We start from the raw sequence: 288,358 nt of genomic DNA, 5'->3' as shown, positions 1-288,358 counted from the left end.
CAACCCCACCTGAGGAACACCTTGCAGGGCACATCTGAATCATGGCCCTCGAGCCGCAAGGCACTCAGGCCAAACAGCCAGGGCTCACCTCCTTGGTCAGCTCCAGTGTCATTGACAGTTGGCACTCAGACTTTAAGACCCCTGAGCTCCACGGAGGGGAACAGCCGTACCTTAACACTTCAACACACTGATCCATGCCAACACAGTTCTCACCCTTCCCAAACAAAGCAGGTTGTTAAAACTTTTGTGGCACTGCACCCAGGTGTGCTGCACAACATCGTGGCTGCTGACTAGCATTGCCATCTCCTCCCAAGTTCTTTTTGTTAGGTGCAGTGGCTTCCTTCTTCCATCTCTGGGGACAAGGGTGTCTCTCCTGGCAGCCACCTCCTCCAGGAGGACTGCAAAGCCCTCGTCCGAAAACTGGGGTGGGGGCCGAGTGCCCGCCTGACCTGCACTCCTGCCTATCTTCTCCAGCTGCACTTGAGGCCATAACTTCGGTGTTCAGAACGCTGCAAATATGTTCTTCCCTGGCAACCTTCAAGGAGCTGCCTGTGCCATTTCTAAACCGCCTGCCAGGTCTCCATTGGCCCGGCGGCCGAAAAGCCCCCGCCCCTGCCCGGCCTTCCCGATCATTGGGAAGACGTGTTTCACGCTGTGCAGGCCTTAATTGAGCAGCCAGCGTGAAATCGCGGTCGGGGGCCAGATTCCCGACCGGTCGCGGACCTGCTGATTGCGCCTGCCCACCAAGGGTAAAATTCAGGCCAAGAGTACATTATGAAAATTGCATGGGTGTGTAATTGGTAAATGAACTTCCATATAGGTAAATGTATGGTGGTACATTTTGATAAGAAGAATAGGAGGCCACACACCCTTTGGAGAATGGCAGAGGGATCTGGTGGATTTGATGGATAAATCACTTAGCAATGGAGTTTAATAAAGCAAAAAAAGCACTGGGTTCCCTTTCTAGAGGGACACTACTGGAAAATAAACAGAAGTTCTATTACATATGTATTGGTTCGACCACATTTGAGTACTGTGAGCCGTTCTGGTCTCTGTATTCAAAAAATGGATCTGGAGGCACTGGAGAAAGTGCTAGAAGATTTACTAGAAAGATACAACCTCTTAGTTGCCATGCAAAAAAGACTGTTTAGGCTGGGTCTCTTTCTCTAGGATGACTGAGGGACTTGTTGAATGTTTTTAAGATTATGAAAGGGTTTTGGTCGACATAGCGAGGAAGTCTCCACTTGCAGAGCAGACCAGACTAGGAATCCTGAATATATAATAGCCACTAATATTTCCAACATGAACTCAGGAGGAAGCTCATTACCAGACAGTGGTTAGAACATGGAACTTGCTGCCACAAGGAGTAGTTGAGGCGATAAGCATAGATGCATTTAAGGGCAGTTAGATAAACATGAGGAAGAATAGAATAGGATGATATGTTGATGGGTTGGATGAGGTAGGGCAGGAAGAGGTTCATGTGAAGCATGAACACTGACATAGGCTGAATGGCTTGTTCTGTGCTATTTATGCTTATGTGATGATAGTTCATACTCATCAAGCAGCAAAGCCAATCAAAGTGCAACAGCATGTTCTTTTTACAGAAATGGTTCAAATCTACTGATCACCACGATTCTCCTGGGTGCCATAAATGTGCTTTTCTAATGGTAATCATGGTGTTTTGTCTATGTGCCAAATCCATTATGCCACTGAGTGTACAACCTATTCCAGGATTGGAGTAAACGATCTGCATTGCAGCACTGACGGAGTGCCACATCAGCATTACTGTAACATAAACAACCTCTCAGATTTTTGCATAACGTAAGTGCAATAGCAAACTGAACACTTTAATGCATGTCTTTTAATAAGAAACAAACTAAATTTATTTGAGGTGGACATGATTTCTACAAAAATGTTGTAATTAAATTAGTAAAATATAAGTATTGATGAAGGGAATGTGGTGAATGTTGTACATATGGATTTTCAGAAGACATTTACTAAGACAGCTGCATGGAAAGAGTCATGTAAGGGCCAAAGCAAATAATCCAGGTCAATGGATATCAAAATTATGGCGTGTAGCTCCAGAACGCCAACATCTCTTGACTTACAATTGAATTAACAGAATTTTGCTGCTGATAAATTTTGGGCATGGCAAATTGAGTAAGAATTCAGGAGATTATGGACAGTCAGGGACAGGTTAGTTGTGTTTGCACATGGGGGCAGATGCAGTTCAATGTAGAGAACTTTTGAATTAATATATTTCAGTATCAAAAGGAGAGCAGAGAAAGTGAGAAAAATTAGAGCTCAAAATAAACAGGTTAAATTTGAAGACAATCAGTATTTACTTAGCTTGAGGCTTAGTGATACTCAAACAAGTGCGACACGAAGAAGTCATAATTGAGCTAAGTGACAATCCACAACCATTTACACAGTTCACAGACCACTTCTGTAAGCCTCAAAGGCTGATCCAAAAGTATTGTAATTTTTCATCATCATCGAATATTGTGAAGCTACTTTAGCAGGACAGTACATCTATAATATTTACAAATAGACTGTCATAATATGTTGACTGCTAAAATCATCCAAATCTCTGCCTGAAATATCTGCACTCATCTGGCCTCTTAAGCTTGGTGTCTTAATTGCTCGACAATTGGCGACCGTGCCTTCAGCTGCCAAGACCCTAAGGCTTGGAATATGCTCCATAAATCTTTTTGCCTCTCTACCTACCTCTCCTCCTTTTTAAGATGCTCCTTTAAAAAATACCTGCTTTTGGTCATCTGCCCTCATCTCTTTTTATGTGGTTTGTTGTCAAATTGTGTTTGATAACACCCCTGTGAAATTCCTTGGGATGTTTTATTATGATTAATGTGCTACATAAATACAAGTAACAATGGTATCAGCAGATCAACACCATGAACTTTTGATTTAGTCTAACCAAATGATGAAGTAGTTGTTGAAGATTAATACTTTAGAAGGGCTATGAATTGTGTATTGTGATCGCTGTTTCAGTGTAGTCATTATGAAGGCTCATCAATATATCATTACATTATAGATGCAATATGCATACATTTCAACACCAGATTTTTGGGTTGGAAAATAATGGAAAATTTCAGGATTTGTTTCTCTTAAAATTGAACAAATCAGTTTCTACTGAATTTTGACCCAATAATTTGAGAATTATTGGGAATTAGCAAAATATTTTTGGCCATAAAGGAAGACTGCAAAAAAAATAGCTTCACTGGAACCGAGAAAGTTAAGGGGGCTCTAATGTTCTTTTTATATAATTAGGAAAAGCTATGAGTAATAAGTAAAACATTTTTCCATATGTGCATTTGAACATACAAATTAGGAGCAGGACATTTGCAATGGCATGCTCCTTTACTTCAGACAACACTAGTTCACTTCTCTGCATGTTTCTGATCTTCTACACTAAGACTTTACAGTATCCAAATTTGTTATTGAAAAGGTATCTCTGTCCCTTGTGCTGGCTACCAAGTGCTTGCTCTACCTAACAACAGTCTGTAGACACTATGCTTGATCACCACCTCATCTTGTGCTCTCTCTTCATAGTTTCATCTACTCATAGTTCGGATGGCTCCTGCTTGATCATTATGTGACAGCACAGAAGCCCATAGCAATCACTCTTCCCTTTTCACCCAAGCTCAACAGCTGGTCTGTGCAAGCTCTTTTTGCTGGGATTGCTTCACCCACTTCCAAACGATAGCTGTTGGGAACTTCTGCAAGGCAGCTGGCCAATTTCTTACCCTCTCACAATTGGCAAGCTGCAGTAGGCCCTGACAGCATTTAAGTGAGTTTAAAACCTGAGAAGATGGTAATGTAGTGGATACTAGAGTAGTAATCCAGAGGCTCAGGTTAATGCTCTGGGGACATTGGTTCAAATCCCAGCAAAGCAGCTGGTCGGATTTAATTATGATTAATAAACCTGTAATTGCAGAAGCTATTCTCAATAATGGTGACCAAGAAACTACCATCAATTGTTGTTAAAAACCCATCTGGTTCACTAATGTCCTATAAGGAAGGAAATTTTCCGCCCTTACCTGGTCTGGCCTACATGTGACTTCAGACCCACAGCAATGTGGTTGGCTTTTAACTGCTGTCAAGGGCAATTAGAGATGGGTAACAAATTCTGGCCTTGACGGGGATGCTCACATCCCATGAACAATTAAAAAAATTAAAAAATCTACAGGCCTCCCAAAGCTGACATTGGGTAGGTGACAACAATCTTCAGTCAGAAGTGCCGAGTGCATGGTCCATCTCAGTCTCCTCTGGAGGTCCTCAGCATCACAGATGCCAGTCTTCAGCCAATTCGATTCACTCCATGTGATATCAAGAAATGGCTGGAGGCACTGGATACTGCAAAGGCTACAGGCTCTGACAATATTTCAGAAATAGTACTGAAGACTTGTGCTCCAGAACTTGTTGTGCCCCTGGCCAAGCTGTTCCAGTACAGCTACTACCACTGACATCTACCTGGCTATGTGGAAATTTGCCCAGGTATGTTCTTTACACAAAAAGCAGGTCAAACCTCACCTGGCCAATTACTGCCCTGTCAGCCTAGTCTCCATCACCAGTAAGGTGATGGAAGGGGTTATCAACAGTGCTTCAAGCAACACTTGCTTAGCAACAACCTGCTCACTGACGCTCAATTTGGGTTCCACCTGATTCATTTAACTTCTGACCTCATTGCAGCCTTGGTTCAAACATGGATAAAAGAGTTGAACTCCAGAGGTGAGGTGAGAGTGACTTCCCTTGACATCAAGGCAGCATTTGATTGAGTGTGGCATCAAGGAGCCCTAGCAAAACTGGAGTCAATGGGAATCGGGAAAAATTCTCTGCTGGTTGGAGTCAAACCTAGCACAAAGGAAGATGGTTGTGGTTGTTGGAGGTCAATCATCTCTGCTCCAGGACATCATTGCAGGATTTCCTCAGGGTAGTGTCCAAGGCCCAACTATCTTCAGCTGCTTCATCAGTGACTTTCCTTCCATCTTAAGGTCAGAAGTGGAGATGTTTATTCACGACTCAGATACTGAAGCAGTCCATGTCCAAATACAGCAAGACCTGGACAATATCCAGGCTTGGGCTGACAAGTGGCAAGTAACATTTATGCCACATAAGTGCCAGGAAATGACCATCTCCAAGAGAGAATCTAACCATCGCCTCTTGACATTCAATGGCATTACCTTCATTGAATCCCCCACGATCGACATCCTGGGGGTTACCATTGACCAGAAACTGAACTGGACTAGCCAACAAAATACTGTGGCTACAAGAGCAGGTCAGAGGCTAGGAATTCTATGACGAGTAACTCACCTCCTAACTCCCCAAAGCGTATCTACCATCTACAAGGCACAAGTCAGGAGTGTGATGGAAGACTCTCCACCTGCCTGGATTAGTGCAGCTCCAACAACAGTCATGGAGCTTGACACCATTCAGGACAAAGCAACCCACTTAATAGGCACCCCTTCCACAAACATTCACTTCCTCCACCACCGATGAATAGTAGTAGCAGTGTGTACCACTTACAAAATGCACTGCAGAAACTCACCAAGGCTCCTTAGCCAGCACCTTCCAAGCACACATCTAGAAGCCACGACCATCTCGAAGGATAAGGGCAGTAGATGCATGGGAACACCACCACCTGGAAGTTCTACTCACCATCCTGACTTGGAAATATATTGCCGTTTCTTCACTGTTGTTGGGTCAAAATCCTGGAACTTTCTCCCTAACAGCACTGTGGGTGTACCTAGACCACAGGAACTGCAGCAGTTCAAGAAGGCTGGCCTAGCCAGTGACGCCCACATCCTGTAAAAATGAATTAAAAAAACTTAATGTTTGCTTTGAGTAAAAGCTGCATATAATGCCTATTATGTTTCAAATAACTTCTAATTAGAAAAGAAAAAAATATTTAATTTAAACTTCATTTTAAATGGTTTGCATACTGCAATTGTATTGGCCCCATCAAGTTTAGAATAATAGAAGTAAATCAATGGATATGTTGACACTTAACATGTGGATTTATATTTTTGGATAGGGGATTTTTCAACATTCTCTATTTTTAGCCAATTTTGTTCCCTCACTATTTTGCTCCCTTCCATCACCCCCACCCCTCCCCAGCCTCTTCCTTTGCAGAAGGTGTTGAGTCTCCTCTGGATGTGGTTCCACAGCCAAGTCACCAGGCTTCACATTGGTGTCAGAGAACTGTTCAGTCACAGTGGTGTCACATCATAGTCTGATCCTGCCCCCATTCAACATGCACACTCACTGCATAAGTCACAAGGATAATGATCAAGATTGGGGACATTGTTTGATTTATTTCCCTCCCTAATTAGTTGACAGTGGAGTCAACTGAAGTAATCCTACCACTTGCAATTAGTTAACTCAATACCGATTTAGGATTGAACCGAAGAACTACTTATTCTGTCTGTTTAACTATTTCTTGATTTAGGCAGCTGAGCCATTAGGTAGTTAAAAGCAATTTTAAAAATTGGCTTCTTGTTAGATGTACATGCATTGCCATAAGTAAAGCGTCAGCTTGTCTACGTGTTCTGTATAATCATATAATTAGGGATTATTCTGAAGAATAAAAATAATTAGCTTTCTAATATTATACCGAATGGGGTGTGGTCACTGGATTTTCTTTTCCCAATAGCAGTCCAAGAATGCAATTTGAGATTTTACATGGGGTTATTTTTGAATTGTCTTATTAACAAAAATCTGCCTCTTGATTTATTGTGGCATGTAACTTATATTTCTGAGATTCAAATTTCAGTGGGAAAAATGTTGCTCTGGTTTTGGAGCTAGTCACAATTAAACTAAATGTTCTCTTGGCATAATGCTCTGATTATGTGATTGTCGTTCAGTGCAAGAAGCAAAGGGCTAACCTGGATTTTATCCAGGTTTAAATGCTGCCAAGATGGGAACACAAAGGTGTACTACCCAGATCCCTAAATAGTAATTTAGTTTATTCAGCCCTATACTTCTGAAGAGAATATTTGGCTTCCTTTTTTTCCTAAAAAAAAAGTTGCATTAGCGCCAAATAAAAGTTAGGCCTGCTACTGGCTTCTCGTGAAGTGAGTTGAAAGTTAACTTGCATAGTTTGTGTTTTCTGTGTGAAAACCAAGCTCTGATCAGGACATGAGTAATATATTTCTATGTTAAACAAGCTTTCCTTGCTGCAGTATGCCCACTCTTTGGCTACCCAGTGACCAATGTGATTTTATTTTTGTTTTATAAAGTTTCTTCAGCGCTGTTTCACTCCCAGCAAGCATCAGTCCACGGTGATTATTTAGCTATGTAATACTGGGTTGATTTTAAATACACAAATTGTACAAGGTCCTAAGTTTAATTACTGCCCAAAAAGTAGAGACAAATATAACTCAGTACTTTTTTCACATTAAGTGGTTATAATGAACCTTGCAACAGTAATTTCTTTAAAGGCAGTTTGTTTCTGTTAAGTTGATATTGTATTTATCAAAACATTTAATTTTTTAAAGTTGTTCACAGAAGCCGCATGTATCTGTTTTCTTGAAACAACAGCAGCTTGCAATTATATTGTGCCTTTCACATTGCAAGTTGTTTCACAGGAGATTAATCAGTGAAAAATTGATGCCAAGTCAAAGCAAGATATAGCCGGATGGTGTGATCAAAGAGGTGGGTTTTAAGGAAAGTTTTAAAAGAAGAGAGAGGCAGAAAGGTTTAGGGATGAATTCCAGTGTTTGGAGCTTAAATAGCCGAGAGTCTCCTTTGGATTCTAGAGCTGCAAGAGTTAGAGATGGGAAGAGATGAGACCATGAAGCGATTTAAATATGAAGATGAACATTTTAAATTTAAGGCACTGGGGCAAAATGAGCCAACATAGGTTAGAGACCACAGGGGTGATGGGTAAGGGAAGTGTTGTCCGATAGCGTATGTGCATCAATGTTGTGGTTGAACTGAAGTTTGTAGAGGGTGGGAGGTGACTTTGTGATTGAGAATGACAGACATGAAAGAGGGTTTTGGCAGAAGATTGGCAGCGACTGTGTATTACAAAGGTGGCACTATATATCTTTTGTGATGCTGAAGATAAGGTCAGAAGCTCATTTTGGGTTAAGATGAGATGCCAAGGTTACCATCAGCCCAGTTCAACCTGAGATGGTGACTGGGAGGTGGGTCAAATTTGTGATGTGGGACCAAAACTGATGGCTTCCATCTTCCAAGTATGAACTGAAAGAAGTTGTGGCTTTTCAAGGAATAATGGTCCAAAAAGCATCCTGATATGTGCAGTAGATTGGTTGAGAGAGGTGGTGGCACCACAAGGGCAAGGTGTTGTCGTAGCACATGTCTTTGGATGATGTTGGCAAGGACCAGCAAGTAGAGGAAAGGACCATGTATACACTTTGAGGCACATTGGAGGTAACAGTACAAGCGAAACAAGCGAAGCCATTACTAGAGATTCTCTAGGATGGATCACCTGGCATCTGATATGATAAATGCACAGCCAGCTCAGTCGATCTTGCTAAGTCCTCCTCACTCACATCAGGGTACTTATGCCAAAATTGCAAGAGCTGTCCCACAGACTAGTCAAGCAACAGTCTGATATAGTCATACTCTCAGAATCATACTTTTCAACTGATGTCCCAGACACCGCCATCACCATCCCTGGTTATGTCCTGACCCACTAGCAGGATAGAATCATCAGGGATGGCTGCACAGTGGTATGCAGTTGGAAGGGAGTGTCTCTGGGCAGCCACAGCATTGACTCTGGACCCCATGAAGTCTCATGCCACCAGGTCAAACATGGACAAGAAAACATCCTTCCGATTCCAATTTCCCACCCTCCCTCAGCTGATGAATCAACAATACTCCATGTTGAACATCGCTTGGTAGAAACACCGAGGGTAACAAAGACACAATGCACCACGAGTAATGTCCTTTACCAAGAGTGGCCACTGGCCAAGTCCTGAAGGACATACCTGCCAGACTGGGCTTGCAGCATATTTTAACCTCTGTTTTCTCACCACCTATGTGAACTCATTCTCATCAATTTACTTGTCACTGTTACATCTATTAGTAGGTGTGACCACCACACAATTCTGGTGGATAGGAAGTGCTGTCTTCCAACCAAGGACATCCTGCATGATATGTGGTAATACCATTATGCTAAATGGAATAGATTCAGGTCAGATCTAGCAGCTCAAAATTGAGCATCCACTAAGTTCAGTGGGACATCAGCAGCGGCAGAATTGTATTCAACCACAATCTGTAACCTTATGGCCTGGTATATTCCCAGCTTTACCATTCCCATCAAGCTGGGGACTTGATGGAGTGCAGGAACACATCAGGAGCAGCACCAGGCACACTTAAAAATGAGGTATTAACCAGGTGAAGCTACAACACAGAACTACAAACATGCTAAACAAAATGCTGTAGACAGAGCAATGCAACCCCACCACCAAAGGATCAGATCAAAGCTCTGCAGTTACAGTCATGGATAGAGATGTACAATTAAATAAGTAATGAGAGGAGAAGACTCCATAAACATTCCTGCCAGCATATCAGTGAAAAAGACCCAGCTGAAGCGTTTGCAACCATCTCCAGCTAGACGTACTGAGTGGATGATCCATCCCTGCCTTTTCCTGAGGTCCCCAGCTTCACAGACGTCAGTCTTCAGCCAACTTGATTCACTCGAAACTAAGTGCACTGGACACAAGAAAGGCAATGGGCCTTGACAGTATCCTGATGTATTTCTGAAGACAATGAACCCTGACAATATCCTGGGTCTAGTTCTGAAGACCTGTTATCTACCCAACAATGTGAAAAATTGCCCAGGTAATGTACTGTTCACAAAAAGTAGGACTAATCCAATGTAGTCAATTCCCACCCACCATTCTATTCTCAATCATCAGCAAAGGTGATGTTGACAGTTCTATTACTCAGCAATAACCTACTCGCTAATGCCAGGAACATTCAGCTCTAAGACCTCATTACAGCCTTGGTTCAAGCATGGACAAATGGCTGAATTCCAGAGGTGAGATGAAAGTGACTCACCCTGATATCAAGGCAGCATTTGACCGAGTGTGGCATCAAGGAACCCCAGTAAAACTTAATTCAATGTGAATCAAGGGAAATCTCCACGGCCCGTAACTTCCGAGCTCCAAGTCAGTGGATCTGGGGTATCGCCCTCCCCGGAAATTTTAAATCGCAAAATTCGGATGGTTCCGACTGTATTACAGTAATAGTTACCCAGAAAAAAAATTGAAGAATTAAAATCACTTCTAGCTTCTGGGTAGCTATAGCACTGACCACCCTCCCACCCTGGGACTCCTGGATTGTGCTCCCCACCTTCCTGACTGCACTTCCTGATACGCTCCCCGCCAGCAAAAGGCCCCCACTGCCTCGACTGTGTTCCGCACCCTGCCGACTGCGCTCCCCACCTCCCGACTACACTCCCACCCTCCAACTATTCCCTCTCCATTGACCAACCCCCCTTCCACTGACCACACAATCCCCCCCCACCCCCGCCAACCCATCCTCCCCGCGCCCCCCCCCCCACACCCGCAACCAATTTTGCCCACTTACCTTATAAACTTATGCTCCCCCTGGCTGCTCAATGGTTGGACCTTCAAACTTATCTGCTTTATGGCAGCTAGAACCGTAAAAATAGTGCATTGTCCTCCTTCCCTCCAATGCTGCAGCACCAGACAGAAGGCCATTGGAACAAAAACAAAAGTTGCTGGAAAAGCTCAGCAGGTCTGAGCATCTGTGGAGAGAAAGACAGAGTTAACATTTCGAGTCCGTATGACTCTTCTTCAGAACTAAAGAGAAGTAAAAATGTGGTGAAGTATATACTGTTTAAGGGGGGGGGGGGGGGGGGGGAGAGAGGGACAGGTGAAGCTGGATAGAAGACCAGTGATAGGTGGAGGCAAAGGAGAGATTGCAAAAGATGTCATAAACAAAAGGTTGAAGGGGTGTTGATGGTGGTGATACTGACTAAAGGAGGTGCCAATGGTGACATTAAGAGTAGAAAGCAGGATGAGCACGTGACAGATGGCTCTAGTGGGGGTGGGGTGGGGGGAGGGGAAGGTGTGGCGAAAAGATCGAAATAGGCTAAAAGGTGGGGATAAAACAATGAATGGAAATAAAGTTGAAAAGTAACAATAATAGAAATGGGTGGGAAAAATATATGTATAAAAATTTAAAAATAAATATTTGAAAAAAGGGGTGAGGATGGAGGAGAGAGTTCATGATCTGAAGTTGTTGAAATCAATGTTAAGTCTGGAAGGCTGCGAAGTGCCTAATTGGGCGATGAGGTGCTGTTCCTCCAGTTTGCTTTGAGCTTCACTGGCACATTGCAGCAGGCCAAGGACAGACATGTGGGCATGAGAGCAGGGTGGTGTGCTAAAATGGCAAGCGACAGGAAGGTCTGGGTTACGCTTGCGGATAGACCGAAGGTGTTCCACAAAGCGGTCACCCAGTCTGCGTTTGGTCTCTCCAATGTAAAGGAGACCACATTGGGAGCAGCGAATGCAGTAGACCAAATTGAGGGAAGTGCGAGTGAAGCACTGCTTCACTTGAAAGGAATGTTTGGGCCCTTGGACGGTGAGGATGGGGGAAGTAAAGGGTCAGGTGCTGCACCTTCTGCGATTGCATGGGAAGGTGCCATGGGAGGGGGTTGAGGTGTAGGAGGTGATGGAGAAATGGACCAGGGTGTCCTGGATGGAACGGTCCTTACAGAATGCCAATTGGGGGAGGGTGGGGTGTGGTTGCTGGGGATGAAGAGATGTGTTTGGTGTTGACATCATGCAGGAGTTTGCGGAAATGATGCCACCACCAAACACATCTTCCTTTCATCCCCCCGCCCTCCTCCATTGGCATTTTGTAGAGACGGTTCCATCCGGGACACCCTGGTCCACTCCTCCATCACCCCCAACACCTCAACACCCCCCCCCCCCCCCCCCCCCCCCCCCCCACAGCACCTTCCCATGCAATCGCAGAAGGTGCAACACCTGCCCCTTTACTTCCCCCTTCCTCACCTTCCAAGGGCCCAAACACTCCTTTCAAGTGAAGAGTGCTTCACTTACACCTCCCTCAATTTGGTCTACTGCATTCGCTGCTACCAATGTGGTGGTCTCTACATTGGAGAGACCAAATGCAGACTGGGTGACCGCTTTGCGGAACACCTTCATTCTGTCTGCAAGCATGACCCAGGTCTTCCTGTCACTTGCCATTTTAGCACACCACCCTGCTCTCATGCCCACATGTCCGTCCTTGGCCTGCTGCAATGTGCCAGTGAAGCCCAACACAAACTGGAGGAATAGCGCCTCATCTTCCGATTAGGCACTTTACAGCCTTCCGGACTTAACATTGAGTTCAACAACTTCAGATCATGAACTCTCTCCTCCATCCTCATCCCTTTTTGATCCCCTTTTTTCAAATATTTATGTTTTAATTTTTACATATATATTTTTTCCCAACTAACTATTATTTTAAAAAATTTATTTCCATTCATTGTTTTATCCCCACCTTTTAGCCTATTTCAATATATTTTCCCCACATCGTCCCCTCCCTCCACCCCCACTAGAGCCATCTGTCACTTGCTCATCCTGTTTTCTACTCTTAATGTCACCATTAGCCAGTATCACCACCATTAAAACCCCTTCGACCTTTTGCTTATGACATCTTTTGCAATCTCTCCTTTTCCTCCACCTATCACTGGCCTTCTATCCAGCTTCGCCTGTCCCACCCCCCATTAAACATTATATATTTCACCACATTTTACTCCTCTTTAGTTCTGAAGAAGAGTCATACTGACTCTAAACGTTAACTCTGTCATTCTCTTCACAGATGTTCAGACCTGTTGAGCTTTTCCAGCAATTTTTGTTTTTGTTTCAGATTTCCAGCATCTGCAGTATTTTCCTTTTATAGAAGGCCACTGGAACCTGCTGTGCTACACCGATCTTGCCTGACCTGAGTTGGAAGATCGGGCGAGACAGGAGTGGCCCGATTTCTAGGTAAGTGACTACGAGCGGAGCGGCAATCCAACTCAACTGTCATTCCACTTGGAGGTTACGGCACCACAGGTTGAATTCATATTTAGTGCAAATGAAGGTGGTTGTGGTTGGTGGAGGACAGTCATCTCAGACCCAGGATATTGCTGAATCGGTCCCTCAGGGTAGTATCCTAGGACCAAACATCTTTAATTGTTTCATCAATGATCTTCCCTCCACTATAGTCAGAATTGAGGATGTTCACTAATGATTGCGCAGTGTTCAGTCCTATTAACAGATACTGAGGCAATCTATGCCCACATGCAGCAATACTTGGACAACATTGTGGCTTGGGCTGATAAGTGGCAAGTAGCATTCATGCAACAAGTGCCAGGCAATGGATATTTCCATTGAGAGAGAACGTAACCATCTCCCCTTCACATTTAATGGCAGTAACATCACTAAATCCCGTGCCATCAATATCCCGGGGGTTACCACTGATCAGAAACTGGAATGCTGTGGCCACAACAGGAAATTCTGAGCTAGTTCAGCGAGTAACTCACTTCCTGCCTCACCAAAGTCTGTCCACATTCGACAAGGCACAAGTCAGGAGTGTGATGGAATACTCTCCACTAGCTTGGATGAGTACAGCTCCAACAAAACAACCATCTAGGATAAAGCAGAATGCTTGATTGGCACCCCATCCACCAACTTAAACATCCACTCTCTCCACCACAGGCACAGAGTGGCACTAGTGTGTACCATCTACAAGATGCAGTGCAGCAACATGCCAATGCTCCTTCATCAGTATCTTTCAAGCTCATGATCTCTACCACCTAGAAGGACAAGGGCAGCAGATGCATGGGTATTCCACCACCTGAAAATTCACCTTCAAGCCACATATTATCCTGGCTTGGAACTATATTGCCGTTCCTTCACTGCCACTGTGTCAAAATCCTGGAACTCCTTCCCCAGCAGCAATCTTGAGGTCTGCAGTGGTTCAAGAAGGCAGCTCAGCACCACCTTCTCAAAGACAATTAGGGTTGGTCAATAAATGTTGACATTGCCAGCGGTGTTCACATCCCATGAATGAAAAAAGCCACAATCAGACATGTAAGATTGGAACCAAATGAGAGCCTGTCCCAATGAACTGGACAATGGAGGAGAGGCCTTAGAGTAAGAGAGTGTGGTCAACTGTATTAACGTCTGCAGTCAAAGTCAACTGCATGTTCTTTTTGAAGAGTAGAAAGTGATCAGTTATTGAAGATGGGAGCGGGAAATAGAGCTAAACACAACAGCTGTACTTCTTCACACAGACTTCCATTCTCAAACAATTTTCCATGTTTTTTTTTAAATAGCATTTGGTTAAATTGTAGAATCATAAAATTTAGGCCTTCCAATTTTTAAATCTGAATTTTAAGGCAGCAACTCCAAATGTCTTAACAAGGTTACTAAAATCTTGTTGCCCTTTCTGCATGGTACCACTAACCTCCAATTTTCTAAGCTGAAACCATGGGGAGACTTTGAGGAAATACTCCTGCTTTAGAAAATCAATTGAAGAGAACAATGAAATATTTGAAAGAACACCAGAGAAACCTGCAATCTATCCCAGGAATGACTCTGCTCTCCAAAGTTTATTTTTTATCCCAAGGTCAAAGATGGTAAGTGGCATTTTCTCATAAACACATCGAATGTAGGAAATCTTTCCAGTGGTGGGTGGGGTGGGGCGGGTGGGGGTGTGGTGGTGGCATGTGTGGGAGGGGGAACGGGAGGTTCTTTTGCTCCCATCAGCTCTTTATCTTGAAAGGCATTTGACATATTGAGCCTGATCTATTTATATGACTACTTTGGAACCTAGAGAACAGTTTATCATTGGACCAAGAAAGGCTGCTCTTGATACTTTATATGGAGTTTAAAACCTACCCAACCCAAGCCAACGTGAATTTGGACATGAGTTAGACAATAGAGTAACTTTTGGTCAGCCATAGAGTTTCTGGGGTCAAAATTATTTAAATTGGTGTGTGCCCTGTTGCCTCCTGGCATCCACCTGGAATTAGCTGAAGCATTGTTTTGGCAGGCAATGAAGGTCATTTGGCCATTGAAGAAGCACAGATATTATACGGAGGGCAAGGGGAAAATCAAAATTTGTGGCTATAATTTATTCAACACTTTTTGGTTGATTTGAATTTTAAAATTCCCTCCACTGCCAATTGCATTACCGAACACAGTGCCAAGTGCAAATGATATATATCATATGACGTATTTCCTGTCATTTTTTTCCTATTTGAATATTTGTTTTCCAATTTTGGGTGATCATTATAAGAATAAACATAAGAAATAAGAGCAGGACTAGGCCATTCGGTCCCTTGAGCTTGCTCTTCTATTCAAAAGGCTCATGGCTGCTCTGATTGTGGCCTCAACTTCACTTTCCTGCCTCACGCACCCGCCTCCCCCCAACCCGCCCAATCCCCTCCATAACCCTTAACTCTCTTGTAGATCAAAAGTCTGTCTAACTGAGCCTTGAATATATGCAATAACCCAGCCTCCACTGCTCTTTCTCAGGGGTAGAGAATTCCAAGGAGTAACAACTTTCACAGAGAGGAAGTTCTTCCTTATCCCCATCTTAAATGGGAGAGTCCTTGTATGCTCCCCATTATATATGCTCGACCCTACTGGCAGAAACTATTGGAAATAGCGAGGGTGATTGGAGAGCTGGTGTAAGTTGAGCAGATCTAGGCCAAAATCTAAATGCATGAAGTATCAGATGACAAAAATAAAGGTAGTTGGTCTTTGATGCAATTAATAACTAGCTGCAAATGTGGTCAATAAGCTGCTCTCTTGCCTTGTGGATATGAACTGTCAACATTGCTGTTTTCTATCTATCAATTCTGTTATTTGTTCTGTTGTATTCATGCAAGCAAAGCATTGCAGGGTTAGCACAAATTTTAGCTTGATTTCAAAATGAATCAAATTGTACCTATCTTAAAACAAACTAGATTTATTTCCCATACTCTGACAAAAAATCCTTCAGGACGCAAGTCTGCCAAATACATTTTTGAAGTGTGTTCTTTAAGGTGGTTAGTGGTTCCACCATGTCTCTGGATGCAAAGGTTCTTCCAAATCTGTAGTTAAGAGTGATTATGACTCAAATAATGAGCTTGATCTTGGTTCTAATGGACTTATTTTTAACCCGGCACTTCCTTGCAACCTCAGTGTCTTTAACCACATGTTCAAAAAGGAATAGTTGAAACTGCCAAACCCCCACAGAGTTCCTCTTAACTTTCTATTGCTGGCTTGACTTAAAAATAACATGTTGCTGAAGCTGAAGATCTTCATTCAGTGAATATATTTCAATGTTCAAGATATATTGGCTGTAATAAAAATTAGGGAGTGGCATTTTATGCTGGTTGTGGGAGTGCCTGTCGAGATATGGAGGGAAGGAATGGATAGAAATCCAGAAATTCTGAGGTCAAATCCCACTATGGTAAGCAATGATATGGAATCAATTAAGTCTGGTTATTGGTGGCCTAGTCCCAGAGGGAAAAAAAAAAAGTAACCATTTGAAAATTTAGCTGGGGTTTTGACATTCTGACTACCTAATGTCCTTCAGGGAAGGAAACCTGCATTCCTACCTGGTAAGGTGCTTGTAAATCCATCCCCACATAATACCAAAACAAAAACAGAATTACCTGGAAAAACTCAGCAGGTCTGGCAGCATCGGCGGAGAAGAAATCAGTTAACGTTTCGAGCCTTCACGGCCCTTCGGCAGAACTGAAGCCCACATAATACCATTCATCCTTGATTCCCACACGATAATTGGGGATGCACAATAAATACCACCTCCTGAATGTTGCCCACATCCCAAGAACCAATTACTTTGTGCTAGACACTTGCATTTATTGATGAAAAATCAGACTAGTTTTCCCTGAAGAGCTTGCGATCCTGACATTATTCTCAGGCAAAGCAACTGGAGAGTCTATCCCGTGGCATTGTGATGTGGAAATCCGATCTTTCAGAACAACAGTTTTCTCAATACACTGTCCCTGATATTACTAATTAGTTATAGCCCTAATTCTCCAAACTTCAGTAGTTCTAATTTTAATATTCTACAGCATCCTTGCTGCTCACTGCAGGTTTGTTCCTTCCTAACATCTCTCCCTTTGCCCTTGGTCCTGAGTTTCTAATACCTTCCCTCTCTCTCCCAGTGTGCTCTGACCTTGCAACCTCTTTCCCTCCTCTCCCTATGCTCCACTGGAGCCATGCTAAACCCCATCATTGTTCTTCAGACTACCTCTGTAAGAGATTGACTCATAGCTCTTCAAATATTGTGAAATTGGACAACAACTTGTATTTATGTAGCACCTTTAACATAATGAAACATCCCAATGCTCAGATAAGGAGCATTATAAAACTAAGTATGACACCAAGCAACATAAGGAGATATTAGGTCAGATGAATGAACACTTGGTCAAATATGTAGGTTTTAGGAAATGTCTTAAAGAGGTAGGTGAGGCATAGGGGTGTAAGGGGGGTATTTCATAGCTTAGGCACGATGCAACGGCAGGCAGGGCCACCAGTGTGGAACAATTAAAATTGGGGATGCATAAGAGGCCTGAATTAAAAGAGTGCATACATCTCAGAGGGTTGTGGGGCTGGAGGAGATTACAGAGATAGGGAACGGCAAACCATGGATTTGAAAACCAGGATGAGAAGTTTGCAACCTCAAGATGTTGCTTGACCGGGAGCCAATGTGGGAAAGTGAGCACGGGTGATACGGGAATGGGACTTGCTGTGAGTTAAGACATGGGCAGTAGAGTTTTAGATGATAAGTATATGGAGGATAAAAAATGGGAGACCAGCAAGGAGTGCATTGGAATTGCCAAGTTTTGAGGTAACACAGGCCACAAATGAGCATTTCAGCAGCAGATAAGCTGAGACAGGGGCAATGCTACAGAGGTGGAAATAGGTAGTCATAGTGATGGGATGAAAATGAGATTGGAAGCTTATCTCAGGATCAAATGTGAGACCAACATTGCAAACAGACAGGCTTAATCTCAGGCTGTTGCTGGGATGGAGTTGGTAGCTAGGAATGGAGTTTGGAGTGGGACTGAAAACAATGTCTTCAATTCTCCTAATTTTTCCTTGGAGGAAATTTCTGCTCATCAAGTCCTGCATGTCAGTAAGGAGCCCTATGATTTAGCAATAGTAGAGGAGTCAAGAGAGGTGTGGTGTTGTCAGCATCACTGTGTTTTTGCGTGTTGTCACCAAGGTGCACATGTAGATGAGCAATAGGAGGTGACCAAGGATTGATCCTTGGAGACACCCAGTTAACGATTAGGGATCAGGAAACAAAACCATTCTCTGGCTAGAGTTAGATAAGAATAGAACCAGATGAGGGCAGGCTTACCCAGCTGGACAACAGTGGAGGGGTACTGGAGGAGAATGGTGTGATCAAGTGTGTTAAAGGCTACAGGCAGTCGAGAACGAGATCATCTAAAAGCCATAAGCATAAAAAGCGCTGTGTAATTGCAACTCCCTCAGGCATGAAGGTAACTGGTAGAGAATTGTATGCCTTCTATGACCTTTTCCATAGATATATGGTCCAGTTTATGAAGTACTGGACTTCATGCAATGTATTCATACAGTTGTCTTGTTTTAAACAATTACAATTGATACTTTCTGCTACTGTTAAGATTTTAGCATTTCAAAGTTGTCTACTTTGTGTCATAAAATTGAATGCCTCCCTGATAACTTTCCTTCAAGCATCTGATTAGTTTGTGTTTATGCCAAAGATCATCTTCCAAACACACATGCATTTGCTACATTGAAGTTCATGTTCTAGAACATATTTGGAAAGCTTGCTGCCATGTGCCTGAATAACATGTTTTGCTCAGTGGAACTGTATTTTTACAAGCATTAAATAGTGTTTGATGTTCCATGTTGACCCTCATATTTAGCAGTATAATCCTGTCATTTGATATCTATGATGGATTTGAGGTGACGCAGGTGAATCTTGTTTAGCTCATTTTGACGTGAAAATGGCTGTATGGCCAACTTTCATAAACATAAATGAGTCTTGACATCATAATCATGAGACAGACTTTGTGTTTCATGTGTAAACTGTTCTCATACTGATCCCAGATTCCCTCTTGCGCACAAACTAGCCCTCCTGATGCAAGCAAACACTTCTTGGTGAATAGGAGCAATGTTTGGCAGCATACTTTCTGGATGGGTTACCATCAAAGCTGATGGGTGGTTTGATGTACTGTTCTGGGTGTAGGTATGTAGGTAATGAAAAAAAAACTAAACAGCAATATTTAGTTCAAAATGTTATCTTAAGTATCACTTTACGTGCTGTGCATTCTTTTCTCCCAAGGTGAGTGATACCAGTAAAGTATAGTTAAATATGTTTTCACTTTTGCCAACTGATACTGGGTTCAGTCAAACCAAGGTCAGGTATAACTTAGGCTGGATTCAAAATAAATCTCTCTGCACTTTGTCCCAATAATGTATCTTCACCCTAATATCACAATATTCCCGAGTTCATTTTCCACAACTTCATCTCCTACCCCCTCCAAATTGGATTGATATTTAGTGGTGCTTATACCAATTTGTGGTTAATTGGGAACAACTGTTGGAAAGCAATGCTATTGCTTTATTTTGGGTTGGGTCCAGATCCAAATTTAAGTTCAAATCCAGGATGAAAAGATAGTTTGCTAACTTAACCACATCTTACAGCATGTATGATGATACCTCCCAATACACATATGTAGCTGTACAAATCATAGATCGGCTTACTTTCAAAACAAGCCTTTAGTGGGTATATAATTAGTTGAAGATGAGTTGGAGGCAGCTAGTCATGGGCTTTCATGTACTTTCCATGGACTCTAACTGTAATATAAAAGTGTCTTAAGAGAGAAATCTCATTGTACCAAAGGATACCCATGCCCTGTTCTTTGCTAATTTGAGTGACCTGTTAAGTGTTAGTGTGAATAAAGAAAATATATGCTTGAAATCAATTTCATTAATTAAATTATAGATGTAATTTTGTTTGACAATAACCATGCTTTATTATTTGAGTGATGTGGGCTGTGATTTGTCATGCACTAGAATGTGAGCTGCTATTCTTGTTTGCAAACAGCTGGACTGACTCAGCTGTATCTTTTTCAGCACCAAAGTTTGTTTTTAAATTCTTGGGTTGTGGAAATATGTCAGAATGATTGAATGTACTGTTATGATTTAAGTATTTTAAGGAATGTCTTTTATATTGGATAAACAAAATAATAGCTGCCCAGTTCTAATTTTTTGAGGTGAGGGTGGGGAGATGTTTCTATTATATTAATCTAACAACACTGTACAATATAAATAATGTACGGATTATTACATCAACAAAAAAGGCAACAACTATTGTTTTAATGTTGATACTTCTTTTGAATGGTAATTTTCCATCAAGAGTTTAACATAGTTATGAAGTGAAATATTGCAACCAGTCTAGAGAGTTTGCAACATGGAATAGTGCACATCATTCTCTGTCTATATCACTATTTCTGTGTAACACCTCAGTGTACTTCATGTTACAGATGGGTATTAATTTTAACCAAATACTAGTCAGTCTCTTGTGCCATTGCAGTAAAGCCCAAGCACTACAGACATGTCAAGACAAAGATTTTTTGGGTGGAGGGAGGGGGTGGTGGTGGATTGTTGAACCAAGGAAGAGGAAGAGAGAATGAAGAAGGGATGTAGTGGGATGCTGTGGAGGGAGAGATGAGAACAATGAAGAAATGAGGGCAAGAAGGTTGGCTCCAATTAACTAAGTGAGAGCAAAGGGGGAAGATGTGCCCCAGTGAGGAGGCTGGATTCTGTTACCAAATACAATGTTCAGTGGACTGGGTATTGTTTGGCTGTTGATTTATTGCTCAAGTGATGGTGGATGTTGAGGAGGAGCAGATATGCTCTGTTGAGGTGCGTGGGCTTTCATTTCAAAATAATGGTCAGTGCTGGAGGGGGTGGATTCCAGTCAGTGTCTGATAGAATCGTGGGTGAAAGGTTGGGTGATGCATTTGGAAGTGTGCCATTTGCAGTTTCATTCCAACTATTTCTGTCGTTGGGGAAACTGGTAATTTATTTTTTAGAAATATTTGAAGCATTACAAATATAGCGCTTTTAAAATAAATTACAGATATCCCAGTTTTAGGGCCACAGTAGTAGATGATGGTGAGGGGTTGAAGAATAGGCAAGTGAAGGTTGGGAATTGTACAATGAGGGATGATAGTGTCGGGGGAATAAGGAGCAAAGGACAAGACCTGTAAAATTATTACCAAAAAGCTTTATGCTGGGGGAAAAACCCATCTGAATATTTCCTCATCCCTGCATTGTTAATTCAGTCTTCTTGATCATAAAAAAAAAAATCACAAGTATTCAGTACAAATATGTCATGCTTTACCTATCCCTACTTCGTTGTAGAATCATGCATTATAAACACAGTTCTCAACTGTAACATGGGTAATGCTGCATCCTAGTGTAATATAAAAGTGGTAATAGATGACAGCTAATCTATGCCTATACAGCAGTTTAAAAGCTTTTAATTCTACATCAATATGCAACCTGTGAACCTGTCACTGCTTAAATCAGGAATATTTCTTTCAGTACATCACTAACAACTAATTCAGTCCTGATGATTTATAGTCAACAGCACCACCATTTCCAGTTTTATTGCCTACGTTGACTCAATCATTTGTTTTCTGAGCTGAATTCAACTGTCCTGATCATATATTTTTTTTTGAAGTACAGGATTTGGGTCAGTGCCATTGATTTATAGCCCAAACTACTGTTGCTGTTAAGTCCACTGGCTTGATGGCCATGTTTTAAACAGTTACTTCGAGAAAAATCCAAATTTCCTGTAATTGAATCAAATATTTAAATTTGGTTGCACATTTAAAAACAATACCTTAGCAATACCAGCTAGTAAAAGTCAAGACTGACATTAAAGTTAGGTTTTAAAATACTCTCTTTATGCAAGACATTTGAATTTCCATGAGAGTATGTTAAGAGATAAAGTATTTGCACTGAGGTGGAGGCATTTTATATTTTGTTAATGACTACTGTTTAGATTTCATTTAAATGTTAGTATTATGCATGTGTAATTCAAATTAATAACAGTCATAATACTTTATTGATGAAGCTTATTCCAAAATACAAGAGCTATCGTTTTGAACCTTGCTGCAAGCTAGCTCGAGATCAACTTGTTCTTATGATGTAATTATATCATGTGCCATATGTTGTTTGAAAATCACAAGATTCAAACCATGCCAATGGTTTGTATCTATACTTATGTTTAGCGAATGCCTAGATATGAGATTAGCATTATGTTGAGACTTCTGTCCTGCATTTCAGCTTTCTCCTCTTTTTTAATTATGTTGCCGTTGTTTTCTCATACTTCATTTTTCTACCTGATGTAACAAAATTGTTAGAATAGTGTTCAAAATATTAATACAAAAGCAAAATACTGCAGATGCTGCATATCTGATATAAGAATGAAAAATGCTAGAAAAATTTGGCAGGTCAGGCAGCATCTGTGCAGAGAAACAGAGTTAACATTCAGGTCAATGACCTTCTCAAAATATGAAATATTGTACAAATTATTTGTGAACTGCATTTTTAAGGAAACCAAGGTTCCCTTTATACATTTGGGCACATTGTTTATATTTTCCCAAGTCAATGGCCCAGATTTTGCGATAACTATAACTGAAGTTATCAGTGCTTGGCATTATTATGGTGGAAATCAGATTTTTGACATCCATATGTGCACAGTAAAACATGAAAACCAGGAATTTATGATTCCATTTGCCTTACACCTCCGTATGCTTCACCATACTGGCAACCTGATGATAGACTTGGGTTTGAAATACACATAAGGGCATGAACTTAAACACTAGATACTCACTAAACACATTAGATAAAGTTTGTCCATTCAAATGTATGTTTTGTTTATTTCCAAATGACATCTCTGGCACTAAAAATTAAATTGACTTTTAAAAAGCTTGGAGTCTCATTCCTTCAGATCTTAATTATTGTTGGAATTTTTTTTTCACTTATGGTAAGTCTCTTTTATATCTCACCCTCTCAATCTCATATTTCATTACCCAAAATTACTTTCCTGTTCAGACTGTGCATGCCTCATTAAGGATTTTTCAGTCTAATTAAGGAGAAGCACAGTTGTTGCCCTGTTCACAAAGGTCCCAGATCCCCTGTAGAGGGTGCCATACTGCTTGCCTGATGACTAATGTGTCGCTCAAAATCTCATGAAAAGTGTGAGGGCAGCAGTAAATGTAATGGACAAAGTGCAATTTGTTCGCTGACAGAAAATTCCAATTCAGTAATTTGTTTCCAATAAAATATTTCCTGCCACATGGGGTGGGGGGGTGGGTAGGTAGAGTGGCACACATTAGGCCCCTCACTCACTTTGAGGAGCAAGCCATCAAGCCGACTGGTGAGGATGTGGATCCTGCGTGTGGCAATGGTGAGGTCAGCTGTGAACACCCATGTGAGGATCCTACACCACATCATCCCTCTCTCAACACAACAGTGCTCTTTCCTGCTTTTGAATCTGCTGCCATGCACTATTATCTCTACTTTGGTTTAAAGGGTGCTCTGCCAAGGGACCAACACCCTCAGCCAGCAAGTCCCTCAGTTCCATCCATGTCCTCATCTGCAGCCAAGAGGACACGTCCTCCAGTGAAGAGGTGAAAATAAGCAGCCCGGAAGACCCACATCCTCCACCAGCACAGAGACAACTCGGTGGGACCTAGATCCAGAGCATGCACAGGTTCACAATCTGGTCACCGCATGGACACATGTCTGCAGCAGGAGGGAGCACGTTCAGCCGAGCTCCCTGGCATTTGGTGGACTGCTGGGGAGGAGGCATCTGTGAGGTCCGAGTCAGATGATGAGCTCTGGATTTGGCATTCCAAATGGTCAGCGCCAATGCCCTACAAAAGAGGACAGATACCCAGTGCTGCTACAGGATGAATGGTCTCATCCATTCTGTCAAGATACCTCTCTCTTTTCTCATCACTCTCAACTCTCACGCTCTCAAACCCATCACACAGCTACAGAGATCTCACACCCTCACCCTCACCCTGGAGAGTCAGCAGCAGATGGGGGAACTTCATGCAGAGCTGTTGAAAGTCCTGCGTCCGCCTGTTCTCTGATGCAGTGGTGCCCACATGTGCATGTATGGAGGGCTTCATGGGGAGGATGGAGGATGCCATGGAGACCCTGGTCCGGTAGAATAAGAGATATGTGCAGACCTGCACTCCGTCACTAGCCATGCAGTTACTGCAGTGGTAATGCAATAGGGAAATGGGGCACCTCGACGTCCCTCCAGGTGCTCCTTCCCCTCGACAAGTCAGGCTGGGGCCCTCGGGCACCCGACGGGAGGGGGAGCGGTAACTGGACACCCCTAGCTCATCCACTGAGGAATCTTAGAGGCTGTCCTCTCCCTCTGAGTCCCCTTTGTTTGTGAGCCACCCAACCTCCTTGTCTGTCATCGCAGTGGGAGCAGCTGGCCCATGAGTGATTCTGGAGGGAAAATTGTGTGTGGCAGGGCCTTTTGGAGCCTTGTGCAAGCACTCTCCCACGCACACAGATCCTTCACATATCACACTCACTTCAATGTCCTGAGCATTTTCAATGCTGCCTGCTGGGGTTCGCTTTCAGTTGTCCATCTGAGCTGACCTGCATCTCCACCCATCCACTGATCACACTCCCATGCAGCGCCTGAACTCGCCCACCACGACTGTCGTTTCCCTTTCGATCTGGACAGCGTAGTCTGGATTTGTTTTTCTTTGCCAGCTCCCCCGTCTTTTATCCTCCCCGAATCACCCATTTCCTTTCCTCCATCACAGTTGACTCCCCTGACATCACCTTCCACCTCCCCTCTGTGACCTACCAGCTGCAACCCTTTTCCTTCAGGGACGTTCAGGTGAATGTGCATGTTCCCTTCCTTCCTGAAAATCCCATCCCCATCCACATTAAGCTCCCCCTTCCCACCCCCAGGGTCGTTGCCTGCCTCCGGGTCCCCACCAACTACCCTTGCCACCTCTTCTACCGTTACTGTTGAGCCATCACCCTCCACCCTCCCGCCTCACTCTGCCCTCGGTCCTTCTCACCATTCCTTCAAATCACGCCCACCCTCAGTTCGCTCCCCAGGAGGCAGACATGGACCTTTCAGACCCCTCCTTTGCACGTGCATGTTCACCTGCACATCCGCCCTCCGGACCCGTCCCCCCTCTCTACACCCTTTCATCCCCTTTGCACCCCTTGCCCCCCAAAACCCCTCCCCTTCTCTTAGTCCTCCCATGCCCTGGACTCCACCCCACCCCCACTTAGCCACCCCCACCCCGACTCCTTCCTGCAGGCTCACTACTTCTTCCAGCCTTACTCCTTCCCCCTCCCTGCCTTCCTCAGACACCTTTACTACTTCCTCCAGCTTTAGACCCTCCCTTCTCCACATTCCTTCCTCACCCCCAGACTCCTTCCCCTCTCCGGACTCCTTCCTCCCCCTGGAATCCCTTCCCTCTCCGTATTCCTTCACCTCTCCGCACTCCTTCCCTTATGCCTTCCAACCCCCTTACACCTACCTCCTCAGTTGCCAACTTCTCCCTCGTTACCCTCTCCTCCCCTCCCCCACCACTCCCAACTTCTGCTCCAACACCTTCATTTCCCCCTCTCGCAACCTCACCCCCCTCCAACACACCTTCATTTCCCGCCCTCCCAACTTCACCCCCCCGACACCTCTTCCTCTCCCAGCCAATCCTCGACCTTCCTCTCCCACCCCCTCAACCATCTTCCATTGTGAGCATCAACAGTGACTATCCAACTTCCGTGCACTGCTTCGCAGCAGAGCCATGTTCGTGAGAATCCACCCAGTATGCTATGGACATTCCTCCATACCGCTACAGACACAAAATCCCAGTGAAGATTCACCACTATCTTAACACCAAGGCTTCTTGCTTGGGCTGGCTTAATTACAACTGATTTTCTTCCAGTGGATTTCTGAGCATTCATTAGATGATTTTCCCCCCGCTTTTCTCTCTTTTGAGTTACGCAAAAATGCACTCTAAACTCACTATTACATCAACTGCAGAGCAAACACAAGTTTGTGGGCACAGATGATTCTGCCCAGAGAAAGACAGAAAAGAAGTTCAGAGAGTGAAGACAGGAGCTCTAACCTCTGATATGAAATACTGGAAGGCTACTGGGGACTGAGTTTAGGGAACTGAAGGAACAGGCTGTGAGATTCATTGGCTTCACCGCCACCTAATGATGCAAACACTGCTGCAATTGAGATGTAGACATTCCTAGAGATCTCCTCCCATGTATGTCTTTTCTTCTGCCACTACCACTGAGGAGACGCAAATGCTGCTGATGAGCTGCCCTCACTCAATGGTGTTCCTTGAGGAAGAAGGGTTAGAAACGCTTACGTCACACATTTCCAACAAAGATTTAAACACATCTCCCTTACATCGCACAAGGTTGCAGATACTAGTTCAACTGAGGTTGACATTACAGGAATGTGAATCTCTCAGTGGGATACTATCACTGAGAGGGAAGAAGGCTAAACCTTGAAATAAGAGGATTCCAAAGTACAAAGTAACAATTTCTTCAATTTCCAAAAACATTCACGTAACCATCGAATGTATTCACAAAAGTGCAATTACTTTACGTGTATAGAACACCCGTGACCCAAAAGTGACATCAATTTTTCATATATTTCCCAACTCTACAGCTACGCCTGGGTGTAGCCCCGACATCTGCAGCAAAGGTGGAGGCAGCCTGCTGACTGCTATGCCCTGGCGTCTGCGATGACCTTGGTGAACCTCCTTTCGTGGTCCAAGACCTGGAGAGCCCAGGCCTGATAAGGGTCACCTGCGCAGTGGTAGAAGTGCCCTCGGCAGCCTGAGAAGCTGGAGTGGATGGGGTCACAGGCAGAGGGGGCTGTGAGCAATTGCACATCCTTGGAGTGTCCTGAGAGGAGGCCCTCAGGGTGCCCGCCTGATGCTCATTCTCCCTGTGGGTGCCCAAGGGCCTGGCCCTGTCTTCTGCAGGAGATGGTGCACCTGGAGAGAGGTCAAGGTGCCTGGTCCCCATGTCACCTACATCTTGATGGCACCCACCAGCGTGTGTAGCCATGGAATGCAGGGCTGAGCACAAATCCGGCAAGACCTGCTGGACCAAGGTCTCCATGCAGTTGCCAGCCTTCCCATGGTGACTTTGAAGCACTCGCATGTCAAAGCCATGACATCAAACAGAATGTGGTGGGCTCCTCCATCATTTGCTTTAGTCTGCTGAGTGACTGTTGAATCTCTGTTGATGTTCTGCCACCTGTTGTTGCAACTCCAGCATAGATTTGGCAGCCGCTTCCAAAGGCTCATCATCTGACTCGGACTGAGTGGGTGGCTGGCCTGCAGGGATCTGAGTGTCCTAGTGCATGATTCACAAAAGGTTAGTATGTAGGTACAGCAGGTAATTAGGAAAGCTAATAGAATGTGATTACTTATTGTGAGAGGGATTGATTACAAAAGTAGGGAAGTTATGCTTCAGCTGTACAGGACATTGGTGAGACCACATCTGGAATATTGTGTGCAGTGCTGGTCTCCTTATTTAAGGAAAGATGTAACTGCATTTGAAGCAGTTCAGAGAAGGTTTACTAGGCTAATACCAGGAATGGGCGGGTTTTCTTATGAGGAAAGGCTGGACAGGTTAGGCTTATATCCACTGGAATTTAGAAGAGTAAGAGGTGACTTAATTGAAACCTTTTAAGGCCCTGAGGGGTCTTGACAGGATGGATGTGGAGAGGATGATTCCTCTTGTGGGAGAATCTAGAACTAGTGGTCACTGTTTAAAAATAAGTGGTTGCTCATTTAAGACAGTTGAGGGGAAAATTTTTCTCTGAGGGTTTTGAGTCTTTGGAACTCTCACCCTCAAAAGGCGGTGGAAGCAGAGTCTTTCAATATTTTTAAGTCAGAGCTGGATAGACCCTTGATTAACAAGGGGGTGAATGGTTATCGGAGGTAGGCGGGAATGTTGTGTTGAGGTTACGATCAGAACAACCATGACCTTATTGAATGGCAGAGCAGGTTTGAGGGGCTGAGTGGCCTACTCCTGGTGGGAGTGGGCGTTGCCAAAACTGCCCGCCACAGCACTTAGTCTCAATAATGGAAAATTCCGCCTGTTGGTTGTGGGATCACTTAGCTCTGTCTATCACTTGCTGATTCTGCTGTTTGGCATGCAAGTAGTCCTGTGTTATAGCTTCACCTCTTTTTTAGGTATGCCTGGTGTTGCTCCTGGCATGCCCTCCTGCACTCTTCACTGAACCAGGGTTGCTCCCCTGGCTTGGTGGTAATGGTAGAGCTGGAGATATGCCGGACCATGAGGTTACACATTCAGGTTGAGTGCAATTCTGCTGCTGCTATAGCCCACAGCCCTTCATGGTTGCCCAGTCTTGAGTTGCTAGATCTGTTCAAAATCTGTCCCATTTAGCATGGTGGTAGTGCAACACCAACACGATGGAGGGTATCCTCAATGCAAAGATGGGACTTAGTCTCCACAAGACTGTGCGGTGGTCACTCCTACCGATATTGTCATGGACAGATGCATCTGCGGCAGGCAGGTTGGTGGGGATGAGGTTGGGCAGGTTTTTCCCTCTTGGTTCCCTCACCACATGCCTTGACTTAGTCTAGCAGCTATGTCCTTTAGGGCTTGGTCCACTTGGTGAGTAATGGTGCTACTGAGCCACTCTTGGTGATGTCATGGTAGCATCACTACTGACCGAGCTGGCCAAGTAAATGTAGAAAAATAAATTACAGAAAGGCACAATAATTTTGTTTATAGTGAAGAGTTAATTGCTGCTTCTTCTAATCAAGGATGCAAACCAATAAAGATATTGAGAGACACTGGAGCAAGTCAGCCACTGATGTTGGCTGATGTTACAATTTGCCTTCCAGATGGGTTAATGAAGGAAAAAATATTAATTGGAGGTATCCATGGAGGTTACAAACTGGCCGCATTATGAAGAGTTGGATTAAAGAATGATTTAGTAAGTGGAGAGTTGCAGTTAGAGTAGTGCATCAAATTCCTATAGCAGGAATTCATTTTATCTTGGGGAATGACCTAGCTGACTCAAAAATATTAGCCTCGCCGTGGGTATTGGAACAACCAGTGAAAGTGAAAGAAACTGAGATTCTACAGGGGTATATCTTATATTGTTTCCTGACTGCGTTGTGACTAGGCCTCAGGTCCATAAAATTAGACAGGAAGAGGAAGAGTCTATCCAAAAGGGAGATGATGTAGAAATTCCGTTATCTGACACTGTTTTTGAAAACCTAAGCAAAAAGAAGAAAGGTAAAAAGAGTGAGGATGACATGTTTAGCCCATCTTCTTTAGTGGAAATGCAACTGGCTGATCTTGAGTTGAGAGAGCTGTATCAAATAGCCCACTCAGAGACTGAATCAGAACCAATACCTGAATGTTATTATCTAAAAGACAAAGTGCCAGTGAGGAAATGGAGACAACCTCAAATACTAGCAGATGAGGAATGGGCAGTAGTACATCAAGTGGTAGTTCCATCTGAATTACGGAACAAAATTTTGAGTGACTCTCAAAATTTCAATAGCACATAAATTAGGCATTAGGAAAATAGGCTAAAATATTGAAATGTTTTTATTGGCCCGGGTTGTATAAAAACTTGGTTAAATTCTGCCATACAAGCATGTCAGGTAGTGAGGAAACCCCAATCATCAATTGCACCTTTAATTCTGGGAATTTCCCTGTCCTTAATATTCTCTAAACCCAAGGAAGTAAAAGTAAAGGGAGTAATTTAAGGGTAAGTCATGACAGGACAGCTTGACTAATAATCTTGTTGTACAGGGTCCTTTAGGGAACATGATGGAATTCTTCATTAGGATGGAAAATGAAGTGGTCCTGTCTGAAACTAGGGATCTAAATCTAAGGAAAGGAAACTACAAAGATATGCGGTGTCAGTTGACTAAGATAGATTGGGGAACTTCATTAAAAGGCATGACGGTGGATAAGCAATGGCCAATATTTAAAGAGCAAATGTATGCATTGCAACAGTTATACATTACTTTCTGGCACATAAACACAACTGGAAAAGCGGCCCAACCATGACTAACAAAAGATATTCAGGATAGTATTAGATCCAAAGAGGAGTCATATAAAGTTGCTAGAAAAGGTAGCAAGCTTGAAGGTTGGGAGCAGTTTAGAATTCAGCAAAGGAGGACCAAGAGATTGATTAAGAGGGGAAAAATAGAGTATGTGAGAAAACTTGCAAGGAACAGCAAAGCTGACTGTAAAAGCGTCTATATGTCAGTAAAAAGAAAAAAAAAGTGAAGATAAATGTAGGTCCTTTACAGTCCGAAAAGGGAGAATTTATAATAGAGAACAAGGAAATGGCAAAGCAATTAAATAACTACTTTAGTTCTGTCTTCACAGAGGAAGACACAAATAACTTCCCACAAATACTATGGAACCAAGGGTCTAGTGAGAAGGAGGAATGGAAGGAAATTAGTTTTACTAAAACAATACTGCTGGAGAAATTAATGGGACTGAAAGCTGATAAATCCCCTGGGCCTGAAAATCTACATCTTAGGGTATTAAAGGAGGTGGCCATGGAAATATTGGACGCATTGGCTGTCATCTTCCAAAATTCTGTAGGTTCTGGAACTGTCCCACAAGATGGGAGGGTGGCAGATGTAGCCCCACTACTTAAAAAAGGAGAGAGGGAGAAAACAGTGAATTACAACTGGTTGGCCTAACATCAGCCACAGGGAAAATGCTAGGGTGTGATAACAGGATACTTAGAAGATATCAACGGGATGAGAAAAAGTCAACAGGGATTTATGAAAGGGAAATCATGTTTGACAAGCCTGTTGGAGGTTTTTGAGGATGTAGCTAGCAAAATAGATAAGGGAGAACCAGTGGATTTTCAGGAAGCTTTTGATAAAGTCCCACATGAGAACTCAGTGTGTAAAATTAAAGCACATGGGATTGGAGGTAATGGGCAGAATTTTGCCCTTGATGGGCGTGCGGGCCCCACTGGCTCGGCAGCAGGTGGGCAGCTGATCGCCGCCGCCAAAATGGGCCCTGCCGCCATTTTGAGTGGGCTGACCACCCCACTGGAAGCGCTATGTGCTTCCTGTGCCGGGGGGGGAGGGATTCCCCAACTGCCAAAGTGCGCTCTTTCGTGCATGCGCCTGAAAGAGCGTACAGCTCCCTGAGACTAAGTGCTGTCTCAAGGAGAATGCTGAAAGTTTTATAAACTTAAAAAATAGAAAAATAAAAAAATTATTAACATGTCCCCCTCATGTAACAATATCACACGAGATGGGACATGTTAATAAATATCACATAAAAGTTTTTTAAAACAGACATGAAACTTCATCCCGCCGGTGGATGAGGTTTCATGTTTGTTCAGAAGCCCGCTGGGGCTCCTGGCCTGCCCGCCAGCTTTAAGGTTGGGCGGGCAGGGCCTTTAATTGGCTTAATTATCCTGTCAATGGCCTCAATTGGCTGTATCGTCCCTGGCCCGCCTCATAAATTATGCAGTCATGGGAAACATGCGTGATCCCTGGTGGGTGGCCTCTGATTTGCCTGCCATACCGCTTCCTCACACCACATTTAAACTGCAGCCATGTGCACAGTTCTCAATGGTTGCGGCCCAGGACTGCCCTGATTAAGTGACGCATCCCTGGATGCTGTGGAGGCCTGCCACAATGCCCTCTAGCCCCGCTCTGGTCGTAGGAGGCCCATCAGTCTCACTATTCCTGCTTCCGAGGCAATGGCAGAGGTGGGCAGTTCCAATGCTGCACACAAGAGGTCGGCCATCCAGTATAGAAAACGGATGAATGATCTCATCTGTGCCACCAGGGTAAGTCAACTGTGTTATCAATCTCAACTCACCCACTCACGAGGCCATTACACATTCACTGGCATCTCGCTCATAGCCAGCTCATGGGATACCACCACTCTCTCTCGCATGCACACTCACATCTCCACCTGACCTCATCTCCTCTGGAGACTGCCTCCTCAGACTTCACTATCTTGAAGGCACTTGCACAGATCAACATGTGCCCCCACACACACACACCCTGGGATACCCTCCTTCCCCAGTACAGCTCTCATCCTGCAGCCTCTTCCCTTGCCTAAGGCCACTTCTCCCCCTCCCCAAGCAAGCCCTAGCCCTGCAGCCATTGAAAAGCCACCCCCACTTACGGCTGGCCTGTCCATGAGCCCCCACTAAAACTGACGTGGTGCTGTCTGTGAAGTCTGGTGCTGATGATCGTGAGTGCTGCCTGAAGCAAGGTAGGCAAACAAATCTCAGACCTGAATGAAGTGCAGCTCGCCAGGTGCATGTCGCTTACGTACAGTTGTGAAACACATCGGTGTGCAATCATGCCAATGTGCCTGGATGATCCAGTGTGAGGGAATGATTCCGATGAGCAGGGTTTATAATGAGATGCTAAAGTATTGAAATTAGGTTCCCGACGTGTGGCGGCGGGAAACGTGGCCGCTATTGTTGAGTGGAACGGACGAATGCAAACTGGTTTCACAATGGCGTAAAACCGATTTTTGGTCTTCTGTTCACACCTGCCATGTCGCCCACTGCCAACGGGACGATCCTGCTCTCTGATTAAAGCCTATTGTCAGGAATGTCCAAATGATTGGGGTAAAGGAATTCCATTTTTACTGTTTGCCATCAGGGCTGCCGCTAATGAGTCCGCAGGATTCAGTCCTTTTGAACTGATATATGGACATGAAGTGAGAGGACCCCTTAAATTAATTAAAGAACAATTTATAAACCAAAGCTCAGAGACTACACTTCTGAATTATGTGTCAAATTTCTGAGAACGATTAACCGAAGCATGTGAGTTGGCCAAAGAGCATTTGAAAATTGTTCAACAAACAATGAAAGTTAGAGTGGATAAAAATGCCAAAGCTCGAAATTTTATTGCTGGAGATAAGGTGTTCATATTTTTACCTGTCTCTGGTGAATTGTTCAAAGTGAGGTTCACTGGACCTTATCAAATCAAAAAGAAACTCAATGATGTAAATTATATAGTGAGCACTCCAGACAGGAGGAAAAGTCAGCGAGTGTGTCACATTAATATGTTAAAGCAATATTATGATAGGGAAGATTTTTTTACATTCGTTCATGGGATCTGGACATCGCTGGCTAAGCCAGCATTTATTGCCCATCCCTAATTGCCCTTGTTCAGAGAGCGTTTAAGAGTCAACCACATTGCTGTGGGTGTGGAGTCAGTCAATACTCAGCTGGAGTATTGTGTACAGTTCTGGGTGTCACGCTTTAGGAAGGATCTGAATGCATTGGATAAAGTGCAGAAGAGGATTATGAGAATGGTTCCAGGGATGAGACACTTCAGTTATGAGGAAAGATTGAAGAAGCTGGGACTGTTCCCCTTGGAGAGGGGAAGACTAAGAGGAGACTTGATAGAAGTTTTCAAAATCATAAGGGGCCTGGACAGAGTAGATAGGGAGAAACAGTTCCCGCTTGTAAACGGAGCGAGAACCAGAGGGCACAGTTTTAGAGTGTTTTGCAAAAAAATAAAATGCGATGTAGAAAAAACTTTTTCACACAGCGAGCAGTTAGGGTTTGGAATGCACTGCCTGGAGGTGTGGTGGAGGCAGGTTCAGTTGAGGCATTCAAGAGGGCATTGGATGATTATTTAAATAGAAACAATGTTCAGGGTTATGGGGAAAAGGCAGGAGATTGGCACTAATTAAAATGCTCAGAGAACCGGTGGAGACACGATGGGCTGAATGGCCTCCTCCCGCTCCACAACAGTTCTGTGACTCTGAGTCACATGTAGCCAGACCAGGCAAGGCTGGCAGATTTCCTTCCCTAAAGTACATTAGTGAACCAGATGGGTTTTTGAGACAATCAGCAATAGTTTCATGGTCATCATCAGTCTTTTAATTCCAGATTTTGATTGAATTCAAATTTCACATCTGCCGTGGTGGGATTCGAACCTAGGTCCCCAGAACATTACCCTGGGTCTCTGGAATACTAGTCCAATGACAATACTACTACACCACAGCCAGGATAGAAGTGTATTCGCAGTGTCAAAATATGTAGGGAGTGAAATAAAAATATCAGAACACCCTGGGAATGAATCAGAAGCCGAATATTCTAAAATCGACCCTCTGGTGATCGGATTAGATAATACAGAGGTGCTTAAAAATTTAGATATAATATTAAGCTTTCTTCCAGAAAACTGTCGAAGTGACTTACAAAAGCTATTACAAACTCATGAATTGATTTGGGTTAATAGTCTAGGTAAAACATCTTTGGCCAGACACGATAATATAGGGGATATGTTATCCATAAAGCAACATCCTTACAGACTCAATCCAGAGAAGTTAGCCCAAGTGAGGGGAGAGATCAAGTTCATTGTGGAAAATGACATTATTGAACTGAGTCACAGTAGCTGGAGCTCACCTACTGCACTGGTGCCAAAACCGGACGTGTCGCAGCGATTATGTATGGGTTATCGCAAAGTTAATGTGGCAACAAAGGTGGATTCATATCCAATTCCATGACTAGAAGACTGTAAGACTGTATTGAGAAGATTGGACAGGCAATGTTACAAAAATTGATTTATAGAAGGGATATTGGCAACTTCCTTTCACTGATACAACCAAGGAAATAGCAGCTTTCAAAACCCTGGATCAACTTTATCAATGTAAATTCATGCCTTTTGGTATGAAAAATGCACCAGCAACTTTTCAAAAATTAACCAACAAGGTCAATGAAGGATTATGCAACTGTATGGTATATATTGATGATTTGGTTGTATTCAGCCAAACGTGGGAGGAACAATTATAACACTTGAGTGAATGGTTTAATCAGTTAAAAAGAGCCAATTTGGTCCTACACTTGGCAAAAAGTGAATTTGCTAAAGCAAAAGTAACTTATTTGGGCCGCACTGTAGCCAAGGCAAAGTAGCACCTAGAGAAGCAAAAATAAGGGCTCTCTTGGATTTCCCAGTGCCTAAGATGAAACAAGAGATTTTGCAGTATAAAAGCATGAGTGGATTCTAATGGAAGTTCGTTCCGAATCTCAGCATTGGTAGTGGCTCCTCTGACAAACTTGTTAAAGAAAAGTAAGACATTTGAATGGACAAAGGAGTGTCATAGTGCCTTTGACAGCTTGAAAGTTGGACTGATTACCGCACTGGTTTTAGCAGCACAAAATTATTCTAAGCCATTTAAACTGGCTGTTGGCGCCAGTGACGTAGGTGTTGGTGCAGTTTTATTACAGGAGGATGAGATAGTGATCGAACGGCCAGTCAGTTCCTTTTTTCAAAAGTTCATTTCTTGCCAGCAAAAATATTCAACTATGGAAAAAAGAGACTTTGAGTTTGGCGTTGGCTCTGTAACATTTTGAAATCTACATATCCAACAGCTCTGCAGAGACGATTATTTCTAAGGACTATAATCCTCTAACCTTTTTAGCAAAGTTCCATACCAAGAATCTGAGACTATTTTGTTGGATTTTAATGGTACAAGGACATAATTTGAAAATCATTCATGTAGTGGTAAGAGAAAATATCATAGTAGATCTTTATCAGGAGTAAATATGGAGGAACAGGAATGTCGGTGATCAGGATGGACTTGTGTAGAATATGCTTTTTATGGAAAAGCCCTTGTATATTTGATGTAAATACACATATTGCTAGAGTAAGATTTGTATAAAATAGAGATAATGGAGATTGTAAGAGAAAATGAAAGTACCTCTTAAAATTGCCTTTTCATTTTTTTTCCCCTTGAGGGGAGGTGTTAGGAACAATGTATAACTTTGTTTAATTTATACTTGTGTGTTAAGAAAAATATAATATATTTCAGTAATATTTGGGTTTTTTTTGAGAGCTTGGTGCCAGGAAGTCTGGAGGCCCTCCTAGCAAAAAGGTCAGGTTTCCTGGATTTGCTTGTATATATGCATTTTTAATGAGGTTTTACAACCCTCGAAGTGAAGAGGTGGTTTACAAAGAGATTAGTAATTTAGTGATTTTGGGGAAAAAAATCACAAAGTAGAAAAAAACTGTGCTGTTGCCTAGTTGTTTGGATTATTCTATTGTGTTCTGAATCTAATTGGATATTGTTCAAATAAAATTCTGCTACAGAATTGCCTAGCAACAGGGGTCCAGTGAGAGACAAAGGCAGAAAAGAAGTTCAGTGTGTGTATCAGAGAGTGAAGACAGGAGTTCTAAGCTCTCTGATAAGAAATATTGCAAGGCTGCTAGGGACTGAGTTTAGGGAACATGTGTTTGCTCTGCAGTTGAAGTAACAATGGGCTCAGAGTGCATTTTGGTTGTCTCAGGAAGAGATACCAGCTGGCGGAAAAGCACCTAGTGAATGCTCAGAAACCCGCTGGGAAAAAAACATTTGCAACTGAGCCAACCCAAGCAAGAAGCCTCGGTGTTAAGATAGTGGTAAATCTTCACTGGGGGTTTTGTGTCTGTAAGGGTATTGCTGAGATAAAGGGAATGGTGTGAATTTGAATCATTTTCTTGCGTTTGTGTTGAGATCTTTCAAACCTTTTTGTCTGGTGTATTACGTTCATTATTTTTTCCTGATTAATAAATATTTTATTCTTTATGCTAAAAGTTTATCTGTAAACCCCCTGAATTTGTTCATTAACTTTCCTCCACTGTTTTTAAAATAAAACAAAGTTCGGATCTATCAAGCCAGGTTTCAGTCTGTGATCTGACATCTAGTATTAACATCAACTGGGTTTGTAACACTCCATATATACACTGGATATTGCCAAGTAATATAGGATGTATATTTTTAATTAATTTCTCAGGTTTCAAATCCTTATCACTTTCCCATAGGAATTATCAACCCATGACAAATAGGTTTGAAAAATTTTAAAACTTTTTCATCATAGCAGAACACTAAATTAACTTAAGTGAAGCTGCTCTTTCATTTCCTCCTTCTCCGGAATCGCGTCTGCAGCATTGCAGTCAGGGTTCTCCTTTACTGAAAGGACGTTGGGCAGTACACCTCAAACACTGATGATTTTTGATACTTTCTCAAATCTGTAGGGGAAGGTCCTACCTGATCTACCCAAACATTAGAAGCACTGTTTTTAAAATGTCAGTAGTGTGGTTCATCAGAATTCAGATGGGGACATGAGCTTCACTGCATTTTCTTTGTCTTGGGATGGGCGATACGGATTGATGCTAATAGCAGAGGAAACAAGGGTCAACCCTGGTACCCTCCCAGCAACCATTCATCTATTCTGCATGACCCTTCAAATAACTGTGATACAGTGGACTTGTTAGGTGATGAAAGCATCATGGCTGGAATGTTGTGCAGTTGTTTGGATTATTCTATTGTGGTGTTCTGAATCTATTTGGATATTGTTCAAATAAAATTCTGCTGCAGAAATTTATTTTCCCTCTCCAAATCCAGGAAATGAATGGCAGATCCAATGGAATGGCCATGCTGAAAACCTTTTTATGGCAGCAAAAATTCTATTTTTGCAGGTGTGCGCCAGAGGAGTGCTGAAAAACAATTGAATAAAATTGTGAGCTGAAAGGCACAAAGTTCAGATTGGCAAGTCATATCATTCACCTAGTGGAGGTCTGTAGTGAGCAGGCTGGCACACTTCCAATTTAAACAAGCAGGTATGAAACTGGGAGTGTTACTGCACAACAGATTGGAGAATTAGTTGTGGGAACAATTATGCTTAGCCTGATCTTAAGTCACTTTGTCCCTACACAAGTATCTCTTGTTTGCTGATATCAACACACAGCTCCATCATTCTATCCACCCACAGCTTATCTTCAAATTTCTATGCTCTATAAAATGCTTCAGAGCATTGTGGCCAACCATATCTATGTTCCTATCATTCCCTGTTTGAAACCCTTCAATGAAGTTACTGCTTTGCTCACAGCACTCAAATTTCCTTGATTAAAGTCAGCAGTGACACACATTTTCTTATTCTGACCAGGATATGCTATTCCTCCATGCTTAAATCCGTCGACCACTCTATCCTCCATCGTCTCTCCTCCAGCCTATCAATGTGGTATTGCATTGTTTCCCAACAGTCCCAATCAGAAGATACCGAAAGAATATTGATTATTCTCTTGCTTCTCCCTTCTCTTATCCCTCTGTCAGTATGGTTACCTTGCATGTGGCCTAAAATGTCATTCCTGACCTCACTTCTTTTCCTCCTTTTAAGTACTGTATCTTCACTCTACAGCCATCACAATGCATTCCAAATGCTTGTCCAACACCAAGTTGTGGTTGATCAGGAGCTTGCTGCTAATTAACATTGGAGAGTTTGAAGCCGTCTACCTCTCATTTGATCTAGAGTTGTACTTCAAACACACTGCAGCTACCACATATTTCATACTCTGCAGTGTAGCCTACTACTGCCATTACAGCAGCATACTTCTGATACTGTTAGGAGGTACTTCAGAGAAAAATAACAATGGTTCCAAGAAGAACAGCAAAGTTGATTCTAAGTCTTAGATTTATGAAGATTTTAACAGAATTATGCTGTATGTTGGTTGGACTGGATGAGGAATGATTGCTGAGATATTTGTATGTCTGAACAATAACTGGTTTTTTAGATATAACTGAACGATATACAGATAAAGCTGGGGTTAATGGGAATAAGGGGGAAAACTCTTCCCCCTTCATCAGTGACCTTCCGTCCATCATAAGATCAGAAGTGGGGATGTTTGCTATGATTACACAATGTTTAGTACCATTCACGACTCCTCAGATACTGAAGCAGTCCATGTCCAAATGCAGTAAAATCTGGACAATATCCAGGCTCGGGCTGACAAGTGGCAAGTAACATTTGTGCCACACAAGTGCCAGGCAATGACCATCTCCAACAAGAGAGGGTCTAACTTTTGTCCCTTGATATTCAATGGCATTACCCACTGAATCCCCCACTGCCAACACTCTGGGGGTTATTATGGACCAGAAGCTGAACTGGACTAGCCATATAAATACTGTAAAGAGCAGGTCAGAGGCTAGGAATCCTGTGGTGAGTAACTCACCTCCTGACTCCCCAAAGCCTGTCCACCATCTACAAGGCACAAGTCAGGAGTGTGATGGAATAATCCCCACTTGCCTGGATGAGTGCAGCTCCCACAACACTGAAGAAGCTTGAAACCATCCAGGACAAAGCAGCCCGCATGATAGGCACCCCATCCACAAACATTTACTCCCTCCGCTGCCGGTGCACAGTGGCAGCAGTGTGTACCATCTACAAGATGCACTGCAGGAATTCACCAAGGCTCCTAAGACAGCACCTTCCAACCCACAACTGCTACCATCTAGAAGGGCAAAGGTAGCAGATATATGAGAGCACTATCACCTGAAAGTTCCCCCACAAGCCACTCACTATCCTGACTTGGAATGGTCCTTCACTGTTGCTTGGTCAAAATCCTGGAACTCCCTCCCTAACAGCACTGTGGGTGTCCCTATACCACATGGACTGCAGCGGTTTAAGAAGGCAGCTCACCACCACCACCTTAAGGGCAATTGGGGATGGGAAATAAATGCTGGCCTAGCCAGCGATGCCCACATCCCATGAATGACTTGAAATTGTGGCCCAGGTCTTTTGATATGTGGAGAAGCCTCCAACTCGACCTAAGTTGTTGATACATCTCGGGACTTTGAGGATGTCCTGACGTGCGCACAGCCCCGGTATTTACACGGGAAGTTTAAAGTTCTGATTGCCTGTTTGACCCTGCCCAGGCTGCTCGGGATTCCAACAACAGTGGGACCCGATGGTCAGCACCACAGAGACTTGGGCTGTTTGCAAGATACCCTGGTTTGACGCTGATTTACCTAGAGCTTTTCATAGCAGATAGAAAACCAGTGAAACTCTAAATTACTCAGCTGCTGTGTAAGAGTGAAGTTCAAACGCCATCTGGTAATGTTCACCGCCCCACCACTCCCTCTCCCTGTCCCAGCAATGTTCACCTTTCCGCACCCCAGGTAGTTCTCTTTTATTAATTTATGAGATGTGGGCCTTGCTGGCTAGTTCAGTATTTATTGCCCATCCCTAGTTGCCCTTGAGAAGGTGGTGGTGAGCTGCCTTCTTGAACCGCTGCAGTCCATGTGGTGTAGGTACACCCACAGTGCTGTTAGGAAGGGAGTTCCAGGATTTTGACCCAGTGACAGTGCAGGAACGGTGATATATTTCCAAGTCAGGATGGTGAGTGGCTTGCGGGGGAACTTCCAGGTGATAATGCTCTCGTGTATCTTCTACCCTTGCCCTTCTGATGGTAGTAGTTGTGGCTTGGAAGGTGCTGTCTTAGGAGCGTTGGTGAATTCCTGCAGTGCATCTTGTAGATGGTACACACTGCTGCTACTGTGTGTTGGTGGTGGAGGGAGTGAATGTTTGTGGATGTGGTGCCAATCAAGTAGGCTGCTTTGTCCTGGGTGATGTCAAGCTTCTTGAGTGTTGTGGGAGCTGCACTCATCTAGACAAGTGGGGAGTATTCCATCACACTCCTGACTTGTGGTTGTAGATGGTGGACAGGCTTTGGGGAATCAGGAGGTGAGTTACTCGCCGCAGGATTCCTAGCATCTGACCTGCTCTTGTAGCCACAGTATTTATATGGCTAGGCCAGTTCAGTTTCTTGTCAATGTTAATGCCCCGGTTGTTGATAATGGGGGATTCAGCGATGGTCATGCCATTGAATGTCACAGGACAATGGTTAGATTCTCTTTTGCTGGAGATAGTCATTGCCTGTTGAATGTTACTTGCCACTTGTCAGCCCAAGCCTGGATATTGTCCAAGCCATGCTGCATTTGGGCATGGACTGCTTCAGTATCTCAGGAGTCGTGAATGGTGCTGAACATTGTGCAATCATCAGCGAACATCCCCACTTCTGACCTTATGATGGAAGGAAAGTCATTGATGAAGCAGCTGAAGCTGATTGGGCTGAGGACACTACCCTGAGGAACTCCTGCAGTGATGTCCTGGAGCTGAGATGACTGACCTCCAACAACTACAACCATCTTCCTTTGTGCTAGGTATGACTCCAACCAGCGGAGAGTTTTCCCCCTGGTTCCCATTGACTGCAGTTTTGCTCGGGCTCCTTGATGCCACACTCGGTCAAATGCTGCCTTTATGTCAAGTGCTCACCCAGTCCCGCTCCCACATAGTGCTCATGCCCACCCACTCCCCGGATAGTGCTCACCTGCTCCCGCCCCCTGGATAGTGCTCACCCACACCCACTCTGCGGGTAGCACCCACCCACACCCGCTCTGCAGGTAGCGCCCACCCACTCCAGCTCCCCGGAAAGTGCTCAACCTTTCCCAGCTCGTCAGTAGCCTCAGATGGTGCTCACTTCCTCCTGCGTCCACAGTCCCGACTCACCTTGTGGAATTCCTGGCTCCTGTCTGGCTGATGTCAGAAGAGTCAGCATAGTGGCGGAATGCTGGGGAGTGGGGTGGTGGGGATGAGCACTTTTGTGCTTTTTGTTTTTGGGGTGAGGGGGTGAACAGTGTCAGGGGTGAGAGAGGGGTGTGAACACAGTTGAGGGGTGTGGGAGGGGGTTAAACATTGTCGGGGATGAGAGAGGGGGTGAACAATTTCAGAGATGAGGGGGGTGAACATTGTCAGTGGTTGAGGGAGGGGGTGAACATTGTCAGGGGTTAAGGGAGGAGTTTGGTGATAGGGAGGGGCAAGGACATTGAGGGATTTGAAAACCAGGATGAGAATTTTAAAATCAAGACATTGGATGACAAAGAGCCAATGTAGGTCAGTGCGCACAGGGGTGATTAGTGAACAGACTTGAAGTGAGTTAAGACATGGGCAGCAGAGCTTTGGATGACCTCAAATTTATGGTGGATAGAATGTGGAAGATTCCATTGGAATTGTTAAGTCTAGAAGTAATGAAGGTATGAATGAGGGTTTCAGCAGCAGATGAGCTGAGACAGGAGCAAAGTTGAGAGATATTATGGAGGTGGAAATAGGCGGTCACTGTGATGGCATGAATATGAGGTCAAAAGCTCACCTCAGGATCAAATAAGACACCAATGTTGCAAACAAACTAGCTTAATCTCAGCCAGTTGTGAGAGAGAGATGGAGCCAGTAGTTAGGGACTGGAGCTTGGAGTGGGCACTGAAAAAAAAAATTGCTTCAGTCTTCCCAACATTTAACTGAAGGAAATTTAGCCTCATCCAGTACTGGATACCGGATAAGCAGTCCAACAGCTTAGCAACAGTGGGGGAGTTGAGAGAGTTGGTGGTGAGTTGGAGCTGGCGTTGTCACTGAACATGTCTGACGTTGTGTTTTCAAATTATATTGTTAAGGGGCAGCATGTAGATGAAAAATGGGAGGGGTCAAGGATAAAAGCAATAAAACATTCTACTCTCCAATATTTATTTACTATGAACTCAGGAATTCAATCTTGATAATGCAGCGACTCAAAACTTCATCAGACGGAGTTCTTTTAAAATAAATGCTGCTTAGCTCAACTGTATGTTTTTTGTTTCTATCTGGCTTTTGTCGTCTTGTGATTTAGTGTTGTTCGGTATAGAAACTGATATGACTTTTTTCGCTGAATTTACCTTTTTTTATAAGCTCCAGTTTTTTTCTGTAATTTTTGACCACAAAATAAAAACCACCGGAGTTTTTTTTCAATTTACAGATAAATGTGTGCAGCTTCTATTTTAAAAGCAAAACTTTCCTCCAATGCAGCAGGGTGCACACTTAAGGGTCTGCTGTTTCAGCTGATGTTCTGGCCCTCTGCCCAATATCACCACATAGGTAATCTTCCCTTCATCCCACTCCTAATAAAAAGACACAGATAAATGAGGTGAGCTATAAATAAAAAGTACTTGCTTTTTATATAAATAAAACACAGCTGATCTTGTGAGCAATAAAATAAACAAACATCATTGCTAGGCACCAGAAACGACAACGGCACACCCAATCCTGTTGACCCTGCAAAGTCCAGCGACCTAGAAGGACAGGGGCAGCAGATGAGCCCCACACTATCCTGACTTGGAACTATATTGCTCCTCCTTCATTGTTACTGGGTCAAAATCCTGGAACTCCCTCCCTAACAGCACTGTGGTTGTATCTACACCACAAGGACTGCCATAGTTCAAGAAGGCAGCTCACCAGCACCTTCTAAAAGGCAATTAGGGATGGGCAACAAACGCTGGCCTAGCCTGAGACAGCCACCTTCCTGTGAAAGAATAAAAAAAAATGGGTAAATAGGTTTCCCAATAGCTCAGTAATTTTATCCAATAATTTATTGAGCTACACAGACTAAAAAGGTATAATTTTTCATATCTGTTTCTGATCCATGTTTTCTGATTTTGCATTAACTAAAAAAATATATTTCCCATAGAGCTATTACATTATAGTTTATACCAGCCAAGTTCAGATTTCTTCCAAAAATATTCTTTTGATCATATCTTTAATCTCTGTAGGGACCATATTTTGCATAGATTATGGTTCTAATTTTGTTTCTACAGGAAGACAAGCAACAAGATGATTACTGAGGATTGTGGTGCAGGATTGTTCTAAAGAAAAACACAGGCTTAGTTTTGGGGCAGAACCATACTAACCTTATGAATATAAGACTATAAACAAAAGAGTGGATAATTAACCCAATGGAATAAATATGGTGTTAAACTATGGAGGTACCGTACACGGATTCATGTGAAAGATTCATAACTCATCAGAACAATTATTATTTCACACAAGCAAAAGAATATCTGGCACTCTCTGAGCTAGGAGATACCTCTTCTGTGGGGCACAACTCTTGGTAGAATATTGTGCATCTTTAAACCAATCCTGGACAATGTTGATTGTGGGAATGTCTATTGTCATGATGGCATTCCTCACAAGATTGATTTTTTTTTCAGGGTTTTAGTTTGGAAAGTGTTTTTGTTTTTATTACATTAATTTGAAAAGGAAATTGTGCTGGATTAGAACTTTATTTGCTAAGTATTATACTCGAGGATTGATTTATCAAGTCAGATTTGCCTTCCTGTTGTGAACTGCACCTGCCAGGGTGCATATTAGAAAATTGTTTTCTTTGATTTTAATGGGCAAAAAAAAATCATGAGAAGCTCATCTGCAAATTCCCAATATGGACTCCTGGTGGGCACCAAAGCATATTTGGAATAATTGGCTGCTAGAATTCTGAAAAATGTCTATTGTTAATGTGTGCAGTTTGCTCAGCTAACATTATGAAAGAATTGTCAATATTTTATTCACCTTTCAGCATTAGTCTCAAAGAAATGTATTCTGAAATATTAGCAGGTTGTCCATATTTAAACTCTTATAAAAGGTGTGTTTCTTTCAACTCTGTTTTTCTCCCTTTCTTTCCAATTAATGGAGGTGTGACCCCCTTATTTGGGTCCTGGTCCACAAGTGCCAGTTAACTCCTTGAATCTTGTCCAAGGCACTAGTTTTTCATGTGTAAACCTTGGCGAGTGTCTGCAGGATGTTAACTACAGAAGGCTGTTGCACATCTGATGTTCACCTTTGTGCACTTCCAGAAATGATTACTGTATAATTATAGGGGTAGGAACTCTGACATAATTTTATCCAGCATTCAAAGGTACTGCGGGCAATTGTTGCACCAACACCACTTTTTCATTGACATCAGCTAAGTCAGTAAAGAACCCACATTGAACCTGAGACCTCCCTGGACTGTGTGGCTCAGCTATTCACTTGTATTTAGGTATTGTAGCAATGAACATTCCACTTGACAGTAAGGGCTAGTTCCTCTGGTTATGGAAGTTAAGTTCAACCTGTCCTTCTAAATGTTATGCCACAGAGTTACTCAGTGCCATGGTAAGAAACCTGCAACGCTTTCTATAGGGTAAACCTCTGCTAGTTTGCACTGTTTCAATTTTACTTCACTAGCCTGTGGTTTCATATTGTATGTTGTTATGCATAGTAATTTGGTAACCTAAACATCAGAAATAACTTATTGGTGAGACCAACTTTCATAAAACTTCTGGGAACTCGCAATGCTACCGCTTCTAGCAGTGTATCTAACATGAAGGGAGACTTTAATTTGTAGAACAGGAAACTTCTTTCTCTTTAGTGAGTAACATACTTCTCATTCTGCTGTAATTTTACATGTTAGATTACTGTCCATAAACAATAATACAAAAGCCATAAAAAAACTGAAATGTCTATTTCTTTGGAGATTAAAAATAATTATCTTCTCTACAATTCCCAAAAATGTTTTAGTAACCTAAAAGATAAGATGCTAGTTGGAACCACTTAACCCTCCAATTACCAAGTTCCAGCTGACAAGGAATTATGATCACCATGAGAACTATAGCCAGTTGGAAAATTGTGCACATTATTCAGTGATTTTAATTTTTCTTGTGTTTACATTGTTTGTCCTGAAATAAAAAAGAATAAAAAAAGGAAACAGAAATATTTTTGGGTTAGAAATGTATTGAACATTTAAGCATGTTTGGCAAACAATTCTGCATGGAATTTGTGTAGGAGAATATTCTTAGAGTATGGTACACACAAGTAGTTACTATACTGAGAAGGAAGTTTTCAAATTTTAAACTATTATAAACATATGGTGCGTAGCCAGCTTTAATACTGAATTTGAGAGGTCTAAAACAAGAATTTCCTGACTAGCAACAGATTTAAAACTGTACTCTTGTTTTAGCAGTCAGGAAATCTTGTGTTCTTTAAAACCATAAACAAAAAGAGAATTTGTTTTCAAGGGCAAAGGAGGAGCTTTTAGTGGCTGTGATTGGCCGTTGATATGTCCTGTCCTATGACCACATCTCTTAATTAGTTTGGGAAGTACAGGATTCACATAGGCTGGGTGATATTTGTTGATCCTTTAACTCAGTATTATGTTTTGATAGCAGCCTCTATGCAACGACAAAGGAATTTTGTGTACAGTGTGTTGAGCCTGCAAGGAATTTTTGTCAAGAGTTTCCATCAACCACATAACAGATTGGTCTTTTATGGTTGCTTAATGGTATGCTTTTTGAAGAACAGACATGAGCTTGTATGCACGACGAGTCACATTGCCTGCAATCACTCCACTTGTACTGCAGAAACGGGTAAGGTAGCCTTTGGTATTTGTGTTCAGTTCTCTTTTTAAAAACTAATTATTTGCAAGTCTACTGCTTAAATAGGGAGTTCTCTAAACTCTATTGAGCCAACCCTATTAACTGCTTAAAGACTGAAGGAGTTTTCCATTTGCGAATATTTCACCTTGATTAAAGTCTTGCAATAGTTTATAATGAATTGTGTATGATCAATGGCTTAATTGTACTTGTAAATCTGTTGGGTAACTCAATAAGGAAGGAACAGAACCAACTAATGTAGCTGTTTTATTGCAAAATAATAGATAACATTAGAATACTTAGTGTTGAATTACATGTCAATTACAAATAGATCATTTAACATGAGCCACAATTGACAAGCAATTAGATTATAAACTGGATGTTCTGATATGACGGAAATTCCACTGAATTGATAGTATGATGGACTATTTTGTGCCTGCTCGTTCCAGTGAAGCTTTTAGGATCAGACTCATTTATGTGTTGGCATCCTGCTGATACTTCTACTGCTGCTGATTTGCATACCTCAGGTGCGGGGGTGGTGGTGGGAAGGAAATTGGCTGCACTTCGTGCTACTACATCTAGGAGGTCCTGGGTGGAAAACAATTTGTTAAACAGAATCTTCTGCCTGGCTTGGCAAAATTAGACACCCAGCAATTGTTTGTAATTGGCATGATAACCCTTCCTTTTTAACACCCCTGAACAACCTACTGCCAGAATTCCATTTGCAATGCTGAACGCCACCTACTGGCCAGAGTTGTTAAGACGGTAATGCCCAGAAATCTGTTCTGTGTCCCTTTTCCCATCATTAACAACTGGTATGAATAAATATAAGGGTAGATTTATTCAACGCATGTTGTTATTTTCAGCCAGAAAACCCACAAGGGATGGTGTCCCTAGGACCTTGGTGGAACATTTCATTGGCTTATCGGGTCGCTGCCTTGCTACTATCAGAAATCAAGCAGTGTTGTGGAAAATCTGTCCCTATAAGTTATCCTTTATGAGTTCACCTGAATAATTGAGAAACCTGTCTATAAATAAATCTTGCGTGCTTTATATCTGCAAAGCCTAGTTTTCTAGTTGTTTCTAACTAGAATTGTTACTAACAATTAGTTGATAGAATTAATTGTTTTGGCGTTTGGCTTTCTTATTGCCCCTACCATATGGTCCTTTTATGACCTTGAGGATCATAGTTCAGTGCCAAAAGCTGCATATATTTGCCTTACTAAGATGCCTCATTATGAAGATCATGGACATTGGCTGCAAGAGACATTTATACGATTCATACAGGACACCACCTATTCACTACTATATTTAGTCAGTTGAAGAATCTATTGACCAGATATGGTGTTAATAAGTCTGCAGGACACATATCTGCAATGGTGCTAGTGTTGGCCACTGGCACAGCATAACTGCAAATTGGCGGGAGATAACCGGTAATATCGGTGAAGTCCTGCCTCGTGGCTGTATGAAACTGATCCCCAAGACTGTTGAATAGAGTTTAGAGAACTCTCTCTTTAAGCATTAGACTTGAAAAATAATAATTGGCATAAAGGATTGTGAAAAATAAACTTGCTAAAAAGGATCTCAAAAAGGCTTGAAAACATTAACCATTCATGTTGGTGTGTATCTTTTAAAGCTCCTCCCTCCAACCTGATAGCCCATTTGGAAGTCTTTTCCTTGAAAAACAGAAGGTCAAATTACCCAGAAATGTTATAATTTATTTTGTCACCTTATAACCTAAGTAATTACATTTACATTAAATGTCCTTTGTTCTGCAATAGAGCATTTTTGATTATCCCACAGTGCTTAATTCTCAAAAGTTGGCATCTCTGGGAGTGACGTTTGGTGCAAAATAAATAGAGGGAGGAGTTCTAATACCATAGAGCCTGTTAGTTTCACTTTAGTGCCAAAATAAATTTGTGATAGTTATCTTGATAATTAAATGACTGCAAAACTCAGTAAAAGCATTTGCAAAACTAATTGAAATTCTTCCATCAATCCTCAGCAGTTGCCTTGCAGTCAGTCTCTGAATGCTGTAAATCGCAGCATTTAAGTCGATCCAGCCTATACCATGACCCCATTTTTCCAGCCCCAAAAATCATGTCTTTGCATATACTCGGTATATAAGTCGATCCCACTGCCCCCCACCTCACTTTTCAGCCACAATATGCTATACCTGAATTAATATTCAGCATCAATTTCCCACCCCATAAATGCATGTTTTACTTATCGGCACCTTATAACTGAGCACTAAGGATCAAGCAGGCGAAACGGACTGTGTTGCAAAGATGAGTGGGAGTTTAAGACGCACCCACTCTTTGCATCGGCTGCCAATGACATTTCAAAATGACGACCACTCACACCCACACCGGTGGTTCACTTTTATACCCAGCATATAGTTGACCCTGTGTTTGGAGGGACTTTTTGAGGTTTCAAAGGTTGACTTATATGCCAACATATATGGTATTAAATTATAATGCAGTACTCTACAAAAACTTTCCTTTTTACATATTCAAAACTTTAAATGGCTAAATAAGTATTAGGAATCTTGGGTCATTTTTACATGGAGGGGTTAAATTAACTTAATAATGTGTGCTCAGCTTTATCTTGTAGAAGGACTACCTGATCATATTAGGTTGAAAGTCTTTTTTGAGAATGTGCCAACAAGATTTGCTTTCAGATGAAAATGCTAAGAGAAATCAGCAAGCTCTTTAGTCACTACATAGAAAAGTCAAATAGGTTAGGAACTAATGTACTAGGGATGATTTTAACCCTGCCTGGTAACCAGGTGGGTGGGTTGTAAAATGGTTGCCTTCCTTTAGGTTGTAATTTTAATCAGCTTTTCAAATAGTTGAACAGGATATCTGCTGGAAGGTAGTGAGGTCCATCTTTAAAAGATCATCCCAGGCGCCAGTGATGCCATCCCAGGCCAATTTGGTGGCAGTGAACCCAGAGCCAGAGGAGACCCAAAAATAAGATTATTTTAATATTGGGCAGAATTTTTAGGTCGGCAGGTGCTTGCCCAACCTGATTGGACGCAGAATCATGCGAGATGACGTGGGGCAAGCATCCCGACATCTTCCCGCGACTGTGCGATATTTTGGTTGGTGGGCGTGTGCCAAAGTTGGAAGCTACGGTTAAGACAGTTAAGAAGACAATTAACCTTGTTAAAGTAGCAATTGTCCCAATTTTTCATCCATCCAACCTTACGGTTGGCAGATGGGCGAATCGGCTAGGCGGACTTTGCATTTTTGATCAAACCTCATCCAAGGGCAAGATGAGGTTTCCATTGTTAAATGTAAAAAAAAAATCTATGGACAGCATTTTTAACATGTATATGTTTAGGTGACTGATTGTGATGCCTGGATATTTTTTTCATGATTTTAAAAAACTATTTCCTGCTTTTCAGGTCTTCAGCCCCCCTGAGGCAGCTTTGTGCCTTCAGGGAGCTTTCTGTCAGAGCACGCCCGCGCCCACGTTAACGTCAGCACCTGCCCTCCACCTGCCCTCATCCCGGCAACGCTGAGCTTCTCAGCACATACTACACGCTGGCTGGCCGTTAATTGGCCAGCCAGCGTGAAATCGTGATCGGTGGTCCATTCCCTGGCCGATCCCGGACCCGCCGATTGTGGCCGCCTGCTGAACTCAAAATTCTGCCCATTATTTTTTTTGTTTTCTTGTGGCTCCACAAGGAAACCTCCCTTGGCCCCTGAATTCCCTTCCCCCTCATATAATTGTGAGCTCTCCCTTCCTATTTTCCTTCTCACATTACCACCCCGCCCCGCTCCCACCCCTGCACTAACCATAACCCAAGTACTGCACTTAATTGTCTGTTGCTCACCCATCAGCCCTTTGCATGTTGCCCTACACTGGTTCCTGGATAAGCAAATTCTCAATTTTTAAGAACATAAAATAAATAGGAACAGGAGTAGACCAAACGGCTCCTCAAGCCTGTTCTGCCATACAGTAATACCCTGGCTGATCTTCTGTCTCAACCCCTTTCCTGCCCACTCCCCATATCCCTTTGTTCCCTAAGAGATGAAGAAATTAACTCTCTCTGCCTTGAGTACAGTCAAAGGCAGAGCATCCACAACTCTTTTGGGGTGGAGAATCCTAAAAATTCATAACCCTCTGGTTTGAGAAATTTTTCTGCATCTCAGTTCAAGACGATTGACCTTTTATACTGAGACTGTGTTCCTGTTTTCTTGACTCCCCTGCCAGGGAAAACAACTCACCAGTGTCTACCTGTTAAGTCCCTTCAGAATCTTGTATGTTGGAATGAGATCATCTCTCATTCTTCCAAATTCCAGAGAATATAGGCCCAATTTACTGTTTATCAATTGATAATCTTAGGAACCAATTTAGTGAATCTTGCTGTGCTGCCTCCATGACCAGTATATCCTTCCTTAAATATGGAGACTAAAACTGCGCACACTATTCCAGGAATGATCTTACAAAACCCTATACAACTGTGGCAAGATGTTCTTGTTCTGGTACACCAATCCCCTTGCATTGAAGGCCAACATGTCATTTGCATTTCTAATTGCTTGCTGTATCTGCATGCTAACTTTCCATGTTCCGTGTAAGTATACACTCGAGACTCTGAAGATCAACATTTAAAACATGTTCACACCTTCTAAAAAAAGCTTCTGCTTTTCTATCCTTCCAACCAACTTGAATAACTTCATGCTTCCTCATATTATGCCCATCTGCTATCTTTTGTCACTCACTTAACCTGTCTATATTTCTTTGCGGCCACTGTGTCCCCCTCACAGTTTACATTCTCATCGTCAATACTCTCAGTCTCTTTGTCTACGATTGCAAATAGCTGGGGCCTCAGCACTGATCAATGCGGCACGGCACTCCACAAGTCATAGCCTGTCAAGTTGAAAACACCCTGTTAATTTGTATACCCTGCTTCCTATCTGTTAACCAATCCTCTACCCATGCTAATATATTACCTCCAACTCCATAAGGCCTTATGTTGTACATTAAACTTTTGTGTGGCAGCTTATTGAATGTCTTTTATACTAGTTTACTACTCTATACAAGTATACTACATGTAATGGCTCCCTTTTTATCTGCCCAACTAACTACATATTAAAAAAATTGTCAAATATTATTTTCCTTTCATAAATCATATTGACCCTGATTACACCACAATTTTCCAAGTGCATTGTTAAAACTTAGTGATAAGTTCAAGCATTTTCCTGAGGTCTTATGTCAGGCAACTGGCCTGTAGTTCCCTGTTTTCTCTCTCTCTCTCTCTCTTTTGCTCCTTCTCCTTTCTTAAATAGTGATGTTACATTTACTAACTTCCAATACACTGGGACTGTTCTCGAATCATAGGGACTTTGGAAACTCATAATCAATACAGCCACTATCTCTGTAGCTGCCTTTTTTAGAACTCTAGGATGTAGGCCAACAGGCCCTGGGAATTTGTCAGCTTTTCGTCTCTTAAGTTTCTCCAATACTTTTTCTCTGCTGATGTTAGGAACATCAGGGCCAGGATTTCCCGGTCAGTAAGTTGGAGGAGGGGGGGTGGGGGGGGGGAAGGAAGGCGTGGGGTCCGCTCGCTGACACGTAAAATGACGTGGGGCGGAACTCCCAACATCACCCTGCCTCATTTCAATTTTCAGGTGGGTGGGGATTCAGCAAAATCAGCTGTGCACCCGCTGACCTGTCAATTGAGGCCATTGACAAAGTAATTAAAGTACTTAATGGGCCTGCCTGTCCAACCTTAAGGTTGGCAGGCAGGCCAGGAGCCCTGGTGGGCATTGGAAAAAGCATGAAACCTCATCCACGTGCGGGATGAGGTTTCATGTAGGTTTTTAAATTTTTAATAGAAGTGTTAATGAAAGTAATGGACATGTCCCAACTCATGTGACAGTGTCTCATGAGGGGACACGTCAAGGGATTTTTTTTTTTCTATTAACATTTTTAAATTTGGCACCGATCTCTCTTAGGCAGCACTTAGCCTCAGGGAGATGAGTATGCTCTTTCGCGCGCATGTGCGAAAGAGCGCACTCTCAGTTTAGGGATTCCCCCCCTGCCACACAGGGAGCACATAGCGCTTCCTTGGGAACGTCACGCTGGGCGGGCCTTAATTGGCCTGCCCATGTAAAATGGTGGGATGCCGATCGGAGGCATGCCTCCACGTGCCCGCACTTAAACTTCCCCCCGACAGGAAGAAAATTCTGCCCCAGGAATATAGGACTTAGGAACAGAAGTGGGCCATTCTGTCCATCGAGCCTTCTCCGCCATTCGTTAAGATCATGGCAGATCTGATTGTGGTCTCTAATCCATCTTTCTGTCTGCCCCCCTATAATCCTTGACTCCTCGTTTATCGAAAATATATCTAATTCAGTAACCCTGCCTCCACTGCTTTCTGGGAAAGAGAATTCCACAAACTAATGATCCTCTGAGAGAAAACTTCTCTAATCTCTAATGGCCCTAAATTTCTCACTCTTACTGGCTCCTAGGTTTCCCTCTATTTCTGATATCTGATTTATTTACAAGATAGATACAAAGGGCCGGATTTTCAATCTGGAATTGGTACCCAGATTTGATCCTGGTCCCAACCCCGTGCCACGTTAGCTTGTCAGCGATGTTATGGGATTTTTGTATGCAAAGAGCCTAATTGGCTCAGGTGCCAGTTTGTTGTCCAATTATCAGTGCTGAAGCAGCCTGAAGGTGGGACCCAGTGACCAAGAATTCTTTGAAATGGTGAATCTAACCTCATCTCCTCTGGAGATCGCCTCCTCATCCCATCCATGGCTCCACTCAACACACACGCACGCTTGGCATCCTTCTCATCTGGCCTGGCATGCACCTTGTTCACACTCTCTCCATCTGTCTTTAGGCAGGACAAGATTGCTTCCTTGTCCAAGGCTACTTCTTCTGATGAGCAGTGCTTGTGTCACTCAGATGTGAAACCTTTCCGCACAAGATAAAGGCAGGTGTTTCAGTCTAAGGCCTCTTCCCTGTTCAGTGCGTAATCTTCAGACCAAAGTGATGGTCCGCCTCACATTTCTTGGAAACATTACTGATGCTTGCACCTCGATGGTGCTTGTCATTGCTGCCAGAATGTTGTGGGCAGGAGTCACAGAGTTCTGCCATTCTTCCTGTGTGCTCCCAGCACCTTTTGAGGTGGGGCAGTCTCCCCATTTCTTCAGTATGTGTGTCCGGTGATGCTGTGTTCCTGAAGGAGTCAGGGCTGAAGGTTGACAAAGAATTGGGTGCATTTAAAGTTTCACGGCTGAGTCTCCAAGATATGACCCTGATCACAGAGCGCAAGTGAGCTGCCCTCAGCCAAACAGGAGTCAGACATTCACAGATGCTATGTGAAGACCTATGGATCTATGGACAGCATGTCGTCACCATCCTCCTGGAATCTAGCAACTGTTAGGGCCTCTGCTGCATCTTCATGACATGAGCCTGAGCACTGAGGGTATGTGCGCTGCCATCAGCCACGCAGGGGTCAAACATTCACAGGTACAAGGTGAGGATGTCAGGACTGTCCTCACTGTATTTCATCATCATGCTCCCCGAATCTTGCGGCTATGAGGGCCTCCCGAGTACGCCTGCCTCATCTGGTCAGTGTGATGGCCTCATTGCCACAACCTTGGCTTTGAGGACCCCATCACTGTCATCCTCTTTGATGTCCTCCTTATCGGAAGAGACGTGCATCTCTTCCACCTCCTCCTCAGCCAGGTCCTCCCCCCATTTCAGCGCCAGGCTGTGGAGCACGCAGCAAACTACGATGATGTGCGACGCCGTCGGTGGACTGTATTCCAGTGCTCCACCAGACCTGGCGAGGCACCGGAGCCTCGTTTTCAAGATGCCTATTGTTTGCTCCACCAAACTCTGGGTCGCTCTGCTGCAGTCTGAGGCCAGCACATGAGCGTCATCAGCTACGTCCTCTGTGGGTTTCCCTTGCCCAAAAGGAACCAACCCTGCAGCCTCTCTGGACCCTGGACAATCCCAGGGGTCTGAGTCGTCGATGCTCCCTGCGAATCGTGCGCAGACCTCAGGGATGCGTTTGTGGTGGTCACACACCAGCTGAACATTCAGCGAGTGAAACACCTTGTGGTTGACGTAGTTGTCTGCTTTTTGCACCCTGCACCTGTCGAAAACCTGAGATCTGTGCAAATCCCAGCGTTCTTGCTTCCTGGCTTTTCTGATCTCGATTGAAATGCAAAAAGCTCTGTGCCTTCATGAAGCTGGCGTCCATGACCTCCTGGGCAGACTTGTGGCTGGAGGCTTGCAAGATCCCGCACAGGTCACCTGTGGAGCTCTAGAAGGAACCACTGGCGTAAAAATTGAGCGCCGCAGTCACTTTTACAGCCACGGGCAGTGGATGCTTCCGTGTCCCCGTAGTGCCAAATCCTGTAGCAGGCGGCATACGTGACTGATCAGTTCCATAGACATGCTCAGTCTTTGGCGACCCTGGTTCTCAATCATCTGCAGGAATGACAAGCGCTGTCTATAGACCCTGGGTCTAGTGAAGCGCCTACACGTGACGGCTCGCTGTGGATCTTCAGCTGTGTGCGCAGAAGGCCCTTCCATCAATTCGACTTGAGGGAAGTGCTCCTCCCTTTGCCAAGCCAGGCACCTCCGCTGCTGTCCTTCTCTGGTCTCTGTACACCATGAGGCACACCGCTAAATCACCAGGCTGCATGATCCTGATGATCTCCTGTAGGATCAGAGAAAGGAATGTGAGGGTTAGCATATGTGCCCTAAGAACCTCTCTTGGTTAAGTCTGAAGGCCCTTTCACACATGCAGGAGAGTGCTGGCCACCACTTAGGTGGCCAGTGTGTAGTCTGCTCATTGGCTGTCTGAAACTCCTCCCACCTCCGCCCCACTCCACTTGACCAATTGGCGGCAGCTTCGACCACTGGCCTGCATGCTGTGCTCTCAGCTCAGGTGCAGGCATTCTTCTAACCGCACTGCAAGGCTGCTCTGTTAGCTTGAACCATGACGAATACTGGTCCAAACCTTAATAAAGACATTGCAAGGGGCTGTGAGCGCCTCCACCATTGACTCTGCCATGAGCACCTATCACAAGGGGGTTCTACAACTTGCCCAGTTGGCCAATTGTACTGCTGCCTCCTAAAACACTCATTAATTTGCAGTCTGTGCCCGAGGGGTGAAAAGTTCTGGAGCATTTGGTGGCACTTTTATGCTTTTGCATTGCTTGAGTGGGCAGAAAAGCTTCAAAGGCCCGACTCCAAGCATGTCAATGGAGCTGCAGCTGAACTGTCTCAGCTGTGGAAGAATGCTAACTTGTGACAAGCTTTTCCAAGTGTGTGGCCGCCCCCCTCACCACCCTCCTTCCCATCCCCATCCCCCCACCCCCCCCACCGCCAGCGTGTGCTTGTGTCCTTTCTTCAACCTGTGCCCCCCAACCCCCCAATGCATGGCGTCTCTTCCTTATGTCCTAAGGGTGGTGCTCGCCAATGCTGCGCAAGGTTGTGAGCACTCACCTCCCAGTTCCGCTCAAAGTTCAGCCTGACAGGCGCGCACCTTTTAAAGGCAATCATGAAGCACTCCGATGCTGGCGGTAAATTTGATGTGGGGGGATGATTCCGGCGAACAGGACTTATAATGAGATGCTCAAGTATCGAAATTAGGTTCCTGATGTGCGGTGGTGGGAAACGCAGCCCACCATTGACGTGGAACGGACAATCTCAAACTGGTTTCCCACCTTCTCACCATATTTTCCGCTCACGCCTGCTGCCAACAAGACCAGATGATTCCGCCCTGACTCTTGAGCGGTACACCAGATGTCTTGGGTAGCACCTTCTTCTCCTTGCAGCCTCCTGCTGTGCTCCCCTGGCCTCCTCCTGACCAGGGCAATGCATCTCATTATCCCGTCCAATGTCGGAGCATCCTGTTCTCACCTCTACTCCTTCAACTGGTGCTCATTCATGCGCTAGGGCTTCCTCTACCAATCTCTGCTGCTAAAGTGATGCCAGCAGCCTGACGTCCATCTCAAGGCTTCCACATCTCACTATTGAGAAAGCCTTTCAGCTCAAACCTGGCAACTCTTTGCCATTGAGTAGCTGAGCATTATTCTCTGCTTCTTAATTATGTTGACCAGTGCATCCATCAGCCCTCACGACAGCTACATCTTGCCGTGTCCCAAACACTGTTTTCCCCCATCTACTGATGGAAAATTTAAAACTGCTCCGCTGAAACCTTTTAATGATCTCAGCAATGATGCCTTCCGTGAGCCTCCTTTTTCAATGCGTGTCCACACCTCTGTTCGCCCCCATGGGAAACTGAAAATCCTGCCCAAAACATTTGTTAAACATCTCTGCCATTTCCTCATTCCCTATAATAATTTTTCCTATCTCCATCTCTAGGGGACTAATGTTTACTTTAGCCACACACGTCCTTTTTATATGCTTGTAAAAGGTCTTGCAATTTGTATTTGTATTACTGGCTTCTTTCCTGTCATCCTATTTTTTTTCTCTTCATATAAACTTCATGTTTGCCCTTTGCTGAGTTTTAAATCTCTCCCAATCCATCAGGCTTACTATTCTTTGCAACATTTTAAGCTTCTTTTAATCTAATACTATCCTTAACTTCCCTAGTAAGCTACAGATGGATCGTTCCTGCTTAGTTTCTGTTTTATTTTAATGGAATTTATTTTTGTTGAAAATTTATTTAAACGTTTCCCACTGTTTAATGACTATCATACTTTTTAGTCTATTTATCCAACCAACCTTAGCCAGCTCTCCCCTCATACCTATGTAATTGGCTAAGTTTAAGATTCCTGTTTTGGAATGAAGTATGTCGCTCTCAATCTTAATATTAAATTCAATTGTATTATGATCACTTTTTCCAAGAGGATCTTTTACTATGAAACTAACAATTAACTTTGCCTCATTACACCATAATAGATCTAAAATAGCCTTATTGCTAGTTGGTTTCACAATGCAGCAATATCATGGAAGTATTCTGCAAACTCAGTTTCCAGACTACTTTTGCTGATTTGATTTATTCAGTCCATATGAAGATTAAAGTCGTCCGTGATCATTACGTTGTCTTTGTTGCAGGCTCCAATTCTGTTGTGCTTAATGCTCTGTCCAAGAGTGTAACTATTGTTAGGCAGCCTATAAACTACTTCCACCAATGTTTTCTTACCCTTGTTATTCATAATCTCCACCCATACTGAATTTACTTGCTGATCTTCTAAGCTAAGTTCCTTTCTTACTCCTTTACTATCAGGCTACTCCTCCTTTTCCATTCTGCCTGTTCTTTCCAAATATAAAATACCCTAAAATATTTATTTCTCAAACTTGTCCACCTTGCAACCATGTCTCTGAACAGCAATTAAATCCAACCTTTTTAGCTCTATTTGTGCTGCTAGTTCATGTGCCTTGTTATCAATGCTTGTGCATTCAGATAAAGTCTTTAATTTTTTTAACCAACATTCTTTGCACGCACCTTATTTGCTGATGCACTATGTGGTGGCATAGTGGTATTGTCACTGACGGGTATTCCAGAGGCCCAGGATAATGCTCTGGGGGCCATGGCAGATAGTGAAATTTGAATTCAATAAAAATCTGGAATTAAAAGCCTGACGACGACCATGAAACCATTGCCGATTGTTGTAAAAACCCACCTGGTTCACTAATGTCCTTTTAGGGAAGGAATTCTTACCTGGTCTGGCCAACCTGTGACTCCAGACCCACAGCAATGTGATTGACTGTTAAATGCTCTCTGAACAGGGGCAATTAGGGATTGGCAACAAATGCTGGCCTAGCCAGCGATGGCCACATCTTATGAACAAATTAAAAAAGAGCTCACTACGTTCCCGTCTCACTCTGCTTAACTTTACCCAAATGGCTACACTGTTCTATTGCCGTGACTTTTCTTAGATTTCTACATTTCACTTCACCTGACCCTTCGCCCCCGCCCCTCACCCACTTTTTAGCTTAAAGCCTTTAGGTCTTTGACAGTGGAGCCCAGCCACCTAAAATCTGTCTATTTCACCCCTGCACACTTTCACTTCTGGTAATCCAGAGACTCAGAGTCATGTACTGGGGTCCCAGGTTCAAATCCCACCACGGCATATGGTGGAATTTGAGTTCAATAAAAATATGGAACTAAAAGATTAATGATGACCATGAAACCATTGTCGATTGTCATAAAAACCCATCTGGTTCACTAAAGGGAAGGAAATCTGCCATCCTTACCTGGTCTGGCCTACATGTGACTCCAGACCAACAAGCAATGTGGTTGACTCTTAAATGTCCTCTGAAATGGCCCAGCAAGCCACTCAGTTCTCAAGGGCAATTAGGGAAGGGCAGTAAATGTTGGCCAACCAGCGATGCCCACATCCCATGAATGAATAAAAAAAAAGCCACTCCTCCACTCCTCAGTCCTAATTTAGAGCAAGCCCTGTTCCCCTATGACCCCTTGCGCTCACTGACCTACATTATCTGGGAGTCAATGCCTCCATATTAAAATTCTCATCCTTTAACTCCTAGCTGGAGTTAAATTCAGACTATATTTCGTTTCATTTATTGATTTATTATTTATTTATTTTTATTCATTTTTTAAAATCCCTTTTCCCCAACCACCTCCACCCCCCTCCTCCACACAGGGCCATCTGTCATTTTTTTCTATGTTCTTCTTTCACAGAGCGCTGACCCTTGTTCTACTATTAACACATTCTGCTTTCTTACCTTTATGCCATTATCAGCACCTTCTTTAGCCTTCACCAGTGCTATTAACACTCCCTTTGTCTTGTGTTCGTGACATCTTTGTCAATCTCTCCTTAGCCCCCACCTATCACTGACCTTCTATCTTGCTTCACCTTCTCCACCCCCTTAAACAGTATAAATTCCTTCATATTTCTACTTCTCTTTAGCTCTGAATAAGAGTCATACGGACTCGAAACGTTACCTGTTTCTCGCTCCGCAGATGCTGCCAGACCTGCTGAGTCCTTCCAGCATTTTCTGTTTTTGTTTCAGATTTCTAGCATCTGCAGTATTTTGCTTTTATCAGACTATATTGTGTTTGCTTCATTCGAGCAGCTGATGCTTCCAGAGTAGAGACATACTCCACAGATTTTTAAGTTAATGCTGAAACTGTGCCAGCAAGCAAAAAGCAATTGCGAAAGACATAATTATAGACACTGGCTCTAGTTAATAGTCTAGAAACAATGTTGAGATAAAAAGCCTAGAAGAGGCATAAAAACATGTAAAAAATCTGCAAGCACTTCTCATAATTTGGACACTGTTAGTGTGCATCACCATTTTATCATATGTACTTTTTGGGTAAGCAATATGAGACAGGAAATGAAACTGGACTTAAAGCCTCTTAGCATTATCAGAGATTGGAATGTTAGAAAGATATGTTGCAGATGTCACTTCTGTTTTGCATTTTCTGGAATTGTCATTTTAGATGTGATGTGATCTTTATATATCTAAAGATCATTGCTGAAAAAAAAATTTCATGGGAGTCCAAAACTCAAACAATTCTAACTACTGGAAGTAAATTTTACCTTAAATTGCACATATGGTTTGATAAGCTCTTAAACTGTTGTGAAACGCTAATAATTAGAAAAACTGATGTGAACCTACGCATGCAAGGCTTATCCCACTGAACTTTCAAAGGTTAAATTTATGTAAAATGCCTGGAATTTATGTTTAACATTACATTTAACTCAAAGGATTAGACTGCAGCGGGATTAGGCTGCAAGTAAATAAATTATGAAACATATTAAGCAGATTATTTTCCATATATCTTGGTTTCCAATAAGCTGCAGGAAATCTATGAAAAATAGATGGTTTATAACAGAATATTAGTAGAGGTTTATGGAAGCTGGTCCATGAGATATTGAAAATACTGCTGAATAAGCTGGCCCTCAAACCTCCTCATGACTCTGTCTGCACTACATACCCTTTTTCTCCATTAAATATTTAATTTTCTGGACTACACATTTCTAATCATGCAATCATAAGATATTTAACAGATGAGACAAGCCATTCAAGCCCCCTAATTCATCCATCCAGGAACATTCTTAAGTACCTCCCCCGCCCGCCGCCTCCATTGCTGTGTTTAATATTTTCTTAAACGATTCCAGCATTCTATCTGTAACTCACTTCTGTGTGTTGGTCATCATCTGTGTGAAGAACCACCTCCTGATATCTGTCTTAAAATTACCATTTACTAATGTGTCTTCTCCTCCTGTCATTAACATATTTCCTATTAACCTTTTTTTAATCTATTCGTTTACGGGATGTGGGAATCACTGGTTGGACCAGCTTTTTATTGCCCATCCCTAATTGCCATTGAGAAGGTGGTTTCAATCTCGCTTTCCGAGATTCCTTCTCCCTGGAGCTGCAGCCTTCAACCGCTGCAGTCCATGTGGTGTAGGTAAACCCACAGTGATGATGGTTCTAGGATTTTGACTCAGTGATAGTGGGGGTACAGCGATATAGTTCCAAGTCAGGATGGTGTGTGACTTGGAGGGGAACTTGCAGGTGGTGTTGTTCCCATGTGTCTGCTACCCTTGTCCTGCTTGTTGATAGAGGTCATGGGTTTGGAAGGTGCTGTTGAAGGAGTATTAGTGAGTTGCTGCAGTGCATCTCCTAGATGGTACGCACTGCTGCCACTGTGTGTCAGTGGTGGAGGAAGTGAATGTTTAGGTGCTGCATGGGGTGGCAGTCAAGCGGGCTGCTTAGTCCTGGATGATGACGAGCTCCTTGAGAGTTATTGGAGCTGTACCCAGCCAGGCAATTGGAGAGTATTTCATCACATTCCTGACTTGTGGCTTGTAGGTGGTAGAAAGGCTTTGGGAGACAGAAGGTGAAATGTTCGCCACAGAATTCTATCATGGAATCCATTGATCTGTGTGTCTCCGGGTGTTAAATTCACAGTCTGTGGAGATGATAGCATTTAAGATACGGGATGTTCCAATGTTTGTTATTTTGGTTCCTGCCTAGTAATAAGGGTGGGCCCCCTGGGCATGTTTTGATAGGTCCCCAGATCAGTCCAACGGTCAGTGAACAACCCTTCTTGAGGCAGTCAGCTTTGGAGAGATTGTCAGCTAACAAGTGTCACAAAGACAAAAGGGACAGAAACAGGTCCCAGTTAAGTTAAGTTAAAGAAAGAGCTGCGGGGAGCAGAGTTTAACTATAGAGGGCCGTTGGGGCAAAGGTAACCCTTTGGAGCAGTGGTGTTCTGCTTGGCACAGTCATAGATCTGAAAGTGTGCTTGTAAGCTGGTGTATGAGTGTACTCGGGAATCCAGGGAGATAGAATCTCGGAAGGCGAGATTGAAACCCTGTGAGATGGGCATTGTTAAACCTATCCAAGTGGGAGTGGCATTTGGAGAGAATTCCAAGAAGACAGCTTTGAAAGTGAAGCTGGAAATCTCTCGTGAGACAGCATTTCAATGAGATTGTTTGACTTGGTGTTTACGGATGTCTGGGTGGGTTCTTGAAAAATCCATGGACTCTGGTCAGTTTTGTCATTTACTGTGTAGTGTGTTGTGTTCAACCACAGTTTGTCTGGTAATTCACATGTACCTCATACTTACATTGAATGTTAGAGTATAAGATAGATATTGTAAATTGTTTTATCTTTCTGAACTTGTATAGTAAATTTTGCTTTGTTTGTTCAAAACTCATGGAATCTTGTGGCTTTATTCCAAAAGCAGATGCCTTGAATCTCAACCTTTATCTACTTTAAACAAAACATCATTGATCCCTTAATGGACCTTCCCCCACGTCCTGGGGCCTAGCCAAGGATCATAACAATTCCCAACCTCTAACCTGCTCTTATAGCCAGAGTATTTATATGGCTAGTCCAGTTTAGTTTCTGGTCAATGGTAACCCCCAGGATGTTGATAGTGGGAGATTCAGCGGTGGTATTGCCATTGAACATCAAGGGGAGATGGTTAGATTCTCTCTTGTTGGAGATGGTAATGTCTGGCACTTGTGTGGCATGAATGTTACTTGCCACTTATTAGCCCAAGCCTGAATGTTGTCCAGGTCTTGCTGCATATGGACATGGACTGCTTCAGTATCTGAGGAGTCGCGAATGGTACAGAACATTGTGCAATCACCAGTGAACACCCCCACTTCTGACCTTATGATGGAAGGAAGATTGTTGATGAAGCAGCTGAAGATTATTGGGCCTAGGACACTATCCTGAGGAACTGCTGCAGCGATGTCCTGGGACTGATATGATTGATCTCCAACAACCACAACTATCTTCCTTTGTGCTAGATATGACTCCAACCAGTGAAGAGTTCTCCCCCAATTCCTAATGATTTCAGTTTTGCTCTGGCTCCTTGATGCCACACTCCGTCAAATGCTACCTTGATGTCAAGGGCAGTCACTCTCACCTCATCTCTGGAGTTCAGCTTTTTCGTCCATGTTTGGATCAAGGCTTTAATGAGATCAAGAGCTGATTGGCCCTGGCGGAGCCCAACTGAGCGCCAATGAGCAGATTATTACTCTGTAAGTGCCGCTTGATAGCACAGTTGAAGACCCCGTCTATCACTTTACTGATGATCAAGAGTAGACTGATGGGATGGCAATTGACTGAGTTGGATTTGCGCTGTTTTTGTGGACAGGACATTCCTTGGTAATTTTCCGCATTGCCAGGTAGATGTCAGTGTTGTAGCTGTAGTGGAACAGCTTGGCTAGGGGCGCAGCAAGTTCTGGGGCACAAGTCTTCAGTACTATTGCTGGAATATTGTCAGGGCCCATAGCCTTTGCAGTATCCAGCCTTCAGCCGTTTCTTGATATCACATGGAGTAAATTGAATTGGCTGAAGACTGAAATCTGTGATTCTGGGAACCTCAGGAGGAAGCCGAGATCCACTTAGCACTTCTGGCCAAAGATGGTTGCAAATACTTCAGCCTTATTGTTTGCACTGATGTGCTGGGGTCTCCCATCATTGAGGCTAGGGATATTTGTGGAGCCTCTTCCGAAAGTGAGTTGTTTAATTGTCCACCAACATTCACGACAGGATGTGGCAAAACTGCAGAGCTTAGATCTGATCCATTGGTTGTGTGATTGCTTAGCTCTGTCTATCGCATGCTGCTTCCACTGTTTGACATGCAAGTAGTCCTCTGATGTAACTTCATCAGGTTTTTAGATATGCCTGGTGCTGGTTCTGAGATGTCCTCCTGCACACTTTTTGAACCAGGGTTGATCTCCAGGCTTGATGGTACTGGTGGAGCAGAGGATATGACAGGCCATGAGGTTACAAATTATGGTTGAGTACAATTCTCCTGTTGATGATTGTCCACAGTGTCTGGGTGCCCAGTTTTGAGTTGTTAGGTCTGCTTGAAAACTATCCTAGTTGATATGATGATGGTGTCACACAACAAAATGGAGGGTATCCTCAGCGTGAAGACAGGATTTTGTCTCCACACGAACTGTGCGGTGGTCACTAGCAATACTGTCATGGACAGATGCATCTGTGACACGTAGATTAGTGACAACAATGTCAAGTAGGTTTTTCCCTATTGTTGATTCCCTCACCACCTGCCGCAGAGCCAGTCTAGCGGCTATGCCCTTTAGGACTCAGCCAGCTCAGTCAGTCGTGGTGCTACTGAGCCACTCTCGGTTATGGTCATTTAAGTCCCCACCCAGGGTACATTCGGTGTCCTTGCCACCCTCAGTGCTTCTTCCAATTGGTGTTCAACATGGAGGTGTACTGATTCATCAGCTGAGGGGTGGTAATCAGCAGGTGGTTTACTAGGCCATGTTTGACTTGATGCCTTGAGACTTCATGGGGTCATGAGGACTGCTAGAGCAACTCACTCCTGACTATATCGCCACCTCTGGTGGGTCTGTCCTCCCGGTGGGACAGGACATAGCCAGGGATTGCGATGGTAGTGTCTGCAATATTCCAAAAGGTATGATTCAGTGAGTATTACTATGTCAAGCTATTGCTTGACTAGTCTGTGGGAGGGTCTCCCAATTTTGGCATGAACTCCCAGATGTTAGTAAGGAGAACTTAATGGCTCATTAATTTTAAGATTGTGCCCCCTTGTTGTGGATTTCCCTACAAAGGATATTGCATAGATATGGAGAAACTGTAAAAGCTTCAAATCCCAATGTCATCACTCTTCAACCTTGATCCTGGGAATCCAAGGATCAACCTCATGACTCTGCTCTGTGCTGTGTCTAGTGCTTGAATAGCTCCTTTGTATCCTGGAGACCAGAACTTGACATGATTCTCAAAGTGGCACCTGACTACACTTTAATCATGACTTCATTTCCACACTGCATTGTGACTGTTCAGTTTACTAAGATTCTCAGACTTTTTTCAAATACATCCTTGGCTTTTTCAACACCCTTCTTGTAAGTATGTTGCTTCAATTTTTCGTTGTATTATATTTATTTGCATTATATTTTATCTATCTTTCTTTTTGGCCTACTCTCAAATTATGTTTAATTCATTTCCATTTGTTACCACCTTACAATTGCACTGTGCCTCCTAGGTTGGTATCGTCTGCAAAATTGGCCAATATGTAATTTTTATAAAATCTAAATTGCTGACCAGAAACACTGAGTCCTGATGCACCCCACTCCATATGTCTGCCTGCATCTCGACATGACTTCTCTAAACTATGATCATTGTCCTTCACCCTTGAAGTTTTGTTTTCTCCTGAATGTCCATAGCTTGGACCCTTTCCTGTGGAACCTTATGCAATGCCCTTTGAAAGCCCTCCATTCACATGTAGGACTTACCATGGTTCACTTGGGTTGTTATTTGCTCAAAGAGAGAAAAAAAGATTGTTCAGGGAGGAACTTCCCCTTCTAAAGCTAAGTTAACTGGCTGTTTACTGATGGTTGCTGGACAGATAATCCTCAAATTTACACCTGACCAATTCTATTATTTTGCATAGAATTGAAATAAGACTAGTGGATTTGAAATTACTCTGTCTGCTTTGTCATCTTTTGTTGACTTTGGATACCACATTAGCCCATTTCTAATCTCTTGATGGCTCTCCAGCATCCAGTGACTTCCTCTGAATGAGTTTCAGTGCCTTGTCTCCCTTGTCTCCCTAGTCTCCTTAACAGCCTGGGATAAAAACAACAAATTGTAAATATAAAATGCCTTTAATGTAGTAAAATGTTCTGATGTGCTTCATAGGAATGTAACCAGACAAAATTGACACTGAGCCCAAGAAGACGACATCGGGACAGGTGAATCAGATTTTAAGGAGCATTTTAAATAAGGCAAGGGAGGTGGTCGGGTTTAGGAAGGGAGTTTCCGTGCTTAGGGTCTAGACAGCTGAAAGCTGGCTAGTGTTGGGTCAAAGGAAGTCAGGGATGCACGAATGGCCAGAGTTGCAGGAACACTACATTCTTTGAGGTTTGTAGGGCTGAATGAGGTTATAGAAATTAGTGAGATGCAAGGCCAAGGAAGGATTTTTGAATGAGACAAGGGCAACCAAGGGAGCATTTAAATAGTTGAGTTGGCACCAGCAAAAGCATGAATGTTGATTTCAGTAACAGATGGTCTGAGGCAAGGACAAAAATGGGTGGAATTATGGAGGTGGAAGTAGATGGCCTTAGCTGAGGAGATAATTTGAGGTTGGAACTTGTCTCCAGGTTAAATAGGGCACTCAGGTGGTAAAAAGTCTGGTTTCAATCTGAAAGAGTGGCTAGAGAATGGAATTGATGCCTGCAGGATTGAGTTTATTGTGAGGTTAAAGACAGTGGTTTCAATGTTTAATTGGAGGAAATTTCTGGTTGTTCACTGTTGAATGCTGGGCAAACAGCCTGATGAGCAGTGGTAGGGCTGAGAGGCTGGTAAAGTAGTGTTGGGTGTTTTCTGTATAGGTGTCAAACCTGATGTTTTCAGCTAATGTTGCCAAGGAGCAGCATGTAAATAAGGAATAGGAGGGACCAAGGATAGGTTATTGGCGGTTCTCCAGAGATTACTGTATGGGAATTAGAAAAGCCATGGCAGAAGATTTGATGGCTATGACTGAATAGTAAAGAATTGGTATCTGTTGAGGGCAGTCTCATGTGGCTGGACAATGGAGGAGAGGGACTGGGAGATGGTGTAGTCAACTGTGTCAATGGCTGCAGCTAGGTTGAGAGGGATGGGGAGGGCTCATGCACTGTATTTGTATGGAATGTTACCGTGCTGTGGAGAGTTTCAAAGAAGGAAGATCTATTTAATCCAGGGGATGTATTTGTGTTACAATCTTTCAGTCTGTTCAACTTCCATCTCATTTTTATTACATTTCTGTAATTGCCTTGATATAATTTTTTTGTTTGATGATCGTGTTTGTCATGTCTTCATTTTGAAGAGACAGTAATAATTTAGGATATTTATTGTTTCATGGTCATTATCAGTTTTTATCTGTTTTCTTTTTGTAATTTGTAAATTTTATGCCGAACACCCACTTCTGCAAAATTCTCATAACATAAAACTACTTCACCAAATTTTAATCAAACTTTGTAAATTTGTTCCACCAAGCTATTGTTCTTTTGATAAAGGTTACACTCATTGTTTGCAAATGTATGGTGCACCACTTCAACAATGTCTCACTAAATTCCAATCTATGTGCAAAATGTTTTCCCCCTCATTGTGGCCTGGGTTCTCCTCAAAAACATCATTGTTTAACAAGCCCAAATAAGTGTTTTTATGATGATAATCCCTTTCATGTGAAATACTTAAGTACCACAAGGCAAACTATTTATAAATAAAATGTTTCAAGTTGGTTATTCTTCAAATATGAGGCACTATTTATGGAAAACGATTATCACATTAGGTGATTCTTGATCAGCTCTCTAGATCTGCACTTGTTTCTTTTTGATCAGCTGTCTAGATCTGCACTGGTTTCTGTGAAGTACTAGGAGGTAATGTGGCCTGAGAATAAGGACCAGGTTTTTGCCATAGAGGCAGCAAGCTCAAGTCGGGAAATCTCCCAACTGGGCAGACCTGACTCCATGGAAATGACCCCCGTTCACATGATGTTTGCTATGGGTGGGGGGCATGATTGAGTCGGGCCTGCCACTTCCAGAGGCAGTTTGAAGGCAGCCATTGAGCGAGATGGTTAAGGAGATGGGCTAGTTATAAGGTTCAACTCAGTACTCTGAAACTTCAGCCCAGTTTTATAAAAGGCTGTTAGGCCCTCCAGACCTCACCCAGCCACCCACTCTCATGTCCTCTCATACCCCCATGCCACCTTCATGGCCTCCATACCCCCATGCCACCTGCTTGGCCATTCACAAGCATCCACTGAACAGATCTCAGGCTATGTGGGGATTAAAAAAATAAACTTCTAACAATCTAAGAGAGCTCTCAGTCACATATGCTTGATACTAAAAGAAACTCTCATTCATGAAGTTCATTCAAAGATTTTAAATCCCCTCAAGTGGTCAATCAGTTGTAAAAAGACAAGTATACTTTGATTCACTAACCACCCCAAAGATATCTAATCCTTTACTAGCTCTTAAAACCGTCAATCTAAACATTAACTCAGCTCCCTGCTGAGATAAGTGCTTTTTGAGCTTTTGAAACTCAGCCAAACATTCATTATGGACTCTGTTGACATTTCCCAAGAGTTGTTATTGCAACTATGTAGTCAATTCAAACTTCAGGAACAGATAGCTAATTTCTTTTCTAAGCTACACCAGATGGCCTGTCAATCAATGCACTCTAGCAGTGGGTTTATTTATTTACACTAATAGCTGCAATCTGTTTTTTTTTCATGTTTAAAGGGCTGTGAATTTAAATAGTTTCAAATCGTGACACTTAAACAGACCTTAAACACCCTCCACAAGTGGCTACACTTCCTCCGTAAATTTGAGACTCCCATGCTGCGGGTTAAGGCCCTTGGAATAGGAAAATTGGGTTTGTTTGAACTCAGCACTAAGTTGCTGAGTTTGGGTTTCCCTCATGTGTGATTCATACCCTGGCCCTTTTCCCTACCGGCAAAAATGAGATCAGCTGGAAATGGGGGCAGGACCGCCCTCATCTGGTTTCCTGCCATTTTTAAAGGCCTCAGGGGTCGGCCTAACTGTGTGAAAATCTGGCCCTAAGGGTCAGAAGGTGTTTTATATTACACTTTTGAAATAAAATTGAAAATTCAACTAAGGAATTTGTTAGGCGAATCCCTTAGATTAACACGTTAGTGTATGAGGCCTTATATTTGGCAGGAAGAACAGAAAAGCAGTATACTATTTAAATGGACTGAGATTGCAGAACTCAATGGTACAGAGGGATGTGAGTTTGCTGTTACATGAATCACAAAAGGTTAGTATGCAGGTTCGGCAAGTGATTAGGAAAGGCAAATTGAATGTTGGCACTTATTACAAGGGGAATGGAATATAAAAGTAGAGAAGTTTTATTGCAGCTGTACAGGGTTTTGGTGAGACCCCATCTGGAGTACTGTGTACAGTTTTTGTCTCCTTATTTGAAAAATGATATAATTGCATTCACAGCAATTCAGAGAAAGTTCACTTTATTCATTCCTGAAGAAAGGTTGAACAGGTTGGGCCTACACCCATTGGAATTTAGAAGATTAAGAGATTATCTGATTGAAAAATATAAGATCCTGAGGGGACCTGACATGGTGGATGCTTAGAGGATGTTTGTCCTTATGGGAGAGATTAGAATTAGGGATCACAGATTAAGAATAAGAGGTCTCTCTTTTAAGATGGAGTTAAGGAATTGGAATCACCATGATGCCAACAGAAAGAAAACTGCTAGTCAACATTTCACTTTATAAAACTCGTACTGTAAAAAACCAACTAAAATCAACATAATTCAAACATTAATTAACATGTGAAGGATATTTCAAATAAAAAGGTAAATTTCACTTTAAATAGTTGATTCAACAAAGAAACACTTCACATAGTTACAAGCACTCACATTACTCGCCACGCAAATATTGGAACCATGTGCAATCTCTCAGTATTTCCAACTTGACATCTACTATGTAGTATGTCTCACTTCCTACTCAGTCGCTTTGGCCTTGGAGTTGTATTCTACCCGATGTTCTCAGACACATTCAACACTGACAAGGCACATGTCTAAAACCCTCTCTCACTCAGGTAATGACAGCTCTGATGGCACAGAATCCCCAGAGACACTCTTCTCCACACTCTTTAAACAGTCTGGTGAGCTCTGACAACATTGAGACAGCAGAAAACCCAATCCATAATCCCCTACTCTTCCTGTCTTCAGCTCTCTGCTCCTTCCAACTGGGTAATACACACAGTAATACAATTTCTCCGCTATTCTCATAGACCTGTTTCCACACAAGGATCTGTTCACAAACTGCCAAATAGAAAACTGTTCCATTCAGAGAGAACCTTGTTTGTTTCCTCTTTACACAAATTCTGTGTGTTTAACTACCAAACAGAAAACACTGGCTGACCCAACTTCTCTGCAATTAGTTTTCTGTTTATCCTTTGCTTCTTAACTGTTTATCTCCATGGCAATGCCAGATCACATGGGCTTTCTTGGAACCTAGTGATGTCATAATCAGGAAACCAATTAACCCTCTTTCAGGATATACCCCAGGCTACTTTGGTCTTGAAGGGACATAACACAAAAAATACAGGCTTTTCACAGCAAATGGGTCATCACAGTGTACATTTTCTTTTTCCTGCTTGCATCATCCCTGTACTGAAAGCAAACCTTGTCTCCACGTCTCCCTCTTATTACTTAATGCCTGTGGCTTCACCTGCTTGTGTACTGTTTTATGAGTCTCTGAACTCCTGGTGATCACAGGTACAGAACCATTAGCATAAGATGCTTAACTATTGGGAACCTAAAATTTACAATAAGATTTGTGAAATATGGGCGTGTTGTGTGATCAGATATCACATGGTGAAATGTCCAGAAATATGTCCAATGAGGTTTGGCAACTCATGTGTATGATGGAAAGAGAATTTTTACACTTACAAACCGCTGAAAAAAAAGTTTTGAGCAATAAACAAATATGTAAAATATTCTTCAAGAAATATTGCAATTCTACCAGACAACAACAACTTTTATATAACACCTTTAACATAATAAAGTGTGCCAAGACACTTCATAGGAAGAAAATCTGACAGCCATGTAAGAGACTAGGAGAGGTGGCCAAAAGCTTGGTCAATGAAGAAGGTTTTAGGAGTGCCTAAAAGGAGAAGACAGAGTTAGAGAGGTGAAGAGGATTAGAGAGGGAATTTTGGTGTTTGGGGTGTGGACAGCTGAAAGCATAGTCACCAGTGTTGGAGTAATGAAAATAGTCCATGCAGAAGAGGACCGATTTGGAGAGATGAGGAGAACCAAAAAATATGTTTAAATAATTTAGAACAAGAGTTTTTGGGGATGATAGAATAAAATTGTGTCTCTCAAGTTTTACAAATTGGGTATGTAAATAATGCAAATGTTACACATGAGACCATTATACTCTAAACTCTGTGTTACTTCTTAAAAGTTATTTTCCATCAGATAGGATATTCAAATTACCAGCTTTAACTGCACAACTTGAAAAGCAAAATATCTTTCTTATAATTGTAAGCATTGTTCTTTACACTTGAAACAAAATTTATATATTATTACCTGTGATTTTGTTTGTATGCCTTTTTGTCTTCAATGAGCGAGTTTAGAACTAATTTCAAAAATAGTAAACTACATTCACAAAGGAAGCTACCACCCTTTCTTACATATTCTGATGAATAATCCAATTAGGAAATAAATGTGTACAGAAGTAACTAAAATGTTGTCAGAATCTGAAGACTCACTAAGTTTCCTTGCAGCGGTTCAAGAGAAAATGTTTATCTTTTAATCTAAGACTTGGGACCATATTTTTGCAGAGTCTTTCAGACTCTGTGACTTCAAAATGGCGGGTTGGACCTGGATGCAGAAGTCCTGCCGCCAATTCTGACAGATTCAATTTTTGCCGATAGAGAAAAGGGAGTAGGGTGTGATTCATGCAGGAAGGAAACCCAAATTCAGTAGAACCATTTGAACTTGGTGCTGAGTTCAAACAGACCTCATTTTGGCTGTTACAAGAACCTTAACCCACAGTGTGGGAATCATGAATTGATGGAATAGATATATGAATAGATACAGGATAAGGCCATGCTGCTGAACTGCTTTCTTTACAGGCCATCCGTTGCAGGTTAGAAAAAAAGGGAGCATTTGGCCATGCAGTTTCAATAGAGCTCTTTGTTGATATTTCCCCAAGGGCTATCATTATGTCATTATGAATGCTTGGCTGTGTTACATAAGCTACAATTATCTAAGCAGGAGGTTCTGAGTTCACAGTTTGATTAATATTTTAAAGTGTCTATTAAAGGATTAACTGTCTTTGATGCAGCATCTAAATAGGAGTTTGTTTGTTTTCATAAGGAAATTTGAGGAGATTTAAAAGCTTAGAATGGGTTTCACGAGTGGGAGATTTTTCACCATCAAGTGTGTAGGAGTGACGGCTGTATTTGATTGTTGAAAGATTTATTTTCATTTCCACGTGGCTCTGAGTTCTGCCCATGGTGGATACTCAGTGAATTGGCATTGAGTTGGCCTGGAGAGTATGAGGGGCCATGGGGGCAGGGCAGTTGGGGGGCAAGTATTGGCATTGAGTTGGCATGATAGGTATGAGGTGCCATGGGGGCTGGGTGGGGAGCATGAGTTGAGATTGAGTTGGCATGGTCAGTATGAGGGGGCCCATTGGGGCTGGGTGAGGGCAAAATTTGGCATGGAGGGAATGTGGGACCATCAGAGGTGGTTTGGGGGCTTGCATTGGCATGGAGGGCCATGGAGGTGTGGGTGGGGGGGCATGAGTTGCCATAGACAGAATGTGGGGCTATGAGAGGTGATTCTGAGGCGTGCATTGGCATTGAGTTGGCATGGGGGTATGAGGGGCGGATAGGGGGCAAGTTTTGGTATTGAGTTGGCATGGAGGGTATAAAGGTCCATGTGTGGTGGGTGAGGGAGGGGTCGAGGGCCTAACAGCTTCTAACACAACTTGGGACAAAGTCCCAGAAAGCCGAGGTGGGCCTTCTAACCAACACGCCTTGGCACTCATCCGCTCCCACGGCCGCCTACAACCTGCTTCTGGGGTGGGAAGGCTCAACTCTATCCGCACCCCCCCCTGCCCACCTCAACCCCCAGGAGTGAAATTGCATGTTCTGGGTCACTCTTCTACCGAGGTGGGTCTGGCGAGTTGAGAAATTTCCCAACTTGAGCTGCCCACCTCGGTAGCCAAAATCCAGCCCTTGTAGTCAATGGATTTTTAAAATGTTTTTGCAATGGTTTTTATTTTAAGATAGAACTTTTCATATTTTTCTACAGCTTTTATAGCATTGGGTTGAAGCCACAGAGTATGATTACTCATTACAGGAACACAAATATGTTTGTGTAAAATTAATTCTTGCCATTTTTGCAAAGCTTTAACTTGATAATGGGTAGTGGTCTTTGGATTGGCACAGATACCCTGAAAAATATGAGTATTTTTTCCATTTGGGCAATTATGCTGTGTGGACGTTTAGTCTAAGACATGTTTAAGTTTGCTTTGCCTCTTTTAAAAAAAAAAATTCATTCTATCTTGTTAGAACGGTCCATCTGAAGTGATCACATTGATAAAAGCCAGATACGCTTCATGGCTGGCAAGAGAAAACCGCTGCCCTAGGTCATTATTAAGCAATTTTGTGTCTGGTCCAGTTTGCTTTTCACTTAACTATTAATTTTCTCCATTCTGGTGATTGATAGTGAAAGTTTAAAAAAAACACTGGGCTGGGTTTTACAACCACAAATTGGGTGGGCTGCCCACTGCCCCACCAAACGTCTGTGCTTACGTAAAATATGGCGTGATGATGCCAGGTCAGCAATCCGATTAGACGGAAGGCGAGCGAGTGCCAAAATTGGAAGCCTTTTTGAAGAAAACAATTAACAAGCTATTGAGCACTTCCAGTTCTGTCTTACCCTACTGGAAACTGTAACATCCAGCCCTCTGATGCTGATTTTAACTTGCTCTCCCTGATATAACTGGAATGGTAGTGGACCAAAAATTGTCCTAGTTGCGCTGGTGCTCGGGGTGTCACAATTTTGGTTAGGTTCTTGACGTGAACAGCTGGGGAAACCTCCTGTTTCAGGTAGGAAACCACTTATATTTTGCAAATCGGGCCCTGTGACATATGTACAATCATAGAACAGCACAGAAAGGGGCCATTCAGCCTATCGATCCTGTGCTGACATTAGACCCGGGTTCTAATGTTGATGTACAAATGGGTGGCAGCCTCCAATTATTTATACTGGTGTAGAGTGGCCTAACAGCAGCCTAGGAAAAGTTTTAATTTTTTTTTTAATGAAATTGGGAAGAGCAGGGTTCTGGGTCCTCAAAAAAAAACTCAAGTCAGTTGGTGTCCCATTTAAACCAACCCAGAAATCATTTCATCTCCACCGCAGGCTCCAGCTGTCATGGGAGCAGGGCCATGCCCCAACCTTGCACAACCAATGAGCTGCACTCGCAGGTTGCAAGTGGCAAGTTATTACCTGGGCCTTGTGGCAGCAATAATGGACAACTGGCAGGAACGCTCCACCACTTGCCTGCCAGAAGTTAAAATTGGACCTTATAAATCTGCATGTGTCAGTACTTCTGTTCACATCCATTTATTGTTAACTATGTTAGTAAGTTTATAGCCCATACCACATTTTCTGAAATTGAAGATCAGGTGGATCATGTAATAAACCAGGAGCTGAAATAGGGTGAAGAGGGTTCATTGTTCAATTATGCATTAATGCTGGTCAGGCCAAGCTGCATTAAAGTTTTAGGGTGCAAAGGAAAGCCTACAGAAGTGGCCTATGATGTTAGAGCCAAGAAAGGCATCTAGAGTGAAGGCACAAAAATGTTGCAGTGATGCCAGTGGTAAGATAGAATATTACTCGTGCTAATGTACTACTTAATTGTTTAAATTTGAAGTGGGTCAGCGGGAAACAGAAATGTCAGAGGTTCAGAATGACATAGACAGATCCTGGGGAGTGAGATTGATGGCAAGGGTGCAAACTTTGTGTGTGAATATGAATTGTCTTCATATGGAAGGGGCATATTTAGCCGAGAAAGCGAAGGGGGCAAAGGATAGATCCTAGGGGACATCAGAGTTAGGGGTAGGAAGAGAAGCCATTGCTGGAGATACTGTAGCTATGATCGGGAAGGTAAGCGTAGAACAAAATGAGGGCAAACCGGCCAAAGCAGGAAAAGCATCGAATGGCGATAGTGTGATCAGCCATGCCAAAGTTTAAAAAACATTCAGAAGAATGATTATGTATAATACACCATAATCATTGTCACAAATGAAGCTTTGGGACTTTGGTTAGGGATAGTTTGATACTATAAACAGGGGTGGAAACTTGATTGTGTGGGTCATGGGTGGGCTTTTTATGGAGGGCAATCATGCTTTTGAACGTGTGGAGGATAACATTTCTCCACTGGAAAATAGATTTTCTGTGAAAATAACTGTAATATCACTGACAGATATTTAAAGTTATAACACGAATTCAGCACCTGAGGTGAAAAATATGTTATACTAAACACATCTATTGCTAACTGTATTGCTTTATTTAGAGGAAATGACCCACAAATCTAATGTCAGCGATCAGAGTATAAGCGTCAATAGTGATCAGATCTTTATTATGCTTCCTTTACAAATAAGAATATAATGAACCTTTAGATTATTTCGAGCATTTCTGAAAATAGTTATTTCCTTAACCTTTACAGCAATGCCAACTTCTATTTGGCTTTCATTCTGGAAATTATTAATATGCATTTTTGATTTACTTTCAAGGAAAGCTTTAGTAAATTGATAATGGGCAATTAACCAATAGCTTCAAAAATTCAGGTTATGTTTAAAATAAAATACTGATTGAAACTTTAGTTGGTTATGTACAAATGGGTGGCAGCCTCCAATTATTTATACTGGTATACCTCCTTGTTCATGAATGGACAGAAGAATTAATCTATTAATGCAAATAAGTTTGCCTAATGTCATTTGTGGTCAAGAATTACAACGAACATGATGCATTCAATGGTCTCTCTTTGTACTGTTAAATGGTTTTATAGGCAAGCAAAATATTTTTGCTTGAAGGCAAGAAAAACAGTAAAAATAAACACTAAAATTAACATTAAAACTTGATGAAAGAGAGATTCCTGCTCCTGCTTGTAGCTACTTTGACTGGGAGACCTGCTGTCTTGGTACTTTCCATGACTAACTATGTGTGAGGTCCCAGACTCTTTACAGATAATTGGCCACTTGCCTTAATAAGTGTCATGGCTGGGCCCTGGTTGGTCACGCAGTTTGCTGGTTCACTTTCTGAGCCATTCTCCTACTAACTTGTTAGGATCTCCTGTCTCATCCTCCATTGCCTGTTTACATGCACATTTGAAGGGGTGATGAGGTGTCAGCTGTGGCTCAGTTCATAGCACCCTCGCCTTTGAATCAGAGGGTTGTGGGTTCATGTCCCACTCCCGGAAAAAACCAAGAACTGTGATTGTACTTGAAAGAGTTGCAATCTGTGACTGTTGATAACTCGAAAGAGTTTGAAGGGGTGATGTCTCCACACCGCACCGGCTGAAGCTGATGCTGATGGGCCCCCTCAGTTGGATTTGCATGACTGCTGAGTCGAGATCCTGAGGTACGGCCGCTGGTAAGTGAAATCGTAAGTGAGAGTTGGAGAGTTGTGAAACACCTTTTCCCCCTACCCACACCCCATTTTTAGCATGGGTGTGCGGCTTAGCAAGGGATCAAGGATACTAGCCCTCACAAATATCTCCCATATACCCTAAAAGGGAGGACAGGAAGGTAAGAAAAAACTTGAACTTAAGTACTTATTTGTATGTTTGTATGTATCATTGTTTAAAATGTTTATGGTAAATTTTGAATTGATAATGCTACTCCTGATGTTTGAGTAGCTTTATTCTTATGATAATTTCATAATGACTGCAGAAACTGAAAAAAGTACAGGGAGCCGAAAGCTATTGGAATTTTTTTCTGCTGTAATTTTATCAGCGCTTTTTTTATAATTGAGCAATTGATTACATTTTACTTCTGTTTAATTAGTGTGTATATTTTGAATTAGAATATTTTGCAGCACAGTATAGTACAAACATAAAAATGCACTGTACTGTTAAGAGTTCACTTTTATATTAGGTAACAATTTCACCTTCTGTTACATTCCCTTGAATTTGCGAAGTAAACAGTAAATTTCCATGCACTAAATACTGATTGAAAATTTCCAATTCTGTTTGAAACGGCATTATCCTTGCTTACATTTTGACTTCAATTTATTATGTTTTAAAAGCATCTTTAGTTTTATGTTTGGAATTACAAACCAAGTCTTTGTTTAACAATAGAAAAGCATTTATTTTTATAAGCATGGTTGTGAACCATCCATCTATTGTCTTGGGCTGATGAAACTAATTTAAATAGCACTAATCAAAATTTGAAGTTGAATTCAATAAGTGAAAGCTTCTATTTAGACTTCAATTCTCAATAAATGTTAAGGGAAATTGATATCTTAATACGGTAAGTAGGTAATTCTGCATAATAGACTGAATTTTGGGCTCCATTGTGAGTGGGAGTAAAAGCGGATGGGACCTGAAAATACTGGTGCCAGCCAGGCTTTGAGAGGCCGGTCTTGATGCTAGCAATGTTCACCAGGGCAGCAGGGGGAGGGCAAGACAGTGATCCCATTCACCTCTTGATTAAAGCCAAATAAAATCGTTGGAGCTCATTATGAGCTCATTAAAGGAGGAGGTTGAAAATTTGACAGGGGCGCATGGCTTGTATGCACTGCCTGGGCTAAAAAGCTGAAGGGAGGGAGGCACAGAGTGGGGAGAAAGTCATGGATACTGCAGGGAGTAATCCGCTGGCCTTCTAATAGGGTCAGTGGTGCAAAGGGGGGCTCGGTCTTTGGGAAAGCGGTGCGCTTGGTGCTGTGTAGGTGGTGCGAAGAATGGGCATATAACGCTCGGACATTGAATAGGGTTGTCACCCCAACAAAATCAAAAGTGCTGGAAATGCTCAGCAGGTCAGGCAGTATCTGTGGAGAGAAACAGATAAAGGATGGAATTGTTCCAGATTTGCACTAATTGCGGTAGCAGGTGGGTAATGCGGTATTTACCCGTCGGCTGCCATGGCAGCTTCCCATGCCATATTGTCCCAAATCACCCACATTTTTTACGAATTCCCAGGAAACATGCCCTTTCCATGGTGGGCGAGCTCTCATTCACCTGCCACGCCATCACCTTGCTGCTTCATCATGCCCGGTGCCATATTTAAAGTGCAGCCGCGTGCACACCTCTGTGCTTCTAGCCCAGGACTGCTGTACGAAAGACATGGCCCCGAAAGGCAAAAAGACTGCAGCCCCCAGGTTCAATGATGCGTCACTTGAGAGCCTTTTGAACGGAGTGGAGGCCCACCATGATGTCCTCTACCTCTGCTCTGGCCGCAGAATGGACAACAACATCACCAATTCGCCTTGGGAGGTGGTGGCAGTGGTGGTCAGCACCAATACCCTGCGAAAGGGGACAGCCACCCAGTGCCGCAAAAGGATAAGTCACTCTTCTCATCACTCTCAACTCTCACACTCTCAAACCCATCACACATCCACAGGGCCCTCACTCACTGCCAGTGCAAGGGACATCACCATTCACTCTTTCACACACATCTTCATTGTCCTTATTCCCGTCTGTAGGTATACTCACCACCAATACATGCCAGGCATACTTGTCATCTGGCCTGGCAGGCATCCCTATTCATAAAGGACAAGCTGGCACACAACAAGAGGGAGAGGTTGCAGACTGGCGGAGGAATGCCTGAAATCAAGATCCTCACAGACTTTGAAAATTGAGTCATTCAGTTGGCCAGCAAGGATCTGGACCGTTCCTGTGCTGACGGTGAGGTCAGCGGTGCTTTACCAAGCGAGGATCAAGCAGTGCAACATCCATCAGACAACAATGCTGAGAGTGATGTGTCCTGTTTTACAGGCCACTGCCATGCACTAATTATCTCTCCTTGCTTCCGCAGGCACATCTGCCAAACAGCCGACGGAATCCACGACCCAGGACCTCCAATCAAGCCCCAAAGAAACCTCAGAAAAGGAATCTGAAGGCACCCTCCTTGAAGTCCCGTCATAGCGCTCACCCACACCCTCCACCAGCGCAGAGACACACCTTGGTGGGCCCTAGCTTTACAGTAGCCTTGGGATCACAATGTGGTGAGCACATTGCGCTTTCTGATCCACAGCAGGTGGAGGCAGGGACTTCCCAGGTGTCTGGCACTCCGAGGACTGCTGGAGGCCAGAAATCTGCTGAGTCTGAGTCAGATGACGAGCCTCTGGACTCGATCATGTCACAGTTGCTGGAGCTGCAAAGACAAGCTCTGGAACATCAGGAAGGGATGTCCGCTGCACTCCTCAGATTGCAAGGTATGATGGAGGAAACTGTCTGCCTCCAGGCTGAGGTGATAGCGCCGGAATGCCAATGCACCAAGGTCAACACTGGTAGGATGGTGGCCGCTATAGAGGCCTTGGGCTAGGATGTCGCTCCTGCACTGCTGCATGGGCTGAACTCCATTGCTGACGCCATAGTTGGCCTCCAACAGTGTGTACGCAAGAGGGGTGCGGAGCAGCTCCATCTCACTTCAGCTACCCCCTCTCAAGGAGTCATCTAGGGGCCATCAGGTATGCGTAGGGAGGAGGATCAGACAGTGTACCCCATAGGGCCATCTACCCACGTGACTTTGGGAGTGTCCAGCCTATCTGAATCCCTTCTTCCTATGACCTCAGCAGCTTCAGCTCCACAAGCCAAGGAGGGTGCCACTGCCACACAGCAGGCTGGACTTGGTCCTTCGGAGGGCACCCACCAAAGTCATCACAGGTCATCACAGACAGGGCGTAGCAGTCAGCAGGCTGCCTCCACCTCCGCTGTGGATGTCCAGGGAGCACCAAAATGTAGCTGCAGGGTTAGAAAAATTTAAGCCTGGGTGCGGGTGTTAATCAGTTGTATATAATGTTCACTATTGTAAATAAACTCCCAAGAATGTCTCCTTGCCTAAGGCTCCTTGTTCTGATGAGTAATGTTCGTGTCACTCAGATGTGAAACCTTTCTGCACAAGATAAATGCAGGTGTCTCAGTCCAGGGCCTCTTCCCTGTGCTCTCTGCAGCCTTCAGACCAAAGTGACAGTCCAGCCTCACACTCCATGGACACATTAGTGATGCCTATACCTTGATGGTGCTTGTCATTCCTGCCAGAATGTCGTGGGCAGGTGTCACAGAGTTCTGTCATTCTCTCTGTGTGCTCTCAGCACCTTAGGTGGGGCTGGCTCCCATCTCTTCAGCATCTGTGACCAGCGATACTGTGCTCCTGAAGAGGTCAAGTGCTGAAGGCTGACAAAGGATCAGGTGCTTTAAAGTTTCATGGCTATGTCTCTATGATTTGACCCTGAATAGAGAGTGCCCTCAACCAGACAGGAGTCAGATATTCTCAGAGGCTATGTGAAGATTTATGGAGTGTTCTCACTGCATGTCGTCATCATCCTCCCACAATCAAGTGACTATTGGGGCCTCCACTGCATCTCAATGACTGGAGCATTATCACAGTATGTGCACTGCCAATAGCCAGACTGGAGTCAAATGTTCACAGATGTCATGCTAGGATCTATGGCGTCTCCTCACTGCAAGTCGTCATCATCCTCCACAAATCTAGCAGCTATGAGGGCCTCCAGAGCGTGCGCCTGCCTCGTCTGGCCAGCGCGAGGGCCTCATCGCCGTCATTGTCGCCTTTGAGAACCCTCATTACTGTCGATGTCCTCCTCATTGGAGGAGACCTCCAGCTCATCCATCTCCTCCTCAGCCAGCTCGTCTCCCTGTTGCAGCGCCTGGTTATAAACTGTGCAGCAGGCAACGACGATGTGTGACACCCTCTGTGGACTATATTGCAGGTGTCCACCAGACTGGTCCAGGCATCAGAACTTCATTTTCAGCATCCCAATGGTTTGCTCCACAAAGTTGTGAGTTGCAGCATGAGCCTCATTATACCTTCGCTGCAGTCTGAGGCCGCCGCACAGGTGTCAACAGCCACATCCTCTGTGGGTAGCCCTTGTTCCCTAGGAACCATCCCTGTGGACCCTGGAAGACATCAGGCATCTGAGATTGACTGAGAATGTAGGACTTGTGGACACTCCCTGGAAACCGTGCGAAGAGCTGCAGGATGCATTTGTGGTGGCGGCACACCAGCTGCACATTTAGCAAATGGAAGCCCTTGCTGTTGACATAGTTGACCCTTTGTTGCTGTGGAGATCTGAGCGCCACGTGAGTGCAGTTGATGGCACCCTGCACCTGTGGGAAACCCAAGATCTGGGCAAATCCAATCGCTCTTGCATTCCTGGCTTTCTTGGTTCTGGCAAAATGCACAAAGCTGTGTGCCCTTGCGAAGATGGCAATGTGACCTTATGGATGCATTTGTGGGTGGAGGATTGTGATATCCTACAGAGGTCACCTGTGGAGCCCTGAAAGGAGCCACTGGTGTAAAAATTGAGAACTGTGGTCAATTTCATGGCCACTGGCAGTGGATGCCCTCCATGTCCCCTTGGCGTTAAATCCTGCAGTAGCTGACAGATGTGACCGACCAGCTCCCTAGACATGCGCAGTCTTCGGCGACACTGGTTGTCGGTCATCTGCAGGAATGAAAGGCGGCGTCTGTAGACCAATGACAGCTCGCTGTGGCTCTTCAGTGGCATATACTGGAGCCTCAGCAGCCCTTTCTTCCTGAGGGTGCTGCTCCTGCACCTGTGCAGCCAGGTGTGTCCATCACTCTCTCCTCTGTCATGTCTGCTTTCTGCACATAAGGCATACAGCTAGTTCACCAGGCTCCATGAACCTGATGTTGTACTCCTGCAGGATGAAAGAGGGAGACGCGTGGGTTAGCTTGGGTATACTAAGAACCTCTCTTGGTTAAGTCTGAAGGCCCCTTAATGCATCCTAGAGAGTACTGCCCGCTGCTTGGATGGCCAGAGTTTAGTGCGCTGCATGGCTGCCTGAAACCCCACCCACCTCCACCCCACTCCACCTGACCGACTGGCAGCAGCTTTGCCCACTGGACCCCTTGCTGTGCTCTCAGCTCAGGCGCAGGCATTCTCCTAACCCGCACTGCAAGGCTGCACTGTTAGCTTGAGCCAAGGGGGAATCTGGTCCAAACCGGGGTAATGACATTGCAAGGGGCTGTGAGCACCTCCACCAGTGACTGCTCCATGACCAGCTTTAGCAAGGAGATTGTACAACATGCCCAGTCGTCCAACTGTTGTGCAGTCCACTAAAACGCTCATTAGTTTGCAGTCTGTGCCTGAGGAATGAAAAGCTCTGGGGCACTTGGTGGCACTTTAATGCTTCTGCATTGCTTGAGTGGGCAGCTAAGCTAGAGACATGACTCCAAGCATGTCAATGTGGCTGCATCTGAACTGTCTCAGTTGCAGAGGAATGGTCACTTTATATAAGGTTTCCCTAATGTGTGGCCGCTTCCCTTCCTCTCACCCCACATTTCCTTGTGGACCACCTTCAAATGCAGGGCAGCCCTTTCCCACACCACCAAGACACTTCACCTGCCAGGCAACTCACACCACCCCCCCCACCCCCCGACTCCCCCACACCTCCAACGCACCTGAACCTTGAAGTCGAACAGACGACGTGGGCGAGCACTGCACAACATTACTGGGCACTCACCTCCAAATTCCCCACGAAGTGCAGCCCGCCAGGTGCAAGCCTTATATTTATTGCTGTGAAACACGTCGGCGTGATTGCGGACGATCTAGCGTGGGGGATGATTCCGGCTGGCTGATCTTATATGCAGATGAATTGCAATGAGGTTCCCAAAGTCTGATAGCGTGAAACACGGCCTGCCATGGACGGGCTGAGCAGACAATTGCAAACTGGCTTCACAACATCGTGAAACCGATTCCTGTCCTTCTTGCCGTATTGTCCACTCGTGCCACCGAGCATGGCCAACGCCAGCGCGCACGGAAAATTCAGCCCAATCTTTCAGGTTGATGACCTTTCCTCAGAAGTGAAGAAAGATAGATAGAAATGCAAGATTGTTTAAACCAGTGGAAGTGGGGGGGACAGGATGAACAACGGAGAAGGTCTGTGTTAGTGTGGAGGAAGGGGGCGATTACATAACAAAAGATTTCATGATGCAACAGCCAAAGAGAGTGGTAATGGGTACAGTAAAGGAACAAGGATTGGGTCCAGATGACGCGTGAATGCTACATAAAAATCATCTGAATGCAATATGAAGGGAATAAAGAAAGAAACAAGACAGGACAAACACACAAAACAAATATAAGGAGAAAAAGAAACATAGAATAAGATGAAGGCAGATGAAGGTTGTCACCTCCACCCCCCCCTCCAACTCCTGGAATCGCATGGGTAAAAGAGCAGGGGCAACCCTGCCAATCACAATAGAATGGCTACCTGTCCACAAGGAAGGCTGCAACTGGCAAAGGCAGCACAATTCTCAGATTTTAGGTCCAGTGGCGATCAGGGGAAACACCTTCCTCAGGAAAGGTGGAACCCTGAGAAGCAGGAGAGGAAAGAAAGGAAGGAAGGCAACAGCAGCCGTATCCTTAACACAGAAGCTACCTGGAGATGACCGAGACTAAGTGCTGAAGGAGACTGCGACTCTCTTGGCAAATGGTCACAGACATTTGTGACCTCGTCGCTGAAGATTTCACAACTCACACCATTGGTCGCTATGCTTGATAGCAGCTCTCAAAGTCATCATGGTCTTGAACAACTTATCTTCTGCCTCCTTCCAAGGACCAGCTGAGGACCTTAGTGGCATCTTGCAAACTACAGCACACGATTGCATCTTGCAGCTCACTGATGCCCTCCATGCGATAGCTGGTCAGTACATTCAGATGCAGCCTCACAGGCACAGAGGGCATTGGGTTATGCTGGATCCCCAAGGTGCAGGCCATCATTTAATGCATCCATGTGGCGATTAAGACACCCAGTGACTGCCCACTCGGATTCATCCAAAGGAAGATTCCACTCCATCAATGTTCAGTTGTCTGCAACCACAGCAGGAGCTTACCTCATGTGTGCGCTTACTTTCCTGGCAGCCGTCACAATCCTTCATTCTCCAGCAGTCCATGCTGCCTCAGATCATCACTCCAATCTCTGAGGCCTTTGGATAGATCCTAGGTGGTGAGGCATATTCATGCCGCTGATCCCTCTGTGGGAGCCCAAATCAATGCCACCTCACTAAGACAACTATCGAGAGGGCCGCTGGGCTACTGAAGATGTGATTTCGGTACGCGGCCAGTCGTGTGGCGCCTTCCTGTACTCTGCTACAAGGATCTTGGTCATTGTAGTAGTCTGATGCATTCTTCATAACGTGCCCTTGAGAGAGGTGTGGACCTTGAGGACAGTGAGGCCCTGGAGGGAGACAGCACATCGGGGGAGGAGCAGAAACAGGATATAAGAGAGGAAAAGAAAGTGGAGGCAGAGAGAGATAACACTGAATGGAGAGGTGCCCTGGTTGCTCAAAGATGTGACCGGGCTTGGTTCAGGGCACAAAGAGCTTGTCAGAATGCCATGAATGTCAGAGATCATCTGATTCAGGAGCGTTTTACCTAATTCTCTCTGAGCCACGATGAAGGGCATGGCATTGAAAGGAGTCTGAGATACCTGTGCTAAGTCAACCATGGAAGACACAACCTAGAACATATAATTATTTACTGCCAATGAAGGAAGCACATATTTGTCTGGAGGCTTTGTCCTCACCGTGAAGGATCCAGTTATCTCTTTCACCATCTCATACTACTTTTCCTGTCATGGCAGCAATATAAGGAGTCCCAGATATGTGGCTAAAAGTATCATAATTTATACTGTGAAAATAGAGAAAACAGTAGACAGAGACAGTAAGAACATATCCCAGTGACCTACTTAGCACTAGCATGGTGCTATGTCCTCCATGCTTGGGCACTCCTACCTGGTAGCCCTCCCCGACCTTGCTGCCTTGGCAGAGGTAGAGGCAGCTTGTTCACTTGTCTCGGCTTGCAGCTGAGATGCTTATGGTGGTCGTCCTCATCGTGGAGGTGCCTGTGGGGGCCTTTCACAGGGCTGCTGCGTATGCAGCATTGAAAGGCAGCCATCATCACTTGATCCTGCCAAATAGATGGCGGTCCCTTCGTCAGAGGTGCCATGGAGGCTAAGGATGATGAGGGTGCCCCTTGAGTGATGGCACCCTCAACTTCCTCTGTGGCATCCTTAGTCCTTGCAAGGCTCTCCGGATGCCTGGATGAGGACACCTTCTGAGTCATAGCTGGCATCCCTCCAAAGAATTCTGCTTCACCAGTGCCACTAACTGGTCCATGATATGGAGCCTCATGCATCCCTTGAATGTCAATGTGTAGTTCCTGCATAGACTGAGTGATATCACATATGGCTGTCTAAATGGTTGGTCACACTCTTAATGGGGGAACTATGCACTCAAAGCCCTGAGCCATTACAGCACATGTGAGCTAGACGATTCTCAGCCCATGGCTGCACCAGCCTCAGGAAACTCTGAGTTATGGAATCACACATCCTGATACTGTTATTTCCAGTGACTCCTGAAGCCCTGCACTGGGCCCAGCTGAGCAGGGCTTTGTCTCTGAGGGGAACTGACCACAGCTCCCTTTTTTGCTTCTTTTAAATATTTGGTTTTTGATTATTGCAGCAACAGTTGCCTATATTAAATATCTCCGTTATAATCAGACAAATTTATTTGCCTATTTTATTTTCAATTTCACAGTAACAAACTTAAAAAGGGATATCTTTGATTGGAATTATTACATTTGATCTCTAAATATAACCATTTAAATTCGGATTGTACGTTTCAACTTGTATTTTTTTGTATTCTGACGTTTTATACAAACTAAAGTAAGGTTACTCCAGTTACACTAATTAAAAAGTTTTCAGGCAAAGATATGGGTATTGAAGCATTGTGTGTTCTGCACCTCATGACAAAATGAGCACTGTTCCTCATGAAATATGATAGCTTTGAGCTTTGGTTTGGCAGAACCACTGCAATTAAAATGCACACTGGGACACAATTGGAATTAAGCCTGACTGCATTTCCTGTATCATTTTTCTACAAGGGAAGTAACTTTTGGTGTAATAAAAGCATTTTAGACTTTGATTTTGCATAAACAAATTACTTTAAAGAAATTGAAAGTATTTTGCTAAGCTGCATTTGTAAAGCAGCTAAGATAACTATAGTTTTGGTTTTATACTTCTCACATCTAAAAATGCTTGATCATGCAGTAGAATCGAACACGGAAAGTGCTTCAGTACATAAGCTCTTGTGTTTTGTTTGCAGTCCGTGATTGGAGATCCTTCAGTTCTTGTCTTCTAAATCTCCGTGCTGACTGATTTTAAATAGCAGATCATTTACCTAGGTTCAAATGACATCATAACAGAAGCCTCTCATTGCCGGGAGCTTTTGAAGGGTGCTTTACGTAGCCCAGCAGGGGCACACTGACAAGATTTCTTCTGTATACACAGGCTGACTTGCCTTGCCCCTTCTGATCTCCCTTTCAAACGAAAAGAACATAAAGGCTGCATCAGCAAATCCCTAGTTAGTGCCTTCTAACCCCTCCTCTTACCATCCCTCAACGCTAGGCAAAGTTGAGCTGTCTAACATTACTGTTGAGTCTTATCTCCATGAATGCAAATTAATTTATTATTAACCATTATTCAGAATTGTGAATAAGAAGTGGAACAACCATAGTGCTTTTTTTTTGCTTTAAGTTTATGCAGTAAGGGAGGTTCAGCATATGCTGATTCCTGAAAAGGTAGCAGGTGATTGGGTGAAAAATTTGATGACATGCAGCTGTGGAGTCAGGCAACTGCTGTTAACAGGCAGCACCATATAATCACCTCATTTGAGACTGGTGCAATCGCAGATATCTCCAAGGGTGATCTAGCGTGCCCTAATGTGCAATTCTAAGTTACCTGCACAATGATTTTATAGAGCAATGCACACATACTTATATTAACTGTAGAGCTGACCAAAATATGCAAGTCTGTTTGTCGTCATGTCTGCTGGTAAGTAAAGCTAATGTAAATAATCAAGACTCGAAAAGGTGGAAGTTTGTAGAGACATTTGAAATACTTTAAACAATTGTTTAAAAATCTGTATTTATTATAGTGCCATGATGATGCAAATGAATCATTTTTTTACGTGTTTATACAACAACATTACACTATTTTGGGCAATTTTCTTATTTGAACTTATGTAAATGCAAAAATTGAAGGGATTTTAAATTTCAACTTTTAACAGGTGGAATGATAAGGGGTTCATTCATTTGGCTTGCTAACGGGGTTAGCATATGCAACCATTGCAGTTCGTAATCAGAAGTTTATTTTTCTTAGGTGCCTTATCTCTTGGTTTTTATATGCAGGTAATTAAAGTATTTAATGAGGATGGCAGCAGTCAAGCATTGGAAGTGCCAAGTGACATCATAGCTCGCGATGTCTGCCAGTTGTTCATACTGAGAAATCACTGTGTCAATGACAACACCTGGACTCTCATTGAGCATCTTGCTCATATTAGCTTAGGTAAGTGTAGGCATGACAGTTATGAAATTCTTTGTATGAATTTATTTATCTACAAAAAGATAAATTTACCTTTTTTATTTAGATTTATCACAATATGACTTGAAGTAATTACAAAGAAAAAAAACTGAGCATATGCAAAATATATGCCTATATATGTTTTTCAAACACATTTTATTTTTGCATGTCTTTGCTTACTGTGTCTGCTATCATTTTTGCTCACCCTTAGAGAGGCAATTGTTCGGTTGCACAGAAGCAATTTTAGTGTGCGTCACAATGCATATAATAGCATCCATTTGAAGCAGTGAACAGCAAAATTTTATTGCCCAGCCATTTGCAAATACTCAACCACAATTTTCATACAGCTAGTCAATCAGGGTCTTTTTCACCTAAACCATTCAGTGGGTTTCTAATGGTATAAAGTCGGCCAACTGTTTCATACTCTGCCCAATATTACTTTTCAATGAAATCAGGCGGGGCGGTCAATTCAATCCTGTAATTTTCTTGCTGAAAGCATCAGATAAAAATAACCTATATTTTGGGAAAATATCCCACTTTGTTACCCTTTTCGTGCACTCTCAAAACTACCTCTCTTCATAAAAAAATTTGTTGATTTGTTGATTCAATGAAAGGTATTCAAACTCTTTGGGCTGAATTTTGCCGTCGGCGAGCAAGGGGCAGGGCCCACTCGCTGACACGCAAAATGGGAACCCCCGACATCATCCCGCCCCATTTAAATCTTCAGGAAGGCGGGCCAGCAGCAAAATCAGCTGTGCGCCTGCCGACCTGTCAATGGCTAATTGAGGCCAATGACAGGATCATTAAAACAATTAAAGGATCTGCCCGTCCAACCTTAAGGTTGGCAGGCAGGCCAGGAGCCCCGGTGGGGAACAGAAAAAACATGAAACCTCATCCACCGGCAGGATTTAAAAAGTTTAATAAAGTTTTAGTGAAATTTATTAACATGTCACATCTCGTGTGACATTGTCACATGAGGGGGACATGTTAAGGATTTTTTTTTCTATTTTTTATGTTTATACAACTGTCAGCGATCTCCCTGAGGCAGCACTTAGCCTCAAGGAGATGTGCGCTTTTTTGTGCGCATGCGCGAAAGAGCACACTCTCACATTTGGGGAATACCCCCCCCCCAGCAAAGGAAGCACATAGCGTTTCCCGCCGGGCGTCACGTAAGGCCCGCCCACTTAAAATGGCAGCGGGGCCCGCTTCTCCGGCGGGGATCAGCTCCCCGCCTGCCGGAGATTGGGTCGGGCCCGCCCGCCCGGTAGGCAGAAATTTCTGCCCTTTGTTTAGTAATTCTTCATTAAATGGGTTCTGTTCATTCTGTTCACTGATATTTCTGCTATTTTGTTTGTGTTGAGGAAACACCTGAACAATGCATTTAGCAGCCCCTATTAGCGATGACTCCCTTTACTAACAAAATGTATTGATCTGAAATTTTCACTTCGCAATTGACCTGGTCTCAAAAGCTTTTTGGGGAGACAGTTCCAGATTTTCACTACCCTTAATGTGAGGAACTGCTTCCTTACATTATCCTTAAACTAAAAGCGGAAATGCTGGAAACACTCAACAGGTCAAGCAGCATCTGTGGAGAGAAACAGAGTTAACGTTTCCAATCGATAACTTTCATCAGAATCTGATGAAAGATCATAGAAGTCAAACTCTCTTTTTCGCCACAGATGCTACCTGACCTGCTGAGTGTTCCCAGCATTTTCTGTTCTTATTTCAGATTTCCAGCACCTGCAATATTTTGCTTTCATACCATCCTTCAATGGCCTGGCTCAAACCTTAAGACTCTGCCCCCTCGTTCTGAACTGTACATAACTGTGTGCGCCACACGTCTCTACCCTATCAAATCCTTTACTCCTCTTAAATACTTAAATTGGACACTCTTTACTCCTCTATACTTGAGGAATACCCAAACCTATTCTAAGCAACCTGTCCTGAATTTAACCCTTTCAGTCAGGTCAGTTTTTAAAATGTGGTCCATAGCCCAGATTTGCTGGACCAGGGTATCTAATGGTGTCTGCTGATAGTTAACCTTAACTTGCCCTTACCCTTATAGGCCATTAATTTTTTTGCATTGAAAGTTACTGAAAATGTGAGCTGATAATGTTGCATCAAGGGAAATGGCATCTGGGGCCTGAGTGAACAGGGCAAGTAACTGTGTACCTCACTAATTGAAGAATTATGAAATTAACAGTGCAAGGAATGAGAAAAAGTGTAAATTATGTGGGTGAATTTAATGTCAAATTGAAAAGTAAAATAGGGGGAAAGAAAGATTAGATTGAGAGAGAAAAAAGAGAAGGAAAAATTAAAAGATTTTAAATTACACATTTTAAATAAATCTCCAATGAAAATCAAAACTTGAAGGACTGAGACTCCACACTTGTAAAAGTTACTTTTTAATTCTAACGGGATTAATCAACACCATTTAAGACTTATCACATTGCTAAATGTATTTGCATTTGAAATGACAGCAACTTTCTGTGCAGAGTTTGCCATATACGTATGTGTAAATACAGCAACTTCATGCCATGCATTTCAATTGGGTGGCAGATAATGAGATGCTGCTTATGTAAAGCTAATGGCTCAACAGTGAAACAATTAGAAATCTGTGTTAAGCGTAAACCACATAACAGACTTGTAAGCAAAATTGGAGCCCACCATATTAAAGAGACAGTGGCAGCATGGATACAAAACAAAAATAAAAATACCTGGAAAAACTCAGCAGGTCTGGCAGCATCTGCGGAGAGGAACACAGTTAACGTTTCGAGTCCGTATGACTCTTCAACAGGACTAAGTAAAAATAGAAAAGAGGTGAAATATAAGCTGGTTTAAGGGGGGGTGGGACAGGTAGAGCTGGATAGAGGGCCAGTGATAGGTGGAGATAGCCAAAAGATGTCATAGACAAAAGGACAAAGTTGGCTAAGAGAAATAATACAATAGTGGCGAACGGCTGTTTTTCACACACTGGAAGGAAGTATGCTTCACCACAGGTCAGTGTTAGGACCACTGCTCTTAATATTCATGATTTGTCTCTAGATATGCAACAATAACTTTTATTAGTGCCTTTAACATAGTAAAATGCTCTAAAACACTTTACAGGAGCATTATCTGGTTACTCGCATTGAGTTATGTATACAGAGCATAATTTCAAAGTTTTCAGATGTCACAAAACTCGAGAAATGTAGTGAACAGTGAGGAGGATAGTAACAGACTTCTGGGAAAGATGGACTGGTGAAATGGGCAGACACTAAAAAAAGGAACAGATATAGGCTTCTCGGCCCTTTGAACCTGCTTCATCACGATCGTGGCTGATCTGCCTCAATTCCAGCCTTTCTCACTATCTCCATATTTCTTACTCCTCCTCAGTATCCAAAATCTATCAATCCCTGTTGAATAAACTCAATGATTAAACATCCACAGCCCTTAGATGTATAGAATTTCAAAGATCCACAACCTTTTCAGTGAAGAAATTTTACCTAATCTCAGTCCTAAATTGCTGACCCTTTATTCTGAGACTGTGACCTTCCTAGTTCTAGACCCCTCAGCCAGGGGTAACAACCTAGCAGTATCCACCCTATCAATCCCCTTAAAAATTTTGTATGTTTCAATTAGATCACTTCTCATTCTTCTAAATTTCAGGGAATATAGGCCCAGTCTACTCAATATCTCCTCATAGGACATTCCCCTCATCCCAGGAATCCAAACTAGTGAATCCTCGTTGCACTCCCTCCAAGGTTAGTATATCCTTCCTTAAGTAATGAGACCAAAACTGTACACAGTACTCCAGGTGTTCGATGAAATGTAATGCAGAGAAGTGTGAAATGATTCATTTTGGTAGGAAGAATGAGGGTCTAATATAAACTAAATGGTGGTGCAGGAACTGAGAACTGGGGTATGCATACAAAAGTCTTTGAAAGTGGCAGGGCAAACTAAGAAGGCTGTTCAAAAAATGTAAATGGGATCCTTGGCATAAGGCATGGAGTACAAAAACAAAAGAAGCTGTGGTAAACCTTCATCAAACACTGGCTAGATCCCAGTAGGAGCATTGTAGTCAATTCCAGCTGCCATATTTTAGGAAAGAGGTCAAGGGTTGAGAGAACAAAGAGGAGATTCACTCAAATGGTACCCGGGATTAGGAACCTCAGTTGCTACATGCTGGATCTAGCAATACTGGGGTGGTTCTCCTCAGAGCAGCGATGGATTCGGGCAGATTTGATAGCGGCATTTAAAATCATGCAAGGTTTTGATAGAGCAAATAAAAAAAAAAGTTCACAGTGTCAAAAGAGAAAATGTAGATTTAAGGTAATTGCCAAAAGAACCAGAGGTTACAGTAGGACACATAATTTTGCGCAGCAAATTATGACCTGGAATGTACTGCCTGAAAGAGTGCTGGAAACCAATTCAATAACTTCAAAAAGGATAGGGATATAGACTTGAAGAGGCTGTGGGGAAAATGGTAGGGGATTGGGACTAACTGGATAGTTCTTTCAAAGAGATGACACAGGCATGATGGACTGAGTGGCGACCTCCTGTGCTAGATCAATCCAATTTCTATGATTTTCAAAAAGCTTATGATAACATACCAGATACTCTAATGGGATTAGTGGTCAGAGTTTGGGTGAATAGGACTTGGTTGCATTCTTGTATATAGAATGTTGTTTATAACTGGTTCTGCATGGCGACCAGTTATTAATAAGATGTGCAGTGTTTGGTTTTAGAGCCCACTGCTGATCTGGATGATGGCATTGCGGGGGAAAGGTCTAGATGTGACAGCTAGTGGGTCAACCTCTGGTAGGCTTTACGCATGGAAATAGGGTTAATGTCAAGCATGTGTACTCCATCCAAGGCTGTTGAATGAAAGTAACTTCGGGATATCATAGCATATGACTTTCTGGGGGTTCACATCAGTACACTATTGAAAAAGCAAGTACAGCATTGGGATGGTTTGCTCAAATGATCAAATAAAAGCCCAAAATACTATATTATTGGAGGCTCTGCAAAAAGGTTCAGAAGAGGGCCATTAGATTGATAGCCAGCTTGAAAGCCCAAAGTTATCATAAGCTTGGAGCAGAGGCTTTTTATTCTTGAATGGCATAGATTTTGAAGAGATTTGATAAAATAATGAAAGTGTTAAATACATGTCGATGGGTTATTTAAATTAAATCAGTTTGCTAGGACCAGGACAGGAGTGTAATTTTATATTGGCACAAAACTGGATTTGATGTCATGCAATGAATGCAGATTCGCTGGAAGCTTTCAAAAGAGAACTGAATGATTTCCTTGCTGTGTATAACAATATTATGTAATAAAGGTATGCAGTATTAGGGTATGTGTCTTCCAGTCACTTGGTTTTCCTAGAACTTGTTTGATAATGAATTTTGATGCTGCTGGCATACTTGTTTTGTGGGCCAACTCCCAGACACCATAGCAGCCCTACACTGCTAACATGAACAGTGGGATGAGGAGGAGTGGAATCCGCAGTGCGAACTTGAAGGTTGGGGAGGGTGGATACTTCAAATTCAGCATAAATCAGCCGCTGAATCTGGGGCCTTTCTGGTTCAAGATTCAGCTGCTCCCAGGACAAACCTGGTATACCACCTGAGAGCATAGGGGAATTATACTTTTAACTAAATGTATTGATTACAAGCAATTATAGACAATTGATTCTTCCACTGTTCTCCTTTCTTATTACTGCAGCTAAGTTATGCTAATTTTCTACTAACTAGGAAAATACATAACTTATTAATCTTGCCATGTAGGACATGGGTGAAGTCCAACTTCTACTGTGTTATCTCCATTAGGTATGCCTTCAGTTTTTCTGAACTGAATTATGAAGGAAAAACAAAGAATTAATGGTTCTGGAATTATGTTTGTCATTTATCCTTTTTTGATTTCTTGTATAGAAAGAATTGTAGAAGATCATGAATCAGTGATTCACGTGCAGTCAACCTGGGGGATGGACACAGACAGCCGATTATACTTCAGAAAAAATTATGCAAAATATGAATTCTTTAAAAACCCTTCAGTAAGTCAAAACAGCAAATTTGCAGGAAAATTAACCAATGTCATGTAGGTTATTTTCAGATTTGATCAATTGCTGATGTGGTTTATGTTTACAGTGTATTATCTTTAAAAGGAAAGCCGGGTTTTCCATTCATGGTTTGAAGGAGCGGATTGTAAATGACATCATATGGTATTGTAAATGACATCATATGGTATTGTATATGCTAAAAATGGTGTGTTTTGTTATATCTCCTATACCCTTTGCATTCTCTTTATACAGAATGGAATATCAAAAAGATAATGGCCAGATTTTACTCCTGTAGCACTTGGGGAGTAAAGAATTGCTTAGGTGGCAACCATAGAGGAATTTGGTCAGGAAGGATTATACTGCCTGCGAAATGAGTCTGCCAAAATTACCTTCACTTAAAACAACGGATGGAAAATTGGGTGGGCACTATGACGAGAGTGCATCCAGTCTGCTGATATTTTTTCTTTGTTTTCTGCCCAATTGACCCTTTATACCCAAGTGTCTAAAAGGGAAGGCTGCCCTAATATGTCATATAATGAATTTAAAACAATAATTCACTCTTTTTGATCGAACCTAATTAAATGCTGCTGTCATGTTTTTGTGATTTCTAAACCAGTCAGCCGTTTAAACTCATGAACTTCATCCATTATTTTATGAAAGGTGTTTCAAATTATGGCCTGGATTTTCCATCTTTACATTCGCCAACTCCAGCATTTTAGTTTGAAAATTCTCATTTCAAGTACAGAAATGGAAACCCCTGGCTGGTATATGGAGCGTCTAAATTTTATTGTGGAAAAATGCAGTTGTGTTGTACTTACAAGTTGCACAGCTTGAAGACAAGAAGAAAACATTTGTAGCCTGGGTTTTCCTTTGCTATTGGGCCCCATAGAGGGCAGAATAATGGCAAAAAATAAAGGGAAATCAGGTAGTGAGGCCTAGCACGCTGTTCCTGCCCCAATGTCTTTCTCCCATCACCAGCTACTCCTTCATAACTTGCCACATGCAAAACAACCAAATTTACCTGCCTTTTACTTTTTATCGTCACCATCAGAGAGTGCCAGGATGGTGGTAGTCCATGAGATAGAGGATGGCCTGCTTGATGCACCACTTGGGTGGAGATTTGGAACTTCTTTGAAATATCAGGGAAAAGTTGTGTGTAATTGCATGAAATTTTGGACAAAATGTTTGGGCTAAAAGTACAGAACTTTATGTAAAAGTAAAATTCAATTTTTTTTTCTGCAAATGCCATAATAATGAGTATCAGAATGTAACATTTTTAACTTATAATGCTTGTATTGTACTTTACCTTCGCCCTGCCAAGCACTCCATGACGTTTTGATTTTTTTCTTTTCTCGAGCAGTTTTTTCCAGAGCACATGGTGTCTATTTGCAGTGAGACAAATGGAAGTTTAAGTCATTCCCAATTAATACAGGTGCGGTAATATTTTTGTACAAACAGCATTTCTAAAATCAAGGGATGGAAAGTGTTTGTTCTATTAAAAAAAACTTTTGTTCTGTAGTAAATAACAGAACACACTGGGGCCAACAAACCTGAGTTGCATTCTGCTTGACCTTGCGTCAACCTGCTCATATTTGCAGATTTGGGTCATTAGCCTGTACCCACGTGCTGTATGTGCAGACCTGCCCCTTGGCCACTCTCCCACCTGACTTCTTAAAAAAGAGATGGAGCGTGGGAATTGCAACTGTTGCACTTTCCTGAATCCTACAGCAGTTGTAATGGCCACCAGCTTCATGGTATTGTGACTGATGTCCAGAAGCAGCAGCCAAATGGCTTTCAGTGCTGTTCAGTATGTTGTCCTACTGAAGAAAAATTCTTGGTCTTTGGAACAAAAACAAAAAATGCTGGAAAAACTCTGATAGTATCTGTTGAGAGAAAGACAGAGTCAACGCTTTGAGCCTGCATGACTCCTCCTTAAAGCAGTGAGGAGGAGTCATGCGGACTTGAAACGTTAACTCTGTCTTTCTCTCAATGGATACTGTTGGACCTGCTGACTTTTTCCAGCATTTTTTGTTTTTGTTTCAGATTTCCAGCATCTGCAGTATTTTGCCTTTATCTTGGTCTTGTGGACCTTGCTGTCTAATGTTCAGTCCTTGGAGAGGAGTTAGGCACACAGTTCAAGTTACATTTCCATGTGCCTCTTAAAATGGTCATTGGGAGTTGAAAAGGAGGTCAACGGGCTGGTTACACTCACCTTAACTCTGTAGTATTCCTACCCTTTGCTTGATCTTAATCTTAATGACAATGGAGTCTGAGCTTCTAGCACTTCTTATTAATGTTGTAAGAAGACAGTTGGTGTTGGAGAAAAGAAGCTGGAAATTAACTTTGCTCTCCAGCAAGACAATAGAGTAATAGATTGTTTTGTCAGAGAAAAATGAAGCAGGTAACACGTGGTGGTCCAGTAGGTCTAGTGATGAATAGCTGAAATCAGTTGTGCATCAGATACACAAGCTTCTGATCTTTGGACTGAGGAAGTGAAGATGGAGGTCACATTAATGGGAGGGAGGTTCTGCAAAGTTGTGATGCCAAAGTATTGTGGCAAAAAGAGAGACAAAGATTATACAGTTGGCAGTTTGAAAATGAAATTATAAGTGACTTGGGGTGAATGCACAGGAAAGTGGGGTTGTAAGGAGGTAGACAGATGTGATCGGAGAGATGCACAGGAAAGTCACCTCAAGAGTGACCAAGATCATGAGAGTAGAAGACCTGTGGCATAGTAAAGTTGAGAGGGTGGCTGTGAGTATAGTTCACAGAGTTTATATGGAGGAAGATGTTAAGGGAGAATGAGGACAGTGAAATCAGATGAAAAGGGGGCAAGTGGAGTTGAGATGATTTTCAAGGATGAGGCATTGCTCAGTGCAGAGACTGAGGGAGGAAAGTAAAGAGGATATCTTGGTTAGAAACTCTGGGTGGGACTTTGTGTGGCAGACTTGAGGGTGTGGTAGACAATGAAGATGTTGGAGGAGTACTCCAACGAGGAGAAGGTACTAGATAAATAGGGGAATAGATCAATATGTGACTTGGCCATGAGGGCCACCCTTGTTTGGGAGCAGTTGTGGATGAGTGTGACTGGAAGGACGTTGGTGAGATTAGACCCCAACGAGTGTGCTTGTTGTGTTGGGAAAGATGTTGCTGAGATGAACCCTCAGTGGGTGTGCTGGGTGGATAAGTTATTAAGAGATCACTGTGGAATAGTTGGCGTTACTGTTCATAAGTAAAGAATGACTGGTGCCTCAGAGGTCTGTGAAACAGAGGCCAGCCTTTGTTCAAGGGAGATTGAACCCTGTACTCGCAAGTAAATATGAAGACAGAAGTTCTGATTGTTTATGGTAGAAATAGAGATGGGGAGGTAGTTCAGGGAGCTTGGGCAAAGGGGAGAAACTACCAGAGAAAAGGGAAGTGAAAGGCTGCATTACTGGCATGTGGAGAGAAAGATCTGGAAGTGCCTGGGAGAAAAAAAGAAAGAAGGGGGGTGGGGGGGATATACTAGGCTCAAGTTTGAAGTGACTGTCAAAAAGTGCATGCAAATGGGAGTATAACAAATTCAGGTGGCTCAGGAGGAAATAAGCAAATTAATGTTAATCTTTTCTTTGCTTCAGCCTTAAATGTCAACCTTTTAAAATTTTGAAATTTATGTTTCTAGGATTTCCTGAATTCAAGCATGTGTCCTGAGATTCATGGCTACCTTCATGCTAGAGAGCAGGGAAGGAAGACATGGAAGAAATGTTACTTTGTCTTGAGAAGGTCTGGGTTATACTTCTCCACGAAAGGTACATCTAAGGTAAAGTGCCATTGTTCAACTGATAGCAGATTTTTAAAAAAGGTTTGCTCAATTTCTATTCGTCATGACCTGTTATATGGAGATTAGGTACTGATGAAACCTTGGCCCGTAACTTCCGAGCTCCGGGGCAGTGTATCTGGACAGTATCCCAAAGATGCGCTAGAGAATGCCCCCACCCCCTCCCATCGCTCCCAAACCCCGCCCCCCCCCCCCCCCCCCCCCGACCCCCCAGCCCCATGGGCAATTGCCCTGCACTGGGAACTATCTGATAATGCGATTTAAAACGCAACATTTGGATGGTTTCGACTGGGTTACAGCAACAGTTACCCAGAAAAAGTTAGAATTAAAACCACTTCTAGCTACAGAGTAACTATAGCACTGTACCCAACCATCCCCCTGCCCAGCAAACGGGCCATAGGACTCCTCGCCACTGCCCCCTCTCGCCACAAGACCCTCTGACTACCCGACAACCCCCTCCCCTCCTAGAGTAGACCCAAGGGATCCCCTGACTGCCCCCCTTAACCCCCCCACCCGCCCAAACTCTGTCCACCTACCTTATAAACTTGCCTTCTGCCTGGCTGCTCAAAGTGGCTAGACCTTTAAATTTACCTGCTTTACGGCAGCTAGTGCTGTAAAATAGCGGGACAGAAGGCCATGGGAACCCACTGTGCTGCACAGATCTCACCTGGCCTGAGTCAGAAGGTCAGGTAAGATAGGAGCAGCTGGATTTCCAGGCAAGGAAATACGGGTAGAGTGGCAAACCAACTTCAATGTAATATTTAACTTTTAGACTGCCAGTGACTTCAGGGAATTTCAGGATTTATTATCTGGCCATTATATTGAACTTTAGCTCATTCACATTGATCCCGAAACAAGCAGTACTGTAATAGTAGAGTTATGTAAGTGTTTGTAATAGCTTTGCTACTGTAATAGTAAACATGCACAACACAGCTTCTGCTCATCCTTTTTATCCCCACCCTTTCCAGCTTCATTGTTTTAACACCATTTTATTTTTAATGTTCCATTTGCATTTTTAAGCAGACCTACTTTTCCTCTATACCTGATGTTTCAATATACACTTTTGAATTACGACCTTTAAAATTTTGATTTCTGGTTGGCTCATTCCCAGCTCCAAAAGCTGTTGGTAGATTTTGTTATTGGCTGTTACATGATCTCTTTTGTTGACTTTTCATGACTCTGGAATGTAAATATTTAACATGCTCACATTGTAAAGGAAACCAGGTCAATTTTTTGATGCAATTTTCAAGCATTGAGGGGAGATTTGATAGAGGGGCACAAGAATATCTCAGGTTTAGATAAAGTGGAGAAATAAAAGTTGTAGTGGAGTCAAAACAAAGAAAAGCGGTTCCCATTAGCAGATGGCGCAAGGGAAAGTGGACAGTGATTTTATGTTTTGAGGAAGAGAGGCAGGTGGAATGTGAGGAAGAACTTTTTTTATGCAATATGTGATAATTATCTGGAACTCGCAATCTGCGAAGGTGGTGGAAGCAGAGACGATGAATGATTTCAAAAGGAAATTGGATAGGTGTTTGGCAATAAACTTGCTAGGCTACTGGCGTAGAGCAGGGGAATTAGACTGACTGGATTGCTGTGCAGAGAGCAGGCATGGACGCGATGGGCCAAATGCCTGTCTACTGTGCAATAATAACCGTTTGGCTGGAATTTTATGGGTAGGCCTGAGACTGCTGGGACCAAAAGCAGGTGCCGCTGGCACTTGCAACTCAATCCCCCAGTGGAATGCAATTTTGCACCGGTTGGCTAATTAACTGCCTACAGGAGCGGGTGGGGGTGACCATTCTTGGAAGGGAGGCGGACGATGAAGCAGCAGTTGTCAGATGATGGCACTTTAGATGCCGGAGCCATGTTTAAAGGGCTGCCAGCACTCTTTGAATCTAGCTGCTGCCTGCGCTGGAGCCGCAGACCTCGGTTCAGCCCTGCCATTGTGCGAAGGCCTATTGGTGATTGAAGCAGGTGTTCTGAAGGCCAGAGGAAGGAGGCGCTTGTTGGCGTGACAGAAGGAAGATTCTCGGTGGCCCCACGGTTCAGTGCTGATTCCCTGCAGTTTCTCCTCTTAAGCAGCTCTGGAAAGGCAGGAGGTCCTCTTCCCCAGGGACAGAAGGAGAAGACTTCCCTACCTAATGAAGCAAGCTGTTGTGGTGTTTGGAGAACCATGTTGCAGTGCAACAAGTGTGTGAATGACATTTGTTCTGCCAAGGTGAGTACCTTACTTCCCTTAGAGGTTTAGAAATGGCAATGTGTGAAGGCACGGTTGTTTGGGGAGGGGAAACCCATCTGGTTGGTGGCAGTGGCACTTGGAAGAGCAATGGATGCATCTGTCAACAGGCACTCGCCTGTCAGTGGTGACCCTTGCAAGATCACGCCAGAGTGGTCACAGATGAGCGCCCCCAAAATGGACAGCTAGACTGCCAGCTGCAAGGCATTCTGCCTGTCATTGTCAGGCACCTAACGTTGTACACCTTTGTTCCTGCAGAAAAAGAGAGCTCGCAATGCTAAAGAAAGTAACCAGACCATCAGGGTGCTAGTTCACGCCATCCTCACACCTACAGAAGAGGAGACTATAGAACTAGCAGGCCAGCATGGCAGCCAATCCATTGAGGATGGCTCAATTTTTCTTTTAAAAAAAAATTTTTTTTTTCAATTTTTTTTTTTAGGAGTGCAGGTGCAGGATGGTGAGTAGCTCATGGCAGGCACAAAGGGAGCTTTGTGTGCACACAAGTGGTGGTACACCCATATCATCCACTGTACATAAATCGAACAGAATGCCAGGTAATTCTGGAGGCACTTGTTTAGAAGGGCAAAACCTTTTGATTTTTCTGTTCTCTCAGATAGGTCAGCCATGAGAACAGAGCTGCTGTCTTCGGGGTGCCTCTGAGGAGGAGGAGGGATATCAAAGGGTGCACATTCACATCATTGCCTGCACTTTCCACCAGCACAGATACACTCATGTCAGTACGTATCCATTCTTGGATCTTAGATTCAGGGTCACCAACTTGGTGAGAACACTACACACGCGCCTGAGCAGCTGTCGGAGGCTGAGGCAGCTGAGGCCACTGACACTCAGAGGACTGTGGGAGAATAGGCCCATGCTGAGCCCCAGGCTGATGATGTGCATCTAGAGTTGTCCATAAGGTGACAGATGCTGGATGTACAGTGTGATGTGCGTGAAGGTCTGGCAGAGGGAGATTCCAGAGGGTATGTGCACCCTGGCTTGAACAGTGCAGGAGACCACCAAGGCCATGAGGGCTGCTATTTCCTTTTCATCTGTATGCATGGCCTCCTCATCAAGTCAGATCGAATAGGCCAGTCAGTGGATGCTGGAGATGGGCGCAGATCTCAATTCCATCCCCTTATCCATAAGTTCTGTGCAGCAGTTGCTTGGTGAGAGGGGAATGAAGCACAGAGTTCCCAGCTTCTGACCTGCTCTTGTAGCCACAGTATCTATATGGCTGATCCAGTTAAGTATCTGCTCAGTTTTTAACAGCCAGGATGTTGCTGGTGGGGGATTTGCCATTGAATATCAAGGTACAATGGTTAGATCCTCTCTTGTTCAGGATGGTCATTGTCTGGCATTTGTGTTGTATGAATATTACTTGCTACTTGTCAGCCCAAGCCTGAATGTTGTCCAAGTCTTGCTGCATGTGGGTATGGACAGTTTCAGTATTTGAGGAGTTGCGAATGGTACTGAACACTGTGCAATCATCAGGAAACATCCCCGATTCTGACCTTATGATGGAGGGAAAGCCAGTGATGACGCAGTTGAAGATGACTGGCCCTGGAGCACTACTCCGAGGAACTCCTGTGGCGATATCCTGGGCCTGAAATTATTGACCTCAAACAGCCGCAACCATCTTCCTTTGGGCTAGGTGTGACCCAAACTAGTGGAGAGTTTTCCCCCTGATCCAGTTTTGCTAGGGCTTCTTGATGTCACACAGGGTCAAATGCTGCTTTGATGTCAAGGGCAGTCACTCTCACCTCACCTCTGGAATTCCGCTCTTTTATGCATGTTTTGACCAAGGCTGTAATGAAGTCTGGAGCTGAGTGGCCCTGGTGGAACCCAAACTGAGCTTTGGTGAGTAGGTTTTTGCTGTGTAAGTGTCGCTTGATAACACTTTTTTGACGACACCTTCCATCACTTTGATGATTGAGAGTGGAGTGTTGGGGTGGTAATTGGTCGTATTAGATTTGTTCTACTTTTTGTGGGCAGGACATAGCTGGACAATTTTACACATTGTCAGGTTGATGCCAGTGCTGTGGCTTTACTAGCTTAATCGTTTGGATTGTAGGGTTAGAAGCTTACGTTATTATTGGCACCACATCATCAATAGTTGGTTCCACTGTTACCAACATGTTACTAACAAGTGGTAATGCAGCAGTCATCCATACTTCACTTAATTCTAGTGTTAGCACTCTAATACTGCAAAATAGATGTTTGTTTTGAAGAAAAGATAATTTGGTTCTTTAGTCACAGCAGATTAATATTTGTTAAATTCAAGTCCCAGGGCTGAGAGGATTGCATGGCTAATTCTCTACACCACAAAATCTCCATTTTTTTTTGAAGTGGTTAGCCATTTCAAATCCTCAAGGAATTAACAAATAAACCTTTCAGAATATTCTAATAAATTGATCTTAGATTTTTTTTTTAGACAAGATTTAATTATTACAGAATCGTCAAAGTTAAATTATTCTTCAAAAGGGAAGAAATTTGGGTGTAACAGAAAGGAACCTAAAAATCATTGCTTCTCTGGGATTCAAGTCGAGCACTAGCACGAGAAAATATCCAAACGGGGTAGAGTCTGTTATGTGCCAAATAGAGCCAGCCAATTGGAGTGTAAAAGATGTTGCATAAATAATGGCTCCAGCATGACCCAAGATTATATCAGTGACTCCCACCACTATTTGGAACAAGACGGTTTTGTTTCAAAACTGCTAATAAGCATAGCTTTGCTGGTTGGCCACACTTCTGAACAAAAGCAGATGAACTGCCATTTATTCTGTGTTCGTTTGAGATTTTGAAAATATGACATTGTATTTTATACAAGAAAAAAAATCACAGCTATTAAAAGCTGAAATATTTGATCACTTCAATTTAACACTATGCTATTAGTGTGATAAATTTACAATGTAAAAATCAAAAATATTGCATATATTTTTTCCATTTATTTTCAGAACTAGCCGGGTACCCTTCTTTGTCCATTTAATGAATTGTATTAAGTTGGTATCTGCTGTTTCAAACAATAAAGCATGATCTATTTTCTAAAGATTAGACTCGAAAAATTTCAATGGTAGAACAACATTAATAGTGTTGCTTTGTTTTGCTGTTATTCAGTGTTGGGAAATGTTCAGCATCAAGTCAACTAAAATCCCTAGGGTTTTTTCCAACTTCATGCTCAGCTTATTTGAACATTGGATTTTGTGGTGAGCTGTGAAACGATGACACTTACTGCTGACTTCAAACAAAACCGCCCACAAAGATCTGGTATAAAAGCAAAATACTGCGGATGCTGGAGATGTGAAATAAAAACAGAAATTGATGGTAAATCTCAGCAGGTCTGGCAGCATCTGTGGCGAGAGAAAAATAATCAACGCTTTGAGTCCAATATGACTCTCCTTTGGAACTTTCCAATTTAGTGCAAACTGGAATACCTTTAACAGTGCATGATACGGAGAAGCGTAGAATCACTGACACCAACTTATGGATTTCTGCATTTAAATGCACACGTGCAGACTCCAGAAGTTGCTGTTGGTTTCAGAGGAGTAATGACAGCGAACTCTGATAGTATTGCCATCATTATTCTTGAAAAATCTGATGCAATAGTTTTTTAACATAGTGAATATAGAAGAATGTTCCAAGGCACTTTACATAGGAACAAAGGAATTAGGAGCAGGAGTAGGCCATTCAGCCCCTTGAGCCTGCCCCAACATTCAACTAGATCATGGCTGATCTTCTACCTCAATGCCATTTTCCCACTTTATCCCCATGTCCCTTGATATCTTTAATATCTATCAATCTCTGTCTTCAATATGTTCAATGGCTGAGCCCCTACAGCCCTCTGGGGTAGAGAATTCCAAAGATTCACAACCATCTGGCTGGAATCTTCTATTCTGGAATCTACGTGGGAGTAGAAGGCAGAGTGATTTCCACTGGCAGGGTGGTTGGGGGGGGTGGGGTGGTGGTAGGACAGTTGACCACGCGTGATCTTGCGCTGCTCAGCTCATTACATTTGCAGCCGCACAAAGCACAGTGAATCTTGGGCGGGGAAAGGCAGCAAGTTGACATCCCCACCATTATCTCATGAGGTCAAAGGTCCGGGTACCTAAACAGCCCGTTCTGCCCATTCCACCTTTGCACAGCCACTGTTCCACTCTTCCCCGTGAACCCTCCATCCCTTCATTGGTCGTCCTCCATACAACTTGCCTTGCACCTGGCCTTGAGCATAGGCTGGCACTCACTGGTGCTCCCCAAATGGACAATGCAGCGGCAAGTCAGTGTTGATCATGGAAGAGGTCCACCTTGCCAGGTGCACACCACTTATATACAGTTGTAAAAGTGAACGCTCTAATTTCTTGCTGGTTGGGAACTCAATTCCAGTGAGGTGGCTTTTTAATGACATGCTAATGCATGCAAAAGGGCTTTCTGACATTGATCATTGGGAAGCTTGACCCGCCCTTAAAGTCCTAAGAACATAGTTGCTAAAGTTCATCCTGCCATTGGGAAACTGATTTTGGCTTCAGACCAAATTAAGTTCCCCTGCTCGCCAAGCTCCCCACTGCTGGTGAAACTGGAAGATTCCACCCTCTGAGTGAAGAAGTTCTTTCTCGTTTTGGTCCTAAATGGCCTACCCCTTATTCTGAGATTGTATACCCCAGTTCTAGACCTCCCAGTGAGGGGAAGCATCCTTTCTGCATCTACTCTGTTGAGCCCCATAAGAACTTCAAATGCTTCAATGACATCACCTCTCATTCTTCTAAACTCTAGAGAACATAGGCCCAGTCTCCTCAGTTTCTCCTTCTAGGACAATTCTGCCATCCCAGGGATCAGTCTGGTGAACCTCCGTCGGACTCCCTCTATTCTTCCTTGGGCAAGGAGACCAAAACTGTATACAATACTCCAGGTGCAGTCTCACCAAGGCTCCGTACAATTTCAGCAAGACTTCTTTACTCCTGTACTCAAATCCTCTTGCAATAAAGGTCAACATACTATTTGCCTTCCTAATGGTTTGCTGCACCTGCATATTAGCTTTCAGTGAGTTTACCAAGCATAATTTTAAAAAAATCTACCCATGAGATACTTATGTCACCCATTTTCTTATGTGTAGTACTCCACTCTTGCCCATATTAAATTTCATTTGCAATCATTCTGCCACATACATATTTTGTGAAGGAGGTAGTATTGATGCACAAGGTGCTATAATTGGAAGAGTACCAGATGCTAGTTGAGATGCAGGTTTAAAAGAGGCTAGAAGTTTGGGTGAAGCGCAGCATTGAATTTAAGATCTATGAGTTCAGAAGAAGGGTGTGGGAATGTGTACAGGATGGGATGGAGGCAGAGTTCCAGATGAATTCTGTGAACAGCATTGCAGCAGTCCGGTCTGGAGGCTGTGAAAGTAAGGATGGCTGTTTCAGTAGTAGCAAAGGCGAGGCAGGGATGGAGTCAGTCTATGCTGATGAGGTTAACATAGATGCCTTTGAATGACTGTGTAGAGGTGTTAAAGCTCTTTTTAAGGATTGTGCATCATTGAGTTTAGCTTTGATCTCTGGAATGAGTGACAGAACTGGGGTTTATGAGCAAAGGTTTTGATGGAGCCAAACTATGTGGCTTCAGTTTTTGTCATCATGAATAGCACAGCAAAAGTCATGAAATGAAAGCTGATGTCTGAGAAATAACACTGGGTTAAAGTATATTGACAAAAGCTGACTGCATGTTTTGTCTAGCAGAGTGTAAAAGTAATTCAGACACTGAGTGGAAAATCTGCATTTAATCTGAATGCAATAAAGAGAAGCAGTTTTCTGAACAAGTAGAATCTTGTTGGTTAAAGATAATTGTAACTCATTTATAGCATATTCATTTTTATAGCACAAGATAGGCGGATGCCATTTTACCTACCTCAACTTTCTGAAAAAATCTACTTGGTCCTATTTTGTGCCTTTTCCCCAAACCCTGTTAAATTTATACTATTCCCCTTTCCTTTTACAACCTATTATGAATTCTGCTATAACATTCAAAATAGCCCTCTTCATTTTTTTTCAAATGTTCTTTTCTTTCCTCATTCTCTTTTAATTTATTTCACAGGATATGGGCATTGCTGGCTAGGCCAGCATTTGTTGCCTATCCCTGATTGCCCTCGCGTAGCTGGTAGTGGGCCATCTTCTTGGACTGTTGCAGTCCATGTGATTATAGGTACACCCACAGTGCTGTTAAGGAGGGAGTTCCAGGACTTTGACCCAGCAACAGTGAAGGAATGGTGATATAGTTCCAAGTCAAGGTGATGTGTGGATTGGACGGTATCTTGTAGGTGTGCTGTTCACATGCATCTGCTGCCCTTATCCTTAAAGTGATACAAATTTATGCAATGGCTACTAATCAATTGGCTAGTGGAATGAGTGTTTTGAGAGAAAAAAATAGAGAAAACTGATCTGTCAGCCCAAATTATCTTTCCAAATGTGCCCTATTCCCTTATTTACACCAATGGATGATGCTTTAACATATGCTTTGATTTATTTGTATCTTGCTGAGAACATTGACTTTAATTTTTTGAAGGAATGATTTGTTAAAAGTTGTGTATTAGATCAGGCAGGATATTCAAAAGAAAGTTGATTAGATATTAGTGCCAAGAGATGATGTGTAGTGTTTTGATATGGGTCCAAGGCAAAAGTTTATGCAGTGAGGTTGTGTATATATTGTGTTCTCTGTTACTATCGATTGCCTGATTAGATCATCCTGCAACTTCAACCATGGGAATTGAATGATTAAATATTAAGGAGTAAATTCTCATTAGGCCAGTATTGATGCTAATGGATAGCCATCAGTTAGAGCTTTGGCAATGAGAAATAGTCAAAGGAACAGTTACTAGTGATTTAAATCTCTGGAGGATCAGATGTATACTGTTGGATAAAATGCTGAAGAATGATTGCCTTTGTGCAGTGCTTTTAAAGTTGCGAAACATCCCAAAACACAAAAGCATGAGTTCTTTAGTAGCATGCCTCAGTTTCACAAGATTACACAACCTCTTCTTTGATTTCAAATGTGACAACGTCCGTCAAAGTCGTGGGGATCTGTTAATCTTAAATTTGAGCCATAAAACTATTATAGTGCCGTATTAACATGCTTTTGTACTTTTACCTTTTAATCAATTGATGGTCACCACTTTATATTTGGTTGAGTAACAGCTGCCAGAAATTCTTTAGAAAGAAGTGCAGAGTTTTGAATTGATAGTCCCAGCTGAAATGGTGGAACTTGTAGTGAGCCGGGAACCCTTTGGGATTGGCAGCCGGCTTCAAATGAGTCACAACATTAGCACCCTGCTTCCCGATTTCCCGACCAATCAGAGGGAGCAGGTAGGATGACATGCTGAATTTGTCAAAGCAAGGATTTCTAATTCAAGGGATCCCAGCTGGGGTTAGAAAGGCTTACCTGGACAAGAACTCCTGAGGCTAAGGAAGTGGGTAACCTTGATGACCAATGGAAATGCTTGCCCATCTGGTCTACTGGGAATGAGGTCCTGTTCCAGGAGCCTGCAGATGTCAGCAATGACCCACTATGAAAATCAATATCTCCTGAGGTACTGGTGCTCAAACGTGTCAAAAGATCTGATCCTTTGCCTGTGGACTCTCTATTTGGGGGTCTTGCTTCCTTTGCGCTGGATCTCCATGCATTTCCTCTGGCCTGTGGAGTGTCATGTGGCTGAGGAGAAAACAGCTGCTGCTGGTGCAGTAGCAACAGCAGCAGCCACCACCACTGTTAGATTGGGAAGAGTGCACAGTTTATCTAGCTCCACTACTACATAGGTTGCACTGTTAGTTTAAAAGTTTTATTCACTCAACAATATGGCCAATTTCTTTACCTACGCTACTGTTAGATCCAGCATAAAAGAGACTTTAACCAGGCTTCCTTCAATAAACTCAGAATGATTGATTTATTAGAAATCAAAACTTATTTTTTAAATATGTGGCAAGAACTGGTAAACACACAATTGTAATCTGTAAGTATGACTATCTACCCCTTTTTAAAAAAAAACCCTAGCAAGCATGGATATACACACATACACACACATATGACAAATGGATAGGGTCTCTGCACAGATGGGTTTTGGAGGACAGGCTTTATAAAATAAAGGATAAAGTTTAGAGGGTTTTGATGCTGTCAATCTGGAGCGCTCTCATGTGAAGACGGGCTGCTGGTCCCAGTAAATGCCTGGAGGTTCTCACCAATGGAGCTTTGGCGTGGAGGAGAGAATATAGCCAGATCAACCCTCCTTGTCTTAGCTGCTCAGGTTTTCAAAGACAGACAAGTTTCACTGAGCTGAGGATTCTTAGCTGGATACTGACAACCATTTTATGTCAGGCAAGGCAAGGAAGAGGCAAGCTTGGCAGCTTTTTACTTTCTCAGTTCAGTCCCAACTGAATTAAAAAAAAACCGAGCCCAAAACTTAAAGCCCATCCCTGTCATGTGATTTCCAGTAAATCCCCAGCCAATAATTGCAGCACAAACGAGCGTATAGCTTTTCCCCCTCAAGTACCATGCTAGTCAGGTGATTTCTTGGAAAAGGCATGCTTGTCCCAATTTAAAGGTGAACGTATGACCCTTTTGGAAAAAAATCCATGTCAGCTTTCAAGTGACCAGATAATGCAGTGTCCTTCCATAGTTTTAAAGAAAATATTGCCCTGAAAGATATGATTCTAACAGTGTTGCTGCTCTTGTTATTCATCAGAGATGCAAGCTGCTCCCATGCAGTGGTAAAGGTTGCTCAAGGTGAGTGAAGTCCAAGAAAGGTGAACTAGTTTCAAGAAAATGGCAACCTTTCAAGCAGTGAAAACACTCTCTCTGAAGAAGTGTTGTCAGCCCCAGCTATGCCCAATCACCTGACCCAACTCCACATTTAGGGGGTTTAAACACACCGGATATCGTTTTCCTTTGGCAATTAAGATTTTACCTCACATCTTATCAACCTGCTGATTTATAGTATTAGCTGATTCAACTGAGAGATTGCTTTTCTCTATTTTATCACAATTTGAGGTTGAAATGTGTATTTTTAAGATAGGCAAGTATAAGTGGCAGGGTATTTGAGGTCCGACTCATAATAACCAATTTGGGACCTTGTATGTAGTGAAATTACTGCACAGCTGATGGAAGGGCCAGCAACGCGAGGAACTGTCACTGACTCAGCTCGATAAACATTTGCCAGCCAGAAGTGCTTCGGATAGCTGTAAAGGCGGGGCAAAAATCTGCAAACACCACTTAACTTTTTAATAAATTTCAGGTCTCTGCTTCATTTAGTTAAATTTGTATTCATTCAAAAACAATGGCCCTTTGCCTTATTCATTACTTTATTAAATAACTCCACGTTTCCTTTGTCATAGTAGAGTGGGAATATTCTTTTATATTTTGTTTACTGTGGGGTCTGGTTAGCTTAGTTGGCTAGATGGCTAGCATGTGAGTCAGATTAACGGTGCCATTATGGGGATTGACCCCCATTCTGGCTGAGGTAGACTCTGGACCTACCTCCTGCCCTACCTGTAGTAAAAAAATCACAGCACTTTGCCACATTTCAGTGAGTAATTGCCAAAGACTTGCCTCCAGGCAGAGAACTCAAGATTTTGAGTATTTTGATCACTAAGTGCAGCTTTAATTTTTCTGACACTCCCAGGGATGATGTGATTTTTAAAAATTATTTTCTCAATCTCTAATCAAACTCGTCAAAGTATCTGATTTTAATTTTTAACTTACACATTATCGAGCTGGAAGAAGTTCCCTATTTTAAATTCATGATGCATTTTAGTTGCTGCCCCCCAGCTTTATGTCACTTCTCCTGCAGCTTTCTGTTCAATGCCTTCAACACAAATTTCATGTTGCTCCTGGGGAAAGTAAAAAAATATCTATTGCTTGTGGCATGTTTATTGCTCCTGTTCCCCCCTGTCCTAACAAAGTTTATTAACTTTCTTTAATGCTTCTCCATCATGGTGCAGCTCTTTGGAACTGTCCTACCTTGGCTCCATTCTTGTGTTTCAGCTGAGACAGCGTGTCTTCAACAACAGCTTCTCTTCCTCTTGCCTCTTCACAGTCATAGAGCCATAGAAAAGTTACGGCACAGAAAGAGGCCATTCAGCCCATCGTATCTGTGCCAGTCAAAAAATAAAAAATAAAAAACTAGTTGCCCATTCTAATCCCACCTTTCAACACCTGGTCCGTAAGGTTACAGCACTTCAGGTGCAGATCCAGGTGCCTTTTAAATGAGTTGATGGTTTCTGCCTCCACGACCAAACCAGGCAGTGAAATCCAGACAGTCACCACCCTCTGGGCGAAGAAATTTTTCCCCATGTCCCTTTTAATCCTTATACCAATTGCCTCAAATCTATGCCCTTTGATAATTGACCCCTCGGCTAGGGGAGACATGTCTTTCCTGTCTACGTCATGTACACCTCAATTAAGTCACACGTCTGCCTCCTCTGTCCTATGCAAAACAACCCCAGCCTATCCAATCTTTCCCCGTACCTGCAGTTTTCAAGCCCTAGCAAAGTTCTTGTGAACCTCCTCTTTACTCTCTCCAGAGCAATAATGTCCTTCCTGTAATGTGGCGACTAGAACTGTACACTATCCAACTGTGGCCTAACCAGCATTTTAAACAGTTCCAGCATTACATCCATGATTTTGTATTCCATACCTCGTCCAGTAAAGGAAAGCATTCCATATGCTTTATTTACCACCTTATCGACCTGTCCTCCATTCCTGGAGTTTTCCTCATCTACATGCTTCCCCTCGGTATAATCATACAAAATCATGAGGTGAGCATCCATATGCCTGTTCCCTTGGCCTTAACTGCCTCTGTACTGCTAGAGTGCCATAGACTCATTACAGCAAAGAAAGAGGCCATTTGACCCATCAAGTCTGTGCCGCCTCTCTGTCGAGCAATCTGAAGAGCCCCATTAACCTTTTTTATTCCCATAGCCCTGCAAGCTTATTTCCCTCAAGTGCCCAATCAATTTTCCTTTTGAAATAATTCATTGTCTTTGCTTTCATCACCCTCACAGGAAGCAACTTCAAAGCCATTATCATCCGCTGAGTAAAAAAATCTCCCTCACATCTCCCCTGAATCTCTCATCCAAAACCTTAAACCTTTGTTTACTAGTCCTTGTACTGTCAGATAACTGGAATAGCGTTTCTTTATCTACCTTATCTAAATGTGTCATAATCTTCTACAGTTCTTTCAAGTCTTCCCTCAATCATCTTTGCTCCAAAGAGACCAATCCCCAGCTCCTTCAACCTAACTTTGTAGTTAAAATCTATTATCCCTGAAACCATTTGGGTAAATTCCTTCCACACCCTCTCAAAGACCCTCACACCCTTAAAGTGTGGTGACCAGAATTGTACACAATACTGGTTGTGACCTAGCCAGAACTTTATACAGGTTTAACATATCTTGCCAGCTTCTCTATTTATGAAGCTCCTGCCACCTTCATGGATCTATGTGCATGAACCCTCTGTCCCTGCACCCTCTTTAGGGTGCCATTAAGTCTATATTGCTTGTCCCCATCCCTTCTATCAAAATACATCATTTCACACTTTTCTGTATTAAGTTCCACTTGTCTGTCCATTATGCTAGCTTATCTATGTTCTGTTGCAGTTGATTGGTAACATCTTCACCATCTGCCACACCTCCCAAATTTGGTATTCTGGGCAAATTTTGAAATTTTACTCTGTATTCCAATATTCAAGTGAGTTCTAAATATCAAAAATACAGTGGTCCTAGCACTGACCTTTGGGAAACATCACTGTCGACCATCCTCCATTCTGAAAAACAACCATTTATCACGATTCGCTGTTGTCTATCCTTAAGCCAATGTTTTATTCAAGCTGACACTGACCACTCCACGAGCCTCAATTTTGTTAACCTGCTTTTTCAAGTGGTGTTTCTTTCAAATGCTTTCTTAAAGTCTGTAGAGACAATACCCATTGCTTTCTCTTCATCAACCTTACCTGTTACTTCGTCAAAAAAAAATAAGATTAGTCAAGCACGATCTGCCTTTTACAAATCCATGTTGGCTCTCTCTAATTAACTCAAATCCCTTGAAGTGCCTGTTGATTTCCTCTGTTGATTGTTTCTAACACCTTACCCACCATCGATGTTCATAAGGTTATGGCAGCCCTTTTCATCTTCAACTCCTTCAGAAATCTGGAATTCCACCCATCCAGACCAGGCAACTTCTCCAGTGTAAGCATAGCCAATCTTTCCACTGCATCATGCTTTTCAATTTTAACCCCATCCACGACCTCTACCATTTCTGTTCCTACCGATGTTTTGTCAGCATCCTCCTCCTTAATTGGCACCAATACAAAGTACTCATTAAATAATTTAGCTTTGTCTTCTGCCTCTAATCATATATCACCCTCTATTTTCCTAATAGGCCACATCTACTACCCACATCATGCCAGTAGAAGATTTTTGGGCTCCCTTTTATGTTGACTGCCATTCTAATTTAGTTTTCTCTTTCCCAGTTGTATTTTCTCTTCTCTTCACCTCAACTTATTGTATTTATTCTCGTTCCTGCTTGAACAATTCACCTGACGTACATCATACACCTTTTTTTTTCATCATGAGGATAACAAGGGATTGAGCCAGGGTAAAGATGGAACCAAAGATTGATGGGGAAAAATGTAACAGAACAATGAGCGATCTTTAAGGAGGAGATGTTTCAGGTACAGGCTAGGTACATTCTACCAAGGCTGAAAAGTAAGGGAACTAAAGCCTGCAACATGCCTTAAGTCACACATTGACCCTATCTTTTTACTCACGCTAATGCGTGGCACTGGGAATAATCCAGAGAGTACTTCCTCCCCAGTTCCTGAAAGTCTGACCCTAGGATTTATATATGCCCTCTCTATGTCGTTGATACTGATGTGTACAACAACCTCTGGCTCACTTGCAACCCCCTGCAGACTATTCTACACGCTCACCATGATGCCCACAGAGGCAGTAGACCATGATAGCAGTTCAGGAAATGCCATCTGTCTGCCTAACTGGAATCTCTGTTCTTTGCTGTTTCTTCCTCTGCAGTCCCTCGTCCATTGGTGCCATGGTCTGGGCTGCACTCATGTAGGGTGTTGTCACTCCCTGCAGTCTCCAATCTGAGTATCTGCTTGAGAGTGACACACGTCCTGAAGATTCCTGCACTTGCTGCCTCTTCCTCCTCTTCTGGATGGCCACTCATCTACTATCCTGAATGCTTACTGCCTGTGGAATTCTACATCCTTGAATGTAGGATCCAGGAAACTCTCATCCTCTCTGATGCTTTGCAGTGATCCCAGCTGCTCTCTCAAGCTCGGAAACCCTGAGCTTGAGTTCAAGCAGCTGGAGATATTTCCTACATGGCACAAGAATTGCAAGCAACAGGTCTCAGCTACCCATCCATGATCTAAACAAAACCTCTATTCCCTCTTTTAGAATCTAGTTACCTCCACCACTGAAGATGGGTGGAGGTAATGTTTTTGACCCTGTTAGTCTATTTGTCTGTAAATGATATATCTAAAAAACTAATGGACGGATTTCAACAAAACTGTTCATTCTGAAAAACAACCATTTATCATGATTCGCTGTTGTCTATCCTTAAGCCAACTTTTTATTCAAGTTGACACTGACTACTCCATGAGCCTCAAATTTGTTAACCAGCTTTTTCAAGTGGTGTTTCTTTCAAATGCTTTCTTAAAGTCTGTAGAGACAATACCCATTGCTTTCTCTTCATCAACCTTACCTGTTACTTAGTCAAAAAAAAATAAGATAGGGTATGGTCCAAGGAAGAACTGATTAGTTTTTCATGAATATGTGGATCTAGATGCAGATCCTGGATTTTTTAAAGGATCACATCATTCACATTGGGAGATGGGGCAAATTGACTTTTAGCATATTGTGGATTGACTCAGTTGCTGTGGTGGAATTTGTCAGAGCTGTAAAAATGTGAGTAGAGTTTTCAGAGCAGGTTGTTGGATGTGGATAGGCCTGAGGCCTCCTGAGTATGAGGGAAGCACTTAATAAAAATATTTCTTTTTTCAGCTTTGTAGTTACAGAGCATCAACCAGGCAGGGAAAAGCTTCAAGGAAGAATTGAGTAATTGTAATAACATTGAGTTAATATAGCTTGGTGGAAGTATGTGCTCTACTAAGTGCACTCTTCATTTGTTACTACCTTTCATAAACTATTAATTTTAAATAATGCTGCTAGACCAGCTCTGTGCTAAAACTCTTAATACTAATTTAATTACTATTATATATACTCTGATTGATTAGAAACTTTATTTATTGTCTTAATTAGTTATTTAATAAAAACCTAATACTCACCTACTAACCACCGACCTGTCCACCAACCTCACTCATTTTATTCTTTGCTGCTGGTGTCTCTGATTAGGTCCATGCTGTTTGTATCTCTGCCGCCCCTGATGGTGTCCCTAATCAGTTTTGACATTAAGCTATCAGTGAGGCATTTTCCTCTGAATGAACAATGAGGACTGCACCACTATTTTCAGCCCCCGCTTTCCATGCCATGAGCCCTATTTATCTCCTTGGCTGCTTGTAAAGTTTAAACCATGCTGTGTGCAATATAAATGTCCTATCTGATCTGAGCCTTAAACTCTATATCCTATCCACAGTAACTATACCTGGGGGAGAATTTTCCCCATGTCGGGCGGGCCATGCGGGAGTGGGCGCGGGCGGGTGCAGACCCGATCACTGCCCGCAATCAGGCCGCGCCGCCATTTTACGCGGACGGGCCAATTAAGGCCTGCCCAGCATACTTCACCACTCCCGTGCATAGTGGGAGTGGCTGGCGGTGGCGGGCGCGCTCAGAACGCTGGGTCCAGTGGCAACACAGTGGTCTGTATAAATGAAGGCCTGGCAGCCTTGGAAAGGCTACTCAAAATGGCTGGGAGAAGGGCTCAGCAGGGGGGCAATGTTGGTGAAGCAAGTTCAGAGTGTAAGCCATTGGGGCAGGCCAGGCCGGAGAGTAGGCCAGCGGGGCAGTGTGCCCCTCGTTTTTCAGATGAGTGCCTAGCTGCCCTCCTGGAGGAGGTGACAGTGCGATGGGAAGTCCTTCTTCTGAGGGACCGGAGGCGGAGGCCCCCCCACTTGACTAAACGTGCGTGGGAGAAGGTGACCGAGAGTGTTAGCTCCCGTGATGTGTTTTGGCGCACATGGCTCCAGTGCCGCAAAATGTTCAAAAATCTCCTGCGCTTGGGAAGGGTGAGTATCATGTTGCCTCAAGTCACTTAATGCAGCCATCATCCTTTTCCCCCCTCCCCCGGCAACTCTGAGTACAGTAATGTCATTGAATCCCTCATGGCATGTATCCCTCGCTGGGTGTGACAGCAGAGATTGCCTATGCTCAGTTCACCCTGAGAGGGTTGAACTAGGGTGTGTTCTGCATCCGCAGCATGTGTGACACTGACACCCAGAGTATAGAATAGGGTTGAAAGTAAAGGGTCTGCACCTAGGCAAAGTGCTGGGTCGAAGTCAGGGTGCTAACGTGCTGGGAGGGGAACTTCCAGGTGGCGGGGCACCAATTCATCTGCTGGTCTTTGCGTTCCACGTGCTTGTGCCTCCTTGCTTAGCAAAGTGACACCTTGCGACGCCACATGTGAAGGAGGCAGTATTTGGGCAATGGGAGGAGGGGTGGGGGGATGGGTCAGCCCTGGCATGTTTGGGCGAGTGTGCAGCAGCTGCGGGGTGACGAAGAACTGGAGTCCTGCAATGTCCCACTCTGGCTGGGTTGGCAGGGATGCAATGGGAATTCAGGTGCAGGCTGGACTAATCAATGCTCCTGTCTCCTATTCAGGAGAAGACTGCACAATGGGTCGGAACGAATGCGGACTGGCGGAGGGCAGGCCCACTTGGCTACCCTAATGGCTTTCGAGCAGTAGGCCATGGATCTTGAGAGGCATCAGGCCCCCAGGTCGATCGGTGGCGGGGAGGCTGCGGTGCCACAGGGAAGTATGTTTGACGAGCACTCAGGTCATCATGTGTGTCACAGAAGCCATAGCACTGCTGAATGCTCTGTGATTGAAGTTAGCAACATGGGTTTACCATTGATTATGGAAGGATGAGCGCTTAATGATCTGGGGGAGTGGCATGCAAGTTGATATTGTCTGCACTGTGACTAATCAAATGTCCTTTTCCTTCCTTTCAGCATCACCGGAGCAGGGCCGGGAGGAGGAGACAGAGGGCCCACCTCTCACCCCTGAAGCCCCCGAGCAAATGCACTCACCAGCAGCACACCATTCTCAGCCAGGCAGGCACCAACGCAGATACTAGCACCTCGATGGGAATTGGATCTTTGGCTAGTGTCCCTGAGCATGGCGGTGAGGGCACTTCACACTCACTTGAGGTGTGGGCAGAGATAGAGAGTGCCCAGGGCACTGGCAGTCAGAGGACTGCTGGGGACCAGGTACATGCTCGGTCGGTGGCTGATGGTGTGCTTCTGGAGGTGTCCGTGAGGCAGTGAATGCTAGAAGTACAGCAGGGTATGCAGGATGATCTAGCGGAGATACATGAGGCAATGCGTGGCATGGTGCCCATGCTGGAGGAGTCCACACGGAGCATCACTGATGCAATGAGCCTCATAGCTGAGCACTATGCTTCCTCCATGGAGAGAGTGGTGACTCTCGTGGATAGGCACCTCCAGGAGAATAACCAGGTCCTCCTGGGGTTGCGCTCAGACCTGCAAGCCCTCATAGTGGCATTGGCCACAGTTGGTCAGTGCCAGTGTGGGAGATGGTATGGGCACCAAGTACCTCAGCTCGGTGCCCATCCATCTATGGTGAGCAGGGAGGTCTGAAGCGACCTCACATCGGCGCAGCAACTGCCTGTCGTCTCTGTGGGCTCGTCTCAGGGCACTCTGGATGAGGGCAGCAGCTCCTCCGCCCCTCTGCCAGTGACCGTGGCATCCGATGAGGCTGCGGCAACTGGGGAGAAGCCAGCTGTGGAACTGGCCGCTCCCTCCCAGGCTTCACAGGCCTTCAAATGCTCAACAGGCCAGAGGACGTCTGCCAAGGTCATCGAGGCCAACAGGACAGCCCAGTGAGTAGGCTGTCTCAGATGCCAGTGCCAGCGAGTGGACAGCACCTAGACGTAGCGTAAATTTAAGGTACCTTAGGCACACCACGGGTTTCTCTGATGCTTTTATATTGACCTATAGTACTTTGTGGAAGACTTGGTGTGATGCCCAACACCGTTTTTGTTTTGCTTTATGAAGTTACATTTGTATACTCAATGAACTTTGACATGTTGCCTTGCCTCAGGGTGATTCCTTACTTCTGCAGGTGTACGGGAAGCCATGATGTTATGAGTGAGTTGTTTGACATTGAGCTTTATTGACAAGGGCCTTAGTTAATGTTATGTTCCAGGCTGATTTAGCACTCAGGTATCAAGTGTGGAGTCTGCAGCCCTGGCGTGTGTTGAAGGTCCATCTGTGGGTGGGCTAGCTGAAGGCTCTTTGGATTAAAGATTCCCGAGTGACCCTGCCTCCCTGGAGTATGCCCGGGTCAGCGTCTACCCCCTCAACGTTCTCCCGTGCGTGCTCATCCTCGGACTCACTGCTGGACTTATCGTGTGCATCCGGAGCAACTGTGTCTGCGTCTTCCTCGTCCACTGCGTCGCCCCTTTCCAGCGCCAGATTGTGGAGAGCGCAGTTTGCAACCACTATCACTGACACACGATCTGAGGGGTATTGGAGTGTGCCCACTGAGCGGCCCAGGCATCGGAAGTGCATCTTGAGAAGACCGATGGTTCTCTCTACTCTCTCAGCCCTTGTGGAGGCGTGGCTCCTATTGTACCACTGCTCAGCGTCTGATTTTGGATGGCAGAGAGGCATCATGAGCCACCTTTTGAGGGGAAAGCCCTTGTCACCCAGCAGCCATCCATCCAACCGGGCTGAAGCATTGAAGAGCCCCGGCACCTGGGAGTGTCTGAGGATGTAAGCATCATGGGAGCTGCCTGGGTACCTTACACAGACTTGCAGAATCTGCATATGTGATCACACACTATCTGCACTTTCATGGAGTGGAAGCCCTTCCTGTTGACGAAGGCACTGGGCTCACCCGCTGGTACCTTGATGGTCACATGTGCAGTCTATTGCAGCCTGGACGCGGGAGAAGCCAGCAATCACCGCGAAGCCTCTGGCTTGTTGTGCCTGGCTGGCATCGTCCCAGTGGTAGTGGATGAAAGTCAATGCACGCCTGACACAAGTGCTTGACAAAAGTGTGGACAGCTGACTGGGAGACTCCGCAGAGATCACCCACTGATCCCTGGAAAGAGCCAGAGGCATAGAAGTTGAGGGCAGTTGTGACCTTTAGAGCCACTGGCATCAGTTGCCCACCCACGGAGATCTCAGGGCCTATCATTTGACAGATAAAGTTGACTGTCTCCCTTGAGAGACAGAGCCTCCTTCAGCACTGGACCTCAGACATATTGAGGTAGCTGCTTCGCTGCCTGTAAACCCTGGCAGCAGGATTTTGGCGTCTTCTGCGGCCCCTTCCGCCTTTCACTTCCTGTTGGCCCTGCGCCTCTTGTACCTGTGCCTCTCCTCCCAAAGGTGGCTCCCCTGGAGGCTGAATGTGGACTCCTGACCTCGTCCCCTTTCTGGCCCTCCCTTCCTCCTCAGAGGAGGTGCCTCCAGTGGAGAGCACAACTCCCATTCCCAGGCTAAGGGAAGGCTTTCCGAAAGCTGCAGGCCCCAGAAATGATCTTAACTGTAGAGTCCTGACCAAGACTTTTACTCCTGTCCTAGCAGCTGGTATGAGTTTTGAAGTCTTCCTGCTCACACAGGCAAGTCTAAGTTACTTTCACACTTAAATGCCTGAAACATCACATTCGTGACCCCACTCACTCCTCTTATCCCACCCTTGGATGAGGTTTATACAAATGTCTCCTACCCGTTGCGCCTGTGCGATGTCCTGAAGATCACACGGGCTGTAAAAAATCGAGATCAATTGCTGGACATGGGCCTTAACTGGCCCGTTAATTGATGGCGGGTATGCATCCGAATTAATAGTGCGCCCGCCTTGCCAAATATCGCGATGGCGCACGGTGACGTCGGGACGCTCGCCCAACGTCACCACATGTCATTTTACGCGTGGGCGTGCGGGGCCCACCCCCACACGCCAATGGGAATATTCTGGCCCTGGCTTCCACATTTGCAACATTACCTGCTGCCGCCCTACCATTTTTTTTCCCTTGACTCATTTTCTCCAGTACCCTCATTGTTAACTTTCGCCTTTTGTAAACTTCAGTTGGACTAGAACATTGTCACCACTCTTAACTTCTGGTCACCTATTATCCCTGACCTTGTTGACATGGAATAGTTTTTAATCCCATGATGTTCACTAATAAACTGGCCTTTGAATAGAAGCAACTGATAAAGTTAGAACATTTGTTTGGAGAAAGGGTATTTCTCACTTTGTGCTATACCCACTTGTCTTGCACATTTTCCATGAAATTCCAGTGCTATCATTAATCAACCTTGGTGAGGAGGGTTTAAAGAGTGCCTCTGAAAATAACTTATCCAAAAATAGAAAGGCATGTCTCTGGCAAAACATTTACTGTCATAACAGCAATGAGTATGAGGTGGGTGTTGGTGTTTTTTCAGTATTCTTCTCTCAGGAGCTGAAGAAATGCCTCTTTTACTGTAGTATAGTTCCATGGGCGGTAGTTATCTTTTAGTATCTTACAAAGTGTCCATTATTCATATGTTAACCATGACAGAATACTAGTGGATGATTTCAATGGGGACATCAAAGCTAACCCTAATATTTTCTCTTCCAGCCTTCACACGTTTGCTAGATATGGATGAGTGGTTAGTACTCCACCCTGTTTTCTCCTTCCTTAAACCCAAGAGTACAGTGGCACAGCTGCCCCTGCTCAAGTAAATAAATTTAACATGGATGAATGACTACATTTGGGGCATTCTTAATTGATATAGCTACATATTTATTTCAAAAATATCAGCATACCCCAGCCATATCTAATTTAGCTTTTTAATTCTTGAAATTTTAATATTTTTAATTTGAATATTGTGGATTTAATTTCATGAGCCTTTTAGTCCATGTAAATCCTGTTTAATTTGGCAGGGTAAGGGTTAACCTCACCAGCTTTTACTATACAATACTAGCTTAGCTTGACCTGCTATTTGATATTGTTTGAATGAACCTTTATGCTAGAGGTTTGAAACTGGAGCCACATTTAAAATCTAGATCATGTTATGCCTGCTTCATATTAAGTACAAAACTGGTGCACAACTTTTTGTCATTTTACTTTCTTAAAAAGAGAATGCATTTTATCAACTGTCCTTCCAAATTTGCACAAGGCTTGGTTATCGCAGACTTGTTATGCTTGCCAGCTTATTCAAACTTAAATACAAAGAAAGCAATTGTTACTTTACTGTGTTCTTCTCTTAAAATGAATATGTCAAATGAATAGTTCATGGAACGATAGATTTTATCATTGAAGCTTGAACGTCAATTTTAAAAAAAGGAATGTGTACCAACTGGAAACCCCAGAAGTGTTGGATAGTTGATTTTAATCCATGGTAAAAATAAAATGCACAGTCTGGTTTGCAGCTAAGGCTGTATAACTAGCCAAGTAATGCTGAATCACAAAGGTGACATTTCAATCAAGCAAACACATTTTTAATTTGCATACTTAAAAGTGAGAAGCATACTGTGAAAGATTTTGAATAACATTTTACTCCAAATTTACTTAAGGTTTTGACCATAACATTTTTTTAAAAATTAAAACTGTTCCAGAAACACAATAATACACTTGTAGAACCAACTAATATCAAAAGGTGCTGTGTTAATTTAAATCTATTTATTTTATCAAAATTTACGTTGTTAAACCGCAAGATTGAGATTCAAATAAGTTGGGTTTGGAATAATTTTATTTTTAAAAATGCAAGGAGCAAAACTGTGAAGCTTGTGAAATCATAATAATGGATGACTTTATCCATCCAATGATACAACGTGGCTAAAAATTATTATAAGTGATAAAGAATTAGATGTGTTTACAAAATTTGTCCACTGCTGCTACTTAGATCAGTGTGTTTTTAGTTCAGCAAAGAAGGCATTATATCTGAGTTGAGTTCTAGGAAATGAAGTGAGGCATGTAATTTAGATAATGAGAGGAGCCTATCTAGGAAACAGCAACCATAACATAAAGTTTAATACAATAAGCTGACAAGGAGAGAGAATATTCAACAGTAAAGGTAAATTCTTGAAAAAAAGCCAAATTCAATGAGGTAAACTAGGCCAGAAGAATTGAAACAGAAGTGTAGACCAACAGTAAGGCCTTGAATTTTTGTATCACACTTCATAGAAATTATGCCAGAATTTACTCCAGTTTCTGTAATGATATTGAGAAAGAGTAATTATGACCATCTTTATTAAGAATCACACTGGCATACATCAGAATATAAAAAATCAGGGTAAAACAAGCAGGGCCCAAGACAAATCTAGAAAATACACCACTTTCCTTCTTTAAGTCCCTCTACTTCATTGATGTTACAAGAATTAATATCAATTATCATTTACGAGCCCGAGGGCTGGTAAAATCCAGCCTTGGCTGTCTATGACTATGTGAGCAATTGAGTGCAGTATGAATCAAGGCGAGTGTGTATATTTCATGAAGTTAGGTGCCTAAAATTGATTGCAGTACTCCAGATGGAGTCTTACCAAAGCTCTATACAACTGGAGCTTAACTTCCTCCCATTTGTATCCCAGCCTCCTTGAGATGAAAGCCAACATTCCATTAGTCTCTGATTTACTTTTTTGTATCTGTGTTAGTTTTTAGTGATTTGTGTACCAGGCCACCCACATCACTTTATATTTTGACAGCTGCCCTGCCCACCCCATGCCATGAAGATGTAAAATATTTTTACTAAGGGAGCCCTGAGACTATGGTTCAATAAATTTGCTGTGGTGCAGTGATGCTGCAGTTCCACTGATGCTACAATGTGACAGTGGCAATGTCCTGTAATGCTCATGAGTGATAGCATGGAAAATCAGTTAGTCATACAGCTTTTTAAAAAATTAAATTAAATGGCTAGATGATTTTTTTAGATTCTTAGACCAAGGGTCGTATTTTTGCAGTGTCAGGCTGAATCCAGAGACCTATAAAAATGGCAGGCAGGACCAGATGCTTAAGTCCCATCTTGATTTCTGATGGACCCCACTTTTGCTGGAAGGGGGAAGGGAGCAGGGTGTGAATCTCTCAGGTAGTAAACTGGAACTCAACAGAGCCATTTGAAGTTAGTGCTGAGTTCAAACAGACCCCACTTTCTCTGTTCCCAGGGGCTTATCCTGCAGGTTGGGAATCACAAATTTATGGAGGAGGTGTAAATGCTCTTGAAGGGCATATAATGTCAATTTAAGTATCATGATCTGAAGTTACTTAAAATCCCAGTCCATTAAACATGAGAAAAAAGCAGGCTGCAACTGTCAGAGTTAAACAAAAAACTGCCTGCTAGAGTGCTTTGATCAACCAGCTATTTGGTATGAGTTGGAAAAAGCCGTTACTATCTGTTCCTGCAGTTTCAGTAGAGTTCTTTGTTGATATTTTCCATGGGCTGTTATTCCAGCTGAGGTTTTTATGAATGCTTGGCTGAGTTTTGAAAACTACAGAAGCACTATTCACAGCACGAAGTGGGGGCTGAGTTCATATTTTGAATCACAGGTTAAAGACACTATTAAAGTAGTAGCTGTCTTTGATGTGGTTACTGAATAGAAGTTTGTTACAACATTGAAGAGAGGATTTACAATCTTTGAATGTGCTTCACAAATGAGAGTTTTTTACAGTATCAAATATGTATGAGAGAGCTGTATGAGATTGTTAGAAGTTTTTTTTCATCTCCACATGGCTCCTGAGGACTGCCCATAGTGGATACTAGGTTAGTGGCTATGAGGGTTGTATGAGGGGCATGGTGGGATCATGGGGTTATGAAAGGGCATGGGAGTGAGTGGTAGCATGAGTTGGCATGGAGGGGCATGGGATGTAGGTGGGGGTGGGTGAAGTAGTGTGAGGGATGAGGACTAGAGGGTCTAACAGCTCCTGAAACAACTGGGATGAAGTGCCAGAGAACTGAGGTGGGCCTGCTAACCAGCCCATCTCAGCACTTTTCCATCCCCAGGGCCACCTACGACCTGTTTCCATGGTCAGCAGACCCAACTCCATCCTGCCCTGCATCCCCTGGAGTGAAAATTGGGTGTAATGGAGCCCTTGAAACAGAGGTAGGTTTGACAAGTTTGGAAATTTTCTGACTCAAGCTACTTGCCTCAGTAACAAAAACCTGGCCCCAAGTTTCAGAACCATTTTACTAATTTTTGGTGTTTGAGCGTGTGAATTGGTCATTTCATTGTTTAAAAAATAAAGCATACTATTGATTAAGTCCATGATAAGCTTTTTATTAAAAGGTTAATGATTGCCAATGTAGTGATAAATTCACTTGAACAGTGTATTCTTGCTCAACACTGGAAAATGAACATTAATTGAAGCGTTGGTGCACTGTGAAGCTTTGTGTCCTTAAAAAAACAAAGAATGGTCTATCTGTATGAATAAATGTACCACTCATTTGCTGATAACATTTGCCAATGAGACTAAATAACTGGCACCGTAACCATAACCTTCAGCTTTTATCTGATTTGTAGGTTACATAAACTAAGATAAGATACGCTTATGAAAGTAAAATATGTTTATATACACTGTTCGGTCAAGTATTTTTCCATGTCGGGTATGTAAATATATCTGCCTCAATAAGTATGATTAAACATTTACTTGCCTATGCTAATTAATAACTGGTAAAGTATTTGCACTTGAATGGCACTGTGTTTTGTGTTGCTACCTTTTCTAATACACTCATTTAAAGCAGATGCATTCATTTTTTTTTTAGACTTAAGGCTTTTCTTATGTGTTTCACCCAAAGTGGATTAAGAAAATTTTTGTTTAGAGAAGGTGTATTTTACTCATTACTGCAATCTATTTGTGTTCCATTTCTATATTTAAGGATGTATTTGTACTGCACTTTTAGCACAGATGAAAAGTTGTTTTGGCTTCACATCAATTCTAAAATTTTAGCATAAAATTAGCGGTAGCGTCTGACCTGACTCCAAAACAAAGCAGACTGAGATTCCCTCCTTTTGGGAATTTAGCTTGCTTTGCTTCAGTGTCAGTCAGGTTGAGCTTTACCCTCGTAACATAGTCTGCATTTGTTCCAGTGTTATTTTGCTGTGTAAATCCACCCCAATTTAGTTTTGATTTTAATATTTTGGTCTTAATTTCAAGTCTGATTTAATTTCATAGTTAAAAATACATCTTGTACGTAAGATGAAATGTCAGTTGTCTTCCCGCCATCATTAATCCTCCACAAAATTGTACAATCCAAAATGATTCATTATTCATTAATCTTTATAACCTATCCATACAAGTGTTCTTGCATTATAACCATATTCATGGGAGCATTTTTGAAATTAAGAGCCCAAGTTTTCTTTTTGTTGTGGGTGGTCATTAGCTATCACTTGTGATCATATAGCTTCAATTTAATGTTTATTGATTAAAATGACTCATTAGATAAAACTGGGGGGAAAAATCCAGAGAAGAGACTCTACAGGCAGATTGCAGATAACTTTAAAAGGAAGTGAGAGGGCACTGCCTGAAACAGTGGGTTAAAAATATTTCTTTCTTCAGAGCCTCCTTAAAACCTACCTCTTTGTCCAAGCTTTTTGGTTCTCTGCCCTAATAGCTCCTTATGTGGCTTGGTGCCATATTTTGTAAAGTCCCTGTGAAGAGATTTAGGTACACAAATCTTGAAAAGCAGAAGAATTGCAGCAAAGTGGGAGGCCATTTGGCCCATTATGTTTATCACACTGCTAGCCCTTCAATGAGAGCTATATATACATGTAGATTCTCCTGCCTTTTCCTCAAATTGTTAATTTTTCTTCAAACAAAGAATTGAATGGGACTAAAATAGAAGTTAAAAATATATCCAATTGATGTTTAAATGGTGGTGTGGACCTTACCTGATAGCCCACTCTTGTTACAACAGTCAATTTTCTAATTACCCTTCAAATGAAAAGAAGATTGTTTAGTGTCTTTATTCCTTTGGTGATTGTATTACTCCTTGTAAAATAAATCACCAACCAACCTGTGGAATGAATGTTTCACTGCAGTAGTTATCTTCTCAAAACCTTGAATAATTTGAAAATCTTTACTAGATTCCTCCTTAACTCTTGGTGAAAAAGCTGCAAATTTTCAAACCATTTTCATAACTACAACCTATTTCATGCAAATAATTCTAGTCAATATTTCCATGGCCTTGATATCTTTCCTACGATAGGATGCCCAGAACTGCATCCAATGCTCAACATCCTAATTAATGTCTTGTACAACTGCAGCATCTCCTACCTTGTTTTCATATCCAATGTTCCACACATAAAATCCAGATTTCCATGTGTTTCTTACAGCCTTTTCTATCTGCACTTGCACCTTTTAAAACTATTCTTCCAATCATTTTAGAATCATGACTGTTCATGATGTACTTGCTTTCACATTTGTTTTCCAAAAATATACTCCTTCACATTTCTGTGTATTGGACTGCATCTGCTACTTGGCTGCTGTTTCCACTAGCCTGTTCATACCCTCCTACAGCCTCCCACATTCCTCCTCTGTTGGCCGTGTTCCTATTCAGTATCAGCAAACTTTCATATCCTTCCTCTTGTCTATGCCCAAGTTATTTATAGAAATTAAAAAACATGGTTTTAGTGCAGAGCCTTGAAGCAGGCCGTTACTCTCGTACCCCTCCACCTAAAAGACATCCATTCACCTTTTCTATCTGCTCTCCACCTGACAGCTTTCCAAGTAGCTATATTCCCTTTTTAATACTCTGTGCATTAATCCTCATAACATATCGATTGTGTGGTATTTAAGAGTCATATGGAGAGAGTTTAGTGGCGGGGGCAGGAATGTTGAATTGGGAAACCTCCCTCTTGGCAGACCCATCTTCTTTAAAAAGGCCTCTGTACACCATATTTTAACGTTGAGGGTGGAATGGAGTCAGACAGGCTCTGCCTGGGGGCAAGCCAGAGGCAGGAATGGAGAACGGGTAGCAAGGCTAGCAGTCTAGAATGCTGCCTCCCTTTACTGGGACATTGGCCCAGTTCTAATGATCAAGCTCTCAAACCCAACCTCTCAACACCCCTACTCACCTTCCTCAAAACTCTGCATGCTCCTTTATATTCCCCATGGCCATTTAATGCCCCTCATATTTCTCATGCCCCCTCCATGTTCCCGGTGCTTCCTCCATGCCCCCATGTACCCTCCATAGCCACTCACCCAGCATCCACTAGGGGCAGACTTCATGAGCCATGTCTTTGAAATTGGGTTATAAAAAATTAATCTAACAAGCTAATAGAGCTCTCACTCAAACACATGTCTTGCTGAATGAAGCTTTCATCCATAAAATCCATTCAAAAATGTAAATCCCCTCAAGTGGTCTATCTGTCTTTTTTAATGAAAACAAACATTTATTTCACTAACCACATCAAAGGTAGATAACCCTTTAATGACCTCTTAAAACTGTCAATCAACATGTGAACACAGCCTCCTGCTGAGAAGTGGTTTTGGAGCTTTTGGGACTAGGCCAAGCAATCATAATGGGCTCAGCTGTAATAACAATGTAAACAATAAAATCTGTTGAAATTGAAACACCAATGGCCTCTTTTTCTCAGCTATACCAGATGTTCTGTCAATCAAAGCAGATCAGGAGCAGTGGAGGTCTTTTTTTTCCTCGGTGAAAGATGTTTTTTTTTAAATTTAAAGGGGTTTTGGGCTTTGAAATCACTTCAAATCATTACAATAGAGATCCCAAGCAGTGTTTTTTTTTTCAGTTTTGAACGCATGAGGGCAGTCTTCCCAATGGGAAAAGTACTCTAATGCATCTCAATACTTACATAAAATGCTGATCAATTTACCTTTGCAGGTTAGAGCCCTATAGTCAAACACTGAAGTAAAAACACATCTAACTCAAAATATGGTATCTAACCTTTGCAACTGAAAGAACAAATATTTATTTTTATATTTCAAAACCTGTCAATTAAAGAATTACGGGGGCAGGTGATTTTTTTTTTTGGTTCCCCTGAAATTCCCCTGAGGTGCCGTGAACCACAGCCCCTACTAACACGGGCCTGACTCCATGAAAATAGCAGGTGGTCTGTAATGCCTACCCCCACAATGGAGTAGGCATAGATGGGATTGCTGATTGCGGGCTCACTACCTGCATCCTTATCCTGGGGCCATAAAAATCCCACAAGACGGAAATGGGAGTGGGAATCCTGGAATCGGGTCCCGCCCACAATTATTAAATCTCCCGCTTCCATTCTGACACAGGCAGAGACATGAAAGTCTGGGCCATAGAATCATTATGCCTTAGAAGGAGGCCATTAATCCATTAAGTCCATGCTACTTTCTGTAGAGCAATATAGTCAGTTGCACTCCTCTGATTTATCCCCATAGCCATGCAAATTTATTTCCCTCGTGCTTTTCCAGTTTCCTTTTGAAATCATTAATCACCTCCCCTTTCACCACCATCTTAAGCAGTGAGTTTTAGGTCATTACCACTTGCTGCGGAAAAACAGTTCATCCACCCATCCCCCCAGTACAGTATCTCGCGCCCAAAACCTTAACTCTATATCCCATACTCCTTATATCATCAGCTAACGGGAACAGCTCTTCTTTATCTACCTTATCTAAACATGTCATAATCTGCACTATTCTCTTTGCTCCAAGGAGAACACCCTCAACTACTCCAACCTAACCTAGTAGCTAAACTCCCTCATCACTGGACACATTTTGGTAAATCTCTGCACCCTTCACATTATTCCTAAAGAGCGGTGACCATGATGCAATATAGTAGAATCCCGCTGTTTGAAAGGGTTACGTTCCTGCGAATTATCCCAAAGGGAGAAATCACAAATGGCCAACATCATTTATAATGAGAATGAGTTAGGTAGGTTCCAGCCATCCAAAAAGTTGACATTTTCAAAGAAACAGGGGCAATAAAAACTGGTTTTGAGCAAATGCAAGACTATTTTACTGCAGAAATTGTTCAAAATGCAAGAAAACAAGAACAATGTAAAATTTGTCACTCAGGCAATAGAAACTGTTTGAACACTGAAGTTTGTCTCACAGTACAAATTACAGTACAGTACTGTATGGTACTTGAGAGTAGAGGTAGAAGGAGTGGGTGAAGTGGCTGATGTAGACATTGATGTGGATGAAAAGAACACCGTTATTCTTGACTGCTTCGCCTTTTGCTTTTCAATTTTGTGAAGTTCTCAGTAAGGAGCAATGGCTGTGTCAATCACACTACAAAAGGCAATGTTTCTTTCCATGTTTGTATCGTGGCCTGTCAACTTTTTTATTCAAATCTTCTGCTGATCTTATGAGATCTGCCATCATCTTGGTTGTAAAATGAGCCTTCTCAGGCTCTTCTTCCTGCTCCTGCTCCTGTTTAGTTTCATTTAATTTCATCAGTTCCACCAATCCTTCTGCAAAGAGTTCCTCTTGGTGAGATTGAAGCAACTCCTCTACTTCATCTGTGGTCAGGTCTTCAAATCCCTCCCGTCCAACTTGTTTCGCCAAGTCAACAATCCTGGTCTCTTCAGCATCTACATTGGGGAGCCCTGTGAAATCATTCACAGCCTCAGGCCAAACTTTTTTCCAGCAGGCATTTACGGTTGAAGTTCTAACTTCATCCCATGAGTTCTTAATTATGGCTATTGCTCTGAGGATGTTGAGTTGCTTGCAGCAATCATGGACTGTGGTTGAAGGGTCTGCTTCCAGAAGATGAAGGATATGGCTGAAACTTTGTCGGGTGTATTAAGCCTTGAATGAGGCATTGACTCCCTGGTCCATTGGCTGGATAAGTGAGGTCATATTTTGGGGTAAAAACAAAATGTCAACATCTGGCTGATTCTCTGCAAGAGAGTGTGGATGCCCAGGTGCATTATTGAGGATTAGTAAGACTTTTCAAGACAGGCTCTTTTCCCTCAGATAAGTCTCGACCCCTGACAGAAAGCAACTCTCAAACCAGTCTTCAAATATGACTACTGTAACCCAGACATTGCTGTTAGCTTTCCAAAAGACTGGCAGGTGAGATTTACTTTTCCCTTTGAAAGCTTGGCAGTGAGTGCTTTCTATGGGGGAAATAGACCACAGAAATCTTGGTTTTTATGGATTCTGAGTGCTGGCTTTTCTTTATTTTGGGACCAATATATGTTGAGGTAAAAACTTTTAATGCTTAAATCGTGGGTGGGTGAAGGTTTGGGGACGTGATGGGCAATCCTGTATACAAGCACTTTTGCGCAGGTAAACGGATTTGCGAAAGAAGTTGTGAATGGCGGCAGGTTACTGTACTCTAGTTGTGGCCTAATCAGAGCTTTAAGGTTTAGCGTTACTTCCCTGCTTTTGTACTCAATGGGCAGGATTTTTGTTCTGGGGTCAGGGCCCTGATGCCGGGTTTATTTCCGAGTCCCCACTCTGCATCATGTCATCTGAGGCCTGTACACGATTTTTGAACAGCTTGTCAATCGATAGCTGGGTTGTGTGTTCACTTTCCAATTAAGCACGGTGCAGGCTCCCAAGGCTGGAGGGCCAATAGGAGGCCCTGCGGCCCTGAGAAATCAGTAGCCCCACAATCATAGTTGGGAGCTGCAGATGTAGATGAGAGGGTTCCTCAAGGTGGAGAATTCCTCTGACGGATAAACATGAAATTTAAACTGGCCACAGCTACCAGAGCTCTACTTTAGAGGGGGAACCAGCCCTTCTGCCTTTGGTCCTGCTACCATGGGGATTGAAAGTTTGGCTCAATACCTCTATTTTTGAATCCCAAGATCCCATATGTTTTGTGCAATATGTCCTGCCACCCTCAAAGGTCTATATACAGGAACCCCCAGATCTGAGCCTAAGCCTTCTTTAGAACTGTACCATTAAGTCTATATTGCCTCTCCTTATCCATTATGCCAAAATGCATCACTTCACGCTTCTCTGTATTAAATACTGTCTGAGACTTGCCTGCCCATTCTGCTGGCCTATCTATGTCCTGTTGCAATTGATTGGTATCATCCTTATTATTTGCTACACCTCCAAATTTGGTATTATCGGCAAATTTTGAAATTTTACACTGTATTCCAATATACAACAACAACTTATTTATATAGTACCTATAGAGTAATAAAACATGCGAAGGAGCTTCACAGGTGTATTGAACATAAAGTATGACACCGAGTCACATGAGATATTAGGTCAGATGCCCAAAAACTTGGTCAAATAGGTAGATTTTAAAGAGTTTCTTAAAGGAGGAAAATAGGTTAGAAAGACAGACAGGTGTAGGGAAGGTTTTCCAGAGCTTGAGACCAAGGCAATTGAAGGCATAGTCACCAGTGATGGAGCAATTAAAATTGGGATGCACAAGAGGCCAGAATTTGAGGAGCACACATGTCTCAGAAGGTTGTGGGGATGGAGGAGATTAAAGGGATAAGGAGGGGCGAAGCCGTGGAGAGATTTGAAAACAAGGATGAGGATTTTAAAATCAAAATGTTGCTTGACTGGAAGCCAGTGTAGTTCAGCGAGAACAGGGGTGATAAGGGAATGGGACTTATTTTGGATGCTCAAATTTTGAATGATCCATGTATTCTAAAAATATATAATATATATATCAAAAAAAAGCAGTGAGCCTAGCACTGACTCTTGGAAAACTTCACCGTCTATCGTTCTGCAAAATGAAAAAGAGATAATTTACCACTATTTGCAGTTTTCTGTCCTTTAGCCAATTTTTTATTCAAGCTGACACTGACCTTCCTACTCCATGAGTCTCCCTTTTGTTAACTAGCCTTTTACATGGTACTTTATCAAAGGCTTTCTTGAAATCCAAATAGATTACCTCAAACGCATTCCTTCATCAACTTCTCTGTTACTTTATCAAAAAATTCAATTAGATTATTCAAGCACAATCTCGTCTTTCAAAATACGTGCTGGCTCTCCTTAATTAACTCAAATCTCTCCATATTCCTGTTGGCTTTATTTCCCTGATGATTGTTTCTAGAAGCTTTCCCACCACTGATGTTAAACTAGCCTTGGCTGACCAGCCCATAGTTACTAGAAGTGTCCTTACACTCTTTCTTGAATAAGGGGGCCATATTTGCCACTCTGCTATCCTCAGGCACCTCCCCTGTATCTAAGGAAAATTGGAAGATTATAGCAATGCCTTCCATTCCCTCCACCCCCAAATTCCTTAATGAACCTGAAATGCAAGCTATCTGGACCAGGCAACTTATCCACGCCAAGCATAGCCAGTTTTTTCAATACATCCTTCCCATCAATGTTCATTACATCCATTGCCTCTATCATCTCCACTTATACCAATATATTGTCAGCATCCTCTTCTTTAGTAAACATCAGGACAAAGTAGTTATTGTAGTCTTGCCCTGTGCCTCTAAGCGTATACCACCTCCTTTATCCCTAATAGACCCCACCCTGCCTCTTACTACCCACTTACTATTTGCATGCTGGTAAAGACTTTTATGTTAATTGCCATTCTGTTTTCATATGCTCTCTTTGCCAGTCTTATTCTCTCACTTTTCCCCTCAAATGACTGTATTTGGTTCTCGCTTGAATAATTCATCTGACATGCGAGATACACCCTCGTTTTTTTTCCTGTTTCATCATATTCTCTATCTCCCTTGTCATCCAAGGAGCCCTAGCTTTGGTTTCCCTGCCTTTTCCTCTTTGGAATGTACCTAGCTTGTACATGAAACATTTCTTCCTTAAAGATTACTCGTCATTTCATATTGTCACCCAATCTCTTTTTTTCTCTCCCTATGTTTTCTGAACACTTTGTTTCTGTGAATATTAATTACCCAGTCCTCACCATCTTTAAGCCACATTTCTGTCATTGCTACATCATATTCCCAAACAGCTGTTTATGCTTGTAGCTCACCAACCTTAATCACCACATTTTGCGTATTTACAGAAATGCACTCTAAACATGTCTTTGTACTTCTCATAGCCTTTCTTAGTTTGCTTCTGTCTACTATGGTGCTTGGTACTGCTTCTTTAGCACATTCCCTTCATATATGCACTTGGATTTCCTTGACTATGTGTTCAAATTAGTTGGGCACAATCTTCCTTTGAATTCTTGCTGACTGTTCCTAATTAGCCCTACCTTTCTAAATCTTCTAATCTGGGGCAGGATTTTTCAGATGGTGGGCTTTCCCGCCCGTTTACTGAAACAATCGGCAGGGAACACAAACTCCGAAGGCGGCTGCCTCACAGCCATTTAACACACGGTGGAGCGTTAATTGGCTCGAGGTGGTACTTGCACCCTTCACCAGAGAGAAAGTCCTTCCTTGGATTGGCCGGCAGCTCTTTAGTCCGGCAGCACCATTGGGCGTGATGGCCACTGCTGGTACGCCTAGTACCACGAGCCTCAGTGCCAGGAGCCCGGGTCAAAGGTAATTCAGAGGGCCCCACAGGAGGGACAGGTGGGGAGGCCCAGGCCCTGGGGGGAAAGGGGGTTTTGGGTCGTGTTGGAAAGGCCAGGGGACAAGGGAGGACTGGGGAGATGGCCTGATCTGGAAAGTGGTTCAGTGATGGAGGCACCCCACCCTTTCCTGCATGAGGCCTGTGCCGACTTACCTGTGGTGTTTCCCCCGTCCCTGACCTCCTCCCACCAGCCTCAAAATTGCGGCCTGCTGAGAAGTGGCAATAATTGGCTGTTCAGTAGCCTCAATTGGGGCAATAATGGGTAGGCTGTCCTGGGCCTTGCTCACTCCCTCATATAATTTGACTGGGACCACCCGGTGAATTTTACAGCACCGCACCCCCACCACCCACGTTTAAATCTGCCAGCCAAGGTCTGTTAAATTCTGTCTCAGAGGTTGAGCCACAACTAGAATTAGACTAACTAGTCTATAATTTTCTGACTTATCCCTTTTCCTTTCTTGCAGAGAAATTAAATATTTGCCATACTGTTGTTTTTGGGCACAATTCCAGTTTTTAAGGATTTTTGGAACATTGTGTTCTAATTACCCATGTTATCTCTGATTTTTCCATCAACATTCTGCATACTACCTGGGATTTTGAATTTCTCCTTTTTGTCCAATTTAACCTTTTTAAAAGGTATTTGAATTTTTATCTACATGCATTCCTACAACCCAAGTCTTGCCATTCTTGAGAGATTACGGATAAATAATTATTTGGCATTACTGCAATCTCCTCACTCTCAATTACAAATTAGCCCTATCATCCTCAAGTTGTTGCAATTATGAGGGTTATCAGGTTAGTATTATAATTTGGGACCATGTCTCTAAATTTAAGGTAAAGTGAAGGGGGTCATTTGACATGTTCTGAAGTCTGCCTGTCAGCAAGCCTGGGTGGCTTGATTGTCAGAGATCAAAGTGGGCCCAGATTGTTTTATTGGAAAGAAGGTGCAAGGTGTTTAAGCTTCGAGACAACGGCAGCAGCCTGTGTACTAAAGCAGATAGACTAAGAGTCTCCAAACTCCAAAAAAGTATTGAGAATGCTGGGTTGTAAACAGAATCACAGAATTTTAACGGCACAGAAGGAGGCCATTCAGTCCATCGTGTCTGCACCAGCTCTCCAAAAGAGCGTTATGACCTAGTGCCATTGCCCTACCTTTTCCCCATACCCTTGCACACTGTTTCTATCCAAATAATCATCTAATGCCCCCTTGAATCCCTCGATTGAACCTGTCTCTACCACACTTCCAGACAGTGCATTCCAGATCAGAACCACTCACTGCGTGAAAAAGTTTTCTCTCACGTCACATGTGTGAGACCCAGTTGTGTGTTAAACTGTTCATTTAATTCCAAGATGAAAGAGAATCGGGCTCTCAAGGATAGCTAATCAGCATCTCTAACTGGATACGAGACTCATGGATTCATGTTGCCATGGAAATGAACTATGAGAGGGAAAGGACTTCTAAGATATCCCTGAAAACTTTTGGACACAGATCAATCTGCCGGGGGGGCGGAGGGAGAGAGAGAGCAGCTAGAGGCCAAAAGCCTCTATGGTTCACCATGCAGAAATGTAGGTGAAAGCTCACACTCAGATTGGAAAGACCAAATTCATGGGAGCTAAAACGAGGCCGGAGTGTTTGCTTAGCTTTACCTAGTGGGAGAAGTCTCCAAGAAAACCTGCACCATGAAAGATAATTTTGGAGTTAAAAGTTTCCAGGCTGGGAAAGGAAAAGGTTGGAAGTAAGTCCTCGGGAGCTAAGAATCACTTTCAACTGATTCTGGATGAATTGAGTGTCTACTTAAAGGACAGGGTAATGTTCATCTGATGGTGTTTTTTCCTGTTGTGTTAAAAATTCTGTTCTGTAGTATATAGGGTGGAATCTTCTGGTCCTGTTGGCGGTGGGTGTCATGGAGGGGTGGTGGGGTTGGGGGGTGTACAATTTGGCGGCAGGGACAGAAATCAGTTTCACTCCGGCGTGAAAGCACAGCGGGATCATCCGATGGTGTCCGCCATGGCAGAATGCAAATCTCACTGGAGGCCAATCTGAACCCAATTTGCACCCAGCAATGGGACGCAAAGTAAGGCCTGACTGGGATCAACCCACCGCGTCCAATTTATTGTCACTCTGGCGGGAAAGCACGCCAGCCCAGAATGTATCTGGATAAGTGTGACGTGCGGAAATCAGGACTTACCTTTAGGGCCTTGCTTAGAGCGCTGATATTCAAGGAGAAGATGATGCTGGAGCCCCTACAGCTACCAGACCCTGGATGAGCACGTGCATCACATGCTGGATGGATCCTCACGCACATGGCTCCATTGTGAAGCAGCGCACGGAAGGTTAGAGGTCTCTGTTGATGTCTCTGGTCTGCTTCGGGACAACATGGTCTTGGCCATGGGCTCCTATGGATGATCAGCGAGGTGAGGGAGAGGAAGGTCTAGCTGTGAGTGGGAGAGCAAGGTGTACCGGGGGGGGCGGAGGGTGTAGGGGGCGGGGTAGTGTTGACGGAAGAGGAAGGTCTATTTGTGACTGGGAGAGGAAGGTGTTGGGGGGTTGAGGTTGGGGGAGAACGAAGGTGTCGGGGGGTGTTCAGGTTGGTAGGGCAGCGGAACGAAGGTGTCAGGGAGGGTGATCTGGGGGAGATTGAAGGTGTCGGGGGGTTGAGGTTGAGGGGAGGAGGGAGTAACAGGAGAGAATACAGCAAGTGTGGAGGTAGGTGTAAGGGAGGGAGTTCAGAAGGGGAAGTTGTCTGTGGGGGGGGATACAGGTTTGGAGGGGAGAAGGTGTCCAAGGGAGGGGGGTAAGAGTTTGGAGGCAGAAAGATGTCCGGGGGGAAGGGGGTAAGAGTTCAGAGGGGGGAAGGTGTCTAGGGGAGGAGGAAGGGATTCCAAAGCGGGAAGGTATCCAGGGGAAGGGAGTAAGGTGAGGGGGGGATGTCCAGGTGAATGTGCAAGGGAGGGGTCTCTGGAGTCAGTGACTGACTTCTGGGGAGTGAACTGAGGGTGGGTGTGGTAGGAGGAAATGGTGAGTATGACGGGGGGGCAGAGTGAGCTGGAAGGAGGAGGGTGCATCGGTAGCGGTAGAAAGGATGGCGAGGGTGGTTGGTGGGAACTCAGACACAGACCCTGGGGGTGGGAAGGATGAGGCCGGGACGCCAATGTGGATGGCTATGGGATTCTCAGGAAGGTAGGAAACATGTACGTTCACCTGGACGTCCTAGAAAGACAAGGGTTTGGGCTGGTAGGTGACAGTGGGGAAGTGGAAGGTGATGCCAGGGGTGGGGTTGACAATGACGGGGGAAAGGACATGGGTGACTAGGGGAGGGGAAAGGACGGGGTAGCTAACAATATACTTCACTGCTACCATGGTTGTCGAAATCTAAAGTGAGAGGAGCCTCGTTTTAGAAGGGCACATGTGCTGCATGGGAGTGCGATCAGTGGGTGGGTGGAGATGCAGGTTAGCTCAGATGGACAACCACTGCAGGCAGCATTGAAACTGCTCAGGACAGTAAGACGAGTGTGATGGATAAAGGCTCCGTGTGCTTGGGAGAGTGCTTGCACGAGTCTCCGAAAGGCCCTGCCACACACACACACACTTCTCCCCCAAAATCACATCAGGTCTGCTGTGTGCAGCTGAACTGCTGGTTGTGGGGTGGTGGGGGATGCAGTAGGAGGACTCTCAAAGCCTGTCAATGAAGCTGAAAGACAACATTACACATTATTCGGTGAAAGTGAATATATTTTCAGATTAAAGAGTGACAAAACATGTTTACCTGTGCAACCGCTTGTGATCAGAATTTCTTAACTTTTCTAGGCCTACCACTTCTTCTAGGTGCTGCCCTGACATCCACAGCAGGGGTGGAGACAGCCTGTGCAATGGTTGGCCCTGTTGCCTCTGATGACTTTGGCATGTGTCCTCTGGAGGGCTAAGGCTTTGAGGGCCCCGGCTTGCTTTGGCTGTTCTCCCGTGGGCCAGCTGCTCCCTCTGTGGTGACAGAGGACGAGGTTGAGGGGTTTACACGTGAAGGGGACTCAGAAGGAGCGGACGCCCTCTGAGATTCCTAAGTGGATGACCCAGGAGTGTCCAGCTGCTGCTGCTCTTCCCTTCGGGTGCCCGAAGGCCTCAGCCTGACTCCTTAGGGAAGGAGCACCTGGAGGGATGTTGAGGTGCCCAATTTCCCCCTCGTGTTGCCACTGCAGGAACTCGCCCATGAATACAGCGATGGAGCGCAGGTCTGCGTGCATCCCTGCATTCTGCTGGACCAGGATCTCCATGCTGCCGCCCATCCTCCCCGTGAGACCTCCATGCGTGCACATGTGGGCACCACTTCATCAGAGAGCAGATGGACGTAATCCTCTGACTTGCCTGCCACTCCGGTGAGGGCTTCCAACAGTTCTGCGTGATATTCCCCCGCCTTCTCCTGAATCTCCACGATGAGTTGGAAGGCCAAACCCAGAGGCTCATCATCTGACCCGGAGCTCACAGATGCCTCTTCCCCAGCAGTCCTCCGAGTGCTGGGGAGCTCGACTGAACCTGCCTCCTCCTGCTGCGGACACGTGTCCGTGCAGTGACCAGATTGTGAACCCAAACGTGCTCTAGATTTAGGTCCCACCAAGGTGTATATCTCTGTGCTAGTGGAGGGTGTGGGTAAGCATTGTGAGGGTCTATCAGGCTGCCTATTTCCAGTTCTTCAATGGAGGAGGTGTCCTCTTAGCTGGAGGCGAGGGCCTGGATGGAGCTGAGGGACTGGTTGGCTGAGGGTGTTGGTCTCTTGGCTGAGCTCCCTGTGAACCAAAGTAGGGATAGTTAGTGCATGGCAGCAGAGTCAAAAGCAGGTGAGAGAGCACTCACAGTTGTGTTAAGTGAGGGATGGTGTGGTGCAGGATCCTCATGTGGATGTTCACCACTGACCTCACCGTTGCCACAGGCATGGTCCACGTCCTCACCAGTCAGCAGGATGGCACGCTCCTCAAAGTGAGCAAGGGGCTTAATTTTGGCCACTCCATCCACAATCTGGGACCTGTCCCTACTGTTGTGAGCCAGCTTATCCTGCATGGAAACAGTTGGAGAGAATGTGAGCAGGACGCATGGCACTGTGTGGAATGTTTGTGTGGTGAGCAGAGACATGGATGGGATGAGGACGCGAGCTCCAGAGGATATGAAGCTGATGGAGATGTCAGTGTGCATGTGAGAATTAGTGGTGTTGTCCCTTGAGCTGAGAGATCCCTGTAGATGTGTGATAGGTTTGTGAGTGTGAGAGTTGAGAATGATGAGGCGGTTGACTTACCCTGGAGGAACAGATGCGATCATTCATCCTGTTCCAGCACTGGATGTCTGACCACCCCTGTACTCTGGTGGTGCTGGCCACCACTGCCACTGCCTCCCAGGCCAGATTGGTAACTCTGACCTGCAGCCAGTGCGGGGATAGAGGACTTCACGGCGGGCTTCCACTGTGTCCAGCAGGCTCCCCAGAGAAGCATCCCATATTTGGGGGCTGCCGTCTTCTTTGCTTTTGGGGCCACCTGTTGCCTGGAGAAAGCCTGATCTGTAGATATGAAGTAGCCTGTGCTCTGGCACACTTTAAATACGGTGCCCGGAACGAGGAAGTGCTGAGGTCACGGTGTGGCATGCAAATCTGAGCCCGTCTGCCAGTGATCCGGAGTATTTCCTATGAATATATTATTGAGGCGGGATGCACCTGGAAGCAAACGATACAGCGCAAAAACCCACCATTTGTGGCCAGCAGATTAAACGACATTTTCCACACCCGCTGCTGTACTTAGAGTAAATTTGGAACGATTCTGCCCATAGTATAAGTTGCCTACAAAAAATAATGTTTAGTCAATAGTGCTTTTAGTCTGTTTGTTACAGTGAAAATCTTCATACGTGAAACCTTGTCATGTCATCTCATTCAGCTATTAGCTAGGAGTTTGTATTTCTTTTAAAATGTTATTGGTCTCTTCGGAGGCTGTAGCAAAGTGGAACCGCCCCCGTGTTAACCGTACTTTTACTCCTATTGCACTTATAACAACTCTTGCTGTTTCCTTTGTTCTAATCAGATTCCCTCTTATCTTAATTTCCAGTTTTTGCTTCCTTTCTGTTGTTAAATTTCCAATTTTTGGTATTCTTCCCTATATTTATCAAATGTGCCCTTTGTAAGCCAATTTTTTTCCTCTAACTTCTCAAATTTTTGATGGAGGGCTACTTTACTGATAAATTGAATATATTGACCTTTATCTTACCCATTATAACTTTGGAGGGAAATTTATGTTCTGAAAAATACTTGACAAACTCCATTCAGGGAAAGAATCAGCTAAACTTTGAATAAGTGTCGTGTAGAGATACAGTTTTGTTCCAGATAGTTTGGTTCAGAAAATTGTGGTCCAAAGCATTAATATATTTCTGCCAAAATAAATAGGTGTAAATTAACAATGGAAAATGTTTTTGCAACAAATATTAACTATTCGTAAATATTTAACACAATAGAAAAGTTAAATTTTTTAAAAGATGAAAGGCTAAATGTTGTTACGCAGAGGGATTTGGGGGGCTCATTGTACATGAATAATGTAAGTTAACTTGCAGGTACAGCAAGCAATGAAAAGTGGCATGTTGACTTCCCAGGAGATTGGAGAATAAGGGTTGGATTGTCGCAGCGTTGTAAGGATTCCGGAAGCATTTAAAAATGGTGGCCGGACTCCATTCTGGGAATCGTGCCCCTATTCCCAGCCCCTCCCAGTTTTCAATGACACGCGGTAGGGATGCCGGTAGCGAGCCTGTACCCTGCACTCCTGACCTGGCTGGTTCCATTGTGAGGGTGGGTATATCCTACCAGCCCCACCCTGTAATTTTTGTGGAGTCAGGCCAGCTTCTCCATGACTCGTGGTTCACAGTTCCTCGGAGAAGTCATGGACCATAGCCTGGCTTCAGGAACCTTTTGAAAGGTAAGGTCAAAAGGTCTTATCCATGTTCCTCCATGCCAGCTCATGCCCCAATCACCCCTCATACCCTCCATGCCAACTCATGACGCTTCCAAGCCCATTCACCCAGGATACACTCTGTAACAATGACATGTGTGGAACTGCTTAAAAAACAACAAATCATAATTTTCTTTTTAAAAAAAAGTTATTGTTGCAACCTTATAAAAATGTCAATCAAATACACCTTTTAAGTATCAGATAACAGAATTCCTAAGCACTTAATAGCTCTTTAACTTGAGCAAATAAGCATTAAGCCATTGTCAAAAGAGATCACAGAAAAATAGCTTATTATAACATCAAGTTGTCAATCAAGCAGCATTTTCACTTCTCTGCATGTCTGTCAACAAAATGAACCCTTTTACGGGAATCTGGGTTCTCAGCCAAGCCTCATTCTGCATGCCTGTCTGAGAGCCCAGACTCTCATAAAAAGAATGATGTGAGTGAGTTTATTTATGTTGATGTAAATTTGGGAGGGAGTTGCCCAGGGAGTCCTAAACATAAACATCAGATGCCATGAAGTCTCATAGCATCAGATCAAACATGGACAATGAAACCTCCTGCTGATTACCCCCAGTCCCCTGCCCCTTCAGCTGATGAACATGTTGAATACCACTTGGAACAAGTGCTGAGGGTAGCAAGGACATAGAATGTTATCTGGTGGGAGACTTCAATGTCTATCAACAGGCGTGGCTCAGTAGCACCACCCCAACCACTGAAAGACATATCTGCCAGACAGTCTGTGGCAGGTGTTCAAGGAAGCAACAAGAGGGGAAAAAACCTACTTGACCTCATTCTCACTTCACTGCCCACCTCAGATGCATTTGTCTACGACAGTGTTGGTATCCAATCTGTCCTGGCTTTCACCCTATCTCAGACCTCTTTGTTATTGTCCCATCCACCCCTTGTTCAACACTTATTACATCTCTAATTTTTCCCAGTTCTGATAAAAGGTCACACCTGAAATGTTAACCTTGATTCCCTCCACATGCTGTCATAACCTGCAGAGTATTTCCAGTACTTTGTTTTTATTTTAGTGTTTAGCCAATGTTGCTTTTAGTTTTCTTTTGTACAGTAAAAGTCTTAAAACTTTGAATCTTGTCTTGTGATCTTTTCAGTCACTCAGTGGAAGTTCTAATTTTTAAAAAAAGTTCTCGGTCTCTATGGGGATTGCCATACGTTTGTTTTCATACGCAAAAATTAGCTCTGAAGAATAGATTTCAGATTTTTATAACATTTGCAAGTCCCCATTAATTGTACATTCTAAGTTGATTTAGTGAGGTGGTGGGTTGTCTTCTTGAGTAACAATTTTTACAACGGCCTTTTGGGGAATTTGACACAGTATCTTGTGGGACTAGAGTTCCATGTAGGCCAGGTAGGAGTGGCACATTTCCTTTCTTGAATTCATTTGGATATTTACAGCAATGCAGCAGAATTTAGTATTTTTTGTTAGTTGTCAGCCAGAAAGCATCAGTTATTGAATTCAATTTTATAACTTGCTATGAATTATCTATCTCTGAGCTGTTATTTCTATGCCATATCCATTAAATCACTGTATATTTTCTTTCAGTATCATCAGATTTTATAGTTGTGAATGTCTGTAACTCATTTTCAAGAGCACAGCACGATATTTAAATTGATTGACCACAATGAATGTTCCAGCAAATGCATTAAGTAAATTTTGCTGTCGCTGTATCAGAAATGAAAGCTATTTTTTTCAAATTAGAGTGATCAATTTTTATCCATTCATGGGATGTGCGCATTGCTGGCTAGACCAGCATTTATTGCCCATCCCTAATTGTCCTTGAGGTGGTGGTGAGATGCCTTCTTGAACCGCTGCAGTCCCTGTGTTGTATGTACACCCAGTGCTGTTAGGGAGGGAGTTCCAGGACTTTGACCCAGTGACACTGAAGGAATGGTGATATATTTCCAATTCAGGATGGTGAGTGGCTTGGAGGGGAACTTCCAAGTGGGTGTTCTCATGTATCTGCTGCCCTTGTCCTTCTAGATGGTAGCAGTCATGGGTTTGGAAGGTGCTGCGTAAGGAGGCTTGGTGAGTTCCTGCAATGCACCTTGTAGATGGTATACACAGATGCCACTGTGCGTCGGCGGCGGACGGAGTGAATGTTTGTGGATGGAGTGCCAATCAAGTGGGCTGCTTTGCCCTGGATGGTGTTGAGCTTCTTAAGTGTTGTTGGAGCTGCAATCATCCAGGTCAGTGGAGAGTATTCCAACACACTTGTGCCTTTGGTGAGTCAGGAGTTACTTGCTGCAGGAGTCCTAGCCTCTTTCCTGCTCTTCTAGCCACAGTATGTATATGGCTAGTCCAGTTCAGTTTCTGGTCAATGATAACCCTCAGGATGTTGATAGTGGGGGATTCAGTGCTATTAAATGTTAAGGGGCGATGGTTAGATTCTCTCTTGTAGGAAATTGTCATTGCCTGACACTTGTGTGGCACGGATGTTATTTGCCACTTATCAGCCCAGGCCTGGATATTGTCCAGGTTTTGCTGCATTTGGACATGGGCTGCTTCAGCATCTGAGGATTCACTAATGGTGCTGAACATTGTGCAATTATCAGCGAACATCCCCACTTCTGACCTTATGATGGAAGGAACATCATTGATGAAGCAACTGAAGATGGTTGGGCCTAGGACACTACCATGAGGAACTCCTGCAGTGATGCCTTGGAACTGAGATGATTGAGCTCCAAACACCACAACCACCTTCCTTTGTACTAGGTATGACTCCAACCAGTAGCGAGTTTTCACCTGATTCCCATTGGCTTTAACTTTGCTAGGGCTCCTTGAAGCCACACTCGGTCAAATGCTGCCTTGATGTGAACATGTTGTTGCTAAGCAAGTGCCGCTTGATAGCACTGTTGAGGACCCCTTCCATTACTTTACTGGTGATCGAAAGTAGACTGATGAGGCGGTAATTGGCCGGGTTGGATTTCTCCTGCTTTTTGTGTACAGGACATACCTGGGCAGTTTTCCACATAGCCGGATAGATACCAGTGTCTTAGCTGTACTCGAACAGCTTGGCTAGGAGTTTGGCACAAGTCTTCAGTACTATTTCCGGAATATTGTCAGGGCCCATAGCCTCAGCTGTATCCAGCGCCTTCAGCCATTTCTTGATATCACGTGGAGTGATTCAAATTGGCTGAAGGCTGGCACCTTGATGCTGGGGACCTCCGGAGGAGGCCAAGATGGATCATCCACTCAGCACTTCTGGCTGAAGATTGTTGCAAATGCTTCAGCCTTATCTTTTGCACTGATCCGCTGGGCTTCCCCATCACTGAAATTGGGATATTTGTGGAGCCTCCTCCTCCAGTGAGTTGTTTAATTGCCCACCACCATTCATGACTGGATATGGCCAAACTGCAGAGCTTAGATCTGATCTGTTGTTTGTGGAATCGCTTAGCCCTGTCTATCGCTTGCTGCTTATGCTGGTTCGTACGTAAGTAGTCCTGTGATATAGCTTTACTATGTTGACACTTCATTTTTTTAGGCATGTCTGGTGCTGCTCCTGGCATCATTGAACTAGAGTTGATCCCCTGGATTTGTGGCGATGGTAGAGTGGGAGATATGCCAGGCCATGACGTTACATATTGTGGTTGAGTACAATTCTGCTGCTACTGCTGATGGCCTATTGTGCCTTACAGTTGCCCAGACTTGAGTTGCTAGATCTGTTTGTTGTTAATCTCAGGGTATAGGTCAGTGATTAACAGCAGAAATTGTTCTGGAAAAACCAAAAGGACACCCCCACCCTATCCCAGAACAATGCTCAGCCACCCTCCAATCAATGGAGTGCTCACCCCTCATCTGCAGTGGTTGCTTAACCCACTCCAACATTCCTGAAAATGCTCACCAGCCTACATCCCTGACAATGCTCATCCCCCACCCCTACTTCCCCAACAATACTAAATCCCTTCCCTTCCCTGCGACAATGCTCCCCCGCCCCCCCCCACCCCCACATTCCTGACAATGTTCATTTACCCCCCCGTATCCTCGACAATGCTCATGTCCCTCTTGCGCCCACGACAATGCTCATCCCTCTCTCACACTCCTGACAGTGCTCACCCCCCTCCTGCCCCCTGACAATGTTTCCCCCGCCCACTGGCATTTCCGACAATGCTCCACTCCATCCTGCTTCCCCAGCAATGCTCATGTGCCTGTCCCACCCACGACAGTGCTCACCACTTCGCCACCACCCCACCTGCCCCCCAACATCCCTGGTAATTCTCACCCTCCATTTCTCACCCCCCTCCCCCTGAAAGTGCTCACCTACCCCGCCACCTCACCCCCACCCCCCTCCTGCCCCCACCACTCCCAACACTGCCCACTGTCCCCACAACCCCCTTCCTGAATCCCTGGTTCCTGTCCGGCTGTTGGGGGGTGCATAGGTAGGGTCGGGAATGAGTGTTGTCAGGAGGAGGGGTACTGGGAGTAGAGTTTGTATTGTTGGGGGTGTGGGGAGGGGCTGAGCATTAACAGGGGCGAGAGGGAGGTTAAACATTGTCAGGGGTGCAATCGTGGTTGAGCATTGTTGGGGGTGTTGGGTTTGAGCAGTAACAGAGGTGTGAGGCGTGTAAGCATTGTCGGTGATTTGGGGGTGAGCAGCATTGGGTGGAGGGGTTTGAGCAGTACCGGGGGTTGCAATAGTGGTGTAGTGGTAACATCACTGGACTAGTAATCCAGAGACCCAGGCTAATGCTCTGGTTACATGTGTTCGAACCCCATTATGGCAGATGATGAAATTTGAATTCACTAAAAATCTGGAATTAAAAGTCTGATGATGACTATGAAACCATTGCAGATTGTCATAAAAACCCATCTGGTTCACTAATGTCCTTTAGGGAAGGAAATCTGCCGTCCTTGCCTGGCCTGACCTACAGCAGAAATTGTTCTGGAAAAACCAAAAAGACACCCCCACCCTATTCCCTGGCCTGGCCTACATGTGACTCCAGACCCACAACAATGTGGTTGACTCTTAACTGCCCTCTGAACAAGGGTTAGGGATGGGCAATAAATGCTGGCCTAGCCAGCGATGCCCACATCCCATGAATGAATTTTAGAAAAGGCAGGGAGGCTGAGCTGTGTTGGGAGTGACAGGTCCATTTAAAAACCTTTCAAGCCAATGAACTGAAGACACTTGCCTTCAGTTCATGACAAACTAGAATTATGATCTCCATTTGGCCTCCACAGGCTGCTCATCAATGAATTGAAACTGGAGGTGGGACTGGAAGGTCCAAAGGCTCCAGTGTTAAAAGGCAAGGCCACAGTTTTAAATATGGGCAGTGGTGTGCACTCCTGCTCCGCCGCTTACTGGAAGATCTGGGCTAGTGTCCTCCTGGTTAGAAACCATGCATCATTGGCCATCTTATATTCAGTCCTCACCACTTATTCAGCTCACACCTATGGTAGCAACTGTCTATAGCCAGCCATTAAAAATGAACATTTTCCACCAGTGTAGAAATCAGTTACAAAGATGCCACTGACAGTGCGTTCACCCTGCTACCTGCTTGGTCAATTTTGTAAGCTTTTTGCACCTTGTTAAATTGGGAATACTTGTTCTCCTGTACCTACCATTTAATGGTTCTGATCATTAGTTACAGGTTAAAAGATATATATTGATGGTCAAGACAAGTTTCGTTGTCATTTAAAATGTACTTATTTCTTAATTGTGCATTAACTAGTTTCCTGTCATAATCACAGGAACCAAGACATTTACAGTTTGTTGCCGAGTTCAGTGAAAGCAATGTTTACACACTGTTATCATCAGGAAGGAAAATGTATGGAGCCCCAACAAATTTTGGATTCTGTATCAAGGTACACCTTTTCTGTTGAACCAAGTTGCAACTGTGAATAGCTATCATGTAAAACGACGTGTCGTTTTCCATAAACTGGAACAAAATATAAAGGAATAGTTCCTTCTGCATTGTATAATGTGCGTTTTGAGATACAATGCAAACTGCAGGCTAAGATTATCTCTGAATTTTCAAAAAAATTCTATCCCGGGAATAACTGTACATTTAAAGTATCCATTAACTGAATACAAATGGATTGAAGGCGATAAAGGAATAAGGTTTAATTTAGGGGTATTTTAGTGATTTTTCCTTTAAATTCCAACAGGTATTATTGTTAAAGTATGCATTAATCCTAAACAATTTGCTGTGGCCTTCCAGCTTCACAAATCGGGAGGTACCAGAGATCTGAAGTTGCTTTGTGCCGAAGATGAACAGAGTAGGACATGCTGGGTGACAGTGATTCGACTTTTTAAGGTAATAGTATTAGTATTGTTATATAAGTGTAAAAGATTAATCCATTTTATCTTTATAAAAACTGCATTCTTCTAAAATATGTATTCGTTTGTAAAAAATTGAAGGTAGCCAGTTATGAGTTTCTTTATTCTCAGCAGTTTTGTGTGCATGCATATGTGAGCATAAACATTATGTTTAATGCATTGAATGCATTTTGTTTGCTATATCCCAGCTTGACTAAATAGCAATTTGCTATACAAGTTTGCCTGATTACATTGAAAATACACATATATGAAATAGGAGCATTCGGCCCATCGAGCCTGCTCCACCATTCAATAAGATCATGGCTGATCTGTTTGTTTCGGTGTGGTTGTGAAATATTTTAAAACCATAAAATTTATGATTCAAGTTGCACTTCAACTTCTTGCTAACTGTATTGTCAGTATAACAATGTGTACATCTTCACTAGATTTGTTTTTTACATTTTCTTGAGCCCAGCACATTAATAAGTGATTAAGATATTGGGATTCTCATTCTTTGGGTAGTGTGAGCAAGGGCTCAAGCCCTGGTCTTGTCACTGGGGCAGTAATGAATGGTAACATATTGCATCCAGTAGGGCTCAGCCAGTCATTTTGACACTGCAAAATATACAATTACTCTCAATGCCTGTATTGCAATATTGGGTTTTGATCATTTGAAATTTTGGTGAAATGGTATCGCCTTTTTAACAGCTATGCAAACACCATGACCTGTGCAGCAGTTCAAAGCTAAGCCTTTTGTTTGTATCACATGACCCCTTTAATACTTAAAGAATTTGTGAACGGCTTGTCAAAGCTGCATTTTAGAGCAAAATCTTTGCTATTGTACCTTTTCTTAAACAGAAACAACCTGCAGTATAAGGGTCTGGCACATAATCGGGTCAATGTGGAACTGAGTACAGTATCGTACACACAGTGATGTAATAGAACGCATGACCCGAACCTAGGGGTCAGTCTAGTGTTGGACAGAGCTGTGTGCACAAGCAAGCATGGAAACAGCTCCTAGCTTGAAACCTTTACTGTACATATGTACATAGTTCTTGTAGCTAATAATATATACAGTTAACCTATTTAAGATTACGAACACTTCATTAAGAGCTACCGAATAGTATCCAACCCCTACAACACAGTCCACATTACATTACAGACCACCTTGTTGAAAACAGTTGAGTCACCTCCACTTTGGTCAATTGTTTAAAATGGAGCAAATGTGGGTAAATGGAATTCAGGCACAGATCATGATCTAATTGAATGGTAGAATAGGTTTGAAGGGGCTGATTGGGTTATCTATGTTTCTTTCTAATGAATGCTCTGATGAACCCAAGAAGAAGAAAGCTGGAACTTACCTTTTGAAAATGGAGATATGGGCTTTGGAGGCTGAGAACTACAGTTCCCATCGGGCTTCAGTGGTCTTTGCGCATGCTCTGGCCCTGGAAAGGCCACACGTTCGCAGATTGTTCTTTTTTACAATCTACGGCTTCTGCAGTTGGTGCATTTCTTTGGTTCCAGGCCAGTAAATGGCCCTGCATACGTGCGCGTTTTGTCTTTTTTTAACTTTGAAAGCCAGCTCTACTCCTGCGCAAAAGGGAAAGAAGAGGAAGAAAATGAACAGTGGAGAAAAAGAGGGTCAGGTAACCCAGATGAACACGCCATTCTGTAGAGAGCACCAGAGGAGGCAGGACAGGACCTGAATGGGGTAGATCCCAATGAAAAGAAGAAAATCCCACAAAAACAGGGGGTGGTAGGAGAAAGAGGTCACAGGAAGACAGTTCAGCCAAGGAACAAGGATAGGAATCAGAAACCAGTCCTGCCAAGTGAAGTTAAGAGTGAGGAGCAGAGGATAAAGGCACCAAATTAGAGACAGAGCTGCGGGGAGCAGACTTGGATTGAGGTGGGCTTGTGAGAAAGCCTGCCGCTTTATCGCACTGAGCGCCACATTTAAAGTGCAGCTGTGTGTACATCTCTTAGTACTTCCAGCCCAGGACTGCTACAAAAAAGACATGGCCCTGAAAGGCAAGAGGACTGCAGTCCCCTGGTTTAATGACGTGCCCCTCAAGCACATTTTGGACGCTGTGCAGACCAGCCATGATGTCCACTACCGCCACTCTGGCCACAGGAGGAGGAGCAGCAACATTACCACTCCATCTTGGTAGGCAATGGCAGTGGTGATCAGTGCCAATGCTGCTCAGAAGTCACTCTAAACTCTCTCACGCCCATTACACATTCATTGGCATCTCACTCACTCTCTCACACACCCTCGCATCTCCATCTGGCCTCATATCCTCTGGAGACTCTCACCATCTTGACATCACTAACACAAATCAACTTGTGCACGCTGGGGTACCCCTTTCCCCAGTACAGCCCTCGCCCTGCAGCCTCTTCCCTTGCCTGAGGACAGCTCTCTCCCTTCCCCAAGCAAGCCCTAGCCCTGCAGCAGTTGAGAAGCCCCCCACAATCCCTCCAATCCCCCCAGCCCCACCTTCTAGCTGGTCTGGTAGGTAGAGACCGGCCCCAGAGCCCCCCTAAAAGTGATGTGGTGATGTGGTGCCGTCTGCGAAGCCTGGTGCTGATGGCTGCGAATGCAGGCAAACAAACCTCGAAGTCCCGAGCGAAGTGCTGCTTGCCTGGTGCACGTCGCTTATGTAGTGTTTTGAAACACGTTGGCGTGCAATCACGTCAACATACCCGGATGATCCAACGTGGGTGGGATGATTCCCATGAGCTGGGCTTATAATGATATGCAAATGTATTACAATGAGTTTCCTGACATCCTACGGCAAGAAACACGGCCCGCTATTGACGGGTAGAGCGGACAATTGAAAACTGGTTTCATGATGTCGTGAAACTAATTTCTGGCCTTCTCGCCATATTGTCTGCTCACGCTGCCAAACACACCTGATGCCAGCGGACAGAGAAAATTCCGCCTTAAGTTTCTCAAGGCTGAAAGCAATTTAAATACTGTAGTAAACAGCAATAAATGTTGTTGCGTTTTCTTGTTTTGTAACAGATTTAGTAAAGATAGTAAAATCTTGCTGATAGAAGTGGGTCTTTACTGCCAGTATGAGAAGTAGTACATGCAGAACACACATGTCCTGTAGCACTGTGCATAGTGTCTGCTTCGATTAATTTTTTATGTTTTGTATTGTCTTCATAAGACATAGAAACACTGAATGCAAGATACTGGCTTGGAGAATTTGTTGATTCCAACAGACTAATGAAGCTGAAATAAAAGAAGTGATTTGTGAAGTAATAACAAGTGACCTGAAAAAATCAAAATGAAACACTTGCATTTATGTAGAACCTTCTCATGTGTCTCAGAAATATCTTCAACTGTTAAGCGTACAGTAAATTATTGAGAAGTGCCGTGATTGTTAGGTAAGGAAATGTGGCCATTCTCACAAACCACAATTAATGACCAGTTAATCTATTTTTTTGTATTATATTGATTGAGAGAAAAACTTTGACAGGGTACTGGGAGAGATTCCTGCACTCCTTTGAATAATGCCATGGAATCCTTCCATTCACCAGAATCATAAAATGTTGGTACCTTTTTGAAAAAAGGCAACAACAGTCTCAGGCAATTGCAGACCTAGTAGTTATGTTTTAACATTAGGTTATAGATTTTATTACCTAGAATAAATTGAAGATTATCTCTAAAATGATAAGTGTAGTCAACACACTTCGAAGGCTAAGGATCTGTTTGACTAACCTCAACTTTTTGAGGAAATGGCTGTGACAAAAAGGTAACAAGTTTTATACAGCACCTTGACTTCTGACAAGTCTTTGAAGTTCTCCACCAAAGACTATTTCTTAGACTTAAACCAGCAGAGCTTAAAGATATAGCATTGAATAAACAGGAACAACTTTTAAAAGTATACCAGAACATGATACACAGCAAAAACAAAAACAGGAAATGCTGGAAATACTCAGCAATTCTGATGGAAGATTACAGACCCAAAATGTTAACTCTATTTCTCTCTCCACAGATGTTTCCAAGATCTGCTGAGTATTTCTATCAGTTTCTCTTTTTATTTCAGATTTCCAGCACCTGCAGAATTTTGCTTTTTTATTGTACCTTGTGGCTCATCTTCAGTCTGCCTTAATTGCTTAGTTAAATAAGACCAAGGGCAGAAATTTACACCCTGACGGGTGCATGCCCAACCTGATTGGATGTAAAATCGTGTGAGATGACGTTCGAGATGACGTTCGGTGACGTCAAGGCGCACTCGCCCGGAATTTAGCTCGACAGGCGCGTGCAAAAGCCGAAAGCGCGCCCATTGACAAGAGGGCAATTAAGCCTATTAATGCCGCAACGGTCTGCAATTTTTTGTGACCTGTTCAACCGCATGGCTGACGGATGGGCAAATCGGCCAGGCAGCCCTTACATTTTTCATCAGGTCTCATCCAATGGCGGGATGAAATATCTATTATGATATAAATAAAAATAAATATCTGTGGACAGCATTTTTATGAGGTCTATTTTGAGGTGCTTGATTGTAATTCATGGACATTTTTTTTGAAGCTTTTTAAACCTTTACTCCATCATTTAAAAGTTTGCAGCTCCATGAGGCAGCTGTCTGTCTTCAGGGAGCTCTCTTGCAGCGCTCACCTGCACCCACAGTGACATCATTGCCCGCCCTCTTCCCGGCCCCACCCCACCCAGCGCTGAACTTTTCAGCGTGAAATCGCGGTCGGCAGTCCGTTTCCCAGCCGCTCCCGAACCCGCCAATCGCGTGCAGCCGCCAAAGATAAAATTCAGGCCCAGCACTTGATTGAAAACGGTCCGTCTCGAAATTAATCACACAAACTGATACATAACATTGAGGCTAATCGCACCTAGGTGACAATAAAATATGACTCTGCAACCCTCAAATCTGGACAATGTCAACTTTTCATCAATGCTGATTTCAAATTTACTGACAAACACCATACTGATATTCACTTTCATCCCAAGTTCTATGTCCCGCAGCCTCCACCCACCTCACCCCAGCGGTTGCTTCCAGTTGGCATGTGGATATTGGGTTTCGAACACTCAATCCACCCTATCAACCCATACAAGATAAGACTCTTGCTGGAATCTACAGGAGCAGAAAGAAAGCAAGAAGCAACCTGTTGCTGTATTGTGGGGAACAGAAAATATAATTTTTTCTTGCCCACAAGTGATATCTTTGTGAACAATAAGTGAGAGGGCAAGGAAGAAGGAGAAGAAGGATTGCAAGGCGAACAATTGCTTTCACAGTTCAAAGAAAATAAAGGGCTAAAAATCTTCCAGTCTCCGGATCATCAGGGACCAAACGTACAACTGAAGATGTGCATCAGGAACCTGTGGAAATCCTAACATGCAGACCTATGTGGGATTTGCCTGGGAAGTTTAAGCTTCTGATGGGCAATTCCCCTGCTCCCTGGGAGCCTCCCCGAAAATCTCTGACTCTGAGTTAGAGTTGGAGACTTCAGACAGTTCCACGGTACTTACCTGAATAGATTTTTCCTTCGTTCATGGGATTTGGGCATCGCTGCCTGGGCCAGCATTTATTGCCCATCCTTAATTGCCCTTGAGAAGGTGATGGTGAGCTCCCTCCTTGAACAGCTGCAGTTCATGTGTTATAGGAACACACACAGTGCTGTTAGGGAGGGAGTTCCAGGATTTTGATCTAGTGACAGTGAAGGAATGGATTAAAATCTGGTCTAACACCCTGGGTAACTTGACAACCGACCTCCCGACACCACCCCGCCCTAGACACCACCCCGCCCTCGACTACTCCCCAATCCAACCCGACTACCCGCTGACCCAACCGACTACCCCCTGACCCGACTACCACCCCGACCACCTGATTACCTCCCCGACCCGACTACCCTTCCCAACCAGACTAACCTCCAACCTGACCACCCCCTGATCTGACCTGACCACCAACCCGGCCAGACCCAACTACTCCATGACCACCCAACTAACCCGCGATCCAACCCAATTAATGCGACGACCCAACTAGCACCCCCTGACCTGTCTTGACTACCTCGCCAACCTGACCCTACTACACCCTGACCCACCTCACTCACTCATGCATTCAAAGACTAGACAAGTACCATAAAAAGATCCAAGAAGAAATGCGTAGCAACCTTCGGTCGGGAGAAACTTCGGATGCAGTGGCAATCCACTTATCTCTGCTGCTGCTCAGAAGAATCAGGCCTTTAAAGTAATGGAGGAAAAGAGATAATTGTGAGGTGGGTGGACTTGCTTTGCAGTTTCAATTTTAACTCTTAACGTTCATTGTTTTAGTGCTTGCTTGTACCTGGGGTAAAAGGGAAAAGTGGTTAGTACTTGAGAATTACTGGGAAGAGGATTGATGAATGTACACATAATTATGTTTAGAATAAAACTTCCCTGTATCTTAGCCTGAAAGTGCCCAGGTGAAGAAACCAGAAACTAACTGCACTTTCCAAAAAGTTCATCTGTCTGGGTCAAGATTTCAGCAGTACACATTGCTACAGTCTTTATCAAGCCACTTTTTTTTTTGATGCTTTGCATTCTTGCCCTCCCCTTTCCATACGGTTGTCTTGTCAATGATTACTTCAATACTCTTAACTGTGTTCAAGCGATATGTTCCTCAGCTCTTTTATATATTAAATGCATAGTGTTCTTCCCTTTTATAGTTGTTTGTTTAGTGCTTTAGACCATGACATCCAGACAAAAAATAGGTTTGCATCTTTGGTTTTCACCTCTTACTGATCTAGTACTGAAATCATTTGTTACTCTGATGCTTAGATTCAGCTGCCACACTTTATCCTGTTCTATCTTTACCCCTCTGATCTCCATTTTAACAGGTTCCTCCAATCTCTTAATTAATCCTAGTGGGCAACATCTCCTTTGTGTGGGACATTTTTCATCTTCCTCACTTTTAATTTATTTGTTTGAATCATTTTGGGTCATGTTTGTTTGGTCTGAGATTGTTTGTTTCTTTTTTGGGAGTGTATTTATCCTGCGTTCTCGTTTCCACAGGGGTTCTCCCGTAACTTCGGTGGAAACCCCGGAGAAATGGCATAAACGGTGTTTAAGTGGATCTTCCGCCGAAGTTACATTGGACCATCAGGAGAACCAACATGAAAATTCAATCCTTATATCTTTAAAGGTATTCTGTTTGTCTTCTACTGAAATGTTGTTGAACAACGTCTCTGAATCTATTTGCTTTATTTCTCTTGTTTCATTGAAGTTATACCTGGCTCCTGGTCTTGGGTATTTCTTATTCACAAATCACATTAAACGTTGTCACTCTGTAGTCACCGTCTCCCAGGGTGCAATGACCTCCATTCCCTTCTCATTTTCTGCATCACTTACAAATAGCAGACATCGATGAGAATTACATCTTGTGCCTTTCTTGATACTAGGTAAAGAAATATTAACCAACTTTGAAGCTGTGGGTTTTCTCAGTTTGATTCGGGTCAGAGTTGGTTGATGAAATGCATGGCTGTTAATTGAAGTATTCTATTAAAAGTGCTTTTCTTCCCCAGTACTCAAATAATCCTTCCTATCCAGTCATAGAATAAATTATTCTCCTTATGCTGATCTGAATGCGTATAAAATACAGTGTCAATCTTTTTTGCATTAGTGATGTCTACACAAAATGGTTCATTTTATAGATTTCTACCTTCCACTGGATCAAATGATTTTTCTTCCCAATTGTCCCTGATACCTAAGCTACTGCAACAATTTCTGTCCGCTCTGCCTTTTCTAACTATTCTAAACCTTGTATTGCATTCATTCCCCTCTTCTGGATTAGACCCCAAAGCTGTTCCAATGTTCTTTCTACACCAGAAGGAAGAAGTCTCCATTTGTCAGTTACAAGGCTGCCCCCTAAGACTCTGGTGGGTTTGAGCGGGATGGGGGTAGGTCTGGGAGGTGCGGGCATAGTCAGATTGGGATCGTGAGCTCCTGGAGTTACAAGTTCCTGCACTACATGCCTTCAGAGAGATCCATAGTATAAATTACTGAGGTACATATACTCCTGTCCCACACCAAAGATTGTGGTGTTATCAGTGGCAGTAACTATGGCCTGGACCACCAAAGATCTGGCAGCAAGTACATAATAGAGCTTTGAAAGTGGTCACCTTAATAGGCACAACAATACTATTAAGACAAAAGCAGAAAAAAAACTGCAGATGCTGGAAATCTGAATTAAAAACAGAAAATGATAGAAGTACTGAGGTCAGAAAATTTACAAGATGGGTTCCAGGGATGAGAGATTTCAGTTGCTTAGATGGGAGAAACTGGTGCTGTTCTCCTTGAAGCAGAGAAATGTGAGAGTTAGTGGAGATCTTCAAAGTCATGAGGGGTCTGGACAGATTCGATAGGGTGAAACTGTTCCAATTGGAGAGGACACCAATTTAAGGTAATTAGCAAAAGAATCAGAAGTAACATGAGGGAAAAACTTTGTTACACAGGAAGTGGTTAGGAATTAAAATGCACTGTCTGAGTGTGTTGTGGAGGTAGATTCAGATGTGGCTTTCAAAAGGGAACCATATAATTATACAAATGGAAAATGTTTGCAGGTCAAGAGGAAAAGGTGGAAGAGTGAGTATAGCTGAGCTGATCTTATAAAGAGTTGACATAGACACAATGGCTGGAATCTTCTGCCCTCCACTGTGGTGAGTTTGGTGGCGAGGGCCATTAAATCAGACTGAAGGGTGGACACTCCACTACCTTCCCACCTCCACCCCAGTTAGGTTTGTGATGGGGTTCCCCATGGACGACCTTCTTGCCCTCAGCTAATTGAGGCTCTTAAATACCCAACTAATGCCCACTTAAGGACCTCATCCCACGGTCACAGATATTAACCCAGCGGAGGGGCAGGGGCTTGCAATGTAGGGAGTTGAGTTGCTTGCGGGTTCCTGGGGTGTCTCATGTTCAAAGGCCTGCTTAGAGCCACCCCCCATCAGCCCTTGCTTCCGAGTCTCCTGGCCCCCATTTCCCGTAACTCCCACCCCATGGCCCCACTCCCACCATCGTTTACCTGTAGCCTAGGATCCAGTGATGATCCTAGGCCTTGCGTGGGTGTCATAACCGCAGCAGCTATCGCCTCCCCCATGGCACTGCTGTTCAATAGAGCTGCTGGCCTCTGATTGGGTGGCAACTCTCGGCGGGCAGGACTTCTGGCCTGGGGCTTGATCCTTGGGAATGGCATGCCGCTGCACTGGCAAGCGTCTCAGTGGCACATGATGTGGCGGGCCTTCCGGAAAGAGGTGATGCAGGACTCTTGCTTGCTCTCCAGCCGGAGTTTGAGACCCCCATCGCCTCTATAGATTCCAGCTGATGGACCAAATTCTATGAGGTCAGGCAGCATCTGTGGAAAGAAGCAGTTAATGTTTCTGGTCATTGACCTTTTGTCAGAGCTGGCAAGTGTTAGAGATATAAAACGTTTTGAGCAAGTGCAGAGGTACAGAAAGTGGGGTGGAGGGGGGATAAGAACAAAAGGTAGGGTCTCTGATTGGGTGGAAGGCAGGAGTGATTCAATGACAAAAAGCGATGCTGGCTTGAGACAAAAGGGAATGTTAAGAGGACAAGTAAAGGTGGATCTAGAGGAGCTGTAAACAGCAACAGCAGAATTGTTACCCATGCTTGTCTGGGAAAAGATGTGGACAGTGGTTATGATCTGAAATTGTTGAACTCAGTGTAGAACCTGGAAGGTTGCAAAGTGTCTGAGTGAAAGATGAGCTGTTGCTGCTTGGGTGCCTATTGCACCTCATAAGGACAGTGCAGGAGGAAGAGGACAGAGTGGAACCGAGAATTAAAGTGGCAAGCAACCAAAAGCTCAGGAGCACGTGAGCAGACTGAAGAGGTATACACAAAGTAATTACTCGATCCGCACAGTCTTTAGCCTGCATCATGAGCATTGAATACAGTGCACTAATTTGAAAAAAGTGCAAGTCAATCACTCATCTGGAAAGGGTGTTTGGGTCACTGCACAGTAGGAAAGATGGAGGTGAAAGACCAGGTGTTGCATTTCCAACGCTTGCATGGGAAGATACTGTGGGAAGGGGATTAGCTGTTGGGGATATTGAAGAGTGAATCAGGGTGTCGCAGAAGGAACAGTTCGTTTGGAATATTGAAGGGGAAGGGGAAGATGTGTTTGATATTGGCATCAGTGGTTGTGGCTGAAATTGTAGAGGGTGGAATGTGGTGAAAGACTAGGAGTGGCAGAATCCTATTGTGGTTCTGGGAGGAGTCACTGTTACTAAGAATATACTCATAATTCTTTCTTGAAAAATAGTGTAGAATATTCGTTGCAACTCCTGAAAATGATCTTGCATTGAATGTAAAATGCGGACCTAACGTCGGTTAAGGTATAGTTACACTGCTATTCTTACTCAAAATGTATACCACTATAAATAGCTGAAACTGCCTGTGCTCAAAGTTAAAACAGCTTGGCGTAACAAGTGAAACTATGGGCAGAATCATCCCAGATTTGTACTAAGTGCGGTAGTGGGCGGGAAAAAGAATGTTTTACATGCCGGCTGTAATGGTGGATTTTCATGCCGTATCGTCCCAATCCCACCTCATTAATCATGCATTCCTGGGAAACACGCCATTTCGATGGCAGACGGGTTCTCACTCACCCGCCGCACCGTCACCTCGCCGTTTCCTCACACCAAGTGCCATATTTAAAGTGCAGCCATATGCACACCTCTCAGTACTTCCAGCCCAGGACTGCTGCACAAAAGACATAGCCGCAAAAGGCAAGAAGATTGCAGCCCCCTAATTCAGTAATGTGTCCCGGGGAGGCTTTCTTTACGCTGTGGAGACCTACTGTGATGTCCTCTACTCCCGCTCTGGCCTCAAGAGGGGCAGCAACATCACCAATCCGGTGCCAATGCCCTGCAAAGGAGGACAGCCACTCAGTGCCAAAAGAGGATGAATGATCTCATCCATTCCGCCAGGGTAAGTCACTCTTCTCATCACTCTCAATGCTCACACTCACAAACCCATCTCACATCCACAGGGATTTCACTCTCTGCCAGTTCAATGGACATCACCATTCACTCTCTCACACACACCTTCATTGTCCTCATCTCATCCATGGCACCACTCACCACCCACATACGTTAGGCATCCTTATAATCTAGCCTGGCAGGCATCCTGCTTACAACCTATCTGTATTCATGCAGAACAAACTGACACTCAAGTAGAGGGAGAGGTCGCAGATTGGTGGAGGAATGCCTTACATCAAGGATCTAACAGACTTTGAAAATTGAGTCATACAGCTGGCCAGCAAAGATCTGGACTGTTCCTGTGCTGATGGTGAGGTCAGTGGTGCTCTACGAAGTGAGGGTCCAGCAGTGCAAAATCCATCAGACAACCATGCTGCAAGTGATGTGTCCTGTTTCACAGGCCACTGCCATGCACTAATTATCTCCCCTTACTTTCGCAGGCACATCTGCCAAACAGCTGATGGAGCCCAGGACTCAGGGCCTCCAATCAAGCCCTGAAGAAACCTTGGAAGATGGATCTACTGCAACCTCAATTGAAGACCCATCACAGCGCTCACCTACACCCTCCACCAGCGCAAAGACACAAACCTCGGTGAGACCTAGTTCTAGAGTAACTTTGGGTCACACTCTGGTGAGCACATCGCACTGTCTGATCCACAGCAGGCGGCGACAGGGACTTGTCAGGTTTCCGGCACTGGAGGGCTGCCAGAACATTGCTGAGACCGAGTCGGGATGACGAGCCTCTGGACTCGGTTATACCTCAGTTGCTGGGGCTACAAAGGCAAGTTCAGGAACATCAGGAAGGGATGTCCGCTGCACTCCTCAGATTGCAAGACATGAAAGAGGAGTCCATCCACCTTTAGGCTGAGATGATAGCACCAGCATGCCAATGCACCGAGGTCAACATTGGTAGGATGGTGGCCACCATGGAGAAGTTGGTTCAGGACATTGGTCTAGCACTGCTGCTTGGTTGAACTCCATCGCTGATGCCATAGCTGGCCTGTGTAAGCGAGGGGGGTAGTGGGGCAGGTTGATCTCACTCCAGCTACCTTTACAGTGAGTCAGCCAGGGGCGCTGGGGCACCCATAGGGAGGAGGATCAGCAGCTGCACATCCCAGGGCCATCCATTCAGGTAACTCTGAGAGGGTCCGGCCCATCCGAATCTCCTCTTCCTGTGACCCCAGCAGCTCCAGCTCCACAGGCCAAGGAGAGTGCCACTGCCACACAGCAGGACCTCGAAAGTAGACCGGGGCCCTCCAGGTCTAGGCCCTTCAGAGAACGCCCGTCAAGGTCATCACAGACAGGGTGAAGCAGGCAGCAGGTAGCCTCCAACTCCGCTATGGATATCCGGGGAGCACCAAGACGTAGCAGCAGGGTTAGGAAGGTTAAGAAGATGTAACTCTTTCGTTACAAAACAAATAAACTAAATTAACAAAGGTTAAGAAGATGTAGTTGCACAGCCTGGGCATGGGTGCTGATCACTTGTACATAATGTTCATTGTTGTAAATAAACTCCCAAGAATGTTGTTTTGCCTATGGCTGCTTATTATGATGAGCAGTGTTCGTGTCACTCAGATGTGAAATGTTGGTCCTTGCATAAGATAAAGGCAGGTGTCTCAGTCCAAGGCCTCTTCCATTGAACCATAGAAAAGTTACAGCACAGAAGGAGGCCATTCAGTCCATCTTGTCCATGCCAGCCCGAGGACAGCCAGATGCCCTTTCTAATCCCACCTTCCTGCACCCAGCCCATAGCCCTACAGCTTACAGCACTTTAGGTGCAGATCCAGGTACTTTTTAAGAGTTTAAAGTTTCTGCCTCTACCACCAACTTGGGCAGAGAATTCCTACAACCACTACCCGCTGCATAAAAAAGTTCTTCCTCATGTCCCCCCTACATCTTCTGCCACTTATCTTGAACCTATGCCGCCTGGTTCTAGAATTCTCCATCAAGGGAAACAATTTTATCCTGTCCACTCTATCTATTCCCCTCATAATTTTGTGCACCTCAATCAAGTCACAGCCTTCTTTCTTCCAGGGAAAATAACCCCAACCTATCCAATCTCCTTGTAGCTACACTTTTCTAACCCTGGCAACATTCTTGTAAACCTCCTCTGCACTCTCTCCAGAGTTATTACGTCCTTCCTGTAAAGTGACCAGGACTGCACACAGTACTCTAGTTGTGGCCTCACCAGTGTTTTATACAATTCCAACGTTATATCCTTACTTTTATATTCTATCCCCTGTGCAGTGTGTAACCTTCAGATCAAAGTGATGGTCCAGTTTCACACTCACTGGACACAAGAGGTCATCAGATGATTATTTGAATAGAAACAATGTGTAGGAGTATGGGGAAAAGGCAGGGCAATGGCACGAGGTCATAACGCTCATTTGGAGAGCCGGTGCAGACACTTTTGTGCCGTTAAAACTCTGATTCTGTGATTCAATTCTGTGATTAGTGATGCCTGCACCTTGATGACGCTTGTCATTGCTGCCAGTGTCGTGAGCAGGCGCCAGAGTTCCTTCATTCTCTCTGTGTGCTCTCAGCACCTTTGAGGTGGGGCTGGCCCCCATCTCTTCAGCATCTATGACCGGTGATGCTGCGCTCCAGAAGGGGTCAGGTGCTGAAGGCTGACAAAGGATCAGGTGCATTTAAAGTTTCATGCCTACGTCTCCTTGATATGACCCTGATCACAGAGCGCAAGCAAGTTGCCCTCAGCCAGACAGGAGTCAGACATTCTGAGGCAATGTCCTCACTGCACTTCATTATCATCCTAATGACTATTAGGGTCTCCGCTGCTTCTCTATGACAGGAGCCTTATCACAGAGGATATGTGCGCCGCTCTCAGCCAGACAGGCATCAAATGTTCATAGATGCATTGTGAGGATCTATGGTATCTCCTCACTGCATGTCATCATCATCCTCCACAAATCTAGGAGCTATGAGGGCCTCCTGAGTGTGCCGGCCTCGTCTGGCCAGTGCAACAGCCTCATCCCCATCATCCTCGCCTTCGAGGACCTTGCATCCTCACCCTCATCAATGCCCTCCTCATCAGAGGGGACCTCCAGCTCCTGCATCTCCTCCTCAGCCAGCTCCTCTCCCTGTTGCAGAACCAGGTTGTAAAGGGCGCAGCAGGTGACAATGGTGCGTGACACCCTCTGTGGGCTATATTGCAATGCTCCACCAGACAGGTCTAGGCACCGGAACCTAATTTTCAACATCCTGATAGTTTGCTCCACCAAGTTGCGAGTTGCAGTATGAGCCCCATTGTACCTTCTCTCTGCTGCAGTCTGAGCTCGCCACGCTGGTGTCATCAGCCACGTCCTTTGTGGGTAGCCCTTGTGCCCGAGGAGCCATCCTTGCAGCTTCTATGCATGTGCCAGGTATCTGAGACAGACGGAGAATGTAGGAGTCATGGACACTCCTTGAAACTGTACTCAGACCTGCAGGATGCGTTTGTGGTGGTCGCACACCAGCTGAACATTCAGCGAGTGGAGGCCCTTGCGGTTGACATAGTTGACCGCTTGTTGCCATAGAAATCTGAGCGCCATGTGAGTGCAGTCGATGGCATCCTGCACCTGTGGGAAACCTGAGATCTGGGCAAATCCCAGTGCTCTTGCATCATGGCTTTCCTGATCCCGGGTGAAATGCACAAAGTTGTGTGCCTTCGTGAAGATGGCATCCGTGACCTCATGGATGCATTTGTGTGCGGAGGCTTGTGATATCCTGCAGAGGTCACCTGTGGAGCCCTGAAAGGAGACACTGGCATAAATTTAAGCACCGTGGTCACTTTCACAGCCACTGGCAGTGGACGCCCTCCATGTCCCCGTGGCGCCGAATCGTGCTGCAGGTGGGAGATTTGACTGACCAGTTCCCTAGACATGCGCAGTCTTCAACGACACTGGTTGTCGGCATCTGCAGGAATGAAAGACGGCGTCTATGGACCCTGGGTCTAGCTAGGCACCGATCGGCGATAGCTCGCTGTGGCTCTTCAGTATAAGCTGGAGCTCCAGTTGTCTCTTCTTCCTGCTGCTCCTCCCTCTGTGCAGCCAGGCACCTCCGTTCCATTCTTCTCCTTCGTCTTCACTCTCTGTAAGCTATGAGACATACAGCTAGTTCACCAGGTTCCATGATCCTGATGTACTCCCCCTGTAGGGTGAAAGAGAGAGACACGTGGGTTAGCTTGGGTGTATTAAGAACCTCTCCTGGTTAATTCTGAAGGCCCCTTAACACATCCCAGAGAGTGCTGGCAACCACTTGGATGGGCATAATTTAGTGCGCTGCATGGCTACCCAAAACCCCACCAACCTCTGCCCCACTCTACCTGACCGTTTTGTGGTAGCTTTGCCCACTGGACTGCATGCTGTGCCCTCAGCTCAGACGTAGGCATTCTTCTAACCTGTTAGTCCAAACCGGGATGATGACATTGCAAGGGGCTGTGAGCACCTCCACCAGTGACTGCTCCACGGCCAGCTTTAGCAAGGAGATTGTACAACATGCCCAGTCACCCAATTGTTCCACTAAAACACTTTTTAGTTTGCAGTCTGTGCCTGAGGGGTGTAAAGCTCTGGAGCATTTGGTGGCACTTTCAGGCCTCTGCATTGCTTGAGTGGGCAGATAAGCTAGAGGCCTGACTCCAAGCATGTCAATGTGGCTGCACCTGAACTGTCTCAGCTGCAGAGGAATGGTCACTTTATACAAGGTTTCCTTAAAGTGTGGCTGCTTCTCTCCCCCACACCACCTCCCCCTGCACATACTCGTGCACCACCATCAACAGGAGCGGAGCCCTTGCTCCACCCCCCAACTTGCCTCAACAGCAAGGCAGCCCTTGTCACCCCCATAACATGCCTCAACCACAGTACAGCCCTTGCTTCACCCTCCAACTCGCCTCAACTGCAGTGCAGCCCTTGCCCCACACCTGCCTCCCTCCCTCTCCCCCCAAACAACTCATCTCCACAGCAGGGCAGCCCTTGCCCACCCCCACAACTCACCTCAGCTGCAGGGCAGCCTTTGCACACACCCCCCCCCCCCCCCCCCCCCCAAAAAAAAACAACTCGCCTTCACAGCAGTGCAGCCTTTTCCCCAGCACTGCGCTGTCAGCCAGCTGGGAAAATGCAACTTGCCTGTGCCCTCACCTGAATGCACAGCGCCTCAACTTGAAGTCTAACAGGCGATTCTTGCACGTGCTGCACAACGTTACTGTGCACTCACCTCCGAGTTCCCCTCAAAGTGTAGCTCACCAGATGCACGCCTTTTAAATGCTGTTGTGAAACATGTTGGCGTGATAAGATAATCCAGCGTGGAGGGATGATTCTGGCGAGCTGGGCTTATAATGATATGCAGATGTATTACAATGAAGTTCCCAACGTCTAGCGACAGGAAACTCAGCCCACCATTGATGGGTGAAGCGGATGGTTGCAAACGTGTTTTATGATGGCGTGAAACAGATTTTTGGCTTTCCCACCACGTTGTCCACTCACGCCTGCCATGACACCTGATGCCAGCGGACACAGACAATTCTGCCCTATGAACCTAAATGAAGAAAAACAATTTCTAGGTGTCACATTTTTCTCGTCTGATCTCTCTGATCCTGAAAGCTGATGCAAACCTAAATCTTAAATCATTGAATTATTGAAGGATACAACACAGGAGACCATTCAGCTCATTGAGCTTGTGCTAGCTCTTTGGTAGAGCTATCCAAATAATCCCACTTCCCTGCTCTTTCCCCATAGCCCAGTAATTATTTTCCCTTGAAGTATTTATCGCATTCCCTTTGAAAGTTATTATCGAATCTGTTTCCACCACCCTTTCAGGCAACGTGTTCTAGATCACAACAGCTCACTACATTTAAAAAAACAAAAGTCCTCAGGCTACCTTGTATTCTTTTGCCAATCACCCTAAATCTGTGCTCTCTGGTTATCAATTTTTCTGCCACTGGAAACAGTTCCTCTTTATTTGTACTTCAGTCAAGTTTTGAATACCTCCATTAAATCTCCCATTACCCTTCTCTACACTAAGGAGAACAATTCCAGCTTCTCCAGTTTCTCCACATAATTGAAGTCCCTTATCCCTGGTACCATTCTAGTAAAACTCTTCAACATGCTCTCCAAGGCTGTGAAGTCTTTCCTGAAGCGTGGTTCAATGCCCAATAAATGCTACAAATCTACAAATCACGTCCCCAGTATTTACCTTGGTCAGGAGGAGAACAAATTGAAAATTAAAGCACTTGAAAGGGAAATAAAATCCCAATAGAGGTGCATTTGGATTGTACAAACAAACTTCTAACAAGAAAATATGAATGGATTCTAATGCTCTAATAACTTGAATATTATTAATGAGAAAATCAATCTTAAAAATTAATATGGAAGAATATAATCTGAATGTGGTTATATGTGTCTGATTTTAACCTTCCATGACCTGGTTCAGAAGGCACTGCTGATATATTAACTACTGCTCAGGGCTCCTGCCTGCTCTGCACAAGTAGGGCCCCTTGTCACTGTGTTTGGATGAGCTCTGGCTGTCCCTGACCAGCTCAATGCTCACCCCATGTCACTTCTGGGTGGCACCTTCAGCAACCTGGTTGCGATGAGTCCTGCCTCCATTCAGCGCAACTGCAGTCTGCAGTAGAACCAATGCTGGGATACAATGGTGCAATTTGATGCTGTTCATCTTCAAAGAAAAATTAGTATTTTTTTATGTAAAGAAAACTTTGAAATACTAAAATTGGAATGATTTTCTTTCCACCACTTGCTACCTTCATATGCACTGATGGTTTGGGTAGCACAACGATGAGTCGGGCCCCCTTAGCCTTGTGGGCCCTGGGAAAACAATGCCACTGATGTTAAACCACTGTAATCAGGATCAGTAATACAAAAGCAAAATACTGCAGATGTTGGCAATCTGAAATAAAAGCTAAAAAAGCTAGAACTACTCAGTAGGTCAGGCAGCATCCGTGGAGAGAAACAGAGTTAACGTTTCAAGTCGATGACCCATGTTCTGATGAAGGCTCATCAACCTGGAATGTCAACTCAGTTTCTCTCCACAGATGCTGCCTGACCTGCTGAGTATTCCCAGAAATTTCTCTTTTTATCAGGATCAGGGTCTGTGCCAGGGTTTTCTGGAAGCAGTATTTTCATGAACTTCACCTAACATTAGCAGCATTGTGAGGGCAGAGATCTATGACATTCATTTTTGTGAAATTTACATTGTTGTATCCTGGTCATACACAAACACCAGAAAATATTTAGATGTTTGTGTGCCGAGCAAAGGGTTAACACCCATTCTTCATCTAAAGTATTTTAGTTTAGGGAAGGAGAAAATTGGCCTTTCATTTATCTTGAGTGAGGTTACTTCATAATTATTGCTGTAAGTATTGAGCATCTCTTTTGGACTAGATTTTTCGCTGTGCTTCACTTAAAGCTAAATCATTTTTTTCTATTGTTGCATGTTGTCTAATTGTATTTTGCTTTTATAGGGTGGTGGCGGACAGTCCTGGTGTAACTATTGCATTTGCTGCTGCATCAGGCATTGTCTTGCCTGCCAATTTTTGACTATTCGTTTGAATTAAATGTCATGGGGTTGCTTTCCATGACATCAAGATACCACATGGTGCTTTACAACCAACAAAGTGTGTTTTAAATTATAGTCATTGCTGTAATTGAGGCGATGTGGCAGCCAGTTATGCACAGCAACATCCCACAAACAGCCATGAGATAAGATGACCAGATAATTTGTGATTTACAGTGATATTTGTTGAGGGATAAATATTGGCCAGGACAGGAGGAGAACTCCCTTGCCCTGCATTGAAGAGTGTCATGGGATATGTTAGTTCTACTTGAGGGGTTGGGGGGTGGGGGCAGATGGATATCTGTTTAATGCCTTATCCAAAAGATAGCAACTTCGCCAGTGCAGCATTCCCTTAATACTGTACTAAAGCGTTGGCCTGGATTATGTGCTCAAATCTCTTGGAAAACTCATGGGAAGAAGCATGAGAGATGGCCCACTCCCATTTTTTCCTTCCTTTACTTGCACAAGCCAAATTCCAACATAGAGGGTCCCCTGTGTGATAGAGGGTCCCCTGTGTGTCAACGGGAGGAATCGGATTTGCACTAAACGTTTTACCCGTCAGCCGCAAAGGCAGCTTCTCACGTCATATTGTCCCAAACCCGCTGCATTAATTATGCATTCCCAGGAAACACGCTGTTTGCATGCACGTGGTTACCTCGTCACTTCATCACGCCGGACACCATGTTTGAAGTGCAGCTGTGCGCACACCTCTCAGTGCTTCCAGCTGAGGATTGCTGCACAGGAGTCAGGATGGCTCCTAAAGGCAAAAAGACTGAGCGCCCCAGTTTAATGACATGTCCCTCGAGTGCCTTTTGGATGCAGTGAAGGCTCGCCATGATGTCCTCTGCCCACGCTGTGGCCGCCGGAGAGGCAGCAGCATCATCATTCCAGCATGGAAGACAATGATCAGCGCCAATCCCCTGCATGAGAGAACAGTCACCCAGTGCTGCAAGAGGATGAATGATCCCCTCCGTTCCGCCAGGGTAAGTCACTCTTCTCATCACTCCCAACTCTCACACTTACAAACCCATCACACACCCCCAGTGCCCTCACTCACTGCCAGTTCAAGGGACATCACCATTCACTCTCTCACACTCACCGTCATTGTTCTTACCCCGTCCATAGGACCACCCACCACCCACACAGGGTGCTTGTCATTGCTGCCAGAATGTCGCAGAGTTCCGTCGTTCTCTCAGCACCTTTAAGGTGGGGCTGGCCCCCGTCTCTTCAGCATCTGCGACCAGTGATGCTGTACTCCTGAAGGGGTCAGGTGTAGGTGTTGAAGGCTGTCAAAAGATCAGGCAGTTTTAAAGTTTCATGGCTGTGTCTCCATGTTATGACCCTGATCACAGAGCGCAAGCAATTTGCCCTTAGCCAGACAGGAGTCAGACATTCTCAGAAGCAATGTGAAGATTTATGGAGTGTCCTCAATGCATGTCGTTGTCATCCTAAAATCTAGTGCCTATTAGGGCCTCCACTGCGTCTCCATGACAGGAGCGTTATCACAGAGGGTACGTGCACTGCCTTAAGCCTGACTGGAGTCAAACCTTCACAGATGCAATGTGAGGATCTATGGTGTCTCCTCACTGCATGATGTCATCGTCCTCCACAAATCTAGCAGCTATGAGGGCCTCCCGAGCACACCTGCCTCGTCTGGCTGGTGGGAGGCCGTCATCGTCGCCTTTGAGGACCTCCTCACCCTCATCACAGTTGATGTCCTCATTATTGGAGGAGACCTCCAGCTCCTCCTCAGCCAGCTCCTCTCCCTGTAGCAGCGCCAGGTTGTAAAGGGTGCAGCAGGCGATGACAATGTGTGACACCCTCTGTGGACTATATTGCAGGGCTCCACCAGGCCGGTCCAGGCATGGGATCCTAATTTTCAACATTCCGATGATTTGCTCCACCAAGTTGCGAGTTGCAGCATGAGCCTCGTTATACCTTCACTCTGCTGCAGTCTGAGGTCGCTGCACGGGTGTCATCAGCCACATCCTCTGCGGGTAGCCCTTGTGCCCTAGGAGCCAACCCTGCAGCCTCTGTGAACCCTGGAAGACTCCAGGGATCTGAGACCCACTAAGGATATAGGAGCTGTGACACTCCATGGGAACTGTGCGCAGACCTGCAGGATGCATTTGTAGAGGTTGCACAACAGCTGCACATTCAGTGAATGGAACCATTTGCAGATAACATGGTTGATCGCTTATTGCAAGATCTGAGCGCCACATGAGTGCAGTCGATGGCACCCTGCACCTGTGGGAAACCTGAGATCTGGGCAAATCCAATTGCTCCTGTATCCTTGCACTCTTGGTCCCAGGCAAAATATGCAAAGTTGTGTGCCCTCACGAAGATGGAAGATGGTACCTATGACCTCATGGATGCATTTGTGGGTGGAGCCTTGTGATATCCCACAGAGGTCACCTGTGGAGCCCTGAAAGGAGCCACTGGCATAAAAATTGAGTGCCGCGGTCACTTTCAAAGCCACTGGCAGTGGATACCCTCCATGTCCCCATGGCATTAAACCCTGCAGTAGCTGGCAGATGTGACCGACCAGTTCCCTAGACATGCACAGTCTTTGGTAACACTGGTTCTCGGTCATCTGCAGGAATGAAAGGCGGCATCTTTAAACCCTGGGCCTAGCTAGGCGCTGACCAACGACAGCTCGCTGTGGCTCTTCAGGGGCCTGTGTGGGAGGCTGAGCCGCGCCTTCTTCCTGAGGGTGCTGCTCCTCCCTCTACACAGCCAGGTACCTCCATTGTTCTCTTCTCTGTAGTCTTCTCTCTTTGTACACCACAAGGCATACAGCTAGTTCACCAGGTTCCATGCTCCTGTTGTACTCCTCCTGCAGGATGAAAGACTGAGGAGCGTGGGCTAGCTTGGGTATACTAAGAGCCTCTCTTGGTTAAGTATGAAGGCCCCTTAATGCATCCTGGAGAGTGCTGGCCACCACTTGGATGGCCAGAGCTTAGTGCACTGCATGGCTGCCTGAAACCCAAACCACCTCCGCCCCACTCCACCTGACCGATTGGCAGCAGCTCTGTCCACTGGACTGCATGCTGTGCTCTCAGCTCAGGCACAGGCATTCTCCTCACCCACACTGCAAGGCTGCACTGTTAACTTGAACTATGGGAGACACTGGTCCAAACTGGGATGATGACGTTGCAAAAGGATGTTTGCGCCTCCGCCAGTGATTACTCCATGGCCAGCTTTAGCAAGGAGATTGTATAATGTGCCCAGTCGCCCATCTGTTCTGCAGTCCACGAAAATGCTCAGTAGTTTGCAGTCTGTTCCTGAGGGGTGAAAAGCTCTGGAGCATTTGGTGGTACTTTCATGCATTGCTTGAGAGAGCAGATAAGCTAGAGGCTTGACTCCATGCATATCAATATGGCTGTGTCTGAACTGTCTCAGCTGCAGAGGAATGGTCACTTTATACTAGGTTTCCCAGATGTGTGGCAGCTTCCCCGCCCCCCGCAACATGTGCTTGTGCACTACCTTCAACTGCAGGGCAGCCCTTGCCCCACCCCCAGGTCCAACACGCCTGAACCTTGAAGTCCAACAGGTGACCCGGGCGAGCACTGCGCAACATCACAGTGCACTCACCTCCAAGTTCCCCTCAAGGTGCAGCCCATCAAGTGCATCCCTCGTATATGCTGTTGTGAAACACGTTGGCGTGCAGTCAGGCCAGCATGGGTGTACGATCCAGCATGGGTGAATGATTTCGGCGGACTGACCTTTAAAGATTTGTAGATGTATTACAATGAGGTTCCCGATGCCCGATAGCGGGAAACGTGGCCCACCATCGATGGGCTGAATGGACAATCGCAAACTGGTTTCATGATGATGTGAAACCGGTTCCTAGCCTTCTTGCCATATTGTCCGCTCATGCCGTCGAGCACACCCGACACCAGCGGGCACAGAAAACTCCACCCAGAGTATTTTGATGCTTTTAACCTTGCTGTTTAATACAACTTAATGTATATTTTTGCTCTCTCTCACCCGTGCATAAAATGTTGAGAGATTATGACACAAGAGAACTATATGACTTAATTGGTGACACTTGGTTTTCTAAGACGTTCTTGTCAGCATTCTGTTCTGGAATTGTACATGTGTCATTCCTCTGTACTAATGTTACTATCTCCCTCTCTGCCATTCCCACACTACCTTTATGCTATGCTGTCCTGAAACTTGAGAAAATTTAGTTGGGATGCAAGCCTAGTAATTATGTTGATCATGCCTTCTGATACCTTTCAGCATTGATGCTTCCAGTGTATTGTGGATGATTGCACCTGCATGCCAATGTTAGGCTTGTAAATTTGCATTTCTCATTTCTCATTTCAAAGTAATGTGTTGGTTATTGGGCTAAGGATGATGCAAAAATATGAGCCCTTCTACTTTCTTCACCTTTGGGTGAAGATGCATATATGCCCATGAGCGCCCTCAAGCACCAATGTCCTATGACCAACCCACTTCTACTCCCCACTTCAAGCAAGCAGTTTGTTAGTCCCTTCAGTCCCTTTCCAAAGAGGGATGATGTTGATGCCTTGCACCTGATTTCACCCTTCAGAACTCCAGCACACCTCATTTCAGTAAGTGTTGCAGGCCGCATACTTGCATCATGTTCCACTGAGACTTGGGAAGCTGGTATGGTTAGCACTTCGGAATCCCACCTCCTTTAACACTGCAGAACTATGTCTTGGGCAACCAGAATCAGGACAATCCCCCCACCCCCAGGGGAAATGAAATCTCCTAGTAAAGACAGAGACTCTGCATATTGCTCGAACTTTACGTTTAACTCCCATCACATGGAATGTGAATTGGCTGAAATGCTTGGGCAGTTCCTGATTCAATGCCTGCAATACTGCCCATTATGTCAAGAAAATACTGATGAATTCTGAGTAAAGGAGCCTCACTGATTTAGCTTTTGTTGGCAATGAGTATTTACAGTTTTGTAACTGGGTAGTATCTCCCACAAGCGTGTATGTTTACAACTTTCTATCCACGTGCCAAAAATCAGCTAGTCTAATTTGCATGATTCCATTAATCTCAGTTTCTATAAATATATTAAAAAGAAACGAGTTAACAAAGTAAGCGTTGGTCCCATGGAAATTGAGTCTGGAGAACTGATAATGGAAAACAAGGAAATGGCAGATGAATTGCACAGGTATTTTGCATCAGTCTTCACTATACATGAGTAACAACCCAGAAGCAGCTATAAATCTGGAAATGGAAAGGAGGGAGGAACTCGGGAAAATTGCAATCACCAGAGAAGTGGTACTGAGTAAATTGTTGGAGCTGCGGGCTGACAAGTGCCCGGATCCTGATGGACGTCATCCTAGAGTCTTAAAAGAAGTGGCTAGTGAGATAGTTGATGCATTGGTTTTAATTTTCCGAAACTCCCTAGATTCGGGGAAGGTCCCATTAGATTGGAAAATAGCAAATATACCTCTGTTATTCGAAAAGGGAGGGAGACAGAAAGCAGGAAACTACAGGCCAGTTAGCTTAATATCTGTCATAGGGAAAATGTTAGAAGCTATTATTCAAGAAGCTATAGCAGGGCACTTGGATAAGTTCAAGGTAATCAGGCAGAGTCAACATGGAAGGAAAGGGAAATCATGTTTAACCAACTTACTGGAATTCTTTGAGGAAGTAACAAAGAACTGGTGGATGTACTGTATTAGATTTCCAGAAGGTATTTGATAAAGTGCCACATCAAAGTTCATTGCAGATAATAAAAGCTCATGGTAAAGGGGTAACATTGGCACAGATAGAAGATTGGCTGGCTAACACATGGTATGGGGGTAACATATTGGCATGGATAGAGGATTGGCTGGCTAACAGGATGCAGAGAGTAGGCACAAATAGGTCTTTTTCTGGTTGGCTCAGTTTAACAAATGGTGTGCTGCAGGGATCAGTGCTGGGACCACAACTGTTTACAATTTATATCAATGACTTGGATGAAGGGATGGATGGGATGGTTGCCAAATTTGCTGATGATACAAAGATAGGAAAGTAAGTTGTGAAGAGGACATGTGAGGAGGATGCAGAGATGCTTCAGTGTGATTTGGACAAGCTGAGTGAGTGGGAAAATGCATGGTAGATGCAGTATAATGTGGATAAATGTGAGGTTATTCATTTTGGTAGCAAAAACAGAAAGGCAGATTATTATCTGAATGGCTATAAATTGAGAGAGGGGAATGTGCAACGAGACCTGGGTGTCCTCTTACATCAGTCGCTGAAGGTAAGCATGCAGGTGCAGCAGGTGGTAAAGAAGGCAAATGATATGTTGACCTTCATAGCGAGAGGATTCAAGTACAGGAGCAGGGAGGTCTTACTGCAATTATACAGGGCCCTGGTGAGACCACACCTGGAATATTGTGTGCAGTTTTGGTCTCCTTATCTGAGGAAGGATGTTCTTGCTATAGAGGGAGTGCAGCGAAGGTTTACCAGACTGATTCCCAGTTTGGCGGGACTGACATATAAAGAGAGATTGAGTCGGTTAGGATTATATTCGCTGGAGTGCAGAAGAATGAGGGGGGGATCTCATAGAAACCTATAAAATTCTAACAGGAATAGACAGGGTAGATGCAGGTAGGATGTTCCCGAGGATGGGGGAGTCCAGAACCAGGGGTCACAGTCTGAGGATATGGGGTAGACCATTTTGGACTGAGATGAAGGGAAATTTCTTCACCTAGAGAGTGGTGAGCTTGTGGAATTCGCTACCACAGAAAGTAGTTGAGGCCGAAACATTGTACGTTTTCAAGAGGGAGTTAGATATGGCTCTTGGGGCGAAAGGGATCAAAGGATATGGGGAGAAAGTGGGAGCAGGCTATTGAGTTGGATGATCAGCCATGATCATAATGAATGGCGGAGCAGGTTCGAAGGGCTGAATGGCCTACTCCTGCTCCTAGTTTCTATGTTTCTATGACATAAGGAGAGTACAAAAAGATATAGATGGTTAAGTAAGTGGGCAAATATCTGGCAAATGGAGTATAATGTGAGAAAGTGTGAAATTGTCCATTTTGGCAGGAAGAATAAAGGACATTAATGAACCAGATGGGTTTTTATGACAATTGGCAATTGTTTCATGGTTGTCATCAGACTTTTAATTCCAGATTTTAGTTGAATTCAAATTTCACCATCTGCCATAGTGGGTCCCCAGAGCATTACCCTGGTCTCTGGATTACCAGTCCAGTGACAATACCACTATGCCACCACCTCCCCTTGGTAAGCAGGGGGGCGATAGGCTATTGAGGGTAGGCCTGATGCAGATTTGAGGTTACTATTAGATCAGCCATGACCTTATTGAATGGTGAAGCAGGCTCGAGGGCCGAATGGCCTACTCCTGCTCCTTGTTCGCATGATCTGTTTATTTCTGCTTCAAGGCTACATCTGGCTTATTGTTCTGTGGATGGTACAAAGATATTGATCCTCCTACTTTCTTTGCAATACCACTTTGGGAAAACAAGTGTGTGTAACTGAACCAGATTTAAGAATAAGCTAGGTTCTCCCTTTAGAATAACCTGTGCACGCATTTTGTTTAGTCTTCCTTCAGATTCTACTATGATTCAGTTTGGTTGAGTAAAGGGAAATTACTGTTGTATAGATGTCAAGCATGTCATGCACGTGCAAAATTCAAGAATTTTGTGCATCTTGGAAACGCCAATGTTTGAAAAAGTGAAACTACTTTATATTTATCTGTGGTTCATTAATAGTGGTGGAGAAGCGTATTTGTAAGGTCCAACAAGACTATATTTTAGTAACTTCACTTTTTTTCTTAAACTTTCTTAAAGTTAGTCAGCTTATTTTGATTTTAACTCACCAGATGCTTTTTCCCCCCTCTTTAAAAAAAAATCTTTTATTTTGCAGTATGGAATACAGCTGTACCAAAACTATAACATACCACAGCAAAGGAGAGGTAGCCTTACATCACTGAATTCATCACCAATGGTATGGAATTCAAAATATAAAACTGGAAAAAAATAGAATATGACTTTATAGTTGTTAGAAAAAACAATTCATTTATTAAGATGTATCATCTAAACTTAATATTGCATCTCCTTGCAAAAATTAGCTAACATAGTTGGTCACTTTTATGTTAGTTTGCCTCGAAAGATGAAAAACTTGAGGGCCTTTGTTTTCTTCAATTTATTTATTTGAAATGTCCATTAAGGTGTTTATTAAATTATAGCGTTAGCATATCATGCAAACATACAGCAAGGTAGTTGTTAGTAATCCATGCTTCAGATTATTCTTCTCTCTTGGCTGCAAGAGGGCGGTAGAATAAATATGATCAACTTAATTACCATACATTCAGATAGGATCAAAATTCAGAGATCCGCTTAGTGGAATAGATCCACTGAAGGATAAAGGAAATTGGATAATTCAAGAGTATCTAAACTTTGAAATTTCACATATGATACAGCATTATCCTCTACTTCCAATGCAGATTAGCATACTACAAATAATAAAAAACAAAATTTAAGCTTTTTAGGGTTCTGAGGTTGGCTTATGTAAAACAAGAATCACAGATGTAAGTGGGAAGAAACTGGGCAAGGGAAGAAGAAATATTTGAGACAGGAAGAAATCTAAGGGGAGAATTTTCCCCCCATAAGGGGGGTTGTGCGGGGTTAGGGGCGGGCGCGGACCTGATTGGCGCCCCCGATCAGGTCCACGGTGCCATTTTATGTGGGCGGGCCAATTAAGGCCGGAAGCGCTGAATGCTCCCCGTGCGGGCTGGGGGGGGATTCCCTGAAGTCAGGGCCTGTGCACGCACATGTGCGCGAAAGAGCACAGAAATCTCCGAGGCACAGAGGTGCCTCAGGGCGATTAGTTTAAGTTTTAAAAATTTAAATAAAGAAAAGAAAACATTTTAAGACATGCCCCCTCATGTGACAGTGGCAATGAACATTAATGAAAAAATTTATTTAATTTATAAACAATTCATGAAATGTGATCCCGCTCGTGGATGAGGCTCCATGAAAAATGCGAAGGCCGCCTGGGCTCAGTTTATTACTTTAGTTGATATTTAAATGGCCATAGTAGGCCTTTGACAGTTTGGCGGGGGCGCAGCCAACTTGAAAATATAAATGACGTGTGGTGATGTTGGGACTTGTTATTTTATGCCTCGGTGTGCAGGCCCCACCCCCGCTCGCCGAGCCAAAAATCCTGGCCTAGGGCAATAATAGGCTAAAAGGATAGGTCTACCAGGGCAGTCCTGTTTGTGGACCTTGAAAAAGCGGTAAGAGCAGGCTGTTTGGTGTTGGGGTACTGAGATAGAAGGTCATGGAGGGAAGATCTCCAGAGATTCTGTCAGTGACAGCATTGGAAATGCTGGTTTGATGTTCGATGGTGAGGTCATGATCGGGGAACAGGAGTGATGCCAGAATTGGCATTCAGTCTCCACTAGGTAGGGGCTATTTTGCCAGACAGAAGTAGTGCCACATTGTCAAGTTTCATAATGTTAGGGTTGGATCTGAGAGAATGAATGGCTGAAAGTTCAAAGGGAGATAGGTTAGAGTGAGAGGAGCAGAGAAATTGAGATAGCTGCTGTTACACTGAGAGGGTGAGAAACCAGATGGAGGGGTGCAGGTGGAAGGAGAATCCTGATGACAGGAAAAAGGGGCTTCGGTGTGTGGGAAGATTCTTGACCGAAGAAGTGGATGTGGAGACGAAGGTGACAGAACAGCTCAGCGTTGTGCCAAGCTTGAATTTCATTGAGATGGGGTGTAAGGGTTAAAGCTGAGCCTTTGCTATGGAATGATCATTCAGGATCATAGAGGGAAGGTCAGAAGGGATTGTGAAAACATGGCAAGGGGTGAGATTGGAAGAATGGCTGGGGTCAGAGGAAAGTGAAGGGGGAGAGGAACCTGCAGGAGCATTGGTATTCATGAATTGTTGAAACTTATAAACATTAAAAGGAAGAAGAACACTGTTTTTATTAAAATATTGGAAGAGGCAAAGGAAGAAATGGAATTGCAGACCAGGACAACTTTGGAAGTGTGAGTCGGTGCTGTTCAAGAGAGAGGTAAAGAATGTGCACATAGCCCGCGTGATGTTGAGCATGGAACAGTGGTTCCAGGAATGCTGAATATCCTAGAGATATTTGTAAGTTTAGATGTTCTGAAACCCGAAGAGTGGAATTTCATTTGGAATTGAGTAAAGAGGCAGTTGCTGAGGAAGGAAATATGACTGAAAGCAAGTATTGGTAGATACCTAATCAAATACGGGAAGGGAAATAAAAGCAATGAAGATGAACAAGGTAAAAGAGGAAAAACAGAAATCCTATCTGAGTTAAGAGGAGAACTTCCTCAAGGGTTACTACACATGTATGTGAATGTATGGAATATAGTAAATAAGATTGGGGAGTTACAGGTGCATATTGCCATGTGGAAATATGGGGGAGAATTTTGTCCCCGTCATGTGGGCTGGGCGGGAGTGGGCGCAGGCAGGCGCGCAGCCAATCGCTGCCCACAATTGGCTGTGCACCATTTTATGTAGGCGGGCCTTGATGCACACCCGGAAGTGCTCAGTGCTACCTGTGCAGGCGAGGGGAGGAGGGAAAGTCACAGCCTGCGCTCTTTCGTGCATGCGCACGTACGAGCACAGAAATCTCCCTGAGGCATGGAGCTGCCTTAGGGAGTTTAATGTCACTGTGAAAATCCGAAAAATGATTTAAAAAAATTATTCGGACATGTACCCTCATCTGACAGTGTCACATGAGCTGGGATTTTAATAATTTTAATGTTAATAAAAACATTTACTTGATTGAGAAACCCTTCATGAAACCTCATCCCGCCCGTGGATGAGGTTTCATGCAAAATGCGAAGTCGGCCGGGCTCTTCGTCTGCCTGCCAACCTTAATGTTGGACGGGCAGTCCAGACAATTAGTTTATCTAGCTGTTAAATGGCCTTAATAAGCCTTTGACAGTTTGGCAGGCGCATAGCCGACTCAGGTGCGCACCCGCCGAACTGAAGATCGGAATGACGCGCAGTGACGTCGTGACGCGTGCCCGCCCCCACACGCCGACCAGAAGATTCAGGCCATGATGTTGTGGCAATAAAAGACACCTGGTTCAAGGAAGGGCAGAACTGGATATTAAATATTCCTGGGTACAAGGTGCTCAGAAGAGATAGGAAAGGAGGAAGGATGACGGTATTGGTTAAGGAGAACATTGCAGTGCTGGAGGAAAAGGATGTCCCAGAGGGTTCAAGGACTGAATCAATTTGGCTAGAGCTAAGGAACATAAAGGACGTAATTACATTGCCCGGTGTAGTCTATAGATTGTGAAATATTGAGAAGGACGTAGAAGAACAAATATGCAGGGAAATTACAGAGAGATGCAAGCATTATAGAGCAGTTATAATGGGGGATTTTAATTTCCCGAATGGAGACTGGGACAGTTGTAGTGTAAAGGGCGGAGAGGGGCAAAAATACCTAGATTGTGTTCAGGAGAATTTTCTACAGCAGTATGTGTCAATCCAACAAGAAAAGGTGCACTGTTGGACCTGGTTCTTAGAAATAAGGTGGGCCAAGTAGATCAAATGTCAGTGGGGGAACATTTAGGAGTCAGTGATCATTGTATTGTACATTTTAGGATGATCATAGAAAAGGAGGATAGGCAATCCAGAGTAAGAATAATTAACTGGACAAGAGCTGACTTCGATGGGGCAAGTACTGAGCTAGGCCAGATAGACAGGAACAAAAGATTGGCAGGAAAAACTGTAGCTGAACAATGGGCTAGCTTCAAAAAAGAATTGGTTCGGGCACAGTCAAGGTATATTCCATCGAAAGGGAAAGGTAGGGCAAACAAATCCAGAGCTCCCTGGATGAAAACAGGGATTAAAGTTAAGGTAAAAGAATAAGTACGCTTATGACAGGTGTTAGATAGAAAATACAATTGAGAACCAAAAGGAGTACTGAAGGTTCAGAGGGGAGTGAAAAAGCATATTAGAGAAGCCATGAGGGATTATGAGAAAAGACTGGCAGCCAATGTAAAGGGGAATCCCATAGTCTTCTATAGACATAAAAATAGTAAAAGGGTGGTAAAAGGAGGAGAAGGGCCGATTAGGGACCTAAAAGGGAATTTACACATGGATGAAGGGGCCATGGCTGAGGTATTAAATGAATACTTTGCATCCGTCTTTACCAAGGAGGTAGGTACTACCCAGGCCATGGTGAAGAAACTCTGTCACTAGAAGGGTTCAAAATTGACTAGGAGGAAGTGTTGAATAGACAGTTGTTACTTAAAGTTGACCGGGACCGGATGAGATGCATCCAAGGATATTGAAGGAACTGGGAGTAGAAATTTCAGGGGCACTGGCCATAATCTTTCAGTCTTCCCTAGACTCGCGGGGTGGTGCCAGAGGACTGGAGAATTGCAAACATTACGCCCTTGCTTAAGAAGTGTTGTAAGGATAAGCCCAACTATTACAGACCAGTCAGTTTAACTTCAGTGGTGGGCAAGATACTAGAAACAATTATTCAGGATAGAATTAGCAGTCACATGGAAAAATATGGGTTGATAAGGAAGAGCCAACATGGATTTCTAAAGGGGAAATCATGTTTAACTAATTTGCTAGAGTTTTTTGAAGAGGTAACAGAAAAGGCCGATGAGGGTAATGCTGTTGATGTGGTGTACATGGACTTTCAAAAGGCATTTGATACAGTGCCACACAACAGACTTGTGAGAAAAATTATTGCTCATGGAATCAAAAGGACAGTAGCAACGTGGATACAAAATTAGCTGAAAAATAGGAAGCAGAGAGTAATGGTCAATGGATATTTTTCACGCTGGAGCAAGGTTTGTAGTGGAGTTCCCCAGGGGTCGGTATTGGGACCCTTGCTTTTCCTGTTATATATTAGATCTAGATCTTGGTGTGCAGGGGACAATTTCAAAGTTTGTGGATGATATGAAGCTTGGGATTGTTGTGAACTGTGAGTAGGACGGTGTGGAACTTCAAGGGGGCATAGATAAGTTGGTGGAGTGGGCAGATAGGTGGCAGATGCAGTTCAGTGCAGACAAGTGTGGGTGATGCATTTTGGTAGGAAGAACATGAACAGACAATATGAAATAACGGGTGAAATTTTGCAGGGGATGCAGGAGAAGAAAGACTTTGGTGTATATGTACATGGATCATTGAAGGTGGCAGGACAGGTGGAGAGAGCAGTTAATAAAGCATATAGTATCCTGGGCTTTATTAATAGGGGCATAGAATACAAGAGCAGGGAGGTTATGCTGAATTTATATAAGACACTTATTAGACCTCAGCTGGAATATTGTGTACAGTTCTGGGCGCCACTTTATAGGAAGGATGTGAACACATTGGAGAGAGTGCAGAAGAGGTTTACAAGAATGGTTCCAGAGATGAGAAACCTGAGTTATGAAGATAGATTGGAGAGGTTGAGACTGTTCTCCTTGGAAAGAAGAAGGCTGAGAGGAGATTTGATAGAGATGTTCAAAATCATGAGGGGGCTGGACAGAGTAGGTAGGGAAAAGCTGTTCCCACTCGTAAAAGGATCAAGAATGAGAGGGCACAGATGTAAAGTGATTTGCAAAAGAAGCAAATGTGACGTGAGAAAAAACTTTTTCATACAACGAGTGGCTCGGGTCTAGAATGCGCTGCCTGGAAGTGTGGTTGAGGCAGGTTCAATGAGGCATTCAAGAGGGCATTAGATGATTATTTGAATATAAACCATGTGCAAGGGTACGGGGAAAAGCCAGGGCAATGGCATTAGGCCATAATGCTCATTTGGAGACTGGTGCAGACAAGATGGGCCGAATGGCCGCCTCCTGTGCCGTTAAAATTCTGTGATTCTGTGAAGGGGAGCATTCCTGGAAGAGAAGTGGCAATGAATTGAACACTAATACCAAAGTAAAATACTGCGGATGTTGGAAATTTGAGAGAGAAACAAAGTGTTCATCAGGTCAGACAGTATCTGTGGAGACAGAAAGAGTCAATGTTTCAGGTCAATGGCCCTTCATCCAATCTGGGAGATAATAGAGATGTAACAGTTTTTAAGCAAGGCTGGTAAAGTGGGGAAGAAGAGGAAAGAACAAAAGGAGAAGTCTGATAGGTTGGAAGGGAGTAAATCACAAACTGAATAATGGAACAAAGCAAGAAGAGATGATAATGGGACAAGTAAAGAGGCAAAAGATGGGTCTAGAGGAGGTGTAAAAGGAGAAAAAAAGAATCACCAAAAAATGGTCTCCAAAAAAGAAAATGGGGGCAGAGGTTAGGATCTGAGATTGCTGAGTTCAGTGTTGAACCTGGAAGGCTGTAAAGTGCCTAATCAAATTATTTGGCAGTGTTCCTTGGGGTAATGTTGAGCTTCTTCAGAACGGCGTAGGAGGCCAAGGACAAAAAAAGTGTAATAGTGGGCGTAAGTCAGCGGAGACTGTCTGGTGAACAGCAGATATAATACATCAAATTGAAATGTACAAGTAAATTGCTGTTTCACCTGCAAGGATTGTTTGGGAATTTGGATGATGGGAAGTGAGGAGGTGAAAGAGCAGGTGTTGTATATCCTGCACTTCCTTGGAAAGCTGAGGGGGTTTCAGAAGGTGTCACAGAAGGAACAGCCTCTTTGAAATGCTGATAAGTGAAGGAGGCATGGAAGATGGATTTGGTGGCATCACACTGGAGATGGTGGAGAATCATCCATTGAATGTAAAGTCTGATGTGGTGGAAGGTGAGGACAAAAGGAACCTTATCATAGTTCTGGGAGGAATTATGCTTTCCTTAGGTCCATACCTTCTAATTTTTTTCTTGGGGTGTGATACCTCGTTTATTGCTCATGCCTTGTCACACTAGTCTTTGAATGGCATGCTAGGTAACTTCAAAAAGCGTCAAGAGCTGATCACATAGCATTGGACTGCGTTCAAGGGTAAGTCTGAAGAGGTATAGAATCATAGAAAGTTTACAGCACGAAGAGGCTATTTGGCCTATTATGTCTATACCGGTAGTGGTTGCCAATTCCCTTCTTTTAAAGGGGATGAGTAATTTAGTTCCTTTAGTGATCCAGTAACTTTCCAGAGCATAAATGACCAGATTTATTGAATTTAGTTTAACAACTTGCCATGGAGGAAGTTAACTTTTTATCCCATCATAAACCACAAGGCTACTGTGCTGCTAATAAAAAAAATACATTTTATTTAATTGTAGTTTTTCCATTTTCAATAAAGAAACAATTCTTCTTTTGGTTTTATTTCCATGTACTCTCAGTAAAAATATTTCATTGGAGTTTCTATTTTGTTTTGTTTTGAAGCTGCGCTATCTTGAACTTTGACATGTGTTAATGGTCCCTGACTTTCTCACTTTTTTAAGCACTGTACCAAAATATTTTTGAAATAATTACTTTTTCCCCTCATAGAGGAGCATCTCGGAAAATTCACTGGTAGCTATGGATTTCTCTGGACACAAAGGAAGGGTGATTGAAAACCCTACGGAGGCACTTACAGTTGCTGCTGAGGAGGGGTTGGCATGGAGGGTAAAATATTTTGAACATTTGCCAACAAATGCTGTTATTCTTTATAACTTGATAGAGGAAAAAAAATCAGAATAATTTGAAGAGTACCATTAACTATGTCTATGAATCTTCTTTCCTACGATTCATCAGTTGCAAGTACATTTTAATTACCAACTGTACAATAAAATCGTACTTATAGTGATTGATTTTGGTCGTTACCCCAAATGATTGGTGTAATTAACTCTTGAGTATAACAGAAGAAAGCACTCCCTGATGAGCACTGTTTCATGATTTTAAAAATATATTACTGAGCAATGCCGCTTAACGCTCAGCAGCAATGCCCACAGCTGATTGGTCACCTACACTAAAACAGTGATTGCTCTTCAAAGTCCATTGTATGTGGAGTGTTTTGGTACATTTGAGACCTGTGATCAGGCATTATATAAATGCAAAACAAAAACAGAAGTCAGTTGGCTGATATTTCAGATCTGAGCTCCTTTCATAATGTTGCCTGACCTGAATATTTCGGTTTTTTTCTATTTTTATTTTTAATTTTTCAGCATCTTTATGGCTTTTGGAGAAGCAAAAAGGAGCTCATTATTTCTTAAATAACTCCTCACTCTTTCACATGTGGCTCAGAATGGTAGTCTCACTTTGCTCCTTTCATTGCTCTTAATCCAAAACCAGAATTTTGAGTTTAGAACTGTTCAGCTCATTGGTGGTGAAAATTGAACGACATTGCTCAGCAGTGCAATAACTGAGTCGTCCATGGGATCCTTTACAGTTAACCAGTTAGGACCAGTTAAGAATATTTTGCAGTGCGTTATTAATGTTATTTATCCATTCACATGCTGGATCGTACAGATCAATGATACTGCAATTGAAAAACAATCCTTTACAAATGGGAACTACCAGAAATAGAATCACTAAAATCAAAATGCACTGATCACTATAAACAATTAGTTTTAGTTATAATTTCTGGAATGCATGCTCTAATTGTTATAAGCAAATGACTGGACTCCATTGTAACTCTGAGGTAAATTTACCTCAATTAAATAACATACAAGTAATTTTATACTTAAAATTCAAATTAAATGTGTTCAATAATGAAATTGATATTTTAAAATTTACATTCCTGTAAAAACAGAGAAGAAGCTGTCATCGTTTGAATGCATATGGAAGTCCAACCACGTCGCAGAGCACTACTCCATGTCAAGGTTTTTTCAATATGTACTTTGAGCTGAAAAAGATAATGTCGTATAAGTCAAAAAATGATTGGCATATGTTAATTTTAAGTGAAAGATGTTCGCTGACTCTCTTAAAACAATGGGTATTAGTAGATCGGTATTAAAGAACTGAAAGCTATTGTTGTAATTTAAACATTAACGTTTTTGCCAATTATATTGTAGTTATGGTGGGTCAGATCACTTTTGAGAGATAAAGCTAGTATTAAATTATCATAATTTAGGTATGTCATTTTTAGGAATTCTATTTTGCCTTTATAATTTAGCTATTCACAGGATGCAGCTATGGTTTCATCACCGACTCTCCAGAGATGAAGCTCAAAAACTAATAGAACAACAAGGTCTTGTGGATGGGTAAGCATCAATTTTTAAAGGAATTTTCTGATTCAGTGAGGCATTATTTCCATGATTCACTTCAAATGTTGGTTCTTGTAAAATCATAACAGCAAGTGTTTCTAGTTAGTTGATTTAGGAAAACTTTTATCTTGAAACCAACAAATATTTCTACTTTAGATACATTTTGTGGTTGTTTTCACTTACAGCTTCTATAAGACAGTGGAGTTGTATCATAACAATGGTCTTAATTCAGTCTTTTTAGAACTAAGTCTTCAAAATTTTGATCGTTAAGCTAAATGTTAATACAATTGTAGTGTGAGATTCAGTGCCTACATAGTCTTTAAACAAGAAAATTAATCTATTACAGTGATTGTTTTGAAGTCTTGAATTATTTCTCATTTGTAGTTATTGAGGTCACCACTTCTAAGCCAGTCTTTGTATGTCACTTAATCGAAGATGGTATAAGTTTTGCTTCAGCCTTTTCCTGTATCAGCTGCATAGCCATTTTGATGGGATTCACAAAATTAGTGTTGCATCGTGATGCTTTTCTTGTACATTGATTGAAATATTGCATACTAAATTTATCCTCTGGATTGTACAAAGAAAATACATTTTAACAATTAATATTTAATGTACAGTGCCCATCAAGTTTTTTTCTGTAGAAATTGGATGCTTTGCTACTATTGCTACTTCAGAATGAATGCCAAAATATATGTGGCTTAGAATAATAAAAGTAAAAATGCAGAGCACTACATTAACAAAACTAATTGGTAGCTTGCGCTCATCAGACTTAAAAGTACCAAATTTTCTTTGTTCCATATCGTGTGTCCCAATAGGAAAGAATTTATCCAATGGCTAGTTGTTAGTGTTAAAGGAAGTTGATTTGGATAACACTTTTTGTAAATTTGACTGCAGAAGTCCTGAGACTGATGCTGAACATTGCCTCACAGTTTGATAGAAACAAGCCTTTAGATTTTATACTTTAAACTCCACCAGTTGACACTTGAAATTTGGCTTTGGATCAATTAAATTGCATTGATGGAAGATATCAGATGCCCTTGAATGCTTTGTCTCTCAAAATGAAGTTCAAGCCATCAGAAACCAGGTGGATGGAAGCTCATTTGATCAAGAAATATGACATTTCTATTCCCATACAAGAACATTTAAAAAATTCATTTACAGGATGTGGGCATCGCTGGCTAAGCCAACATTTATTGTCTGTTCCTAATTGCCCTTAAGAAGGTGGTGGTGAGCTGCCTTCTTGAACTGCTGCAGTCCCTGCAGTGTAGTTACACCTACAGAGCTGTTAGGGAGAGAGTTCCAGGATTTTCACCCAGCGACGGTGAAGGAACTGTGATATATTTCCAAGTTAGGATGGTGAGTGGCTTGGAGGGGAACTTCCAGTTGGTTGTGTTCCCATGTGTCTGCTGCCCTTGTCCTTCTAGATGGCAGTGGTTGTGGGTTTGGAAGGTGCTGCCTAAGGAGCCTTGGTGAGTTCCTGCAGTGCATCTTTTAGATGGTACACATTGCTGCCACTGTGCATCGGTGGTGGAGGGAGTGAATGTTTGTGGATGGGTGCCAATCGGGCTGCTTTGCCTTGATGGTGTTGAGCATCTTGAATGTGGTTGGAGCTGCACTCATCCTGCTAAGTGGAGAATATTCCATGACACTCCTGACTTGTGCCTTGTAGATGGTGGGCAGGCTTTGGGGAGTCAGAACGTGAGTTACTCACCACAGGATTCCTAGCCTCTGACCTGATCTTGTAGTCACAGTATTTATATATATGAACATACAAATTAGGAGCAGGAATAGGCCATTCGACCCCTTGAGCTGGCTTTGCCATTTGACAAGATCATGGCTGATCTGATTGTGACCTCAACTCCAGTTTCTTGTCTACCACCTATACCCTTTGACTCCCTTGTCAATCAAGACTTAATCATTATTTGCATTTGGGGTGAAGGTGAAATTATTGCACTCAAGATGAAGAATTTCAAGGATGAGAAAAGGAAGGTGTTTCTATTTTGTTTACCCATTTTCAGCATCAAGCAATTTAAATGCAAAACCATATAAATGGGGACAGAGTAAAATACCCCAATTCTGCACCAACAACCTGTCATAAGTCCAGTATCGGAACCACACTCTAACCACACCAATAAGATTGTTTCACTTTGTACTCAAGTCCTGTAACCTTTTCTCAATGAGCCAGATGATTATGAGCATGCTATGCTGTAGTTTCATGCTTGCAAAAAACGTGGCTTATACTATGAAATTAATTTGATCCAGGAACCTGACAGCCAGAGAAGAATGTTTATATCCCATCAATCTGGCCTGGATTGAAATTTTGTTTGTCGAAGCTAAAGAATAATAAGCTTAATCCACTGTATTGTCAAAGCATAAATTTATTTTTATTTTTGAATTCTTGAACCATGTAAAGATTCTAAAAGAAATGCAACTCTGATATTCCATCTTCTACAGCCTTGTGTTGTACTAGTATTGCAACATATTTGCATTCCATGTAGCATCTTTATCACAGAAGGTTGTATCAAGACAGAACACCACGAGAAAAGTAATGGGTGACAAGTCCTTATTGGGAGTTGAGATTCGTTTGAAGAGAAGAGTTTTAAGGAAGCTAATACAGCTGGAGAGATAAACAGAAATTCAAGGAAGTTTAGGGAAGGAGTTCCAGAAAAATAGCTGAAACAATAGAAGTCTGGCATTAATAGTTGGAGAGAGGGGTGGTCATATGCATTGCTAGTGAAAGGATCAGAGAAAATTAAAACAGTAAATGCTGGAAATTCGCAGCAGGGCCGGCGGCATCAGTGGAGAGAAAAGCAGAGTTAACAATTCGTATTTAATGGAGGCGATGGGCCTTTCATCCGCCAGCTGGAGGTAAGAGTCCTGTGTCACCTCTTTTTGGGAAGGCCTGCCGAATTAAGTGCCAATCACGCCTGCACTGAGTAGCAGTGGGCTTTCCCTAGGATCAAGGACCCCAGGGGTGGAAATCTTGCCTGCTGCTGGCTGCTCTTCATTGCCTGGCAATGCCACTAGTGTCTGCTGCTGGTACTGCACCCACCCGAGGCCGAGGATTGCCATGGACCCAGGCACATGCAGGTGCATCATGGCAAGAGTGAGGTCATGGGGGAGCAGGGATGTTGGCAACAAGGGAACTGGTAGTGGGTCCCTCTTTCCCGATTGCAGGTTCCTTGCTCAGGTACTGAGTGCTTGACAATGAGGGCCCACCCCATGTAGAAGCAAGCAAACATGTCAGGGTTTGCTTCTCGGGCTTCACCTGCCCACCACTGGGTGAATACCAGCAGCAACTTGATGTGACCCTTAAGTGGGCATTAATTTCATGAATCAGAGTGTACAAAGCCTCTCTGCTTTGTACCCCCCCACCTGCTTAAATGCTCCCCCTGCCCCCAACCACCAACAAAGTTGCCATGGGGCAGGACATTAAATTCCATCAAATGTTTCAGAACTTGGTGGACTGATGAAATGTCACAGACCTGAAACATTGGGCAGAATTTTTCGCTCAGCGTGCATCTGACCCACTCAAGCATGAAATAGTGTGTGATGACATCGGGCGAGCGTCCTGATGTCATCGCGCACTCGCGTGATATTTCGGTTGGTGGGCGTGCGCAAAACTTGGCAGTGCGCCCACTGAAAGTTAAAAGGCCTATTAAGTTCATTAATGTAGTAATCAATGGTGATTTTTTTTTTGTTGCCCATCCAATGTTACGGTTGGCGAGTGGGTGAATCAAAGGCGGGATTTGCCTTTTTGAGGAAACCTCATCCAAGGGCGGGATGAGGTTTCCGATATTAGTTTTAAAAAAAAAAAGATAAAAACGTTTGTACAGAATTTACATCAGCCATATGTTCAGGTGACTGACCCTGATGTGTGAGCATGTTTTTCGGCATTTGAAAATCTTTATTTATGGCTTTTGAATTCTTCAGCTCGCTGTGGCAGCTCTCTGCTTCAGGGAACTGGTTGTGTGCGCTCCCCCATGCCTGTGCTGACTTCAGCGCTCACCCTGCTCCCGCATTCCCACCACCCCAGCAGCGCTGAGCATTTTAGCGTGTCTTTCACACTGGCTGGCCTTTAATTGGCCAGCCAGCATGAAATTGTGGTTGAGGGCTGATCACGGACGGCAGCCCGTTCCCTGGCCACCCCCAGGCCCGCTGACTGCGCCCACACGCCAAATTCAAAATCCTTCCCATTAACTCTCTTTTTCTCTCCACAGTTGCTGCCTGCCCTACTGAGAAATTCCCGCATTTTAAGTTTTTAATTGAAGGGTTCCAGTATTTACAGTACTTTGCTTTTGTGGAAAGGATCAGAGAATTTTGGAACGCACCCAAGACCAAAGGAGGCTGCAGAGATGGGGGTTGACAGAAGCCATGGAAGAATTTGTAGACGAGGATTAGGATTTTAAATTTAATCCACTAGGGTCAGATCAACAATATTCAGAGTGATCAGAGCGAGATTAAGTGTTGGGATTTCCTGTGGGCATCAGAATTTTACCCTGGTTGGAGATTGTGGAAAGATTAAGAGGCTGCCATATAGGGTGCAGGGTAAATTGTATCTAGAAACAAGAAGCCTGGATTAGTGTTCAACACAGGTGGGGATGAGTAGGGTGAAGTGTTTGAAACAAATATCAAGGCAAGTGGTTTTGGTGATAAATAGGATGTTGGGTTAAAGTTTAGCTCTGGATTGAATAAAGTGCCAAGCTTTGCACACGCTGATTCAGCTTAAGCAAGTAGTCAGGGAGTAAATGGAGTTGGTGACAAGTGCAGAGTCTTTGGTAATGTCAGTTAAACAATAATGTGTAAAAACATAGTGTATATATAGATCTATTTTCCTTCTTTTCATCCCATGTAGGATGTTCTTACTGCGGGACAGTCAAAGTAATCTGAAAAGTTTTGTTTTGTCACTGTGCCATTGTCAGAAGATAAGACATTTTCAGATTGTTCCGGTAAGTAGAGTAAAACTTTAGTGGTAATTATTTACACGAATAGATTATGGGTATGTGTTTGATAATATATGATTGCAACATGACAAAACTATTTTAAAGTGCTGCTTTTGTTATTGCAATGACATTGAAAGAGAAAAGACTTCAATCTCTTTAATTCATGGTTTCAAAATTAATTCTGAAAACTGCATCTTGTGCCATCAGTATGTTGTGACCCGAAGACCGTCAGTTGCTAAAGGTAATAATGGATGCAGCTTTAAAGAAATGTGTGCTAATTTTCTAAAGAATTGTGCCAATGTTTGGTGTCGATTACTCTGCATGGCAACAAGAATTTCCATATCTGGAAATAGACAAAATGCAACTGATATTTGCATTAATACAGAACCTTTGCATTTTTGACAGTTACCAAATACAATGAGGGGTCTATTTGCTTAGGTTTTTTGGGAAGAATATAAACATAGAAAAGTGGAGAACCAGAAAACTCTAAAATTCACCTGACCTGTGTCAAACTTAATAATTTTCAAATACCCACTGTCTCAACTATCTATCTAATTCTTTCTTAAATTTTTGCTTGCTCTCTTGCACAAGCCTCCTCTTTTCCAAAGTAAACAAACCTAGGCTATTCCATCTCTCCTCATAGGTTTGATGTCCTAAATTAGGCACCAGTTTGGTTATTCTTTACTACCATGTCTCCAGTGTTGGTTATCCTTCTAGTACTGCAAACAGAATTGAAATGTGGCTATATCTTGGAATTTATGCTTTAACCTCTGGTTTTATGTCCAGTAAGTTTTACTTAGTGCACCGTACTTTTCATTGGATTCACCAATGCCTTTATATCCCTCTCCTTTGTTGTACCTGTAGCAGAGAATCATTTAGCTAATATTCGCTCTCTTTATTTTCCTTGTTTCATCCCATTATTTTACATTTGTTCATACTAAACGTCATTTGCCACTCATCATCCCAACCTATCCAATTTGTTTTTAATGTTTAGTTTGCCTGTGCGCTCCAGTTTGAACTCAAAGTCAAAGTATTTGAGAGTTCCAAATATGTCACATCCATAGAACTTCCATTGTCAGCTGGTTCATCACTTAATTGAATAACTCCAGTAAATATGTCAGACAACATCTACTTACCATAAACCTGTGCTGACTCCTGTACTTATATAGGTTTTTATTATCACCTCTTTCTGGAAGTCTTCCCTGGGTTGTACCTATGCTTCCTTTTGTTTTGAACAATTTACTATTCTTGGGCACTCCTCCTTTCTAACTGTTTCCTTAAGACAGCACCTGATCAATAGTGCTAGCCATGTATCTCGTTTATTTGATTCTTTCATGGGATGTGGGTGTGGCAAAGTCATTTGTTGCCCATTCCTAGTGGCGCTTGAACTGATTGGCTTGCTGGCCCTTATTCAGAGGGCAGGTAAGAGTCAATCACATTACTGTGGGTCTGGAGTCACATATAGGCCAGACTGGGTGAGAATGGCAGATTTCCTTCCTGAAAGGGCATTAGTGAACCTGATGTTTTTTTTTCCACGACAATCGCTGAGACTAGCTTTTAATTCCAGATTTTATTAATTAAATTTAAATTCCACCAACTGTCATGGTAGGATTTGAACCCAGATCCACAGAGCATTAGCCTGGGCCTCTGAATTATTAGTCCAGTGACATTACCACTACACGACTGTCTCCCCTCAGTGGTTCTGCTAGCCACTTTAAATAACCTTGTATGATGTTCATCCGAGTACGGTGCCTTGTCTTCCTTTTGCCACCAGTAACCTCCATATTGTGAATTTCTATTCTTTTTTACTATTTCTTTCACTACAGCCCCCATACCAAAAATTCAACTTTGTGATGGGGAGGTTCCATATGATCTATTCCATAAATACTAAAAAGAACTTATTTTTTTAGATCAATTGATGCCATTAGCTTTCGAGTCTTTCAATAACTGCACTGTTTTCATTTTACCTGTTAGCAGTGTATATATTTATAGAAACTTATTTTATTCCTGTATTCATCTCAATCCAGCTAATTGCTGGTAGCTTATAACTTCCATCAATGATCCACAACTGCCTTTTTTTCTCCCTGTTAGCCATTTTACCTAGTGTATGGTGTGTATAGCATTTCTAAACCAGATCCACCTTTCTTTCCTGATTTACTCCTGTTGTTGTGTGGTCCAGTCCAGTCCCATTATTGCCCCAAAATCTGTATTTCTATATTAGAACATTTTTACTGTAATCATTGGGTGTGAATTTTCACATGATGCGTTTGTCATTTTTACTGCGGAAAAAGATTTCCACCCAACCATGGTCTGGAGTCACATGCACAAGGCCTTTCAGCCTCAGGCCTAGATGGCTCAAGGCATGTGAGGCAATGGATGTGGCTGCTAAAGTAGTTCCCAGCTGGAGAGGTTGCTTGTGAAACTTACCATTTTTATTTAAACAAGGACACTTGGAACTTAGCAAGCAGATTGCAGGAGCACCCAAAAATGCGAGGGAACTTGGCAGAGGGGAGGCAATTTTAAGACAGAATAATCACGGTAATGGCTTCTGACTTGCTTATCTTAAAACAAAAATTCCTTGTCTAAATTTTTTTTTATTCGTTCATGGGATGTGGGTGTCGCTGGCTAGGCCAGAGTTTATTGCCCATCCCTAATTGCCCTTGTTCAGAGGGCAGTTAAGAGTCAACCGCATTATTCCCAAAAATATGTCATAAAAAAGAGACACATAAAAAAAGGAGGTAAACTCATAGAAAACCACAATGGCTGTGGACAATAAATTACTCTATTAATGGAGGAGGGCAAAGGAAAGGTATTCTGTTGGAATAGTTAAATATACTGTACCTTTTACACAACTGAGGAAAGTTTGACCAAGAAATAACTAAAAATTGTTCATTTTACTGCCCTAAATCAAGTATCATGGAATAATAATTTGTCTCTTTTTGTTTGCTATGAACCTGCCTTGGGTGTTTTTCTTTAATTACAAGTGATTGGAAGGGTCTTTCTATTAATGCAGCTGTGTAAGATTTTACAGTATTGCGTTGTCATTTTTTCTAATATATTCTAGGAAAAATTCATTATAACAATGACATCTCGTAGTGACCATGATGTCCTCTAGCATGGTTGTCTTCTGATAATTTTGTACACCTACCATGGAATGATACAGCACAGAAGGGGTTTAGTCGGTCTCTGCCGGCTGTGTTGGTTCTTTGATAGAACTATTAATTAGTTCCATACCCCTGCTCTTCCCACATAGTTCTGTAAATATTTCCTCTTCCAGTATTTATTTATCCAATGCCCTTTTGAAAGATATTGTTGAATCTTCCTCCACCACTCTTGTTGGCAGTTATTCGAGATCATCACATTTTATTGTGTAGAGAAAAAGACTTTTACTCGTCAGCTCTAGTTTGCCAATTTATCTTAAACCTGTCTCTTCTGGTTACTGACTCTTCTGCCACTGGAAACGGCAATTTACTACATCAAAACCCTTCAGGGATTTCAGTAGGTCTATCAAGTCTCCCCTTAACAGTCTTTGCTCGAAGAGAAAAAAAATCTCAGTTTCTCTTTTCTCCCCATGTAACTGAAGTCATTCATCGCTGTTGTCTTTCTATTATTTCTCCTCTGCACTCTTTCGAAGACCATGATATCCTTCCAACTGGGCTGAACCAATGTTTTATAAAGGTTTAGCATAACTAACTTACTTTTATACTCTGTCTGCATTTATAAAGCCACCGAAGCCATATGCTTTTTTAACAGCTTTCTCAACTTGTCTTATCACCTGCAAACCCCTTTTATATTGCTAAACCTCTGCTGTAAAGACAACAAAAACCAGAGTTTTAAAAAGCTGAAAGGGAATACCGCTGAAAATTGTTTAATGCTGAAATATAATATCTTACCATCTTAACTTGATTTGCCCACTGTCTGTATGCAGTAGGCAGTAAAACCATAATAGGTTGTAGAATAAAACAACTCCTGCAGTTAACAGTGAAAACAATTGGTTGAAGCTGCCTGAAATCTCCATCAGTTGTTCACACTGTGAGCAACTGTGGGAGACAGATGATTGAAACAATATAAAGACCTGACTTTGCCTGAAATCAATAGAACTTTTAAATCATTACGTACTTAACTGCACAAAATAGTTGTTTAACTTAATATGTTTTATGCGGTGTGTTTGCATATCACTCCAATATTAATGACAGATGGTCAGCACCATTTGCCTGATATGGGTGACTGGGCATAATTGTGGGCTTTGGAAGTGATGAGAAATGTATGTAATTTGCGAATAAGTTCTTAATGTACACCATGTTACATTTTGTGCCAAAAAAGCTTTGTGCTCACTGATAATTGTTTCATTGAAGTTACTGAAAAATAACAATTATGAAAGGATACAAAATAACAGGGCTGAGTAATTATACAGAAACTGTTGTATGCATACAACCACATTGGAACTATTTCATAAACTGCTATGTAATCAATGCAGCTAGAAGAAGATGGAGAATTATATTATTCCCTGGATGAGGGTCACACCAAATTTACTGATCTTATCCAGCTTGTGGAGTTTTACCAACTCAACAAGGGCGTGCTGCCCTGCAAACTGAAACACCACTGCGCTCGAATTACACTTTAATCTCTGAAACCATCAGCCCATCTGGAAGTTGGGAATAATAAATACAGTGAGGGCTCAGGACCAACACACCAGAACTCTGCAAAGGTATTTGTTAATCTACAATTGTGCCTCAGACCAAGGGAAGACTGAGTGGAATCGGATGGTTAAGTTAATGCAAGTCAGTACCTGTTGGCTGATTTTATCCAATTCACATATGTGGAATCAATGTTTCATTATGCACTTCTCTTAATGGCAGAATTATCAGAACAAATATTGCATTACCTAAAACTACACTGTTCAAGGGAGAGATTCACAAGAAAATGGTCTCTGCTCAACAAGTGATTTTTTTAATAAGACATTGAAGTGGTATTACTGTTCATTGCATGCCACGAGTAATAAAGCACAATGTTTGCCAAGAGATTGATTCTTCAAATAATAAAAACGAACATTAAAGATAGTGGCAAAACAGCCTATTTTCACACTTTGAAGAGAGGTTGAGCAAATGTGCAGATTCAGACAAGTACATTTTTTTGGAAATTGAGAACTGTGATTTGAATTAACTATTGGTGGACATCATGTGTGAAGGAACATGATTGCAATGTGTTAGAACATCCAGCATCGCTTTGCACAATGTAATTTTAAATATCAAGCATTCCTAAAATATTTTGAATTCGCTTAATGCCTTACATCTTTATTTCCTCAAAAATGCTACAAATGATTACCTAAATTGAGTTTTGTGGTTCAATATGTAATTGTTAGTACAGAATACATTAATTTAAATGTGTTGTAGCAATGAAACTGACATTATTCACTGTTACCAAATCATTGCTTGATTATGTCCTTATAAATCTGACATTCTAGTCCTCATGGTTGATTGTCAGAATAGGCTTTGCTCCAAAATAAGTTATTTGGAAATGAGTACATATTATGACCAATGTAGCATATCAATTGCTACGTGAATGTAGCCAACCCATTAATGATGTCTGATTGAGAACTGACTTTAATAGGTTTTGAAATTAAAATGAAGCGCTTCTTCTGACAAGCAGTCCTTGACCCTATTTTTTAAAATGTGTGTTAAAGAAAGAGTAGTGTAATCCTAAATATTTTAGGGATTAAATATTGCGTTTTGCTCATGTTCTTGCTATGCTGTTTAAAAATGCTTGCACATCACCAGAGCATTGTAATAATGAAATAATTTATTACCCAAGTATAAATCTGAGATAATTTTTTTCTATAGAAAGGCAAATTTGCATTGTGCAATGTTTTTGCAGCTAAAGCATTCAGCTTGTTTCTTGCAAAATAATTTGAACATCATAATGTGAGGACTTTATCTCTCTAACTGAAGGAATGCAGACACCTTGGGCTATAATTTGGCTACTGAGGCAAGTAGCTTGAGTTGAGAAATTTCTTGACTCGTCAGACCCGCCTCAGTAAAAAGTGCACAGAATTGTGAGATTTTCATTCCCGGGGGTGGGTGCAGGATGGAGTGTGGCTGCTGACCCCAGAAGCAGAGCATGGGTGGCCATGAGGGCGGGTGAATGCCAAGATAGGCTGGTTATAAGGCCCATCTTTGTTCTCCGGGACTTTGTCCCAGTGGCTTTAGAAGATTTTAGGCTGTCTAGCCCTCACCCTCAGCGCCCCCTCCACCATGGTCCCTCATGCCCCCATGGCAACTCAATACTAATTCATGCTCCCCACCCAATCCTCATGGCCCCTCATGCCCACCCCCATGCCAACACCATAGACACTCACCCAGTAACCACCATGGATAGACCTCCGGAGTTATGTGGAGATAAAATAAAACAAACTTTTAAAAATCTCATTCAGTACAGACTTGATAGTTAAAAACACTCCCATTTAAAGTGATTAAAACAAACTTCTGTTCAAACCCCTTATCCTTTAATAGCCTCTTAAGCTGTCAGGCAATCTATGAACTCAGAACCCCCAGCTAAGATGACTAGCTTTTGAAACTCAGCCAAGCATTCATAATGAATAGCTGTTAGGGAAATGTGAACAAAGAACTCTATTGAAACTGCGCAGACAGATGCTACAGCAACTGGCCTGTCAATTAAAGCAGTTGGGCAGAGTTGTTTTTGAACAATCACTGACAGCTGCAGCCAGTTATTTTTACAGTTTAAAGAGTGGGGAATTTAAAAATCTTCAGATCACGACAGTTAAACAGATCTTATCCGCTCTTCAAGAGCATTTGTCTACCCCATAAATTTGTGACTCCCACACTGCAGGTTAAGGCCAGTGCTGCAGACAAAATGGGATCTGTTTGAATTCAGCACCTAGTTTAAATGTCTCTGCTGCATTTGGGTTTCCCTCCTGTGTGAATCACGCCCTGTTGGGGGAGGGGGGAAGAATTCTTTTTAATGTGAGTTTTCTGCTGTATAAACTTTTCAAAATATTTTTCTACAAATCAGCCTTCAGGAGAAATGATGGGTGAACCAGTTATAGACTGGCCTATTTTCTGTTAAAACAAACTGTTTCATTGTCCTTTTCTACGTGATGAATAAAGTTTTCTTCAATTTTGTCTTTCTATCAATTTTATGATGCTATTCGGAGGGGAGTATGAAATTAATAATTCAAATTTACATTTTGAGTGATCTTAGCGTGATGGCTATTATACCAAATCTTGTGTGCATGAAAATTCCTGCACCATTTTAAAAACTAATTCTTTAATCATTTATGTAACATATTGTTTCCACCATCAGTGCTATGGTTCATTCCAGTGTTCTGAGAATTTATCGATTAACAGCCAAAATATCAAAGAATCTGCAAGAAGCTGAATGAACAATAGGTGTTTACCTCATGCTTTCTCTTATGGACACCACTGAAGATTACTTTTGCTAAACCAGGAATGAGTGTATCTGATCACAATAAGTTGGCTTACTTAAAAAAAAATCCTTTTCAACTTTTAATTTTAGCAGTTTTGTCCATGAAGAATTTCCAAAAAAGCATTGTAAAATAAATTGGTTGGCTAAAATTGTAAATGTGAGCATTTACAATGTGTTCCTTTTTATAATTTCTGATGGTGGGATGTGAAAACAAGTGCAATTATAGTTGAACTGATGCACACATGCTTTGACTGAGGAGTTTAGTCCTTGCTTAGTTGGAGGCTACCTTATTTAAATAATTAAAATAAGCTCCCTGTGCACAATGGTTCAGACATGGAAGCTTGATTGATGTGCTGCTAAAATGGATGGGAAAATTCAGAGGGATGCTGCCACTGCACATGACAAATGATCACAAGACGGTAGTGGTTCTTGAATCCTATGAGGATACATCAGCCTGAAACATCAGAATGGCACCACGCCATTCCAGTCAGGAGTGAGGTACAAGATGGGCCAAGTGAAGAAATTACTTATGTTCCCAAAGGACTGAGGGATTTTTCTGAAGCCATTGATTAGCAACCAAAATTAAATTGATTCTAGAAGTAATGTTTTCTGGGGCCACAGTGAGACTAGAGCCAGCATGAGTTAGCTGAATCCTGACATGGGCATAGCCTAGAATCTTTCCCCAGAAATATCCCTTAGCACAGTCGGGTGGGGAAAATGAAAGGGCAATCTACTTTCCCTTCTTCCGAACTAAAATTTTACAGCTCTCTTCACAAGCTGGAAAGCTAGCAAAACCTGATTTCTTACCTGTTACTCAGCCTCCACTGAAACCGATTTGCAAGCGCCTGCTGCACCCGCAAATGGCAGGCCATGTTTCCCATCGCCGCACATCGGGAACCTACTTTCAATACTTTAGCATTTCATTAGAAGCCCTGCTTGCTGGAATCATCCCCAAATATTGGATCATCTGGGATCACACTGAAGTGTTTCACAACTGTACATAAGTGACGTGCGCCTGGCGAGCTGCACTTCACTCAGAACTTCGAGGTTTGTTTGCCTACCTTGCTTTGGGTAGCACTCACAGTCATCAGGGCCAGGCTTCACAGACCACACCACATCACTTTTAGGGAGCTCAAGGGCAGGTCTCTACCTACCAGACCAACTGTAAGGCAGGGGTGACTTTTCAATGACTGCAGGGCTCAGGTTTGCTTGGGGAAGGGGGAGAAGTGGCCTTTGGCAAGGGAAGAGGATGCAGGGTGAGGGCTGCACTGGGGAAGGGGGGTATCCCAGGGCGTGTATGGGGGCACATGTTAATCTTTTCAAGTGGCTTCAAGATGGTGAGGGCTGAGGAGACAGTCTCCAGAGATCAGGCCAGATGGAGATGTGAGGGTGTGTGTGAGCGAGCGAGTGGTCATGGCCCTTTAGCTGGCAGTGAGTGAGATGCCAGTGAATGTGTCATGGCCTCGTAAGTGTGGGGGTTTAGAGTGATGAGATGGTTGCCTTACCCTGGCAGCATAGATGAGATCATTCATCCGTTTTCTGCACTGGATGGCCGACTTCTTGTGTGCAGCATTGGCACTGCCCACCTCTACCACCATCTCCCAAGCCTGAGTGGTGAGACTGATGGGCCTCCTGCAGTCACAGAGGGGGTAGAGTACATTGCACCAGGCCCTCATGGCATCCAGAAGATATCCCAGGGATGTGTCACTGAATTGGGAGCTGCACTCTTCTTGGCTTTTGGGGCCATGTCTTCACCGGAGCAGTCCTGGGTTACAAGCAGTGAGAGTGTGCGCGCAGCTGCATTTTAAATATGGCACCCTGCGTGAGGAAGCAGTGAGGTAATGGCATGGCGGACAAATTGGAGGCCGCCTGCCAGTGAGATGGCATGTTTCCTGTGGTTACATAATTAATGAGGTGGGAATGGGACAATACGGCGCAAAAAGTCACCATTGCAGCCGGCGGTTAAAACGTCTTTTTTCCACACCCGCTACCATATTTTGTGCAAATCTGGGATGATTCCGCCCTGTGTCTCTATAAAGTGGCTTGTAGCCTACACAAATACAACCTAGTAGCTGCTGTAGGCCATTGTCCTTTGTTTAACACACAATATTCTTTTCAAAAATATAGATAGCTTTGTTTTATACATATACATCTCCAGATGAAATTAGAAATTAATATTCTATACAGCACATTTTCATAACAAGAGGAATTGGACTATGGACTATATAGTCAAGAAATGATGCTGAAGGGTGTAAAGGAAGATAATTCCTTGAAAGTGAGTGCAGATTGACAAAGCCAATGGGGGGAAAAAAGCCAGAGAGTGGTTAGGAGTGATTTATTTGCAGAGTTGTTAGGAACAGGAGTAGGCCATTCAACCTTCTGGCTTCTTCCTGAATTGAATGAGATCATGGCCACCTTGGCTCGGTATCTCTTTAGACTTTTGATAGCAAAGATTTATCAATCTCGGATTTAAAATTATTAATTAAGTTCAGAAGCTACTGCTTTTAGTGGGCGAGGATGCCACATTCTTACCATCCTTTGCACAAACAAGTGGTCCCTAACTTCTCTCCTGAATGGCCGAGCTTGGATAAGGTTATGCCCAAATGTCCTGGACTCACCCAGCATCACACAAATTTTTTCTACATCTGAAATTTAAAAAAAGTAAATGCTGGAAATGCTGAGCAGCTCTGGCAGAGAGAGAAAGAGTTAATGGACTGGAATTTCATCCTTGAGGCAAAATTGTTGGAGTTAGCAAAATTCCCAGTTCAGCCTGGCCCACTCAGCTTGGAAAAAAGTGCCTGCAAGGACAGGACTTTCACTGTGGGGGATGGGTGGCGGCTGGACTTGGGCTAGCTGCCATAGGAGAAAGTTTGGAGGCAACAGTGGGCTACTGGGTGCGAAGGTGGGCTGTTTAAAAGGCCTGCCTCTGTGTTGTGGGACTTTGTCCCAGTTATATTAAAAACAGAAAATCTCTCCAGCCCTCAACCCTCACATCCTACACACTCCCCATGCCTCCTCTATGCCACCTCATGCCCCTGCCCATGTAGCCCCTCATACCCTCCATGCCAAGCTATGCTCCCAAACAACTCACGTGGCTCCACATGCCCACTACCCACCTCCTAAGTCCCTCATTCCCCCCATGACCCCATGCTATGGTATGCCCCCTAAACAGCCCCTATGGCCCCTTATGTCTCCCATGCCAAAGTATGCCCCGAAACAAGCCCTACGGTCCTTCATGCCTCCATTCCAAGTAATGGCAATTCCATGTCCATTCACCAACAATGCACTGTATAGAAGCAACGAATGCTAAAGTGTCAGTAGGATGTGTTTTAAAAAAATTTAAATGCCATACGTTGGCATGGCGGGTCATGAGAGACCATTAGGCTTCTTTGGGGGGGCCATAACTTGATATGGGGAATATGAGGGACTATAGGGTTGGTTTGGGGGCATAGCTTGGCATGGGGAGCATGAGGACCTTTTTAACTTACCTATCAAAAGATTCCCTTGTGCAGATTATGGTTCATGACACCTCTGAGCTGCTGTGAACTATGACTCTTCAAAAAAACTGGTCCAACTCCATGAAAATTGCAGAGGAGTACATCATGCCTATCGCCGCAATAGAGCTGGCCAGGTTGGGAGCACAGGTTGTGGGCTCCTGACCCAAGCCAGCCCACACAATTAAGAGGCACCACTCAAAAATCAGAAACCCCAAGGATGGGGGTCAGGAATCCTAGAATTGGGACCCGTCTGCCGTTTTCAAAGGGCTCCCAAGTGAAAAGTCCAATGAAAATCCAGCCCATTGTTTCAGACTGATGATCTTTTGTCAGAACCGGAAAAATTTAGGGCAGAATTTTCAGTTCGGCGGTCAGCGGGTCAGGGATTGGGCGGGGAATGGACAGCCGACTGCCATCGGCCCCCGATTGCGATTTCACGCTGGCTGGCCAATTAATGGTCAGCCAGTGTAAAGCACGTGTGGTAAGGCTCAGCGCTGCCAGAGTGGGGGCGGGAGGAGGGTGGGCGCTGATGTAAACATGGATGAGTGCAGAATGAAAGCTTGCCGAAGGGAGAGAGCTGCCTCAGGGAACTGAAGAATTTAAAAGCAATAAAGATTTTAAAATCTGGAATAAAATGTCTACTCACCTGAACATATAAATAATAAAAATTCTGTCCATACGTTTTTAGTTTTTTAACTAAACCTCATCTCGCCCTTGGATGAGATTTTAGTAAAAATGCAAAGTCCACCTGGCAGATTCGCCCAAGCGCCAGTTATATAATTTACACAATTTATACTGCATGTGCAGAGAGTGCTGATTGGTTGGCAAGTGGACTCTGATTGGTAGAGGTGTTGCCATAGAGAATGCACCAGTGATGGTGACTGACAGTTAACTGCCAAGCATTGTTTGAAGCTGCCTTGTTTAAATTTCAAACAATGCTTGGCAGTTAACTCAGTCACCATCACTGGTGCATTCTCCATGGCAACGCCTCTACCAATCAGAGTCCACTTGCCAACCAATCAGCACTATCTCCACATACAGTATAAATTGTTGTTTTCTCTTTACATTGGTAAGCCTGTGAAGTGTCCTGATGAGTGCAAGATGAAAAGCTTTGACATGTCTCTTTTTTCAGCAATAATCATCATCAGTAACAACTGCAGTCCAAAAAGCAATGGGGGCAGAGGTTGTGATCTGAAATTGTTGAGCTCTATGTGGAGTCCAGAAGTCTGTAAAATGCCTAGTGAAAAATGAGGTGCTGTTCCTCAAGCTTACATTGAGCTTGATCAGAACAGTGTAAGAGGCCCAGGTCAGAGTGGATTTGAGAATTAAAATGACAGGTGACCTCAAGGTTGGGATCATGTTTGTAAACTCATCTGAGATGTACTATGTACACCAACATCACCTACTTGCCATTTGATCTCCTCAGCGTAGAGGAGACCAAATTTGACCAATGAGAACAGTGTACTAAATTGAAAGGAGGTAAATTGCTATTCAATGAGAAAGCGTGTTTGCGATCTTGTATGGTGGGAAGGGCAGAGGTATAAAGGCAGGTTTGCATCCCTTGTGCTTGCATGAAAAGGTGCTATAGGACTGGGTGGGGATGTTGGGGGTGACTGAAGAATGGATCAGGGTGTCATGGAGGGAACAATTCCTTTGGAAAACAGAAAGGGGAGGGGAGGATGTGTTTAGTGGTGGCACCACGCGGAGGTGGCAGAGGATGATCTGTTGAATTCAAAGGCTGTTGGGGTGAAAGGTGAGGATAAGGGCTATTAAGGCTCTGGGAGGGAGGGGAAGGATGAGAGCAGAAGTGCAGGAAATGGAACGGACATGATTGAGGGTCTTGTTGAGCATGGTGAGGTTGATGAAAAATGAAGATATATTGGAAGGCCTGGTATGGAATCGTCAGAATGTGACCAAGACACTGGCAGAATGGAATAGGGTCCTTACAAAAACTGAGTGAGATTAAAGTAGCCAAGGTAATTGTGGGTGTCAGTGGACTTATGATAGATATTGGTTGATAACCTATCCCCAAAAATGGGGATAAAGAAGTTGAAGAAGGGAACGGAAGAATTGGAGATGAACCATGTGACAGTGAGAGAAGGGTGAAAATTGGAAGCAAAGTTAATGACATTTTTCAGTTCAGAGTGAGAGCAAAAGACAGCACCAACACAATCATCAAAGTCCTAGGGAAAAGAAGCGGGGGGAACCTGAGTAGGACTGGAAAAGTCCTCTCTCTATCACTCCACTCTATTAATTACTTCCAAATTCTTAAAAATAAACTCAATCAAATCATCCCTTAATTTTCAATTAACTCTAGTTGATTATCTAACCCTTCGATAACAGTCTGGTGAATCTGCGCTGCACTCCTTTCAACACCAATATATTGGCCCAGATCTTCCATTCCCGGGGGGGTGGGCTTATACCCCAGAAGATGTGTTGGAGGACCCCCAGGCAGTACCCACACAAGGACTGCATGGAAATTGCCCAGGAAGTTTAAACTTACGTTGGGCAACTTCCATGCACCTGGAACTGTCCGAAACTCGAATTTAAATTGGAGCTCTCCAATGGTTCCGACTCTTTTAGCAGAATAATTTCCCAGGAAAAGTTAGAAGAATTAAAACCGCTTCTAACTGATGGGATACCATGGTACTGACACCCCTGAATCCTTACTGGATCCCCTGAATACCACTATCCCCCTTCCCCCTGGCTAGCCCTCGACACCACTGACCACTCGAACACCCTCACTGCCCCTCGGTTTCCCCCCCCACCCTAGAATACTCCCTCAAGAAGCCTGACCACACCCCACTCCCACCCCAACTACCCTCCCGAACCCCCTGACCACCCCATAGGACAAATAAGCTATTGTGATCATAACAGCAACAACTTGCATTTCTATTGTGCCTTTAACACAACAAAACATCCCCAAACCATTGGCTGAATTTTACGAACCCACGGGCAAGTCCAAGCCTGACCCGATCGGGCATAAAAGTGAGTGAAAATACATCGGGTGAGCGTCCTGATGTCATTGCGCTCTCACACGATATTTCACTCAGTGGGCACTTGCTAAAGTCGGAAGTGTGCCCGCTGACAATTAAGAGGGCAATTAAGCCCATTAATGGTGCGATTGTCTCCAATTTTCCATGGCCCGTCCAGCCTTATGGTTGGCGGATGGGCGATTTGGCCAGGCGGACTCACATTTTCATCAAACCTCATCCAAGGATGGGATTAAATTTCCATTATGAAATAAAATAAAAATAAATACCTGTGGACAGCATTCTTATCAGCTATATTTTCAGGTGATTGATTGTGATGCATGGGTCTACTCTTGTAGCCACAGTATTTATGTGGCTGGTCATGTTCAGTTTCAGGTCAATGGTAACCCCCAGGATGTTGATATGTTAAACTTATAGTCATTCCATTAACCATTTCCTTTTCTTCACCTGGCAAACCAAGTCACACACTAGGTAAATTACTATTACCAATTGCACCACCACCAAGGCATGATATGTTGTCCCTATCCATGGATGAACCTCGATATTCTAGCCCAAGATCCAGTACTTAAATTGATCAATTTGTTTTCCCATCTCCTTGATATGTTGTTAAATTTGATAGTTATGTTTACGAGACAGACCAATCTCCTTTAGCAACAAAGTGAAATGCTCAGGGAGAGGGGTCTATCATACACAAACTTAGGCCCAGAGCAGAAAATCCAAGCCTAAGTCCCATGGCAGGGGCAGAAAATGGGAATATTTCCCTCCAGGAAATCGCAGGAAGCTGGGCTCATTCATTATGCAGCTGGGAGTTTCCTGACATTTTACGCGATGGGGCAGGCAGAATGTCATGCACCTTGCCATCATATCTGGACACCACATTTAAAAGGTGCCCAGACAGCTGCTGCTCTTGCTGAATCTGAACAGCGGTCTAGGAAATGGCCCGGAGACAGCAACCCAGATTTAGTGATGCGTCCCTGGAGGTACTGCTGAATGCAGTAGAGGAGAGGAGGGATGTCCTGTACCCGAGGGATAGAAGGAGGAGGCCTACCCGACTTGCCAGCCCTGCGTGGGAGGCTGCCGCCAGGGTGGTGAGTGAAAACAGTACACACCAGAGGACAGACCTGCAGTGCAGGAAAAGGGTGAACGAGCTCATCCGTGCCACCAGGATAGGTGAACATTCTACTGCTCCAACCTACCTCTCAGAGTGGGAACTGGGTAATGGGCCTTAGTGGACAGGCTAACACTGGTGCTGCCCATCATAAAGGGCTTCTCAATGTGAAGTGTTAAGGCCCCATAGTAATACAGTAGTCCATCTAGTCTGGAGGTACAGAAGTGTGCGCCCAACCCGAATGGGAGTAAAATAGTGCACGATGCCAACAGAGTGGCATGAGAGGCAGAGGACTCGGTCCACCTGCTCTGATGAACTTTTTCCAACATATGTGCACATTGAGGTCTCCAGAGGGAGGGTGGCAGATGCCATGGAGACCCTTGTCCAGCAGAACAACTAGTTTCTGCCAGAGATGCAGGCAGACCTTCACTCCGCTGCAGTATCCATGAGCGAGCTTTCGAAGTGGCTACGAGAGAGCAGGACAGGGCACCTTGACCTCCATCCAGGTGTCCCTTCTCAAGGAGTCAGACAGGGGCCCTTGGGCACCCAAAGGGAAGAGGAGCAGCAGCAAAAACCCCCAGGACCCCCACTCAGGACTCTCAGAGGATGTGCGGCCCTTTGGAATCCCTTCAGTCTTCCAAACCCATGACCGCTACCATCTAGAAGGACAAGGGCAGCAGATAGATGGGAACACCACCACCTGGAAGTTCCCCTCCAAGTCACTCACCATCCTGACTTGGAAATATATCGCCGTTCCTTCACTGTCACTGGGTCAAAATCCTAGAACTCCCTCCCTAACAACACTGTGGGTGCACCTACACCACATGGACTTCAGTGGTTCAAGAAGGCAGCTCACCACCACCTTCTCAAGGGCAACTAGGGATGGGCAATAAATGCTGGCCCAGCCAGTGAAGCCCACATCCCGTGAATGAATTAAAAAAAAGTCTGCGACCCCATCAGCCTCGGCTTCTGTGAATGCAGAGGGCATAGCTGCACCAGAGCAGGAGACCCAAAGTAAGCCGGGGACCTCCAGTTCTCGAGGATGCAGAGCACGCCCACCAAAGTCATCAGGGACAACAGGGCATAGTGCTCAGCAGACTGCTTCCTCTCCTGCAGTAGAGGTCATGGAAGCACCTAGAAGCAGCAGCAAGGTACGTAAAATTAAGAAGTTCTGATTTCACATGTGGTTGCACCGATGCAGTATAATTGTTCAATATTCATACAGTTTTATAAATAGACTACACTTTCACTTTAATCAGGTCTGATGTGCTTTCACTGTGGTTCTTACCAGTTAAGCCTGTGCGCACCCTTGTCTTCCAAGGGACACCTCAGGCTGGGTCTATGTCCCCCAGATTCATGCATGTGCAGGGAAGCAAGAATCTTTGCCAGGGCCCTTGTGAGCCACATGCAAGAACTCTCCCGCGCACACTGAGCCTTTGCCTTTCACATGCTCACCTGTCCCAAGGCCCTAGCATTGTAAGAGCTATGTGATGGGGTTCCCCTCCAGTTGTCCAGTTGAGATGACCTACATTTCCGCCCACCTCCGATGAGCCAACATCTCCTGGGGGTTTCTGCTGCTGCAGCATCTCGAGATCTCCCCCACAAGGCTCTGGATAGTTGTGAGTGGCCATGGTTCATGTTACGTTTGATGTGCCGTCCTTTACCCCTCCCCGTCCCCTCCATAACCATTGACACCACAGGTGTAAAAATTGATCTTCCCACAGTTACCCTTGAACCTGCCCCCATCACCCTCCACGTCCCCTACCTTCCCGAGAAGCCCATCCCTCTGACAGTAGACCTGTCCCCCCCTCATTCTGCCGATTCCACTTTTACTTCCGTATCCCCTCCTATCTCCCTCAATGCCCCTTCATCCACCAAACCCTCACCTTGCCACCTTACCAGGTCCCACTGCCCCCTTTAAGCCTCACCATCCCTTCCTATCAACAACTCCCTCAGTGAGTCCCCCAGGACTCATCCATTGACAGCACACACCCCTTTTTCTGAACCTCTTTCCTCCTCCACCTTACTCCCCACTACTCTCTGTGCTCACTTGTACACCCGGCCACTGCCCGTACTGCAACACAGCCCTTCCCACCCTCCTGCTCCTTAAGCCCCCTCACCCATTTCACGACCCTCTTTTCCCTACCACCCAAAACCTCCCTGCCCCACCTCTTCATTGCTCTCCTCCCCATCTATTGCACCGTCCCCAACACAGACCGTCACCGCCCAACAGTGCCTCATTCACCTATCCACCTGCAGCTCGCGGATCCAGGTCCTGGAAGCATCAGCAGCTTGAGGATTTACGTAATAGATGCTGCACCCACCCCACTGCTGCACATGATCTTCCAGGGTCTAAGGTCACTGGAGGCCTCGATCTCTTCCACTCTTTGCAAGCAACCACGGGCTTTCATCCAGGTAAGTCCCAATATATGATTGGATGGTGAGGGAAAATTCCAGTCGGGAGTTCATTTGTAACCCGATGGCCTCTGGCAGGAATGGTGGGGTGGAGGGGGGGTGGGGTTGTGGTTAGGGGGAGTGGGGGCGATTCCCCCCTTAGTTACATAATCTTTGAACTTCTTATCAACTTCAACCTTCAGCTGAACATGAGTTAGTTTATGGGTGTAAATGGTTGCATTTTCCTGTCTTCCAATTCCAATATGTCGAACTGGATTAACGAAAAGGTACTATTTAGGAAAGAGCAACTCTGATTATCATGCATGTAATTCCTTTCAAAGGTTGTTACATAATACTCCTATTTACCCTTAAAGGCATTTTGAGTTGCACAGTGCTTGCGCCCCCCCCCAAGGTTTCCATGGTACATTTAACTTCTCCCCATTATCCATTAGCTCAAACTCCTAGGTGAGTGCTGGATGAGATTCCACTCGATAGGATACACCACCATGCTTCCATGGATAGAATGTCCCTCCAGCTTAGTCACTACTAATTTCCTTTCTATAGGCACTTTGTAAGGCAAAATCTAATGATACTGCACATGTGTTTGGTCCTTAATTTCCCCAATATTTTCCACTTGGTATATTGGAGGTGGGCAGCCTTGCTCTGATAACACAGAGACTCTCACAGCCAAAGGTAACCAAGATAACATATCATCCTACATATTTTAAAACCAAATCTTTTAAATGCAAAACCTATAGTTCCAAATCATCACCATGTTGTGACATTGGACCCCTGCAGATAAGATCTTATCTCTTGCTGCTAGATGCTTGATGCAGCATATTCATGTGGACCCTGTAAATCATGGGTCACCATCCTTCTTGTGAGACGATGGTTTGTGTCCAACAAAACTACTGTTCTCTCTAGGGTCCAAGCCCGGGCAAAATTTATGGGGATCCTGGTTACCTGTGTAAAAAAGAAAAAAAACATGGTGGCTCTCCACAGAACCCAATGTGTTTATTTGTCCAATCATAAAATACCAATTATTTCCAAAATTTTAGCTTTTTTTAAAAAAAAAAAGAAATTTCAACCCATAATACAACCCATAATCACCTCAAATGTCCCAAATTCCAATGAACTCCGTCAAACATTAAACAAAACTCAAAACTGCCCACTCCAATATGTGTTAATTTTATATCTGGAATTAAAATTCCCACATATTTATCATAACTAGAATCTCACCTTGGCTCTGATGAAATTTAAGTTTTTTTTTACTCATCCATGGGATGTGGCCTCCGCTGGCTGGGCCAGCATTTATTGCCCATCCCTAGTTGCCTTTGAGAAGGTGGCGGTGAGCTGCTCTCACCACTTAACAAGTTAACTTTAATAATTCCACATTAATTCAGCCTAGCGCTTATAAACTAAACACAGAGCACAAAACATATGCTTTAAACAAGAAAATAAAAAAATATCATTAACAAAAACAGAATTACCTGGAAAAACTCAGCAGGTCTGGCAGCATCGGTGGAGAAGAAAAGAGTTGACGTTTCGAGTCCAACATGACCCTTCAACAGAACTGAAGTATAGTTAGGAGAGGGGTGAAATATAAGCTGGTTTAAGGTGGGAGGCGGGGGGAGAGAAGTTGAGAGGGGGGGTGGTTGTGGGGACAAGCAAGCAGTGATAGAAGCAGATAATCAAAAGATGTCACAGACAAAAGGATCAAAGAGATGTTGAAGGTGGTGATATCATCTAAGAAAAGTGCTAATTAAGAATGGATGGCAGGACACTCGAGGTACAGCTCTAGTGGGGGTGGGGTGGAAAGACTGACAGGGTATTGGTTGTAGATTTAAAAATAATGGAAATAGGTGGGAAAAGAAGAATCTATATAAATTACTGGAAAAAAAAACAAACAAAAGGGAGGGGGAAGAAACGGGGGTGGGGGGAGGGGGAGTTTAAGATCTAAAGTTGTTGAATTCAATATTCAGCCCGGAAGGCTGTAAAGTGCCTAGTCGGAAGATGAGCTGCTGTTCCTCCAGTTTACGTTGGGCTTCACTGGAACAATGCAGCAAGCCAAGGACAGACATGTGGGCAAGAGAACAGGGTGGAGTGTTAAAATGGCAAGCGACAGGGAGGTTTGGGTCTTTCTTGCAGACAGACTGCAGGTGTTCTGCAAAGCGGTCGCCCAGTTTGCGTTTGGTCTCTCCAATGTAGAGGAGACCGCAAAAAAAAATCATTTCCTTTTTCAGGTTTCTTTTCAAAAAGACTGCAATAAAAAAAGGAAAAAACAAATCTTAGTTAAACAAAACTTTTACCACTTAACTCTTAACAAAAGGTATATAGCAGAGGTTCTCCAGCTTGTAAGCTTCAAGCATTCACATCCACACTGCTGCTCAAAGAGCCAGCATTGCAACCTTACAGTCCTTTGCATTTCTCCTGTATTCCATCATAAATCAATTTACCTTTTACCCAACTTAAACCAATTTCCAATTCCTGATGTTATTTGCTTGACCCCATTCTGTACTGATTCAAAATTTCAAACTCTCACTTTGTATCCACACTTATTAACTCATGCAAACTACTTAACACATTTATCTGGGAGAGATGTATAACGGCCTTCTCTTTGGCTACTTGCATTTTCTGAAGAAACTGCTACTTCACCTTCAGTTATTGTCACATGTTCAGCTATCCAAATATCATCATAATGACAGGCAACCTGTCTCACTAAGCAGCTCACCAATGAAAGCAACACATCCAACCTTGATGGAACCTACAACCACACAGCTGTCGTTAACATCTCCACCAAAAACTGCCCCAACTCAGTTGAATTCACTTGTCTAGTTCAACATCCAGCATCACAATCCAAGATAAACCACACTACCCTCATTGATGTACACCCAACAGGTGAAGATCATAATGGACATCTCTCAGTTGCATCACTCATTTTACTTTCCATATGTGGCAGAACAGCTTGCATTATTCTTCTTGTGCTTTTCTTTCTCATAAAATGCACATATGAAAGAAAAGGAACTCAAGAATGAAGAGGAACTCAAGCTAGCAATAGGAGATTGCACCATAGCCAAGATAACATGGAAGAGAACAAAAGGAATAATATCTGCTGTGCAGGACTGCAATTGGGAAACTTGCAGAAAGTAAGAAAAAAGGAAGAGGAGATTGTCTATAGTACAGCGCTTTTCTCAAAGTTTGGTGAATAGGGCATTGAACAAATACTGACACAGGTCATTGTTTATCTTGTTCAAAGTAAATTAGCCATAAGAGCAGTGAACTGGAATAAATAAAAACAGCCAAAGCAAGCATTTTGCCATTGGCACATATCACTGAAAAAAAATAACATAGTGAAAAGTAGTGAATAGTACACCGAGACTTAACATTTCAACATCCCAACACAACTTCCACAACCCTTTTGATCATGCTTACAACTCTCACATATAACTCTTTACTGAGCATTTCCGCAGATCTGCAAGTAAAGGTAATTTTAAAAAAAATCCCAACATTGGGTGCACACTATTAAATTTATCCATGTTAATTTAAGAATCAAATTCACACTGTCACATTTCCATTCACCCTAGTAACATGAATTCTTATAATGAATTATTTATAAACTCACCAAGTGCCAAATGTACAATCCCCATCAAGCTCCGGGGCAAAAAATAACGTTTGAACCGGTTTAAAATCTCACCCATAATACAAATGTAAAAACAATAAACAAACTAAAAACAGCACCCAAGACCAGATCACAAAGGGTTAAACAGCTTTTTGTTCAGTACACAGAACAGTGAAGCTGACACACAAATAAAACACAGAGATAAAAACAAAAAGCTAAAAGCTACTGCGGATGCTGGAAATCCAAAACTAAAATAGAATTACCTGGAAAAACTCAGCATGTCTGGCAGCATCGGTGGAGAAGAAAACAGTTGACGTTTCGAGTCCTCATGACCCTTCGGCAGAACTGAAGTTAGGAGTGAGGTGAAATATAAGCTGGTCTAAGGTGGGGGGCGGGGGGAGAGAGAAGTTGAGGGTGGGGTGGTTGTGGGGACAAGCAAGCAGTGATAGGAGCAGATAATCAAAAGATGTCACAGACAAAAGGATCAAAGAGGTGTTGAAGGTGGTGATATTATCTAAGAAAAGTGCTAATTAAGAATGGATGGCAGGACACTCAAGGTACAGCTCTAGTAGGGGTGGGGTGGAAAGACTAACAAAGTATTAGTTTTAGATTTAAAAATAATGGAAATAGGTGGGAAAAGAAGAATCTATATAAATTATTGGAAAAAAAAAGGGAGGGGGAAGAAACGGGGTGGGGATGGGGGGAGGGGGAGTTTAAGATCTAAAGTTGTTGAATTCAATATTCAGCCCGGAAGGCTGTAACGTGCCTAGTCGGAAGATGAGGTGCTGTTCCTCCAGTTTGCGTTGGGCTTCACTGGAACAATGCAGCAAGCCAAGGACAGACATGTGGGCAAGAGAACAGGGTGGAGTGTTAAAATGGCAAGCGACAGGGAGGTTTGGGTCTTTCTTGTGGACAGACTGCAGGTGTTCTGCAAAGCGGTCGCCCAATTTCCGTTTGGTCTCTCCAATGTAGAGGAGACCGCATTGGGAGCAATGAATGCAGTAGACTAAGTTAGGGGAAATGCAAGTGAAATGCTGCTTCACTTGAAAGGAGTGTTTGGGCCCTTGGACGGTGAGGAGAGAGGAAGTGAAGGGGCAGGTGTTGCATCTTCTGCGTGGGCATGGGGAGGTGCCATCGGTGGGGGTTGAGGAGTAGGGGGTGTGGAGGAGTGGACCAGGGTGTCCCGGAGGGAATGATCCCTACGGAATGCCGCCAGGGGGGGGTGAAGGGAAGATGTGTTTGGTGGTGGCATCATGCTGGAGTTGGCTGAAATGGCGGAGGATGATCCTTTGAATGCGGAGGCTGGTGGGGTGATAAGTAAGGACAAGGGGGACCCTATTATGTTTCTGGGAGGGAGGAGAAGGCGTGAGGGCGAATGCTCGGGATATGGGCCGGATACGGTTGAGGGCCCTGTCAACGACCGTGGGTGGAAAACCTCGGTTAAGGAAGAAGGAGGACATGTCAGAGGAGCTGTTTTTGAAGGTAGCGTCATCAGAACAGATGCGACGGAGGCGAAGGAACTAAGAGAATGGGATGGAGTCCTTACAGGAAGCGGGGTGTGAGGAGCTGTAGTCGAGGTAGCTGTGGGAGTCGGTAGGCTTGTAATGGATATTGGTGGACAGTCTATCATCAGAAATTGAGACAGAGAGGTCAAGGAAGGGAAGAGAAGTGTCAGAGATGGACCATGTGAAAATGATGGAGGGGTGGAGATTGGAAGCAAAATTAATAAATTTTTCCAGGTCCCGACGAGAGCATGAAGCAGCACCAAAGTAATCATCGATGTACCGGAGAAAGAGTTGTGGGAGGGGGCCGGAGTAGGACTGGAACAAGGAATGTTCCACATACCCCATAAAGAGACAGGCATAGCTCGGGCCCATGCAGGTACCCATAGCCACACCTTTTATTTGGAGGAAGTGAGAGGAGTTAAAGGAGAAATTGTTCAGTGTGAGAACAAGTTCAGCCAGACAGAGGAGAGTAGTGGTGGATGGGGATTGTTCGGGCCTCTGTTCAAGGAAGAAGCTAAGGGCCCTCAGACCATCCTGGTGGGGGATGGAGGTGTAGAGGGATTGGACATCCATGGTGAAGAGGAAGCGGTTGGGGCCAGGGAACTGGAAATTGTTGATGTGACGTAAGGTGTCAGAGGAATCACGGATGTAGGTGGGAAGGGACTGGACAAGGGGAGAGAGAAGGGAGTCAAGATAACGAGAAATGAGTTCCATGGGGCAGGAACAGGCTGACACGATCGGTCTGCCAGGACAGTTCTGTTTGTGGAATTTGGGTAGGAGGTAGAAGCGGGCCGTCCGAGGTTGGGCGACTATCAGGTTGGAAGCTGTGGGAGGAAGATCTCCAGAGGAGATGAGGTCAGTGACAGTCCTGGAAACAATGGCTTGATGTTCTGTGGTGGGGTCATGGTCCAGGGACAGGAAGGAGGAAGTGTCTGCGAGTTGACGCTCAGCCTCCGCGAGGTAGAGGTCAGTGCGCCAGACAACAACAGCACCACCCTTGTCAGCGGGTTTGATGACAATGTTGGGGTTGGACCTGAGAGAACGGATTGCAGTAAGTTCAGAGAGAGACAGAATAGAATGGGTGAGAGGAGCAGAGAAATTGAGACGGCTAATGTCACACCGACAGTTCTCAATGAAAAGATCAAGAGAAGGTAAGAATCCAAAGGGAGGGGTCCAGGTGGAGGGAGAATATTGGAGGTGGGTAAAAGGATCCGTTGAACGGGGAGAGGACTCCTGCCCAAAGAAGTGAGCATAGAGATGAAGACGGCGGAAGAAGAGTTCAGCATCATGCCGAGCCCGAAATTCATTGAGATGAGGGCGTAAGGGTATGAAACTAAGTCCTTTGCTGAGCACTGAACGTTCAGCATCGGAGAGGGGAAGGTCAGGGGGTATAGTGAATACGCGGCTGGGGCTGGGTTTGGAAGATGGGGTGGGGATGGAGGGACAAGCAGGAGTGGAGGGTCCCAGATGGGTGTTGGTGTCGATGAGTTGTTGGAGCTTGCGTTCCTTAGCACTTGAGAGAAAGAGAAAAAGTTTCTTGTTGAGGCGACGGATGAGGCGAAGAATAAAATGAAACTGTGGGCACGCGCAGCTTTGAAAAAGGGTGCGGCGGTGCTGCTGGAGGGAGAGGTCGAGTGTGTTCATATGGCGGCGCATGGCACTGAGTGTGGATCTCAGAATGCAATGGGAACAGCAGTCCGAGAAACGTTTTATGTCCCGGAGATACCTGTAATCCTGGGTGGGTTCGAAACAAGAGGGATGGAATTTCAGTTGAAATCCACGTGGGGTGAGTCAGAGATAGAGACAGTCACTGAGAAAGGAAATATGGCTGTGAAAGCGGGTTTTAGTAAACACCTTGTCAAACACCAGGAGAGAAATGGAAAGCAATGAAGGTGAACAGGGCAGAAGAGACAGGCGGAAATCCTGTTGGAGAACAGAGCAGTACTTCTTCAGGGAAGGCATTTCTTGAAGAGAGGTGTCAGTCAATTAAACACAGAGATAAAAACAAAAAGCTAAAATCTACTGCGGATGCTGGAAATACAAAACTAAAACAGAATTACCTGGAAAAACTCAGCGGGTCTGGCAGCATCGGTGGAGAAGAAAACAGTTGACGTTTTGAGTCCTCATGACCCTTCGGCAGAACTGAAGTATAGTTAGGAGAGAGGTGAAATATAAGCTGGTCTAAGGTGGGGGGCGGGGGGAGAGAGAAGTTGAGGGTGGGGTGGTTGTGGGGACAAGCAAGCAGTGATAGGTGCAGATAATCAAAAGATGAATAAAACAGGCATTTAACCAAAATAAGTCACACCTTGGACAATCACACATGCTTACACAAACTGAAAAGAAGGCCTTTCTTTTGCAGATTAGGAAGCTTTCTGACATACTCCAATTGTATTTTCCTTTCTCACAGCATTTTAACTTTTGCTGTGGGTCTTTTTTAACATTTTTTCCTTTCTTCTTTTTAACCTGCTTCTGGTATATCATTAACCAGGTTATACCAACCCCTCACTGATCAGCATTAGGATTCATTTTTTTAATCCTGAATCCATACATGTAAAGTTTGCTGCTTTTGCACCTTCTTTATCTCTTAGCCATTTCTATATTTTGCTTGGGGCTGTACACTTCTTCCCTACAAATTCAATTGCACTACTTTTTCTCAAACATTGATTTTCTAACTATTGTTTCGTAATGCATCGTTTTCCCTTTCACTTTTTGAACTTTTCTTGTTTCTCCTCCAGTTCTTTTAATAATCTACAACTACTTCTCGATCACTTGTCTTAAATTCCTCAATTTCTTCCCTTAATTTAATATGCTCCTTTTTTAGGGGCATCTTCTTGTCACATGCTTTATGACCACATAGACAAGCAAACCCCTGGGATTAACCCATACCTACCTCTCCCTGAGAGGCAACTTCCCTTCACAAATGTGACTATTTCTACAAGTGGATCCTGGTGTCCGTTCTACTTTGTATACACGACCACTACCACCTATATGACCTGCATCCACCCCTCCCAGAGGGACAATTTTCATGCAACTGTCACGATTCACTGAGGATAATGCACTGCAATATCAACCCCACTGCTCCCCGAGCCGCAACAAATGTGAAAAAGTTTGATCAACCCAGCTAATTGTTTAATTTAGGTTAACAGAATATGACCATCAGATTTATAAACTTAGTAAATAAACAACTGTTTATTCAACAAATTGTCTTCAACCAGTGACAAAAGAAAGAAATATGAAGTACTAATTTCTAACCCTATAACCTAAACTCTACCGCTTCTTAAATCCTTATACACACACATACAGGACACATAAGACACACAAAAACATGGATTTTCAGGGTGGGATAAGACAGTTCAATAGCACCAATTCTGGAGTAGAGGTTTTGATGGGCTGATTTTGATTGATGTCTTCCAAATTCCTTTCCGTTTTTTGTTGATGACACGAGGTTGTCTTCCAGCACTTTCAGTCTTTAGTTCACTGGTTGAGCACTTGTCTTTCAATGCCCCTTGACGGGGGTTTTCAGAGAGCGAGAGCAAGTTATAGAGATATGAGGAGAAAAAGACAGTTAGCTATTAATGTAGAATTACCGAAATCGTACACACACAGGAGCAAGAAGTTTTAGGTCTTTTTCCTTTCAGGCTAAGAGCTATTCTGCTGCACTACTCTCATACCAACCCTGTTCACCTGGTCAGGAGCCAATTAAAACATTGTTGCCAGGCAGTTCCCCATTAGACCAGACTCTTCCTCAGCACCATCCTGTCTCTCATGGCACATTCTGTTCCAGGACAGCAACATTGTATATATCCCTCACACTGTTCCAGTAGACATGTCCTTCACCTCTAGCCATTGTAATTTTAATCCACAGTTCAACTAAAATGAAAAGATATGTTCTTTACGCAACATCTTAATGGCCAACTCTTTAATTTGGGATTTAATTTGAATGTGCTATTATTCTGACTGATAGTCATTGTTTGGGAACCACCCTGTAAAACCAGTGGATTGTTTCCATCATACTTATACTTATCTTGCTTCATGGGGGCCATCATTCTGGCCTCTCCAGTACCAGGGTTTTCCGAGCATGTGGCAGAGGGCGATACCCACCATACTGGTGCTCAGCATCAGGCACTACCTCCCCTAGCCCCATCAGAGTCCTTAGTCGTACTCAGCTTTTGTTTTAATTCCTGTATTTGGGCTTGGCCTTGTGGATGACTCACAGTGCTGTGTTACTCATTCCTCACAACTCTAAAGGCGACTTTAACATTTTCCACCTCCTTTTCAGCCCTCTTCATTCTTTCCTCATTCAACATACACTCCTCCTTTAACTTCTCATATTTCTGCTCACACTCCATCAACTCTGTTTGGTACAATAGCTCAGTGTACTGGTGCATCACACCAAATCGTCTGCCGTTCCTCCTGGAGCTCACTCATCAACTGATTTACTATGGCTTCTCTATCACAGGCTTTCCTTTGTAACTCCGCTTTTTCTCATTCTATCTTACTTTCTCCTCTTGTCTCTGGACTTGCACCTTAGACTCCAGAAGCCATACAGCTTTCATTCATGTGGTTTAGCGAGAGGACCCTCTGCCCATTCGTCAGCCTTTTCTACCAGATTCTCACCTCTGGTTATCTCCTTAACCCAATGTTCTAATGCCTTAATTGTTTTAGTGATATCTAGTCATTAACTCTTCCGTACTGTTATTAGATTTAACCATTGTGTTAGTTATTCAATCTCATGCTAAATTCAATACCTTTGTTGAGAATTTTAATCAAACAATTTCAATTAAATCATTCAGATACTTCTCAGGTGGTCAATCTGAGGTGACCGTAGGTTACTTAGGAATGATCTTTGACAGAGATATTTCTGCTTGGTTCATTGGGACTCTTCCCATTGATATATATCTTCTGTTCCTTTCTTTAACACTCCTGTGTGAGATGTTTTTAGGGGTTTTCAGACAGAATACAGTTTTTGAAACAGCTCATGCACAATCCTTTTCTGGATATGGATTGGTTAGTTGGATGCATGATCGGCTGTTGGTTGATTAGTATATTTCCAAGTTGTCTTCCATTGGGTTTAGCCTTATTAAGATGACTTCATGTCCTACTGCGATTGCCTGTCTGGCTTCAATCAGCCTCTGCTGATTTTAACCAGTTTGCTGTGATTAACAGTTCTATTCAATTGCAATTGTTCTATTCAATTCTGCAGTATCACTGCAATTAACAAGTATCAATGTAATTAGCCAAGTATTGCACCAATCCGGTTTTCACATAACAAACACTACCCCGGGCTTGTCCAACCTTTTCGTATGGGAGGCCACATTTCAAAATTTTTCTCTCTCACGGGGCTGATGAGCAAATTTTGGAAAGGTTAAGATTTGGCACAGCATTAAAAATGAATTTTTAAAAAACTGAGGTATGAAAAGTCACAACTTGCTGACCAAAAAACCATGAGTAATAAATAAAGGTGAGTATTAGAGTGTAATAGGGTGGTAGTGTTTGTATCCGGCTCACAATCTCAGGGTGCTCACTCACTCACTCACCCTCACCCTCAAGTACAGGTTGGTGTGTGGGGCAGAGGGTGAATGAGAATCCTGATACTGTGGGTGAACCAGGTTTATGGACATACTCTGCCCCTGCACACACACTCCCCTAACACTCGCTCTCACTCTCTCTCACATTACCCCTCACATTCCCTCTCTCCCCTCAAACTTTCTTTCCCCCTCACACTGTCTTTCCCACCATACACCCTCTATCACCCTCTCTTTATCCAAGTTCCCTCTATCTCTCTCTCACCCTCTCTTTGTACAAGAACCCTCTCTTCCGTGTTCTTTCTCCAACCTCCATCTCTTTCTCTCTCATTCTCTCTCTCCCACAGTCTCTTTCTCCAACCTCCCTCTCCCACTCTCTCTTTCTCCAACTCCCTTTCCCATCCTCTCTTTCTCCAACTCCCTCTCCCACCCTCTCTTTCTTCAACCTCCCTCTCCCACACACTCTTTCTCCAACCTCCCTCTCCCACACTCTCTCCAACTTCCCTCTCCCACCCTCTCTTTCTTCAACCTCCCTCTCCCACACACTCTTTCTCCAACTTCCCTCTCCCACACTCTCTTTCTCCAACCTCCCTCTCCCACACTCTCTTTCTCCAACCTCCCTCTCCCAAAAATCTCTTTCTCCAACCTCCCTCTCCCAAAAATCTCTTTCTCCAACCTCCCTCTCCCACACACTTTTTCTTTAACCTCCCTCTCCCAAAAATCTCTTTCTCCAACCTCCCTCTCCCACACTCTCTTTCTCTACCCTCTCTCTGTCACCCTCTCTTTCTCCAACTTCCTTCTCTTTCTCTGTCTCTCTCCCGCACCCTCTCTTTCTCCAACTTCCCTTTTCTCTTTCTCTCTTTTCTCTTTCTCTCTCTCACCCTCTCTTTCTCCAACTTCTCTCTGTCTCTCCCACCTCCTCTTTCTTCAACTTCACTCTGTCTCCCGCACTCTTTCTCCAACATCCCTCTCCCAAAATTCTCTTTCTTCAACCTCCTTCTCCCACACTCTCTTTCTCCAATCTTCCTTTGTCGCTCTCCCTCTTAAGCCCTCTTTCTCCATCTTCCTTCTCTTTCTCTCTCTGTACCCCAACACCTCTTTCTCCAACCCCCCTCTCTTCCCCCTCCCACCCTCTCTTTTTCCAACCTTCCTCTCTTTCTCTTTCGCTCTCCCACTCTCTCTTTCCTTCTCATGCTCTCTCTTTCTCTCTCACTCCCACCCTCTCTTTCTCCAACCTCACTCTCTCTCTATCCCTCTCCATCCCTCTCTCACCCTCTTTCTCCAAACTCCCTCTCCCACCGTTTGTTTCTTCAACCTCCCTCTCTCTCCATCCCTCTCCCACCCACTTCTCCAAACTCCCTCTCCCATCCTCTGTTTCTTCAACCTCCCTCTCTCTCTCTCTCCCTCCCACCCTCTCTTTCTCCAACCACCCCCTCACTCCCACCCTCTTTTTCTCCAAAGTCCCTCTCCCAAACTCTTTCTCCAACCTCACTCTGCCGCTCTCCCTTTCCCACCCTCTCTTTCTCCAACCTCCCCCTCTCTCTTTCCCTCTCCCAACCTCTCTTTCCCTCTACTATCCTCTCTTTTCCCAACTTTCCTCTGCCTCTCCCACCCTCTCTTTCTGCAACCTCCTTCTCTCTCCCTCCCTTTTTTTCTCCAACCTTCCTCTCTTTCTCCAACCTTCCTCTCTCACCCTCTATTTCTCCAAATTCCCTTTCCAACACTCTTTGTCCAAACTCACTCTGTCTCTCTCTCTCACTCCTATCCTCTTATTCTTCAACCTCCCTCTCTCTCTCCCTCCATCCCTTTCTCCAACCTCCCCCTCTCTCTCTCTCTCCAACCTTCTTTGTCCAACAATCCCCTCTTTCTCTCTTTCTCTCTCCCGCACTCTCTTTCCCTCTCCCATCCCCTCTTTCTCCAACCTCCATCCTCTCTCCCACCCTTTCTTTCTGCAATCTCCCTCCCCACCCTGTCTTTCTCGAAACTCCCTCTCCAACACTCTCTTTCTCCAAATTCCTCTGTCTCTCTCTCTCTCCCACCCCCTCTTTCTCTAACTTCTCTCTCCCTCTCCCACCCTTTCTTCATCCAACCTCCCTCGCACTCTCCCAACCTCTCTTTCTTCAAAGTCACTCTGTCTCTCTCCCACCATCTCTTTCTCCAACCTCCTCCTCTCTCTCTTTCCCCCCCACCCTCTTTTTTCCTCTCCCACCACCTCATTCTCCAACCCCCCTTCTCTCTCTCTCCCTCCCCCCCTTTCTCCAACCTCCCTCTCTCTTTCTCCAACCTCCCTCCCCCACTTTCTCTTTCTTCAATCTCCCTCTCGCTCTCTTTCCTACTCTGTCTTTCTCCAACGTCCCCCTGTCTCCTTCTCCTGCCCTATGTATACATGCAGACATTTGTACTAATAAGATAAAGAACTTAGGTCAGATTCAAAGCCTCAAAACAAATAATCCCTTGGCATTTTAAAAAAATATTCATTTACGAGATGTGGGAGTCCCTGTAAGGCCAACATCTATTGCCCTTCCCTAATTGTCCTTGATATGATAGTGATAAGCTGCCTTCTTGAATACAACTGAATGGACTAGTGCACTGGTTTTAATTTTCCAAAATTCCCTAGATTCGGGGAAGGTTCCATTAGATTGGAAAACAGCAAATATAAGTGTTATTCAAAAAGGGAGTGAGGCGGAAAGCTGGAAACTAACAGATGTTAGCCTAACATCTGTCATAGGGAAAATATTAGAAGCTATTATTATAGATGTTATAGCAGGGCACTTAGGGCAAACAGGCAGAGTCAACATGGTTTTGTAAAAGGGAAGTCACATTTAACCAATTTATTGGAGTTCTTTGAATAAGTCACATGTGCTGTGAATAAAGGGGAACCGGTAGATGTACTGTACTTAGATTTCCAGAAGGCAGTTGATAAAGTGCCACATCAAAGCTTATTACAGAAAATAAAAGCCCATGGGGTAGGGGGTAACATATTGGCATGGATAGAAGATTGACTAGCTAACAGGAAGCAGAGAGTTGGCATGAATGGGTCTTTTTCTTGTTGGCAGGATGTGATGAGTGGTGTGCGACAGGGATCGGTGCTGGGGCCTCAACCTTTTACAATTTATATAAATGATTTGGATGAAGGGACCAAAGGAATGGTTGCCAAATTTGCTGATGACACAAAGATAGGCAGTAAAGATAGGTGGTAAAGTAAATTGTGAAGAGGATGTAAGGAGGCTACAAAGTCACATAGGCAGGTTATGAGTGGGAAGATATCTGGCAAATGGAGTATAATGTGGGCAAATATGAAATTGTTCATTTTGGCAGGAAGAATATAAAATAAACTTATTAGCTAAATGGCGAGAGATTGAGGAGCTCTGAAATTCAGAGGGATCTGGGTGTCCTAGTGCATGAATCACAAAAAGTTAGTATGCAGGTACAGGAGGTTATTAGGAACGTTAGTAGAATGTTATCATTTATTGTGAGGGGAATTGATTACAAAAGTAGGGAGGTTGTGTTTCAGTTGTACAGGGCATTGGCGAGACCACATCTGGAGTATTATGTACAGTACCGGTCTCCTTATTTAAGGAAAGGTGTAAGCAGTTCAGAGAAGGTTTACTAGACTAATACCAGGAATGGGTGGGTTGTCTTGTGAGGAAAGCTGGACAGGTTAGGCTTATATCCACTGGAATTTAGAAGAGTAAGAACTGACTTAATTGAAACCTTTAAGATCATGAGAGGTCTTGACAGGGTCAGCTGTGGCTCAGTTCATAGCACCCTCGCCTTTGAATCAGAGGGTTGTGGGTTCATGTCCCACTCCCGGAAAACCAAGAACTGTGATTGTACTCGAAAGAGTTGCAATCTGTGACTGTTGATAACTCGAAAGAGTTTGACAGGGTGGCTGTGAAGAGGATGTTTCCTCTTGTGGAAGAATCTAGAACTAGTGGTTACTGGTTAAAAATAAGATGATGCTCACTTAAGATGGAGATGAGGAGGAATTTTCTCTCTGAGGGGGTTGAGAGTCTTTGGAACTCCCTTCCTCAAAAGGCAGTGGAAGTAGAGTCTTTGAATATTTTTAAGACAGAACTAGATAGATCCTTGATTAACAAAGTGGTGAATGTTATCAGGGGTAGACAGGAATGAGGTTGAGGTTACATTCAGATCAGCCATGATCTTATTGAATGGCGGAGCAGGCTCAAAGGGCCAAGTGGTCTATTCCTGCTCCTCATTGGTATGTTCATATGTTCATATGACCCTGATATCCTGCTTTATAGTGCTTGGGAAAGTTCAGTTCTGAGCTGCTACAAAATGTAAACGTGAACAAAGATGCATTAATTTGGGTTTCCACTCCATTTACATTGTTTCGGGATTTCAGCGGTATTCTTGGAGAGGTGGATCTGGTCCTGGGCCTATAGAAGGTCCACAGGGACAACTGTTAAAATGTAGCTGCAGGGGGTCATTTCAACACCTGCACCCTCTGTTTCCCCTGTGTGTGGGTGGGTGGAGAGTGCCCCTTTGAGGGGGTGCATGAATAAACTGGCAACAGGTCTTCTGCCTGGGATATTCCTCAGATTGCAGGACCTGAATAGGACAGGCAAGGGAAATCTGAATATTTCTGTTAAATCTCACCTTGTTTGGTAATGTATTTAGGAGGCCAAGCTCAGCCTGACCAGTACATGGACCTCCCAAATTAACCATGGTGTTACAATCAGGCAAGGAGGGATCAAATGGCTCCTTTCTTTTGCTTGCCAATTCAGTGAGTGTTTAACTGTTTACATGCTGTGATTGCAAAAGACACATAGACATGTTTCCTTGAGTTTTTATAAAGAAAAGAGAATAATATTTATTGTAATTAACCTGGTCTAAATAAAATAATAAAACTACTCCAATTTTAATGCACACACACACACACACACACACACACACACACTTGGGGCAGAATTTTACGACAGCGGGATTTATGTTCATCATCAGTGGGATTTATAATGGCCCACCGCATTTTACAGCCCCGTCCCCATCGAAACGGGGCTGTAAAGTTCTGCCCTTGATGTTCACACACACACGCACACACACACACACACACAAATAGATTACAGAGTGGAAGGTTAGATTAAGCAATTTAAAGTACAGTAAAGTTAAAGATTATACAGCTCTTGGAATTTGGTGTCTTGGCTGGCTTCAGGCTGAACTCCGTGGCCCTTCTAGGTTGATGTTGAGGCGGTTTAAAGATGTCAACGGACAATTTATCTGTTCTCTTGGAAATAGCAGCTGCGGGGTTGAGTTCTTTATAAAATCTCTGTCTGTGGCACATGGAGTTACACAGATCAGACAGGGTTCAAAACTTGCCAGCTGGATGGAGAGAGAGAGTCCCACAGAGGGATCTTGCTTCTTCAGCATCTCATTTGCTTGTGCAGGTGTGCAGTGAAGACAGGTTCTTAAACACAAAGGGCAGGATTTTCCCCCCGTTGGGTGCCAGGTTGAAGGGTGGGTGTGTACAGGCGTGCTTCTGATCGGCGCCCCCGATTGGTGGTGTGGTGCCATTTTATGTGGGTGGGCCAATTAAGCTATGTGCTTCCTGTGTAGGCAGGGGAATCCCAAAATCGAGAGTGCGCTCTTTTGCAGATGCACATGAAAGAGCGCACTCATCTCCCTGAGGATGAGTGCTGCCTCAGGGAGATTGTCTCTAAATATAAAAAACCTAAAAATAGAATAATAAAATTTCCCTAACATGTCCCCTCATGTGACACTGTCACATGAGTTGGGACATGTCCATAATTTTTACAAAAACTTTATTAAAATTTTTAAAAACCTACATGAAACCTCATCCCGCCCGTGGATGAGGTTTCATGCTTTTTCTAATTCCCACCGGGGCTTCTGGCCTGCCAACCTTAAGGTTGGATGGGCAGGTCCTTTAATTGCTTAATTGACTCTGTCAATGGCCTCAAATGGCCATTGACAGGTTGGCAGGCGCGCAACTGATTTTGCTGCGCCCCCACCTACCTGAAAATTTAAATGGGGCGCGGTGAGGTCGGGAGTTCTGCCAACGTCACCGCACGTCATTTTACGTATCGGCGAGCAGGCCCCGCCCCCTGCTTGTCGATGGTAAAATCCTGCCCAAAGGATTGGCTGGCTTGTCACATGACCCTCTCCAATGCCCATTGACCCTCTCCAATGCCCATTGACCCAAATATGTTTATGGGTAGTGGATTCCAGTTGCCTGGCTTACATGATTAGATTACATCTGGGCACATTCCTTTCATAGCCAAAGCCCCCTTCTCCTAGTGATTATGTTTAATGGTCTGTTTCCATCCAGTTGAGCCTCCAGGTGATTGTCAGGATGCTTTACTAATGGGATAGGAGATGGCCCCAATTCATATTTCTTCAATGTGATCGTTCCTGGTGAGGATGTCTCCATTCCAATGGCTTTGGAATGTAGAAGGTATAGTGATGCAAAAGTGCAGCCACCTTTGACAATGATTTCAAGTCATTGGAAAGTGGCTTTAGTCTTTTAAAAAAGAATCAATTAATAGTTTACAGCCTTTAAATTCATAAAGTCATTTATTTATAAAGCATGGTTTCATAACAATGGTAAATTTTATGATTTGTTGCATCTGGACTTCCAGAAATCCTTTGAGAAAAATTGCCCCCTTAAAAGAATTCTGCTTAAGGTTTAAATAATGAGAATTCTGGGTTAAACATTAATGCATAATAGATTGGCTGAAGTAAAGAAAGACATGCATGCTTGTTAGAGTAGTGATTTCATTGTGGCAGGGGCATAGGGGAATATTGACCAGAGTGCTTCAAGTTTCATGAATTGTATCCCAACTGTATCTAATTTATGTATGTGGCTTTGGTTCTGAAAGTTGATACATATGGGTTGTGTTTGCATCAGATACTTTAAGATGGAGGGAGATCGGAGTTCAGTGTAATAGGTATCAATTGCAAAAGCATTTAGAGGGATCTGTAAATGGGCAGAACAGTGTGATTTTTTTTCATGCAACTGTTAAGAGGTAGGTTATTAACACATAAGGCAAAAAGCTGAGGACTTAGTACAGATTCCTGAGGCACACCACTTGTCACAATGTGCCAATCAGAGAATGTTTCCTTTCTCCCTGCTTTCTGTCTCTCCTATCTCCCAATCAGTTACTAACCCATGCTACAAAGTTACCTCCAATGCCTTGTGCTTTCATTTTTGCTAATAATACTGTTGTGAAACCTAATGAAATGCCTCTGGAAAATCCATAAATGGACTATTATTGCCAAGCAACCATGCCAGAATGTGCAGTAAATTTTGGGGGCAAAGTTACAATCCAGTAAGTATGACGTACTGTGATTGTGGTTCTGAAGAGCCTTTCTTGATATCATTCTAGAAAATCTTTTCTCCCCCTCGCCAGTACCTCAATATTCTTTCTGATAATAGAAAGGCCAGAACTGTTCTAGCAGTACTCCAAAGTGTGGTCTAACAGAAGTTCAAATGGACATAATGGAAGAAATTTACAGCACCCCACTGGTGTATTAATAAAATGTGAAATAAAACGGGCAGCCAGCCCACCCTCTACCCCCAAGCTATCCCCCTTATTATGGTGAACAGGTAAGGCGTCATCAAGCTCACCCGACATTAGGCCTATTGAGGTCCTTTAGTTGCCAATTAAAGGACACTTGAGGATCTGCTTCCGCCTCTGCCACAATAATATGTGTGGCTTGGAAAGGCGGAATGAAGGAGGCCAACCTGCTGCTTTTGCAACTCGGGCTAAAAGACGGGAAGAAAGGGGGTGGTTACCTCCTTTGGTGGGATTACCTGTGGCCATCGGGGCAACCCCCCACAAGATTGTACCCCACTTAGTGTTTCCAATCTCCAAAACCCGACTTGCGCAACCCTGTTCCACCCAACCCTATGGTCCCCAATCCTTTCCTGACCAAAAACCCCAGGCTTACCTGTAAGTCAGGCACATCGATCTTCCACTCAGGGCTACTTGTGGCCACCACCAGTGTTCTGGCGCTGATGGAACTACTCAGCTCCCGGACAATCTGGCATGGTTGGTTGGCAGTTCCCAGGGGGGGTGATTTCCACTCAGCTTATTATGGCCATCCCCAGTGTATTATTGCTGTGGGACAGCCCTTTTTTAAGTCGATGAACTGCCGATTGATTTTTCTATTGGGGGGGGTGGTTGGGGGGGGGGGGGGGGGGGGGGTTGGGAGAGGGGTGGGGGGGGTTGGGGGGGGTGCATGGGGGGGGGGTGTTGGGGGGGTGCATGGGGTGGGGGAATATGCCCCCTCCATAAAATTCACCCCAATGTCTCAGCTTTTTGACTCTATCTCCTTAGAAATGAACTCCAGTGTTTGCTTTTCTTTTCTGGCCTTATAAAAAGAAGAAAGACTTTACATTTATACAGCACCTTCCATGACCACAAGAATTTGCCAAGCACTTTATAGCCAATGAAGTACTTTTGAAATGTAGTCATTGTTGTAATGTAAGAAATGTGGGTAGCCAATTTGCGCACAGTAAGCTCCTACAAAAGAAATACAGTAATGACCAGATAATCTGTTTTTCTGATTGAAGAACAAGTATTGGCCAGGCCAAAACTCCCCTGCTCTTTTTTGAAGTAATGCTATGAGATCTTTTATGTCCACCTGAGAGGTCACACAGGGCTGTGGTTTAATGTCCCATCTGAATGAAGGCACCTCAAGTATTACAGCACTCCCTCAGAACTGCACTGGAGGGTCAACCTTGATTTTGTACTTAAGCCCTGGGGTAGGACTTGAATCCAGAACCTTATGGGAGAGTTCTGTCAACTGGGCCAAGGCTGTCAATCTGCATTGCTACTTTTAGGGATTTGTGTATCTGTACACCCAGATACATCTGTTCCTCTACTCCATTTAAACACGTAGGGCTGGATTTTCATCCTCAAGGCGGGCAATGGGAGTGGGAGAAATTCCCGGCTTGACCTGTCCACCTTTGGAGAAAGTGACTGCCAGAATAGAATTTTCATTGTGGGGCGAGGGGGAGGGGGCGAGTGTGGGAAGGGGGGTTGGTGGATGGCAGGTGCAGACAGCGTTGGACTGGCGGACCTGGGAAAAGTTTGTTGGATGAGGAGGTGGGCTGTTTTAAAGGCTGCATCAGTGCTGTGGGACTTTATCCTAGTTAAAAGTAAAACACAGGCTCCCCCAGCCCTCACACCTCACAGCTTTCAACCCCACACAACCCCATTCCTCATCCATGCCACCTCGTACCTTCCACCCACACCCTATGGCCACCCGTCCCTCCCATGCTCTATCCATGGCAAGCTATGCACCCCAAACAACCACTGTAGCCCCTCATGCCCCCAATCCCAAGCTATGCCGACCCAAACAACCCTATGGCCCCTCACATCCCCCCATGCCAAAGTATTTCAACACGCTAATGGATGCCTGGGTTCTTGGTCAAGCTTCATTATGTATTCTTGGCTATGAGGCCAGATATCTATTAGAGTACTAAAACACCTGAGCCCCAGAGAAAACATGGTTGATGGACAGTTCTGGCTCTCTGATCTATGCTGGCAATTTCACAACGTTTATTTACACAAGATAAAGAAGTTTTAAGTGCTTGCAGTTTCATGTATTGATACTTAAAATGATCTGGCTGATAGACGCTTTTATTGGCCCTTAATAAAAAGGGACTATTTTAAGAAAGTAAAAAGTTATCAATTTTTAACATGTCCTACTGTCACCATAGGGTTCGTTAGTTCTATACAGTGTATAGTGGATGAAGAGGCATGGAAGTGACATTCCTTGGCATGGGGCCATGAAGAGGACTTTTTGAAGTTACCTATTAAAAGGTCACCTTATGTAGGCTATGGGCCACCGAGGTGGCGACACCACCAAGGTGTTGTGAACAACAACTCTGTGGCCCGACTCCATGAAAATTGCAGAGGACTAGGACATGCCTATTCCCGCAATGGAGCCATCGGGAGTGCAGGGTGCGGGCTCACAACCCGTACCACCCTGCACCCCTAAAGGCACTCCGGAAACCCACAACCCCAGGAATGGGGTCAAGAACCTTGGAACCGGGTCCCAGCTGCCATTTTTAAGGGCTTCAGAGTCAGCAGAAATCCTGCCCTTAGTCCTTGATATTAACTTGGTGGTTGAGGGGGAGAGGAGCAGGTGGTCACTTTGTTGAGATTGATGAGCCAGGAAGAATGGGTTTCCTTCATGTCTGGCCAAATTTAATGGCGGAACTTGATTAACATTTTTGCTTCCATTTCCTGGCTGCAGTCAGCTAGATGAAAGAGCTGGCCAGCTGTCAGGTGGATAAGGTTCAGCACCAGACTACAGCCAGGGAGTGGAGAAATGAGGGCGAGGAGGGAAGAAAATCAGAGGTCAATGTCAAGGGTGATTGAAGATCTTGAGGGATGAAATGGAAATCAGAGGCTGGGGGATGATGGGGGAGATCGGAGACCTCGGTGTGGGGGATGGTGAGTATTGTAAGGTGTTGGGCATAGTTTGGTAGGTCTTATTCAGGTATTTGTAGTCTTAGGTAGTTCAACAGTAAATATTTATTAGCTACTAGAAACCATACATTTAGGTATACTAAAGGACCAAGCTAGGAGCAGTCTTCATGTTTGCTTCTACACACGGCACTGCCCAACACTACACTGACTCCTAGGTGCAGGTCATGTGTTCTCTTATATCACTGTGTGGGCGGTACTTTAACCTTTATGTCTCAGGTCGTTTTACTACAGTGGGGAGGTCCAAGGCCTTGGTGTGGGGGATGACGGGGAGATCAGAGGCCTTGTTGTAGGGCAGATTGGAGACCTCGGTGTGAGGGATGGTGGGGGAGATCGGAGGCCTCAGTGTGGGAGGTGGTGGGGAGACCAAAGGCCTTGGTGTGAGGGATGGTGGGGGAGATCTGAGGCCTCAGTGCCAAGAATGGCAGGGAAATCGGAGGCCTTGGCGAGGTGGACTGATGGGGGGGTGGCGAAGAGCAGAGGCAGCAGCTGGGTAAAATTGCTGGGAATAACCGGAAAAATGGATTTGCGGTGGAACCAGGTAATCGAGTAGTTAAATGGAAAGACAGACATTGGTTAAATTCAAAATAGTGATTGGAGGCTGTTGTTGGATGGTGATTGGTGGTGTTGGGACTGAGGGGAATGGGGAGATGTAAGGCCTTGGGAGCAGACGAGATGGGAAGGCTTGGGGAGCAGAGGCTGGAGACCTTGGGGTTGGCTGTGGGGAGGACAACAGAGGCCTCAGGATGGAGAGGAGATCAGGGGCCTCAGTGTGGGGAGGAGATCAGAAGTCTCAGGGTGGGGAGGCGATTAGAGGCCTCCGGGTGGGGAGGAGATTAGAGGCCTCAGGGTAGGGAGGAGATTAGAGGCCTCAGGGTAGGAAGGAGATTAGAGGCCTCAGGGTAGGGAGGAGATTAGAGGCCTCAGGGTAGGGAGGAGATTAGAGGCCTCAAGGTAGGGAGGAGATAAGAGGCCTCAGGGTAGGGAGGAGATCAGAGGCCTCAAGGTAGGGAGGAGATTAGAGGCCTCAGGGTAGGGAGGAGATTAGAGACCTCGGGGTGGGGAGAAGATTAGAGGCCTCGGGGTGGGGAGGAGATCAGAGGCCTCGGAGTGGGGAGGAGATTAGAGGCATCAGGGTGGGGAGGAGATCAGAGGCCTCAGTGTGGGCAGGAGATTAGAGGCCTCAGGGTGGGGAGGAGATTAGAGGCCTCAGTGTGGGCAGGAGATCAGAGGCCTCAGTGTGGGCAGGAGATCAGAGGCCTCAGGGTGGGGAGGAGATTAGAGGCCTCAGGGTGGGGAAGAGATTAGAGGCCTCAGGGTGGGGAGGAGATTAGAGGCCTCAGGGTGGGGAGGAGATAGAGGTTTCAGGGTGGGGAATGAGGAGATTGGAAATCTTTTGGGGTGGGCAGGAGGAGGTCAGACATCTTGGGGGCCCGTGGGGAGGAGATTGGTTGTCTTGGGGTAGTGAGGAGAAACTCTGGTGCTTTGGAGAGGGAGGCGGTTGGGGAGCAGAAGATCAGAGGCTGTAGTCAGGGCCCGCAAAGGAGGGATGGAGGATCGGAAAGACAGGGTGCTAATGTGGAGGGCAGAGGTTGTAGAACCCTATAAGCTGGATCCAGTAGGTAAGTGGAAAGACAGGCCAGGCTTAAACTTACAATGGAGATTGAATCTGAGGCCTCATTATATTTGGAGCAGGTTGGTTGCCTGCCCTAATTTCAGCTCTGTTAAAATCAGAAGTGGGTGAGTTTGAGGTAAATTGAGTTTGAGTTTGAGATTTTCCTAACATCCTAAGGGACCCAGACCTACCTGTTTTAGGAGGCTAGAATTCACTTATTGATTTCCAAGCAGTTTGTTGCCTCCTTACTCTTCCTTCTCAAATATTCACTTCACACTTAGCTATATTAAAGTTCCTTTATCAATTACACATCCATTCTCAAAGTTTATTAATATTTTCCTGTGTTTTGTCACAATCCTACCTTTATTAACTACACACCCCAATTTGGTGTCAACTGCAAGTGTTGTAATTGTGCTTCCAATCCTGAGTCCAAATCATTTATGGATATGTTGAACACCAGTGGTCCAAGCGCAGATCCTTGTGCAACAGCATCTCTCGCTTTTTGCCAGTCTGAGTAACTACCTTTAACCCCCAACTTATATCTTTAATCGGTTCTGGAATCAGACAGGCTTACCATTCACTAAGTTACAGATCCACTGAGAATTACATCAAACCAGCCTTAGGCATCAATGGGGTGGCCAACGTGACCTTGGCCCCACCCCTACACGCGCCCACACACCCATTTTTCAACTGCCAGCCACCTGTTTTTGGGCGGAAATTTTTGTGTCCATTGGTGTCAGGTGTCATGGCAGGCATGAGTGGACAATGTGGTGGGAAGGCCAAAAATTGGTTTCACGACATTGTAAAACCTGTTTGCAATCATCTGGTCTGCCCATCAGTGGTGGGCCGCGTTTCTCGCTGCTTGATGTTGGGAACTTCATTTCAATACATCTGCAAATCATTATAAGCCCTGCTTGCTGGAATCATCCCCCCACGCTGGATCATCTGGGCACTTCGGCGTGCAATCATGCCGACATGTTTCACAACAGCATTTATAAGGTGTGCAATGGGTGAACTGCACTTTGAGGGAAACTCGGAGGTGAGTGCACAGCAATGTGCAGAGCAACGTAGCACAGCACTCGTGAGGGTCATCTGTTGGACCTTAAGGTTGAGGCACTGCACATTCAGGTGAGGGAACATACAAGTCGCATTTTCCCGCTGGCTAGCCAGGGCAAGGGCTGCAATGTGGTTGAGGCAACTTGTTGGGGGAGGGGGGGGGTGGTGGGGGTGCAAGGTCTGCCCTGTGGCCTCAGGCTGCAGCAGAGAGAAGGTATAATGAGGCTTATGCTGCACTCACTCCTTGGTGGAGCAAACCATCGGAATGTTGAAAATGAGGTTCCAGTGCCTGGACCGGCCTGGTGAAGCCCTGCAATACAGTCTGCAGAGGGTGTCAGGCATCGTCATCACCTGCTGCACCCTTCACAACCTGGCGCTGCAATGGGAAGAGGAGCTGGCTGAGGAGGATATAAAGGAGCTGCACGTTTCCTCCGATGAGGAGGGTTTCGATGAGGATGAGGGTGAGGAGGTCCGCAAAGGTGAGGATTATGTTGATGAGGCCTTCGTACTGGCCAAATGAGGCAGGTGCACTCAGGAAGCCCTCATAGCTGCTAGATACATGGAAGATGATGACAACCTGCAGTGAGGAGACACAATAGAGCCTCACATTGCATCTGTGAATGTTTGACTCCTGTCTGGCTGACGGCTGCGCACATACCAGTGCACATAAGGCTCCTGTCATGGAGACTCAGCGGATGCCCATAGCCCCTACATTCCAGGAGGATGATGACGATGCAGTGGGGACACTCCATAGATCCTCAGCTTATGTGAACGTCTGACTCTGACTGATGGCAGATCGCTTGCGCTCTGTGAACAGGTCATATAATGGAGATGCAGTGGGAAACTTTAACTTCTCCTGATCTTATGGCATCCTTCAAGAGCTGAAGCCTTCAAGACCACACTGTCACCGGACACAGATGCTGATGAGATTGGGGGGTGGCGGTGGGGTGGGGGTGAGGGGTTGTCGCACCTCTAAGGTACTGGGAGTACACAGAGAATGATGGTACAGGACATTCTGGCAGCAATGATAAGTCCCATCAAGGTGCAGGCATGACTGATGTGTCCAGTAATAGTGAACACACACCATCAGTGTTCTGGGGAAGTTGCACAAAACACAGGGAAGAGGCCCTGGACTGAGACACCTGCCTTTATCTTGTGCAGGGGCCAATGTTTCACATCTGAGTGACACAAACACTGCCTATCAGTAAAAGGAGCCATAGGCATGGAGACTTTCTTGGGAGTTTATTAACAAAGTGAACATTATGTACACGTTATTAACGCCCGTGCCCAAGCTGTGCAATTCCATCTTCTTAACCTTCCTAACCTGCCACGACATCTTGGTGCTCCCCTGATATCCACAGCAGAGTGTTGTGGAACAACAGATTGTAAATGCTGAACTGCTCAAATCACAAAGGGAAACTCGAAACAACTGCCACAACTGTTTTGCAATTTGCATATTTATTTCGAGATGCATGCCTTGAATTCAGTAGTAATAAGTCCACCGGATCTTAGAGGGTTTTTACAAAACTAAGTTAAACATTTATTAATAAAAGAAATAATTTTAAGCATATGCATAGGTCTACAAATTACTGCTATAATAACTTCTAAAGCCCCTAATTAATCTAACTCCCAGTTACACCTCGGTTAAGGCAACAGTAAAACACATAGATTTAAACATACTCAGGAAAAGTAATATGATACCCTGAACAGTTGAATTCAAAGTGAGTTTCCTTAACTTCCGTTCTTGCAGACAGCAGTTTGGGCACAGAGATGGAGGCTTTTTCACACTTGCTTGATCTTAGAATGCTTTCCATTGCACACAGCCTTCTCTCCTTTATACACAATTTCCAGTTCCCTGGCCACAACCGCCTCCTCTTCACCATGGACGTCCAATCCCTCCACACCTCCATCCCCCACCGGGATGGTCTGAGGTCCCTCCGTTTCTTCCTTAAACAGAGGCCCGAACAATCCCCATCCGCCACCAATCTCCTCCGTCTGGCTGAACTTGTTCTCTCACTGAACAATTTCTCCTTAAACTCATCTCACATCCTCCAAATAAAAGGTGTGGCTATGGGTACCCACATGGGCCCGAGTTATGCCTGTCTCTTTATGGGGTATGTGGAACATTCCTTGTTCCAGTCCTACTCCGGCCCCCTCCCACAACTCTTTCTCTGGTACATTGATGACTGTTTCGGTGCTACTTCATGCTTTCATCTGGACCCGGAAAAATTTATTAATTTTGGTTCCAATTTCCACTCCTCCACTTTCACATAGTCCATCACTGACAATCCCCTTCCCTTCCTTGACCTCTCTGTCTCAATTTCCGGTGATAGACTGTCCACCAATATTCATTACAAGCCTACCGACTCCCACAGCTACCTCGACTACAGCTCCTCACACCCCGCTTCCTGTAAGGACTCCATCCCATTCTCTCAGTTCCTCGCCTCCATTACATCTGTTCTGATGATGCCACTTTCCAAAACAATGCTACTTACATGTCTTCCTTCTTCCTTAACCGAGATTTCCCACCCACGATGGTTAACAGGGCCCTCAACCATGTCCGACCCATCTCCCGCGCCTCTGCCCTTACACTTTCCTCTCCCTCCCAGGACCATCATAGGGTCCCCCTTATCCTCACTTATCACCCCACCAGCCTCCGCATTCAGAGGATCATCCTCCACCATTTCTGCCAACTCCAGCATGATGCCACCACCAAACATATCTTCCCTTCACCCCACCCCCCGTCGGCATTTGTAGGGACTGTTCCCTCCGGGACACCCTCGTCCACTTCTCCATCACCCCCAACACCTCAACCTCCTCCCACAGCACCTTCCCATGCATCGCAGAAGGTGCAACACCTGCCCCTTTACTTCCCCCCTCTTCACCGTCCAAGGGCCCAAACACTCCTTTCAAGTTGCACTTCCCTCGATTTGGTCTACTGCATTTGCTGCTCCCAATGCAGTCTCCTCTACATTGGAGAGACCAAACGCAGACTGGGTGACCGCTTTGCAGAACACCTTCGGTCTGTCTGCAAGCATGACCCAGACCTTCCTTTTGCTTACCATTTCAATACACTCTCATGCCCACATGTCTGCTCTTGGCTTGCTGCAATATTCCAGTGAAACTCAACGCAAACTGGAGGAACAGCACCTCATCTTCCGATTAGGCACTTTGCAGCCTTCCGGACTTAACATTGAGTTCAATAATTTCAGACCATGAACTCGCTCCTCCATCCTCACCCCTTTTTGATCACCTTTTATCAAATATTTATTTTTAAATTTTTATGTATATATATTTTTCCACCTATTTTTATTATTATTTAAAAAAAAATTATTTCAATTTTTATTCATTGTTTTATCACCACCTTTTAGCCTATTTTGATTTTTTTCCCCACACCATCCCCTCCCCGCACCCCACCCCCACTAGGGCCATCTGTCACTTGCTCATCCTGCTTTCTACTCTTAATGTCACCATTAGCACCTCCTTTAGACAGTATCACCACCATCAACACCCCTTCGACCTTTTGTTTGTGACATATCTCTCCTTTGCCTCCACCTATCGCTGGTCTTCTATCCAGCTTCACCTGTCCCACCCCCTTAAACAGTATTTCACCACATTTTTACTTCTCTTTAGTTCTGAAGAAGAGTCATGTGGACTTGAAATGTTAACTCTGTCATTCTCTCCACAGGTACTGTCAGACCTGCTGAGTTTTTCCAGCATTTTTTGTTTTTGTTTCAGATTTCCAGCATCTGTAGTATTTTGCCTTTCTCTCCTTTATACATATTTTTTCCCCTTTGAATGCAAATTCCCATTGTTTCACTATGTCTTTGGACTTTACCTCTCTAATAATAAAAATCTATCATAGTACCAATTTTACCAGTAATCTTCGGGAAAAATAAACACACTGGGCAGAATTTTGCCATTGCCAGGCGGGCAGGCCCGACCGACTTGGCGGTGGGTGGGCAGCTGGTTGCTGCCGCCGAAACAGGCCGCGCCGCTATTTTGCACAGGTGGGCCAATTAAGGCCCGCGCAGTGGGTTAGCAACTCCCGCAGAGAACGGGAAAATAGTTGTAGAGGCGGGCGTGCTCAGACCGCCGGTACCAATGGGGAACTGGCAGTCTGTATAAGGAGTGGCCAGGCAGCCTCGTTGAGGCAGTGCACCACCGTCACTCGGGGAGAGAGAGAGGCAGCTGTCACAGGACAGGAGCATGAGCAGGAGGAGGGAGGTAGGCTGCAGGAGAGGCCAGCGGGGGGGCCAATGTGCCCCTCGCTTCCCCGGTGCATGCCTTGCTGTCCTCCTCCAAGAGGTGTCCAGCTGTCGGGATATATTGTATCCGGATGATGGGAGGAGGAGGGCCCCCCATGTCACCAGGCAGGCGTGGGAGGAGGTTGGTCATGCAGTAAGCGCCCATGATGATGTGTGGCGCACAGGCATGCAGTGCCACAAGAGATTCAATGATTTGCTGCGCTCTGGAAGGGTGAGTACCATGTCGACCTTGGCCATTTGACCCAGAAAGTAGCCTTAGCCTTTGAGCCCCACCAACGTCTTGCTGTTGTTACTGCATTGGGCATTTGGCGCACGCTGGGTGGGCAAATGGGTACTGACCATGCTTACATCAGCCTTAGTGGTTGAGGAGAAGATGGGTTCTCCCTGCAGCATATGTTGGTGTTTCTCGCATTTGAGTAGTCTGGGGGCAACCTGCAGGGGAGGCAGCTAGACACATACTCAGAACTCCAACACATGTCATATTGATGGTGATGAGATGGTGGAAGGGGAGCCTCAAGGTGTCGTGGCCAAGAGCCATCTGCTGGCCTCGGCGCCGCACTTAGTTGCGCCTCCTTGCCATGGGCGCTAAGACCCGTGTGTTATTCAAAGTGATGGACGCCGAATGTGTCCAAGGTGGTCGTTGGGGGAGGGGTTGGGACCAGCCGTACTATCTTCTGGTGACTGATCACCAGTAGTGTGGACAGGAGCTGCTGGAGGCCTCAGATGGGCCGCTGTGGTTGGGGTGCGGCGTGCGCGTGCAGAGTACATGAGCGATCAGCCCCAATAAATCCTCTTCTCTGTTCTGCAGGCAAAAGCTGAACACAATCAGCGGGAGCGCCAGAGGACTGGAGGTGGGCACGCCCTGCTCCAGTGCCTCACGGCCTTTGAGGAGCAGGCCATGGAGCTGGGGAGGAGGCAGGCGGTCAGGGCAGCAGGTGGCAGCGAGGCTGGGGTCCAGCGGCCAGGTATTTGAGGTCCACAGTCCCATCCACTCTGTCTGCCCTCCATCCAAACCACTGATGGCTGCTGCAATCGTTAATGCTGAAACACTGCTCATTCACAGACTGAGACACTCTGACGTGTGGGTCATAAACAAAGGTACCTCGTCCCCTTGAGGAATCGCGTCTCCACCACCTTCCAAAGTCACCTTATCCATTTGTGACCACTATCCACATGGCCTAACATGCCATAGCATCACTGCTGCACAGCCAAAGACGTTTTGCATCTTAGTGGGGTTGGTACCTCCACCACCCTATCAGGCAGTGCGCCCCACATTACTCTGTCCAAAAGGTCCTCAGCACCTCAGCTGTGAACCTCATGGCACTCTACTTAAACAAATGCCACCACGTTTCTCATCCCTGCGCGAAGGGGAAATGTTGCCTTCTGCCCACCCGTTCTATGCCCGTCATAACAGTATGAAGGTCAATAATGTGACCTGTCAATCTCCTGTGCTCCACGGCAAATGTCGCAAGTGTTTGCGATGTTTCCTCAGCACCACAACTATCCAGGCCAGCTTGCATCCAGGTCAGGTACCTCTGCACTCTCCCCACTCCAATGGCACATAACATGCCATGTGGCTTTCCTGAGGCCATCTGACCAGCCTGTCTGTATGGGCGTCTAATGTTTGGGCCTCCTCTTGACTCTTTCCACCCCACCAATGTTCTTCTCCTTAGGGTCTTGAAGGGTGAGCGACTTATGAGGCTGGGGGGGATAGGGATGAAAGGTTTAACTGACTGTACGCTAACTGATGCACTGTCCTTGTTGTTAATTTCAGCATTACCACCACATGGCCACGCCCAAAGACACAGGAGCCCCCCTCCACACCTGAGGGCCAAGACTTGCAACTTGCGGCACATCATTTCAGCCAGCCAGGCACCAGCGCAGACACAAACACCTTGGTGGGGAATTTAATGTCGGCTAGTGTCCCGTGTCACAGTGGAGAGGGCACTTCACAATCACTGGAGGAGATGGTAGGGACAGAGAGTGTCGATGGTGCCAGCAGCCGGAGGGCTGCAGGAGACCAGGCACATGCTGAGTCCGGCACTGATGACGTGCCTCTGGAGTTGTCACCAATGCAGCAGCTGCAGGACAAGCGGCAGGAATCGCGTTTGCATCTGGCAGGGTTGCATGAGGGTGTGCTTCAGTTGGTCTCTGCGATGGAGGAGTCCAGGCAGAGTGCACGTGGAGGCATGAACCTCAGGGCACAGCTTCAGGTTTCCTCCACTGAGAGATTGCCGACTCTCATGGAGAGGGGGTTTGATCGGATGGAGAATCTTCTGATTGGGTTATGCTCTGCCCTGCAAGCCCTCACAGCCATGGGTGGTCATTCCCAATGTGGGAGATGTTGTGGGAACCAAGCGTCGGCACTCGGTGCCCATGCATCTGCGGTGAGCAGGGAGGTTCAATAGGACCTCACGTCGGCGCAGCAGCTGCCTGTCGTCGCTGCGAGCTCCTCTCAGGGCGCTCCGGATGAGGGCAGCAGCTCCTCCGCCCCTCTGCCAGTCAACGTTGCTTCCGTTGAGGCTGCGACAACTGGGGAGGTGCCAGTTCTGGAACTGGCCACTCCCAGGCAGGGCCAGCACAGGCTCCACGGGCCAGAGGGCGCCCGCCAAGGTCATCAAGGCCAGCTGGACAGCAGAGTCAGCAGGCTGTCTCACAAGCCACTCCGACCGATGGGGTGGCACCCAGACGTAGCACCCGCAAACGTAAGCATAAGGCACGTTAGGCACTCAATGGGTATGTCACTGGTAATTTTGTGTTCGCCTTAGAATAGGGAAAAATATACTTATGTTTGCAATGGAGATGTTTCTGTTATATTTTGGACATAATAAAGTCCACTTTTCTGACCATGGCTGGGGGTGTTTCCTTTGTGCTGCATTTGTCTTTTTCACAGACACTCATGAGTGCTTGAGTGGACATTGATGTTTCTGTACTAAGCCCTTAGTTGCAGCTGATAAGGTGGAAGATGTAGCACCTAAGTGCCACGTGTGGAAGCGCCAGGCAATGCTGTTCCTGCTGATCCATGTGTGTGGAGCTAGCTGAAGATTCATTGGATTAAATTGTCCCAGGTGTCCCTGCCTCCTTGGTGTAGTCGTGGGTCGGCGTGCTGCCCCTCATCATTGTCCTGTGCTTCCTCATCCTCTGAGCCACTGCTGGATTCATCATGTGCAGCCTTATGCACTGCGTCAAGGTCTTCATTGTCAACTGCATCCCCCCTTTCCAGTGCAAGATTGTACAAAGCGCAGCATGCTACCACTATCACAGAGACGCGATCTGGGGGGTACTGGAGTGCGCCCCCTGAGCGGTCCAGGCAATGGAAGCGCATCTTGAGAAGACCGATGGCTCTCTCCACCACAGCCCTTGTGGTGCCAAGGCTCCTATTGTACCGCTGCTCAGCTTCTGTTCTTGGATGGCGGAGAGGCGTCATGAGCTACCTTCTGAGGGGATAGCCCTTGTCACCCAGCAGCCATCCATCAAGCTGGGCTGGAGCACTGAAGAGCCCCGGCACCTGGGAGTGTCTGAGGACGTAGGCGTCGTGGGAGCTGCCTGGGTACCTTGTAGAATCAGCATCCTGTGATCACACACTATCTGCACGTTCATGGAGTGGAAGCCCTTCCTGTTGACGAAGGCACCGGGCTCACCTGCTGGCGCCTTGATAGCCACACATGTGCAGTCTATTGCACCCAGGACGCGGAGGAAGCCAGCAATGGCCACGAAGCCTCTGGCTCGCTCTGCCTGGCTTGCCTGGTCACAGCGGAAGTGGATGAAGGTCAATACCCGTCTGAACAGAGCGTCTGTGACCTGCTTGACATGAGTGTGGACAGCTGATTGGGAGACGCTGCAAAGATCACCCACCGAGCCCTGGAAGGAGCCAGAGGCATAGAAGTGGAGGGCAACTGTGAGCTTCAGAGCCACTGGCATGGGGTGTCCACCCACACAGTTCGGGGAGATCTCAGGGCCAATCATCTTACAGATATAGTTGACTGTCTCCCTTGAGAGTTGGATCCTCCTTCGGCACTGTGCCTCAGTCATATTGAGGTAGCTGCTTCGCCGCCTGTATACCCTGGCAGCAGGAGAGTGGCGTCTTCTGCGGACCCTTGCACCTTGGACTACCTCTTGGCCCTGTGCCCCTTGTGCCTGTGCCTGGCCTCCCAAAGGTGGCTCCCCTGGAGGCTGATTGTCCAGTTCTGGCCTCCTCCTTATTCTATCCCTCCCTTCCTCCTCAGAGGAGCTGCCTCCAGTGGAGAGGTCAGAACCCATACCCCCAGGCTAAATGGAGGCCTCCAGAAAGCTGCAGGCCCAGGAAAGACTACTGTCTGCAAACTGGTTTCAAAGTACACAAAAAGCTCTTGGAAATCAATGTGAACTGCTAACAATCAGGCAACTTTAAAACACTTCCTGCAATTAAAACTTCATGGAAAACATGAACAACCCCTCTGAGCCCACATATCCTGCCAGTCCATGAGTTTTATTAAAAAATCTCCAACTTGCCTGCCCGTTGGGCCCGTGCGCCGAGCTGAAGTTCACACGGGCCCCTCAAAATCGTTGACAATTGGCAAGTTAAGGGCCTTAATGAGGCCTTTAATTAATGGCGGGCGCGCACAGCAGTGGGACGCACGCCCGCCGACTGAAACATCACGATGCTGCGCACTGACGCTGGGACTCTCGCACGACACTTTAACCACTGATGTGCGGGCTCCGCCACCTGTACGTCCGCCAGAAAATTCTGCCCACTGTTCCTTAACTTCTCCTGGCTAGGTGAAACATTTCACCCCCTCTTTTGAATTCAAGCTGGTCTGGTTTATTTAAAAATGCAAATGTTCCCTTCACACCTCACATTCTAAAACTTCATCCCTGTTTCCCTATTTAGCATTTCAAACCTAGCTTCTCTTCTTACATCAAAGCCTTCAGACCAGATGCCTCTAATTCAATTAAGTCCCACACACATAGACACACACACATCCATTGGTACAGACCCTACTATTACTTTACAATAAATTCCAAATAACGTTATGAAAATTATTAAATCTTCCTGACAGGAGATGGCGGCAGGCTGCTGACTGCTATGTGCTGTCTGTGATGACCTTGATGGGCGTCCTCTGGAGGGCTGAGACCTGGGGGGCCCCGGCCTGCTTTTGGGGTCCTGCTGTTGGGCCATGGCACCCTCCTTGGCCTATGGAACTGGATTTGCTGGGGTCACAGGAAGAGGGGATTCGGATGGGCTGGACACTCCCGGAGTCACCTGGGTGGATGACTCTGAGGTGTGCGCCTGCTGATCATCCTCCCGAGGGTCTCTGGCTGACTCCTTGAGGAGAAGGGGAAGCTGGAGTGAGATCGAGCTGCCCCACTCCCTCTTACATTGGCATTGTTGGAGGCCAACTATGGCATCAGTGATGGAGTTCAGCCCGTGCAGCAGTGCAGGACCGATGTCCTGGACCAAAGCCCCCATGGTGGCCGCCATCCTACCAGTGTTGACCTTGGCATGTTGGCATGCCGGTGCTATTACCTCAGACAGAAAGCAGACGGACTCCTCCATCGTGCCTTGCAATCTGAGGAATGCAGCAGACATCCCTTCCTGATGTCCCCAATCTTGCTTTTGCAGCTCCAGCAACTGAGGTATGATTGCGTCCAGGGGCTCGTCATTTGACTCGGACTCATTAGATTTCTGGCCTACAGCAGTCCCCCAAGTGCCGGAAACCCGGGAAGTCCTTTCTGCCGCCTACTGTGGATCAGACAGTGTGATGTGCTTACCAGATTGTGACCCCGAGGCTACTCTAGAACTAGGTCCCAGCGAGGTGTGTGCCTCTGCGTTGGTGGAGGGTATGGGTGAATGCTGTAATGGGTCTTGAATGAGGGTTTCAGCAGATTCCTCTTCTGAGGTGTCTTTGGGGCTTGAGTTGAGGACCTGAGTTGTGGACTCTTGTCGGCTGTTTCCCAGATGTGCAAAATCAAGGAGAGATAATTAGTGCATGACAGTGGCTTGCGAAACAGCACGCACCTCTCACAGCATGGTTGTCTGATGGATGTTGCACTGCTAGATCCTCACTTGGTAGAGCACCGACGACCTCACCATCAGCACAAGAATGGTCTAGATCCTTGCCGGCCAGCTGGATGGCTGTTTTCACAGTCCGTGAGCACCTTGATTTCAGGCATTCCTCCGCTGGTCTGCAACCTCTCCCTCTTGTTGTCTTCCAGTTTGCACTGTGTGAAGACAGATGGATAGAGTGTAAGCAGGACTCTGGCCGGGCCAGCTGATAAGTATGCCTGGCATGTGTGGATGGTGAGTGGTCCCATGGACGGGATGAGGACAGTGAATGTATGTGTGAGAGAGTGAAATGCGATGTCCCTTGAGCTGGTAGTGAGTGAGGGCCCTGTGGATGTGTAATCGGTTTGTGTGTGTGTGAGTTGAGAGTGATGAGAAGAGTGACTTACCTTGACAGAACAGAGAAGATCATTCATCCTCTTTCAGCACTGGGTAGCTATCCTCTTTTGCAGGGCATTGAAGCTGAACATTTCTACCACTGCCTCCCAAGCCAGATTGGTGATGTTGCTGCCCCTCCTGCGGCCAGAGCGGGGGTAGAGGACATTATGGTGGGCCTCCATAGCATCCAAAAAGCGTTACAGGGACGTGTCACTGAATTGGGGCTGCAGTTTTCTTGCCTTTTGGGGCTACGCTTTCTGTGCAGCAGTCCTGGGCTGGAAGCACTGAGAGGTGTGCGCGTGGCTGCACTTTAAATATGGCGCCTGGTGAGAGGAAGTGGCAAGTTGACAGCGTGGGCAAATTGGAGGCCACAGCTTTCTCGGGAATGCATGATTAATGAGGCAGGTTTGGGCAATACAGCTTGAAAAGCCGCCATTGTGGCTGACGTGTAAAACATTCTTTTCCCTGCCCACTACCACACTTACTGCAAATCTGGGACGATCCTGCCCCTCGTGACTCAGTTTCTGTTCTGTCCTGTGGCACCATCTAGTGGTTTAAGGGCCACCAACTAGTGCTGTAAGTTTATTTTCTAATATGCATCATTTAGTTTGGACAGTTCTAGATATTTATTCTTCGTATAACACGTAATAAATATAACTAAAAGCTGTTTTCCTTTTATTTCTACTTATTAGGGCTTGGTTCTTTGTAATGTACCAAAGGCCACAAAGAAGATTGCAAAAGCAATAGCGATAGGGGAATTGAGAGCAAGGGGAGCAGACAGGTGTTTCTGCAGATGTGAATCCAGGATGCTATATCGCCAGGGTCAAGGATGTCACTGAGTGGCTGCTGAACACTGTGAGGAGAGAGGGTGAATAGCCAATGGTTAGGTCCACATTGGTACCAACAACATAGATAGAAAGAGGGATGTGGTCTTACAGAGGAAGTGTCAAGGAGTTGGCATTCGGCCTCTGCTCAGTCCTCTACTGAGTACACCAGACAACAACAGCAACACCTTTGTCAGCAGATTTGATGACGAGTTAGAACTGAGTGCTGCAAGTGAGGCAGATTACAGTGTATTATGCTGGCAATTCTCAATGAAAAGAGGGTAAGAGGTCAGAGGGAGGTGTCTAGGAGGGGGAGAATACTAGAGATGGTAAAAGGGGGTGGGCCTGGGGGTAGATTAAAGAAGTGGGTGTGAAGGCAAACATAATCAAAGAAGAACTCAGCACCGTGCCAAGGTGGGGGGTGAAGCTGAGCCCTTTGCTGAGGACATATTGTTCATGGACAGAGAGGAGAAGGTCGTAAGTATTGTGAATACATGCAAGGAATGAAATTCAAAGAAGGTTAGAGGGAAGTGAAGGGGAAGAAAGATCTGGAGGGGTGTTGGTAGCCATGAATTATTGAAGTGTGCGATCCTTCACGCCTGAGAGGAACATAAGAACATAAAAACATAAGAAATAGGTACAGGAGTAGGCCATTCGGCCCCTCAAGCCTGCCCCGCCATTCAATAAGATCGTGGCTGATCTCCCCCAGGCCTCAACTCCTCTTTCATGCCAGCTCCTCATAGCCCTCAACTCCCCATTATTTCAAAAATCTGTCTATCCCCTCTTTAAATACTTTCAGTGATCTGGCCTCCACAACTCTCTGGGGTAGAGAATTCCAGACATTCACTACCCTCTGAGAGAAGAAATTCCTTCACATCTCAATTTCAAATGAATGCCCTCTTATTCTGTAACTATGTCCCCTAGTTCGAGATTCCCCCGCTAGTAGAAACATTTTCTCAACATCTACCCTGACAAGCCCCCTCAGAATCTTGTATGTTTCAATAAGATCACCCCTCATTCTTCTAAACTCTAATGAATAAAGGCCTAACCTGTTTAGCCGTTCTTGATAAGTCAACCCCTTCATCCCAGGAATCAGCCCAGTGAATCTCTTTTGAACTGCCTCCAAAGTCAGTATATCTTAGGGAGATAAAAAGATTTTTGTTAAACTGCTGGGTGAGGTATAGCATGAATCAAACTGCAAACCTGGAGAGCTTTGAGATGGAGTGAGTTGGTGCTGCTGAAAGAGAGCTGAAGTCTGTGCACACGATACATGGCATTGAGTGTGGATCTCAGCATGAAGCGAGAACAGTGATCAAGGAACATTGAATATCCAGGGGATATTTGTAAGTGTGAGTGGAATTTCAGTTGGAATCCATGTGGAATACTTTGGGGCCAGTGACGATGCTAAGCAAGTAGAGAAAAGGAAAATATTGCAGATGCTGGAAATCTGAAACAAAAACAAAAGTTGCTGGAAAAACTCAGCAGGTCTGACGGCATCTGTGGAGAGAAAGACAGAATTAACGTTTCGAGTCCGTATGACTCTTCTTCAGAACTAAAGAGAAGTAAAAATGTGGTGAAATATATACTGTTTAAGGGGGGATGGGACAGGTGAAGCTGGATAGAAGGCCAGTGGTAGGTGGAGGCAAAGGAGAGATTGCAAAAGATGTCATAAGCAAAAGGTCAAAGGGGTGTTGATGATGGTGATACTGGCTAAAGGAGGTGCCAGTGGTCACATTAAGAGTAGAAAGCAGGATGAGCAAGTGACAGATGGCCCTAGTGGAGGTCGGGTGGGGGGAGGGGACGGTGTGGGAGAAAAGATCGAAATAAGCTAAAAGGTGGGGATAAAACAATGAATGGAAATAAATTTTAAAAATAATAATAGGAATAGGCGGGAAGAAAATATATCAAAAAGGGGTGGGGATGGAGAGAGAGCTCATGGTCTGAAGTTGTTGAACTCAATGTTAAGTCCGCAAGGCTGTAAAGTGCCTAATCGGAAGATGAGGCGCTGTTCCTCCAGTTTGTGTTGGGCTTCACTGGAACATTGCAGCAGGCTAAGGGCAGACATGTGGGCATGAGAGCAGGCTGGTGTGTTGAAATGGCAAGTGACAGGAAGGTCTGGGTCATGCTTGCGGACAGACCGAAGGTGTTCCGCAAAGCGGTCACCCAGTCTGCGTTTGGTATCTCCAATGTAGAGGAGAACGCATTGGGAGTAGCGAATGCAGTAGACCAAATCGAGGGAAGTGCAACTTGAAAGGAGTGTTTGGGCCCTTGGACGGTGAGGAGAGGGGAAGTAAAGGGGCAGGTGTTGCACCTTCTGCGATTGCATGAGAAGGTGCCGTGGGAGGGGTTTGAGGTGTAGGGGGTGATGGAGGAGTGGACGAGGGTGCCCCGGAGGGAATGGTCCCTACGGAATGCCACTGGGGTGGGGGGGGGGGGGGGGGTGAAGGGAAGATGTGTTTGCTGGTGGCATCATGTTGGAGTTGGCGAAAATGGCGGAGGATGATCCTTTGAATACGGAGGCTGGTGGGGTGAAAAGTGAGGACAAGGGGGATCCTATCATGGTTCTGGGAGGGAGAGGAAGGTATGAGGGCAGAGGTGCGGGAGATGGGCCGGACATGGTTGAGGGCCCTGTCAACCACCGTGGATTGGAAACCTCGGTTAAGGAAGAGGAATTTTTAAATATTACATATATATATATATATATATATATATATATATATATATATATATATAATTATTATATATATATATATATTTTTCCTAGCTATTAATATTATTATTTTTAAAATTTATTTTTTTATCCCCACCTTTTAGCCTATTTCGATTTTTTTCTTCCACACCATCCCCTCCCCCCACTCCACCCCCACTAGAGCCATCTGACACTTGCTCATCCTGCTTTCTACTCTTAATGTCACCTTTAGCACCAGCATCAATAACCCTTCGACCTTTTGTTTATGACATCTTTTGCAATCTCTCCTTTACCTCCACCTATCATTGGCCTTCTATCCAGCTTCACCTATCCCACTCCCCTTAAACAGTATAGATTTCACCACATTTCTACTTCTCTTTAGTTCTGAAGAAGAGTCATACGGACTCGAAACGTTAACTCTGTCTTTCTCTCCACAGATGCTGTCAGACCTGCTGAGTTTTGCTAAGCAAGTAGATGTGGCTGTGAAAGCAAGTTTTGGTAGATACCTGATCAAATCTGAGACTGGACATAGAAAACATGAAGGTGAACAAGGCAAAAGAAACAAATGAAAATCCCACTGGAGAGAAGGGCAAAATTTCTTCATTCCTGGAAGAGCATTGGCAGTGAATTAGGCACTAATACAAAAACATAATGCTGCAGATACTGGAAATCTGAAATAAAACGAGAAAATTCTGGCAGGTCAGGCAGCATCTGTGGAGAGGGGAAGAGAGTTAATGTTTCAGGTCAATGACTTTTGATTAGAACTGGGAAAAGTTCGAAATGTAATAATAGGTTTACAGCAAGTGAAAGGGGAGAGGGTGAGAAAAAGATCAAAACGGAAAGCCTGTGACAGGAGAGGTTAAATAACAAAAGGTTTTGTGGTGCAAGGCCAAATAGAATGGTAAAAGGGAAAGTAGAGAAACAAAATATGTGTTGAGAGGAGGTTTGAATGGTAGGATGCTGAATAGGTACTGTCTAAACACAAAGTAAAGAAAATTATTGAGAAAAGAGAGAGAGGAAAAAATTAAACAAGCAAAGAAGCACAAAACAAATTGGGGGAAAGAGGTTATGGTCTAAAATTGTTGAACTCAATGTTAAATCCAGAAGACTGTAAAGTGGCCAGTTGAAAGATGAGTTGCTGCTCCTCAAACTTGCATTAAGTTTCATTGGAATATTCCAGGAGACCAAGAATAGAAAAATCAAAGTTGGGGAATAAAAATGACAGGCTACTTGAAGCTCAAGGTGTCTCTTACCAGATGAAACAGCAATTTACTTGTATTCTTTTACAATTTAGTATACTGTGTTGCCTGCTCATATATGGCCTCCTCTAAACTGGGGAGACCAAATGCAGGCAGGATGACCACTTTGCGGATTATCTCCATCTGGTCTGCAAGCGTGATCCTGAACTTCCAGTCGCCTGTCATTTTAATTCTTCAGTCTCCACTCATCACCACATTCCTCCAGCTGGCTGAACTTGTTCTCACATTGAACAACTTCTCCTTTAATTCCCTCACTTCCTCTGAATACTGGGCACTACTATGGGTCCTGGCTATGCCTGCCCTTTTGTGTGATATGAGACACCTCCTTTATTCCAGCCCTCTCAGGCCCCTCCCTCACCTCTTTTCCTGGTATATTGATGACTGCATTAGTAGCATTTCCTGTGCTCACCCTGAACTGGAAAATTTAATTGAAATTTGCTTCCAGTTTGCACCCTTCTCTCACCTCCACATGGTCGTCCATCTCCCACCTTTCCCTTCCCTTCCCTTGATTTCTCTGTCTGCGTGTAGAGTATGAACCAAAATTCATAACAAGCCACCGACTCCTACAGATACCTGGACTGCACTTCCTAATCACCCCTCTTCCTGCAAGAACTCTGTTTTCCAGTTTCTTCATCTCCATAACATTGTTTTGGACACTATAATCTTCCATTCTAGAGCTTCCAATATGTCTTCCATTTTCCTCAACTGAGATTCCCCCCGCGCCCCCCACTCCACCCTCCAACATAGTTGGCAAGATCCACAACAGTGTCTGTTCTATTTCATGCACTTCTGTTTTCTCCCTTTCCCCTCATTCCCAGAACCATGATAGGGTTACCCTTGTCCTCACCTTGCACACCACTAGCCTCCAGACAAAACAGATTATTCTCTGCCATTTTCACCACTTCCACTACCAAACACATCGTCTCCTCTCTTCCGCTTTCAGCATTCTGAAGGGACTGTTCGCTCCATGACACTCTGGTCCATTTCTCAGTCACCTCCAACATTTCCTCCTTTCCATGAAAGCACATGAGCACACCTGTCCTTTTACCTCCCCCCTCCTCACCATCCAAGGACCCAAACACTCCTTCCAAGTGAAAGTGCAATTTACTTGTACTTCTTTCAATTCAGTAGACTGTATTCACTGCTCACATTGCGGTCTCCTCTACATTGTGGAGACCGAATGCAGAATAGGTGACCAATTTATGAAACACTTCTATTCAGTCTGCAATCGCGACACAGAGCTTCCATTCACCTGTCATTTTTGTTCTCACCTTGCTCCCACTCTGACCTTTCTGTCCTTGGCCTGCTAACATGTTTCAGTGATGCTCAATGGAAGCTTGAGGAGCAGCATCTCATCTTTTGACTCAGCACTCTACTGCCTTCTGGACTCAACACTGAGTTCAACAATTTTTGACCATAACATCTGTCCAGATTTTGTTTCATGTTTCTCGACTGATCTGATTTTTTCCTTCTCTATCTATTTTATTTACTTTTTGTTCAGATGGCAGCTATCCTGCCATTCACACCCCTTGGTGCCACACTTGCTTGAATGCTGCCTTGAAATTGGGAGCTGCGACTCTCGATTTTCGCCTAGCATTCAGTTCTTGGGTCCATGTCTGGATAAAGCCTGTGATAAAGGTTTGAGTGGAATGGTTCTGGTAGAAACTGAACTGAGCTTTGGTGAGCTGGTCGTTCTTAAGTAAGTGTTCTTAGATAAGATTAGATGTTACTTTAGATAATTTTTGATCACAGTTGTTGATTGGGACAAGGCGAATGGGGCATTAATTTGTCGGGTTAGATCTGTCCTGACTTTTCTGGATAGGACATCTGGATAACTTTCTTCATTGTTGGGTAGATATCAGCGTTATGGCTGCACTGGAAATAGCTTGATTCGGGGGAGCAGCTAGTTGTACAGTGTAGGTTTGGAGCACTACAATGGAGATGTTTTCAGGGTCTATCAACTTTAGAATGTCCAATGCACTCAATTGTTTCTTAATGTCCAGTGTGAGATTTTTTCACAGTGTTGTCAAGGCTCAAGGCTGCATGGTGACTGGTATGGTTTTGTTTTGTAGCAACAGTGGTAGTGAGGTGAACTGTGACAGACCCTTAAAGGTAATAAAATTATTAGTTTTTTTTGGTGGTGGTCTAGATACAAGATATTGCTCCAAAGTTGTTACCTACCAAACAACTAAGAGCTCAACCGTGTGAATGTGGTTTATTAATTTGCCTCTGACAATTCTTTGTTTCAGTTAGGTTTTATCCAAATACCACCAATCAAACTAGAAACTCTCTGAGCTTTTATCTGGTAATATACATGGTAACTATGACTTTTATTTTTGTATCCTCTATTTCTTTCCTTTGACATTTCATTTATCAATAAATTGAGATGTACCTATAAGTCAATAATCTATAAGGCACAGTGAAACTAATAGATTGCAGTACTGCTGAGAATAATATATAACTGTCTTTTAAATTAGAGTGTTGTGTCATGCATGTTTGTGAGGTGAAATTATATATTACCCTGTAATACTTAGACTTTCTCAGTTCAGTATGCATTCAAACCTTATTGTTGTATGGTTAAATGAAAGTGGTCGTGAATGTAGGGAGAATATTTTATTATTTACTACTAGAGATTGTGAATTGTACTATTTTGTTAAGGAAAATAAAACTTGCCAGAAACAAATTATGCAGCAGGTATTATGGTAACCACAGTTAATCTACAATTTAATATTTCACAAACTTATTTTCAGTAATGTCCTGTTTGTCATTTTCACTCTCTCTCATGGTTTGAAATGTGTCCACATATTTTGGATGTACATGCAATATTCTGGGGTTCACATTTGTAAACTAAGGGTCTCCCTTAACTAAATTAATGGTATCAAGTATCTCATCATCTAAACAAAAGAACAATCTATCAACTTCCTTTTAACTTCATGTTCTCTAATCTGGAATCATCTTCCAGTTTAAATATTCCAAAATTGGCTACTTGCCAGCATTTGAAGCATTTTATTAAGGTGCATGCTCCATATTGAAAACCTTTACCCCATTAATGGTGTTGACTGACAGTTAACCTCGGATGTTTGAAATGATTGATCAAATTTCAACATGTTCGCAACTTCATTAAGATAAATGGATATGAAAGGAAGAACAAATCAAATGATTGTGATGCATATATCCATTAAAAAATTGCTTATTGGCAACTCTTCAATTTGCTGAGATGAATTGGTCTGAAGTTCCCAAATGTGGCAATGCCACAATATTTCTGGAAATTTTCTGAATGGTTCAGCTGGTTAACATCATGAGTAGCTGAGCTGTACAAATCAGAAAACTCGCATTCAATCTTTAGTGTATGTTGAATTACTCTGCTTCAGTTAGGGAAGGTAAAGTAAGCTTATGAATTGTGTATGATTAACTGTAATTAATTGATCTTTCTGAGACTTTAAAAACATTTTCAGGCATTTATCAATGCCGGCTTTATTGACCTGGATTGCTCTAATTATTTGGTTGACTGTTATTGCCCTTAGCATTTACTGTTCAGAGGAGTGAGCAACTATTCTCCTTTAGGAGGAAGCACACTGTCTATATGTATGCAAGCGCTTTCAATTGACTGACAGAAAAAAAATACTCCAGATGTGGAAATCTGAAATAAAAACGGGAAATATGAAAAAAATCAGGTCAGTTAACATCTGTGCAGAGAACAGAGCACCTCAGCTGCAGTTTCCCACCTCAAATGCTATCCTACTTCCCTCCCACACACTCTACCAACCCCCCCAGGCCTCTCATCTCTGGATAGGTTGGAACGCTTATCCCACAACACTTCCCACCATAAGGAAAGTGGGCTATAAAACTTTGAAGTTGCTAATGGCAATATTGAGGCCAAAGAACTGCATGGTACAAAGTGGAAAAATAAGGCACTGTTCCTAAAGCTCCATTACAGCAGTGTACAAGGCCGAAGACAAAGAAGTCAGTGCGGGAATGGGAGAAGTATGGAGAGAGTGTTGGTGCTTGGGATAGGGATTCCCCTCCCTACTTCTAGTTTCAAGAAGGTGGTCTGCACTCTCACACCGTTTTTCTGCTCTTCTGGGTCACTGAAGCCTGATATGCTTTGCTAGTTTCAGGTTTTTCTTTCTACCAGCCAATTGCCCACCCCTTCAGTTACTCACATGCTCTCTGTGCCTTGAAAATACTTTTTATTTCTTTGATGTCTCGATACGTCTCTTATTGTCGCATCCAAGTGTCACTTCTGTCATTTAACTGCCGCTGGCATGCCACTTAAACACTTTACAAATCATTCTATTTATTTTCCAAAGTGTCTGGTTGTTTTTCTTTCCTCTTGTTCTGTTAAATGCTGTTCATCTGTAATATCTTCTAGTTCTGCCAAAGAATCCATGAGCTAAAAATTCGATTGCCCCTGAAAAGGAAAAGGGGGAACTTGATGCACCATTGATCAGGGCCCATTCAAATTAATGCAGACAGCACGCAAACTTGGCGCTGCCTACTCATTTAAATGACAGTGGCATGCAGTCCAGAGTGGCTCAGCGGATGTCTGAGTTTGTGCAGAGCTAGCAGCACTTAACACTACCCTGCTCCTCTTTGAGGGGAGATACATTCTGAATGCAGTAGGGGCTGCAAGTAGCTGGGAAGAGTCCCTGACTTACAGAAGAATAAAATGGAATAGCATGGCACAGAGCAAACCATTGCTTGAGGCCCTGATGCAGGAGTGGACAGGAGGGGAAAAGTTTCCCTTCCCACAGAAGACCAAGAGGCTCTTCAGGCAAATGCTGAAAATGGAATGGGAGCAGGTGGTCACAAAGATAAATGAGAACAGTGTCGTCCTGAGGACTTGGATGCAGTACCGAAACAAGTTTAATAATCTCACACAAATGATCATTGTTAGTGAATTAATCATCAAATGCCATATCCTTACAACTGAGCCATATGTCTCTCACACACCACATCCCCACCACTCACCTGCCAAAATTGTCTATCAAGGATGACTCATATCTTACACTCATAGCAACATCTCACCCTCATATTTAGTACTGATGTAAACCTCACAACCACACCTCACAGCTTGCAGTCAATACTAGCTAATTGATCATGACAGTCATATCTCTAAGGGAGATGTGGCGCAGTGCTAATGTCACAGCACTAGTAATCCAAAGACCCAGGCTAATGCCCTGGGGACATGTATTCATATCCCATCATGGCAGCTGGTGGAATTTAAATTCAATTAAAGAAAACCTGAGTATAAAGCTAGTGATGGTGACCATGAAACCATCATCAATTTTTGCAAAAACACATCTGGTTCTCTAATGTTCTTTAGGGAAGGAAATCTGCCATATTTACCTGGTCTGGCCTACATTTGACTCCAGACCTACAGCAGTGTGGTTGCCTCTTAACTGCCCTCTGAAATGGTCTAGCAAGCCACTCAGTTTATGGGCAATTAGGGATGGGCAACAAATGCTGCGCTTGCCAGTGACACCCACATCCCATGAAAGAATAAAAAACACATAAAAACATTGTGCCACAGTGACACATTTCCATCTCTCTTGCAGGAAGGAGAATGTGGAATACAACTTGTGGTAGTAGTAGCTAACTGACTGGGTACAGGCACAGCACAGCTGCATGTTCTCATCCCCATAGAGGAGACAGTGGTCCACCATAATTAAAGCAGCCGTCCCTGAGGACTTGGCTGGCGGCCACAGAAGATGGCAGTCTATTCCTTTCTAATCCATCTTCTCACATCCCACTTCCCCTCTGCTAGTCTTCACCCTGTCCCCTGCCCCCTCACCACAATCCTACCCCTGTGCCTTCTTCCCATCAGATACCCAAGAATTGACACTAGACCAGGCAGTGGTGTGGGAGTGAAGAGGCCAAGATGAGCAGGGCATGAGTGAGAAAGAAACACTGTCACTCGATCTCCCACTTATAGCCATAAACTCGGATAGTGGCACTCTGTGTATTTCAGAGCTTAGATTACAGGTGGGAGCTGCATGTAGTGAGGCTGGGGCACGAATGACCTGCAGCCTGGACATGGAGCAAGGATAGCACAGGCGCCAGCTTGCCAGAAAGTGAGGTTCCCTATGAGTTTCGATGCAGAGGCCTCAGATGAGCACTTTGATGGGGCAGTTTATAGAAGAAGACGGATGACTATGCACAATGAGATGCTTGGTGCACTGAGAGTCTGTCAGAAAGCCTGCAGTCAATGTCGAGCATGGAGGAGTCTGGCACCAACCTGGCACAAGACTTTGCGCAGAGCCTGGAGCCAACCCTTTCCAGCATGGAACGGCTGATCAATGCATTTTTTTAATTCTTGGGGTGTTTGAGTTGTTGGTAAGGCAAACATTTATTGTCCATCCCTAATTGTTCTCGAGGAGGTGGTGGTGAGCTACCTTCTTGAGTCACATACTGCAGTTTGTGTGGTGTATGTACACCCATAGTATTTTGAGGTAGGAAGTACCAGGTTTTGACCCAGTCTTGATGAAGGCGATCTATTTTTAAGTCAGGATGGTATGGGACTTGGAGGGGAGCTGGCAGGCTGTGGTGTGTTCCCATGTGGCTGCTGCACTAGTTCTTTCAGGCAGTTGAGGTCATAGGTTTGAAAGGTGTTGTTGAAAACGTTGTACACCCATGGACCTAACCCAGCATTTGATGGCTAATGTCACAGCTTCCAATGCAGCACAAGTAGCATCACCAACTCAATATTTGAGTGTTGCAGTGGAAACTCAGACAGAGGTAATGTAAGATCAGAATGCTGCCATCATTGCTGTGAATTATAACGGTCCAGTAATCTGTTGGATTTGTTGGATCCTCCAACAGATTGCTAGGATTGGTGAGGCACCACACCAGGGAAGTGGCAGTGGCTCTATGCAGCATGAACCTGCTGTCCTCTCTCAGGAAGACAGCATTCATCCTCCCATCACCACTGTCACTCTGTCAGTTCCCTTGCAAACTATATAAAGGATTTGAATGTGGGGACAAATGTAATATTTCCAGATTTGTTGATGACACAAAACCTGGTGGGAATGTGAGTTGTAAGGAGGATGCAAGGATGCTTCAAGGGTATTTGGACTAAGTGAGTGGGCAAGAACATGGTAGATGGAATATAATGTGAATAAGTGTGAAGTTATCCACTTTGGTAGAAAAAACAGAAAGGCAGAGTATTCTTAAATGTTAAGATGTTGAGAAGTGTTGACGTCCAAAGGGACCTGGGTACCCTTGTTCATGAGTCACTAAAAACCAGCTGGCAGGTGCAGCAAGCAATCAGGAAGACAACTGGTATATTGACCTTCATCGCAAGGGAATTCGAGTACAGCAGTAAAGATGTCTTGTTGCAATTGTATAGAGCCTTGTGAGACCGCACCAGGATTACTCTGTACAGTTTTGGTTTCTTACCTAAGGAAGGATATACTTGCCATAGAGGGAGTGCAACAGAGGTTCACCAGGCTAATCCCTGGGATGGTGGGATTGCCGTATGAGGAGAGACTGAGGAAACTGGGCCTGTATTTTCTAGAGTTTCGATGAATGGGAGGTGATGTCACTGAAACTTACAAAATTCTTACAGGGTATGACAGGGTAGATGTGGATAGGATGTTTCCCCTGGCTGGTAAGTCTAGAACCTCAGTGGCCCTCAACTTCTATGCCTCCAGCTCTTTCCAGGGCTCAGTGGGGGATCTTTGTGGAGTGTCCCAATCAGCTGTCCACAGTTGCATCAAACTGGTGACAGAAGGTATGTTCAGGCAGGTCATAACATTTATTCATTTCTGAATGGACGAGTCCAGCCAGGCTGAGCGAGCTAGAGGATTTGCTGCGATTTCTGGGTTCTCCCTCATCCAGGGTGCCATCGACTCCACTCATGTGGCCATCAAGGCACCAGCAGGTTAGCTGGGTGCCTCGTCAACAGGAGGCGATTGCACTCCATGAACTTGCAGATAGTTTGTGACTGCAAGACGCAGATTCTGCAAGTCTGTGCAAGGTATCCTGGCAGCTCCCATGACACTTACATCTTCAGACACTCACAGATGCCGAGGCTCTTCATGGCTCCAGCTCGACTGGATGGATGGCTGCTGGGTGACGAAGGCTATCCATTGAAAAGTTGGCTTATGACGCCTCTCCGCCACTCAAGGACAGAAGCAGAGCGGAGATGTAATAGGGGCCATGCCTCCTGAAGGGTGGTGATAGGGAGGATCATAGGTTTCTGAAGATGAGATTCAGATGCCTGGACCATTCAGGGGGAGCACTACAATACCCAGAGTGGGTGTCACTGATAATGGTTGCATGCTGCCCTCTTCACAATCTGGCTCTGGCAAGGGGGGGACCCACTGGAGGAAGAGGATCTTGAGGCAGCTCCACAGGCCACAGAGGAGGAATCCCATGGTTTATCAGAAGAGGAGCCCGGGGAAGAACATGGTGAGGACATGGAGACAGAACTCTGGAACCTTCAGGGAGGCAGGGACACCAGGGAGGCCTTGATCCAATGCTCCTTCAGCTAGGCTGCCAAGCACTGCTTCCACCTCATGCCAGGGTACCGCCTCCATCCCAGATGTTTGCAACGACCCTTTCATTAAATCCAAAGTCCACTCAGTACCAGTGCAATAAGGTTTAAAGCCACTCATGACCAGCATGAGATACTGGCGTGCCCTGCACCTATAAAACAAGTGAAGCATACTCAGGCCATTAACACAAAAGCAAAATTTATATAATGTTGGCACTCACAGAAAATGAACATAACAATATAAGCTGTTAATGGTCACACCAGTAAATTAACAAAACATGGCAGAACGGAAGTTCACTTATGTAAAGTCCCTTTTGTGCTCATGGTGACTTAAACTTAGTTTGCGAGTGCTGCGTCTTGTTGCTGCCCACCCCACTCCCCACTCTCTCGTTGGCAGCAGCATTGGAGACAGCCTGCTCTCTGTGCTGTACTGTTGCCCTTGATGACCTTGGCAGTCGTCCTCTGGCCAGTGGAGCATGCTGGCCCTGCCTGGGAGGGAGCGTCCAGTGCCATGGCTGGGCAGTCCTCAATCATCGCGGCCTCACCAGATGCCACAGTCACTGGCAGATGGGCGGAGAAGCTGCCGCTGTCATCCAGGGTACTCTGAGAGAAGCCTGCAGAGACGTGAGGTCGGTCTGGACCTTGCTGGTTGCCATTGACGGACAGGCACCTAGCATAGATTCTAGCTGCCTCATCCATCTCTCACAGCGGCAGTGATCTCATGAGATCATTGCCTGTGTGTGGGCTTGCGGGTCCGAGCGTAACCCCAGGAACCTCTGATTCTGTTCCTGGAGCCATCATCTTCAATGGACAATGGGGACTCTAGTTTGAGGTTTCCATTCCAGAAGAGGCAACACAAAAATGTTTACATACTCCAACATTCTTGCACCTGTGCACTATGCTCGTACCTTCGTCAGAGACCCCTGCCTCTCCATGATTGGTGGAATGAGCCGGCATTCCAACTCTAGGGCATCCATCTCATACCTTATCAATATCAGCAGGTTTGGGGGGGGCCTCCGTCTGTCCACGACCTATCGATGTTGTTATGGGCTGTCTTCTCCTGAAAGGACAGAGGAACATGGATTAGTCCATTCTCTACCTGCAGCGCCATTGCAGCCTGACCAACCCCACCTGTGGGGAACACCTTGCAGGGCACATCTGAGTTATGGCCCTCAACTCACAAAGCAATCAGGCCAAGCAGCCAGAGCTCACTGCCTTGGCCGGCGCCGATGTCATTGACAGTTGGCACTGAGACTTACACCCCTGAGCACCATGGGGGAACGGCCAGCCGTTAACACTTCTCCACACAGATCCATGCCAATTTGGTACTCACCCTTGCCTAGCACAGCAGATTGTTGAATGTTTTGCAGCACTGCACCCATGTGCGCTGCACAACATCATGGCTGCTGACCTGGACTGCCACCTCTGCCCATGCTTTCTTGGTCAGGTGTGGTTGCCTCCTCCTGCCACCCCTGGGAATGAGAATGCCCCACTCCACTGACCCCCTCCACGAGGATTCCCAGGCACTCATCCGAGAACCATAGGGGCAGAGTGCCCACTGGAGTGGTTGTTCCGCCTGGCGCGTCCAGCAGGTGCAGATGCGAATGCTGCTCTAAAAAAAAGTTTCATCAAACAACTCCAAAGCTACGTGTCTCCGGGCAGCCTTCAGCGAGCTGCCTCTGCTGCTTTTAAATCCCCCGCTTGGTCGCCATCGGACCCGGTGCCCGACAGGCTCCCTATCCCGCCCTGCCCTCCAACTATTAAAAAGACGCATTTTGCGCTGGGCAGGTCTTAATTGGCCACCCAGCGTGAGATGGCATTGAAAACGCGATCTTGCCTGGGAGCGGATTGTGCATCTGCTTCCGGGCCCGATGACTTGGCGCACATGCCAAGTGTAAAATTCAGGCCATCATCTGGTTGGAGGGCAGGGCATTCTCAACAGGCTGAATAGCCTACTCCTGCTCCAATTTCCTATGTTCTTATGTTACCTGTCAGCCAGCCAGCCAAGGAGATGGCACAGTCATACCCAGAGCTGCTTGAGGTCATCTCCAAAGGTCATCTGCATTCTCTCCCAGTGAAAGTCAGCAGCCTTCCACCTACCATATTGCAGCCACTAGGATGGTTCCGCATTTTCAGGTTTTTAAAATAGTATTCAAAATTTTCAAGCTTCCATGGTGGAAATTGAACTCACATTCTCTGAATAATTAGTTGAAGCATTTGGATTACTTGATCAGTAATTTAACCATAATCCCTAACCTGCCCTCCAAACAGATGATGGCCTGAATTTTACCCTTGGCATGTGCGCCAAGTCAGCAGGCCCGGAAGCAGATGCACAATCCGCTCCCGGGCAAGATCGCGTTTTCAATGCCATCTCACGCTGGGTGGCAAATTAAGGCCCATAAACAAAGGCTGTAGTGTGATTTGAATTCAGACTGCTGGATTCAAAGTCCAGAGTGCTAACCATTACACCACAGAACAATACATGTTTTTGTGTTGCTTCATCAGCTAAATGATGGAGCATGTGCCTGGGGCTTTGAACTAGAAGATATGGCATTAATAAGAAAACTAAAACCTTTGATGTTTGTAATATGTTCCAAAACTCTTGGCTCTTCTTGTAAGGTAGCCTCTCACTGACCATTCATTCTCAGCGCCAAGGAATTCTGTGCACCCAAATTCCATGAGTTTATTTCCTTTCTTTGATTCTCTCATTTACCAAAACTACATAGTTTAAAAATAAATTTACCAGTTTTTAGATTATTGCAATTGCTAAATATCTGTTTTAGGAATTAATGCCTTTGCAAAATACAGACTACTTTTAAGTTACTATTTGTCAACGTAAACGGAAAACAACAACTTTCACTGAGTCCTCACTGCTCTTGTATCAGTAATTGTATGTGCTGCGGAGTAGCAGATTGATGTGCAACATGTCAACATTAAAACAGTAACTCAAAAGTACTTCATTGATTATGTGAGTCAAATAGTTCAGCAGTGTCAGGGTTTTGGTGCTGTTTGGTAAGTGCAGTAATCTTATGTGTTATATACCTTTAAGACGAATGTGTTAATGTACAATCACATGATCTTGGTACCCAATAACAGATTAGTGTGGGCTACCCCTGTCTTGAGTTAGCGTTTGAAGAGTAAAGACAGAGCTTTGAGTTGTAAGCACACAAGTGCAGCTGCTGAGTTCCTTTTGTAAATAAATAGAATGTGTTTCTTCTAAGAACGATCTACTGATCTTCTCTGTCTTGGTACCAACCCGGTCACCCCAAAACAAATGTGCAACCCAGATCCTTGGCACCAACCAACCAGGGCACTGGATCCAACAGTAACATTTGAAACACTTAGCATTATGGGAGAGACCTCATTTTGCTGAGGTTCATAAGTTGAACATTTATGGCTCACAAATGCTAGAAACAAACATTCTAATGTAACTTTTATTGGGAACAATAATATTTCCAGAGTTTTTGCTATGACTGAGTACTACTGAAATATGTTATTAAAATGACCTGTGAGACGTGAAAAAAAGTCTTCAATCTTGGACTGAGCCTTGCCTAGGATAATGCTCACTACTGCTTTGCACTCCAAATATTTACAGTTCACGGGGTGAAGGTGGGGGAATGGCACTAGGTAAATTGCATATTCAGAGAGCTGTTGTGGACACGATGGGCTGAACTGTCTCCTTCTGCATTGTAACAATTCTGTGATTCTGTGGAGCATTAGCACAGACGAAGACACATAGAAGACAAGCAGTAAGATAATGCGTAAGGGTGATTGGTTGACCTCTGTATACATGTGGCATAATTTCATTTATAAATTTGGTTTGAAACATTTATTTTGTAGTAGCTTTTATTTTTGCTTTGTGACCAAGTGGATACTATAACAGTAATAGAGGGAAGACAAGCTGTCGGACTGTTAGTGAATGGGGAATTGAGCTTGTGGTTACTGGTATTGCACTTGATGGGCAGAATCTTAAGAACTTTAGAAATAATTTTGGGTCGGGACCCCCTATTCTGGGAGGCACCTCCTAGTTTGTCACCTTTACATCCACCATGTAATTCAGTGGGTCCCTGAGGCTGCAGGCCCCATCAGATGTGTGTAGGAAGGGGAATGTGAGGGCACCTCTATCTTGAGACGCCATCCGAAGTGGTGGCAATTTTGTAAAGGTGAACTGTGACCACAGCTGCCAGGCCACCACAGCAGAGGGGAAACCTCTCCATGGGATGACTTGTGGCCACAGTTGTGGCCTGCTGATCCCTGCAGTTCTAGTGGGGAGTGAATGATTATATGAGGCCTCGCATGCCACCCTGGCTAACTGCTGGCAAGCCACCTCCAGGCATATGCTGGGCTTTGGCCTTGGAGGACGGCCCTGCAGTGTCCCAAATCTGCCCACAATTGGGCACTTAAAGATTCAAATTGGCCACCAGCTGCTGCTGGGTGGGTAGCTGCTACCACTGATGATCTGCCCCTGGTAAGATTGCCTGGTGGGGTGGGTGGGGGGATGTGTCAGGTCACTGACACAATGCACTCATTTCCAAATTAATTCTGGGTCCCACCTTCAAGCCTGCCTCTGCAGTATCTGGAAGATTCCAACTGATGTGCCCTTTGTTCCTAGCCCGTTTAGTTTATCTCCCCCCCCCCCCGCCCCTTCCTCATCTTTCTCTTCTTCTTCCTGCTCCTCAGCTACTCATCATATAGCTGGTAACAAGTGCTGTCCCCTCATGATTGTGATGTCATGCAGTAGATCACCATGAATCTTGACATTTCCATTGTGTGAAGTAGTGCAGGGTCCCTCCACAGTTGTCCTGGCAATCAAAAACATTCCATGCTAGAAAGGATGGGCTCCATGCTTTGCATAAAGTCATGTCATCAGCAGATAGACCTCAGAACCTAATAGCGATACCTGCATGATTCTCTCTTTATGGTCACACCACCAGCTTGAAGTTGAGGAAATGGAATTCCTTTCCATATTATCAGAGGGCAAAGTTGGCCTGCAGTTCTTGAAAGCGATGTTCTTGCTATCATTGGCATGCAATCTGAGTGAAGCTGCATACTCACTCTGCCTGTTCGTCTCTGGCAAGAGAGAGTGAAATGTAATTAGCTCTCTTTGAGTGGAATATAATTCCCTCTCATTGAGTGGAGAACTTCAGTGAGCTTCTTTGTGCAGCACTGGATGCAAACTGAAAAATGTTGCAAATATCTCCAGCTCCAGTCTGGAAGGAGATAAAAGCATAAAACTTTATCACTATGATCACCTTTACAGTTAAGTGGTCCTTGCTCCACTCTGAGGTTGCCATTGTGACTGCAGCTGGTGACAGATTTTAGTGAGGACATCCTTACTGAAACACATTGTTCTTTGCTGTGGTTCAAGTAGGAAAATTGCTCCCAGAATACCCTGGGAGGATATGACCTCCTTCTGAGAGTCCGGATTTGACATGGCCTCCGCCCCCCCTTCTAAAAGCTTGTCCTATTCTGCGTGACCTATGTTCATTCTCTAAGTAATGCTGCATTCAAAAGAGAATGGCTAAAGTGCACCCATGTCTGTGAGCAACTTGTTTGTGCAGAAGCATTGAAGTCAGCAAAAATTCCTTCAGCACCTACCAGATAACTTCCTGTAGACTTTTGGAACTTGAAAGAATTATAGAAAGCACCAAAAATGTAGAATAGTCGCAATAGTCAGAAGAAATCAACCAGCCACCTACATGAAAGTAGTTGATGTTCTCGCTAAATAGCACGTGATGTGGCAGGCCTTTCCTACTGCTGAGCATGAATCCGGCCGTGTGAGGTTAAGAGAGGGCATTGACTGGAGTGCTGAGTGCCCAAATACGACTGCTACTGTGAAATCAATGTTGCTTGCTGATTGATATCATGATCTGCCTGCTCTGAATACTTCTGGTTGATGTTCACTGTGTGTGTGTTAGCCCCTGCACCAAGGTGGCTTTGGGGGGATTTCTCAATTACACTTCTTGGGGTTTGTTAATTTGCTGAGGGCTTCCTGTTGAATTAGTGTGGCCTAGAGAAAACAAGAGAAAGCCACGAGACCCCGGCTGGAGGCGAAGACACAGTTGATTTTATTATCCTTGCAAAGAGAGTTGTGGACTACACCGGAGTCACATCTAACAAATACAAGCATGTCTCCAGTTTTTATAGTAAGACAGTTTAATTCATTGCTACGGCTAACAATACAGCGGAGATAGTAAACAATTTGCGGAGATTGCTTCCCATTTCATACTAATGATTGTACACAGTCAAGTTCATGTTACAATGCAGCCGGAGGTAAACTCTGATAAGTATTGGTAGCCTGTTAACGATTGGAGGTGAACTCCGATGAATATTGATAGTTTACTATTGTCTACTTAGAGACATCCATCTCTCTTTAACTGACCTCCCGTAACAAGGTTATGGGTGTTCACAATGCCCAGACAATTCCGATTATTTTAAACACACAAAATACACATACAACCCACGTCAACGTCTGTCCCTATCTTACACAGATTTACATTATTAACTAGCTCAGCCTTTGTTCTCAACTGACCTAGGTTGGTTCACGAGCAGCAGGGGTCCAAGCACTGGCACCAAGGAGTTGTCCCTACATACCTTTTCATCTAGCTAATGTCAGGGGGAACAACCACACAGCCGAGGAACCATGTTCCCTGACTGAAAATTCCCCACAATAGTGGTGTCCAGTGCAATTTTCCCCACAAGCTTGCACACCATTGATAGTATTTGGGAGATCTAAGGACATCAGTAGTGCCCAAAAACAAGTGCTACCCAGCCCAATTTCCATTTTCATTTTATTCTGCGTCTCATCCGACGCCTCAACAAGAAACTTTGTCTCTTTCTTTCAGGTGCAAAGGAACGCAAGCTCCAACAACTCATCGATACCAACGCCCATCCAGGACCCTCCACCCCTGCCCATCCCTCTGTCCCCATCCTGTCTTCCAATCCCAGCCCCGGCCGTGTATTCACCATACCCCCTGACCTTCCCCTCTCTGATGCTGAACGTTCAGTGCTCAGCAAAGGACTCAGTTTCATACCCTTACGCCCTCATCTCAATGAATTTCGGTCTCGGCACGATGCTGAACTCTTCTTCCGCCACCTTCGTCTCCATGCTCACTTCTTTGGGCAGGAGTCCTCTCCCCATTCAACGGATCCTTTTACCCACCTCCAATATTCTCCCTCCACCTGGACCCCTCCCTCTGGATTCTTACCTGCTCTTGATCTTTTCATTGAGAACTGTCGGCGTGACATCAGTCGTCTCAATTTCTCTGCTCCTCTCACCCACTTTAACCTGTCTCTCTCTGAACTTGCTGCACTCCGTTCTCTCAGGTCCAATCCTGATATTGTCATCAAACCTGCTGACAAGGGTGGTGCTGTTGTTGTCTGGCGTACTGACCTCTACCTTACAGAGGCTGTGTGTCAACTTGCAGACACTTCCTCCTACCTACCCCTGGACCATAACCCCACCACTAAACATCAAGCTACGTGTCCCACCCCCATTTAAACCAGCTTATGTTTAATCTCTTTTCCATTTTTCCTTAGTTCTGATCAAGAGTCATACGAACTCGAAACGTTAACTGTGTTGCTCTCCGCAGATGCTGTCAGGCCTGCTGAGTTTTTCCAGGTATTTTTATTTTTGTTTTAGTTTCTGTCCACAGTGTTTGGAGATTGCTTTTCTGATCATGCTTACTCTAATTAATTACTAGATTGATTGTTTGGGGACAAAGTGTGAGGTTTTATCTTTGACACAGAGCTATGCCATTTTAATTCTCCTTTTAAAATTTCTCGCTGATTTTCCTTCATCCTATTATTTTCCCTTTATTCTTTCAGTTAGAGACCCTTCCTGATAATTTGTTTTGAATGGGTGGGTCACCATATCTGCATGTTTAATCTTGTTTCTAAAAGGTGACCCCCCCCCCGCCCCCCCCCCCGCCCCGCCCCACTTCACAGATGTTGGGCTGCTCGTATGGCCCACTAATATATCAAATTACATCAAATCTACTTCACAGAAACAGGCCGTTCAGCCGACTGGTCTATGCCAGCAATTCTGCTCCACACAAAAGTGCGAAGTGACACATTTTGTTGGAGAAATGTAAAGTTTTCCACCTTGCCTTTCCTCGTTCTTCATACCAGCATCACCCCAAACGCGTAAATCAGTCAGCCGGGAGGTGCAGCAGCTCGGACAGCTTTGGTCCCAGCCCAAACTGGTGTTGCAACTGATTGACCGACCCCGTGCTCCTATTGTGGCTGCCAGCTACAGCCTATTACAAATTTCATATTTTCTGAACATATTTTAAATTAAAGCTTGCTATTCTTGTGATGTTCACTCCATTGCAGTAAATTGATGCTGGGAGGAAAACTGTGGGCGGAGTTTTCCAGGGCCCCCACTGTGGTGTGTTTAATGGCGGGTGGGAGGGGGAGCAATGTGGCAGCAGCCAAATAGTCGGTTTCCTGCTGGCGTAAAATGACGGCGGGATCGTGCACTCCTGCCCGTAAGGCAGTCGCCATTCCAGCCACAGGATGGTGTGAAACCGTTTTGCATCCCATTAATGGGCCAACATGGCGTGCAAATGTCAGCACTTACCTGAAGGCGGCTTGGGGCAGCCTGTGGAGATCAGGATGGAGGCCTCCAGCGACCATGGACCCTGGGACACCAGGTGCAGCAGTGGGTGGGTGGAGCATCAACTACATGGATCTTCTCGCGCAGCAGCTTCTTCCAGGAGGTGGATATTCGAGGAACAGCTTCTTTCTGGTGGATCTTCAATCTGCAGCTGGACGGCTGCAGGAGGCGCTGTTGGGTGGCGATGGTCTGTGCTCGGGTGGAGGGGATTAGACGGGAGGAGAGGAATGAAGAGATGGGGTGGGTGTGGAAGCCTGGAGGGGAGGATGGTGGTTTTAGGGGAAAGAGAAAGAGATGCTGCAGAGGACGTGGAATGGGAGAGGTGGTATAGAGTGGGAGGGTGGGAAGAGCCATTCTGGAATCTGACTGAGGGATGGTGTGCGGGTCTGAACGGGCATAGGGGGGTGTGCAGTTGTGCTCAGGATTGGTGGGTGTGCAGGTGCCAATGGGCTTGGGGGTTGGGGAAAGAGGGGAAAGGGGTTCAGAGGGAGAGGTCTGTAGTTTCAATTGAGGAGTCCTGGGGGGGGGTCACACTCAGGGAATCGGTGATAGGAAGGGATGGTGATGATTAAAGGGGACAGTGGGAGCCGGTAAGGTGGGAGGGTGATGGTTCGGGGATGGCAGGTGAAGGGGCATTGAGGGTTGTTGGAGGGGAGGCAGGAGGAGAGGCAGATTCTGTGGGGTAGGCAGATTGAGCGGGGCAGATCTTCAGTCAAGGGGTGGGGTCCTCAGTAAGGTAGGGGATATCAACATTCACCTGCATGGGATGGAGGATGATAGAGGAGGGTTGAAGGGTAACGGTGGGGAAGTCAAGTGTTGTACCTGGTGGTGTTGTGGGTTGGGGGGGTGGGGGTGGTGTGGTGGTGGTCAATGGTTATGGGAGGGAGGCTGAAGTGGGGTGAGCACCTGGAGAGAGGTCGATGTACTTTATCTCCCTCTCGAGTTGCCATAGCAAAAGCTCACCCATGGCTACAGCAATGGAATGCAGGTCTGCGCGCGTCTCCGGCAGAAGTGGGTTCTGCTGGACCAGGTCCTTCATGGCATCCGCCAGTCTACCCATGGAGACCTTGATGCACGCACATGTCTGCACCACTTCATCAGAGAGCAGGCGAATGGACTCCTCCATCTCACGTGCCACTCTGTTGAGGGCCTTCGACACCACTGCCTGATGTTCCCTGCCTCTAATATCTTCCCCAGCATCTCGTGGACAACCCATCCCAGAGCCTCGTCATCCAACTTGGACATCACAGATGCCTTTTCCCTAGCAGTTCTCCGAGTGCCGGTGAGCTTAGCTGACCCTGCCTCTTCCTGCAGTGGATACATGAACGCGCGGTGACCACCAGAATGTGAGACCTGTCCTGAACTACATCTAGTACCCGCGAAGATGTGTGTCCCTGTGCTGGTGGAGGGTGCAGGTGACTGAAGTGACGCCTCAACAGGTGCACCTTCTTCCTCCTCCTCAATGTCTTGGCTCGTTTGTGGGCTGGATGAACCACTGGACAGGGTCTCCTCTTGTTCCCTTGCCCTCTTCCTGCTGGTCCCTGTAAGTAAGAGAGGAGAGTGCGAGTGACTGCATAGCTGCCTCTATCATGGAGGAACACAGGCATGGATTGTTACTGGATGGAGGCTGACCACTAACCTCTCCATTACCCTAGGCTCGGCCCAGTTCCTCAACTGCCTGCTCCTCAAAGTCCATGAGATTCTTGAGGTCAGGCCGGCCCCCTCCCATCTTCTCTCTCTCTCTCCTTTAGCTTTTCCTGCACAAAAAGAAAAGAGGGGGTTGAGAGCAATTGGTCTCCATGTATCTTTCTCATGCTTCCAGTCTTACAAATAACCCATTGAATTGCTTGGCCTGTGCTTGAGGCACTGCAGGTTGTCCAGGATCGTTCTGGGGCAGGCACCTCCAGAGTGGTGAATCCATACAGACAGAGGATAAGGCTCACAGAGGCATGTCATTAGTGGTGGTTGTTGGTGCCCTCAACTTCTGACCCTCTTACCCCACCCACATCCTCCCACCTACATCCCCCCCACCCCTGTCTCCCCCTCCCCCTAGGCACATCTGAGTTCTCTGTGTGGAAGGGTCAGGGACCCACAGTGGCCTCTCCACCTGCAGAATAGATGGACTGCAGTGGGGCTATGAGGCATCACCTTAATGCTGAGTAGCTCTTTTATGAATAGTCCGCACAGATGGTGCCCTTGACACTGGGGCCCATGCCCCCTGTACCATTTATTGAGGTGGGTGTGAGAAGTTGAGGGCTCACTTACCCTGGCAGAACGGATGAGGTGGTTCATTCATTTGCGGCATTGCAGGGCAGTCCTCTGGTAGAGGCCCTGGGCACTGACCACCGTGGAGACTTCCTCCCATGCTGAGTAGATGTGATGGCTCGGCCTCCTCCTTCCATCCTCTGGGTAGAGTACGGCCCTCCTGGCCTCCACTGCATCGAGAAGGACTTCCAAGGAAGCGTCACTGAATCTAGGGGCCAGAGGTCCCTGTGATCGGCAGGCCATCTCCTCCTTCAGTGGTGGGTAAGCTGATACCCGGGCGCCTTTTAAATATGGCGCCTGGATATGACGGCGGGACGTGTGCCATCCAGCTTGCCCTCCCACAAAGAAAGTTGGGACATCCCCGACTGCATAATTAATTAGGTCGGCATTGCGCAATATAACACAAACTTCCACTGGCCTCCGCTATGGGAAACACTGCCGGTTCCCACCTCCGCCATGGAACTTAGCCCCAGAATGGAAAATCCTGCCCTGTGTAGTTGATGCTGTCCCCTTTCAGACTAGATCATGTAATAATTAGGAAGGTTACTCCCCCAACGTACCCTCCCTGCACCCTCTGTCACCGCCTGCATACTCATCAATGTAAGAACTGTCTCCTTTTCATGCTCCAGGTAATTTTTTCAGAGCAACGTTGTTAATCTATCTTCCTATCCTATGAGCCAAGGAAAAGGAACATTCGAGTTAGTGGGTTCCCTGCACACAATCTTTTTAAATGGTCTTGAGGTGAAGAAATGAAATCTTGGGGGCTAGGCTGCCAGTGCTGAGATTGGATCCAGTAGAAAGATTTAGTGGGAGCAGGATGAAGTGGGGGAGGAAAAAAAAAATCAATGAGTCACATGTCAAATTTGTTGTTCATAGCGTAGGCACCGAGCAGGACTCTCCTCACTGACTCAAAGAGAAAGATTGGGAAGTGAGTAGGGCAGGGCAGGATTGTAGGCATCTGGGCCTCGGTGCAGGGTGTAACCTTGGAGGAATAGAAGCTCACATCCCCATCCCCTGTCTCTGCAACCCCATTTGGGATTGCAACCCACAGTTTGGGAAAGACAGTCTAACTAGAGTAGGTTCCTGTTGGTAGAAGGATCAAGAAACAGAGGGCATTGATTTAAGGTGAATGGTAAAAGAATCCGATCCGACATGAGGAAAAGCTTTTTACATAGCGAATGATTAGGATCTGGAATTCACTACATCAGTGAAATTGCAGTGATGGCAGATTCAATCGTGGCTTTCAAAAGGAGATTGGATAATTATCTGAAAAGATAAAAATGTGCAGGGCTATGGGGAAAGGGCAGGTGAGTGGGACTAGCTGAGATGATCTTACAGAGACCCGCATGGACATGAAGGCTGAATGGCCTCTTCTGTACTCTAACCATTCTATGATTCTCTGAGCCTTCTCCCCTCCACTCTTCACCTAACTTTATCAGCATGACCTTCTATTCTTCACTTCCTCATGTGTTTTATCTAGCTTTCCCTTAAATACATCAATACTATGTGCCTCAACTACTCTTTGTGGTGGGGGGTTCCACATTCTTACCACTCTTTGGGTAAATAATTTTCTCCTAAATTCCCAAATGGGTTATTAATGATCATCTAATGGTTATGGCTGCTAATTTTGAACACCCTATAAGTGGAAATATTTTCTCCATGTCTACCCTATTGAACCCCTTTATCATTTTAAAGACCTTTATCTGGTCATCTCCCAGACTTCTCATTTCCAGAGGAAAGAACTCCAGCCTGTTCAGTTTTTCATGATAGTTATTATAGGAGCCCCAAAGCCTTTCTGAAGATTGTTATCTGTTATCCAACCCAAATTGTAACATGGCAATGTTCATGTTTTGTGTAACTTGACCATTAATTTTGCTATTGTGCCAGCCTTATTTCTGTAAATTTGCAAGTTGCTGATTATTTTACAGAACCTGCTTTTTGTTTGCTAAATTCAAAAATAAAATATCTTTAGTAATATAATTACAGGCTACAAGTGACTTCAGTTGTGTATTATAGAGTGGAATAAACCATATATTTTACCCATGTTTTCTTTTTTTCAAGGAATTATTCCAAATGGAACTTCTTTAGCTATGATTCTAATCCATTTTCTTTATACAAAAAAAATTAATAGAATTAAAAATTATATGTAATTGTAGTGACTAAAATGTTAATGGCAGCTCTTGAGCTCTAGGTAGCAGTAGTGTTTCATACATTGATGCAGTTAAATAATATGTAAGCCTTTGCTGCTTTCTTTGAGGTCTATTTTTGTGACTGTTATGCTCAGTTCACAGGACATTTGATGAGGGGACCTGTGGTGCCAGTCTCCTCTCTATTTGTGCTTAATACACCTTTCAAGTGACAGGAAAGCTTTATTTAAATATTAAAATGTGAATGGGAACATCCTGCCCACGTTTTCCGAAGTTTGTGTTTGCAGGATACTTGGTATTAATTACTTCATTGACAGTTGGGCTACGACCGTTGCTAGGGGCTGGGCACTCGGAACATCTGGCCACATGAAAGCTGCTGCATTTCCGCCTTCCACTACCCTTATTCTCACATCAGCAGACAAATGTAAACTTTGCCTATGTTGGTAAATGATTAGAGCTAGAGATTGTTCCTGTTTCTACAGGAAGCTGGTACAGCAGACCCGGGGACAGGGGGATGGGGTGGGACGGGGGGGGTTGGGGGATGTGAGGGGGACGGGACGATGTGGGTGTTGGGGGTGTGGAGGTTAGGGTTAGGGAGCAGGTTGCCAGCGAGCATAATTAAATGCCCTAGTCAGGGCCATTTTACAACATTGTTGGCATTTTGCAATGCCGTCAGCCTTCTGATGTTTAGCAAGGCTGCCAGCTAAATGGAGACAGCTCCCTGCAGCTGCCCAGGAGGGCCACTGGAACAATTAAAAGGGTCCAAGAAAGAGACGTTCGCAGACAGGGATGGCAGCCTCTGTGGCCCCAACGATTTCCCTGAAGGTGCTTTCCCTCTGATCCTTGGCCCCTTAGTCTTTTTAATATATTCTTAAAACTTTTCTGGAGGCACCCCAAGGTCTCCTGCCTGCCTCAGCAGCAACTACCTCTCCTGGTTGCACTGCTGAGACTTCAGAGCTGCTGGCCCTCTGGGTCTGCAGCATCAGGATCCTGCCTGCTGTCCTTCATTGGATGGCGGACCCACTGTTGGCCAGTTAGGAGGCTGCCTGTGGTCAAATTGATGACTAGTTCTTGCTGCTGGCAAGTGGAGGCTTGGGACCTGCTTTTTAGCCTGATGTCAGGATCCTGACACCCACAATACAATTCAGGACCCAGTTTCACCCCCTGCAGGTCTCCAGCAATTCTGAGATATGGAGATGGTACCATAGAGTGGCACAAAGAAGCCACCTCATGTAACATCAGTTCCACCACACTAGCCATCAAATAGAGGGTTAGGTATTGAGCTGCTCCATCCTTTGACCCAGACTTCTGATTTCCCTTTATTTCTGCCTGCTCCTTATTCTTCTCCTTGGAGCCAACAGGTTGAAATGTCTTTTGAGATTTGCCAAAATGTTTTCAGAAATGTTTTGTCACCCAATTGTGACACTCCCCTTTAATTGTACTCACCTCTTTACATTTCCCTTACATAATCTTCTTTGTGCATCCACTTGAATTGTTCACTTGAATCTATAGATAATTGTACTAAAAGAATGACCCTGCAAAATTGAATGCCTTAAAACACATTACCATCGAGAAAGACTTGCATCAGTTCTTAACCACTTTAAAATAAGTTACACCAACACATAAAATTCAGCCCCACTGAATTTTGGATCCTTATACATTCACAGTAACGACTTCTGTTAATACTTACATAAATTATTCACCATTTTGTACCAATTAGTTCTATCAATTGCACAGTTTTCTCTCAAGCTGAACCCTCAAGAAAAGAACATAGTCTGGCAAATGATTAAAATTTAAATAACATGAGTAACTTTGTGGATTCTGAACGTTCTCATTATTAGATTTTAGAAAAATAAAAAACACATGAGTGCAGCAGTTGATTGTTTTTTTCTTTTTGCTGGTTGTACTCATTACTGTTATTGATGCCAATGATTTTTTTCCACCCCGTCACTCATTTTATGCCTCTGGTATTTGTAAGTTAGGTATGCTTTAGGCCAGGTTTAAATCAAAATTCCCTTCACGGGATGTTCCTTAACCTCAATCTCAGAAGAGCGCTATTTACTGCATCCCTGTGACTTTCTCTTCTGACACCAGCACTCCGTTTGGCTTCTCCAGGCAATTTTACTGAGTTTATGCTAAATCCTGAACAGCTCTATGGGTTTGTATCTATTAAAATCTGTAGGAACTGGTCAAGTGCAAACCATGGCAGCCTCTACCAGAGAGGTTTTCATCCCCTCATTCTGCTTAAATTGAATCCAGATCCCTGAGCGGAAAGGTCCCACTGTGTTACCTCGACTCACTGGCTGGGATTTTATGTGCCCACTGGCGTCGGGTGTTTGGTGGCATGAGTGGGCAACATGGCGGGAAGGCCAAAAATCAGTTTCATGGCGTCGTGAAACAGGTTTGCGATTGTCCGCTCAGCCCGTCGATGGTGTACCGCGTTCCCCGCCATCAGATGTCGGGAACCTCATTGTAATACATCAACGTATCATTATAAGGCCAGCCTGCCGGACTTACCCAGCCCCCCGCTGGATCATCCGCTCATGTTGATGGGAAAACACGCTGGTGCAGAACACGTCTTGCCAACTGTGACGTGCAAAAGTTGGGATTTACAACCAGGGCCTTGCTCACATCGCGGACATCCGAGGAGCAGAGGATGCTGAAGCTCGACAGCAACGGCCCACTGGAGGAACATCCACGGCATGCTGAGTGGATTCTCATGGATATGGCTCTGCTGCGAAGCAGCTCACAGAAGTTGGATAGTCACCGTTGATGCTCACAATGGATGATGGTCGAGCAGGTGGGAGAGGAAGGTCCAGGATCGACTGGGAGAGGAAGAGGTGTCAGAGGGTGAAGTTGGGAGGAGGCAAATAAAGGTGTAGGGGGGTGAGGTTGGGAGAAGGCGAATGAAGGTGTGGGGTTGGGGGTGGGGGGGGGTGGGGAGATGGGAGAGGAGGAGGTAATGGGGAAGAAGATGGCAACTGGGGAGGTAGGTGCAATGTGGGGGGGTGGAAGGTGTAAGGGAAGGAGTTCGGGAGGGGGAAGGGGTCCAGCGAGGGAAAGGAGTCCTGGCAGAGGAAGGAGTGCAGACACGGGAGGGTGTCCGGGGGGAAGAAGGAGTACAGAGAGGGGAGGGAGTAAGATGGAGGAGGAAGGAAGGCTGGAGAAGGGGTTGGGAGGGGGAAACGACTAAGGATGGCAGAAGAAGTAAGGGTGTCTGAGGGAGTCAGGAAGAGGGAGGGATTAAGGGGGGTGGTGGTGAGAGGACTAAGTGGGGGGAAAGGGGTCTGGATGGGTCAGGGTGTGGGGGTGGTGTTTAGATGAATGTGCAACGGGCACATGGGTCAATGACTGCCTCTTGGGGACTCAACTAAGTGTGGGTGTGGTATGAGGGAATGGGAATGACTGTAGGCAGAGTGAGGTGGGAGGGTTAGGGATTGACGGTAGTGGTAGAAGGGATGGAAAGGGTGTTTGTTGGAGACTTAGAGGCAGACACAGTCCCTGGGGGTGGGAAGGTGAATGTGGATGGGGGTGGGATTTTTGGGAAGGAAGTGAACGTGCACGTTCACCTGGACATTCCCGAAGGAAAAGGGTTGTGGCTGGTGGGTCACAGAGGGGAGGTGGAAGGTGATGCCATGGGGGTCAACTGTGATGGGGGAAAGGGGAAAGACAGGGGAGCTGTCGATAAACCAAATCCAGACCATGCTGTCCAAATCGAAAGTGAAACTACAGTTGTGGTGGGCGAGATCATGTGCTGGATGGGGGTGTGATCAGTGGGTGAACAGAGATACAGGTCAGCTCAGATGGACAACTGAAAGAAAACCCCAGCAGGCAGCATTCAAAATGCTCAGGACATTGACATTGAAGGGTCCGCATGCGAGGCTCTGCCTGTGTGGCTCTGCCTGTGAGGCTCTGCCTGTGTGGCTCTGCCTGTGTGGCTCTGTCTGCGAGGCTCTGCTCTGCCTGCGAGGCTCTGTCTGCGAGGCTCTGTCTGCGAGGCTCTGCTCTGCCTGCGAGGCTCTGTCTGCGAGGCTCTGTCTGTGAGGCTCTGTCTGCGAGGCTCTGTCTGCGAGGCTCTGTCTGCGAGGCTCTGCCTGTGTGGCTCTGCCTGTGTGGCTCTGCCTGCGAGGCTCTGCTCTGCCAGGCTCTGCTCTGCCTGCGAGGCTCTGCCTGCGAGGCTCTGCCTGTGTGGCTCTGCCTGCGAGGCTCTGCCTGTGTGGCTCTGCCTGCGAGGCTCTGCCTGTGTGGCTCTGCCTGTGTGGCTCTGCTCTGCCTGCGAGGCTCTGCTCTGCCTGTGAGGCTCTGTCTGTGAGGCTCTGCCTGCGAGGCTCTGCTCTGCCTGCGAGGCTCTGCCTGCGAGGCTCTGCCTGCGAGGCTCTGTCTGCGAGGCTCTGCCTGTGAGGCTCTGTCTGCGAGGCTCTGCCTGTGTGGCTCTGTCTGCGAGACTCTGCTCTGCCTGCGAGGCTCTGTCTGCGAGGCTCTGTCTGCGAGGCTCTGCCTGCGAGGCTCTGTCTGCGAGGCTCTGCTCTGCCTGTGTGGCTCTGCCTGCGAGGCTCTGTCTGCGAGGCTCTGTCTGCGAGGCTCTGTCTGCGAGGCTCTGCCTGCGAGGCTCTGCCTGCGAGGCTCTGCCTGCGAGGCTCTGTCTGCGAGGCTCTGTCTGCGAGGCTCTGCCTGCGAGGCTCTGCCTGCGAGGCTCTGCCTGCGAGGCTCTGTCTGTGAGGCTCTGTCTGCGAGGCTCTGCCTGCGAGGCTCTGCCTGCGAGGCTCTGTCTGCGAGGCTCTGCTCTGCCTGCGAGGCTCTGCCTGCGAGGCTCTGTCTGCGAGGCTCTGTCTGCGAGGCTCTGCGAGGCTCCGAAAGGCCCTGCCACACACACACACACTTCTTTCTCCAGAATCATCCATGAGCCGGCTGCACCCTCTGTGGTGACAGAGGACGAGGTTGAGGGGGTCACAGGCAAAGGGGACTCGGAGGGAGAGGACAGACTCTGAGATTCCTGAGTGGATGACCCAGGGGTGTCCTCCTTCCTTCAGGTACCTGGGCACCACTTCATCAGAGAGCAGGCAGATGCACTCCTCCAACTTGCGTGCCACTCTGTTGAGGGCTTCCAGCAGCTCTGCGTGACCTTCCCACGCCTTCTGCTGACCCTCCAGGGCGAGATGGAAGGCCAAATCTGGAGGCTCATCATCTGACTCGGCCCTCACAGATGCCTGAACCCCAGCTGGGGATCCAAGTGCCGGGGAGCTCGCATGAGCCTGCCTCCTGCTGCTGCGGACATGTGTCCGTGTCGTGACCACCAGATTGTGAACCCGAGCCTGCTCTACTTCACTGCTCTTCATCTAGGTCCCACTAAGATGTGTGTCTCTGTGCTGGTGCAGGGTGTGGGTAAGCGCTGTGACGGGTCTTCCAGGCCACTTATTTCCAGCTTTACAATGGAGGAGGTGTCCTCTTTGTTGGAGTTGCAAACCTGGATGGAGCTGAGGGACTGGCTGGTCGAGGGTATCGGTCACTTGGCAGAGCTCCCTGTGAACCAAAGTAGAGGTGGCAGCAGAGTCAAAAGCAGAAGAGAGAGCACTCACATTTGCATGGCACGCCCCTCAAAATGAGTGAGGGGCCTAATGTGGGCCACTCCACCCCCAGTCTGGGACCTCTTCCTACTGATGTGAGCAGGCTCCTCCTACATGAAAGCAGATGGAGAGAGTGTGAGCAGGGTGCATGGCACTGTGTGGAATGTTTGTGTGGTAAGCGGAGCCATGGACAGGATGAGGATGTGAGCTCGAGAGGGTATGAGCCTGATGGAGATGTGAGGGTGTGTGTGAGAGTTAGTGTTGTTATCCCTTTAGGTGTGAGATCCCTCTGGATGTGTGGTGGGTTTGTGAGCCATCTCTAATCCATCTCTAATCTCCCCGAAAAGTCACAAATTATCTTCCTTGTGAATGCCATTGCAATTGGCTATTCCTCCTTATCCTCTTCAATCCTCATAGTAGTGTTCAACACAGTTGATCACCTTCCTCCATTGCCTCTCCTCTGTTGTCGACTTCTTTGGGTCTAATCTTGTGTGGCTTCCCAGTGATGCTAGTGTACCCAACAACACCTCTTCTCATTCTTGCATAGCCAACTTTGGACTTCCCTAAAGATCTGTTATTTGTCCTCTCCACTTTCTCTTGCTCTTGCTGGCCTTCAGTGACATCTAGCATAGGCCAACATTCAGATGTAAGCTGATGACATTCAGCTCTATTTCTCTACTTCATTGCTTAAACCCTTGGCTATATCTACCCTTTCTCATATATCATCATAATGAGTTAAAATTTCCTCACTGTAATTTTACAGTGTTCAAAATATGTAGTTATAACATTTTATCTCGTTATTACATAAACTGTTTTTTAAAAATTCTTTTATGGGATGTGGGCACCACTGGCAAGGACAACATTTGTTGCCCATCCCTAATTGCCCTTGAGAAGTTAGTGATAAGCTGCATTATTACCGCCATTCCAAATCTATGGTCGCTGACTGGGACACACGGCTACCGAGATAGCAGAAGAGGTGATTGCCTCCTGGTGGTGACCTGCGTCCGTGATGTTTGGGGGATATTTTACGAGTTCTGGTTTTGCCTGGAGGAGGACTTTTCTCTTATAAATATGGACTTGGAGATCCTGCACAGGATCCAGTGTGTGTGCTCCTCCTTTTGGAAGCTGCCAGACAAGTCATCACTAACCATCACCTGCAAGTGGACAGAAAGGTTGCAGCCTACAAGGCAGTTGTCCTCGTGATATTCCTCAATGACTATGAAACTTGGGTGAGGTATCGCTAACACCTGAGAAAGTTTGTGACATAGCATCAGCTCTGCCTACGGAAGACCCTACCTGTCACCTGGAGGAATCGCCGTACAAACAGGAGCATCTTCCAGGAAGCGGGCATCTTGAGCATAGAGACGGCCATTCTGATACGGCAGCTGCTCTGGACAGGCCACTGCATCAGAATGCCAAACACTTGACTTCCGAAGTGTGCTCTCTACTCCTAGCTTACATCTGGTCAAAGATCACAGCAGGGTGGCCAACGGAAACTTTTCACAGATACCCTGAAAACCTACTTGAAGAAGATTGGCTTTGACCACAACAGCTGGGGAGAGATTGCTGCCGATTGTGAACCGGAAGACACAAGCAAAAAGAAAGCTCAAGAAGGTGTGCAACCCCTTATTGACCATGGACTGACCAACGTACTGACTGCTGATGTGGAATGTGTATTATTTTTTAATGTTGTTTTCCCTTACTTTAACTTTACCTTTTCCACATCATTTACCTTGCACTGAGTTCATCTCTGTCCCTTGCAGCCTCTCTCTCTCTTTCCCTCTCTTTACTCTAGGATCCCTGACAAACATCATTCTGGCATTAGAGAGTTATTATTACTAAGCCTCCAGTACTCCATAATTCTGAAACAGTAGAAAGCTAGCATGGATTTCCTTCCCTACAGCTTTCTCCCATCCTTAATGGTTTACTTTACCAAACTATTCTGTCATTGTATTGCTTTGGGAGCAATGCCTGATGTTATAAATCACAGCCGTATGGACTGGTACCAATTTTCTAACCCCATTTTATTTGTTGCCCTTTAATTAGTATGCATTTTCTATCTTGCAGAATTTGCTTGCTGTTGTAATATTGAAAATGTGAATTGCATAGTGATTATCTAACCCCATTGATTTCAGCTCCTTAATCAAATGGTTTTAGAAAAAAGTGCTAAGTCTAGATCAGCAAATGTAAAAAATGTGAAAGGTGAGGAACTTGATGGTCCTAAATCTCACCATCTAGCACACCAATCTTGTAATTGTTTGGTAATACAAAACAGAACTTGAGTATTGCTGACAAAAAGAGACGTGTTGAAGCTTTTTGTCTTGCACTCATCAGGTCACTTCGCAAGATTGACAATACAAGGGAAAACAACAATTTATACTGTATGATAAGAGGATGCTGATTGGTTGGCAAGTGGATTCTGATTGGTAGAGGCATTGCCATGGAGAATGCATCAATTTATGATGACTGACAGTTAACTGCCAAGCATTTTTTGAAATTTAAACCAGGCAGCTTGACCCTGATTGGTCAAGGCATTGCCTTGAGGAATGAGTCAGCAAATGGCTGTCACTTATTTTCTTTAGCTGAAACAGATGCAATGTGTGTACATGTTCTTTTTGTCTACAAAGAACAGGGCCCTGTGTACTAACATATGTGGCTCCCAGTGCATGCAAATGTGCCTCACTGTGAGTCCAACTGATATTCTTAAATTGGTTGTCAGCGTAATTCTTAGCACACTGAGGATTAGTTAGCAAATGTTGTCCAATTGCAGAATCACATCTAATGTTGGAGACTGTGTTTTGTGTTTTGCAAGCACAGGCTGCTTAGGTACATATGCAGGTACATTGGTATCTTGCCCTTTGCAAATAGCGGCTGGGACATGCTGTTTGATGCAATCCACCAGTCTTTGGGACATAGGGCCTATATACCTAGCATCATACTGGCACTAAAACTAATATACCATGTTACTCATTTGTGTGATAGGCAGAATGTCTTTTTGGCTTGACAGCAGCATCCTAATAGTGCCCATGTTCCACTCCAGACCTCATGAAGTCTCACGGCATCAGATCAGACATGGGCAAGGAAACCTCCTGCTAATTTCCACGTACCACCCTCCCTCAGTGCTCCTCCATGTTGAACACCACTTGGAGGAAGCAATGAAGGTGGCAAAGGCACAGAATGTACTCTGGGTGGGGGTCTCCAAGGTCTATCACCAAGAATGGCTCTGTAGCACTACTGACTGAACTGGCCGAGTGCTAAAGGACACAGCTGCTAGACTGGGTCTATGGCAGGTGATGAGGTAACCAACAAGAGGGAAAAAACATACTTGACCTCAGCCTCACTAACCTGCCTGCCACAGATGCATCTGTCCATGACAGTATTGGTAGGAGTTACCACCATACAGTCGTTGTGGAGATGAAGTCCTGCCTTGACATTGTGGATACCCTCCATCGTGTTGTGTGGCACTACCACCGTGCTAAGTGTGATAGATTTTGAACAGATCTAGCAACTCAAGACTGGGCATTCATGAGGCACTGTGGGCCATCAGCAGCAGCAGAATTGTACTCGAACACAATCTATAACCTCATGGCCCGGCATATCCCCCACACTAGCATTACCATCAAGCCAGGGGATCAACCCTGGTTCAACGAAGAGTGCAGGAGGGCATGCCAGGAGCAGCACCAGGCACACATAAAAATGAGGTGTCAACCTGGTGAAGTTATAACACAGGACTACTTGCTTGCCAAACAGCAAGCGATAGGAAGAACTAAGCAATCCCACAATCAACGGATCTGATCTAACCTCTGCAATCGTGAATGGTGGTGGACAATTAAACAACTCACTGGAGGAGGAGGCTCCACAAATATCCCCATCCTCAATGATGGCAGAGACCAGCACATCAGTGCAAAAGATAAGGCTGAGGAATTTGCTACAATCTTCAGTCAGGAGTGCCGAGTGAATAATCCATCTCGGCCTCCTCCGGATGTCCCCGGCATCACAGATGCCAGTGTTCAGCCAATTCGTTTCACTCCATGTGATATCAAGAAATGGCAGAAGGCAAAGCGCAAAGGCCATGGGCCCTGACAATATTCCAGCAATAGTACTGAAAACTTGTGCTCCAGAATTTGTCGCGCCCCTAGCCAAGCTGTTCCAGTACAACTACAACACTGGTATCTACCTGGCTATGTGGAAAATTGCCCAGGTATGTCCTGTACACAAAAAGCAGGACAAATCCAACCCGGCCAATTAGTCTACTCTCGATCATCAGTAAAGTAATGGAAGGGGTCATCAACCGTGTTAGCAAGCTGCACTTGCTTAGCAATAACCTGCTCACTGACGCCCAGTTTGAGTTCCACCAGGGCCACTCAGCCTGACCTCATTACAGCCTTGGTCAAGCATGGACAAAAGAACTGAACCCCCAAAGTGAGGTGAGAGTGTCTGTCCTTGAAATCAAGACCACATTTGACTGAATGTGGCATCAAGGAGCGCTAGCAACACTGGAATCAAAGAGGATCAGGGGGAAAGCTCTCTGCAGGTTGGAGTCATACCTAGCACAAAGGAAAATGGTTGTGGTTGTTGGGGGTCAGTCATCTCAGCTCCAGGACATCACTGCAGGAGTTCCTCAGGGTAGTGTCCGAGGCCCAACCATCTTTAGCTGCTTCATCAATGACCTTCCTTCCATCATAAGGTCAGAATGGGGATGTTCGCTGATGATTGCACAATGTTCAGCACCATTCGCAACTCCTCAGATACTGAACAGTCCATGTCCAAACATAGCAAGACCTGGACAATATCCAGGCTTGGGCTGAAAAGTAGCAATTAACATATGTGCCACACAAGTGCCATGCAATGACCATCTCCAACAAGAGAGAATCTAACCATCAACCTTTGACATTCAATGGCATTACCATCACTACATCCCCCACTTTCAACATCCTGGGGGTTACCATTGACTAGAAACTGAACTGGGCTAGCCATATAAATACTATAGTTACAAGAGCAGGTCAGAGGCTAGGAATCCTGTGATGAGTAACTCATCTCCTGACTCCCCAAAGCCTGTCCACCATCTACAAGGCACAAGTCAGGAACGTGATGGAATACTCCCCACTTACCTGGATGAGTGCAGCTCCCACAACACTCAAGAAGCTTGACACCATCCAGGACAAAGCAGTCTGCTTGATTAGCACCCCATCCACAAACATTCACTCCCTCCACCACCAACGCAAAGTAGCAGCAGTGTGTACCATCTACAAAACACACTGCAGGAATTCACCAAGGGTCCTTAGACAGCACCTCCCAAACTCACAACTACTACCATCTAGAAGGACAAGGGCAGCAGATAGATGGGAACGCCACCACCTAAAGTTTCCCACCCAAGACACACACCACCCTGACTTGGAAGTATATCGCCGTTCCTTCACTGTCGCTGGATTAAAATCCTGGAATTCCGTTCCTAACAGCACTGTGGGTGTACTTACACCACATGGACTGCAGTGAGTCAAGAAGGCAGCTCGCCATCACCTTCTCAAGGGCAACTAGGGATGGACAATAAATGCTGGCCCAGCCATCGAAACCCACATCCCGTGAATTAATAAAAAAAGAACACCACTCATGTTGCTACTGCATAATAGCAGCACAAAATTTTGAGATACCTTGCCCTTCCAGGGTAATCTGAGGTAGACTTGGCGCTTTTCAGGGCCGAAAGGGAGGCCTTGGGCCCATTTATGAGTTTGCACGATATACAGTGCAAAATGATCTGATCAGGGTAGCCAGTATCTCGTAGGATGCCTTTGATGCACCCTATTTCAGCATTAAGCTTGCATGGTGAGCAAATGGCTTGGGCCCCATTTACAAAGTGAGCAAATGTATGCAAGCTCGATGCTAAAATGGGGCACATCAATGGCATCCTGCAGCATAATGGCTACCCGATCAGATCATTTTGCGCTGTATATCATGCAAACTCAGGAATGAGCCTAAGGCCATCACTTTTGGCTCTGAAAAGTACCCAGTTTACCTCAGATTACCCAGGAAGGGCAAGGTATCGCAAAAATTTGTGCTGCAGGTGAAGCTAGCCGTTTCACGTTGCTACCATGCAGTAGCAATGAGTGGTTTTCACCACTAACAAGATGCTGCTGTCAAGCCAAAAAGACATTCTGCCTATCACACAAGTGAGTAATACGGTATATGAATTTCAGTGCCAGTGTGATGCTAGGTATGTAGGCCGTACGTCCCAAGGACTGGCAGATCATATCAAACAGCATGTCCCAGCCGCTGTTCACAATGAGCAAGATACAGACCGTACCCAACCAGCCCATGCTTGCAAAACTCAAAACAGTCTCCAACATTAGATGTGATTCCACGGTATTTGCTAAATAATCCTCAGTGTGCTAAGAATTACGCTGACAACCAATTTAAAATTGTCAGTTGGGCTCACAGTGTGTCGCATTTGTGTGTACTGGGAGCTACATATATTAATACATGGGGCCCTGTTCTTTGCAGGCAGAAAGAACACGTACACACACTGCACCTGTTCCAGCTAAACAAAATAAGTGACAGTCATTTTCTGACTCACTCCCTTAGGAAACCAGGGTCAAGCTGCTTGGTTTAACTGTCAGTCACCATCAATTGGTGCATTCTCCATGGCAAAGCATCTACCAGAGTCCATTTGCCAGCCAATTGGCACATTCTCCTCGTACAGTATAAATTGTTGTTTTCCTCTTGTAGTGATGTTACTGTGAAGTGTCCTGATAAGTGCAAGACAAAAAGCTTTGACATGTCTCTTTTTTCAGCAATACTTAAGATCTTGTAATTATTAATTTGCTCCAAATGTTGCTGCTTTTCTAATCAGAATATGCCACTGTGAACATAACGGTTAATCCGGCACACAGTTTTAATGTGAGAGTGTTGGCCTATTTCCCATCTGAAGCCATGAGATAGTCACAGTGAATGGAAGAGTAACTTCATAAATAAACTTTAATTTTTTAAACAGTTATTTTGAGATTTTGTGCAATTTCACTGCCATTGTGATCTATTCATTTATAAATGTATAAATATACATTATAAATAATTTAGGTATAAATGATTATTGATTTTATTTTTATGGATCACCAGGGCATAAGATGATCTAACCAATCCAGATGTGAATTTTTAAACCAGTGCAACATTTTAACAATAATTTTGGTTTGAATGAGACTGAAGATAGCAAATTTTTGTGACTCTAATGATATTTTGATTTCCTCTGATTACATGGGCTTGAATGGTTATTGAGCTTCATGCCCTTATACATCAATTTATTCATAACTAATTGAAACAATAGTGATTAATAAGAAAATTAGAGTTATTAGAAAAGGCATGTTTGTGGTGTTAGTTGATCCAGTGAGGTTGAACACTGGGGAAATAGAAGATGTGTCATTTAACTTCTGAAAACAATCTCATAAATTGAATGGACTCCAAACATATGGCATGACAATATGAAAATTAATCCACGTAGCAGGAAGTAGATGGGCAAAGATCCCAGCTGTTTAATCTTTGCAACAATAATAGATTTTTAACAACTGGGGATTTGAACCTGATCTCAGAGCAAAGAAATTGTGCTTTTGTAAGGCCACCAGCACTATTATTTTTATGTCCCAATGCCTTAAAAACTGGCTAAAATGCAGAAAAATTGTGACTGCAATTGGATTTAATGGAGGCGGATCTATGATAATGACCTTCTAATTGTTCTCACTGAGGGGAACAGTGAAGCAGAGCTAAAATCCTAAGGAAAAATGAAGTCATACAATTAATGGCATATGCCATTTAGTCCATAATTTCCTATTTATGCCAGTCAGGAAAATATGGGCCATTGAATTGTAAACTAATAACGATTGCAGTTTAAGTTTCAGAACATTAGCTACTGGAATTAGTGTTCCATGTATTGATTACCTGCTACTTAACAGTGGTTATCCTCACAAAAAACAGCAAACCTCAATCCAATTCATTCTGATGAAAGGCCATCGACCCGAAATGTTAACTCTGCTGAGTTTTCTGTTTTTATTTCAGATTTCCAGCATCTGCAGTACTTCATTCCCAACTTCCAAATTCTGCCATTCCACGGCATAATAGCAAAATAATTGCCTTTATAAAAACACTTTTCATGACCCCAGGACCTCCCAAAGCACTCACAGTGAATGAAGTAGTCTTGAAATGTAGTTGCTATTTTGGCATAAAGAAGTGTAGCAGGGAATTCATGCCCAAGGTCCCACAAACAGCATTAAGATAAATTAACCAGATAACCTGGTTCTCCTGTTGTTGGTTAAGGGTTGAATGATAGCTAGAGCATCAGAACTAACACCTCAGCCCCCAAACCCCAACACTCTTCTTTGAAATGTGTGATGGGATTTTTTTCACCTACCTGAGAATTTATTATGATTTGAGTTTTGTTAGTATAACTGAAAGATGGTGAACTTTAATATTTAATATAATATATATGGCTTTTTTTTTGTCACAATGCCTGTATCACATAAGAACATGAGAACTAGGAGCACAAGTAGGCCATTCAGCCCTTCGAGCCTGCTCTGCCATTCAATGAGATCATGGCTGATCTCCTACTTCAACACCATTTTCCTGCACTATACCCCTATCCCTTGATGTTTTTAAGTTGTAGAAATCTATTGCTCTTAATCTTGAACATACTCAACGTCTAAGCCTCCTCTGAGGCAGAGAATTCCAAAGATTCACTACCCTCTGAGTGAGGAAATTCCTCCTAATCTCAGTCCTAAATGGCCTGCCCCTTATTCTGAGAATCACCTGTCCCTTTCCATCACATGACTTATGCCGAATGCTGAACAGTGTGTCTGGGAGCAAAATTTTAACTGTTATCATTTTAAATTATGCAAGGGCTATGTATGTACATAATATGTACGAATAATTGTGTAAAATAATATTTGTGATGTTATAACATATGGACTCCAATTGAATAAATGCACTCGTCTTTGCTGTGTGGGTTCTGTCATCTGAATTCCACAATTGCATTCCATACAGGATATTTCACAGCTACCCATACACAATGATTTATATAAATTATATTTTCTCAGTAGGCTGCTGTCAGAGTCGTTTTTTTTAGAATAAATAATTCATCCTAATTAGGACTTCTAAGAGCAGAGGGAGTTTAATACTCCTCCTTAGTCTGTGTGAGCTGTCTCTCACCTCGGCCAGAGCTGACTGCCCACTGCCTTAAAAACTCTTTAGTGGGAGTTCTGCTAAAAATAATTAGGGGCAAGTACAGAAATGCAAATGTAATATGTAAATGTAAAATTATCCTTATTTCTCACAGTTTGTTAAAATTTCAAGCTCCTGATTCTCTGCCGTGTCTTTTAAAATGTTAGCAGTATTTAAGATTGTGGATTCATCACCACCGTGGCACTAAATCCCACTTAGCTAAAATAATAACAGCTAAATTAAGCTGAAATAAAGAACTGCTGAATTTATGGGGCTGATAATAAAACCCACACACAGCATTGCTGGTTCTTTCGAGGCATGGTGTGCAATTGTGTACACATCACCCAAAGCCAGCTCAACTGCTTAATTTTTCTGTCCTTCTGGGTATGTCATCATGAGAAGCTGGAAGTGCCAGGGCTAGATTGCTGAGGGCCAGTGGTCAGTGAAAGGCCACTAGCCACCTATTCTGTATCAGGTAATTTTCCAGTGTAGTTGGAGGGCATTTAGCACAGCAGTGGTGGGCTAGTTCTTAGAAGGGACTCAGGAATTGTCACATAAAGTGGGGATGCTGAATTGTAGGAAATGGGTGCCATCATGCCAAAAAGCAAAAAGTGATGATGTTTTACTACACATATAGAGATGAGTGAATTAAAATCAAAATATTTTTATTATCAAATGGAAAGGACAATTCTGCAAAATATTTTTTTCTGTCTGTAAGACTATTAATAATGAGAATGTTATTCACTGAATTAGGGAAGATTATTGGAGGTCATAGGATCATTCCTTTGATATTATCCGTAACTGTATGAATCTTTGGAGCTCCCCCTACTCTTATCCTTTGGCCCTCTGTGACTTTGCTAGTGATGTTTTAGAATCGTGTATACTAAATAAGCTGGCTGCTTTATTTCTTTTTCAGTCACATTTACTACTATTTGTGTTAATTTGAACACTTAAAACATTTTGAAATTATAGATCAGTTCAGCTTTATGTGTATGGTAATGCAGTACACTTAATAACTTTTAAGAGGACCACTAGAGATTTACAGACCCTTATTTTCAACAGCAAAAAAACTTTAGTATAAGCAAGCATCATTATTGCTATTCATTTTTAACAAAATAAAGATATGTTTTATGCATGGCCTTGTACACTGACAGCAACACAATCTTGCTGAGTCTAGGTAATTTTAGAACCTTGCTATGAATTCTTAGCAGTAGGGGAAAGTTTTATGTAAAAAAAACAATTGGTAATGTAGACTTATGTTTGGTAGCATAACTTAGTTGCAGAAGAGCTGCAATATTTTCTTCAAGGTCAACTTGTCAGTTTAAGGTCAATTTCATAAATTCAGAATGAAATGATCTCTGTGTACCAAGGATTATTGTGGAGAGGGTCTATGAGCAGCGAACAGATTATCACAGCTGAAATGTAGGATATCTTTTCCAGGGAGAATGTACATATCAAGTATTTACACTCCCCTAAATCATTGAAAAGTGCACTTTTGTTGAGTTGAATCTCAATAGTACTTTAAAAATAGCCTTAGAGAAACAATAGGATTATTTAAACTTGTATTAAAAAGGTATATTTAGAATCTCTTTCCTTGCTTCTTCGTTCAATTACACTTCTGATACTAAGCAGATTTGCTGTTAAACATATATACTATTCATCTGTAGTTTAAGTTTTAACAAAGAACAGGTTTGAAGAATGACTCTGCATGTGATTTTGTGCTTACAAAGTTCATATTATGTAAGTAATTTTATTCTGAGACATTTAATATCTTACTGGTAAAAGGATAACAACTGAATTCATGAGCTGGATTATTAGTAAGCAATAACCTTTTTTCTCTCCACTTTCATGATTTGTCTCCCAGCAATTTATGAACAGAGATAAGTTGCAATAGACAAGAAAAATAGGAAATGCAGTACAGTAATGATAATAGTATTCCTCACCAGCTTGTACACTTCCACTGTTTTGTGTTGGTTCACACGTGAGCAAAATCAATCCCCAAGGGTACGAAGTCTTGATATCCCTTCAACTTCTTTTTTTTCATTCACTTATTCAATTTGATGTTTAAAGTTGACATTTTTTCTGTCTCAACCACGAACCCTAGAAGTGAATCCCAAAGCCTCGTAACTGTCTGAGTAAAGAAGTTTCTTCTGCCTTCTATTCTAAATTGTTTACTTTTAATCTTGTATCGATTAGAAACAGACTTCTATCTGCCTTGTTTCATCCTTCCATAATTTTAAACACCTCCACAAAATTGCCTCATAATCCACATTAACCATAAGGATGAACCTTAATAGAAATTACACAAAGTCAGAATGGGTCTGAGAGCAAGCCATCTACCATTCTGGTCAGGAAAGCACCCGTCTTGCCTGACTTCCTCATTTCTTAATCTATTATACAGCTACAGCTCGCTGCCTCTGTGGTTATTAGCCATAAGTTACAAGATACTTATATCTGTTGTACATACCTTATAAGCATCATCTCTGCCTCCTTCACAGCTGGATGGAAACTGCAAGAAGAGGGAAATTTACTTCCAATCTCACAAATTTGTTTGATTTATCCTGTAGTCTATCAAGTATTATCAGATGTATCTAATTTAAGGCAGTATTAACTGCAGAGCAGAGGAGCCTGAGCCTGGACTGCAGGGTATGAAATGATCATGCAGTTAGACTGATGGAATCATTTTTGGTCAGTGGCTTGTTCCTGCCTTAGAGCTAACTAAAAGTCTGGGCAATATATTTATCTGCAAGACTCCCCAAAATAAACAGAATGGGGCATTGGATGGAACAATTTGAAATGTGCATGTAGGCAATGACAAATAGCTTGGTTTGATTTTTAAAGTAAAAAATACACAGCTATTTAACCTGGTCAAAAAGCCCATTCTCCATCAAAGTGCCTTATAGATTTACTGTACACAACATTTAGATCAATAATGCCTGGAAAATCTATCCTGTACGATGATACATCTGTTCACCAAGTTATTTGTGGAAGATTTGCCCCATCTCCTTCACAAATCCAAACTACTGGCAGGAATTTCTTCGGTTTCTTTTCAACGATGGAATTGATGATTACTCAGTGAATTCTTGTAATTGATTACTATTTCCCACCTATGTGATATCTCAAAAAGAAACCATTAACAGCCTGCCATTGGAAAGTTTTATGAAATTGTTTTTGGAAACCAATGACAACTATAAAAGGGAAAGTTTCTACCTATATTTTACTGGACCAATAAAGGTGACACTTGAGCAACCATAATAGAAAATCAGATCTACAAGTGTCCCCTTAGACAGCATTAGTACAACAATCTAAACATGAGGTCTAGTCAAACTAAGAGAAACATATAATACTAAATTATCTTATTGTTACCATGTGTGAGTTTTCGGTTAGTAAAAAACTTCATTTTAGAAATTGTATGTCACAGCCTTAAAGTGTGGATTTACAATGATAGCATTATAAGACTTTATTTCACTCCACTGGAAACAGGGACAGCCTACCTCCTTTCTTCTATTGCTCATAAGGCGCTGGCTTAGATTCCTACCAATGCAGATTCTTACCCTATAAATGAGTTCAGGAACTCCTTGTTATAACATTCTATGATATGTTTTGACCTCTGACAGGAAAGACATTATTATTGGTTTCCTCATTAACGGTGAACCACTGTGTTCCTTCACTATGCTCATTATCTCCACACAAAGCTTGTAGACATGTTAAAGTTCTTTAAAATTACTTCTTGGAGATTTTTTAAGCACACCTATTGCTACATTTGGCTGATTTAAACAAGTAACCTTTTTTTTTGAATGTGAAAATTTGCTTGTGAATTATTAAATTAAATTGGAATGAAGGTGTTTATTTGATGGAAAAAAAAGTTAGGGTTCTTCCACAAATACCAATTATGATAATTTGTTTTTAATGAGTTGATGGATTTTTCAATGAGATTTTGTCCATTTTAGGTACTCGACTACAGCTGATTTTAATCACATTACGTTCAAAGTATTAAAAAATGGTTATGACTTAAGTCCTTTAATTTTTTAAATTAAATCCGTACCTTTACTTATTTTGTTTTGTTCAACCTTATACATTTATGGTAACCATGGGATAAATGTATTATTCAATAATCTCCAATTCCCATAATTTATTCAGCTGTGAGAATTGAGATTACTTTCTCACTACTGCTGCAGTTGCTCAGATAACCATTAGATTTAAATAAATGATCACTGAACTAGTTTAAATTTCCAACTCTGGCTCATTAAGACTGCAAAGAGAGTAGGTTTATAAGATTATGTTGGAGTCCCTGGAAAAGCACATTAGAGAGAGGATGTTTTTCTGTATTAATGAGGGAGCCATAAAAAACTTAATTTACATCTGAGGAGATACTTATAAAGGAGGCTAAAGACAAACACAGCCCAGGCATCTCACTCCCCAACTCTCTCAAGACATCAGTGCCTGGAATTTCAGCAGGGCTTCTCCCAATCTCCTGTCTCCTATTCTGTTCTCTAACTACCAACTCCATGGGCTGAATTTTCTGGTTGCCGGGCAGGGGGGTGCAGAGGGGGACCGGGCACAGTTCCGCGCTGCCATTTTACGCAGGCGGGCTAATTAAGGCCTGCCCAGTGTACTTCACAACTCCTGTGCATAGCGGGAGTGGGCGGGCAGCGGTGGGCACGCTCAGGCCACTGGGTCCAATAGCAACCCGGTAGTCTGTATAAAGGAAGGCCCTGGCAGCATTGGAAAGGCTGCTCGCAATTGCTGGGTGAAGGGCTGTGCAGAGGGGCAATGAAGTTAATGCAAGTCCGGAGAGTAGGCCATCGGGGCAGGTCAGGTCAGAGGGTAGAGCCTGTGTGTCCCTCGTTTTTTGGATGACTGCCTTGTTGCCCTCCTTGAGAAGTTGGTAGCATGTCGGGAGGTGCTGGTTCCCCAGGACGGGAGGAGGAGGCCCCCCCCCCCACATGACGAAACATGCCTGGAAGGAGATGGCGGAGGTGGTGAGCTCCCGCGACGTGGTGGGGCGCACCTGGACCCAGTGTCACAAGCGCTTCAATGACTTGTTGCACTCTGGCAGGGTGAGTACCACGTTGGCATTGGTCTCTTAACCCAACAGGTCAGCTTACCTGCCTGCTCTTCCCCCTCCCCCAAGCCTGAGTGCAGTAACTGCATTGAATCATTGATGGCATGTGTCCTTTGCTGGGTGGGCCAGCAGATGTTGCCCATGCTGAGGTAAGCCTGAGAGGGTGATGAAGAGATGTGTATTGCCCCTGCAGCATGTATTACACTGAGTCCCACATTACTGGTTTGGGGGCAACCTGGAGGAGCTGCACCATGGTGCTGTGCTTGAACTGCAGGACACGTCCAAGTCATGGTGATGGCATGCTGGGAGGGGAGCTTCAAGGTGGTGTGGCATCATCTGCTGCCCTCTGCGCTTCATGTGCTTGCGCCTCCATGCAATGGAAGGATATACCGTGTGGTGCCTAATGTGATGTAGGCAGCATGTGTGCAAGGGGGGGGTGTGGTGGGGTGGGGCAGGGTGGGGGAACAGGCCTAGCATCTTTGTGTGAGTATTCGGCTGCAGCGGGGTGAGGAGACTCTGGAGCCCTGATATGTCCCACTCTGGTTGGGGTGAGTCCATGTGCAATTTGTACATATCAATGCTGGTCTATCATGTTCAGGAGAAGAACGCTCATAACATGGAAGATCGTGTGAGGACTGGCGGCAGCCAGGTGCAGATCGCCACTCTTAGCCGTTTCGAGCAGAAGGCCCTGGATTTGGAGAGGCGCCATGCGCCCAGGTCCACTGGTATCGGTGAGGCTGGGGTGCCACGGCCAGCTATTTATGCCCATTAGTGAGGTCAGCATTGTTCTCCCAACAGCCATAGCAGTGCTGAGTGTTAATTGATTTAATTTTGCAACATGGCTTGACCATTGCTTGGAAGGATGAGCGCATAATGATCTGGGGGACAGGGATGCACTTTGACATTGTCTCCACGTTAACTGATGCACTGTCCTTGTTCTTCCTTTCAGCATCATCAGAGCAGGGCTGGGAGGAGGAGCAGCAGAGGCCCCCTCTCACACCTGAGGGGCCTGAAGTCTCACCAGCGTCACACCATTTCTGCCAGGCAGGCACCAGCGCAGATATTAGCACCTCGGTGGGAATTCGAACATTGGCTAGTGCCCCGGGGCACAGTGGTGAGGGCACTTCACAGTCACTGGAGGAGCTGGCAGAGATGTGACTCTGGAGTCGTCCGCGATGCAGCAGGGGCAGGAAATGTGTCTGGGGTGTGCGGGAGCATCTCGGGGAGATCCAGGAGGCTATGCTTGGCTTGGTCTCCGTGGTGGAGGAGTCTATGCGGATGATCACCGAAGCAATGAGCCACATGTCCAAGCGCCATGCGTCCTCCATGGAGAGAGTGGCGACTCTTGTGAAGAGGCTCCTCCAGCAGGCCCATCAGGGCTTCCTGGGGATGCATCCTGACCAGCAAGCCTCACATCGGCATTGACCTCAGCTGCTCATTGCTAATGTGGGAGATGGTCTGGGCATCAAGTTTCCCAGCTAGGTGCCCATCCATCCACCATGAGCAGGGAGGTCCGAAGTGACTTCACGTCGGTGCAGCAGCTGCCTGTCGTCTCTGCGGGTACCTCTCAGGGCGCCCCAGATGAGGGCAGCAGCTCCTCTGCCCCTCTCCCAGTCAGGCTGCGACGACTGGGGAGATGCCAGCTGTGGAACTGGCAGCTCCCTCCCAGGCAGGGTCAGCACAGGCTCCACGGGCCAGAGGACGACTGCCAAGGTCATCAAGACCAACATGACAGCAGAGTCAGCAGGCTGTCTCAGCTGCCACTCCCAGTGAGGGGGCAGCACCAAGATGTAGCATCCGGAAACAAAAACATAAGGCACCTTAGGCACACCACGGGTTTCTCACTGTCATAGGACAGAGTGTTTGGAAAGGGCTAGGAATCTAACTTCAAGCACATCAGATAAAGGGATGACAATGAGAAAGGGGACTGGAAATACAGGACTGAAGGTATTGTATCTGAATGCATGTAGTATACGAAATAAGGTAAATGAGCTTGTGGCACAAATTGAAATTGGCAGGTATGATGTGGTGGGCATCACGGAGACATGGCTGCAAGGGGATCAGGACTGGGAGCTAAATATGCAAGGATATACATCCTATCGAAAAGATAGGTAGGTTGGCAGAGGGGGTGGGGTTGCTTTGTTAGTAAGAAATGAAATTGAATCGATAGCAAAAAATGTCACAGGGTCAGATGATGTAGAATCTGTGTGGGTAGAGTTGAGGAACCACAAAGGTAAAAAGACCATAATGGGAGTTATGTACAGGCCTCTGAACAGTAGTCAGGATGTGAGGCACAAGATACATCAGGAGATAGAAAAGGCATGTAAGAAAGGCAAGGTTACAGTAATCATGGGGGATTTCAATATGCAGGTAGACTGGGAAAATCAGGTTTGTAGTGGATCCCAAGAAAAGGAATTTGTGGAATGTCTACGAGATGGCTTTTTGGAGCAGCTTGTGGTGGAGCCCACTAGGGAACAGGCAATTCTAGATTTAGGCCGATTTGATAAGGGAGCTTAGGGCGAAGGAACCCTTAGGAGGAAGTGACCATAATATGATAGAATTTACCCTGCAATTTGAGAGGAAAAAGCTGGAATCAGATGTAATGGTATTACAGTTGAATAAAGGTAACTACAGAGGCATGAGGGAGGAGCTGGCCAGAATTGACTGGGAGATGAGCCTAGCAGGAAAGACAGTGAAACAGCAATGGCAGGAGTTTCTGGGAGTAATTTAGGAGACACAGCAAAAATTCATCCCTAGGAAGAAGAAGCATACTAAAGGGAGGACGAGGCAACCATGGCTGACAAGGGAAGTCAGAGACAGCATAAAAGCTAAAGAGAAAGCATACAATGCTGTGAAGAGCAATGGGAAACCAGGGGATTGGGAAGCCTACAAAGACCAACAGAGGACAACTAAAAAAGAAATCAGGAGGGAGAAGATTAAATATGAGGGTAAACTAGCCAGTAATATAAAAGAAGATTGCAAGAGTTTTTTTTAGATATATAAAGTGTAAGAGAGAGGCAAAAGTGGACATTGGGCCGCTGGAAAATGACACTGGAGAAGTAGTAGTGGGGAACAAAGAAATGGCGGAGGAACTGAATAGGTACTTTGCGTCAGTCTTCACGGTGGAAGACACGAGTAACATCCCCAAAGTTCAAGAGAGTCAGGGGGGCAGAGGTGAGTATGGTGGCCATTACCAAGGAGAAGGTGCTAGGAAAACTGAAAGGTCTGAAGGTGGATAAATCACCTGGACCAGATGGATTACATCCCAGAGTTCTGAAGGAGATAGCGGAAGAGATAGTGGAGGCGTTAGTGGTGATCTTTCAGGAATCACTGGAGTCAGGGAGGACTGGAAAATCGCTAATGTAACCCCCCTGTTTAAGAAGGGAGTGAGGCTAAACATGGGAAATTAAAGGCTGATTAGCCTGACCTCGGTCGTTGGTAAGATTTTAGAGTCCATTATTAAGGATGAGATTTCAGAATACTTGGAAGTGCATGGTAAAATCGGGCAAAGTCAGCATGGTTTCATCAAGGGGAGGTCATGCCTGACAAATCTGTTAGAATTCTTTGAGGAGGTAATGAACAGGTTAGACAAAGGAGAGCCAATGGATGTTATCTACTTGGACTTCCAGAAGGCCTTTGACAAGGTGCCGCACAGGAGGCTGCTCAGTAAGATAAGAGCCCATGGTGTTAGAGGCAAGGTACTAGCATGGATAGAAGATTGGCTGTCTGGCAGGAGGCAGAGACTGGGGATAAGTGGGTCCTTCTCAGGATGGTGGCCGGTGACTAGTGGAGTTCCGCAGGGGTCAGTGTTGGGACCACAACTTTTCACTTTATACATTAATGATCTAGATGAAGGAACTGAGGGCATCCTGGCTAAGTTTGCAGATGATACAAAAATAGTTGGAGGGACAGGTAGTATTGAGGAGGCGGGGAGGCTACAGAAGGATTTAGACAGGTCAGGAGAATGGGCAAAGAAGTGGCAGATGGAATACAACGTGGGGAAGTGTGAGGTCATGCACTTTGGTAGGAAGAATAGAGGCATAGACTATTTTCTAAATGGGGAGAGAATTCAGAAATCTGGAGTGCAAAGGGACTTGAGAGTCCTATTCCAGGATTCTCTTAAGGTTAACTTGCAGGTTGCGTCGGTAGTTAGGAAGGCAAATGCAATGTTGGCATTTATTTCGAGAGGACTAGAATATAAAAGCAGGGATGTGATGCTGAGGCTTTATAAGACTCTGGTGAGATCACATTTAGAATATTGTGAGCAATTTTGGGCCCGGTATCTCAGGAAGGATGTTCTGGAGAGGGTCCAGAGGAGGTTCACGAGAACAATCCCAGGAATGAAAAACAAAAACAGAATTACCTGGAAAAACTCAGCAGGTCTGGCAGCATCAGCGGAGAAGAAAAGAGTTGACGTTTCGAGTCCTCATGACCCTTCAGCAGAAGTCCAGGAATGAAAGTCTTAACATATGAGGAATGTTTGAGGACTCTGGGTCTATACTCGATGGAGTTTAGAAGGATGAGGGGGGATCTGATTGAAACTTACAGAATACTGAAAGGCCTGGATAGAGTGGACATGGGGAAGATGTTTCCATTAGTAGGAGAGACTAGGACCCAAGGCACAGCCTCAGAGTAAAGGGAAGACCTTTTAGAACAGAGATGAGGAGAAACTTCTTTAGCCAGAGAGTGGTGAATCTATGGAATTCATTCCCACAGAAGGCTGTGGAGGCCAGGTCATTGAGTGTATTTAAGACCGAGATAGATAGGTTCTTGATTGGTAAGGGGATCAAAGTTTACGTGGAGAAGACGGGAGAATGGGGTTGAGAAACTTATCAGCCATAATTGAATGGCGGAGCAGACTCGATGGGCCGAATGGCCTAATTTCTGCTCCTATGTCTTATGGTGCTTTTGTGTTGGCCCGAGATGAGGTCATTATGATTTGTTCTGATTTGTAACAGTATTGTGTTTTTTTTAACACAAGTTTGTTTGCTTGACATATTAAATTCAGATGTTTCACCATGGCTGAGGGTATCTCATTTCTTCTGCATGTGAATGGTTTCCAAAAATGTAATGAGTGCTTTGTTGGACATTCAGCTTTA

General features: G+C 44.5%; 1 protein-coding gene across 3 annotated transcripts; it reads left to right on the top strand.

Annotated features, from left to right (window-relative positions):
- Positions 1-45,891: 45,891 nt before the first annotated feature.
- Positions 45,892-190,287, top strand: grb14 (growth factor receptor-bound protein 14). Of its 3 annotated transcripts, none has more exons than XM_078552299.1 (13): positions 45,892-46,133; positions 86,574-86,730; positions 92,658-92,779; positions 94,146-94,217; positions 96,447-96,584; positions 144,092-144,205; positions 144,562-144,657; positions 171,075-171,155; positions 178,579-178,695; positions 179,822-179,891; positions 180,185-180,272; positions 185,131-185,224; positions 189,696-190,287. In XM_078552299.1, the coding sequence occupies exons 1-13, from the start codon at positions 46,071-46,073 to the stop codon at positions 189,840-189,842; spliced, it is 1,359 nt and encodes a 452-aa protein (XP_078408425.1). In that variant the 5' UTR covers positions 45,892-46,070; the 3' UTR covers positions 189,843-190,287. The 3 variants fall into 3 exon arrangements, with proteins under 3 accessions (XP_078408425.1, XP_078408427.1, XP_078408426.1); XM_078552300.1 differs by lacking the exon at positions 45,892-46,133 and adding an exon at positions 86,053-86,217; XM_078552301.1 differs by lacking the exons at positions 144,092-144,205; positions 144,562-144,657 and having other exon boundaries at positions 45,953-46,133.
- The last annotated feature ends 98,071 nt before the right edge of the window (positions 190,288-288,358 follow it).

Source organism: Cetorhinus maximus, chromosome 11 (genome assembly GCF_964194155.1).
Source record: "Cetorhinus maximus chromosome 11, sCetMax3.hap1.1, whole genome shotgun sequence".
Taxonomy (NCBI): domain Eukaryota; kingdom Metazoa; phylum Chordata; class Chondrichthyes; order Lamniformes; family Cetorhinidae; genus Cetorhinus; species Cetorhinus maximus.
Note: the sequence above shows the minus strand (reverse complement) of the source record. Positions and strands in the feature narration are given on the sequence as shown.

Excerpts from the sequence above, each read along its gene's own strand:
- grb14 (XM_078552299.1), top strand. The coding sequence starts at position 46,071 with ATGAGCTTGTATGCACGACGAGTCACATTGCCTGCAATCACTCCACTT. Across the intron at positions 46,134-86,573 it reads CACTTGTACTGCAGAAACGG|GTAATTAAAGTATTTAATGA; the intron begins GTAAGGTAGCCT and ends TTTTATATGCAG. Across the intron at positions 94,218-96,446 it reads GTCATTCCCAATTAATACAG|GATTTCCTGAATTCAAGCAT; the intron begins GTGCGGTAATAT and ends TTATGTTTCTAG.